Source organism: Lonchura striata, chromosome 11, assembly GCF_046129695.1.
Source record: "Lonchura striata isolate bLonStr1 chromosome 11, bLonStr1.mat, whole genome shotgun sequence".
NCBI classification, from domain to species: Eukaryota; Metazoa; Chordata; class Aves; order Passeriformes; family Estrildidae; genus Lonchura; species Lonchura striata.
Genome location: NC_134613.1, coordinates 5,092,588 through 5,350,624, shown reverse-complemented (window position 1 = coordinate 5,350,624; position 258,037 = coordinate 5,092,588). Strand labels below are relative to the sequence as shown.

The following is a 258,037-nucleotide window of genomic DNA, read 5'->3' as shown; positions in this document are numbered from 1 at the left end:
AACATTGCCCCACACCCAGCACAAATCCCTCATTTGTTCCCAACTGACTTTTATTTCAAGCCCTAGACAGTGACAAAGAAAAGAAGACTATAAAGCCTATCCAAGAGAGTGAGCACAGAAATTCACCAACAGCAGGGCAAGTCATAAAATGGCAGCAGCAGGTCCTGAAAGCAGGCAGAGCCAGCTCCTGCCTCGTGCTGCAGCACAGCTGGCTCAGCCCCAGCCCAGGAGGGAACAAGAAATCAGGGACATTAATTTCTGCTCTGTGATGGGCAAAAAGACAAGCCCACAGGCTCTAATCAAACCTGAGTCTTTCTGGAACTTGGTCATTCATCTTTAGAAAGAAGAATAACTCTCTCCAAATACCCACATTTTCCTCTTGCAGGTTTACAAGGAGATACAAGACAGATGCCACCCCTCTTTGCTGGGTGACCAGATCGTGCAGAGCCCACAGCTCTAGGGAGTCTCATACCTGATCTCCAGGCCCACTTTCAGTCCTCACAGCCTCACCTCCTCCCATGGGAGCTCCTGGGAAGCCTCCAGGCTTTGAAGCACAGATCCAAATATCAGCAGCCTCCATCCAGGCTCCCTGGTGTGCCTGCGTCACAGCCAAGGGCAGCCAGCAGCTCCCAGGCCACTGTCTTGGCTCGTGTCTTGTCCCTAAATCACAGGTGCAGATGGGTTTAAACACATCAATTGGTTTCCTAACCTCACATCTCCCTGGGAGCAGGGCCTGGAGTTGCCACAGCCATGTCACGCAGGGTGAACAGGAGAGGCATGAATTTGGGAACTGCTCCCAGACCAGTGAGGAGGGACAGGTCAACATCAGTTCCCACCAACCCCGGCTGTTAGAAAACATCTTTTTTATGGGCAGGGATTTGGCAGCCAGTGTGCAAAAGGAGCCTGTAGCCCACACCATAAAACACCATCACCACAAGTAGCATCTCTTGGCCTCTCCCAAAGCAGATGTGCATTAACTTGGTCCCTCAGCACACACGGGAGGCTTGTGCTGCTGCTGCTTCACCTTGGATAATGAGGGCTTTCATCTCCAGGTTTCTCAACTTAGCACCTTGCCAGAAGTAGGGCTCATTTTTAATATTAAAAAATAATGCATATTTATCAAACCTAGTCAGGCAGAAGGAGGGGGAAACAGCTGGCAGCAGCCTCCCTCTCCCCATCTGACATGTGCTTGCCATTTTTTGCATTTTCAACAGCTCTCCATCTCTAGTCCTTATAATTACTATGAAAAAACCCTCACACTCGACCATAGTGCCTCACAGCCAAGATGCCAATGTGTTTCCACATAAAAGCCTCATTGCAAAAAATCTGAAATTTCTCAGTGTCTCTGCTTTATTCCCATCCTCCCCTACATCATTGTATTCACATGGCGTTCAATTATTTACAAGCATACAAAACACTCCAGCCTGGATTCTCAACTGGTATTAATCAGTGAAATGCCAACTAAATCAACAGAGCTACAAAGAATTGCTCCAGAGAAGGATCTGTCCTGCTGTCCCTGAAGATCCCTTCTTCCCTTCACAGCACACATTAGGAAGCAAAGGACAAAACACAGTTTTGGTAGGGTTTTTTTTTTTTCATTCCCTGAGTCACACAAACATATTAATGCCCACACAAAGAGCTGCTCCCCAGTGCTGACCTACTTCCATTTATGTGCATGTGACATGCTCACCTCCCATGGCAGTCCCAGGTATTCCTGGAAGCAGCCATCCACCCCTTACCCAGAACCCTGGGGCAACACCTGGAGCTCTGTGCACGGGCCAGGGCCCTGGGTGTCAGGATATTCCAAAGAGGACCAAAGGGAGGGACAACTTCCTGAGCTGGTGAGCACAGAGGGCTCACAGACAGGACGAGCTCCTTCAGTGATGGTTTCATTTCCAGCATTACAGCCTCCATCACATTAATTCAATGAGACCAACAGAGCCACAGGACACAGAGCACAAATCAGAGGGCAGTACATGGAACAGGCATAGGATATTGCTTCTAAAGCTATGGAATAATCTTCAGTCAAATTATGGTTTTTAGGATCCCCTAGAAAACTAAGCCTTCCATAAGAGCAGGCCCAGCACAAGCAATCCTTTGGTAAGTCTCTTTTGTGATAACACAGGAATCAGAAACTGACTTCTGAAAGACATTTTGTTATTTGAACCTTCACTTTGAATCAGAAAGTGAAGAGTCCATGAAAACATAATATAAGTGTAAAGAACAGGTCTGGTCTCAAGAGCATTTTCACAGACAGCCTGGAGAACAACGTGTGAAACCCTCAGGCGCTGGGCACCTCATTAGAAGACAGCAGATAAATGTACTCCTATTTCCAACACAGGTTCATGATCTAGGGCTTCTCCATTCAAAACCAGAAAGCCAAGGAAATGCAGGAGATGCACACCAGGATGGGTCTCACTGCACTGAGCACAGCTTACTCATCCCTTGTGTACCACCACCACAACAGAGAGATGTCACAAGGCCTTCATCATGACTGGAATCATAATATCCATGATTCACATGGAATACTTTTTATACAAAGCACCAAGATAAAAATAAAATGAAGAGGGAAAAACTCAACAAGAAACTTGTTTCATCCCCTACAAGATGGATAAACCAAGATGAATGTAAACAGCTCAACTTGACCCAAATATTTCTTCGTTGCTGAGTAACCCTGCAAAAAATGTTGTTATCTCACCAGCATCTGGGGAGATTAGATGGTGGGGAATTTTAAACAAACTTTCACTGTTGTGCCTTGTTTGAGGAATTTCAGACTGGACATGAACCCTCAGGACTTGAAGCACCCCAATCCCTTCCAGGAGGGAGCACAGAGCTGAGGAGGGCAGGAAGCATCTGTTACATCTCCAGCACATGGATATGTGGACATGCTGTTGACATGAAGGTTTACATGAAATATCTGGACATCCAGCTTTCCAAACCCTTCCAAAGGAAGGATGCAGCTGCTCTGTGAAGGCTCCAAGCAGGAAACACAGGCTCAGGCCATGCCTCCAGTAGGAGGTGGGAGCAGTCCCAGCAGATGGCTGTGAGGCATTTTGGGTGGCAGCAGGCACCCACTGAGGGGCTCAGACTTTACAGCCCACACGGGCTGCCATATGTTGTGACAGTGGCTCGTTATCACACAGGACCCAATTTATAGCATCCTTTGTGGCTGCAAGCACCACACTACCTCACACTGTTCCCCATTAGCACAATCACCTTTCCACCAAGCATCTTTTAGCAGCTGGCTATCATACTTACTGATTTTTTTAATGTTTCTGTAGGTGGAAGGAAATCTGAGATATCATCTGAGAGATTTGGGTATGAGGTTTTAGTCTCATTTGTGCTCTGGAGGTCAGGCCTGCTCACTCCTTCACTCTCTCAACAGATAAGTGCTATCTCAACAACACACAGATGCTTTTAGAGATCACCTTGGCCATTGCTAAGCTGTGCAGCATTCCTGCCAAGTGCATCCCAGCAAGCCAGGCTATGCCTGTGATGCTGGGAGCTCAGAAGAGGGCAGGTGGGAGATTACACATCTGAAAATGGCAGTCCTTCCAGCAATAGCAGGCTTCCTTGGTGAATTTCTCCTGGAGAGACTCAGGGAAATGAGAGCAGCAAGGCAAGAAAGGCCTGGAGGTGGCAGGATGGAAATCAGGCTTCCATCATCCAGGGCTCAGAGGGAAGGAATGCCAGTGGCACTGGCAACAGGCTGCAATGGCACCACATAAATGAGGGGCAGAGCTAAGGCAGAGCATCACTGTGCTCCTGTCATACAGCAGCAACATAAACCCCAGGGCTGTGGCACGACAACACCGCAGCCCCGTGAGCCCCAGAGATGGGCAAAGTGGGATGGGCAACCTGAGAGCTGGGCCTGCCACCCTGGCATGGCAAAGCTCTCACAGGTCTGTGGGATTCTTTGGGAAACATGGCAGTGTGCCCAAAACATGTGGCACATGCAAGTTCATGGAGTGGACCTTCTGCCCTGTGAGAGCAATGAATGAGGTCAGCTCACCCTGTCACCAGCAGGAGCACAGCACTCTGCACCAGTGCCCTGCATCTCACCTGGGTCAGCCCAGCTGCCCAACTAAAGATTCAGGCAATTTACTCTGTAAGGGTCCTTAAAGTATCAACTCAGCACAAGTCTTGCAGCTCCCACCAGGGCTCTGAGGGAAGACAGTCAGCCACACTTGTGCTAGGCAACGGTGGTTGCATCCCTTGGATTTATGAGAAATCTGGGATATTTTTAATATTTTGAAAAAAGACAGCCACTCAGTGTTGGTTATTTTAACTCAGTACAATCCATGAATTCAGACCAGCCCTAAAAGTCCATTTCCTGGTGTCCAAGCCATCTCTCTCCATGGATGGCTCTGGCCCATTCTGGCCCTCCCAGATCATGGCAGTTACATTTTGTGCCTCAGGTGATGCCTCATCTTCTCACAGACACAGCCAGGGAGCAATTACAGAAATTGAACTCACCTAAACAAAAAACATAAAGCTGAGCTATATGTCAAAGCCTCAGTTTTTCTCTCTACTACACCTAGACCTGCATCAGACCAAAATGCATCAGTGGGAGCAGTCTCTGCTCTTCTCCAGGTGCTGCCTGAGCCTCCACCAGCGCTGGCAGCTCTCTGGGCTAGCCCAGAGGCTCCAGCTCCCCAAGGAGGTCAGCACAGACCAGCTGTCCTATTTAGACTGAATCAACCAGTTCCATAAAGGAAGTAGTACTGGTTTCACCAGTGCAGACTGGAGCCAGGGAGCACCACTTTCAGCCCTGGAAAGCAGAGGCCTCTGTCTGCTCAGAGCCTGCTGAAAAGCTTTGTTTTTCCTGCCCTACCTGGCAGCAACACACAGCAAGCTCCATAATCCCCAGCAAAGCACATCTCAGCTGCAACTTAATCTGAACTTCAGCTCTCACTGACAGCTCAAGTGAAAATGAAAAGCAACTGATAAAAGAAAACCCACAAAATGCAGCAGGTGGTGAGGGGGGCAGAGGCAAGGAATACAATTGGAAAGAGCAATGCACTGCTAGATCTGTGGTGGCAAACATTAATTGCCTTTTAAGCATTCCAGTGTTTTCCTTCCCTGGTGGCTGGTAGCTGCAGAATTTCTGCTTGTTCTCCAGTGCATAGGGAGGAGAGGGAAGCCAAGAGTGTGTCAGCCAAGCAAGCCCAGGGACCAAGCCCACAAACTGACCCCACAGGACACAGCAGGAAGCTCCCGTGACCCTGAGGCTGCTGACATTTCTTTTGAGCACCATTGCAGGGCAAGTCTGCCAGGTCACCTCAGCCATCTCTGGGGGAGTCTGAACCACTGGTGATACTTGTACGAAGACATATCTTGAGCTTCTAGTCAAGTGCATAATTTGCTTCTGATCAGAGATATGGGTAGGAAAAAGCATAAACAAAGTAAGCACAGCCCAGATGTTTTGCCCCAGATTCAGCTACATTTCTGAGACTCCAAAAAGCAGAGGAATTACTTTATCCTCCACCCTGCTGCCCACATGCCCCTGGATCTAGTCACTCAGAGATGGGCCCCACTGCCTGCCAGCAGTGCTATCAACACCCACATAACAAAGCTAGCTTTGTGCATCCCTCTGCTGCTTTGTGACCTGGAGAGGCCAGGATGGGTAAAGCACAGAGACCACCAGGTCCCACCCATCAGCTGGTTCTGTCCAAGTGCCCCCATCCCCTCCCTACAACAGTCCTGGGCCAGCAATGAGCTTTAGGTTCAGCCCCTCAAGCCTTCAGCAGATCCCCTCCATAGGAATCTCACCCAGCACCATGCATAAGATCCCACAGCAGCCACAGAAGAGTAAATAAATAACCTGTCTTAGCTAGACTTTCCTCCAAATAGACAGGAATTGGTGCTGCCATTTTTGCTGGCATTGTCAGGAGTCACTTTCTGGCAACAATGGCTTTGATGGGAACTCAGACAAAAGGGATGAAGGAAATCATGCTCATCCTGCCATTCCATAACCAAGCCTCTTCATGAGGGAGAGGGAAAAGCAGCATCTTTAACACAGGAGAAAGGGAACTGCTGCTACAAACAAGCTCACCTTCCACTTGGCACAGCTGGTCAGCACCCCAAGGGATGTTGTAGGTGGGATAATCTGGGGGTTGAACACTGTTAGTGCTCCCAAGCAGACAACCAAGCACGTTGTGAGCAAGAGGGGACTCAATCCCAGACCACTCTTCCAAAGGAAGGAAGAAAAGCAAGTCCCCTTGAAGCCTGTGGCAGGGCCACATCCATGGCCACTGTGCCATCAAGCCACTAGGGTGTGACAAAACACCACTGGGGGAGACACAGACAACCACTCACCCCATCACCACGGGGGTGCTGAGGAGCAAAAAGCCATTTGGGGTACAGGAGAAACACTTCAAAGAGCAGTGGCCAACAATGCAACACAGTACTGCAGAGAGGAAGCTCTTGTACCTTTACACACACTGCCCTGCTTCCTCAAAGACCCAATTCCAAGCCCTCCAAAAATCAATGAGATAACAAGGAGATGAGTTGCAGCCAATATGGATTTGTCAAGAGCAAATCACATCACTCCCATCTATCTCCCTCTCCAAGAGCCTAACAGGCTTTGGGCACAGCACTCCCTGTCAGACACCTCCACTCCAGTAAGGCTTCTGACAGCACCCAGGCTGCCACTCCCAACAGCCAGGGGAATGCAGTCTTAAGAGAAACAGTGACAGGGCAGGCACAAAACTGCTCCGAGAGCCATGTGTGAAGAGCAGATATCAGCACTCTCCTCTGCTACAAAGGCAGAGCTATCGACAAACAGGATTTTGGAGGAACCCTGTCACACACCTGCCTTCTTCAGAGCTGGAGGAAGGAGCAAAAAGGAAACTCATTAAATTCACAGGAAGCATGGAGGTGGGGAGAACTGGCAGGTTCTTTTAGAGGACAGGATTAGAAAATGTTGGTATCTTAAGAAATCATCTTTTTTCCAGGGCAGATACAAGGGCCAGGTTTTTCTCTCCAGCAGGAATAATCAGCTGTCCAAGAACAAATGTCCAAATAGAAAGAACAAGTTTTCAGGGTCTTGCTTTACCACTCTTGCATATCAAGAGTTACTGATGCTGTAAGCAACTGAGACCTCCTGCTCTTAACCCCGTGACAGTACCATGTAGGGTTCAAGGCATGTTGCATTAGGCAGGCATCAGGGATCTCTTCCCTAGCAGTATGCAAACTGAATCAGTATCAAGCTCAAAGGCCCAGAACAGGATCAGAAAACAAGAATTCCCACTCCCAGGCTGCTCTTTATCTCCTGCATCACTGTCACCTCATTGCAACTGGCACACTGAGTGCCTCTGCTTCAGCAGGGAAGGTGTTGCTGTGCCAGCAGCACATCATGCTAATCATGACAGCCAAGCACAGGCTGCACCCAACCGCTGTGCATGCCGTACATGTTTCATAAAGTTGTCCCAACTGCCTGCCCAAGCCCTCCCCATAACCAGCTGCACCCGACTCTGCTGTCAAGTGTCCTTCCTCTTTCCCTGTGACAATTCACACCATTTTAACCCACAGATTCTGCAAGACAAGGACTTGCCATCTCCAGCTGCCACTGGACACAAGCAAAGCACAACTGCCCCACAAGAACAGTGAGCCAGCATTTCCAGATGTGGTCTTTTTATGGAAAACCATGGCCAAGCCCCTGCAATGAGCTACATTTTTAGACTGAAGGGAAGATACACTTGCGGCCATTCTTCACATGATCCTTGGGCTTTCACTTTGGCTGCACATTTGGTTTCTCTCAGTGTGAGCTGGTGGGGAAGTGGACCTAGCAGCCCTGGGAACTCTGATGTTCCAGGAAAGTTCATCCACTGCCAGAACAAGAAAGCAGAGTTCCCAAATAAGTGACATTTCTTTTCCTTTGGCAGCAATTACAGGGAAGACTGCAAAGTAGCAGGGGATTGATCTGGCTCCTGTGGAGGTGACTAATGGGAACACGATCCCACAGCTACAGCAGAAGACTCGATGGCATTGCCCCCACAGCTGCCTTGGTACAGAGACACTTCCCTCACATGTAATGGAGGGAATCCTTGTACATGTTCCCCATATGTACATCTCCCAGGGACACATTTTGCCAAGCCCTCCAAGAACCCAGAATGGGAAGCAAACACTTGAAATGAAGGCAGCAGAATCCTGCAGGGAAGGCACTCCAGGTTCAGAAGTACCCAGTCAGCTGGCAAAACCCTCTCCACTGGAGCATCACCCAGACCACAGGCTTTTAGCACCCTGTGAAGCATGACTGAATGCAGTCTTATCCCTCCAAATTGAAGACTGAAATAAAGCATTGCAGCAGAAATTATAGTGAGACTCGGGGTAATCCCAGGGCAGGTCTTTTCATGGTGAGGTCAAGACAATCCATGCACCAGGAACTTGGCCAAATTTAAAGAAAGGTCCAAAGAAGAGACAAAGCGGATGAAGTGACTTGTATTTATTACCCACCACAAAAGACATCAACAAGATCAAGGTGTAAAAGCAAGGCATTAGCACCTCTATAGTCAGCATCAATCTGTGAGGATCTGCCATCTCTCCCACCAGTACTTATTGTGTTTTGTCTCCTGAAGGATGGGCTATACATGTACACATCTGTACACTCTCCTTCAGACTGAAGGCTCACAGCACTGACAACCTCAGCACAGGCTTGTGAGGCTCCACAGCCTGCCATTGCATTTTCTCCTTCAGAAGAGACTGGGCATCATTACCATTGCCAAAAAGCCTGTGAAGTTTAAAGCAGGATTGTAATCACTTCTGTCATTCTCCCAGATGCTAACACCACAAGGGTGCCCTAGAATTTACACAAGATCAGCTGGGACCTGAAGGGAAGGTACAGGCTATGTAAATTCACCTCAAAAACGGCCCTGAGCACTGGAAGGCAGGGTTAGCATGCCACTGGCACAGTCAGTTCAGCTCTTGGCTTCCTCACATCCCTTGCTGTCATTAAGCTCCATCAGAGTACCTGTGATCCACACTATTAACACCAGCATGTCAGCTCATTCCCGCCTGAGACCAGCAGCACAGCCACAGCTATTCGTGCCTTTTGCCACCTCTCAGCAAGACCACAGCAATCTGACAGCTCTACAGTGTGTAAAGAGCTCGATCCAAAATATGCTCTGCACCCCGAGTGCTATTGTAATCCCATTTCCACACTGTGCTGGTCAGCTGCCTTGCAGGTCCTGATCCAGAGATCCAGGAGAAATCTGATCCAAGGCCTTGGCCCTCATGTCCCTGTGGCCTCAGCAGCAGTGGCAAGGCTGCTTCCCAGGATGGAGACAGCATGGAACACCAGAGTGTTCCACAGGATCCCAAGGGCTGATCCCATCCACATGCAGCAGAACCTCCTTGGTCCCTGCTGAGCTGCTGCTGCCTGGGGAGCACAGGTTATCAGACATCTCCTGCTGCAAACACACTGGGTTCCTTTGTGCTACCTGGTGTGACAGAAATGCACCATGACATGCATTTACAAGAAATATCCTAGAACATGACTTTCCACTGCAGGCACTTAACTCCTGGGATGACACTGAAATATCCAGACACGTTCACTGTCATGCACAACTCAAATATCTAAGATAGACATCCTTAGAGCACAGAAAGCTCTGTCTGCAGCCCACGCTATTAGTGAAGAGCTTCTCAGTCAGCCTGTTCAGCCATATCAAATTAGCATGGGAGTTTTTGAGTTTCTTTGGAACAGGACTGGGACAGGTTATTTGGAACAGGACAGGTATTACAGACATGGAAGGGAGAGGTGGGCTCTCCAGTGCAAGCAATGACTATCATGGCATGAAGTGACAGAAAGATATAGTGTCTGTGCCTCTTCTGAACTCAAACAATTCCCCTTTGGCTTTGCTTCCTCATCTGTAAAGACAAGGAAAACTTGGCTCACCTATCAAATTCCTATTTGCATCAGCTAAAAAGAATAAAGGTCTGGTCCCATGAGGTTCTGATTCACTCTGCTGAAGGTGCCTTATCCTTTTACGACAAGTTAATGGGAGCTGTGGTACAAAGCAATCCACCTTGTTTGGATGTGTTGGGACAGATGACTTATGAAGAAAGGCAGCCTCAACACCTCACCCTGCAGACTCCCAAACATTGCTATAGACCTTTTCTTTACCTGCCTCTACCAATTTTCACCATGAGCTATATTGCTTTATTATCACCTCTCTAAGGCTCCTCCACATGCTCCAAGCTCATCCCAGATTACCTAAACACCAGCCAGGGCAGGCAGAGAGCCATTAGCACTGCGGTGCTGTTATTGCTGCTGCTTGGGCTGGAATTAATGCTGCTCAGACACAGCACAGTGAAAATATTGACTTTCCAGCTAATCAAACCAAATTCCATGAAAGCTACAACTTCAAACTTCAAAAAAATCCATCAATGATTCATAAATATTTGAAAGTGCCAGATTGATTGCATCTGGATTACTGCAGCAGAGGGAGCTGAGGTCTGGCTGAGGAGAAGATGGACAAGGCAGCTGCACAGAGCTTGATGTCATGGCTTCCAGGACTGCATGGACCTCCCAAACCTTCCCCAGGAAGAGCACTACACCCCAGTGCTGTGTTATCTGTGCTGCTGCAGCCCACTTGATCCGGAGTGCCCAGCCTGCAGGTAAGGATGTACCAATCCAGCTGTTGGCACCACCAAAATTAGAAGCCTAATAACTTGGTTGTTTAACAAAAAGATATAAAATACTTTATAAAAAACCTAAAATATATATAGATATTCCAACCTCCTCCACCCATTGAGGCTCACTAACGAGGCTGTTGGTATTCCCAGAATATGCCAACCTTCAGCTGGTCTTCAGGAGAACAAGGGGATTTGTTAGTCTGGCCTTCTCTCCACCCAGCCCAGCCCTTCCATCTTCATGCCTTTCAGCCAGCCAAGGAGGGGTGTTTTATTTTACCAACAACCTTTCCAAGGGGAACAAATTCCAGGAAATTATGTAAGATGCAACAAGTCAAAATAATCTATTTTTACTTCACCCCACAGAGAAGCTCCAACTTTTCCCACATAAAAGAAAATTAATCTAATTCAAACTTGGATGGGGGAAACATTTTGGAAAGAAACACAATAAATAGCTTTGGTTCACTGCAGACAGTCTTTGCAGCACAGAAGTTGGTTTGCAAAGCCACTGCAGGCTGCCTTTGTCCTCCAAGTCTCTGGAGCTACATTTGTACACAAAAGAAGCCATCACAAAGTCCTTGTCTGTGAAACCATATATCCAGCTCTTGAAATCAAGAGGGTAAACAGAGGCCTACAAATCTTACTCTGAAACACAAATCTCTCCTTCATTAGCAACTGATGTGAGAGAGAGTCCTTCAGGGTAGGGCAGACAGGTAAGAGAAGAGGACCAAGGCAGGTTTGGGGCGCAGTGCTCAGCCCCATCTCCTGAGACAGCCTCATTCCTCAGTGAGTGCCCTGGCAGGAAGCACAAATGCTGACTGAAGTGCTCCTGTGATTTCAGCATTCAGAGTGTCCCCTCCATAATCCTCTCTGTAATCCTGTAAGCTAACACAGCACAGCTTCCCACTGCAGCCTCTCCCTTGGCGGGAGCACTCCCAGCTCCAAGGCTCTGCTGAGAGCGCCGGGCGAGCGTGGCCTCTGCACCTGCACAAGCCTGGTCTCTGTATCAGACAAGCAGTAATCCCCAGGCTGGCAGCACTGGCTGACACTCCAAGAGACCCAGGAGCACTGTGTCTACCCCCACGTGGAAAGGCATGGGCACAAAAACCTCATCTCACCAAGTCAGGTGCCTCCTGTCCATGGTGTGGACAGAGTGCAGTGCAGGCATGCACTGGGGCTGCCCCCACCATAAGGGAGAAATCTGCTCCTGATCCTTTATGAAGATCAAGCTCCCACAGTCTGCCAGCTGCTTGACCACAGACCCTGGCAAGTAGGAAAACATTTAGCTGCCAGCCTTCTCCAATTTCCAATCCCCACCAAGCTCAAGATTTGGGGAACGCGCCTCTCCCTCCCTGGCATTAAACCATTGGCCAGGGCATCTTGGTACTCAAAACACTGCTTGCACTGGTTGCTTGCTGGCTGGGGTTAAACCACAACACACTGAAATAAGGCAATTAAACCACTCATTTCTTTCTCATCACCAAAAATAAATAGAGGATCTAAGATAGTGGTTCTAAACACAAGATTAGAAAACATTCCTTGCCCATAAGCTTCCTGGAGCAAGGCTTCCTGTCGTCATTCCAGTTAAAGATACCTTTAACACAACTCACTCTACAGCACTCTTGGTTCCTCCCCAAACATCTAAGAATAGTCTCATGCATTTAAAGATTTTTTCCCTAATCAGGAAAGAAACAGAATAATCACTTGAGGTAGTTTAGTGAACTAGTTAAGAGTCACAAAAACCTCAACTTTATTTGGCAGCCATGGTCTGACGGTCAGTGCTCATGTAGGGAGTTTGAAGCAGGGCTGAACCTCAGTTTTGTGCCACTGCAGTGCTGAAGATTGGGCTTCCCACACCACAAATGAGCATCACAACTACCACAACAGCCAGCAAGGCAGCCAACACACCCATACTGCTCTGTCTGGGTTATCTGCCACCGCTGCCTCGGCCTGTGACACTGCCTTGTAAGAGACTGCATGAGGAGGAAGAGGAGAAGAGGTCCCTGATAGTGCCCCACAACCAGCAGGTCCAGCTGCTTCTCCAGCCCTGCTGCTGCACACACACGTCATTTGTTGCCACCCTCCACATCCTCACTCGCCAGAGTGAAATTGTTTCTTATGAAAATCAGAGGATCTCCTGTTTAAGAACTGGACTCCAGTTTAAGTAAAAGCTGTTTAAAAATAAAACTGTCCTCATGAGTTTGCTCATGGAAATCAATAGCATGCTAGCAGATGTACCAAATATCCCCCAAAGTGTCAGTGCATTTCTTCCTTCAGAGATCATTAATGGCTCATGACCAAGGTCAGGAGTCAAGTCTAAGACTTTGCTGCTGATATAGAGGAAAGCATCTTTGCAGTGACACAGGGCACAACCTGACCAGCTAATAGACTCACAGGAACTCGACTCCCAGACCTCATCCATCCCCTAATTTATAAATAATAAATTGCCATTTCAAAGCTGCTGTCTAGGAAGAGTATCCTGAGCCTTTGCAACCCCTTGGAGAGTACAAACAGTGACAAGACACGAAACACACAGCAGATTAAAACAGCTGTAAGTAAAATCAGCTTCAAAGCCAGAATAAAAGCACGCCACCAAAATCTTGTGGACAAGAAAGGTTTTCAGCAGATAAGGCCTAAAATGGGCAGGCCTGGGACCAGCCTCCCCCAGCCTCCACAAGGGAGAGCACTCAGTCACCATAGAGACAAAGCACAAGCACGACTGCTCTTGTCCCCACTCTGCAACCTCTGTCTCCTCCGAGGCTCCGGAGCAGATGGCAAGCTTCGAGCAAGGGAAGGAGGGACTGGTGAAATGCTGCATGTAAATAAGACAGCCCAACACTTTTGCCGTGCCTCGGCAGCAGCCGAGCAGGGCTGTTAAGGGGCTGCTGCAGGCGGGCGGCTCGGCAGCAGTAATGAGCTGGCCACGAGTGACCGATTCCGTGTCAAGGCTGGGCGGTATCGATCCGATGCGCGGCCGCTCCGGCTGATCGCCCGCACGGCCAGGGCAGCGCGGAGGGCAGGGGAGCGCCGGACTCCGCGCTGCAGCTATCCCAAGCACGGCGCTTCTGCCTGCTTTCAGAGGCAAATGAAGATGTTCCTTTTGCTGCTGTCCCGATACCCTCACGAGTATTTTTTCAGCACAACTTCCTATCTGGGTCTAGAAGAAGGAACAGGGATAGCTTTGCTTCCTTGGAGAAATGTAAGATTTGCAGCACAACAGCCACAGTCCCGCTAGAGACTCCTCCCCATGGGAAGGGAAGGCGAAAAGGCAAAAGAATGCTGTCACGCTTTGACACAGGACGCACGGAGTCCCTGCAGCTTTGACTGTCCATCACTGCCCCAGCCAGAAAACAGGTGTTTTTTCAGGAGCCTCACCTTGTTTCCCAGGCATTCAGAGTATCTGGTACTTTAATTTTTCCAGCTTAAAATTATCTCAGGCAAGCAATCTGTGTATCTCTTGGGCTTAGCCCTCTGTTCCAAGAGAAGGAAACAGCTCTGCACCTCTCAGATGGATTGATGCAGCTTCTCAGTGCATGTTTGGTACTCAAAGCAGTATCAGTGGGTCCCTCCACCATACATGCTACATCAAGCACACCCCTGTCCAGGGTGAGAAAAGCAGGAACAACATCCGCTTGGATTGCATTATCACTGCAAGGCTTTGATGGATCTGAGCTGCAAAGGGCAGATTTACAGCATGTGGGGATCTCTCTTGGAAGAGAGAAGTATTCCCATCCCTGGTGCTAACTAGTGCACCACATCTCAGCTCAGCTTGCCGGGCCCGAGGGTTTAAGATGAAGGGTCTGCCCACGATCAGTCATTAGACCACCAGTCACCAGCAGTTATGGATTTCTCTGGGTTTACACTCTTCCACTCTCCCTTACACAGCCTAAAAAGACTAGCAATAGTCACAGCTCAAATACTCTATTTAAAGGCTGCCTTGAGGACTAGAAGTTAATTTTAAAACTAACTGACCTAAGCTCTTTGCCATAGTACCTCAGGAGGAGTCTGGAAGGGTGGGGTTACTGCTAATGCCTGTCTAGAGAGTGCGTTTTACCTCCCAGCTCTTATTTCGCATTATTAATGTCAAGGTTTCTTAACAAAATTTGTCTTGGTCAATTAACTCAGACGGGGATGCTTGTAACATTCCAAATAAAGCCAACCACATCCTGTGCTCAGAAAGATGAGCGAGCATGGCTCAGGAAACAAGGGAATGACAAGGGCAAGGCATGACTCACACCTACCCCACTCCCACATCCCGGAAAACAACCCACCCCATCAGCCTGGCAAGGACACAGACACCAACAGCCTCCTGCTCTCCCCACAAGAGCTTTCTCTGCTGTCCTGCACACCCAGGCTGCCTGTAGCACAGAAGATAAAAGTCTGTTTTGAAGTATATTTGCCCAGTGGATCTGTCACAACAAAAGCATCACAAAGACACTTGCAATGACACTGTTGCACGCTAAAATAGAAAAAGGGACTCCTTTTCACAGAAAGGTGTTACTTGTGCATCAAAATAGCTCTTGGTTTGACTTGTATCACATTCAATTACAGTGCATTGAAACTTAAGGTACAGTTCTTACATGACCAGGGCCATGAGGGGCCACCCAGCATCTCTGCAGCCAGGTAAGAATCACACTGGGGAAGTTGAGGCAAATTCCCTTGGATTTCAGTAGTTGCACTCTGCAGTGGAGACAAAAAAGCTTCACTTTTCTTTTGCCTTGCCTGGATGACCACTGCTGTGGAACTGGAAGGCAGTGACTGATTGGCACAGAAGTGGGATGCAGGCAGAGCTATAAAAATCCTTGACTGCTGAATGAGTATGCTTCCCTTCCCAAAAACACCTCGGGCTGTTCCCAACCAAAAAATGTTTGTGTATCAAAACATCCAAGTATTTCCCCAAACTATGCCATATCCAAGAGAAAGGAGTAGTTCCAGGGAAACCTGGACAAAAAAGGTAATTTAGAACTTCTTCATAGATATGAAACAAAGTGTTTTGACTATCAGAAATTAATCTCTTGACTGAAAAAACCTTTTACCAAACCCTCTCGAATTTAAGGTCCTCACAGAAGCGTACTTTCACAGAAGTAAATAGAAGTCATTGTACAAATAGGGAGGAAGAATTTTTGAAAGCCATCGTCATCTGAACTTGCCACTTTTTCTGAGGAACACATTCACAAGTATATTTTTTGCTACGGGAATTATAGCACATGTAATTTCCAACCAGAATATGCACTACCCATCTCAAATCTGATATGGTCAGAGCAGGCATAAAACCATGGGTGCCTGGGGTGAGAATTGCCTCTGGCTCCCCCCAGGCCTTCTAATCAAGTCAACTGCTAATGAAGGGCTTGTAAGCACCCATCTTAGGGGAGCAGCCCCCACAGCTGTGTGGGCAGGGCAGACCTTGCCTCAGACTGGTACCTGGTGTGACAGGCACAGTAGGACAGGAGAGCAAAGACTCCAGCAAGCACCGAGATCTGCGAGGGATGAGGTTCACGTGGAGAAAAGCAATCTGCTGGTGACAACAACAAGAGCACAGGTAAATGGCTGGTTCAGGTGAGTATTTATTCACACTGCCCCTACAATTTCATATTCTAATCAACAGAAATAAGAACTGCTCTACACATTTGGTTTTTAGGCCAGATTATCACCTAAAAGGTCTCAGCAGATGTCAGCTCTTGCCAGCCACAGGGTGCAGGTGCAGACCATACCACTTTTGTCCATGCCAGGCCCACTGAAATTCCCCCCACAACCTCCTGTTCAATCACAGCCCCTCCAGAAGCTCGTTCCTGCCTCATGTGCAGCTGTCTGTGCTGGTGCAGCTACCAGCTTTCAGTGGAACCAAGGCAAGCACGCAGGACCTTCTCGAGCTGCCCTCACAACAAACCACACCAGGCACATATCCCCGCTCAAACACTTCCTTGTGTGCTCCCTGGTTCAGGATTACCAATCCCAGCAGTATTCCAGCTTTGCACTGCTCACTCCTGCACAAACCTGTGCTGACTGCCGGGGTGTCTCTCTTCTACAACACACCTCAGCCAGTCCCTTGCAGGGCCACCTCTGTGACATCCCATCCCAAGAAACAGCCTGCTCACAACTGAACTGCAAACCACATCATTCCATTATCTGCACCAGAACCCATGAAGAACTGTAGCTAACAAAATAAATAAATGCCAGTCCCCAGTTCAGGAGTGCAGAAAGGTAATTGTTTTGATTTGCAGTACAAACTAGAACTTGAGGGGAAGCAAGACCAATTTCTACTAATTAGAATCACAGTAACCCAGACTGGTTTGGGTTGGAAGAGACCTTCCAGATCTTATGTCCTACTACAGGCAGGGACACCTTCCTCAGGTTGCTCCAAGTCCCCTTTAACCTGGCCTTAAACACTTCCAGGGATGGGGCAACCACATCTTCCCTGGGCAACCCGTGCCATGGCCTCACCAAAATTCTCACCCTTTTAGTTCATTCAGCATGGATGTGGAAGTGACACAGAACAGAAGAGAAGCTGTAGCTGCACAGCTGTGACAGGTAAGTCAAGAAGCAGCTGAAGCAGGTTACTGTGCTCATCTAGCAGCCCAAGAAAAGAGTTTTCAGGATAACCTTTAATGAGTGAATCCTGCTTTGGGCTGCACAGCCACCTATGCTGGATGGCAGCAACCAGCTCCCCAAATCCTTCCTTGTGTAACTGAGGGCACAGCATCGCATCCTGCAGATCCCCAGAGCACTTCCAAGGGAGAGCACAGCCCACCTGACCCAGCACACACAGGCACTGCCTCTCCTTCTGGCTGCTGATGCCAATGCTGCAGATCAGAGGTGGGATCAATATCACACTCCTGCTAAAACCAGTGTTGAGGGCAACCATTTGACACTGACTAGAAACAGAAGTAAAACTGACCTCATCGACTATCACTTTCCAAGCAAAGGCAGTGAGTAAGGAGCAGACTAGCAGTGCCAAGAGCAAAAGACTAATTTGGTGGGGGCTTTCTATTTAATATCCATGTTCCTGATCCTACAGAGATTTAAGATTTCTTTGGGCCTACCCACTTGCATAAGGTTGTGTGTGCATTTAAGAGACTGTAGGATCTAAGCCAAACTTTTTACTAAGTACCAGATAAGCAAATTTGCCTTACAGGAATTTTAATTTGCCATTACTCCTTTAAAAATGTATTTGTTCTCTGCTAAATAGTAATAAATTAGCCTAACAGCAATCATTTATGTTTCTTTAGCATCTTGGAATAATCTCAATACATTTTTACCAACCACAGCAGCCCAATGAAGCTAAATCAACTGCCACATGTACATCTCACAGGGCCTGGTTTGAAGATGGGGTCTTTACAGTAGAAAGCTTGAGTTTTTCACTAACTCACAGAAAAAAACATATTTATAAATTCAAGTAGGAGGGAAGACGCACAGGAGCTCTGCAAGAAGAGTTTAATCTGGTGAAAGGAAGAATTTTTTTCAGCAGATTTTGCACCCTGCCCACCTACCCACCCTCCCTGCCACCACACATCAGGAGATTCACACACAGCAAGCCCAGCCCTTCCAAGGAGGCTGACACAGCCTCCTGCACACCTGGGCTTTGCACACAGGTACCAGTGCCTGCCCCTGCACCACACAGACCATCCCAGCTCCACAGGAGGGCAGAGATGAGAGCAGACCCAGCCCAGGCACAAGAGCCCAGGCCTGCCTGTAGCCCTTGGTGCTGGTTTCAACAGACAAGGACCAATCCTGGAGAAATCTGATTTACAAGCACTACAAAGCTTTTTTTTAGGGGGGGCTTGCCCACTTCCCGAGCTCCCTCCCCAAATGCAGAAGGGTATTATCCCCTGAGAAGAGACTGGAGAGGTGACAGACACTAACCAGGCAGACATCTCCAAACTGGAGCCCTTAAATGTCTGTATTTTGGCATTCTTTCTCTCCACCATAACCTGTAGCACATATCACAACCCGTTTCGCTCCCAACACCATCCCTGAAGCAGCACCACTGCAAAGGCAGGGAGGGGAAAGAACAGCAATGCCTAAAGAGGAGTTGAGGCTGACCCAGGGTAGCACAGGAAAAATCAGGCTACCTCTCCTGAAACAGCCATGCTGTTATCTCCTCTCCCCACCAAACGAGCTGTTCACTTGAGTGCAGCTGGATAGTAGTGAAGGACTGGGTGGAAAGAGATTTTTTTGTTCTGCCAGGCCGTGGACTACTGGAGCCAGGGTCATTAGCTATGCACTGCAAGCAGGCAGCACTCCCTCATTAGCAGGCCACTCGTCAGCTCCAGCCACCTTCATTATTGGTTCAAAGGAGTGTGCCCAGCCATTATTGCCCTCTCCAGAAACTCAGCCTAATTGGCTTAGGGAACATACAGGTTAAGAGCATGAACAGCTCTGCAGCTAGCACAGTTTTGCCAAGTTGTGATTTTGTAAGTTCAGGGAATTGCATATCCTCAGGTCCTGGAGTCTTCGGCAGTGCACTTAACCTCACTTTCTGCATCAACTGAAGGGGACAGGACACTTCATAGCTACAGGGGGAAAGAGGCCCTTAAAGGACTGCAAGACAGACGGAACAACTTTACAAGTTTTTTTCTCTCTATTCTTTGAATTTGCAGGCCATTTCCCAGGGAAAAGCTGGTAAGGTAACTTACACACACATGGGAAAATAGGCATGTTTGCTCTGAGGCAAGGAAGCAGCCAGCCCCAGAGCCCACTGCCCTGGGCAGTGAAGCTCTCCTTGTCCTCTGAAGACACAGCACAGGCAGAGCCTCTGTTTCCCTGTTTCCCAAAGCCAGGGAACCTCTGTCCCCAGGCACCAGCCAGCACTTGCAGCCCCCAGCCCACACCCAGCCCTACCTATAGGGCTGGTGTCACTCCATCCATCATCACAATCCAACACAAGAGAGAGGGGAGGAACTAGGGCTAGGAGAGCCTCTTTTCCAGCCACAACCACCACCAAGCAAAGTGTACCTTCAGTTCCTGAGCCATTCCTCTTCAAACGACCAAACATCCATACTTGTCCTAAGGCTTTTACAGAGGTTTCTCTCCTCCAAAGCTGAAGCAACACATCAGAACCATTCCCCAAATTCCTCCTTGCCTGCACACCTCCCCCCAGGTGTCCTTCAGACTCGAAGGACTTCTATCTTCTTCTGAAGATAGTCCTTCAGACTACCTCAGCTCCTCTGCTCAGCATGGTCTATCACCTTGTTACAAGTTCCAGGTGCTGCTGAGCCTCCCTGTTGCTGCCACCTGTTTGCAATTACCAGGGATGAGCCAGGGACATCACTTGTGGGCTACCCCCACCCTGGCCTTGCTACCACCTGAAACTTGGGCTCTAACACATCTCAGCTGCTTGCTCCGTTCCAAACCTCTTGAAGTCCTGACTGGATTTCAACCTTGCAGCCCAGTTTCCTGGGGCCTGTACTCTAGGCAGACATTTGCCTTGGTGTTTGTTAGGGGTTAGGATTTTTCCTTTTGTTTCTTTCTCTCATGGAATTTTGTCCCATTTGTTGCTAAGAAACAATAACAAGCAGTAGGTGACCTATCAAGGAGGAAAGGAGTGCACCCGGCTGGCTACTCTCTTATTGAGGGGTTTCTCTCGGGGGGCAGAGAAGTGCGGGATGTGTCTGGGGAGGTGGATCTGGTGCAGCTCTCTCCTCTCCCCTCCCCGTCCAAGCCGCTGTGTCACTGTGGGGCAGCTCGGCAGCGCTGCGAGGCTCCGGCTCTGCTGCCTTCTCCCGCTGGAGCGGAGCTGTGCCTGTGGGAGCGGCTGTGCCACTGGGGTCTCCCCGAGGCCCACCTCGGTGGAAAAGGCCCCTCACCATCTGCTGGGTGCCTCAGGGGAGCCCCGGAGCCCCGGGCCCTTTCCCCTCCGGGGGAGCTCTCCCGGCGTGTTCGGGAGCCGTGCCCGCCGTGCCCGCGGTGCCGCCGTGCCCGCGGTGCCCGCGGTGCTGCCGTGCCCGCGGTGCCGCCGTGCCCGCAGTGCCCACTGTGCCCACCGCCCGTCCCGGCCGCGGTGCCGCCATCGGCACCTGCGGGAGCCGCGGTGCGCCCGCGGCACAGCGCCCCCTGCCGGCGCGGGGAGCACGGTGCGCCCTGCCCGGCCGGGAGCCCGCAGCGCCCCCCGTGGCCGTGCCGGGAACTGCACGGGGCCGCGGCACGGACACGCCGGGCCGGGGCTGGCGCGGCCGCTGCGGAGCGCCGGGGCGCCCGTCCCTTCCCAGAGCCAGCTCTGCCCGCAGCCCCTCATTCCAGAGCCACGGCAATGCAGAGGGGCGCCCGTCCCTTCCCAGAGCCAGCTCTGCCCGCAGCCCCTCATTCCAGAGCCACGGCAATGCAGAGGGACGGGGGTCACACTCTCACTCCAAGGGAGGTTCCTGCTCCCTGGGCAGACAGCTGTCTTTCAAACCAAGACAGAGTTAGGGGCCTGTTTGAACCTTCACAAGTCCAGGGTGAGCTGATCTGCTGAGAACTCGAGCAGACTGAAATGGATGGGAGACCTAGTACTGTTAAGCTAATCTTGCAGACTATTTCTTTCTTGCATCATTCTGAAAAAATTTCCTGTAAACTGCTAGAAGAAATTTAATATTTTACATTGACATACAATGCAGAGGAGTGTGTTTAGGGATTTTTTGATAGTAATGGTCACAAAAGCTTCCCTTTGCTTCTTGCAATAGCTAGTGTCTCATTCTGTAGAGACCAATATATAATACAGGCCTTGTCCATCTTTCTAGAGCAGATCAGAAATTTTTCATCAAAAATTGCTTATCACCAAAATAAAATAATCAATTGTATTCATTTAAATCAACACATCTCAGAAAACACTAATATCGCACAGTCTGTTCAATAGCTTTTCCATTTAAAAAAATTAAACAAAGAATTTTGAGACATTTAAAATGCCTTGTTCAAAATGATTTTTCCAAACAAAATAATTTAGTTTGTATTTTAAAAATAGTGGCAAGCTGCAAAGGCTGAAATAGAAATGAAGTGTTTAATTTCGGAAGAACATATGCTTCATCAGAATTTTTTAACATTCATTTCAGAGTCAAGAGAAAAACTGATGCCCACAGATTTTCCTGTCAAAAGGAGAACTCACTTCTTTGCTTGTCCTAATATTTACGACTTCTGCTCAGTGTTAACAAAATGCAGAAATACTTTTCACCTGCCACGTGAATGAGGGGAGCTCTCTTACAGAGCTGCCACACTGCAGCCCAGAGCGGCTGCACTTCAGCCCTCTGCGAATGGCTCATTGCACGGCAAAGCCGCGGCTCTGGAGGTGACAGCAGCTCCCTGTCACGACTGGCCAGAGCAGCAGCAATGGATCAGCATTGCTGTCACACTGCTGTCAGCGCCCGGCCCTTGGCAGGCAAAGCGATGGATCCGCTGGGGCTGAATTAATTGAATCCCAATCCTACAGGCATCCTCCAGAGACAGGAGTTGGACACAGCTACCCACGCCTAGGGCACAGGAGTGCTGCTTTTGTTTGAAAGCACCTACTTCCCAGAATATGTTTAAAAGTGATTAGCAATTGGCAGGTAGACAGGTGACTGAGAGCTCTAGGCATTGTAATTCAAATCTGGGGTTAGCGCATCTCTGCTCTCCCTTCACACAGACCAGGGAAAGGGGACAGGAATGCCGGATGGGTGTGAAGCTGTTCTGGGGTGACAGGGCAAGAGCAAACAGGAGTACACGTTTTTCCCATCTCCCCTCCAAATTACAGTCCCTGGAATGAGCTGGCAAAACCAGCTCTGGCTGCTGTGCACCACAAGGTCCTTCAGCCTGCAGAGGCACTGATGGGTGGTTAGTGCCTGCCTACAGGAGCAGGAGGCACCCAGCAGCCTCCCACGGCCGGGGCATGGAGAAGGGGATGCCTCTGCCAGAGGAGACAACAAAATCTGTGCCTCATGCTGGACAAGCAGCTCCAGCTGTCTCACCAGAGAAGAGGTAATGAGTTGGTTGTTCATGTCCCAGAGTTAAAGGGCTTTTTGGGAAAGGCATGTAGAAAGGGGAATGCTTAAAATGAAGCATGGATAAGAAATGCATCCCCATCCCTATCATGATCTTATTGATGATGAAAAATCTAAATTAATAGAATCATGGAATGGTTTGTGTTGGAAGGGACCTTAAAGATCATCCAGTTCCACCACCCTGCCATGGACAAGGACATCTTCCATTAGACCAGGTTGCTCCAAGCCTACTCCAACTTGACCTTGAAGTTGTTCCAGGATAGAGGGGTGGGTTAGTGTGCAGTCCCCAACCCCTCTTTCACAGGTTTCTGTCTCAAAGAAGTGTGTTTGAGGTATGAGCCCTGCAGAAAGGGGCAGCTCCTTCCAGAAAAAGAGGAGTGTACAATCACCTAATAGTCTAACTAGTTGCATCATAGTCTAATTAGTCACCTCATAGTCTAATCACAGTCTAATTATTCACCTAATATAGACACCTAATAGTCAGATGTAGAGTTGACACAACCAGAGTGGACTCACAAGAGCTTGGTATGTACACCACTTTTCTCACCCCAAGAGGCTGCAGGGCAGAAAAGGACTGATAATGTTTGTCTCCTGTGATATTTGCAATTTTCCCTTTTCCTACCATTTCAGAGAAGAGTCACGTTCCAGTCCTTATACAACCATCCCCAAGCAGTGCCCACTGAGACCTGAGCGTTTCCATCTCCTTTGATAGTGCCTGTATCCCTCAGCAAGACAAAATGCCCCCAGCACAAAGCAGGCTCTGCAGCAGAGGCAGGAGCTTTGCTCCCAGCAGCTGGTAGCAGACACCAGCCCCTGAAATTCCAAGCCTGTCTGCAGGCACAAGCACTCACATGCCTTGGAGCAGTGGGGGTCCCCCAGACACCCATGCATTAGCCTGCTCTCAGGGGACAAACAGCTCCTGAGTCACTGCACAGCCTTCAAACACGGGCTTTGTGCACTGGGTTATAAAAAGATGGGGAAAGAAGTCTTGAAAACATTGTTTTTTTCATCTTTTAGTGAGGTGGCATGGGAAGGGGTGGGGATCATGTGTCTCAGTAGTGGAGCAATTCATGAGGCCCACAAGCTTCCCTGAAAGGAGGCAAGGCAGCCCTAGAGAGATCAATTGCAATTTTATCTACCCTTTTCAAGTTCTCATTTCTTTTTATCCTGTACTGCCAGATAAAAATCTCTGCCTCAAACATGGGTAAGGAGATAGAGCTTTATTATACCATTCCAAAAACATTAGATGCTGTAGGCTTTGCCCTTTTATGAGTTCACTTTGCTGGCACTTTCCTCTCTGCCCCCCCAAATCTCTTCCCTTTAATATTTTTTTCTCTCCAAATCAGAACAACAGGCACAAAACTAATTATGTGATATTTCAGATCCATGTTGTGTTAATGGCACCCGATCGTGTGTGACATTTCCGACTTGTTAGACTATTATTCTCGCTTATTGTTATCTCTGCTGCTCTGAATACTGGCTCAGGGCTTTATATCCCCCCCATGCACCAGGCTCTCATCCCCTCCTTCCCTCTCTTGTTCTCATTTATCAGTGTGTGAGGATCTGTGGAATATTAAACTGGGCCATGCTGGATTGCTCACGCTGCTCTTTGTGGGCAATGATGGAAGGCAAGGTAGAGATGGCAGAGCAGAGAAGGTCAGGAATAGCAAATGCCAGAGGGGATTTGTGGGCAGAAGCCACCATAGCAAGAGTCAGCCCAGGGGAGTCACTGACTTTAGGCAGAGCTGTGTCAGGCTGTGAGATGTCCATTCCTCAGGTGACCTTCCAGTGATGGCTGCCCATCTCTCCTGCCTTGTATTCTCCAAGGGTGGACCAGAAGCCATGGAGACCCTTCTGATGTGGCTTCATCTCTCACAGGCCTCGTTTGAAGAGACAAAATTGTTTCTTCTGCTTAGACCTGTGGGTGGAGCCTTAGGCAGCAGAGGCATCAGTCTGACCCTGGCCTTGAGCCCCTGGGCTGCCTCTCAGAGTGACAGCTGGTGGGGCCTGTCCCACCTACAGCCTCTGCTGTGACCACAAACCCAGAGAGGGCCTTCAACTCTGGGCATAGAGATGGAGGCCGAGGTCCAGAAGCACCAAGAGCCCAGTGAACATCAGCTGCTTTGCAGCTGCAGCACGAGGCAGAACAAATGGCAAGAGCTAATCAAGGGCTGCTGCTGCCACCACATGCCTGCCAGGCAAATATCCGTGATGCCACCTCAGGGATGGGACTTCTTAAGGGAATGTCGTGGTGCAGCCGTTGCCCCTTTAGGGCCAGTTCACGATCCCAGGGGTTCAGGGAAGCATGCAATCATTACACACAGTTCTAGCTGCTGCTTCACCTGCCTCCAGAGCTCCCATATCCCGAGGACTCCTTAAGGTATTGGCCTGAATGCTGCCAGCCTTTTGTTTCACTTCCTGACTGATTGTGCTCCTGGGTCTCTTTAGTCACACAAACACAGCAGCTGATTTGTCTCCACGCAGCACTCAGTGAGATGGCGGCTGCCAAGTTCTTCCTGCTGGTACAGGCAGTGTGATCATGCCAGCACTGAGACTGCAGGGAAACACTGAGAGGTTCCTCTTGCCTCCACTCCTGCTCGCTGAGGCTTCCCAGCGTGCCACAAATGGCTTTTCCCTCCCCTTGCAAACTCCCGTGCTCCCTTCCAACCCCACCCTTGCTCCTGCTCCATATGTGGTAACCCTGTGCTGCCAGTGAGCAGCACTCCAGACAGCCCACACACCTGGCTCCAGCCAGCAGGGCCTTCTACCCTGGGAAACTGTGTCGGGAGAGATCTATGTTGGCAACCAAGCCAGGGCCCGAGCCCAGGCTCCAGACACTGTCATGGCTATCCAAGCCAGGACATGCTTCCCTGGACTGCTCCAACCAACACTGTCCCAGAGCATCCTGGACACAGTTCAGGGGATGGCATGAGCCAGGGACTGTCACCAATGAAGTGCATGGGAGAGGCCAGAGTTTAGTTGTATCAGCACGAATCACACTGCATCACACCCCCGCAGGACCAGACTGGATCCTGGCTTGTTACATTTACTAGAATAGATACAGCCTTGGTACAAATGAGTTTTAGAGAGGACTCTTTGCCAGGAATATAATCTCCAGCTTCATTCCTTAGGGCTCAATCCTAGGAGAGTTTGCAATCATCTACTGCTCCCTCTGTGCCAAGGAGCTGGGAGGGGGTGCAATACCAAACCCTGAACATTTGAGCTAAATTGTTTTATATAACTCTGAGCCTCTGTCTTGGTTTAAGCCCCATCCAACTCTAATGCCATCAGCACGGCTGGAAGTCACCTGGGCTTCTGACCATGGGAACCCTTGTAAGGGCCATCAGTGAGGCCACAGACACAGGCAGGGCTCTGCGAGTTGCCAGACAGGACTGGCTTGTCCCTATGACTCTGTAGGCTGCAGCTATTTAGCAGACACACATGGAGACCTGAAATAAACTTCAGCTGGGAATAGGCTGCTTCCAGTAGCATCTGCAGGGATCTGCTGCAGGAACAGCTTGGCAGGCACTGCTCATGGGAACGGTGCTGTGCCACTGTGTTGTGCACTCAGGGGCCCCAGGCAAGCAGCAATTTGTGGGATTTCTGTGCAATAATTCCTGTCCAGAGACACTCTGTCAGCCCTCCTGGTTCATAACTCACTGAAACTCTCACTCTGAGCAGCTCCAGGTCCAGCTCCATGACCGCATTCTCATGGGCTCTTTACCCCTGTCCTGAAAAGAAGGACTAGGAGACAAAAAAGTGGACAAGCTGCCTCACTGCATCCCCAGCCCCTTCACAGTGGGGTCTGTTGCCCTCCTGCTGCAGCCCCTGGCACTCCCTGCCCAAACACCCATCTGTGCTCCCTGACTGCTCCCAGACCCCTCTGCACCCTGCCCTGGTCTCCATGTCACTGCTTGTCCCTGGAACAGCTGCAGCACAATATGCTCCACAGCTTGTCAGGGGGGATGCGAGGAGGAGCAGCAAGATATAAATAAATAAGTAAATTACATCTCACTTAATCCTTTTATCACTCTACTTCTTTCAGTCATTTACAGAGATAATAATCACCCAGACTCTGCAGGAAGCACTGATGGAAGCAAGCACAGGAATCTCGTGGCAGCACCCTACTTTCTCATCTGCTGTCACTTGGGTGTGAGGCAAGAAAACAAATCTTTACAGAGGGCAGCCCAAGAATTAGTCCCAATGGGCTGGCTGGCAGGTGAGCAGAGTCAGGGTTAGCAGGACAGGGACAAGGGAAAAAAATGGGAAGCAGAAGAGAATTAGAAACAAAGCTATAGAAGGAAAAGAAATGCAGAGAGAGGGAGCAAGCTCAAACAACACCCTGGCATCAAGGAACTGAGAGAGAGAGGTAAGAGGTGATAGAGCACATGCCACTCTAAAGCCTGTCAGTAAAATGCTGCTTTCCTTGGAGATGGACCAAAGGTCAAACCACTGCTCCATGCCAGGGTCTGGGAGCCCTGCCCAGGGCTCCTGCCTGCTCTGCCCAGGGTATAGGAATGGATGCCCTGCTGTGCCTCCAGCAGGGCCAATACTGCCCACGGATGGACCAGGCATCCTGATGGCCACCAGGGTCTGCTGCATTCAGCAAGGAAGTGGGAGAGAAGAATGTCCCTCTGGGCAAGGGCAAGAGAATCACAGCAGGTTCCCCCTGGGGAAAGTGGGCTTTGAGCTGGCCTAAAGCCACCCCATCATGGCAGCAGGAAGAGCTCAGAATGTCACCTCTTAGCATGTGGCGACTCAATGCTCCCACATAAAATGGCAGCTGTCTCTTCCAGTAAACAGATGCCTTTGTGGCTTGAAAGGGCACTGGATCAAGGTCATCTTTTCCCGAGGTTTAGCCATCTCTTTCCTTTCCCTTCACATTTGCTAATACGGTACATCAGTCAGCTGGCTCTTCAACACATCTCCTCCAGTCACATCGATTCACACATTGATTTGTTTAAGTGCAGCACCAAATGCAATCCCATTCTTCATGTGTTCTTCCCACCTTGGGGAGTCCCCAGCAGACCCCAAAGGTGCCTGTCCTCATGAAGAGCCCCCATCCTCTGGGTGCCAGCCAGGCCTGCAGCACCCAGGGAAAGGGGCCTCTATGCAGGAAACAGCAGGTACCTCTGGGTGCGTTTTTTAATTTCCTGCAGTACTAAGATCTACAGTGCAATACCAGGAAAAACAAGTTATTTTATCTACCTTGGCTTTATCCTGCCATAAACTGTCACCATGGGAAGGCTTAGGGAGCTGTGTGTACAAGGACTGCTTGTGCTTTGAAGGAAGATCCCTGCATGCAGATCACTGGCTCCTGCCCAGCTTCCCAAGCAATCAGCTGGGCCATGGGGAAGCTGCCTCTGGCTTCTCTCCAAGGGGAAAACCTTCCCAGGAGGGCCAGGCTGAGGTTTCCCAGGCAGTCCTTGCTGAACACGTGGGTTTCAGCCTCTCCACTTCCTTCAGGGCCCTTCCATAAGCCCAGTCAACTGCAAGCCTCCAGTGGCCCTCCACATATCCTGAACAGATCTTTGTGTTTTCTAAACAAAAAAAGGCAATGGTTCCTTCTGCCTATCCCCATAGAGAAAGGCAGTGCCCCAGGGGAGTGACAGGAGAAAACTGAGCTGATTATTCCAACGTGCTCCTGCATGAGAGTATTGTCAGTGCTGAGAACATTCCATGGAACCAAAGAACAGCTGAAAACAAAGCAAAAAACAAATCCCCAGAGAAAAGCTTTCCTTCTCCTGACAAGGCCATTCAGTTCATCTCCAAATGTCACCTCTGCATCAGCCCTCAGGTCCCTTGGGCTCCTGATCTTATTCCCTAGCTTGGTGAGGAGGCTGTGCAGATGAGTTTGGGGGGGAAGAGACAGGGGAAGGCTGCCCTGGCTGCCTCAGCACACTGCCTGCCCTGGCTTTAGGTCCCTTGCCAGGGGAGAGACACACAGCCATGCTGTGCTTCCCCCATGCATTTCCAGGGGATCCTCATAAAAGCTGACCTTCATGCTGTAAACCTGTGACTGATTGCTGAGTAAGTAATTCCTCCTGGGTGATTTAGCATGGACTGTCCACAGAGCTGCAGTTTGTATGGATTAGAAGAAGAATTCATCAGGCAGCAGCATGGCCCACCTGCCTGTCTGCTCTCGTTCCCATCTCCAGAGCCATCTCCTGCTCTCTGCCCTCAGCAGTCCCACCCTCCTTCTCCTCAAACAGCCCTGAGCTGTGAGGAGGGGAGAAATCAGGCAGGGAAAGAGGTGCTGGGGCTGCCTCTGCTCTTTCCCTGTCATAAAGCTCTCAGGGCCAGCTCTGCAGTCAGGGGAATATTATCTCTCCATGCTGCTGTTAATCTCTTTATGGCATCATTTGACCCTTTCTAACATCCATTGATTTTTGAACTACCCTTTATGGCAACGCTTTAGATCCCTTTGGTCTAAATTACTAAACATCAGTGCCCAGGGCAAAACATGGGAACAAATAAAGCACTAGGGAAGAGTCCATTCAGTAACTGTGACTTCCTCGGTGCTTTTGGGGCCCCTTCTCCCTCCTTCGCTGCCCCTCAGCCTCCTGTCTGTGGGCACCCTGGGGATTCTCCTTCCCTGGCAGCACCCAGGGGCACCTAGAGGCACCTCACCCTGCCCAGCTGTGCTCTGGGAGCAGGCAGGGTGGTGCCTTCTGGGGCACACCTGGCAGCAGGTGCTGAGCCCACCCGGCTCCATCTCAGATCCTCCAGCTCTGCGCTTCCCCAGGCACTGTCACTCTCGGGTTCTGCCTTTTGCCACCTGGCTCCAAACTCACACTGCCTGAAGTCACACAGAGGAAGCTCCAGGCCAAGCCTTGCTAAGGCAGCCTAATAGGGCAACTCAACAAGAGGTGAAGGCTTCTGCTTTTAATTTTCTGGATAAATGACTTTTTATTCCAGATTAATATGTTTTAATTTATTTCTGTTTTCCTGCGCTCAGCCCTGGTCCAGCACTGATTGTCTCCTTTCCTCATACTTGCTACTTGTCCACATGAAATACTGAGGTATATTGTCTACTATTATGGTAAAATACATAATATATCACACTGATGCATTCTGTGAGTATGACATAAAAATGACAAATGTGCTCTGGTCAAACACTAAAATGTATTCATCCTGCATTAGTGCAAAATTAATATTAATACGCTAGAAAATGGCTTGGATGATGAGGGTTTTGTGTCATATTAGAGAGGACACTTCATTCCTTCCTCATTTTTTAGACAGCATCAGCCCTTAGTGCTGACAGGAGCCCCAGGATATCTACCACAGGCATATTTTCACAGAACTCCAGCCAGGACCACAGAGGATGAAATGCTTGGACATGACACAGACCTGAGTCCACAGAACAGGTTTAGAAGGCCAAAGTGGTACCAAAATTAAAACTGTCCTCACCTTCTCTCTGCTGTAGATGCTTCATGATTGTATATTATCATCCCCTCCCTCAATGTCTTAGGTCACTGCCCATGTCTAAAACCACCATGAGGGAGGAGTGGGATCCATCCCCACAGGTGGTGGGATCAGTTCATCAAATTTGGATGTGGCTGGATTCACTTGCTGAGTGCAAGTCTGTGTCAGATTTTCATAATTACTGCCCTCCTCTATGAGGTGTGGTGAATGCAATGCTGAAGATAATATTCTTTACAATTAGGCCATTTAATTATTCCATTGTGTGATTTCCATAACCACAGGCATACCTCTGCAAATTTATTGACCATGTACAACAAAATATACCAAGTGAAGTGGAAAAGCACAGTTTTAATGTATCAAGCATAAATATTCTTTCTTCAACTCTCATCTGAAAGTCTCAAGCCCTGAAGTGGCTCCAACTCCAGTCTGCACACTGTGATTAATTGCCCTGCTAGTACCATATACATACATACTATATATGTATTATGTAAGCAAGACAAAGTGGGGAGAGGTGAGGGATGTTTTCACCTTATCTAACCATATCTTAGGTAATGTTTTCTTACACAATAGCTTAGTTGGTGCATCTTTGGCAGATTTCCTGGAGTCAACGCCCCCCCAGGCCAGGCTTCCCCAGCACAGCACAGTTCACCATGGCTTCATTTGCTGCCAGAGGATGAGCAATCCCAGGCCAGGTCTACCACATCCATTTCTCTCCCTCTGGTCAGGGCTTCAAGGGAAGATGAAACACGTAAGTGCTTTATCATTATGGGTACAAAACTGCAAAACCAGGACGGCTCCAGAAACAGAGATTTTCAACGGCACGGGCCCCCAGTGCAGTCCCCTGTGCCCCCTGCCCACAAAGCCCCCCTCACAGCCACGAGTCCCTGAGCAAAAAAGCCTCCAGAGCAGCCCCAGAGGAACAGTCTGTACCCTGCCTTTCATCTGCAGAGCACAGGCCTTTCTACAGCACCATCAATACAGGATGGAGGAGGAATCGTTAGATGAGGCGCTTCCATCAATATCTCTGAGAGGAACAGGTGACATGAAAAAAGGTGAACCTGAGACCTCTTCAGACTGGAGACAAAGAAATTACAAGGTTCTTTTCTTTTCCATGGGTTAGCATTTCAGTTTATATCTATATCTATACCTAATTTATACACCTAGAAATGGAGCATCCATTTTTTCTTTGTAAATGGGAAGTGGAGGCTGAAAGCTACAACCTTTGCCTAGAAGACTAAATGGCCTTTTGAACAGGCTGATAAGTGATAAAAACAACCTGCAAAAGCATGTATCCTTGCATCATTTAAGATGACCTTTTAGAAGGGAGATACAGGAAAAGGGGAAGAAAATGAACAGAGAAAAGGAAAAAATGCTGGAGGAAACAAAATTTTAAAACCAAACATCCGCTGTTGGCATTTGAAGCAGCTGCTACTAGAACAAGAAAATAAAAATAAAAATAAAATGAGATTCGACATTTTATTTCCCCCATCAAACAATATATCCCAGCTAATGGCAGCAGAATAAAAATTTACCCAATGCAGCCTGGGAGAGAGGCAAGAGAGGAAGAGGAGAGAACAAGGAAGAGGGAGGGGAGAAAGGTTATTATAAATGTGTCAAGCTTGTTTATGGCCCTTTATCAGCAAGTGCAGTGGAAAGAGAGAGGCACCGTTAGCACATTTTAAAAGTGTTTGGCAGCTTTGGTTGGCAATGTAAATAATCTTTATAGTCAGGAGCATTTATGTTTCAAGGAACAGGCAGGCACGTGCACCTGTGCTGACAGATTTTTGAAGGACCTTCTGACAGCCCTGCTGGGCTCTGCCTCCTGGCTCTGCGACAGGGGTGCTTCATCTGCAGGTCTAAAACCACATATGAAGGAAAAGGCTGCACTGGCAATATCAAGGGATTGAGGAGAGGACTTGAAAATCACAGAAAACACATCCATCAGGGTCAGATGCTGGGCTGCTTCACCTCGTCCCTGAGCCAGGGCAGTTAGATTCCACTGCTAGTGATGTTGCTACAAATCTGCAGGACAGCAGCTCTGATGCTCCATGCAGAAGACCACAGCTCTGCCCAAGCTGCAGCCCCCTGTGAGTCAGCCCAGCAGAGGATCTGATCACCCCTTCTCCTGCTTCTCCCAGTTTCTACTACAATTAATGTAAGCGATAGACAAATTGCTGCCATTTATTTACATGGAAAATATACTATGAGGAATATCCATGCCCTGAAGGGAGCTGACATCTCATTTTTCACTGGACGGGGAGGGAGAGTCCCAAAGAGCAGCAGTGGCAGAGAAAAACCAGGAGACTGCCATGAGCACGGAGACAAAGGAGGACACCGTGGTGCCTCTCCCTGCTGCTGCACGGGAGACTCACGCTCCACAGATTAATTCTGAAGCAGTGTTTAACACATCTCCCTTTGGGGATGAAGGATTTGCCCTGCGTTTCAATGAGACATTCAAAATCACACTCATCACTCTTGGAAATGGCTCTTAGTTAAATTGTCACCTCTCAAGCAGGAAGGCACAGCCCGGAGCTGTTCAGCCTGGGAGGAGAATGGGGCTGCGGGGCCATGGCAGGGCTGGGCTGGGCTGGGCTGGGCTGGGCTGGGCTGGGCCGGGCTGGGCTGGGCTGGGCAGGGCTGGGCTGGGCCGGGCTGGGCTGGGCTGGGCAGGGCTGGGCTGGGCTGGGCTGGGCTGGGCTGGGCAGGGCAGGGCTGGGCTGGGCTGGGCTGGGCTGGGCTGGGCTGGCAGCAGCTGGGAGCAGCAGCACAGGGCCTTGAATCACAAAGTTGAGCAGTTTGAGTCAAGGACTTGAAGTACAGGCAGCTCCTGGGAAGGCTGACAGGGAGCTGGGGGATGAAGTGGCTGCCAGCATATGCAGCAGAGGAAATGAGAAACATCTGGAAAGGGGTAATGGCCAGAGGGCAAGCTTTTCCTTCTTGTGTGGGAAATAGAGAGTGGTCAAGCTAAGCCTTCTCTTTCTATGATCTTATCTTGTACTCTTTCACCTTTCCTGTTTCTTTCCTGTCCTTCCTGATAGACAAAAAGAAGACAAAATTCAGAGGGAGCATGCAGCTTTGCTGCTTTTGTGCATCCTGGACTCCCAGAGCCAGCAGAGGAAAAGTGGAACAGAGCAGAGGGGTCAGCAGATGAGTGACACCCAAAGACCCAAACCTAGCACCTACCTTAGGACACGCTGCAGTGTCCAGCACACATCCAAAGGTGTGATGGACAGCCTCAGGAGTGCCTCCATCAGCACTGAAGGGCAGAGCAGATGCACTGACAGCACTGGCTGTGCTGTAAATTCACGTTGAGCAGCAGGGCTGGATCCAAGTCCAAGGCTGGGGGTCTCCATTCCAGTACCTGGTTGTGGGAAAGTAATCAGAGCAATTCCTCTCCCATGGGTCTCCAGAACTGCCAACTGATGAGTGACAATTTCAATTGCTACTGACCTGAGGACATCTGAACAGAAGTCCAAAAGGCCTCTTTTACCCTGTTATTGATCTTGAGAGTATTCACATCTGCTTTATGGAAAGGTGTAAATGCATTACATCTAAGGTATAAGAGAAAAAGGTGGATTTTAATGAACTCAGCACAGCAGCACGTTGCAGGAGGCCCTGGAATACTGTGAAACCTGTGTTCCCCTCTTGATAAGGAGCCAGCAAATTCACTTTCCCATGTGCAGCCAGGTACCTGGGAATCATCATATAAAGGAATTTAAATGTAGATGTGTGATATTTACTGCAAAGCATGGCCTGTATGCAGACAGGGGAAGGAATGCTTGAGCAGGAGGAGTAAATGACTATTGCAGGTAGAAAACCCACTGCAATTCATGCATCACACAAATGGTTGTGTATATTAAAGCAATGAGGACAAAGAGTATTGATTTAGCACAAGTATCAAGAGTCCCAGGTGCTAAAACCTGAAGAAATACAAACTGTGCTGGGCAGAATAACAACAAAACGAAATGATAAAAGGATATGAGTGTTTGAAAAGACGCTTTGGACGGGCTATAAATTCTAATAATCCATATTTCTCGAAAGCAGCAGCTATTGACTCAAAAACAAAAGAGCAGGCATTGTAATGTAACAAATGTCAGACGGGATAGCAGCAGGAATTCAATTTGCTCTGGCCATAGATCAACTTGAAACTTAATGTAATGGCACATAGTTAAAGCTGCACCCTCACTTAATGGCTATTACCAGTCCTGGGTGGGTTTTCCAGCAAGCATAAAGCAGTGAGTAATTGGCCCCGCTCTGCCTGCTCACTGCTAATGAAAAAAACCATGCTCAAGCCTGGCAGCAGCTGGATAAGGGGAAAGCAGGGAACCCTGGCAGAAGCAGGCAGCACGAGAGCTGCCAAGAGCCTGTCCTGCCAGGATCCCTTGAAAGAGTTTCAGGAGAGACCTCCCGGACTTCAGCTGACCAGCATCTCTTTGGGAGAAGGGTCAGATCCTGGAGGCAGCAGCCTGACACCCTCGTTAGCTTCCTAAATGAGCAGCATTCGGCCTGCTGGAAGAAGAGCAGGAGACCCTGGCAGTGATCCCTCCCCTGCCCTAAGCGTGGAGTGTTGAGGTCTGCTCGGGCAGGGCTCTGCAGTCGGCCAATTAGAGCCACTGTAATTACTCCTCTTCCGTGACTGACTGCAAACGGTGGAGTTAAACACAGATTTCCCATCCCACAGCTCCTGTGGCTGCTGGAGTGAAGAAGCAGAAGTGTCAGCATTGATGAGAATATGCTCTGGCCATATGTTAGAGGCAAGAGACACCAAATGGAGGGGGAGGCAGTGGGGAAGAGGGAGGCGGGATGAATGTGGGACACAAAGCTTTGTAGCAAGAAACTGCAGAATTGCAGAATGGTTTGGGTTGAAAGGGGCCTTAACGATCATCCAATTCCAACCCCCTGCCATGGTCAGGGATATTTTTCACTAGATCAGGTTGCTCAGAGCTCCATCCAGCCTACCTTGAATGCTTCAAGGGATGGGACAGCCACAACTTCTCTGGGGAGCCTGTTCCAGTGCCTCACCACCTCCACAGGGAAGAATTTTTTCCTAATATCTAATCTGAACCTACTCTCTTTTAGTTTCAATCCATTCCCCCTTGTCCTGTCATTCCAGGCTCTTGTAACAAAATTCCTTTCTGAGTTTCTTGGAGCTCCTTCAGGTAATGGAAGGCCGCAGTTAGGTCACTCCTGAGCCTTTTCTTCAGGCTGAACAATCCCAGTTCTCTCAGCTTTTTCACATGGAGGGTGCTCCATCCCTCTGATCATGTGGAGGCCTCCTCTGGAGACACTCCAACAAGTTCATGCCCTTCCTGTGCAGGCAACCTCAATGTGAAGCATCCAAAGCAATTTGGGAGGGCAAAGATGTAAAATTGTCCTGAGCACGCCACTGCAGATAGGCAGGGCTGCTCCCAATAGGCACATTAGACTTCTAACCAAGAGTAAAGCTTGCAAAATGTTAACTTTCCAGGGATATGCCACTCCAAATTTCAGGATGCAGTTTTGGAACAATCAAAAATAAATCAGCCCCTGGGAGAAACCCTCAGGTTTGTCATTGAGCCTCGCACATGGCAGAACGGAGCTCTGGAAGGTCAGGGCTGTGTGAACCTCCCTGCAGCACAAACACAACCAATTTTATTCCGTATCATTAAATATGGAATTGCGGCCTTTGACTTAGCTCTTTGAATGCTCCTCAGGAGGCTATTTAAATACCTTCCACAGGCTTTTATTAAAGCAGTAAAGATACTCAGGGCTTGTGACTCAGCTCTGCCTCCTCACTTACCACGAACCATGCCTAGAACTTGCCGAGATGCCCAAGGGTGGACGGATTGCCCCGAGTAAAGCTTGGCAAGCAGTGCTTTGGGTGGCACGACCCGTGTTCCTTGTGCTGCAGGACCACGAGCTGTTGGTGAGGTTTCAGCACAGAAGAGCTGCTGAGCTGTGGGAAGCCTGGCACAGGCTCCCTGGGAGCCCAGCTGCTCTCCCCAGGAACAAGAGGTGCCTGTTTTGCTGAGACGTTCCCAGCTTCTATCCCTAGGTGAGGACACAGCCCAAATGGCACACCCCAACAAAGAACAAGGTCAAGCAGGAGCCCAGCTCTCAGTTTACCCCTGCCCTTGGTGTTCAGTGCACACAGCAGGTCAGGAGCAGATTTGGTATTGACCAGACAGCTGATGAGTGCAAATGGAGCACTGGAAGCTGAGCTTGCTCATGGAAACACAGCTTCTGAGTGAGAAACTGGAAGGGGGAAGGGATGTTGTACAAATCCACAGTCCAGATTAAATCTCATCTTTACGCCCTGAGTTCCAGTAACAGTATCTGCTTTAATGCCCACAGGCCTTGCTTTCCTCAGTAATCTCAGCTATCAGTCCCGTGACTGACAACAGCAGGAATGAATCTCTTTTGAAGCTGAAGAACTCACTCTGAACTGTTTTCTCTTGAGCTCTGTTTATCTGAGACTCTGAAGCAATCACAGCCTATATTCATCCCCCAGATCTGCATTGATGCAACAGCCACCAAGTGTGGCCAAGGCCAGTCTTGGCAAGTGCAACACCCGCCAGAAGCAATCCTGTTCATTTTCTGTCCCCCAGGCCCCTTCCCCTCTGCAAGCCAAGGCTGTGTTGACACATCTTGGCTGATTCCCAAGGGACCTGGGGCAGGCTGCCTGGCAGAGAGGGAACCCCAGCCTGACTCACAACAAAACAGTTGAAAATATTCTGGGTGTCTGTTTACAGCCCCATAAAGATTTTATGCAGTGCATTTAGCCTCGTATCTCTGCATTCATCGTGTTAAATGCTGAACATTTTACTTTAATACCACACTGGCTACAAGCAGGAATACTTAATGTCAGTAAATAAGAAGTAATCAGATTTTCCCACTGAATGGATCAAAAATGGCCACTGGGAGAGTTAACCTTCTGAAGTCAAAAGCCAGGAGCTCTTGATGGAGTTTCAGCAAACTGTAGACCCCGTGGGGCATCTCTAGGAAAACAAAACAATTAGAAAAATAATGGCATAAATAATAAAGCTTATGCATCTTTTAATTGAGGTACTGGTCTGTAAATTGGGCACAGCACACTCATGCCCAGAAGCCAATATTATACATTCAAATGCAGGCAATGGAGGGAAGAGGGACAGAAGCAGACAGACTAAGACTCTGCATTTGTGAATAAAATCTACCGGAAAAGCACATTAGAGCTCCTTGGAAACTGGAGCATTTCATAGAGAAACACACACATGCAGAAGAGGGGCTTCTCAAGTGAGCCCAGATTATCACAACAGACTCTCAGGCACGGTTCCTGCAGACCTCTAACCAGCCCTGTCTGGGCTTTGGGCACACTTCTATCTACCTGGAAACTCCAGGCTCCAGCAGCAGCTAAATTCCCCTGGATGCAATCACTCCTTCCTTCAGGTGGGCACGTGGCCAGCTCACAGCACCACGCTGCAGCCTTTGGCCACGTGTCCACTGTGAGGAGGGGCTCAATGTCTCACGAGATAACAGCTTCAGTGTGGCAGTAGATTAGCAATATATTAATTATGTTTGAGCTATCTCAACTGAAATGATGCTTAACAAGTCATCCCAATGAAGAAGGTCAAAATCTAACTGAATTTCTCATGGCTTTACTTTAATTCACTTTGCCATGTTGACAGGCTGCCCAGAGAGCTGTGGCTGCCCCATTCCTGGAAGTGTCCAAGGCCAAGATGGACAGGGCTGGGAGCAACCTGGGCTAGAGGAAGAGGGGTTGGACTGGATGATCTTTAAAGTCCCTCCCAACCAAACCATTCTATGATAGGTTCACTTTAGGTATCTATATTATGTGATTTTCTAAACACACCTCTCCTCCACTCCCTGCCTCTAAGTTTCTCTCTAGTTCAACCTTCTCATGTAAAATTGCCCCTCCCTTGTTTCTCTCCAACATTTTGCCATTATTCTACCAACCAGAAGACCAGTTTAACTCATTTGTATCTCAATTTAACTACACTCAATCTGTCACTCAGCTGTCACCAGTAATGTTAGGAAACGACACCAACACCTTTCACACATCACCCCTAAATAAGCTCTCCTAAGTCTGAACTGTTGGCTCTTTTGGTACCTGGGTGCATCACTCTGCTCTAAATCTAGTCCTTGGCTATAGTAGAGACCCCCATAAAGGGGTCTGAGCTCCAGGTTACTCTTTCAAGGGCACAGTGGTGCTGACACCAGCAAGCTTGATGCACATTACAACAGAACTTCTTGTGCAGCAGATGAGAAGGGTGGGGTGGGCAGAGATGATGCCTAGTAGAGGATAACGCATGTCCCTATCCAAAACATCCTTCCCAGCTTGTTGGATCCTAAAAACACAAAGATGCTTACACAGAGCTTCTTCAAGGCTCAAACTACAAGCTCCACTGAATTGTTCACTTCAGTGTGCAGCTCTGGAAGTACAGTCTGACACAGTTGATTCACAGCTGTGTTCTACAGCTTTCCCAGTCACAGAGGGGCTGGGAATTTGGTAGTGGAGATAGAAGTTGGGAAGCTCATTTGCTTTCTCCACCTCAGTCTTTTCTTCTCTCCTGATAAGGTGTCTACAGGAAAACAGCAACTTTGAAGTTGACAGCCAGACACCAGCGCTGTCCCACATCTGGTGGGCCACCACAGAGCATGACAAGATGTTCAATTTCCTTCAGCAAGCGCAGAACTTCCAGAAGACCCTTGATGAGAACACCTTAAGTCTACAGGATGATTCGGATGATCCAGGAGGTTTCTAACTGCTGCTTGCACAACATCCCCCAGAATACCTTGTGCGTCTCCCTTTGAAGTTGTGACCTGATTACCAAAAGCAACGTGCTGCAGATGTACCTCTGCAAGCCCAGAAGCACCAGGGGAAATGCATATATTAGTATTTATCATATTAATGCAGATCAAGCTGGGTATTTGTTCTGACATTTCAATAATAGCTTTTTCTACTTTTTTTTTAAGCAGCAGCTTGCATTTTCTTCTCCTTTAAATAATTCATTGTTACATTAAACTTATTTTAAATTGGGGTTCTTTTTTGATCAAACTTAAACCTTATTAGGATAGCCAAAGGGGAAAAAAGGTATAAATGAAAACTCTGTCTTTTCTCTCCTCCATTCTTTCACTCCTTCTTTTTTGTCTCTTGTTAAAATCTCTTAATCAAAGTGACAATCTGTCTTTCCCGGGAAGGAAGCTGGTGCCTTTGAACAGTGCTGCTCCCAGAGCTCTGTGCTTTGATGTGGGATTTAACTTCTGCCTTTAGCAATCTCCAGAGTCTGCCATCATGCACTGTGCCAGCGTGTGCCCATGGTGTGTTCTCGTGTGTCCTTGTGCCCAGACACAGCCTGACCACCCATGTGGGCAACAAAAATAAATCAAATGGCAAGGGGAAACATAGCAAACGCCAGCACCACGCAGAAGAGTGACGTGACCCACGTGGAGTTACTGCTGAGCACAGCTCAGAGGGGACCTTGTTCTTTGCCTTCCCCCACAGCGACATCGTCAAGCACTTCATCTGTGAACGTCAGTGCACACAGAGCAGCCTGTGACAGGGCTGACACCCTGCACAAGCTCAGCTGTGTTCTGGGAGCACTGTTCCTGCAGGTCATAGTCCCTGGGGCCTGGCTGCACCCTTCTGGGTGATGGGACACAGTCTGGGGCTGTCAGGCTACTTGCTGTCCTTTCCCTTCCCTCCCTTGGCTGTGCTCCAGGCTGCCCCTGTTCTCAGCACTGTCTCTCTTCTGCTCTGGAAATTGTTTCCCTCATCCTTTCTCCAGGCCCAGCTGACCTCAGTAGTGGCTCTGGGGGACAGTGAGGTCCTCACCTTGTGCATTCTTTGAGGACACAGCGCCATAAGCAGATTTGACCTCAGGAAACATAAACCCAGGCTTGGGCAAATGGGCCACCTCAAGAGCCTGAGCCCACCTTGCCTCCATGGGTCATGACTGTCCTGTGCCCTGGTCACACATTCTGTTGTGGGATGAATATCACAGAAAGCAACACCAGAGCAGAACTGCTGACATCTTCCTATTCCATAGGAGAAAAGCTCCCTCTCTATCACATAAGGAAGAACCATCACTTGCTGCTATGATTTTACAGCACCTACTCATCACGTAATTCCCGAAGATCTCCACTCTACTCCTAGCAAGTGCCTCTGGGATGTCACCCAATCCTTCAGGGATCACCTTTCCCATCAGTGTTGGCTCCTTCGTCATCTGTAAGAGAAGTTCTTTGTCTGAGCCAGCAGAACTCTTGGTTTTGTGTACATTGAAGATTTTACAGGTGCTTCTACCTGTCATCCCCAGTGGTTTTCTGTAGCAGCAGGCCGAGTGCACAGATGCTTTACAAAATATTGAACAAGACAAACCTCAGAACTACAAATCTCCAAAGTAGTTTCAAGTCAGACAAAACAAAACCTTGACAACAACAGAATCCAGCACCACCTCAAGTTTCTTGTACCAAAAGACAATCTTTGGAGCAAAACTGGTATTAGTTCATAATGCCATCTGTCAAGAGTCTGAGGGATTTTTGGAAGTGTAATAGTTCAAGTTTTTCCCACTTTTCTCCTTCTTTAAAAGCTTATACATAAACACACAGAGAACTTTCTTCTGCTTTAAGAACAAACACACATAAAAACACATACACAGGAACACTAATTTTTTCAGGATCCTTTTTTTTCTGTGTGTCCCATTGCTCACCTCTTCTAAATAATACTAGAGTTCTTGTTGGAATTCTGTCTCACATCTCTATAAGCTGTGGGGACAGCATGGCAGGAGATAAAACTGATCTTCTCCCTATTTGCCTGCTCTGGGAACCTTTGCTGAGATACTGCAAATTCCTGCACTGCTGGGAAGAGCTCACACCTTGCCCATGGTGACCCAAGAGAGAGATGCCAGAAGAGATCTATCCAATTTCCAGTGTCTGCATTGCAAACAATAAAGTATAATCAGGACAGAAAATAATGATAGTTACAGAGTAGGAGGACACAATTCCCCAGACTCCATCTAAGCAATTGCTGCCCCTTTTTGGTTTTTGACAGAGACTCTCTGGTCAATCTGATCTCTGCTGCAGGCCTGCTTTTCTTATCTCCTTGGTACTCTTAGGTTCATCTCCCTCTGCTTTGAGGATCTGTGTTCTCCTTGGCTTGGATACTTTCAATGCCCTCCCAAGGGCAGTATATCCCAAGAGCATATATTGCTTCCAGAATTTTTTGCTCCCTGCCTCCAGATCCCCTTCACTGAATATCTATTTCTGTACATCTTTGATCAGGCAAAACCAAGGGTTATATCCTTTCCATGGCAGAGTGAGGGAACACAGCAGCTGACACTTAAAAACCAAGGGAGTCTGGAGAGGCCAGTGATGAGCTGCCTACATCCAGGGATTGTGGTAAAGGACACAAGATAGGCTTGAGCTGGAGACCAAGGTCAGGCTGCCCGGGGAAGGAAACACAGAAGAGGAACAGAAGAAACAAAAAGTGAAGAGACAGAGAATGGGAAGATGTTTTACAGTGGACAGGAAGCATTTGTTTTATGAGGACCAGGAAGCAGGGAGATCTCCAGGGAGGTTCCCCAGGCATTTGTTGTAACTAGAACACACAGAGGAAATTTCCACCCCAACTTTTGCAATGTTTGACGTGGGAGGTAAAGTCTGACAGAGGTACAGCTCTGAGCTAGAGATTAGCACTTCCCTGTCTGTCCTGACCGCTGTTGCATGGACAGCTCAGTCCATCCCCACACACTTCCCCTCTCAGCCCCTGCCTTCCAGAAGCCCCGAGCATCCCCAACCCCCAGAGAACCAGCACGCCTGCTCAGAGCCTCAGACCCAGATGTCTGTGCCCAGCTTCGGGGATGGGGCACAAGATGGGGCAGTGCCTCTTGCCAAGCCCATTCCCCCGGCGCTTCTCGGGTACCGATGATGCAGCTCGGCTGTACTCGGTGCCCGTGTGCTGCCCAAGAAAAGAGGCAGGAACAGCACCTCTGCAGAATCCCTGGGCCATTTCTAGCAGGCAAGCAAAGCAAAAGGGCAGGAGGAGCAGAGAGCCCTGCCAGTCCAAGGGCACCTCTGCTCCTGCTGGTGCTGCTCCCTAAAGCCGAGCCTAAAGCCGAGCCTAAAGCCGAGCCTAAAGCCGAGCCTGCTGGCTGCAGTCACTGCGCTGCACTCGCCCGCGCTCCACACGCCGCGTGTCCCTCCTGAGATTTGCCACCAGCTAAAATGAGTGCACGATGGAGAAGGTCCCCCCGCCCCTACCCTCATGCATACCCAATCAGACCGCCTGATTATGCAAATTAAATACAGCAACATCATCACCACCAATACACACACCACCACCACCTTCCCTCCCCCCCGCGCTCCTACCCCGCCCCATTCCAGCACAAAAAGGGAGGGGGGGTGAAGAAGAGTAACAAACCCTTCATTCATAACCAGAAACATTAATTATATGTAATGATGGGCAGTCAACTCCCTGAAGTATTTGCATAATTACTAATGCTAATGGATTCAGAGAGCCTCTCTCCTTCTCGTGGAAGAAATTTAATTGGAAAATGCATAAAAGCATGAGGAGGGAGGAGGGTGCTCTGAGCGGTCTGAAGTGGCACAGCACAGCACAGGAGCTCTCTGGAAATGGAGGAGGAAACCTGGTCGCACCCTCCCGGCTCCTGTGGCCATCCTGCCTTTTCCTCCCTTCCCTGCTCCAGCATCAGCCCCATTTCTGGGGAGCAGGCACAGGGGAGATCGAGGGGTAGGATTAGAGAGCATCCAGGTCAGTCACCTTGATCCCAAGGGGAATATAAAAATAAGATTTAATGAAATTAGGGAATTCTCACCTAGGTGCCCCAAAGAGAGCGAGTAACAATGCATGCCACTTGCCTGGCAGGAGGATTCCTTGGAGATCTCCAGTAGCTGTGTCCTTCTCTATTTCCCTACACCTGCTGGTGGCTGAGGTTTCCTGAAGAAGAACTTGCTGCTTTCTTGCTTTCTCCCCACTGCCTCCAGTTATGCTGCCACAGGCCTTGGCTCCTTTCCCAAGCAAAAGCAACATCACAGCAACTGCAGCACAACAGCCAGAGCCAGAACCTCTCCATGCCCTCAGGGAATGTCTTTTCCTCCTTCCTGGCTACCTAATAATGCCTAAAGGGGTGTCAAATCTGGGACTGGACCACCTCCTGTGGTCTTCTCACTGCCCAGACTCACTCCCACAGTGAGGCCAGTTTATGTCTACGGCCAGGATTTGGGAAGGGGTGAACAAGAGTTCATGCAGCCATATGTTTGTTCTTCCATCTTTGCCTTACATTTATTCCCCATCTCTCTGGAGTTTTGCACTGGGTTTGGGTCTGTCCTGCAGACAGTGCACAGGAGATCAGCTGTGCACCCACTGTCCTTGCCCTCCTCAAGGGGCTGAGCTCCTGAATGGAGATAAGTTTTGCATTGCACTGTGAGCAGCTGGTGAGGCAGCAGATGGCCGGGAATCTGTAAAAGTTTTTAAAAAATTTTAAAGTGCCGCTGTCACAGCCCCAGGTATTGTTCACTCATTCCCAGTGCCACCAGACTCCGAGTGCATATCAAACAGGGTACGTGCCCTTGGAGTCGTCATCAGAGCACCTGTGCAAAGCAGTGACAGAGCCACTGGAATGTCCCCAGCCAGGCAGCTGAGGAGGACACTCGGTGACAGTGACAAAGCTCTGCCTCATCACAGAGGGACAATCAACCCTTCATCCTGCCCCTCTGCCATCCTTCAGCAGTGGCGCAGCGCCCCGGGGGACCGGACACCAGTCATTGCTTTATTGCACTATAAAGCACTGTGCACACCTTTGGCAGTGCATAAATAACAGCAATAATGTGGTCCCTTGAGCAAAGCAGCATTTCATCAGCAAGAAAATTGTCCTCTCTCTCCCTCTTAACGTTCCACTGGGTACCACTGGCAGTCCTGGCCCTGGGAGGGGTTTGCACATCTGCTTCCCATTGCAACCCCCTGTAATTCAGGGGAGGGCTTGGCTGGCTTTCATCTTTCTCTTGTCAAAAAATTTTGGTTAACTTTTAATACTTGTGAGGATGTGAGGACCAGAGCTAGGCAAAAGGCAGCTTTGGCAATGAATCTCTCTCCTTCCAACTACTGACTTGCCTCAGCAGCTACTCCAAGCCTGGGTCCCCATTTTAACACCAGCAGTAAGACAGAAATCCCAACTAGCACCTCCACACTCCAGAACCATTGCCTTAGGCAGGCCTGAGATGGAAAAATGTTTCAACTATGCTTGTCTTCTTTTGTCAGCTCACCAGGGACCCCACTGGAGACCTGCTGAATTCGGTAGGAGCTGCAGGTTTCCAGCACCTCCCCAAACAAATGAACAAAAGCCCTCAAGGAGTCCAGCTCATGACATGGACAGCTGAAGGGTTGGTGCACACACGGACAATATTTCCTACTCAGGCATGTTTGAGTGATTCTTTCTCAGAATATTGTCTTAGCTTTAAGTGATTCAATGATAACAAAGTCTGAATTTTACTGGTAGACTTTGTTCACTCTAGACCCCCCCCAAACCTGGGGGAGGGTTAAACTACTTTCCTTAGTCTAAATCCAAAGTCTAAGCTCTCAGCCTACATTTCCCTTCACTTTGTGTGGTTTTTTTTGGGGTGGTTTTTTTTGTTGTTGTTGTTTTTTGGGGTTTTTTTGCTTGGGGGTTCTGGTTTTTTTTTTTGGTTTTTTTTTTTTAATAATGGCACATTTGGATATATAGATATTTTGCCTGAATTACAGAACACTTTGAAATCTAGTGTACATTTGATCCATTTTCCCAATACAGCAGAAATGGACAGAAACCACAGGGTACATTTTCACTCCCTCCAGCTAATCTCAATGCAAAGAGTAGCCCAGCATCACTTCTTTTAGAAAATATCCCCTTTATATTCATTTATCAGTAGAGAAAGGAGAAGATTGAAACAAAGGAAAACACTGCAAAAAACCCCACAAAGCAGTGTAACTGCTGATTAAACCTTGTCTCAGTTGAGAGTTCAACCTGAACATATCTAAAATTTTAGCAAAGTTAATCTACACATTTCCATGGAGAGAAAAACAAAGCTTTTCAGTCGTTGTGTGAAGCCTGCACCAGAGCAGAAATGAGAACCATGAGGTGGTTTTGCTCGATGCTCCCCGGGAGCTCTGCTCCAGGCTCTGTCACCCCGCCAAAGGCGAGGAAGAACAATTCTGCAGGAGCTCACTGAGAAAATAAGAAAAGCAAACAACTGCCACAGCAAGTATTATTCCATTTTCTTGCACGGATATAACACTGTCGTGTGCAAAATGGCTTTAAGGGCCCTCAAACTTTTTGAATGGAGGCTGCCCCAGAGTCCCGTGACAATATTTATACCCAGTCTCAGCTGAGTGTGTGTGGAGGGAAGCTCCATCCCTGTGCTGGGAATTCCTGCCTGTTCCCAGAACTCCTGCCTGCCCCTGCTGCAGCGCAGCAGAAATAATGAGCTCTCTTACAGCTCAGGATGAGAAACAGGCAGGAGTTTTGGGGACAAAAGGGAGGAAGATTTCCTCAAAAGCCAGCACCGGCCCTCCCTCCAATCCAGCAGCGAGGTTAGAGTTTGGGAATGGAGGAAATCAATGAGTACAAGTTGAAGGACTGGAACTGACTGAGAAAGGTACTTCAAATGCTCACTCCCCCAGAGACTGTGAGCAGTGACTCAGGCTGTCTTGCAAAGTCTGCTTCATTTCCCCAGACTTCCTTGTTGTTTGAGATCAAGGATTGGGTAACTGATCTCAAACAGCAGTAGTTCATATTTGTACAATATCCTCGAGACTAATGGACCCTAAAAGTCTTCACAGACTTCATACAGAAATCCCCTCAACTATCACAGCATGATTTTTAAAAGGTAAATTCACCCGGATGATCGCATTTTCTGAGCCTGTTGATCTCTAAATATCATTTACCATGGCCTGAATCCAAAGTCTCACTATCTGGAGGGCTGCTGGCCCATGAACCAGAATGACTTGGAACAAAATAATAGAGATCTATAATAAAAAATTAATCTGAGAATTATTTACTTCCCTTTATCTTGCTCAGGTAACAACCTCATGGCACTGCCAGCAGCACTACAGCAATAACTCAAGACAGATCTGAAGATTTGGTGTTTTCTAACCTGAGTAGAGAAATCGTTTTGCATGAATCATCGAAGGCACCTATAATTGTCACAAGACTCATGATAGGTTTTGCAGAAGTTTCTTTGTTGCTTGTGGTAGACTCAGATGAGAGACAGTCCACGAACAAAACCTTGTAAAGGTTAGTACAGAACATTTCTGAAATGGATTATTGCCTGCAAATATGGAGTAACAAAGTGGCTTCTGTGAAAGCACAAAGGCACACAACACCACTATTTAGTTATTTGCAGAGATCTCTTGAATCAGTAGCAAATTAAATAATGTTGTTTCTACAAGATTAACTTGTAGCTAAAATGCTGCATCTTCATAAGGCAAAATCTTTGTTTATTGACAAAAATATATTAACTTCTTTTTCAGTACAGGAAATAAAGACATCCTAGAAAAGGACAATTTCATTTGCTCTCTTTATGCTACAGCCTTTGGAAATATAAAAATATTTTCAATAATCATTATAACTCCAAAGCTGAATAGGAAGCAACCCATTGTCTTCATGATGACTTTGAAAGCAGCGCTGAAACTCCATTTGGAATATTTTTAAAAGTTAAAGATTTACTGTAATTCAATTTATTTCAATATTGGCAAAGTGTCTCCACTTGTAACTGGTAATGTTCATTTGTGCACAGAGTTGTAATTCCCGAGGCCAATGGAATACAGGAATATATCATACAGCAAGTTTCCCATGGATATATCATTCTTTGATCAAGGAGGCTGCATTGCAAAGTTTTAAATCTTTTTAAACATCTCCCAAAGTGATTCAGCTTTCCCACAGGGCCCTTGCATATACTACATTTAAAAAGGTTTCTTTTTTTAAATGTTCTTAAGCTGCTGGAAGTGACTTTGGTGCAGGGGAAGAGGATCAGATTGTTCAGCAGCAATTTTTCAGCTCTTTCAGGCTGTCCAACGCAGGATGGGCCTTCCAGTACTCCACACTAAGGGGCCTTTCACAGCATGCTAAAAGCTTTTTAATGGAAGAGTTTTTAAAATTAAAACAATGGCAAAACACATTACAGCTAAGTTACAAAAGGGAGTTGAAGAGAAATTATTTGACCATAACGGCAACTTTAATCCCAGAACACATTGTGTCCAAAAGAAAGGAAAGGAATTACATTCAGCATTATGCATTAGCTCTCAAATATCTGCCTTCACATTTCAATTAATTCTAGTGCCTCATTCCAATTTGGCCACTGATAAAACTGTTTACTTTTCAGGAAACCATGAGCATTACTACTCCAAGGCCAAAATGGCACAAAAAGCTCTGTGGAGGTGTACCTTGACCACAGCACATGCTGAGAGCAAGCTGAAAACACGAGCACAGGCTTCAGAAATCCTACACTCACAGCTGCCCAAAGCCCCTGAAACTCTGAGTCTCCAGCTGTAACAGTGTACCTCATGTCCTTCCCTTTGCAGCAAGAGTAATAACATTTTCCTTGGGAAACAAGCTAGGGAAGATTGCAGAAATAGTGACTCTGTTAAAGCAGAGTTTCAAATTAAAGTCAATTTCAATTATACATGTAAAGGGTTTTGTGAAATCATTTCAAAAAAACAAAGTTACATTGAAATGCATTGGTATTGCTAATAAGTATTTTATTTTAGATAAAAATTGACACTTAAGAAAATTGAATTTTGTACTTGCAGACAATAGAAAAGCAAACTAGAAATGTTAGGGAAAATAGTTATTTAAAATCTCACTTAAAACAATTATCTAAGCAAGGTAGTTGTGCTAATTCTGTAATATTAGGGCCCCAACTGTGTCTAGTTTCCAATCAATGATGGACAAAACTGTTGTACAGCCAAACAAAACAGAGGAGCTCGACACTGCCCAGGCTTTCAGCTCCAGAGAAGCCATTTCCACACCTCAGATACAGCAGAGACACAGCCCAGGGAGCCTTCCTGACCTGGCCAAGGGAATTAGTGGGAAGGTCACCTTTCCTCCAGACCATTCTGGCAGCAGACAGCTCTGCAGGACAGATGTGTTCTAGGTGGCCTCTCCTTCCAGCTCTCACCATGGCTGGCTCCCATCACACATGAACCTGTGCATCTCAGAGTGCTTTTAAAAGATGTGTTTTGTCATAACATTTCAACATGCTGCAAAAGCACTTTAAACACTTGCTGCGATGCAAAATGTGAGGTTCTTAGCTGCTTCTGAACATCAAGGCCCACACAACATAGCACAGCAGGCACAGGACTGTGCTCTTCATCAGCCTGGAACCAGAGCAATCCCCACCCTTGTGCTTTGCTGCTCAGGTTTGTGTAACGCTCACACCCACTGAGAGCCCAAGTACGAGCACCAACCTCTGCCCCTTGTTGAAGGCTCTGTCCTTGAGCTGCTCAGAGCTCTGCAATCCAGGGCAGCTGCACCTTGGAGCTGCTGTTTGCTCGCTGTGCCTTTATTCCAGCACCCAGAGCTCCTCGCTCAGACCAGGAGGTCCCCTGCAAACCCAGCCCACAGCCCAGAACTGCAGCAGGCTCACACACACGGGCAGCATTCCCACACTGCCTTCCTGAACGAAGAGCCTGGGTTAGATGTGTAAATAAACCCTGGGAAATCTGTATGCCAGGTGTGAGTCCACCACAGGCTCCCTGTGTGACCTTTGGCACGTCATTTAAGCTCTCAGGAAAAGCAAGAGTGATAACACTTCTATCTGCCCTGCCTTAAGCTTCCCAGACAGAGACTCTCTCTTACTGCACGGAGCCTGGAACAGTTGGGACCTCTCAGGATAATTATCTGCCTTACAGCAGTTAACAGCAGCAATGCACACAGCAGTGCCTTGCACAGGGATGCACCACCCCAGAAACACTGCAAAGGGAAATAGGTGCAAAGCAGGAAGTTGTGGATGAGCACAACAGGAATATTATTGAATGCAAACTTCTTTTTGAGCTCTGTGATCGAACTGGAAGGCAGGTTTTGGGCTGCAACTAAAGAAATCATGTTATTACCCACTTGCACAGCCTGACAGCACAGCCCCATGCAGAATGCATGAAAGCTTTCCCTTTCTATTATGCTTAGGGGCTGTGATGGAAACTCATTTTTTCTTCTTTTCATAAATAAAACCATAAATGACTAGCAGTCTGGAAAGGCAAAATCTTACAAGGGGGGAGCCGCTCTCATGTTTTATCAATGAGGAAGCAGAGTTCTGGGCACCATGATTTGTCTGTTTGCCTGTTTTCATTATCTTTTTAATGTTAACATTAAAGCCTTCTGGAGGCTGTATTTAAAAATCTGGTGTCAAATGACTATTTGAGTAGAGATGAAATGCACCTTTGAGAATAGCAGGTAACAGCAAGGCTTTGCTTCTGCCTGTGAGCTGAGAAATGTGCTGTAATCAATGCTGGGTGTTGCTGAAAAACTCTTTCCTTTTCCAGGTTCTCTGGGTTGTCTTGTCTCCTTTGGCCTTTGCTCAGCAGCAGCCAAAGGAGAGGTGGGGGCCACAGGACCCCAAAGTGCAGCACCTCCTGGGAAGAGTGGCCCAAGATGCAGCTGCTCTGACTCACCTGGGCTCTGAGTGCTGCCCTGAGCACTCACAGCCTGCTTCCAGCTCTCAATCCCAGCCTGCTTCCAGCTCTCAATCCCAGCCTGCTTCCAGCTCACAATCCCAGCCTGTCCACTGGGAGCTCGAGTGCTCAGGGATGCTCTAAATAAAAGGGAGGTGCAGAGGTAAAAACAGCTCGACTTTTATAGCCCCTTCTCGTGCCATGCACAGTAGAGCCTGAAACCCTTAAGCCAGCTTTTGTTTTGTTGATTTTTTTACTTTAGTTGGTTGTTTTCATTCCTGCTCAGGGTTTTTTTATTAGACATTCAGGTCTTGTCAATTCTGTTTCTCTGGAAGATTTTGCGGATGGATATAGAACTAATATCAGAGGAAGCAATAAATTGCAAGAGCCCTAAAAAATCATAAACAGATTTTTATCTAAAATGGGGCAGTTGCTTAAAGAGTACCACAAAGATGCATGTTACTAACATAACAAATGTTCAGGCCAGCTTTTGCTTAGCAGGAGGTGCAGACTGCTTAGGAAATTTGCTTCGTAGTCCACCCAAGAATGCTGAGGCAAGTGCAAAACCCATACACACGTGCTTATGTGCACATACATATAGAGATTTTCACAAGGAGTAAGCAACTTCCCTGTGAATTCCTCTGCTCCTCTTACTGGTTTCTGACAGATTTCCCCTGATTTCACCGGTGCATTCTGTGCAAGAGCAGCTGATAATTATCCTCTATTGGGCATCAAAGCCAGAAATGATGGGTGAGATAATTTATGTCACATTCCCATATTTCATACACACATATATGTTGCTTATGGCACAATTCAGTCCTTCTGTCACTGCTCTGCTACAGAAATACTGGCAGTGGGGAACAATCATCTGCTTGTGCCCTTCTGTCCCTCCTGATGGAGATGGAAAAAAACATGGAGAAGAGTGAAAAAGATGTACCAAATTCTCTGAAGCAAACCTGCCACCTCTGAGCCTCCTGGGGCAGTTATTCCCACATGTGCAGTGTACAGATGAAGTGGACTATTTGATTCCAAAGTCAAAAACCTGATCAACTCTAAGGAAAAGTGAAAGCACAAGAACCCAGGAAGTGGATCATTAGGATTTGAGTGACAAGATGACTCCATTCCTGTGTTTCCTCTTTGCCTTCTTTACCAAGGCCCATCTACAGACCCAGTTCCTATCCAGGAGCAAGGGTGCAGGCTGAACTCCCCCCTGACCCCACAGAGGAGCCAGCTGGTAATGGGGGAGCAGATTCCTTATGGAATCAGTGATTAAAGATGCTGTACCCCAACTGCACTCAGGCAGGTGCTTATCTGCCCAGAGAACTCATTAAGTTGATAGTAAAACTGAAAAGGAAATCATTTGGATCTAAAGTGCAGGCCTAAAGATGAGCACAGTCCCTAGTGTGCTCCTGAATCAGGGCCAGGGTAAGCAAAGAGCAGAGAAAAGGGAATTATTTCAGCTTTTTTTCCCTTCTGGATGCTCCATATGCTCCAGCCAGCTGTTCTGGGTTTGTTCATACTCATTACAGTGGGTATGTGTGACAGACTCTACCTCCCTTCAGAGTGACTCAATCAAACAGAGTTTCAGCTGGTTTGCTCAAGACTTTAAGGCAGGTTGTGTCCCCCCAGAGCTGCACACCCCACCTCTCCTCCTGTCTAAACACAATGGCTCTAAGGAGTCCCACCTTGGCAGGTGTGGTTAGAGGAAGGTTTGGTGACTATTCTGTCTGTCCAGCCAGCCTTTCCTGCTTCACCCACTGCACACCTGCCATCTTACACACATTTTGGCTACCAGAGGGAACGTCCTTCGCTAAAACAACAAGCAAACTTGTTTTGGTCAAGTCACATTTCTAGCTGAGAAGCTATTTCAAAGAACAAATTCACATGGCCCCAGAGCCTGACATGCTCACCAATGTCAGAGAAGCATCCCTGGGTAGCTCTGCCTCCACCACTGCAGCCATGTCACTGTCCCCTGGGTGTCCCCAGGTCTCCAGAGGAAGCAGAGGCTTCACCAATAGCCCAGCACAAGCTTTGCACAGCACAGGGCCAAACCCCGGACATCCAACAGTGGCTGGCACATCCCAGGATCAGAGCCCTCCTTTACTCCCCATGTCTCCCCAGGGAGAGAGGCCCTCTGCTAGGAAGAGTCTTTGGGGTTTAGTATTTTGTCATTTCTTCCAAAAACAGCCATGCCACTCGCCACAGTGGGTCTGAAACATGATGACAGGAGAATTTGGCTGTTTTCCTGCTACTGTCCCAAACAATCATATCTCCAAAACATTTGTAGCCTCCTCTGAGCCTTTCTTTTCTTATTATTTCATCCATTCAAACCTCAGAAATCCTTCCCCAGCATTTTTTTCCAGTACATTTCCCTTCCAGTGGCTCAGAGTGGGTCCTCCCACTGTTCCCCCACATGTTGTCTCTCAGCTTTAATCAAAGTCACTTCCTTATTTCCCATCTGATTACCCAAGTGCTGCCTGGCCCTCAGCCACCCTCAGAGCTGGCATAAGCAGGTGCAGCTCTGACAAAGTGACATCAGTCTATGTGCACCCTGAATCGGAGTTGTCTTCCTGATGGAGACCTCTGGATCCCGAGCGTTTCTGAAAGCACGGTCGCATGGTCTGCACGTGTGACTGAAGCACAGGGGAGGAGGCAGTTCTTGCCTCTTTAACCTACCCGAGGATCACCAAATGAAGAATCCGCCTCATTGTGCACACCTTCTCGTCTCTTTGAAATGTAAATGCACTCTTTTCAGCTTGGCTGTTGGGTCAGAGGGATTGATGAGCCTGCTGAGAGCTCCTGTGGAATCAGCAGAGCCTTCATTTACATTTCTCACAACCAAATCAGTCTCTGTGCTCTCCCTCGTTGTTCCCCGAGTCCCTCCCCAGCCAAAAGGCTGCGGTGCTCCCTTCGGCTTCCTGCAAAGGTGCCAGGCACAGCGTGAGTCCCGACTTGCCTGCCCCAGCACTGCTACAGCACGGCGGGCGCTGGAGAGGGCAGCCCCAGCCTGTCCCTCGCAGCCCCGGCTCCTGCCTGCACCTGTGCCCGCACTGCTGCAGCAGCCGCGACCCGACAGGAGAGGGAATGCCTGCCTCTCCTTCCTAGCCTGGCTCCAGATTTCTCCTCCGGGAACTCCCAGCGTCCTGGAGCCCACGCTGACACCAACCAGAGCCTGGTTTTCAGAAGACATATTTGTGCCAGAAGCCTTGAAAGTATTTCTAAGCTACAAGCAACACTCTGCTGACTCACACTTCCACAGAAAGCCATTCAGGTTTAAGAAGCATCAAAGATATCTGCCCAGAGACCTTCATCTCTTTGACTTATTAGGTTTGCTTTACTAGAGAAGCCAACACAAAATCCTGTGTTTTGGGCACCAACAGGATTTGAGCAGTGGAACTCCTTGTTTCAGGGGGCTGGATGCTATAAATTCTTGTAAGCTGAAAGAGTGACTGAACAAATTCAAGGGAGAAAACTCCATCTAGAGCTACTGATTGTAGGAAATGACATTTGGCTAAGAATGTCAAATCTCTGGAGATGGAGAGAATATATTAAGAGGTGTCACTACATGCTTATCCTGTTCCTACATTCATCCTCTACTATTTACCACTGCAGGAGAAGGAACATTTGGCTGGCCGGCTGGATGCTTTTATTTAGGCTAAGGCAAGCAAAGCACCCTTGAGTACACCTGTACACCTAAACCACCTGAACAAACCTTCACAAGGCTGCCCACCACCACCACATTGCATCAGGAGCTTCAGAAGAGAGCCACAGTGTCATGATGAATGGTTTGCCTCTGGACACACTTCAGAGAGAGCTCCTGTCTAGGGTCAGAGACCTGCATTTACCTCTGTTGCCTTTAACACCCAAGGGAGGAGTGGAGAATAGTCATCCCAAGCTCATTTTACAACCTGCAAGTTGGAGAGCATGGCCAGAAGGCAGGTGGCCTCAGATAAGCTGATTTCCCTCTCTCTCTGAGAGCAGTGACTGTGATCCCAACAGACAGAGCTGCACTCACAGTTTATCTGCATTCCTCAGCTTGGATGAGATGAATCCCAACTTCAACAATATACACAGAGAACAGAATCTGCACCTGTGTGATGAAGTAATGCACTGCTGGAGGCTCAGTCGTCCATCAAAACTGTTTTTGAGGAATGACAGGACAGCATCTCTGTGAATACCCTGAGAAGGGCTGTTCTCAAAGATTCCTGTGTCTTGGGCCATTGCAGGCAAGTTCCTTGTCAAAACAACCCCTGCATTTGGCAAAAGGAAAAGCAAAAAGATCAGAGTCCCACTGCGTGATTCTAGGGAGAAGGGTGTGCAAAGAAAGCCTCCCAAGGTCACGGCTGAGAAACCACATCCACAGCTGCACCAGCAGCTGCCAGGCTCTGCTGAGATGCCTTTGCTGAGGAGGGCTCTGGGACAGAAAGGACATCACTGAGCACAGGGACTAGGTATGGACAGCAGGTTTCAGGCTCCTGTGACCTGGGCACAGAGAATAAAGCCCACCTGCTCATTCTCTAAAGGCAGAGGTCAGCACCAGCCCTTCAGATACAATTCAGGCTCATTCTGGAAAAACTAAGGGAGGTGCTAAAGGCCAGGGCTTCTCCTTTTTTCCTTGACAGCTCTGAAACACCAAATATACCACAGCATCTGGCCAAGCAGCCTGGCGCATGCTGTCGCTCCCTTGCCAGGGAGACTGACTGACAGATTGGATCAGACACACAGATAATGGGCTGGGACATCTTGAAGCCCCATCTCAAGCTGATTCCTGTGTGCAGCATTAATCTCCAGTGACAGAGAGCCCCCCAACATGCAGCTGTGCAGCACTGTAAGTAGGACATCATATCATACATGCTAAGGGGAGCATGAGGGACTTCTGAGGTGCCTTGGTGCATGCTAGGGCAGAACATCCCAATAAGAAACTCTGCCACTGATATGAGGAAAGGCTGAAATGGCTGTTGTGAACAGTGAAGTAGAAGAGAGAAGTCCCAGCATACAGATGGGAGTGTTGAAGTCTCCCTAAAGACAGACTGTATGTAACTCATCGCTAAACTTCCAACCATGTACAAAGCACTTTCCTGTCACTGGGAGATCTCAGATATCTTTAAATGAATGCTAAAGCAGCCACAAATTAAACCTGATCAGGGAGGGTCATTTCCCACTGCCTGCATTGGATACATGATGATCCACCAGCCCTGATCCACCAGCCCTGATCCCCCAAACCTGATCCACCAGCCCTGATCCCCCAGCCCTGATCCACCAGCCCTGATCCACCAGCCCTGATCCCCCAGCCCTGATCCCCCAGCCCTGATCCACCAGCCCTGATCCCCCAGCCCTGTTGCTCACTGCTGGCTGCAGCCACAGCCATTCTCCCTCTCCCTGCGTTCCAGGTGACCTCTGCCTGATCTCCACTTCCAATCCTCCATCTCCAGCCCCTGTGTCTTTCCTGGTGGCACGTCCAGCCTCTGCCTCTGCCACAGAGCTATGAATCATGATAGAATAATAAGCTCGTTTATGAGCTGCACACAAGCCCAAAGGACCAAAGAGCGGAATAAATCGCTACAAAGCCCTCTAAGCCGATTTATTCATTCAACAGTTTCTTGCTTTGACTCCAGCCTCCTCTAACCAGTGTCCAAACATTGTGACAGTACAACGGGAAAAACAGCAATCTTCTTTCAAGAGGTTCATTACTTTTGTCTTTTTGAGATCGAGAGATGAACTGCCTTGTAGAGGATTTGAAGCCCGGCCTGCCAGCTGAATGCATCGCTGCCCTGGCTGACTCCCAGGCTTGCAGCAAGGTCTGCAGCCCTGGCTAACATGGAAATGAACTGCTAACACAGGCTTGCAGCACACAGCCTGGCCAGGGAAAGGAACTGCCTCAACTCCAGGGCCCTCCTGTTCTCAGGGTAGTGGGTGAGGATTTAATTGTGAGCCTCTCTTGGGGCAGAAAGATTTCCAAAGTTGAACACAGCTGTTTGCTGACTGGTGGTGCAATGGAGTGTCAATAAAGAGACTTGGCCCTTCCTTCACACCAAGCATCACAGCACTCAGCAGATACCAGTCCCCCCAGGCAGAGCTGCATCCATATGATAGCTGAGACTCACCATGTATCAAAACAGGAATCAGAGGCAAGGCAGGTACAGAGGTGGGACAGAAATCTTCAGATTCCTCCTTCCTGTCCCTCACCATCTTAGCTCCCCTCTCACCTTTCATCCAAATCTTCATGCCAATAGCTCAGGTCAGCTTGTATTTTTTTTGCCAGGCCTGTCTGTCCTTCAGGCTTACCCATTCCTAGGCTTTCTCACCCCAGCCTCCCAAGGTTGCTGGTAAGAAAGTTGTACTTCTGTAGCTTTTTCAACTTCATCACAGCTCAGGTGCAGAGAATAAACAGAACATGAGGTCACACTGGATATTCCCTTTGAGCAGCCACTCACAGAAATCCAGGTAAGTATCCAAGCCTAGAGCTGCTCCTTCTCAACCTCACCGCAGGGAGTGTGATCTACTACAACACACATGACACAGCAACTGGAGATCCCTGACCTGTTTCTCTATCTGCCCTTGAATTACCTGAATGGCTCAGGTAAAAAGGTGTTCTCTTTTTTTTTTTTTTTTTCTTTTTTGGAGGTGAGAAAAACTGTGCAATGACTCAATAATTCAGCCCAGTGATAATTCATCTGGGATACAGAAAAGGGTCAGGGTCTCATGGGAGACTCCACTGCTGCTCCCTAAGTCTGCCTGTGACTGCCAGGTGCTACATGAATGCAGAATATTGCTCTCTTATAGATTATTTGGATGGGAACTATGAAGGCAGAAGCAGCAGGGCACAGCTATAAGAGAAGTAAGCACAAGATTAGCAAGCATCCAATTTAGTGACTACCCATAAACCAGGAAGTGTGAATAAGAGACATTAATGGAGCTCTCACAGGCCTTTGCTATTACTTTTTCACATGAGCATCACAGCAAAAAGGAAGTCTTGTAAGTTGAGTCCCTCGATTCATTACTCCCTCCAAAGTCCTAAAAGCCCCATAGTGAGACAGAAAGCACCAAAACAAACTGCAAGCAGCTTTTCCCTGATCCAGAGGAGTTTTACCCTTTGGGAGGTAGTTGGCCATTTGTATTGATGTCATCCCTGCCAAATCCACAAGATTTTCTGAAATCCCTCTGCAGAACAGTTGGCTTTCCAATTGTGTTGCCTTCATGCTGAGAGTATCCCTAATTTATCTCCGTGGGGATGAGAGGAGCCAAGAGAAAGGAATCCAGTTCTTGTTCAAATGAATCCCCCTTTGCTTTCACAAAAAGCCCAGGAATCTCTCAGCTGGCATTGGAAGGTGGAATGTGTAATGTGGAAGGTGTAATGTGTGTCTTAAAGGAACAGCTCACTATCAATACAAAAAACTGCCAGATTCACATTGCCTCTGCTTTGCAGGAGGATTCTAGGCTTTGAAAGGCTTTTCCAACTCCCTCTCCTCTACATAATTAAAAGGTGATTAGTTTTGCAACACAGGATGGAATAACATTCAACATCCTGTGGGCAGCAAGAAGCTAAAGCAGGGGAGAGAGAGGCACATTCTGCAACTAGAGGATGAATGGCCTTCAAAAAATTGTGGAGGAGGAACAGAAATTGCAAGGAAAGGAGAGGATGGAAGTGAGAGGAGGAGCTATTCAAGTCCTGTAGGGGTGCAAATTTTGGCAAAGTACTTGCCTCAAGACAAGGGTTGAGGTCCATTTAGCAGAGCAGCGAGGGAGAATGAAAACCAAATTAGTAAAGACAATGAATTCTGCCCTGTGTGCTCAGTGCAGGCTCAGCTCAGCACCCACTGCAGCCATTGGAAATCTTCCAAAGGACTGCACTGGCCCTCAGTGCCTGCCAGCGAGGCCTGGGCTGGGAATCAGGAGCAGGAGCTGTCCAGGGCTTGACCAAACCTGGAGTGTCTGCAGGTATCCCACACACACAGGAATCTCCCCAGCTCTGTGGGAACAGGCCAAAGCCTCCCGCAGTGCAGGAGAAGCTGCTGATGAGAGGAAACTGAGAGAAGTGGCTGAGCCCTGTGACTGCATGGCTGGTCACTGTCCTTCGGAAGGACAGTGCCACATCTGTCCTGCACAGAGGGAGAGCAGCGTGCCTGGCAGTTCAGGGAGCAGCAGTGCAGGCTGTCAGAGCACAGCACAAGGCACAGCTCACGTCTGTCCCGTGCTGCCACCCAGCCAGGCTCAGCTGATCCCAGCACGGTGCTGATGGAGGCTCAGCAATGCCTGAGCTGCCCACAGAACAGGTAGAGCCCACTTGTGCTGCCTGGGAGAGCTCCTGCAGCAGTGCCACTACTTGCATGTGAAACAGCCAATTTAAATTGGGCCCTTGCCTGTTTGCAAGAACAGCAACCTCAGAGCAATCACACTGTACATACAAAAAGTTTTCCTTCTTTTGTTTTAATCTTTAAAGTAGCTCTGACACTGATTGCAAAGGCATGCAGGCAGCGTGATGCTTTCAAGAATCCCTTGGATTCAAGAATCAAGAAACTGACTGTTCTGGGACACTTAATAAGAGCCCACAAAGTGCTTTTGAACAAGAGACTTGGCCCCTTGAAGGCATTTTGTTACTGTGGATCCTACAGCTGGATGGCTTCAAACTGGTTCCATAACAGAGATTGATCCAACACCTCATGGTATTCAGTTCAGACATTTTTTCCTCATTTTCACAGGCAAAATAACCACTTAAATTTGACTTTGCATCAATAAATTGCCTGAGATAATAGGATAGATGAAAAGAAGAGCTGACTAGCAGGAAAACATAATAAAAAGGTGCTTGACTGCGTGAGTTGGTTCTGGCCTATGTGTCAGTGGCACAATTAGTCCTCCCCTTGCAGGCCACATGGTTTTGTGTTGTATTTGACAGACAAATCAATCCTCCCCTTCTTCTAAGCACTGTCTAATGAATAAATCAACAAGGTCACTGGTGCCGCTGCTTTGCCCTTTCCCTGCCAGGCGGCTGGAGCTGGACCTGCTGCCTTGCTCCATCTGCTGTGCTTCCAACAGGATCCAAGTGTCCTCCAGGGGAGCAAGAGGAGCAATTAAAACACACAACTGGGCAGCAAAAGTCCCTGGGTTTACTCCTGACTACTGTGTTATCTTGGACAAGTCACACCAACTCTTAGACCAAACAAAGCATTCACTCACAGACCTTGTCAGGTGAGCCAGTGGGGGGAAGAGGGGGAAATCAAGGAACAAGTACCAAAAGACTTGATGCCACTGGTTGGCATGGGAGTTGGGAGGGCAGGAGGACACACTGCAACCCAGCCCACCTCAGCCCAGACCCCTCCTGCCTGGCACAGCAGGCCCAAGGCTTTGCTGGAGAGCCCTTGATGTGCCACACACTATAAACCCATTGCTGAGACAATCTGGCCTTGTGTGTGCTCAGGGGCCCTGAGCTATTGATGCAATAACAACAGTGGCAGTAATTTACTCAGCACCAAGTATGCATCAAGTGCTTGCAAAACACACTGGCAGATCAGGCTGCTGTCCCACAGCACTCCCTGTGAATGGAGAAGAGGGAAAGATTGGAAAACACACTCAAGGGGATGGGTGAGAACGGCAGCACATCTGAGACCAGCAAGTGAAGCTTCTGGCAGACCTGTTACAAACCCAGCTGTGCTTGCTTTTTTTGTTTTACCTAAGGCTGTTCCCATGACAAATTTACCTCAGAACTCCATACAAGACCAGCATCCCCTCCACTGCTCCCCCAAGTAAAGTATTTCCCACATCTCCTCTAGTTCCTTCACTCATACATCTCACCATTTAGCACCCCTGAAATTCCAGCAGAACAACATCCAGGACCAAAATGTTTTTGGGGGTCCACAGAAGGTGCTTCCCTCAGCCTGAGCCAAAGCCTGGGACAGGAGGTGAACATGAGTTCTGTGGCAGACACAGGAGTGGCTGGGAAAGAAGAGCCAGCTGAGAAGGCAGACGAGTGCTGGAGGGGGAAGGGGTGGCCCAAAGCTCAGCAGGCCTGAAGTCAAGCGAGGAGAGCGTCACACTTCTGACCTTGTGGAGAGGATTCCTTGAGAGAAGAGCACATATCCCCTGCCAGGAGTGGGCAGCAGTGTCATACAGAGGAGAAGCATGTCTGAGCTGGCAAATGGCCAAGGGCTCCATGTGACAAGACCCCCACCCCCAATGGGAGACATTTTCTCATTCATACCCTCTCCCTCATTGCCCCTGACACTGCCAGTCTGTTCCTCAGCCCACCCTGCCCAACACTGGCTGTCCTCCTTCCCAACTGCTTCTACCCTCCCTCCCTTTTCTCTACCAAGCTGACAGGCTGCTTCCAGCACCCAGGGAGCTTTTCCCCTTTCCTAGGCAGTGAAGTCCCTGGAGAAAGGCCCTTCCCCTCCCTCTGCCAGCTCTGAGAGCCTGTGATGCCATGGGAGCTAGTGGCTGCTCCATCCCTAGTTCTCACCCACACATCCATATGATTTGTGGATGTGCTGGCACACAAACATTTAGGAGAGCTGTAGGAAACTCATGCAGGGATAACCCAGCAGCCTGGCACAGCAGGAGTGCCCTGAATACAAACAGCTGTGAGGAAAAAAAATCAAAAAGCAGAACAGAAGGGAGAGCAGAGGCAGGAGGAAGAGACAACATGGACTTGCAGGAGGAACAGAAGAGTCAAGCAGTGCACTTCTGTTCAGGGCAAAGGATCCAGCAGGGGAAAAGCAAGAGACTGATGAAGTCCTCGGGGAAATGATCTGTAAATCAGTCCCTTTTCCTTGGTATTAAATGAGAATGAGTTACCCACCACTAACTTTGCCTCCTGGAATGGGCCAGGAAACCCTGGTCTTGAGAGAACATCGTGGCCTGGAGAAGTGTTTGTGTCTTCTCCATACCAACTGCCCACCAAAGGGATAGGAGGTATTCCCAGGAACAGCAGCAGAACAAACCCTCTGCCTGAGATGGGCCAGCCAGAACAGATCTCTAATGTTCTCCCTGAGGCATTCATTCAAAGTTCCATTTAAATACAAAGCAAGAAGAGGAATGCTGCAATGCCTTCTGTGTCATGCAGCACACTGAAACCACTTCTGCTTGAGCCCAAGAGCTCTCTGGACAGCTGGCTGCCCTCACTGGCTGTTAGCCACAACATCAAAGAAAGGCCCTGCCAGCTGCTGAAGAGAGAATGCCCATACAGTAATGAAAGATGACTAACTGTTAGGCCATTGGTACAGATATTAATTACAAATACAGCTTTCTGCCATGCAGGCATTCTAGTAATCATGTAAACAACAAGTTCAACTGCCTCTTTCCATCAAATTGATGGAATAAGAAGGCAGTCCTCTGGGCTAGCATGAATCACCAAAATGCAGCCAGCCCCAGGGTGGGATGCAACTGTGTGCAGTGACAGCATCTAATCTATAAAGGCAGAAACAAGCATGACTGTACCAGCCACAACAGGAGACAGAAGTGAAACAAGGCAGAGAGCACCAAAATTCCTCCCTGTCACAACTTTCCTAAAATTAGAGGAGAGAAACCAAAAGCAGGGCTCTTGTTATTAACCCTGCCTCTGGCCTTGACGCACAGCGACCCTCATTAGTGACTCTATGGGCTAAGGCACCTCAGAGGCTCACACTCCATCTTGAAGACATCCCGTTACCAACCCTTTGCACCTTCCTTACAGGTGTAAGTGTGGCAGGGGTTGACGATGTTGTAAGGACAGAGCAAAGCACCAGGAAGACAAAGAGCCTGTCGGGCTCCACACCCTGCAACTTGTACCATCCCTCCCCACTCGGAAGCCTCCCACACTGCAGGAAACAAGAGCACGGTGGGAGGAGAGATGTCTGCCTGCTACTGCCTTGGCTTGGGCTCCCTTCACTGCCTCCCTGCTCACCCCAGCATGGAGGAGTCACCTGTGTGGCAGCTTCAGCAGACCAAGGTGCACAAAAGCTGCTGCCTTCTCTCCTGGGTCTGCTTGAGCACTCAACACCTCCCCCTCCTGCCTCCCCTTCAGTGTCTTTTATAGTCTGGGTGTACAGGTACTCAGCAGATGCTGAGCTGTAAATCCAATTCCAAGACAATAAATTCAGCTTGCTGAAAACACACATTCATTACCAGTGAGCACAGGAAGCCAGGGTTTTGCAGACAGCATGGCTATTAAATGCTGCTGTCAGAACACGTTTATTTGACTGCATCAGCTTTTGTAGATATAAGCAAAATGGAATTTAGTCCTGCTTGGGATCACCCCCAGCACTGCAGCCTGGGAGTACAGGCAGCAGCCACTGCCTGCAAGTTCACAGTGGCCTGCTCCAGGGCAGAACACACAGCAGTCATCAAACCATCAACAGAAGAGTAAAACCAGGCCCCAGGTCCATGAGCAAGACTAAGCTTTACAGCTTTTCTTTTTTTTTTTTTTGTCCATATCTAACTTGAGAGACAGAACTACTCCAAGCTGAAGCTCTCAAAGGAGTGCCAGGAAATAGCAAGGTCCTGCTCTTCCATAAATGCAGACAAGCCTGCAAGCAGAGGTGTGGACAACAACCTCCCCAGCAGGATATGGTCCCACAGCACTTGAGTCAGGCAGTTAAAAACAGGTCTATTAATAAATCATCAGGCAAGAGTAAGATAACAAATCAGGGCTGAGGTCAGTCCAGGAAATCCAAACAACCCTCAGATCAGGAAAGGGCTGGAAGCAGATACAGTGAATCAGGATAGGGCTGAGGCCCAGGTCTTAAATGGTGCTCCAGGGCTGATGGGTAGAGGTGGCTGGAGGGACCAGGTGAGGATGATCTGGGCAATTAAAGCCTGTTGGAGCACACTGCCCTGACAGGGAAACACTGTGTTCTAGGGCACAGCTCTGCTGCCCTGCTCCTCAGAAAGAGTTTTCGGAAGGGAGCAGGGCTGCTCGAACTTGTTCCTTCCTTCCAGAGCTGCTGTCAAAGAATATTGAGCTGAACATGATGAGGAAGCTGCAAGAGATGGCAGACTCTGAAGGAGGAAGGGAAGAAATGGGAAATTAAGAGCCAGAGAAGGCAGAGGACAAATTATAATCACTGGACAGAAGCAGGAAATCCTTGCTGCTCACACAGATGCAGTCACTCGCACATGTCCCTTCCTCCAGGCCCCACTGAGCCCCCAGCCAGCCCTGCCATGCCACAAAAGCAGCTTTTCTCTCCAGTGCAGACAGGACAGGCAGCTGAGACACACAGCACCTCTGTGACCCACTGATCCCATTTCCCACTTCACCACTGGGATTAAGTTTCTCTTTCAGCAGGCAGCATAGTGGGAGCATCTATCTTGGGACCACAGAGGTGACAGATCTGCTGAGAATCCCAGGAAGAAATTTTGCTGCAGGACATTTAGAGAGGTGATCCAGATCCCACAAGGATGCTGAGCAGATGCTCTGTTACAGTGACCAGCTCTTGCTGCAGATAGCTGAAGTTTATTCGTAGCCACTTCCAGAGGAATTTGAAGAATATTTTCTTGTTTCACACAGCTTACTTCACTAAACTAGAAATAAATTGGCCCTTGTTTTCCTGGAGCATTCAAAACAAAGTCAAATTTCCCATGTGCCCAATGACCATTGCGTCACCTGCTGATCCCCATGCTTAGAGTGAAATTTGGGCTTTCTCTGGAAAAAGGATTGACTTTGCAGAAGCAGCCCAGATCAGTTTCAGTGCCAGTGGAAGTCCTACAAAGCCAATTCACTGCTTAGTTACACAGTTATGCAGCCCCATGAGACTCACTGCCAGGTCCTCCCAAGCTATAAAAGCCAAGAAGTTATATCAGATCTGGGTGTCAGAGGACAATGAGAGCAGCATGAACCACTGGGCTGAAACGAGTGACAGGTGAATCAGGTCTTGCATATGGAGGTATCACAATTTTCAGAGTCTCTACAGAGCTACAGGCAATAGAGCTGGCCCCACAGGTGGGAGGCACAAAGAAGAAAACAGGGTCAGAGCAAACACTAAGCAAAATGGACAACCCTTTTTACTTCAGCCAGGTGCCCACTAGATAGCTACATGGCTAAACAGGGAACAACCAGCAAAATTCCTCATTTCTGCTTTTATGAGATTTCAAAGTTGCTGGGGGGGAGGATTTCTAAATTCCACTTTAAATTAATGGGAATCAAGTATTGAAACCCCTATGGTAACTTGGCAAATCTCTGCTTTAATATAGAATCTGACTGTAATTAATATCTGATTGTGGAGCTCTGGGACGTACTGCAAGGAGGTCACTGGAGCGTCTCTGGCATTTTCCTGAAGGCCTCAATTCAGGCTGAACAATAAGGAAATCACATGGGGCAAGCACAGCAGTTTTGTGGTTTCAAAAGAACACAGCCCCCCTCCATACCAGCTTACACAAGGAGGGTTCAGCCAATGCTCCTCGTGCCCCTGGGAGCCCAGGAATTACTTTTGAATCGTATTAGCAGGCCCACTGTCAGAGTCCAGAACTCATTTTGCAGCATTCAACACCTCACTTAGGAAACCTCACAAGGTGTACCAATCAAAACTGTGCAGGAAGACAGCCTCAGTGCATGCTCTGCTGCTGCAGCTCTGTTATTAGCCAGGCCAAGAGCCCAGCCACTGCTGTCCAGCAGAACTGGCTTCATGTCAGTGTCTCCACGCAGAGCTGTCACAGGACTGAAGTGCCCCATTGACCTGCCAAGCAGAACTGCCAGGGCACAGTGACCTGCAGCCAGAGCTTCTCCCCACAGCACAGCAGCACTCTGAGCTGACCTCCCCAGCCAGCAGCACTGCCAGCCCAGGGCTCCTGCAGAGAGCAAGGTCCCCCCAGATCTGCACTTGGGCCACAACACAAGTAGCCTGGCCCAGGGAGGCAGATCTGGGATATTCCCAGGGGAAATGGTGGGAGCAAGACATGGTCAGGTGTGTTGTGTAACTGCAGGTTGCGCTTACCCTAAACAATGGCTGCCTTAAATCAACAGAAAATAAGATGCTGAGAAGCAGACAACAAAACAATGAGAAGTGGATGAGGAGAGACCAGGCAGGAGTACTTGGAGCTTCTAAATAAATCTGACAGGGAATATTCATCTTAAATCACAAGCTAGCTGGAAATCTGCCTGGCCAATTTTCCTGTCAGCTTGCCAGTTGCTGGGGAGACAGATGAATTTGCCAAGAGTGGGGTTTTATTTAATATCCAAGACCAGGATTTGCTGCACAAGCCCAGACACACTGTACATGCCCAACTGCACTGACAACCTTGGTTCTGCTCATCTTAAACTGCTCTCCCAACAGAGCCACGCAGGTATTACATCAATTCCCAAGACAGGCCCAAACTTATTTGAGTGGAGTCAGGAGAGCTGTGCAACTAAAGCATGGACACAGTGCCTGCTGCACTTCCTCTAACCCAGGATTTAACATAAAGTCACCCGCTGTCACCACAGACAGCTCTCAGCCCCAGTCTGGACACATTTTTGTTGTGGGTGTGAGCAGAGTTGAGTTGTCATCTACTGCTTCCTCTCCACAGTCCAAATCACTCCCATCTTGGTAGCCTTCCAAAGCCTTTTCATAGTTTCAAGAGCCACAACTGGCCACAAAGCATCTCCCACAGCATCTCAGCACAGAGAGCCATGTAAAAACCCTGAATACACAATACAGCAAGGGAGAGCATACAGGAAACACTCAGGATTGCAAGTGGAATTTCCAGGATGGACACTTTTAGCACAGATAGTTTGACCCAGCCTAGGTACCAAGCAGGCTGTGTCTCCCCTCAGAGAATTTTTAACACATGTCAATTAAATTTTGGCCATTGTGCATAACCCTGTGAAGCTAAGGAAGCAGGTGCTTTAAGCCAAGAGGATGGGGCTACCAGCACTTACAACTGACCTCAGACAGCTTATCTGGGAAGAAAAGGATTTTAACTGATCAGAAACAGATCTTTTCCAGGGAGGAATGAGATTGTTCCAAGGCATTCTGCTCCAGCTTTATTTAGCCACTGGGAAACCAAGATTACAAACCAGCTTCAGTAGGAACAAATCCAGATAACTTTAACTCATCCAGAAATCCAAGTCCTCCCCAAAAAGATGCATAGCTCATGGAAAACAAGGGTTAACAAGAAAACAGCAATTTTGTGCCTGGCATTTGCATAGTTGGATTCTAGCCTGGAAATAAAGAAATATAGAAAAACACTTGTAAAAATACAAACATGATGTGTTCAAATCATGCTTCCATTGACTTTGAACAGTGTTATGCCTGGAGTGAAATGGCTCTGTTGAGCTTAAGCTTGTCCTCAGAAATGCATTCTGAGTCCTCAGCAATGCCATGGGAACCACACGGGCATCTCCAAGGGAAGAATTTGGCCAACTCTATTTAACTATTTAAAATTCCAGGGTTATTTGCAGAATACAGGCCAGAGTCCCATAAAAACAAAACAATTTGAAGAGAAAGATATTCCAGAATGACTGTGAAATGGCAAACGGCACCCTCTTCTCTCATCAAAACACATCCGTTTACAAAGTGATCAGCACGGGTATTGATTCAGGCAAGGAAGAGGCAATATTTACCTAAGCACCTGCACTTATGATGTGTCAACCCACCAAACAGCCTGCAAGCCCAGCAATCATTTACCATGGGAGAGGAGTCTCTATCATTTCAGCCTTAAAAGAGTCATGAAGCAGCAGACAGTGTACTCCAAAGTGTGCATTTTGGCAACGTGGGAATAAGTCATTCTGTGCTAGAGCCAGAGCCTTCTGTTCTGGGTCACGTGGACTCAAATGAGCTGCTAAAATCCATTCTCATGTGCTCTTCTCCCTCTTGTCACTATAGTCATCTCTTAAAAAATCCCTGTGACTGGGACTTGAGCAGGAATTTCTCTCCCAACTTTCCCACAAGCAATAAAAAGTAAGCACAGAGCTCAGCAGAGAAAGCACAAGAACCATATATGCCTCTTCCCACACTTTTGTCATGTTTCTCCCACAGCCCCCACCTGCTGAAGCCAGCCTGGGTGTTGTGAACAGCAGAAGAGGATGAGCAGGGGTTTAAGCTCATCCTGGAAAGTCCCCAGCCCTCCACTCATGTGCTACTCAGTTCAATCCACCCCTGCTAACTGAATCCCCCTATTCCCACATGCCAACCTTACAACCAGTTGTTTTACAGCTAACTCCAGGCCTAAAAGGATTGGAGATGCAAGGAATGAGACTGGGGCTCTCAGCAGAGAAATCTGCAATATCAGGGATCAGTTTAAAGGGCCTGAACCACCTCCCACAGCAGATATTGATGCTTCCAGAACATGGTTTCTTGGGCTGTCTTTAATAGCATTTTCCAGAATCACATCACTGCTCTCACGTGTGTTCATCAGCCCCAGCATCCTGCACTCCCTACAAATGTAAGGAGGGGTGCTGGACTTCAAACACCATTAACCCAGAACAGGGCTCACTTTGGAAATAGGGACCTATTTTTTTGGAAATGCTTTTGTGGTGAATGGCATCTTCTCACCACTGAGAAAGCCAATCTAAACCCCAAAGAGCTCTCAGCGCAAGGCAAGCAAGTTCCAAAAACCACACACTGCCCAGGGGTGATTATTAGGATCATTAGGATTATCATTATTTTACGTATCACTAGGTAATGTTTGGAGGTTGATACCAGAAAATGCACACAGGCAGTCCACTACCAGCACTTCCAGCCTCTGTGCTGGCAGCAGAGGAAACTCAGAAAAGAAGATAGCAAATGCAGATTTAAAATGTTCTCCTGTTAGTTCCTTCTTGTGAGTGACTGGAGCATAAAGGACCTCATCCTGAGAGACAAGCAGAATCTTTTCCTGCTCTGCTTACACAGAACCTTTTGGATTCAGTCCCACCATATCAGGACTGACACAGACACATTGCAGGACATCCCAAATTTACCACTCTCCTATGACAGGGCTGGCTCCATGACACAAGCCCAGCAGAACAGGACAGAATCAGGCCACAGCTTGCACTCCTTGACAGGCAGAGAGAGCATTTCAAGGCCCCCCAGGAGAGTCTTAGTCTTCATCCCCCTCTCCCAGCACTAGCACCAGCCCTTTGCAGGGAAAAGACCGGGTGTTTCTGTCCTGCCAGCCCCCAGCTGGAATGAGCAGGCTCCACCAGCCAGTGGGACAGCTGGGTCACACACAGTGGCACAGAAGTGGCACCATAACAATAAAGACAGAGTCACCTCCGTGCCATTTGGTAGCAGGGGGGTCTGGGATGCCAGCACAGCTGTGGCTCCCAGCACAGTTTGCAGCAGAGTGCAATGCCCAGTGTGACAGGCTGGAGCTGGCAGCACCCACAGCAGGTACCACCACCAGACACTTCTCACTCCCAGACCAGCACTCTTCAACAGCTCTTTCACAATTTCATGCGTTCCCAGAGCTGCAGAGTTTTGAATCATCTCTGAAAAACCTCTTCAGCTGCTTGTGAGTTACAGAATGATGAAAAGCACACTTTGTGGTGGGGAAAAAACCCCAACAAATCTCAAAGCCTTGCAGCCAGAAAGTGTGGCTGGTGCTTTAGACCTGACACGTGGCACCTCAATGAGGAGCCTCTGCTTCCCTAAATTGGAAAAAGTTGGGCTTTGATTTAACCAAGTTATGAGTGTATGAAAATTGCATATTTAGCATGCAATGTAGTAGAAGCCTTTGTGCAGTCTTAATTCTGCATTAGCATATTCTAAGTCATTTAATTAAGTGTTGCAAATTGTTTTTCTGTTAATTATTTCAGTATTGGACATTATTATTTTCCCTTTTGGAAGACAGAATTTATTTCATGAGGGTTAATAATCCTGCTAAGTCTCTTTCCCTTAACTGTTCATTGCTGCTGATAAGGTTCCATGTGCTTTTGTCAGACTGTAGGCTTCTAGCTCATTTATAATTGGATACATCCTGTACCGAGTATCTCTAGAAGTGCTGATATGATATCCCAGATGGCAATATTCCCTCTTTTCTCTGCGTGTAATTTCACAAAAAGGCCCACTGACAGCTAGTGTTTAAAGGAAATTCGTGTAAGCAGACATGGTAGGTGATCTGATCTGCTTTATATTAGGGATGGGTAAATCCATTCTGATGAGGAAGAAGCAAAGAAGAGTGAATCAGAGCCAGGGAGAGGCATCTGGGAGTCCTGGGCTTTATTCCCAGCACTGCCACTGATCTGTTACAGAACCATTAAACTGCTCCACCTCAGACTTCCTCATCTAAAATGGGCTTATTATTGACTGTACCTACCTGGTAGGTGCCTAGTGGGGATTAACTAATATTTGGAAACACTTTGAGAACCTCTGAGGGAAGGTACAATATAAATGCAAAGCAGTTGCACGGCTGCTCTATTAACTGTTGACAGCCTGCTCTGCTCCTTTTTAACTGCCTGCCCACAGACCTGAATCAACAATGAATGCCAAGAATTAAGATGAGGAACAGCTCCAATCAAAAAGTCATCCAGGGGGGAGTCCCCACAACTTTTCCAAGGAGTGTGTCTCTCATCTGCCTTGCTATAAGTACAAAAAAGCAAGCTCTTCATGCAATAATGGGCTGCTCAGCAAACCATAAAGAGCTGAAGGCATTATCAGGACTAAATACATATTAAATTCTTCTCCCATAACTTATTCAAACATTTCACATCTGCAAGCTGAGCTGGGAATCTCAGAAGAAAGATCTCACTCTGTCCCATGGTACTCTCATCTACATCTTCTCACAAAAATTTATTTGTGACCTTTTACCTGGTCTCATTCCTGCAACCTGAGACCAATGTAAACCTCTGCAGGAAAAAAAAAAAAAAAAAAACAAAACCAAAAACCCAGTGAGGAGAATAGTTCTCAACCTTCAGACAGCAATTGTCCTTTCCTTCTGCAGAATCATCCATATACCACATACAAGAGCAACAAAGCATAGGACAGTAAGGCAATAATTTTTCCAAAGGCCTATATACTGGCCCTGCCCTGAGAAAGAATAACAGACATTGGACTAGAAAAACTAATGTATTTTAACCTCAAAGCATCACATAAACATTAACCTCATCAGCCTGATCTCTAGGATGTGATATTTTTCTTTCCATTCTGTAGAACAGTGTAAAAGATTGAGGAGTACCTTGCTCTGAAATCCACTCCAAGCAGCCTGAAACGGCAGTGCCCCTCTCCAGCTCCTTTCCTCTCTCTTCACCCAAAGGTGTTTGTCTTTCTCTTAAACTCACACACTTCCCAAAATAAATTAGAAGGCCAGGGCACCAGGCAGGGCCAAAGGCTAGCACATGAATTTACCATTCTGTCTTCAGTCTCCCAGCAGCCTTTCCTGACTCCTAATAAAGATATCTGAAACAAGATGCTAATGCTGGATTATCCAGGTAATCTCCCAGAGTTACTTCCCTGGTTTGCCTGGTTATAAATAATGAATTAGGCCTTTACTTATTATTTCTCCTGCCCTTTGGGGTCACTGTGAGGCTAGGGAAGGAATACAAATTTAAGAATATTAGATCCATTTATTAATATCAATTTCTGCCAATCCTGCATGGGAGATGTCCCTCGCCCTGTGTGTGCTACTGATACTCTGAAGGGGCTGGGATGTTAATGGCATGGATCTAATAGCTATGAACTGGCCCAGCCTTACTCACCATTCCCAGAAATTGAATTTTAAAAAGGCAGATGGGTCCTTCATAAGTGGAAACAGAATCATGTGCCAGTTTTCATTTCTTTTCCGTTCCTGAGCACTGGTGAAATGAAGTCTCCCCACTAGCTTTGTCCACGTAAGCCTGTCATAACAATTTAGTCCCCATCTTAAGAGCCCCTGTTATTCCCACATTAAATTTCTAAAGCACCACCTTAACCCTTTCTCTGCTGTCTACCTCTGCAGCACCCATGCACACAGCCACAGCAACCACACAGGCTTCCAGGGATCCTCAGCCCCTTCACTTTCTCCCTCTTGATATAAATGTAATTAATTCCAGTCATAACTATGAGTATGCCTGCAGCACTCACTGTGCTGGAAGTCCCAAGCTGAGCCTTACTCAAGGGACTGGGATTGATTTCAGCTACAGCCTGAATGCTGGTAGACTCCTTAGTGCACACAGCTTTTACCACCAGGCTCCTCAGCCTGCCCATGGCTCTTTTGCAGCACCAGCAATCACCAAGAGCTACAACAGTGTGCTCACAGGTGTTGGTGCTCCCCACAAACCCAGGCAAAATGCTGCTTCTTGCCTTCTATGCACCAATGGGAACATAGGTGGTAGGTGGCCACATGAGCACTCCTGGTAGGCTTCAACCATTTAATTACCTTAAATGAGTCTCATAATAACTACAAAGGCCCCTCACTAAAGGGATCAGTCACCAGCCATCAGCTGAAGGGAGTAGAAGCCATGGAAGCAAGAGTGTTAAGTTTCTATAACTTGAATATAGAGATGTTTTTGAGAGCCCAGAACTGCTCAGAGCTGGGCTGGGCAGGACACGGTGGGATCACTGCTGAGCAGTCTCCATGAGCTCTCGTGCCAGGCAGTAACTGAGACTTCAGCAAGGTCCTCATCAGTCTGCACCTCTTTAGCAACAGGCCCAAAGAGCAGGCCAGGAGCCATCCCACCTGTGCTTCAGGCACAGAGATCACTTCTGTGCTGAGGATCTGGGGACAGAATTCGAGTCTTCATTCCAGTCTTCAAGGTTTGTTTCAGCCAACTCTTGAACTCCAGGCACACCCTCAATAGAGCCAGGCCAGGTCCAGTCACTGTCCCTAGCTGTACAGGGAGGGCATCTTGTGAATACAATTTCCTCTGGAAGCCTCACCTGCAACACCCGAGGCTTGCCCAGCAAATGCAGCAACACACTCCACCACATTCTCTCTTCAGACTTCAGATTGTGCTCATGTTGCAAAAATAATTGGAAATCCCAACCAAAATACACAGGGAAAACAGATTTTGCAGTGCAGAGTTTCTCTATGTTTCAAAATACTTCTGAAATCTTTGTAGAGTCAAGAAATGCGCTCTTTTCTTCCTTTCCCACTTTGATGTTGTTTCATCTACACCTTTGAAACATGGATCTCCTTTCTTAGGTATAAACACAGCTCCTTAAAGCCCTCTTATGCTTAAAATGCACCTTTTCAATATCAGCCACATATTTGAAACCAAATAGAGAGTGTATGAATCGCTGCGCTGAAGGTTGCTAGCACAGCTAAAGGGAACAGGCCTGAGTGATAATGCCCAATTGTTATTGGAGATGTTTCCCTGGAGCACATTTCATGGTCCTCAGCATTTGCAAGTATTTCCCATTTGTTCATGGACCTTCTGGAAGTCAAGGACAGGTATTGGTGATTCCCTCTCCTACAGAGTGCAAGTGCTAGCTCATGAGGAAAAACCAGGCTGCCACAGCCCTTGGATTAGGACTTGACATTCCCTTTTCTCCCTCGAAGCACAGACCATTTGCTCCCCTTCTCTCTTAGGTGAGTCCTTTGGGGAGTGTTGCTAATGGGAAGTGAGGCAGTGAGCCAGCAGAAAAGGCAGATGGCTACAACTGAGGGCCAAGTCAGATGCAGTTCTGAATTCTGCTGCCAACTGAAAGCCCATCCCTTGGACACTGGAGGATTTCAGCTATGGCCTCAGTGTGAAGGTCATAACAGTGGATATCCTCTTTTTTCCAGGCCTAGGTGATGACCACAGAAGAGCTGTCTGATCACCACACCTGAGGCATAACCCCTTGGACTGTCTGGAGACATGTTCACCATGCAAACTGAAGGGTTCCTTGTAATGTTGATGCATATGGGATTTCATCCCCTTGAATTTGCTGTGAAATGTTATCTTGCAGCCTTCAGAATCCCACAGGAAGCTTGGGAAGGATCAGAGAGAAGTGTGGGAGACATGGAGGGCAGAACAATGTGCTGTTCATATCATGTAGCCCCGAAGAAAGTCTTGAGACCAGTTCTGTATTTCACTGACAGCCAATAGGAACATTTTAAACCTGGTGTTCATCAGCCAGAGCTAGAAAACAGTGACAACACACACAAATTGCTGCTGCTTCTGGTGAATTTTGTATGAAATGGGGTGATCTCAAGGCCTATGAACGATGTACTCAAAGGGCCAGTCCCAGACCCCAGAATTGCAGGAGCAAGCAGTTAGATGCCCATCTACTTGGGAAAACAGGAGCAGGCTGAGCCTTGCCATGTTTCTGAGACAACTAAAATCAAAACAGGCAAAGGGAGAGAGATACTGAGAGAGAGGGGGAAGGAATTTCCTTATTGCACATTAGAAATACTACAGAAAGGTTCAATTTAAAACCCACACACCAGAGTGTTTGCCATCATTCTTTGTGGATCACTTGATACCATCCCACCAGCCATAGCACCTGACAGCAGCCTCTGCAGAGCAGCCTGCAGCAACACCAGGCTTCCACCTGTTCACAGCCTCAGAGGTAAGTATGTGCAAGATCCCTGTCCAATCCTGGTGGGATGAGCAAGGTGGCAGCTGATTATGCCCCTAATATCACTCATCTGGAGACAGCTCTCATGCAGAGGAAAACCCAAAATACATTTAACTGCATCTTGTCTGCTCAAACGCCTCCTGGAGCAGCTACACTCAGCTCACAGCCATCTTTGTCACCTCAAACTGGCTGCAACAGCTGTTGGCATGATCTGAGAGCAAGGCAGGCCCACAGCAGTGCCAGTTCCCCCTCCCCATGCCAGCTGAAGCTAGTGGGATGAGGAGGAGGATTTTCTCCCTTCTGTGCCCTTCAGCCACATCATTCATCTCCTGCCCAAAAGTGGCAATAGTGCAGATTTTCAGGCATAGCTAGAGTTTATCAGTGGTTGCATATGGCTGATGGAGTGATCCTTGCAGTGTAAGGTCTCTGTTCACTTCTGTAGTACTGTGTCACACACTCCTCTCCTGAGCAGAGGTCAGGTTTTAAACAAGGACAGAGGAAAAGCAAGTTTAGATGCAGAGGATAAGACTGAGGCAGTAAAGATTAGAGCAGCCAGAGGAAAGCTGAAAGTCATACTGTGGCATCCCATTGCCTTCTATCTGACAGACCTGGCTTTTAAACACCACTCCCATGTGTCACTTTGTGCAGTCACTGCTCCATGAATTTATTTACCAAGGCAATCCAAGAAGAAAACAAAGGAAAAAAAAAAAACAACAGGAAGTTACTCAGATTACAAGTCTGCACAATTAGAACCTTGATATTTCTGGCACTGTAAGACAGAGGCACATTAATAAATAATACTTTGCTCTTTTACAGCACTTTTCCTCTAATGATCTCCAAGCAATTTACAAGTTTTTGCTAGCTGAGCTTCACCAAACCCCTGCAAGGCAAGGCATAGATAAATTGACTCCCTTTGCTCCCAGCCAAAGTTAAGATCTCTGGGAGGGAACCAATATGATACACCAAAGCAGCTCTGCCAAATGCATACAAGTACAAAAATAAGCCAAGTGCAGCATTTTTAACTGCTCGGCAATATCTAAAATACCAGCTCAAGCTGAGGCTTCACCATGCTGGGCACTACCTGACACATAGTGATGATATTCCTTGGGCCAAGGACACAAGACGTGCAAAGCACAAAGGAATGTGGGGTCAGGACAGACAGGAAACCACCCAAGAAATGTCTTGTATGCATTGCAGTGCTCTAATCAACACACAGCATGCCCTGGCTGCTTGGGGCTGGCACTCTATGCAGGAAGAATATTTTCGGAACACCTGAGCTATCAGGGCCTGGGCTTCCCTCAGGAAGGAGCTATGGCAGCATCTTTGGCACCCATGGCCCAGAGACCACAGAGGCCCAGGGCAGCAGATGGCAGCAGGGCTGGGTGGCAGCCAGCTGGCTGGGTTACACAGAGCTCTTTGGGCAGCTGACCAAGGCCTCCAGATGACAGGAATGTCACCAGGTGAGAACTGCAGAGCTGAGCAGATTCACAACTGACCAGAGGAGCTGAAGTGGATGTAGGCTTCAGTCCCTTTATCACTCTGGAGTCCTCCTTCCACTCTTTTATCCTTGGAAAGTGTGGGATTGTCTCATGCACTCTGAAAAAGAAAAGTCCTTCCTCCTGGGAGCAGAAAAAGCTGCTGGGTGAGGACAGGGGGACCCCAAAGGCTGGAGTGCCTTCAGGCCACAACCCCTGACTGATCCCTGTGGGCCTCACACTAACACCATTATCTCCCTGAGCTCCTGGGAGCTGAAGAAACCTTTTCTGCCTGTTTTGCTCTTAAAGCTCAAGAGACTGACCTTTGCTTATTCTTTCCTAAGCTTGTTAGAGCCAGGTCCTAAGTGTGCTGACTACTGATGGCTGGGTTTAGGGCAGACCAGGCTGTGCTGCAGTCAGAACAAAGCCTGATGCTTGTCCCACGTGAGGAGGTGTGCAAAAGCAGAGAGATCCTTGTGATTTTTTGCACAGGTTGGCTTCTCCAAGCCCAAAACTGCAGGGCAAGCACAGCAGAGGGGCACTGAACGATTGCTGGGTGGGCTTGCTGCTCACTCTCTGGCCTACTGCCAAAGCCAGCTGATTTACCACCCTGTCAAAAAGAGAAATTAGATGCCCTGCTTAGAGGTTTGTATTCTATTTTGGAATAGAAAAAAACTCAACAAAGAACCTACTTGGTGACTGCTAGAAATATGTGTAAGCCAGTTAAACACACTTTATAAAACCTTACAACAATAATACACTTTTACTGAAACAATCACAGGAGCAATTTCACCTGTACTTACTGTCCAGTCATCTGAGCACAAACAGCCTTGAGATTTATGTGCAACTGGAAACATAATTTCTATTATCTCCCACATTAAACTTGGCAATGGAAAATCCCATGCCTGGAGTGCAAAATCAATTTCAATAACCAGAATAGCAAGAAGTCAAAGGCAGGACTTGGAAAGGACACGAGTTTTTCAAATAGCCAGCCAGCTTTCTTTATAATGGGAATGCCACTGGGATAGGATGGGATGGGCAATTGGACATTCTGGCTAGATTTTCTCTCTCAGCATGAAATATTGCTGTAGTTACATGAAGTGGGTTCTGGACCACAGTAGTGGCTCTCAAACTTTGTTTTTCCTGTCAAACCCCACACTTGGGGCATACAAGACAGGAGAGCAAAGACTGAACTGCAGGATTTAAGGCTGCTTTTCTCTGTACCCTGGCCTGAAATGCAGCTAGTCCACAATGCTGGCTCTGAGGCAGGACAGGTGTGCCAGAACAGGATGTGCTAATTCCTGCAGGAGGTGACCTGCCCCCAGCCCAGTCCCCAGTGCAGCAAAGGCTGGTGTGAGAGCTTTCCTGGCTAACAGCTTAGGGACACGGCTGGGCTGATCCTGCCTTGGAGAGGGCAGATGAGTTAGGGAACCTGCCGAGATCCAGGCCACGCTGATTTGCTGCAGTTACAAGACACTGCCTTAACCCTGACACACCAACTTTATATCAACTTTATTATTCCACCAACTTTATATCTCTTCCCACCTCAAACCTCTTCTTGGGGTTTGAGAGTGACAGAGGGAGTTGCTGTAAGTGTAACAACTTTGCACTCCCTTGTGCCAGTGAAGTACCAGCCCTCCCTGCAAGCTCACCCCAAATTGCCATATACTGCTTTGGGGGCAAAATTCTGACAGCTTGCCAAGTCCTGAAGCTATAGACCCCTGAATGCAGGGTTTGCACCAGCTCAGAAGTGATGGTAGGAGCTCCAGAGGTTTCTGAAGTCATCATGCCATTCCTAGAAGTACCAGCTGCAGATGGGGAAAGCTGCAAGTATGGGCTTAGAAGTGATGCCTTCACACACATATTTATGCATTCTCTTTTAGGATCTCTTCACTGGGGACTGAAGTTGGAGTGACAATGCTGCTGAACCAAGTACTCAGATCCTCAATGCAGCCTTGTGCAGACAGAACTTCAGCTGCCCTTTCCCTCACTGCCTGTGCTTTCCAGGGAGTCATGGCAGATTTTAATCCATTGCTCCACCCTCTGGGAACCAGGACAGGCTTGTACTAGGACACCTTTGCCCTGAAAAGGCAAATCTTTTGACCTCACATTGCGAACAATGTAGGTTCCCCTCTTCAGTAAATTCAAGATTCAAGCACAGAACCAGCATTTCAAGTTTATCAGAAGACAGCACATACAGACATAAAAGCCTTCTAAAAGAGGCAGTAAAAAATTAAATGCCATCTTCTGTACAAGAATATTCACAAGTCACAAAGAGCTGAGCCTCTGCTATGAACTACAATCCAGAAATGAGCCCAAGGCATGAACCTCCCTCCCAGCTCCCCTCACTCATGTCTGTATGATAACCAACAGCCAGCGCTGCAGAAAAGGAGAGAGACTCCTGAATGATCCTCCCTAATAGATTCGTCTTTTATCATGTTTTCATGACCTTTGTAAAAGGCAATTTAAATTCTAATTGTCCTGTGAGCACCACAGGAATCAATTAGTGACAAGAGATGTTAATTGTGCAGACTGGAAGGAGGCATTGCTGGGCTGCTCAGCTCCAACACGGGGTTAAGAGCCCAGGGGGATGCTGGGATGGTTGGGGCTTTAATCAGTCCTCCCTTTCTAATAGTTTCCATGTTGTGCTGCAGTTGTCAAGGTCCATTAGTCTTCTGGAGCACTGAACGAAGCAGTGGCATCCCCTCCACTCCTGCACTCCCCAAGCACATGCACAAAGGATCAGAAGGAGCTGCCACTGAGAAAGCAAATCCTAAAACCTCAATCTCCTTTTGTTCTTGCTTCCTCTCTCTACAGACCTGCACAGAATTCATTGAGTGTGCCTTAGGGGTTTGGGCACTGGCAATTACAAAGCAAATGCTTAATGTTGGTGGGTTGTAAGGGAGTGAGCCTGATCCTGTCACCTCAAAATCCAGCTTGAGGTGTGTGAGAAAAGGAAACCCTCCTGGTTTTGTACTAGGGCACAGGGCTTCTCCATGAAGAGCCTGGCACTGGTCACACTGACACTTGAAATGCCAGACAAAGGGCAGGCTGGATGCCCAGTATTTACACTACACAAGCGTGGATGGGGAACATTTGTCTGGGCCAGAATGAGAACATGCAGCTCAACAGACTGCCCAGGCCATCCTGGCACAGGTACCTCTCAGAAAAGAGGACTTGGCACAAGTAATCAGGTGCACCCTGAGATACAGCATTTGTTATCTACTTCTCCTCAGGGGAGAGCAGCACCAGCCTCACCTGCACCCCCTGGCTGGCACAGTTACCCAGTGGCTCAGGAGTCCTCAGCATCTCCAAGACACGGAGCATGACTTCATGCCAGGAAAGCTTGTGCTGTGCCAAGTCATTGAATCTGGGATGGTTACATCCCTCAGAAATAATAACCCAACCACTATTTTCCACCTAAATCCCTCTACATTACCCACTTGGCCAGCCAGCAACCTTGGGAACTGCCTTGGGTAGGTGCTGTGCCTTAATTACTTCTGTTCTGCCTGAAACACAGTAAATGCTCTTTCTTTCTCAGCAAATGTTGTTCTTGGGAATGTTCTCCTCATGGACACATATTGATTTGGTTTTTTATTCTATTTTATTTTTTAAATGTATCGCATTCTCTAACCTCTAGAATAGGTGTTGGGAACCATTTTCTGAGGAGCACTAACACAATGGGAATGTCCCATATGACATTCCATCCCATATACTAGTGACATTATTGTCCTTTTTCAAACTGAGCTTTAGGCACCCCACCTAGAAGAAAGAAGAAGAGAAAAGACCTCAGAGTCTGTGAAAGTCTAGGTTCTGCTCCTTGGTGGTGGCACCAGAACCTTCCCTTAATTTATGAGCATGAAGCTAAGCATAGCTTTAGCTACCTGTAATTTGGAAGAAATAGTTAACCTGCTTACCAGGGATCTTGCATTTTTACTGCAAATCCCACATGCAGGAAATCTTCCGAGGGCAGCAAAGCCCGAGCACACTGGGAGGATATTGGTTGGAGGATGGCCTAGGTCAGAAAGATTGCTTAGGGACTAAGTAAGGCAGAGGGAGCATGTGGTGTGGCCTGGTTTGATGTGCAAGCCAGAGGGGCAGGAAGGAGCCTGGAATTAGTCACACTAAAATTTCTGAGACATATCCTCTGCAGGGAACCCAGAGCTTCACATCAGCACAATGAACTCCTGTGGCACAAACAGGAAGAAAACCTGGCAGGTGTGAAGGGCGATCCCCACATGAGGTTCCTCCCATCTCTTGCCAGAAAGTCCTTTCCAGCTGCCACATCCATTTGCCTGAGCAGTGGAACAAAGCTGGTTTCACTTCCAACAGTACAGAATTAGCAATTTCTCTACTTACCCTCTGCCCAGCGCATCTACAGAGCCTTTTCTGAATTTCCATTAAAAATAATAATGCATTTCGTTCTGCTTCACCAGGCCCATTGGTCACCTGCCTGTATCTCTTTCAGACTCCACTAGTTCCTCCTTTCTTTCACCAGCATAATCATTCTATGCTCTCACCTTTTCCTCCCATTATTTGGGTGATTGTGGATACGTTTTTATTGCTGAGATCTACAAAACAATTCAGTCAACCCTTGCACAGCAGAGCTGTCCCTGCCCTGGAAGAGGGAAGCAGTGATTGTGTGAGCTGATCCCCACAGCACACACAAGGCTCCTGAGGTGCAGCTGATCAGTCTCACCCCTGGCCTTACCTGAGCCCCCCATGGCAGAGCCCAGGGCTGGCAGGCACAGTGCTGCACAGATGGGAGGGGGTTTGTCCTGGTGCACTGCTTCCTCTGCAAGATTTGATGCCCTCACACCAAATTAGCAAACAGTGAACCCAATACTTTAAAACCAAACAGGAAAAAAGTGCCTTCTGAAGGGCCATGACAGAACTAAGTAAAACAGGCTCATCCATCACAAGATTCCCTGAGGCTCCACTTGCCTGCGCCTAGGGACCAGCTGAGCAGTGAAACTCCCTCTGGAGGCTGCTAATGTCTTCCTCTGCTCTCTGAAAAGGATGACAGAGGCAGGCTCACTCCTTCCTTTCCCACTTTACTCATTCCCCGGCATCTGCATTGCGTGCTAACACAGCCTGCATTATCCCTGAGCATTCAGAGCTCCAGCCAAACCCATGCCCTCAGCAAGGGCTGCATTCACAGCCAGGCATTCAGCACGACAGGGAAGCCTCGTGTGTAAGCTGCTCCTGGACAGGAGCTGATGTAAAGAGCTGCCAGAGGAAACCTTTTTCTTGGCACAGCAACTTCTAACACTTCCATAAATCCAAGGAATTAGTCCGCATAACATCTAATCTGCTAATAACATGGATATTGTATATATTACATGCACATGCCATAGATATTAAATACAGAGGTGTTAATACAAAAAATGATGAAGTGTATCATACACACCTAATTACCAGTCGTTACTCCAGACAGAGCCAGTTTTGCCTCTGCCTTTATCTTCAGCATTCATTGAGTGTGCCTTAGGGGTCCAAATTTTCCTAATCCTAATCCTAAATGTAATCTTTAACCTTCCTTTTAACCCTCCAAAATTGCTGCCCTGAATACATCCTGTGATGCTGTTACTTATTCACAGTTAAAGGCAGCATTATTTCAGCAGCCCATCTACCTCTTGCTCTCCTGATTCTCTCTATTCACAGGCAGCTTTGCTTCTTTCCTTTTTCTGTTCACCTGGAATAGTTTATAATGGCTCCCCCATGGATCCTCACTACCCACCTGTCTCAGCCCAGGCAGGACAGCTGGAATCAGGTGCCTTGCTGAGAGCAGGCACTGGTGGTTTTCATAGCTGAACTGTGCCCAAGGCAGGTGTTAAAGCTTCACCAACTTTTGCTTTTTTTTTCTCCCCTCTACTCCTGCAAGACTGGTCCTATACAAAAGGAGAGAGGCCCAAGCACAGGTACCTTCAAAACCACACCAGATCCTACACCTCAGCAACCAAACAATTCTTCAACCAGACAATAAAAGAAAAGAAAGGGAGTAAAAAACAAGTAGCATGAGAACTATGCTAAAGTAGCTGGGCTACTATGAGAACTGGGCTACAGAGAGTGGCCATCAAGACAGGAATTTCATTTGCCAAATAGGAATTTAAACTGATTGGCTTCTAGTACCATGGAGTGAATGTTGACACTAATTTGACTTAAAAGCCACTATTATTTTTCAAAGCTGTTTTCCCCAGCTGCCAGAAAATACAGCCACATCCAAAAGCTACAAGAAAACATATCAAGTTTCACCAACTGAATTGCAGCCAAGTTCTCATGATGGCACCTGGCATTAAAGTCAAGCCACTGAGTCCAGCAGCAAAAATGCTTCTTGTTTATTTTACTTATCTTTGTAGCACCAGCCATGCCTGTACCAAGTCCATATAGCCCTGAGGCTACATATATAACTCAGCCTCCTGCTGCCAAAAAAAAGAAAAAAAAAAAAAATGTGGGTGTCTCAGCACCAACTCAAACCATTTGTGTCTGGGCAGGGACTGCCGATGGACCCTGGCACAAAGTCTTTGTCTGGCTCTAATACACTCATTCCTGTGTCTGGCCATCAGGATGCTTTGGTGGAGCTGTGTCTGCCTTGCTGGGAAACATTAACATCTCTTCCAGAGCTCTGCTAGAAACTCCTGCCCTTTTGTGTTCACTACAGTCTGATGCAGAAGAGAAAGGCATTGTGTTCCCTCTATGCTGGGGTGTCTTATTTTTTCCCAGTCCTAGAATTGTATAGGTTGGAAAAGACCCCTCCAATCATCAAGTCCATCCATTTGCCCAGCACAGCCAAGGCCACCACTAACCCATGTCCCCAGGTGCCACATGCACACAGCTTTTAAATCCTTCCAGGGATGCTGACTCCACCAATACCCAGGGCAGCCTGTGCTGGGGCTTGACAACCTTTTGATGAAAAAAATTCCCTAATATCCCATCTAAACCTCCCTTAGTGCATTCTGAAGCTGTTTCCTCTTGTTTTGTTGCTCATCACCTGGGAAAACAGACCGACCCCCACCTGGCTACAGCCTCCTCTCAGGTTCTGATGCAGGGATACTGTAGTAATTGTTCACTTGCTTTTCCCTGTTTCCTGAAATGAAGTTTTCCCAAGGAAAACATTACATTGTGACCAGCAAACAGTACCTGTACATCATGGGACTTGTCCCAGCTCTGTGTTACACAAGCTGATGGTCTCTGGACAGTGTCTAAAACAGCTTTTCCAAAGTTGTAACACCCAAGCTTTTTCTGGAATCCAAACTGCAAGGAAATGAAAGCACAGGGAGTTGACATGATCACAAACAGCAGCTGGCTTTAAAGGTTCCTTTACTTACATTTGCACAAATGTAAGAGCAGAGGAGCTTTCTGTGTTGCTGCTGGTGGTACATTCCTGCTAATATTCCTAAAACTGGCATTCTTTTGTCAGTTTGAGAGTCCCACATTTTGCCAGGCACTGCTGAGCTGAGGAAGAGTGCTGGGGCACAGGGGTGTCTGTCCCATGGCAGGGAACAGAGCAGGCACCTCTGTGAGCCAGCCTGCACTGCACTGCCAGGGGCAGAAATCTGTCATTGCAGCCCTGGCTGCTCTCAAAGTGTCCTTTGTCCGTGGTGAGGGGGGGACAATGAGCTGGCAGACCGGGAACATGGGAAAACTGGATGCGAGCTGAAGCTAATGGGAGGGAACAAGATTGTTTTAACAGCAGCAGCCACTGGGTGGTAGAGTCTGCCACCGAGAGAGGTGGCCAAGGAGGTGCTGCTGCCCAGGACCACAGTGGCCCATGGAGAGTAGGAACTACTAACTCAGGGGTGCCCGAAAAATCTTGGGGTCAGCTGTACCCCAATGGTCCTGCCAGCCCTACTCTCACAGGTCACACCAAATCAAAACAGAAGGAGTGTGTCCTTGTCTAAAGGAGGGCACAGGGTTACACTGAACCCCCCAATTAAACTGAGGCAAGATAGATAACACAAGAGTCAGCTCCAAGATCAATATTTCTATTCATTTACAAGCATAACAAGGTTGGAGAGGTGAGCAGAGTAAATAATTAACTCATTTACAGGATTTTGATTTTTTTTTCAAAGAGAGTCACTTTATTCTCCTGGGAGATTAGCTATGCAGTTGACATTAATCACAACTTCAGCAATTATTTGAAGTATTTGATTAATCAATCCAGGGGAAAAAGAGAGCTAGGCCAAACTACCCTTGCTGCACAGCCCTGCTGGTCAATCAGTCAATACACAGGTGCTGGCTTTCAGGAAGGTGCCATGTTTCCTGCAGGCTGTAAGGAGTCCTCTGGCTGGCTGGATACAGCAGGAAGATAGATAGCACACTTCAGATGGGGAAGATGCAGACCATGATGCTTTCCAGCTGAATTAAAGAGTATTTATTAATGCTAGACTTGCTGAATTGGGAATCTCAACTTGGGGCCCTCCAGCTACTCAAACAGAAATACAATCAAATGCTTGCCCAGACCTGATGATACATGTGAAAAACACCATTACAGAGCAGTTTGTGTCAGCCAAGACTGGCAAGGGACTGAAACTCCTAATTCTTTCCTTCTCACCTATAATCTGAGAAGTGGTTTCAATTAAGGAATAACATGCATAGAAGGTAGTCTGAACATTATTGTTATTAAAAGATCAGGTGTATACTTTATTTTTCTTGCTATTTTTCCTTCTAATAATCATACCTGGAATTTCTGTTTACAACTCCTACTCCTGGTAGAAGTGATCTTCAAACTGAATTGGAAGAAACTGTAGACTTGGAAAACCACTGAAATCAAGTTTCAGCACCTTTTTGATGATTCTCACACCTACCGAAAGACAGCTGGTAATGTGCTATATTATAATATATTCTCATCTGGTTTTGCTCTGGATTAGGCTGCTGCTTTCAAAAATGCAAATGTTAACTCCCAGAACAAACTTTGCTTGATGGTGTTAAGCTTATGTGTAAACTGAAATGCAGCAGACTTTCATTACAAGAGCTCAACCATTTAAAAAGATGAAAATTACAAGATGGGGCACATTTTTAAAACAAATATTAGAACATTCAACCTGTGTTTTATTGATTATTTCCCCATCTAACACTTCTACTGCTGCATATAAATGCAACTAATGTTTCTTTAACACAGAAACTGTAAAGGATCAAGAATCTTTTGGACTGCAGGGAATTTGCCTCATGATCGTGGCAATGCGAAGCTCTGCTGCATGCCTGCTGATTGCACTCTCTTCTGGACACAAATCAGGTGGAAAAGAAGCTCTCCTGTGTGCAAACAAGACACCAGACTGCCACACTGCCAAAGCTTTTGCACACAGATCCTTCGTGCACAAAGCCAGGAGCTTCCCACTCCAGGAGAGGAGACGCTGCAGGAAGAGAGGCAGGGTCTAGAACAAGGCACTACATACATGCTTTTGGTAGGATCAACCACTCCAAGTTTTTTGTCAGCTCCTCAAGCAGCATATTTCTTACATCTGGCATGCAAAATACTGTAATAGTGAAGAACATCCCATTTTGATTTAAATGAATGCATTTATTTCCAAAAGAGAGACCATAAGTTAAACAAACACATTTCTCTCTTTGCACATGAAAGCATTGTTTTGTCACAGATGTACAGTATAATACATTTATTTTCTCAATTGTTTTGTATTTGTAAGGCGCTCCCAGTTATTTGGATGGGTTTGTAAGGATGAAGCAAATTGCTCTGTGGGGCTCTATTCAGGGAACATAATATTCCCACAAAAGCACCATAATTCTGCATGCAGCAACACAAACTGCCACGACACTGCAGCAGCTGGCAGGGTGGATAGAGTTAGCATTATCAAAACCAGCATGACAACTCCACTCCAAAAGCCCCTTATATGCATAAATTAATGATGAATGTACATTGATTAGCCCCCACCCAGACTCCAAGAAACCCTGCCTTCCTGCAATATCATTTGGAACCTCACCACAGTTGCTTTGTCCACTCATGAGGCCCGGGGAGCACTTCAGCTCGTCCTTGGACAGCACTGGCCTTGTCCAAAGCTCTGGAGCCCTGTTCACAGGTGAGCACTGGGCACATCAGGGACTGTGCTGCAGCCCTGAGCCACAGGGAACAGCCAACAACACTGAACAGCGTCAGCAACATGCCAGGAGGGGCATTTTGGGAGCTCTGCCACACAGAATGCTGAGAGCAAGAACATCCTGCCACGGATCACATCTGTGTTCCAGCAGCTGGATATAAATTCCGCTGCACCTGTCCTTCTGACCAAGTGCCTCCCTTCTCCAGACATGCAGGAAGACAAACAAGCTGTCAAACACTTTTTGAGCTTCTATTTTTCATCACAACTACAACAAACTGGAAGTGTTGTAGTTGTGATGAAAAACAACCCACAGGTCCAGTGGACATTGCTGCCCCCAAACTCTCAGGCTTCTCCAGCTGTTTGCCAGCTTCCTCCTCAGCTCTAACCAGTTCCCACTTGGCATACTCTGGCTTCCTGAAATTTGACCACAGAGGCCTTCCTATCCATTTCTAAGTCCTTCTGGTTACACAAAAATGGCTTTTAAAAACCAAGAAAATAGATGTTCTGGATACAGACTGACTAACCCACATTACTTAACTCAGGTTAAAGCAGGACTAAGACAAGGCAGGTTGACCTGGAGGCTGAAGTAAAACAATGTGGGAATTGACATTTCAAGTCAATTTGTCCTGTTTGATATTGAATCTGGGTGAAAAGCTTTTAGCATGCACAGGTAAATAGGTCTATACTGAGCATATAAGACAATAATAATGATATATAGTCACAGTGAATACCTAGATCCAATAGGGAAGCCTCCTGTTCTGCTGCTACCTCTCTAAAATATCCCTGCATTTTCCTATGTCAGGTGACTTGACCTTTAACTAAAGGCACTTCCTCCACTTCCTGACTAGTTTCTGTGGGGCTGCTGAAGCCAGGCTTCTCCTTGCACCCTAATGACCCCTCTCAGCCTAGGAATGTGCTTTTGGGTGCTGCTTCTGCTACCATACACAAGCTCAGCTTGATAGAACCCAGCACAGACTAGTTTAATTGAGCAGGTGCACTGAAACTGAGCAAGCAAGGAAAATCTGTGTCAGCAGGAAAACTGAGAGAGGAGCAGTGCAGGGGGGCCCTAAAGAAACCACCACCCCTTGCCTCATTGTCTCCTACAAACATGAGAGCTGGAAGTTTCATTAAGAGGTCCAACAGTGATTGAGACACTAACTTCAAGGTCCAGTCTCTACGGAAATCCTTTATCCAGAAGTTGTCTGGGATCCCATGGTTCTTCTAAGCCAATCTTTCCATCAGATCTTTGTACACAGCATCATTAGCAGCTTGTAACAGCTCAGGACCTCAGAAAATTTACTATTTACAGCACTGACAGATAATAATAACCATGCAGAACTGAATTTGGACAGAAAAGAAATCTCAGTTTTCTAGGTTTTTTTTGCAGGTTAGTGTTAGTTTTGATCAGTCAGCTCTAATGTGGAAGCCAGGAAAGAGCTGACTCAGTGAACACACTAAGTGGTGATTTCACACAGCATCCTAATGATGACAATGATGATGTTGTGGTAACTTGTGCACAGCTACTGTGCATCACTGGGAGAGAAAGAAGAGCTCTGCAATATATTGCTGTGCTTGCTATATTCCTAATAGATCAGTAGAATTCCTGCTGTCAGAGTCCTAAGGGAGGTCTTGAACCATTGCTGGAGCTGGGAGGTGGCAGAAAAAAACAGTGTCAGCAAAAAACAGTGTCATCTGAGTTCTCTAAGCTCTCTGCAAAGGTGAGTCAGACCATTATCCCTGTTGTGCACATCTCTGTGACTTAACCCAAATGAGCACCCCTTGAGATGTCCAGCCCATCTTTTCCAATTCCCAGCCCATCACTCATCAAGATACAACAGATCCTGGAAGACTACAGTCCCTGACTTCTGAAGTGGCAGTGACTAAATCCCATAAAGAGCATGAGAGCTGAGATGATTTTCCTGCTGCTGGTTCTTACCTAGGAACATTCTAGAGAACATTGTTCTCACAACAGGACAGGAAGGTAGTGCTGTTGCAGAGCCAGGACATATCCACTGCATGAGTGGGTCCCTCTGCCAGCCACAGCAAAGAGAATAATTGCACAGAAATAACTCTGATAGGAGGAAGCAGATTATCTGTGCACTTGCTAGCAAGTTTGATAAGGGTGTTGCAGAATCATAGAAGGATTTGTGTTGGAAGGAACCTCAAACACCAACTCATTCCAAACCCCTGCCATGGGTAAGGACACCTTCCACTAGAGCAGGATAGTCCATGGCCTCGAACACTGCCAGGGGTGGGGCATCCATAACTTCACAGAGTCTGTAAGATCCCAGTGCCAGAGCCTCACCACCCCCACAGGGAAGAGCCAGATCAATTAATGGCACTCAGCGAGTTCAACTACATTGGGCTGGTGGGGAGCAAGGGAGAAGAGGCAGCCACTGTGGCTGGGTGGAAGCACAAGGACAGGTCAAACAGATTTACAAGGAGTTTGAAGTAGGAACTTCTCAGCATAAGGCAGCAGTTGCAACAAAATACACTAATATCACACAGCAATTCAATACAGCAATCGAAAATTGTGTCAACTTTACAAAGCACCTCCCTATTTCCAGGAGGATCATTAAGAAACAAAAAAAAAAAAAAAAAAAAAAAAAAAAAGTGCAACTATTCAATGCATTTAACACAGCTGAAACTGTGTTTTATGTCTAGAGCTGAAGTCACGGCATGACTTCATGTCTGAACTGAGCTAATGGGAAGGAGCAGATGGAGGAGGCTCGGCTCGGGGCGCTGCCTGCCCGCTGCCCGCCAGGGGTCCCCCGCGCTCGGGAAGTCTCTCCCGGCAGGGTCTTTGTCCTCCCAGCCCATCCATCCCTTCCCTGCCCGCGCTGCCCAACCTTCCCACCGCACCAGGCCACCGACACCTCCCGGCTCCTCGCCAGGCTGAAGCCCGGCGGGAATGAATGACACACCTCCGCGGTTTTGTGCACGTAATCCCACACCAACCATTGCCGGGCAGGCAGCATAGAATCCATGATCTGTCTGCATGGTTACAACACCTGCACATGCCTGAGATGTGCTCACATGAGCCAAACACTCCTCACGCTAGAGGCAAACACATCCTTGCTTCTCAGAAGCTGCAAGCACTGCTGTGATACCAGATTTCCCGGGATGGATTTGAGCCTTACAAATCCACACACAAGAATGCCAGTGGTTACAAAGCATGGACTGTAAGAAACTGGTGGGTAATTATGAAGGGATGTGTCTGTGTGGCTCAGCTCCAACATCAACAGAGGGAAGAGCTCTGCCTATTGAGTCACCAACAGCACTTCCTTCCAGCCCCTGGGTTTTCCGACAGGTCCCCTCTGAGTTACTGCCCAGCCCCACAGTGGCTAAGCTCATAAAAGCTGCTGAGCTCACAGCCCCAGGGAACAGGGCTCCAGGCCCCCACAGCCAGGAGAGCTTTCCTGGACACCACCTTCTTCAAGGACATGGTGCCTCACCAGCCTCTTTATTACAGCAGCTCAGCTGAATACCAACAACATCTCAGTCCCAGCCACCACAGAAGCTTCTGAGATGCCCTGCCATCACCAAACAAGGGCTGCAGGAACCACACGAGAGTTTTAGTGTCCCATCCCTTCAGCTATCCATGAGCCCCAAACTGTCCACAGCCCAAGGGCCCCTATGCTGGAATGAAGTCAGCATTTCATCTGCAGGAAAATAATTTGGCTAATGAGAGGTTGTTAAATGAGAGGAAGATGGTTCTTAATTAGAGACCAGATCCCATCAAAGTCAGCAGAAGTGTGCCAGACCTTCACATGATCAAAAGGGCAATGAATACACAGGTATTTTTATTTTACCTTTGAGGTGCGCAAGGTTACCTGAATTCTTCTACACTTAGTTATTTTCTGCTATTTGGTATAGACTATTCATTCACTTTCTAGTTTGTCCTACTGCTTCCTTCTGGTTTTCCTTTTTTCTATTCCTTTCTCAGTTCCACATTTTAGGTTCTGTTTCTTCTATTGTCCCCATCCCTTCCAACAGAGCTGAACAGTGAACATGTGCTGATCTGTCTGCTCCATGTCATTCCCCACTATAACTTTCACTCAACAGATTTGTTAGCCCCATAAAATAGTCACTGAAAAGTTTCCAACAATAAGAATGACTTAGGACTCTAAAAACCTCATCTTGCTGGATCTGGTGCCAGACTACATGAACAAGCTAAAGCAACTGGTTTGATGGAGACCAGAGGGTATCTGCCAGGCTTCTGCAGTAAAGCATCTGCTCCGCTGCCTGTGGGCTTTCCTGTGCTACTGCAGCAGCACCTTCACATCTCTACCAGAGCACAGTAATTCCCCAGGTCTACACGACATCTGAAGACGTTTCTGAAGACCAGATAAGACAAAGCTGAAAAATTCAGCTTCACAACTGCATGTATCTCTGAAACAGTAAATGTTTTGAGTGATCAGCATTTCTAGGCAGTGAAACAAATGAGCGTTTCCATTCCCGGGGGAAGTGGGAAGCAAGCAAACTCCATTCCTCTGTTCCGTAGCGTACAGGAAATCTGAGTGATTGATGGCAGCAGTAGGGAAATGCACATTCAGCTCATATTTCCAATGTAAATGACTCGCCACCTCACCCCTCTGCTTCCTGTTCCTTCACATAGCCCCCACACTCCGGCTGGTAGTTGAAGTATGTGTGAATCAGAGAGGAAAAAGGAAAAGGAAACAAGACTTGTTAGACTGCTTCCCCCCACCCCAATTTAAATGAGAAAGAGAACATGCTAAATCAAAGGGCAAACAGCTGTTCAAGCCTGAGCTCTTCTTGTACACAGACCCAGGGTGGTGACATAGGGATGGACTAAGGAATCCTGCAGCATTGTTGCCAGACCCATCTGTGTCAGGTACAGAAGGCGCCTGTTTACAGAACATCTCCTTGCATTACAAAGGTGAAGGCAGGAGGCAAAAGGCTTTTTAGGATGCTGCACAGCATGTGTGGGATCTGCCCGGGTCGCAGGGATGCTGAGACACAGCGAAGGGCAGGGCAAGAGAAGGACCGCGGGAACATCGCTGCGGGAGGCGTGGCCCCGCTCTTCCCAGGCAGCTCACTGCGAGGTGCTTATTTGTACAAAGCAGCCTCTGAGACCCCAAAGAACCAATGCTGTTGTGGTGCCCTAAACCAATGAGTATGTGACCTACTCGTTCCCATTCTGTCCCTTGACCTTTTCCCATAGCATTCTCCAAAAGCATCACAAGAAAAATAGCCCTTCTCAGCTCTCCAGAGGCTTTGGAGACAGCATCAAAGCTCTGTGCTTATAAACAATTCCAGCTAGGCCAAAATGCCACTCCAGCATCAGGGGTCCCAGGATTTTTAAGCCTGTCACAAGGAACTGGAGGCAGAGGGGGCGGGGGAGAGGCAGCATGTGTTGCCAAGGGAAGGGAGAGGTGAGGACCAAGCAGCTGGAGCATGAGCTGAGCTCCAGGAAAGCCCTGTGGGCTGAGACAGCATCTGCACACACACCTGAGGCTACACAGGATCCTCTTGCTTCCTTGCTCATTACAAACAGCTATCTTAGCATAGGCTGAAGAATCCTTTACCTCATTGATCCTTCAACCTAACCTTCTTTTCCCTCTTCTCTCACCTTGCTCATCCATGAACACTTCAGCATCCATTCTGGAGAGGAATTTACAGCCCAGGTGAAGACAGAGAACTCAACAGACTGCAGAGGGGCAGTCCTTGAGCATCAAGACTCGTAATTTGTTAACTCTTCAGGCTTTGAATAGCAGCTCTCCAACAAATACAGGAATCCCTGTCAGCTCCCTCTGCTGTCTCACACCATCCTTGGCACACTCCTACTTTTTGATGAGGAAACTTCAACTGTTCCCAGTTTTTGTGTTTCCTGATAGCTCCAGATCTAACTTTCCCTGGCAAGAGCTGCACACACTCCTTGAACACCCTCTAAAAAGCAAATGTCACAGAAGATGCTCCATAATTGAGTAAGACGCTTTCTCAACCATCATCCTATTCCTGTAACTTCTCCACAGATTATTAAGAGCTGCAAGGGGCCCACAAGGATCCTCAAATCAAACACTTCACTGAATAGCTCATACAAGGTTGTTGTGGGTGCAAACCCACAACCTTGTGTTACTAGCACCATGCTCTAACCAACTGAACTGATGATCTCAGGGGTTTTGTCCTCCTGTTCCTGCCACTGACTACAGGCAAGGTTTTCAGCTGGGCAATTCACAGCTGTTTGAGGACTAATTACAGCTCACTGTCCTTGTTTCAGTGCACTGCTTTTTGCTACGAAAAGGGAAACAAAAAAGGGGTAAGTTTTTGTAACCATCTACCAGCACATCACCACCTCAGCCAACTGGAGCTTCACCAGCCAAGCAGGTTTGTGTTTGGGTAGCTCTTACGTGGCAACAGGGACACTGCCCTCTTGCAGGCCAATAATTTCAGTCCCAACAAGGAAACTGGATAATTACAGAGAAAAGCAGCAGGCACTTCAATCATTCCTACTGTGCCAGGTCTTTTAAAATGTCATTGAAGAGAAATGGTGGGATAATGAATGCCTTGACTCACTTTCAAAGCACCTGGCAGGACAGACAGGAGGAAGCAACAAGGTTAGGAGGGCTCCATCATCCTTCCTGGTTCCTGGGGACTGACCCTAGAGGGTGGGAAATCTGGGACAGGATAGTGTGATCATAGGATGGCATAAAAATAGAAATGCAGTCGTGTGAGTTCTATTGCTGTAGAAGTCTCCAGTTTAAGAGCAAACCACCTGACTTTATTCTCGTTGATCTTGTTCATTCTGTATTTTAGTTGTGGCCCTTCTTCACCATTTTCCCTTTTATATAGCATCAGAAAAGCATTAACTCATGACTTAGTTTCATTCCACTGACATAACTGCTTAAATATCCTTCCTGATGTTTTGACATATATCACTTGGACAGACATTCAGAAATTTAAACCATGGAAGCTGCAGGACATTTTTTAAAGATTAGAAAATATGTGGACAATTCTTATGTTATTTTAACAATATGAAGACTCAACACATGTGTAAGTCTGCCAGGAAATGCAGGGAAATATGTGCTTACCTGGCACAAATATTAAACTGAGCACATAGATTTTTAGAGCCACGCATTTACTACACACCTTGCCCACATACTCTAACCCCCACATTCACAAAAACACATTTAGAGCACATAAGGCAGGCACAGATTATTTTCAGTGCAAAGCACCTTTTCCCATAGGCAACAGGAGCATGTGTACCAAGGGAGCACACATACACTGAGCATGCAGACAAAACATCCATTCATTCCACATAACCAAGATTTATGTCTACCAAATGAAGAATTGCACCTGAATATCCATTTAGAATAAATTTGACATTAGCAAATGCACAATTGCCGTGAAAGAAAATATATATGACGCACTCAAAAAACTACCCTTAATTGTTCAGCCCAGAAACCAGCAAAACAGAACAATCAAATGAAATGCCACACACACAGGCACTGTATGTGCACAGAATGTACACTGGAGAAAGCACACCCCACCACAAACAAACACAGTATTCCCAGAAGACTTCTCCATACACTTATGTTGTGCTCAAATGCACACAGGCAGATCCTTAACCATACACTCACCTGCACAAATACATATCAGAAGAACAAAAGCCCGTTACACATAATAAGGAGTCAAAAATGCACAGTTTAGAAATGAGGAACACACTACACAAATACCTGACTCATGCATATAAGTGTTGTATATGTGCTCCATGGAAAATAATTCCTAAGTCTCAAATGCAGGCTGCAGTTAATAATCCTCACTCACTGGGGGCTGCATTTCACCCTGCAGCTCAGAGCAGTGGGGCTGAGGTCACAACTGACCCCACATAGGTTCAGTGCCTACAGTTCATGTGTAGAATTTAATCTTCTCCCAGAGTAAGCACCTGTACTGCTGCTGTAATTCCCCAGAGCCATCTTAGAACTATATAAGCTACTGTGTCTGGACTGCCAAAATCCATTTGGAGATTCACTGGCAATTCTCCCAGTTTTCCCCCCCCTGTCTAGGGGGGCCCAAGAATTCGATTTTATGGAGGGTAAACTAATGCAGCCCTCACATGGGCATCTCAATTAGCCCTGTACCCTCTTGCCTTACTACCTCTACAGCTGCAGTGGAGGGCAGCCTCTGGTTCCATTACAGCACCAGCCACAACCTGAGCAACAAAGCAACTGCTGGAGGTGGTGGATAAAGGCATTTTACTCCCTTTGATTGCCCAGATAAGACCTCTGATAATTTTACAGTCAGACTATCGAGTACCCAAACGGAAACAAATGCACCTAATCAAACGCACCAGTGGGCACTGCCAGAGCAGGCAGCCAGGCGTGACTGGGCAGAAATCAAAAGCAGGAAGCAGAGCAGTGCTGCCTGCGAGGCCTACAGCCAGCCCTCCCCTCCAGGGAGGTTTCCACACAGACAAAACACTCCTGTTCCCCAGCTTCTGTCCGCTACAGGTGAATGGGAAATCCCAGTAACCCACTGGGAGGCAGATCCTGCCTTGCAGCTTGAACACCAGACTCAGCTTCAGCTGCTCCACATTCTAAACCTACTCCAGCTAGGACAGACAAAGATTCACATACAAAGAAATCCTGTGGCACGTGAATCATTTGATCTATTGCACATCATTTAAAAGTACTTGACCTAACCCCAACATAAAGGCTTAGAAACAGCAAGGCACATCCACAGCATGTTTGCTTCTGCTCCCAGAAATGTACATTTCTCTCTGCTGTGATAAAATCTAGACTTAGATACAGCTGTCTATATTAAGTGAAACAAAATGCCTTCCACACCTCTCCTTTGGTCCCTTGTCAGGGAAATGGGAATCAGCACTGCTCCTTTAGCTCTGCTGAAAGTTGCAGTCTCTCTAAATGCTATAAACTTGCACAGTACCCCACATGGAGAAGGATATTATCCTGCTATCACAGCCTGATGGCACAGCCACAGAGACACAGGCACAACTTGGGGTCAGCCTTGTCTCTCCCAAACAACTCTGACCAAGCAAAGGCTGTGGAAACCCAGAAAAATGGGGAGTACCTTTTCCTCCAGGTGCTGCATGCAGTAAGCAGAACGAAACAAAAGAAAAACAAAACAAATCAGGAGAGACTAATGAATAAAAATAACAGACTCCCTGCTTTTCTCCTTGTAATTTCCCCACCCCAGACAGCTGTAATGTGGAAAGTATTGAAATTTAAATCACACCTCAGCCTAACCTCAGCTGACAGGCTGCCAATGCAATAAGCTCAACCTGGCTATCTTCTCTCAGGGAGAACGACAAACCAACTACAGCAAAGTGATAAATTTTCAATTTTATTTTAAAATATACCAGATGGGAGATTTTATTGGAGTCATAAATATGTCAAAAGCAATGTTGGCATATGATTGGAGATTGCCCCCTCCAAGGGAGCAGCTCTCCTTGTTTAGAAGTGCCATCAGATTCTTAATAAGAGGCTCCAGTTACACTGCAGCAAAACAGTCCCTATATTAAGCCAATTGAATGTCTATTTGCCAGACGTCTTTTTTCTCTTCTCTGCCAGCTCCAGCTTCTTAAACAGAAGAAATGAGGGTGCTGAGGTCAGACCAAGCACCACCAGTTTGAGTTCTCATTTTGTTGTTGGAAAATGGCTGAAAAGTATTTGATTTCTCACCAGTATTTGAAAGCAGAATTTCATGTCAGTCAATGAAGCTTCCTTTGATTTCCTAGAATCCCAATCAGCAGGTGTCAACCAAGTTCAGCCTCAGATTTAAAGTAAATCGAATTCAAGCCCTTAATCCTAGCCATGGGTCAACCTCAAATTACGGAAATAGCACTTGGCCTTAGTCCCAAAATTTCATGTGAGCTAAAACCAGTTCTAAATCCCACCAGCACTTCCAGAAATATGAGCTGCCTTTTGTAGCTTCTGCACCTCTCCTCCTTCTACCACTGCTGCTGTGACAGATCACAGTAGTCTAACAGGAAGAAGTCTGATATTTATGCCATTTCATCATTTCAAAGGTTTTACAGACTGGCTCTACCAGCTATGTCTCTGAGCATGATTCCCACCTTCCAGCTTACTCAGGAAATCCTCATATTCTTATACCAATAAATTCAAATCAATCAACTCTACCACCAACTGATTCCCATCACCACAGAATCTGCCTCACTGAAACTTTGACACTGAAAACTTAATGCAAAGCAAGGGAAAAATAGCAATAATCTGCTATTTTATGTTTTTTTCATAGAAATGCTTTGCATATTTAATCTTTTAGCCACAAAGCTGTAAAAAGGGGATAGAGAATTACTAAGAGAGCCAATACATAAAATATTACAAAATAATATCCTGCAGTTATAGCCAATCTAACTGTAACAGCACCACAGAGGGCAAGGCAAGAAGGAAACAAGCAAAAAGTGACATAACTTTGCATAGGTTAGAGGTCTGTGGTCTTTTTAGACATTACTTATTCCTCCCAGTCAAAGGAGTGCTAGATGCTCTTTCAGTATTCTCTCTAACAGATTGATCATTTGCTGTAAAAGGCTTTTAAAAAACTTTGTGAACATAAAACACCATCAGGTACATTTATCACAAAATATCATCCTCCTACCCACAGCCTCCAGTCCTGGACATGCCATTCATTGGTCTTGAAACAGCAGATGCAGCAAGACAAGCTGAAGCTTTTAGCAGCTTTTTAATCTGAAGGAGCAGATTGAAATAGAAGAATCATACCCATCAGTCTTAGGCTTAAAATATTTTGACTTAATGTACTACACAGTGAGGCTGGCATTCCTCTGGCTTCTGCAGTGTTTCTGATGGGGACTTGTACAATTCATCATTGATTGGCACAAGGTCAGGGAAATCTGGTGAAGTACAAACCAGCCAGGAAAGAATTCAGCTCACATTGTAATGCTTTTGACAAAACAGAAACCCATGCTGGGGACATGAAAGAGAGTGGCCTGGCTCTATCTTCCACCCTCAGGAGGACTCACTGAGAAATCAGAATTGGCCAGTTCCAACCACATTTGAAACTATCTTTTCCCAAAATTCTGTCTAACAAGCAGTGATAATGATGGAAGAACACAGACAAAGCTGATTTCAGGAACACTGCTGCCTTCACAGGTTAAAAGGTCTGCGAGGCTGTTTCCATTACGGAACCTGTGGAACTATTTGGGGCACTAATGCTTCTCAGGGTGCTCTAATGGGCTCATGCACAATGGTACAGGCAAGCTGTGAGTCCTCCAGGACAGAGACTGCAGCTGACTGCACGTCTGTGCAATGTTTAGCACAACTGAGCTTCAGCTCTAATAGCAGCCTCTAAGTGTAACCATGCTACAACAATGGGCAGTGTTAACTTAGATAATAAAAATAACATAATGCATCAGGAGTATCTATGGCATAATTACAAGGTTTATTCAGAGCACCTAATCAAATTGTTCAGCAACTTAGCATAAACACGGACATAGAGGCAGATACTCCTAGATTAAGGAGCAAATTGTGATTAGTGCAGGTATAATTGCTTTGGAACTCCCCACACTTTCAGTCAGACCAAGGACTAACAGCATGCTCAGGCAAGCACATATTTCTCCTTGGGGAAAATAAACCCTGAATACCTGTTTAAGAGCAGTCTGAAAATGCAGGGATCCTTGAGTTCTGCACCTCTGAGCCCAGGGGAGCTGACCTCAGGCAGCTTGGTTAGCTTCAGACTTACTTAAGATGTCTTTAGGGCATTCTCTAGCTAAGATGGTGCACTAGTAAAATCTATTTAATTATTTGAATAAACTTTACTATTTAATAAATCACTTAACAAAGGAGTGAACTCATTTAGATATTGACTGGTTAACCTACCTGGCAAACAAGTAATATCCAGGCAAGTAGGAATGCTACTTCACCAGGTTCCTCAGTTTCCAGTCCTTCCAGTAATGGGCAAACCTGCTGTCTCATTAGAAAGCTGTCCCATTAAATCACTGCAGCACACAGTAACTACAAAGGTCTCAGAAGATTTTACTGTGCTCTCGCATTTGGCAGCCACATGACACCAGTTCATAGAGAAGGCCCTACTATGATCTCAAGAATATAAAAAGCTGACATCCAGCATCACAGGATCCCATATAGCACAGGACACCCTCCTTTCCAACACACCAGTGAACATCCCTCCAGTGCTGTCAGATGTCACACAAATTCACTTGTGTTCCTGTATCTGTCCACCTTCAGGAAAAGTCCAAGTACCAATTCACATGTAGAGCTTCAGGCCTGAAAACACACAGCCACCTTTAAATGAAACAGCAGCACCAGGAACAACCCACAGGGGTGGGAAATCAGCAAAAAACCACATCTTGCAACCAGGTCAGCTCCCATACTCCTGCCAGGACCCTTCCTTTTTGTTTCCCTGATCCTCTTCCCATCCTAGCTTCACACCAGGACCTGGACACATGAGCAGATACAGGCTTTCCTCTGATGCAGCAGTTACCTTATAAATTATATAACAACTTGAAATTACTTCACGACAGTGATAACATCATCCTCTGTAGTGCTCACAGGTTAATAAACTGTGCCCATGAATGAATATGTGCTGACTCACTAACGAAGCTGCAAACAAGAGCTCTTCATCTCCTCTGCAGTACCCTGAAATCCAGCATCCCTCCTCTGCCAGGGAATTCATTTTCCTTGCTTTGGAGAGGGGAGAAGGAGGGAATTACTTCCTCTTGCTGGCTTCCTGCATTAGGAAAGCCCTGGAGGTTATTTAAATGGGAACTTCAAAGGAAGTGTATGATCGGCTGCTTACTGCTGGAGGAGGCTCATTTTACACTCAGATTTAAAAGCCTCTCTGACTCAGAGGCAAACAGCATCACTTACAGGCTCCAAGTCTCTCAGACACAGCCAGCTTAGGTGCAGGGGGCCAGAAGGAACAGGACAGAGAGAAAGGATTTTTTTTTTTTTTTTTTAATGTTGGACAGGTAGGATTTTCAGGCTCAGTAGGGAGTGATAGGGAATGGTTCTCCATTAATAGAGAGCCTAAATGCTCCAAATGGGGAGTAAGAGGCTGTTTGGTCTTTAGGATAGTAAGGGAAGGAAATTATGAAAAGTGGTTCTGAAGCACACAGACAGTGATAGAGGGAAGACAATCAGAGATTCTCATGTACTGAGCCTCCTGCACACGTACCCACCATGTCTTTTCATCAGGTCTTGAGGCTACTGTGTATGAGCAGCAATTCATTCCTTCCATCACTCTTTCCTCCTGGGGGTGGCTGGGGGTCAGGCAGTGACTTGCCTTGGGAAGCCTTATTAAGCAGATTCACTAATACAGACGGAAGATTAAATAAAAAATTCCTGCTCCTGGCACTTGGAGTGGAAAAGAATTTGTGTCTTTGTTCTCCTGAGCACTGATTTCTCAGTCTGACGTTAGGGTGGATTTGGAAGGGAGATGAGGTTTGGAGATAAGGTAATTCCCCCTCCACCAGATTAGATCCAGCCAGTACAGTGAGCAGTCCATGTCATATCAAGGCAGCTTAACTACACCCTTTCACAGTTCCACTGAGCTTTGGCCACTGAGAACCTACCACACACGTGAAATTTAACTGGTTAATTTTAATCATGTTTGCAAGTATGGAGTTTGAGGTTTTATTCCTGGAAGCAGAGAAAATCTCCTCACCTCCATCTGTTTAAGCAACCAAGTACATGGAAGAAGCAGGCAAGAACAAAGAAACCATCTCCCTACAGAACCTGTAAGTAGAATTTGTAAATACAGGAGATTCTGCAGCTGGGCATATAGACTTGCCCCTGAAACTTATGCTGGCCAAACCACAGAACTATGAATTTTCAACTAAACCTATAGTTCCCTACCCCCCCTCCCCACCCCCGTGGGGATAACTAATATGGAATCTTCTGAGAAAAAGCCATTTTGACAAATTTTCTGACACATTCTCCCTAATACTGCCTACAGCAGGAAACAGCAAGATTACCATGGTAGAAATATCACCTTGTGGGAGAAACAAGCTCCAGGTAATGCCAGCACTTACATATGGTTGGCTATAACTGCTCCAAGCATATTTCAGCTTCTGTCTCCATCAGGCTGGGAAATTGTTGCATATATATTCATCTGATACAAAGACAGTGAGCCCTTGGAAGGATTTTTTTCCTCCTCTGAAAAATAAAAAAGGGTTGCTTTAATTAGAATCTACTAGCTAAAAGCCTGTTTTTGGAGCAATTGCATCAATTTTGTTCCATTAGCCACCATATGAAGTCAGATCAGGAAATAACTTGATATGTAGTTGAAAAAAAAAGTAAATGAGAACAGAACAACAAAACCTAGAAGCAATCAAGCACCCAAGAGTATTGGAAGGGTTGAGGAATGCATCCCCTTATTGATGTATTTAATGCCTTTTCCCGTGAGTGCAGTGCACAGGAAAGCAGAGGAGGCCAGCCAGAGACAATGGGCTCAGAGGAGCCACAGGTGCATCTCTGCAAGCACTGGTGAAAGCCCTCCATCCCAGCTGATCCCTGCAGCTCCCAGGCAGCCCCTCCAGATGCCCCAGAGGTATGTGACAGATGTGTTTGCTCTGTCCCAGCTTCACCAAGAACTTTCTGTACTGAGAGCACTGCCTGGACTGCCTCGGTCTCTTGAGGCAAAACTGTATTACGGTTCCACCTGCACCTCCACCAAATACAGTCAATGTATTCACGGGTGCACAGATCAAACTTTTGTTCAAGTTTTAGATTAATCAGGCTTGCATGTGACAATGGCAGTGTCTTCAAAGTGTTCTGAAAGAAACTAGCTGGAGGGTATGGACATGTTAAACAAGGGACTGTTTTTGCAAAAACTTTCTGTCAGTTTATTCAGACAGATGGGAAGGCTGTCCTCTGTGAAAGGCCCTGTTCTAGGAGCTCAGAGATGAAAAACAAAATGTAAATTCAACAAGTGAATATGCATAAGATGAAAACTTCACAAGACTATTTTATATTTAGAAGCCTTTGCTTGAGAACATACCTCCCAACACCAGACATTTAAACTAATGAACCATCCAGACTGACACTACCTCTGAACCTTCTCATCACACCAGCTCAGCAAATTATGTCTCTTGGGAGATTTGGAGTTGACAGGAACCTTTCCCTCTAGGGCAGCAACCTAGCCAGCTCTAGATCTACCAGTGAAGTCCAAATCTGATATGTTCTCTTCTTCAAACATCAGACTGGACTAATAAAACAAGATTTCTTCTGCTGAAGCGGCACTCGGTGTTCTTCCCTCTCCAGTCAAACCCCTTGGGTCAGCCTGTCATTTCTTCTAAATCTTAAAAAAACCCAGTAGGAATACATTGCACACTGACTCAAGTGAGGAACAAGACTAAAATTCAGGAGAAATTAAGTAGCACATAGATTGTAGAGACTGGTGCATTTAGGACCCTGAGAAACACTTTTTTTTTGGCAATGATTATTATTTACTATGCACAGTCTTGTCTGTAGACATCAAACCCAGACAGTCCTCATTAGTATACTAAATAAACAGCTTTTAAACATATATGGTTAAATTATATAAGACTATATGGCCACTGATTTTTATATTGGATCATTTTATTAATGTATCCACAGCAAAATTAAGAATTTTGACATAAATGTATGTCTACACAGACTACACCCTTATGGTTAAAGATGCTGTAAAATCACACTTCCATTATACTGATAATTTCTGGTGAGGTGAACAAGCCCAGGCAGGAGGTTATTTCTGGCCACTGCACTCAATCATGTCATTCATTTTCTTTTATCCACTATTCTTTCCTGATACATTTTCTGACTACTCTGTGATGCAAACAAAACACGACTGTTTTCAGAAGGCTACACAAGACCTTTGCCACCTCCTTGTATAGATACCAGTTCCACTTGTGTTCTTAAAGGTCAGAGCTTGAGAAAGAATAATGAAAATAGGATTCAACTGCAAGAGTTGCACTATTTCAGGCAGTACAGCTCAAGAAGAAAAAAGACATCACAAGTCTAGTTTAAATAGTAATTTAAAAGCCAACAACAAATTACTATTTCCAAGTCCAAATCCTCTTAATCATATCCAAAACTACCAGTGGAGGTAGATGAATTAACAGGACAAAGCCTATAGACTCCTATTCAGGTCACAGTGGTAGTTCCTGGACACATAGGCTAAGACACAGCCCCCTTTTCAGGCAGCTCTGTCTAAAAGGATGATGTTTACTCTTTTCATTTGCACAATGAAAAACTGAAGCAGACCAAAAACAGCCCACTGCCCAAAAATTCTGTCTCCATCAGTTCTTTTAACATCATCATCACTGAACTGAGTACCTTTCACGAATTAGTTGACTGGACCATGAAGCAGAAATAGAATCTGTCACACATAGAGGGCCTGGAAACCAAACCCACATCCTCTGGATCCAGGCTGTCCTCCCACCCCACCCTGAGAACACCTTCATTGTGTTTGCCCATGGTAGTGAAATACTGGATTCAGTGAAATTGCTAGTGGAGAACTTGGGAATCCAACTGAAATTTCCTATCATAAAAGAAAAAGTAGCAGCAGTGACAGAAAGTAACAGAAGTGTTTCTTTAAGTGACAGGACTGACATTTTGGTGATGTGAAACCTTCCCACTGCTAGGATTTTGAAGTGCTGATATTTTATCATCAAATTGGAACCCAGCTAGTAAGTATCAATAACATGAGAAACTCAGCAGAGAAACAGTGACCCCATTATATGTGAAAGAGCAGTGCTATTTTAGCTGAAGAAACATATGCTTTGTCAGCCTGCTAATACATTGCAGGAGCTCCTCTTGGATTCTCCTTAGGAAGAACCCCCACGCAGACTCCTCTGTGAAGCTGCAGCATTACAGACACTGGATGAGTCTAGGAAAAGCTGGAGACACAGTTCCAGCTTCCATATGGACTGATAATCCTTAACCACATATATAACTGCTGAAGACTGCAGATGAAATCCTGGCTCCAGCAATGTCAATAACTAAATTTTCATTAATTTCAGGGGGCCAAAAACTTTCCGCTGAAGCTTTGGCTTTAGAAAACAGTTGATGTAATTGTGAAATGTTTCCTACAACATAAGTATGTCAAAACCACATGACAACAAACTTAACTGAGACAAACCAACTTGATATTTCATATTAGTTCAGGCCAAAGTTGTGCTTCAGAAGAGTCTGATGAAGTTACTCCAGTCTGTTCTCCAAAACACCAGGCACAAGTGACATCGTGGCTCTCATTCACACTAAACACATACTGGCCAGTAATTTAACATCCAAATGCTTTTTAATGTTCTTGAAACTGTTGTCTGTGCTTTTATCACATAAGAGTTGTAAGACCACCTGTGTAAGAGGACTGAACAATTGAGCTTTTTGTCCTAAGGCATCAGTGCTGATCTACACCATCCTCCCTCACCAAACAGCTGCATCTGACAGAAGTCTTTATAAAAGTCTGTCATCCTGCACAGTTTGTCCACTTGAAGATGATTTTTTATCCTTTGTCTTTGATTTTTCCTCTTTGTTCTGTTAGTGCTTCAGCATTAGAGGAACCCACTTCTTTAACATTATAAATGTCTTAGACTGTAATTCACTTTATGTTCTGCTGCAGTATCACTGAACTCAACTACCAAACAGCCTCATTTGTAAAATCTGACTTCAGAATCCATTACTCTTATGCTTGCCTGTACTGCCAAGAACATTTGACAGACTTGGGAACAGACCAGATGCAGTGCCTATGGATCTATTTTCTCTAAGAAGGGCGATAACCCTCGAACTCAAAGCAGTACTACCAGGAAAATACATGCAAGAGATGTGATGAAGAAAAGAGAAACCCCAGAATAAGGTAAATGTGTCCAGGCATCATTGCCAAACTCAGCAGGTATGGTACAGAGCATACCTTCACTTCATCTGGCTTCAGATTGCTCCTTTTGCAGGCAATAAAATTACTGCAGAAATCCCAGGGAATAAACTGAGTTAACACCCCATTAAATACAACAGACTTCCAATCCAAGGTAAGGACGTGCTCAGATTAAGCTAGCCCTGTGCAAACTGCCCCATGGGTAACATACATCACTTCTACTGACTTATGGTCTGAAAGAATGAAAGAAAAGAAAAAGCTGAGATGAATTTCTACAAGGTAAGAAAAGATTTGTTCTTTGAAGCATGCTTAAACAACACAATGTATTATTCCGTAAACATTCTTTCTACAGCTGAATGCACACCCCAAGGGAGAAAGCCTGGAATTTGTTATTTTACATATTTTCTTTTATCAGTAACGTGATCTTGCTCTTCATTCCCCTCCCCCAGATTAAGCAGCCTTGATTTTAACCCTTCAGTTTGTTTTGTCAGTATCTGGCTTGGAAACCAGAGAGAAGAGCATTGTTGCTGGGTTGATTTGTTGCCCCCATTTCTCAAAAGACAAGATAATTTAAATTACTTATTTCCATAATTTTACCTTTTCTAAATACTTCAACTGCAGTACTTGTGAGCCCCTTCTAAGTCCACTGGATAGAGACATTCCAGTGGCACTCATAAAAAAGACTTTATAAGAAAAGTCTGTCTTGGTGGAGCCACCTAAGTCAATTTTAGCTGGTTTTAAACTGAAACAGCTCAGTACAAAGAGGGGAAGAGAGAAAGAAAGGCAGGGCATTCAGAGAAACATACAGATAAGGGCAACAGCATAAGCCAGGAGTTATATTTTGATTGTCATGTATTTACTGACAGCCCTAGGTGCTGAAAAGGAGATAATTCTCTACAGTCGGTATTCCCACATCAATTCAGTGTGCAGTCTCATGAAACTGGGAGCCAAAATGCAAGCAGGATGCCTCCAGAAAGGAGCTCCTGCTTCCCTTCTTCTCCTCTCTGATCCTCTTGCTCACTTCACAAAAACCCTAGTGCTTGGCAGACTTCAACAGGAGCTCAGCCAGTTCACAAAATACAGAAAACGTTCTACAACAACCAGAAGCTGTGTAGTTTTTTAGTATTTTGATGCATTAGTGAAGCTCAGGGATGGACAGGGCTGCTCCTGGCTGGAGTAAGACCATAGAGAAGCAGCTCCCACCTTGCTATACACCTGAGAGCTGGTGGGGTTGATGAAGTGTGAAGCTGCTGCAGGCTTCCAGAACAAAAACCAGCTCTGCAAAGACACAGTACTGTGTAAATACCAACAGCTGCAAAGCTTCCATTCCATGGATTTATGTATTCATAGCTCCTGCTAGCTCCAAGTCAGCCAGGCTGATTTTGCCAACACACAGAGATAGCTTTAACCAACCAGAATTCTTTATCACAGCCATCCTTGCTGTCAGAATGATGACCTCAAAGACAAGCTAACTCAGGTCATGTTTTCTATGTTGCTCTCCTTGTAACACAGGAATACTTGCTGAACCACTTTCACCCTGAACAGCTCTCAAAGAGTGGTAGGAAAAGAATAATGCATCTGCATGAAACAAAGATATGAATCTATAAATTAAAAAAAAAAAAAAAAAAAAAACCAGATACCAAAACCCTGAGAAACTGTGATATGCCTAGAACAAAACCAGGGAATTGACTTAAATTTTCACATGCAGAAGTTCTGGACTTCACTGCCAGGACTTCTCACTCTCATTCTAAGATACCAAGATGGATCATCAGAGGGCACTGGTCCCCCCAAGAGGAAATTGGTTAAGTGGACAGAGATTTCAGATACCTGGAAATCCACATTTACCACCTAACTGTTAAGTCCTGAAACTAGGGTGCAGCTAGAATTGCATTTTCACATTTGCTACTTTTCCTCCTCAAAAGCACTTCAAGAATATATGGAATTTGCAGGTCTGAATTCAAACTTACTGAAGCTGAAAACTCAAGCATTTCTGTACTGGCAGTACATGAACATTAACCTCAAGAATAAAGACAAATTCTATTCTTGTATCCTCTTCTTCTGTCCTTATCCTACCAGGTCCCTTCACAGATTTTTAATAGGGTGAAGATAGAAGGCAGTTCTTGCCATCTTCACCACAAAAAAAAAAAAAAAAAAAAAAAACCAAAAAAAACAACAAAAAAAAAAACACCAGAATTTGTCTCTGTGCATCTACATGTGCATCTACATATGCCTGAGCCACTCATCATTAATGCCAGTAAGCAAAAGGAAATTTAACCCCTTCCTCCTGCACATCAAGTTCCTACATGTACCTAAAAGTCACATACCACTGTACAGCAATTACTCCTTCAGGAGCAGATGCTTTGCTTGGGTCAAAGTGATTTAAGAGAATGGAAATCTTTGGATGACCATGTCAACACTCTCCATAACCAGGTGTTAAACACAAGGAATGCAGCCTGTGTTTTATGCACGTACAATATTCATCCTAAAAGCACCTCAGTCCTTTCTGGGAAAGGTGTTAGATTAATTTTCCAGAGCTTTTCACTCTCCTGGAGTCAGCCATCCTACTGGCCTGCACTTTTGATAAATTCCCTGCTAATCTGCCCCCAGTCCAAACAGTTTACTTCTCTTCCTTCAATATTCAAGACACAAAACCAACACAGGCAGGAATTTAAAGTGATATTGAGAAAAAGGAACTTCCTCTGAGAAGAATCCTAATACTGATACAGTTGTTAACACTCATTTTGAAGGTGGAGGGGTTGAAACAGTGTTTGTAGGCCTTGAATTTCAGCTGGGGATTTCTTTGCAAGTGTCTTGGGTTTAAGCAGTATTTCAAATAAATTAGATGAGGGAATTCTCTCTTGATTAACACTAGAACAGATTTAATAAGACTAGAACTGCTGATATTAGATAGAAAGAGAAATCCCACAGGGCTATTGCTTCAAAACAAAAACTAGAACTCTCACTCTGATTTCCAGCAAGTCAGGTATTCAGTGGGTGTAACATTGTTCCACTCAATTTAAGGAAACCAGATGGTATCTAGCAGCCCAGGATTTGGACAGGTAGAACTCTTTTTCACTAAGGTTTTAGAATCCAAATTCATTAAAAAAAAAAAAAAAAAGATCACATGGACTTCTGTGATCAGAAGTGCACAGACATATTTCTAGGAAAAAGTGAAAATGCCTTTTGCCTTCCAGAGCAAGCATGACCATTCAGTAAACAGAATATTTAACAACTTAGGAGAAGAGCCATTTCATCAACAGGAAGAGACAGCAGAGACCCTTTACCTTACATCTTAGAATAACTTACCAATTATCTTACATCATAGAATAACTTGCATTTTTACATCTTCAGACACACAAACCATTCACGACTGCACAGTAAACAGCAAAAACACCCAAACCTCCACAGCAGAAGAATTATAGGTTAGTTAATAAAACCCATAAATCAGTTAGTATAAATGCTATGCCTTATATTACATAATGGATGTGGATACTTCACCACACACTGAAATGGTAGTTCATACAAAATCCAGACATTTTGCGATTAAAATAGCAAGTCATGAATATCTTAAAAAAAAGTTAACATTTTAAAAATCTCAATAGTATCAGCAATGAAGGAGAAAGAAGCAGCAAAACTCTCGATGGTTCCCAAGCAGAAAGTTTCTATAGTAAAAGTAAAGGAGAGGCACCAATGTATTTCTGACTCTGAAGGATTCAACTGAAATGAAGCAGAAGGTTAAAAAGACCAAATTTCAGATTCCAAATGAATCCATATTCCATATTATCAACAGGAACCTGCCTGAGCAAAGAGGAAGTGATCTCTTCCTCTTAAGAGCCCGAAGGCCTCAGGTTCCCCCCAACTTCCCTTAGATGACAATTAATCATCATCCAATTGCCCAGCTGCAGAGTAAACAGGGGGAACAAACAGGAACAAACAGCGGAAGTATTACACCACATTGTCTCAAATTGAGCATGATTTACCACCATCTGCTCCTGGTGCCACAAACAGGAGCACAGGTTACAAAGGAATTAGGTTTTTCTCTTATGAACTCACTGCTGTTTTGCTCTTACTCTTTCCTCTGGGTGTGCACCTGTCTTGCTGTTCCTGTCTCCAGCTCCAAACCAGCCAGTGTCACATGGCAGATAATTCTCTGCACGTTTTCCCTACATTCCTTCTACTTTTAGTATCTTTACCATTACACAGTTTGTGGTTTAAAAAATCTCCAAAACATTCTAAATCTCAATATAGTCTGTCCCAGGAAGAAGACAGTATCAAGCCTGTTGGTACAGACAGACCAGGCATTAATCTGTCAACCAAAATAATGAGATGTGACCACAAATGTAGCATAAAGACATGGCTGCTTACAGCACTGTGAACTCAGAAAGAGCATCAGCAGAGGCAGAAGTCATCCAAACTCCTCCACAGAGCACCTACACCAAGTACAAATGTCATGAAGCTACAGCTTGCTCCATTCTCAGCCAGCAGGTGGGTAAAGAGAGGATAAAAATCTAATAGGGGAAAAGAAAATCAAGTAAGGGAGAAATAGTTATGATACAGAAGGTTCTTAAAGAAAATCACTCTGATGGTGGGAAATTAGGGAGACTAAAAGAAGACAAGGATGTAAAAAAAGGGCTGAGTGAGAGATATGACATTTTTAAAGTTAGTCAAGTTGGGGAAAGGCCCTGATAACCATTAGCTATAACCAAAAACTCTGACACTTTCACCACTGTAAGTAATTACCTAAATTCCTTCAGCTTTTCCAGAGGAAGACACTTAGGGTGGAGAGGTGGAAGAGGCACATTTCCTTTCAAAAGTTAACGTGGAATTGCCAAACTCTCTGACAAGAGATCAATGTAGTAATAGTTCTTTCATAAAAATGCAGTTAAAATGGAATCAGAATGGATTCAGCGTTGAACAATTTTAATGAAGCAGTGTCAAACAAGCACATCAACTTCTTAGAAACCAAGGAACTCCAAAGTTTAATTACAAAAACACTGTACAGAAAACTTGGCATTTAAACAATTCCAAACATGTTAATCCAGCAAATGAATTCTGCTTTCAGATATTTCTCTTAACATTTCTGCAAGTGACAGAAGCATTTTATTCCACTTGACACCCACTTCATTTTTTTTTTTATCAGTCAACACTGAAAACTGTAAACTGAAGTGACACTCTGGAAACACTGGAAAGACAAAATCCATTTTTATAGGGTTAATAAACATAAATAAGAAGCTTCTTAATGAGACAAAATATCATCTGTCACATCATCAGTGAGCAAGAGCTCAGTCTTCCCCCAGATGCTTCAAGATGGATAATCTACCCCACCTCCTTCCTTGTGGGAAAAGGCAAGAGATTTGTCAGCCCCCAGCTAATAATATCACCTTAAATTTCCTATCCCACAACATTTGCATTCTTCTCAGCAGAGATGGATGAGCAGTATCCATAAGCAGATTTCTGTAAGCAGGCAGCCTGAAGCCATCTGACCCTGCTGATGGATTGGATATGCTACAGCATCCTACATGGATGGAACTACATCCTACATTAGATGGAATTTTTGGAGTCTTTATGGGATACAACTCCAGGTATTAGGTAGGATGCCACAGACAGAACTTCAGGATTTTGTAAATCAGTTTTGGCTGGGCAGCACATTTTGGCCACTTCAACAGAGAGTCAAACATCACCAGTTCTAAAAAAACTACATAGATACATACATGAGATGAAGGTGTAGGTGCTTCTAGTGGAGGCATTAACAACCTCTAGGATTTACAACATTCATTACAGAACCCACTAAAATAGTTCATGGCAGCATCAGCTGGTCTCATCCATGCTAAGGAGAGTGGAAGTCAATGCAGATAACTGAGGTTCCTTTTTGTGAAATCTTGAAAGCAAAACAGATAACAAGAGAAAGGAGTTTCCTCCCTGAAGGAAGACTTGATTTACATGGAAATCCTTGCTTCTTGGCTACAGCAATAACCCCAGGAGTAAGCTGAGACCTTGCATACAAGGTGCTGACCTGAAGATGGCTCCAGGTCAGCATGCTGTCCATGTGTACAGCACAGGAAAAGAAGAAACTGGTTTTCAATCTTCAAAATATTTGTGTCACAAGTACATTAAAGTGATGCTGAAAGCAACCTCCACATCATAATGGGGAATCTTAACAGATGTCTTGAGCAAGAGCAAAGAGATTGTCATGTGGGAGCAAGAGTATTTCAACCACCCCCATAAAGCCCAGAGATGTCCAACAAGTGCTGAGCCAAAGTCAGAATCAGCAATTTGACAGGAACCAAAGAGCAGGCAAAGTTTTGCATAAGCCAGTGCAGACAGTGGGTGCCTCAGCTCTGCCAGGTGTGGTGTAGCTCAGCAAGATCAGACTCAAACATGCAGAGCTCTATTAAAGCAAGTGAAAGGCCATTTAGGTCAGCTGGAACACAAAATGCTGAATGCTATGGGGTCCATGGGCAGTCCTTGACTGTACAAAAGGCGAAAGCAGAAGCAAGCTGTGATGCTGAGTTCTGTGGGCTATGTGGACCTAGTTGGTAATAACCTTCTCTGCTCTAATAATATATGCAAAAATATATGTGCTGCTTCCAGACACATTGATTCCCAGCACAGCCATTTCAGGAGGGCAGGGAGGGAAAAAAATGCAATCCCCATGCCCATTTCACTTTTTATAGAAAACTGCTTTCCCCGTGAGATCATTCTCTCAAAAACAAGGCAATAACATTAAATTAGACTGAACAATGTATCAGAGGAAGGGCAAGCTTTGTGGGTTTAGTCTAAACTGAAGAATCCCATTTTCCCTGCTGAGAAGAACTAATGTTTCACTTTCTATCTTGATTTCCACTGATCTTTATGATAGTAAAATGCTCCAGCAAACGTTTTCAAAAGGTAACAGGAGACCTTCACAGAAGAGCAGGATACAATGTGCAAGAGAGGTGCTTGAAGAGAGGGGAGAGAAGAAGTCTGTCTCACAGTAAAATCAAGTCACAAAGCATCAACCTCAGCCACTCTCTAGCAGGGGCAAAGTCACATTGTAGGAATTGCAGGATAATACAAAAAAAAAAAAAAAAAAAAAAAAAAAAAAAAAAAAAGCATTCTGCTTAAGAAAAGCTCCTATAAACATAGCAGGAGACATAGGACAAGACAGTGCACCAAGGAAAACTCCCTGTTAGAGCAGAGAACACAACTACTGCTATCCAGTACTGCAATAATCAGGGAGCAAGATCAAAAGAAGAGAACTGAAGTGAAGGAGGGTAACCCCACAGGATAAACATGAAAACAAAATAAAAGACACTAGGAGACATTAGGCAATATAACACATCAAAGTTATTACTACAACATATACGCTGACTCCATTTCACAAGCCGAGATTTCATCTCCACAGCCAGCCAGTCCACAGAACGCAGGCACCCTCACACCCAGCAAAACCCATAAAAAATGTAGATTGCACAAAAGTTGCATGCTCTTAAATGTTCACACAGAGGACAGTTCCAAAGGTTGAGTGGGCGGTGTCCGTGGCTTCTTAAGATCTCTTAATGCATTGATCTGTTTGTCTCCCTGACAAAACACACAGGCAGGGCCCAGGACAAACCTGCCATCCTGCCTCCCACCCTAGGCTTTCCCCCATGGCTTCTTATTCCACACTGGCCAAAAAAATTTTGTAAAGCTTCCCCGGGTCACGAGACCTGCAGACAAAACAGAAAAATAAAGGTTAGAAGGCTACAATCTGCCAGGACTAAACAGGCACCGTGATATGGGTTTCTGGGGTGTTTGATCTGAAAACACAACATTCAGGATAGTAAAGCAGCCTCTACAGACACAACCAAACTGAGTTGCTGTTTTCATCCAGTGCTAAATAACAAAACCTTTCCTCTTCTTCCCATATGCTGTTTGCACAAAGAAGTTTTTACCATGCAGTACAGAAAAAACAAAATATTCGCCAGTATAATCAAATAGTCCCTAAACACAATGTACTAAGCCACCAAAACCCACCTCAGACCTGTGAAAGAGTTGTTTTCAGGAGCATTATGGCACAGTTTTCTGTGGTATTGATTTGTGATGTGTCCCAACCTCAAACAGACCACTTGGTTGACAGATTACATTTCTCATGCATATGCACATTAATAAGGGGACACTGATGATGACAGTTTGTTGATACAGTTTATAACGTGCCAGATGAACCTTTTATCCAAAGCTTCCTTGTTTTCCAGGAATCTCTACCATTTTCTAGCTTTGCAGGCAACAAAACCCAACCTTCCTCCTTCCAAAATTTTGTCTCAAAATATAATCATTGCCAAGTGAAAGTCAGTGTAATTAATAGTCCCATTAATTACTTGATCATTATCTTCAGTTACATGCATGTCATTATCCAGTAAACCTATGTGATTATTAATCACATTTTTAATCGCCTCACACTGTTTCGCTGCTGAAAATAAGGAAAGCATTGGTAGGAAAAGAAAAGAAAGAAGTACTATTTTTCAAACAGAGGTTGGAAGGAAGAATTTAAAGCAAGAATTACCTTTTCTAAATCAATTACAGCCAAATCTAGCCTATCCAAGAAAATTGTATTCATATGTTTAGGAACAAGGGAACTGTCTATCCTTTAGGAAAGATGAAGCCACCTGGCAAGAGAATGAAAGTCTAGATTTTAGTAGCTTTGTGACAGGATTTTTCTAGCAAGGTGCTTAAGGGACAAATATCCATTTCTGGGCCTGGCATATCCTTCTAATAACTGATGGATGAGAAACTGCTTTCCTTTTTAGCCATTCTGTAAAACCTCCCCTCTCAATTCTCTTTCTGAGCCTGAGAACTAGTTGAAAACAATATACAAAAAGGAGGAGGTTGATGAGCTGCTGAAAAATCCCAGACCTGGATCGACAAGCTGTTCCCTTCACAAATAGCAGCAGTAAAGGCACTTCTTTATTCTGCTGGGAGCTCAGTCATCTCTTAGAACTACAGTCCGTTCCATCTGGCTACCCTCCTGAAGGACAATGATCTCCCAGCTAAAGCCACACTATAATGGGAAATGTGTAATTAACTGTTCTACACAGCACCACAAAAGGTCAGAACCAGAAAGGATGAAAAGCCCTGTCTTCATATTTGCAGATGGCACAAGGCAGCTTTATTTGCATTTCTAAACACTATTCAAGACATGTACAGTAGATCTCTACATAATAAATGCCTGAAGAATGAAGGTATGTACTTTGTTAAAATAGAAACAGACAAACCCCTCATGGCTGCCTAGTGCTGTGCATCATGGGGAAGTGGGGGAGTGAGAGGTGTGGGAAATGCAAAACAGCACAGTAATGCAGAAAGACTGGTATTTACTTCTTTGTTAATTTGTTTTTCTACTCTGTTCTCTATTACAGTTTTCTAAGCTGTTAAACAGCAGCAAAAATACAGAACCATGAGCTCAATAATAATCTATGCATAAGACACAAACATTAGTGTCAGTAAATGCTATGTACAGCTTAAACCATACCTCAGTGTTCCATTTATATCTAAGCCTTCCTAATTACAACAGCCTAACTACTGAGGTGCCACTGAACTGAGGCAGGGTATTTTCAGTTTATAACAGAATTGAGTTCACCTGTAACCTCTTGAGACAAATAGAATCTCCCTGTGGCCATCAGTTTCTACAATTACTGCTAAAATCTTCAGATTTACTTCACTCAAGAAAGGAACTTTCTTCTAAATTAGTCACCCTGTTACCATTCTGTCAGAACTCTTACTCACCTTATACAAATATATAAAGATCTTGGAGCTAAATGCATTTGTTTTGAATTTCAGAACCCTTTAAAGCCATGGAATCCTTTCAACCCAATTTGACTTTCATTAAGACAACCTGCTCCTGCAGCTTTGAGGAAGAAACCTTTTAGATTGTACAATATGGTGATCAGCACAGGCATCAGCAGCAGAACAGGTGCCAAAAGCAGGGAGCAGACACCACAAGCAGCCTGGGAGGGAACACCTACCCCGTCACTAACGCTCCAGCCTGTTCACCACGTCCCGCACCGTGGCAATGAGGTTCTCGTTCTCCTGTGGGTTGGCCAGGATAATGCTGTGCAGTCTGTTCATGTAGGAATCAATCGTTTCCATTGTGGGGGTTTCCCCGCTGCCTACAGTGAACACAGTGAAATTATCCACAAGGTATTTTGATGACCACAGCAATTCAAAAAAGTTATCATTATGCTAAGGGTAATTTGTGCCAACACAGAAACTGCTATAGGAGGTGATTTTGCTATGCACCACCTCTTGTGACAGATTCTGCTAAACAATGTGCTCCTAACTCCACAAAGTGAGTAGCTCTAAGGATATCAGGACTAATGAAGCACGGATCTAATTTGATTTGGGTCTCGTAGTTGATTATAAAAAACTCTTTCAGCTGGGCATCCATAGACTCTAAGTGGGCTCCCTGACAGCTGACAATACAGACACAGCCTTTATTTTAATCAAGGAACTTGCAAGTCCTGTCTATTCTATTCAGTAACATTTTCATAAAACAAGTGAAGGAGAGCCAGGACTGAATACGTGTCTCACTTTATTAGGAAGAGTAAGAGTAATAAGAAAATAACTGTCATGTTGAAATAAAGCACTGGCTATACACTTCTCCCTGCGTGCATTTTAGTATTTCATTATCCCTTGCAACAAAAGCTCAGAAACAGCCAAGAGCACAGAAGTGCGACAGCAGGCCGCGTGTTCTCAGCCCCGAGGACGACACGAACACGAGCAGCTCCATTTCTCAGGCTCACCCGGCAGCGGGACCCCAGCGAAGCTGCTGGTGAGCGCCTGCCGCAGGGTCTCCAGGTGCTGCTGCAGCACGGTGTTGCGGCTCCGCTCCTGGATCACGTCCACCTCCAGCTTCTCCACGGCCGTGCGCATGCTCTCCACGTGCTTCTGCAGGGCCGCGTTCCTCTCCTCAAACTCCATGTTGGATTTGCGCAGCTGCCGCAGCTCCGCCTCACGGGCTGCGAACATCAACCCATTCCCAGGGAGTCAAAAGCTGCTACAAACATCTCTAGGACCGGCAGGCAACGAGACAGAAAGTTCTGGAGTGCTCAGCTGATAGTTACAAATGGTGCCATTGTGGTTTATAGATAAAGAGCATCACATCACGGGGTGACAACAGCACCTACAGCGGCACTTTACAGAGATCATTCCTAGAGAGAAAGACAACTAGGAAAACATTCAAAGCATCAGAATTGAAGTGAATGGGGGAATTGATCAGGGAAGAAGACTAAAAATCTGATTTCAAATGCAATCAGAATGACAAAGTTTAGCAGCAGTGCTAAGAATTCTACAAACATGATGCCAGTTACAAAAATAATCTTCTATTGACCATGGAAAGTATCTGAATCTAAATTCTGTTCAGTCAAGAAAGTCTTCAAGAAATCTGGCAAAAATACTCAACTCTTGAGACACACAGAAATGAAAACCAGAGTAACAGAAAATCAGTGTAGCCTTCCACATATGGGGGGAAATAAAATACTGCTAACCAGCCTGGAATCCCCATCAGGATACATCTCGGATATTTCTTAATTCTATAGAACAGTAGACACAGCTTGAACTGGCTGGAATAAACATCAGAAACATTCTAAAAAAAGTCTAATTTGGGAAGACAATGCCAGGAAAAACTGCTTTTCAGCCATTCTGTATATACAGAGGTAAATAGCAGAAACTATACCCAAGTCTTTACATGTGCTGGGATAGAAGAGTGCAAGGACTCTTCAGCAGGCCAGCATTTGCCAAGAATTTTGGAAAAGCAAGGAGGAAAGTGTCCTGGAAAAGTTAAAATTACCTTTACTATGATTCAGGAACTCTTCTGTGAAGATTGGGATATCAAAGACAGACCTCTCCTTTGTGTCTGCTTCTTTCTACAACAGAAAAGAGTAATAATGTAGCTAAACAGTTTGTTTTCAGGAATTCATTTAACTGTTTTGATCATTTTGAGAATAAAAGGCCAAGGAAACCAAAACCTGAGGCAGCTAAAAGCTGAATGGATTAAAGACACTTCCAGCTCCTACCAAGAAAGGCCAAAGGATATGTCTTAGATTTTCAAGATATAGGTTTAATCAAACATCATCATTAAGAAATAACACACAACATACTAAAATACACTCTTTCATCCTAATGCCATTATATATGAGAATAATTCAGTTTTAAAAACTATCAGAAAGCATTTATATTTTCCACCATCAACCAACTGACATATTCTGCAATAGTCTTTACAGGAATATCAACAAACAGGAGACAGGGTGAGCAAAATGCACAATAAGTAATTACAATAAGTAATTACAATAAGTAATGGCTCTTGGCCTCCAACACCAAAGCGATAAAACAAAAAACACATTTAAATCAGGAAATGTTCTACAATTTAGTCAAAAAACTGTACAAAATGTGATTTGACTCAAGGCAAAACCCCCATACTATAACATACATCAGTCATCATTTCTAAATCAAGAGGAATTAATGCTTGTTTTAGCATCTGAATCATTATGGACAAAGCCAACACAAATTTGATTTGATAAACTGCAGCAACTATGATCAACCTGTAACTTAGCACAGAAATAAAGTTAAGCAGGAAAGTGCCCGTGGAGAACAAAAGCCTTTCAGAACTCTCAAACACCATGGCTGATAATGTGCCACAAACTCATCATCCAGAATTGCAGTGTTACACATGACTGGTGTCCTCCAGCAGACAACCTCAGTGTCTGACAGCTGGTAAGGGAATTCTGGCCCCTGAATTCAGAGTGCCACAGTGGTGTCTGCCACACGAGGGGTACATGGGCTTCCCTGAATGCCATCTGACAGCCAACCAAGACAGACAAGACTAGATTGAACTACTCTGTTTTTCCCTCAGGAGACAGACTGTCCATTGATTGTTTTTAAAGATAAGCTAGCTTTTACTGTGTGGCACAATTACAGTTAAGGAGCTTTGCATTTACTGAGTGAGAATTCAAACTTTGCTTGGCCTGAATCAGCTGGAGACACATGAGAAACAGGGAAGACTGGAGGGAAAGGGCAACTCTGTGAGGCACAGTAGGGTTTATTTGGGGTTCATGATCACAAGTGCTTTTCACTGAAGATTTTGTAAGTGCTGCTACAGGGCAAATGTCTCAAGAGTATACTTAGAAAGAGAAGTCACACACAGAAGTGTGAATAATGCATTTGTTTTGTCTGAACACTAGACAAAATGGCTAGATGGCTAAGAAGTAATTTCACCCCAAAATCTAAGATCTCAACATTAATGTGCACTAAGAAATGTTGGCAGTTATGAAGCTTGGTTAGAACACTTAGAAAAAACATCCATCTTAAACATTCTAATTCATGCTCACAGTTATTATCTGTGTGCAAAGAGCCACTGGCTTGGATCATCACAGGCTCCTACAGAATAGATGGTGGAGGTGACAGTACTGCCAATAGAAGAAGATATTCTCTTTGCAGCCCTAGGATACAGGTTCTTCAGGTAAAAACTAAAAATGTAACTGTCCAGCTTCCAAAAGGCAAGAAATTCTACTAAGCAGATGAGTGATCATTAAAACCATCAGTACTCTCCCATTACAAAATACATTACCCAGCACATAAAAAATCCTCTTGAGAACCCTGAAGTACTTAAGCCACACTGAGGTTCACTGAAGATTAAAATCCTAAGGCTTTGATTCCCTCCTATTGGAAAGGACCCAGTCTGTTGAGTTCACATATCATTTAGGCATCTCTCAAACCAAACGAGAATCAAAATTCTTTCTATCATTTACCTTAAATAAGACTGAGATGCTTCAAGAGTCAACAGTCTCATCTGGTTATTAAAACTGAGGTTGAACTTTGAAGATTCTGCAATGAATCAGGCTTGAGGTTCTTAGTGATGCAGTGAAGTATGGTAATGAGACAGCTGAGATTTTGGGGGGGTTTAAGCTCACCTTTGCTGCCATGGTCAGGCTGCAAACAGTGGAAGGAACAGATATAATAAATGTACTACTCCATTAAATGTTCTCAGAGTAGGTACCACGAGGTAGGTACCACCCTGCTCTCCTCAACCTGTGTGCACAAACCTTTGAAAGCTTTCCAGTAACAAATGAAACTGAGTTCATGATGCCAGATCCACTTTGAATCAAGCAGCTTGAGCAAATAAACAATAACAGAACAATGGAGAACAATTATCCAAGAGTTTAGTCACTGCTGATGACAATAGTTCCAGTGTATATTGCTGTATGTGATATTTATGAAATTAGAATTTGAAGGAAGAAAAATGTTCTATTTCATGCCCATAGATGAGCTCCGGGGACAGTGTGTGCATGTTTTTCAAGGCAGTATCTATTATAAGTTCTCTCTCATCCTTCAGTTATATTTTATTATAATCAGTATTTGAATTGCCCGTCATGAAACTCTTTAGAGGTCAACTCTATGTACAATGTTGAAAATATCTTCAACATCAACTTACAGAAACTACATCATAAACACTAAAGTGGCAGAAGGGAAAGAAAAAAGCTTTCTTTGACCTTATTTTCTTATATTCTCAAGAAATAATTTCATCAGCTTGTACCTGCTAATCACAAACACAGCAACAAAAGTCAGTGTGGACAGGAGAAAGCAGCAAGATAACAAAGAGCTTTAGCTTCACTTCCAGTAACAACTTGAGCAGACACTTCTAAAAGCCATCTAATTTTTTTCTGCTTATTCCTTAGCTATACAGGATTATAATACTTCACTTCCCTGCACAAAAGATGCAAAAACACATCAGGTGATAAGCATGTGGGATTTTATAAATATAAAGGTGAAAACCACCAAGTAGTCAAAGGCACAGTTCAGAGTGGAATGTCTGACTGACACATTGATGTTCAGCTGTATCTGATGAAGCTTAAACATCCTACAGGGTGAGGGGAACTTGTTTTTTAACTGCATTTATAACGTAAAAGATCAGCAATGATAGCTTGAATTAGAAGTGTAAAAGGGAAGACTCCAAATCTGTAGTTTGTCACATGTATAATGTAAATGTCAACCTAGAACTTGAAGCCTTTAGTTTTTGTACAATTAAAGACAAACTTGGATTCAGTGACTGTAGAATCAGAAAACTTGGGGACCACGTACTTCCAAATAATAGATAATCTCACTGCAAGCACTTCCTTTAGGAGTTAATAAAAGGCACATTAAAAACATGCTACCAAATCATTTTCCTGAAAGTGAAACGTACTTTCCTTCAAGACCAGTAGCTGCCTCTCAGCAGCGCTGAGCCTTGTCACTATTGTAATGAACACATTAGAAGCAAACTGGATTGCTTTCCCAAGGCAAAAAGCCTCACAAAGTAAAACAGATCTTTCAGAAAGCCCTACTGCTTACAAGTGAAGAGGCTGTGTATAATCAAGATTTTTTTCATTGCTCTTTGTTTGCAATTTATTGATAACCATTTCAGAAGCACTGTGGCCCTAGGTAATACAACTGGAGAAAGCTGCAGTGTTTCAAGGAGAGAGAAACCACAGACAGCCAGGACACACAAGATTTGTGGTAAGATGCCTGTGCTGTAGTTGATGAGCTCTACCTCCAGACATTATCACTCTTTTCCAATATTTACATATGCAGAGGGCAAGGGAGGTTAGGAGGAGGTTTAAGCCAGAGTTTTTCCAATTTGGTTGCTTTACCCATTTCTTCTCAAGGAAGCCACAAGCATTTGTGTTACTGCAAGAAAATAGTACTTGAAAACAGCCACTCAAAGGTGCTAATTTGGCAGGTTTATTGAGGTCTCACATTATTTTTTAATTCTTAACATTGCATTACAAAACAGACCTATGTATTGTGTATCCTATGCTCCATTCCACCTATCATTTGTACCTACCCCAGACTTATCCAATTTAGTCTTGTCATACCAATGAATGTAAGAATACTCAGTCGTTTCTAACTTTTCAAACCCTGCATTAGGAAGAATTCACACTCAAGTTCTGATAAACTTGGTTTTGACTCCACTACAAGTTTTTTTCACTTGAAAGTCTCCCCACTGATGTAAATGTAGAATTACGAGGTTTACCTCATGATCATGAGCTGGCTGTCTTGCTCCATCTGAAAAAAAAAAACAAACAAGGAAGAAGTCTCTCAAAATAAACAAAATTTAAGAAAATAAGAAGCAAAGAATTAAGGCAGTTACACAACCCTAATTACACAACAATTCTAGACAGACTTGTGCAGCTCTCCTACAAAGTCAAAGAGAAGCTGTGTCTAACTTTGATGCTCTTAAAGCATATCCTCCAACACAATCTAGACACAGTTAAATTCACCTAAGTCTAATTCCCTTTACACACAGCTGAGGTAAATACTTCTTTCTGTGGTACACATTTTTAACCAGCCTTTAAATCCAAGGCTTTAAAAGAGTGTCAGGCTACATGACTGACTGGGAATCTTCTATTGTTCTAGCTAGGCACACACTTTTGTCCCGTTCAATACCTTGTCTGTGTGATTTGCCTTTTTGTCTGTCCTGTGCTTTCCTGCTAAAGACTTTGTAGGCTTCAGTCTTCTGATACTGCTCCAGCTCCCGCATGTAACGCTCCTTATCTCTGTCTGCTTCATCAAGGTATCGCTGAAACAAAAAAGTCCAAGGGGGTTTCAGGGAGTTTCCTCCTCTTCAGGAGGAAGGGAAGAAAAACAACTTGTCAAATAAAGTGCTGAAGTATTTCACCTATGAAAACAGGAGAGGAGTGAAGAAACAATGAGGTGCAAAGACATCAGATCTCTGGATAAAATTACTGTATTCTCTTATAATAACTATTCTCTTAATTTTTTTTGGTAAGCCTAGGAGTAACTTGCTACTAAGCTACTCTACCCAGCTGAGCATTACTGACATGTTACACACCAGACACTTCAGAATTCCTGTTCTGTGGCCCGGAGGAAGTGCTGCCAAACAATAACATCTTATCAGATGATAGATCAGATGATGCTTTATGGTTCAGACCCATAACAGTGGAGTTCCAAATACACACTTGTTTTCATGCCCCACAGACAAAAATCACCACCACACACTTGGCACATCTGAGAAGTGAACAAAACATCATGGCTATTGCAAAGAGCAGTGTAAAGATAAAAGAACCTGGTTTTAATTTATGTAATCTATCTGCATTTTGGCTATTAGAAAACTTTTTTAAATTTATATAATCCATCTGCATTTTGGTTAACAGAAACATTTTTTTATTAACCTGAAGGTATTTCACACATCTGCATGACAGAATGAGCTTAGGTGGAAAATTCTCTAAGGGAATTGATGAACTGAAAAACATTTAATGAATGGTCACAATGCTTACTAATGGGATCCTTTCAAGAAAAAAAGTTGCCTTCCCAATTTTTTCTCCAAATGAGTTTGAAATTCAATGAATGTAAGAATTAAATCAGTGAACCTTAGTCACCTGGTATTCTCTTTTAAGTCATCATGACAATACATATAAATTATGATTTCCATACATTTGCAACACAATTTTGACCCTGCTGATGACAGTGGTAACATTCTGGATTGAGGTGCAAATTTGGTGATGCTTTTGGGTTGGCATTGCTTTTGGACATGCTATTTGTCTGTAAGATATTAATTCTTTTTTTCCACCTCCAGCTATGTGTTGCTGAAAGGGCTCAGCAGTCTTCTCTTGAGCTGCTCTGAGCTAGAAACTTACAGCTTTACTCAGGGACAGATTCCCATGGAATTTAAAAAGCAGCATACAGAATAGAGATTTGAACTCAATTTCCTTTTTCAGGTTAAAAATCTGCCTGAGACATGATAAGAATATGTTAAAGTGCAGGGGACAGAGGGACAGATGTCTTTTTCCCCTTCTCTTCCAGCAGATATTTTCATCACTGCAAGACATCCTCTCCATGGATGTAAGTTTCTAATGTTACATAGGAGCAATCCTGACTTTTCTCTAAGCAACATCATTCTCACTATCCCTTCTATCAAACCAACTGCTTTGCCTTGCCATGTATTTTCTATTATGGTTCAATCCCAGTGTTTAGGCACCATTTCATATCATTTCTGTAAGTGGTATTCTACAAGCTTAGCAAAAAACAACAGAAGGAAATCTTGGTGTTTTTGTGTCATCTCAATTTTCATTACACCCTTAAAGTATATTTCAAAGTTCAAATATGAAGATTAAATTCATATGAGACCATTCATTAGCATTGTGATTTAAAAACTGCTTTGCAGTAATCTCCAACTGGCAACCAGGTGTGGACAGTAAGACATCCATTAGCAATTAACCAGTTAACAAGGTCCACTCCAGAAAGCCCTAAGAAACAGCCCAAACATGGCCTTTAGCTTCATTCACTTGTCAGTGCAGAAGGCTACAAGGACTCCCAATTAGGAAACATTACATCCCAAGACTTTGGCCTTACAAGTTTCAGATGTATCTGAACTGGTAGAGCAGAGTTACATCCAGATGGATCCCACGAACTGTGGGATGCGTCATTAGAGCAATACCCCCATTCTGGATGTATTCTTGCATTACCTAGAGGATACAGTTCTCCTCAAGTCACCCCAGAGGAGATGTCATGGCCCAGCCAGGGCTCATCATGTGAACCTGTGGCCTCATTTTGAAATATCCTCCTAAACACAATTTCAACCAACAGCCTGTGTCACCTTCCTCACGAAACAACATTCCCAGGTAGCAGCAAAGCCATGCAGCAAGGACAAGGAAGTGCAGTGGTACCCGTTTCTCCTCAGGGGGCAGCTTGCTCCACTCATTGCCCAGCATCCTGGTGATCTCTGGGAAAGGCACCTCCGGCCGCTTCGCCCGCAGCTGCTCCCTGCGCTCGTTCATGAACCGCACGTAGCCGGTGAGGGGGGATTTGGGGGCATTGCTGTCCCGGAGGGGTTTCTTCCTTTTTCTCCCTTTGGCCCAGCCTCCTCGTTTGGTTCTTTGCTGCTGCAAGATGAAAACGGAAGATAATTCAGGCTGAGTGAAAATAACCACCTCTGGGAGGAATAAACTACCTCATCAGGAGTACATGGCTGCAACCTCTCCATGGATGCAGGTTTCAAACCCTACTTTAGAGCTATCCTGACTTTTGTCTAAACAAAGCCAAACAAGTCTCATTGTGAAAAGCAGCTTACAGTTTCTCCTAGTCCACAGGGACAACAAAATAACATTGGCATCAACTTCTGACTGTAAAATCACAGGGACTGATAATCCACAACATGATCAACTCAACCAATGCAACTGCAAATATTTTTTATTACTTGTTTGCTTGGTTTTAGTTATTCTCACCCTCACACAGCCTCCCCTGCAAGTCATTTACTTCAATAGGTTTTTTGGAGAGATTTTCTGTACTAGTTAATAATTGATAACTAGTTATTTTGCACCTTCCAGATCTTTGTCCTTCATGCAAAATGTGCCCAAAATGTGGGTGTAAAGACAACATACAGGCTTTTCTACTCTCATCTATTCAGTAGATTGTCTTTCCCAGTAACCACCTCCAATGGAGCAACAAACAAACTCCAAAGAAGGGAATACTGTAAGATGTGTCTGGGGCACACTGTGAGTTCACAGGAATAACATCATTATCACTCATTCTCTTGGCTTCAGACTACTTCTTCAGCAAGCTCTGGACAACACTATTTTCTAATGCTACGTACATAAAACTATTTGTAGTACTTCTAATCTTTCCCCAGATCAACATGTTCCTGCCATAATGTTACTTTTTGCTTCCCTCCTGGGATTTTATTACTTAATTAAAAAAGGACCTCACAGCTGAAAACAAACTACAAGGAAGAATGTCAAATACATCTATTAAAAAAAACCAAAAAAAACCAAAAAACCAAACAAACCAGAAAACCCCAAAACTACTTCCTAGTTCTACTTCAGATCCTTCATGATTTAGTCACCAAAAATCAGTGTTGGACGGTACACAAGGTATAGCCTAAAGCAATAAGAACATAATGGTTTTAGCACCAGAACATTACAAAGGCCTCACTTTGCTGGCTCACAAGACAGAAGATAAGTTGTGGCAGTTGAACATTCAGTCCTAAATGCAGCACTGGTTTGTGGGCCCCTCTGGCTAAGCTGAGACCCATGTGCTGCTCTCTGCACATCTCAACTGCCAGTTATCTGTGTGCAGCTGTGCAACGCAGGAGAAAATTAGGGAATCAGAAGATGAACATGGCAAACAGATAAAAATTTGTGATCCTATTAAAAATAAAATCTGAGCTGGTAAGACAATATAATGACAAAATTCCATGCCTTTGCTTCATTGAAAAGTTACTATTATTTCATCTCACCTCCTCCTCAGGCTTCTGCTCAGTGGTTTCAGCAGCATTAGAAGTCTCATTTTGCTGCTGCTGAGCCTGTGACAAGTCTTCCACCAAATCTGGGTTATTCACAGGCTGTGAAGTTCCACCACTGAATGAACTCTCCGAATTAGCTAATCTGAAAAAGCACAGAAGTGAAGAAAAAAAATTTAATCATCATTCCTAAATCACTTCCTCCCTAATCTTCTAAAACATGCAAAAATGTTGCAAATATATTCATTCTCACACTAGCAAGAAAAAATTGGATTTAGAAGCAATTTTTGAAGAACTGGCTGTTCCATCCAAGCAACCACTGTAACTACCACAGTTCCTATGGAGTTTCAGAACCAGTTTGATTTTTTAAAGTGATATTTTGTTTCATTTTTAGTGAAGCATTTGATCACACAAACAACTTGCAGGCAAGTGTACTTTTGCCATCAGAAACCAGACAGTGTGAACCTATCCTTCTTCAAAAGTACCACAAGGAATTCGAAATTAAAAGTTTCCTCATCAACCAAGATACACCTTTCTGGATGTGTTTAATCTATTTCTCCACAAATACATGTAGAGATCTGTGACTGGGTATGATCTTGGATTGAACTTCATTCCACACACTCTCCTGTTCATACACATGGGTATTTAAACACAAACATGACTAGGTCCCAGAATGGCCATAATTTAATTTTGCTGCAAGAGCTGTATCAATCTACCTTACTCCAAAAAAGGGCAAGATGTCTGCAGGCAAAAAAAAAGAAGAGCAAACTTGCAGAAATACTTCTGAAGGTAGACTGACAGCGATGAACACACATTCTGGGGCAACAACTCCCTGGACACTCTCAGCACTGTGCTCAGTAGGCAAATAAATATAAGATTTTTGGACCCAGTCTCAGATTCTAAACTCTTCTTGAGACTAAAGAATACTTGGCCTTACCCAGTTACATTCATGAAAATTCCTTTAACAGCAGGGTATGTTTCAAGTCTCCTTTGCTCATTTATTCCAGTCTAAAGCTACTCATGTCTATGGCAAATTTTAAATATTCAAAATAACTGTTCCTATTAATGTAGAATACAGCTATAAAATTTTATATGTATTAACAGAATTGTTACTTGAATGCCCATGGGAATATCTGTCTTCAGAGAGCAGCATATTTTCACTGCTCACTACAATCAGCAATTGTGACATAATTACTGGTAAAGACAAAAGGGCTGCAGAGATCCATCGCTGACTTTGAGACACCAGATTGAGCTCACATTACTGACAATTAGAGAGGGACCAAGGGAACAGAGCAGACACCCTCCCTTAGCTTAATTATATTTGGTATGTGTCAAAAAGAATAGGAATAACACAGCTCAGGATTCACTGTTAGGGTTTGAAGAGTATTTCAGTTTTCCTCGCCATTCCCCTTTAGCAGAGAAGCTCTTTAAACTATAACCACAGGAAAAAATTCATGTGATGCAGCCATTTACAGCAAACACTGATGGATGCTCAGCCAAAACATTAATACCTCTTAAACACAAGCCTAATTTGAACATGGACCTAATTTGGCACCAACAAGTTTGAAGTCCCAGATAAGTAAATCAAAATTCAGATCCATTTAGAGTGAAAAAGTTCACATTCATTTCTACAGGGCTTTACCTGACTGCAAAGTCTGAATTTTACTGTTTGGCGCTTTGCAAAATGGAAAAGAAGTTTCAATTATCAAAACACAGCAAAAATTCCATGCATTCTTAAAAGAAAACTTCTCTTGGCAATGTGATTTTAAGAGGCCATTGTTGCAGTTTGTAAAAGCAGAGTCGAACTAACAAAAATGAGATATCAGCCTCAGTGATCAGTTTCAGAGATCACTGATGAACAGTGTAACTTTAATTGAAATCATTTACCTAGCAGAGACCACTATGGCCAACAGATACTTCCTCCCTCTCTGTCCCCATAATGTCACTTGTCTTAAGGCTGAAATCCTAAGGGATTTACCTTTTAAAGCTAAGAGATATTAAAGAACAGTTTGTGAAAACTTCCATCAGTTCACAAGAGTTCTGGTTTCTCCTAAACAGAGTCCTGTGATCTTCTATCAAGGCCAAGGGAACATTGCAGAATTGAATTGTCGGGTTTATTTCTCTTTTTAAAAATTACTTAGAATGCCCTCCTCCCACTGAAACTTCCCTGACAAGTACAGAGGTAGTATCTACCAGCTGAAGGTGAAAAAGGAGTTACTTACCCAGTTACATTAATTTCAGTACCTTCCTTAGATCCATCCTCATCTGTAAAAAGTGGAGGAAGATTGGAGCCAGCTACCAAGTTCTCCATACCTCTGGGGAAAAAAAACATAAGTAAAAAATGTTAACTACGTCATTGTTTCCCTTCAGCAGTCCTTCAATTCAAACATCCTAACACACCAGGAATTTTTTATCTCATGAACCAATTGGTCAGTCCTGCTGATTGGCTTCAGGACAGATCCTGTGGGCAGATGTGCTTGAGGACAGAGAACAAAGGCCATAAATGACACTTCAATCCTGAGTCTCCATTTTAACTGAGCCCTGTGCCACTGCCACAGTGTTGCTGGAAATCCCTGCAGTTCTATTTTATCCCTCAAGACAAACCCTCATTTACTCAGCACACAGGTAGGTAGATCCTGCTCTTCCAGTGTACCTGCCTGATTATTCCTCATGGTGCACCCTTCACCAGAGGTTTGTGTTGACTCCAGAAGAAAACTGAAACCAAGTCCCCCCAGAAGTTCCAAATTAAGATTGTACGAATAATTTCTTGTCCAGATTTTCACAATTAATCTGTATGTGCAGTTGAGAACACAGCTATTTAGAGTATTTTATCTTCAATCCCATAGAACAGTTGCTGAAACAAATGGTTTAAGGACTGCATATTTCTCATTGAATACAAACTACCCCCAGATTAGAAGTACTTCCATTTGTAACCTTGTGGCCTGTCATGGGAATTTAATGTGAGAGATGAAATCCAAAGCTTAATTAATTTATCCCCTTCTTTACTAAAATACAAAACTGTTGTATGTTAGTGAAAAAAAACCAAACAAAATCAAAAAGCCTTAATAAACTCACTCTACAATTATATGTTGCCAGTTCAGGCCACTTTGAAGGGCCATACTACTTAAATTCCTGTTCCTTCAATTCCAGAGTCCCCTTTGATGAGCAGCAGATACTCCACTCAATTACTGCTGTCCCTTTCATCCAGAACATTTGGGCTCTGGGAGTGAGGGACTGAGGAGCTATCACCTCGTACTGCTTTCTCCTGGGCTGGTGTGCCTTCTACCCAGCACTGAAATCCAAGTGATCTGAGAATAAAATCCTGCTCCATGCTTTGAATATTAGATGTGTTTTCCTGTATCCCTCCCCAGTTTCAAAGGTAAATATTTTCTACAAACAGAGGTCACTGTTTCTTGCATCTTATGGATTTTGCAGATCTCTATCACAAGTACAACATGGATGACATTCATCCTTTTCTCTTCTGCTTTTGCAACTCTTGAGATCCTTAAGCATCCCATCATCCTGACTCTCTGGAAAATAATTAAAGCTAAGCAGAGTACTCCTAGGTGGTTCAGACATGGGTCTCTAGCAGAGGAACACCTTTTCTTGTTTACAGAAAAGGTTCATCCGGGAGTGAAGAAACTGAATTCCTCTGCCTCTACAAACCAAGGATTGAGAACAGTTTTGGGGGCTCTGCCTTAGAGCTGTGGCACAGCTGAAGACTGACCAGCAAAGGGCTCTCAGGATGCTCAGGGATCTAAAGCAGCTGGTCTGTAAGGGATGGTGAGGGAAAGGGGCTTGCTCAGTCTGGCAGAGGGCCAGTTTAACAGAGCCTAAAGGTACTGGGTGGAAGTGGCAGAGATAACAGAACCAAATTCTCCCCAGCTATATTGGCTTTGCAGGTTCACGTTGGACACCAGGAAGTGTTCCCAGAGAGGTGGAGTCCATCCTGGCAGACTTTAAATGCTAGAAGCTGTAACTGACCTCAACTAATGATGGCAACAGTCTTGCTCTGAGTGGGAGGCTGGACTAAGATGACCTCCCTCCAGATGTCCCTTCCAAGCAACATCTGCAGTTCTATGAGTCACAACTCCATATTATGGGTTTTTTTCAAATACCAGCATCTCTGACAGGAAAAGAAAGACAAATAATATAATGCCAGGAGGAGATGAAGGTGCAAACAATACCTCCTCACACATGAATAAGAATCTACACACATAGAAAAGAAACTACATAAGAGCTGGAACTTTATGTATATGTATCACAAGAAACCTGAAAATTCAACTGATTTGAAAATTATGCTCTTCACTGCCCAGGAAGCTGTTTAAGCACAGCTTCTAAACATACAACATAAATTGCTTCATGTAGCTATCATCTAAGAGGGAAATTAAGTTCTGCTTCATGTTGCACAATATTAATCGGTCAAAAATCCTAAATTATGGTTTTCAAAAAACAAAGCCTAAGCAATTATGCCCATTGTGACCTTCTCACCAGGTCCTGATCTGTCTGCTCACATCTGGCCCAAGCTCACTTTCAAACTGCAGAGAGGCAGCTGGACACCAACCTTAACAACATATAAACAGAACTCAAACACAGGAAGCCAGGAGAACATACACTTTTTTAATTTAACCCATATGCTTTAGACAGTAACTCTTTCTGATGATGCTGACCCACATCCTAAAGAAAAAGTAACATCAGTGAATTTACAATGGCTTTTAATCAGCTCCAGCAAGCAAGAAAACAAAACAGCTCCCCTAAAACTCACTGAGAGCAGATGGGAACCTACACAAGTCTTTCAGTCCCATTTCTCAGGGGCAACCCTCCCATACCCCTGTTCCAAAATCACAATCCCCTTAGTTTCAGCCCCACTGCAGAGCTCCATGTTTATTGAGACACATTTAACTATATTCAAGGCAACAGAAACAATGTAATTTTGTTTTCAAGTGGCTGGAACATATACCCTATTTTCATTTTTTAATTGTGTCTACCCAAATGCAAAAACGAAACTGCTGTTAAACCCTAAACCCTACCAGCCCTACAGTTCAATGCAGGGAAGCATCTCCTCCAAATAAAACTAATTTAAACTGGAGCAGCTCTGAGCTGACTGTACTGCTACACTACTGGCTGTGTTGGCTCAAGAAAGCAACCAGCTACACATGAATAGAGAGACTGATTTATTAATTAACAGCAGTATTTGACAGGATTCCAAAGGTTCAACCAACACATACACTAGCCTTAGATAAACCTCTATATGAGCCTAGAAAAAAATCCTACATTATCAAAAATGTAGCCTAATTTATCTTTTCCTTTCCCTCTCTTTCCTTATCAATTATGACTTCATGACACAGAAACTGGACAACAGTATTTTGTAACTTTCAGTTTAAACTTTTCAGCTGGACGCTTTGGGTGCATGCCACAGAGATCATATTTATATGAAATTGTACAGTGTACCAATATGGTCTGAGAAAATTAATCAGGAAATGACAGCAAAACTTTTACAGCATAAAGATCTGAGTGCTACTACACACGTCAAGGATCAAACAGTGGGCAATTAAATCAACCATTCAAAACCAGAATATGGTTTAAATAACCTTTCTTAATTTCTTCTCACATTACCTTTCGTAGGCCATGATATGTAATTATTATTCTAGTAGTAAAGATAAAAAGAGGAGTTACATTTTGCATAGATTGAAAGCTACCATATGATCAAATTTCTAATCATATCTGTACAGCAGAGAGGAAAATTCAGAAGCAGGTAGCTTTAAAATGAGGGTGAGAACAAATCCATGGCTGGAGCTAGACAGAATTATTCACTTTCCCACAATATTACTGTGGCTGTACTGTTCACAGCACATGCAAGGACATGACAAAATTCAAGGGCCTTTTACACACGCTATAAATGAAGGGTAAAATTTGCCACAGTCAACCTTTTCGTCGAAGCCATCAGGAACAGCAAAAATGCCATTTAAAATGTGCAACAATTTTATGCAGCAGACCACCTCAGCCCAGCCCAGGCGCGTTGTCCTGTGTCAGGGCAGCTGCCACGCTGTCCCCTCCTCGCCGGCACTGGGGCTCACCCCGCCGAGTCTCCTCGGAGCCGGGCACAGCAATGCCCGCAGGATGTTCCTGCCCCGCAAAGCGCCCCCGGCCGCTGTGCTCGGGCAGTCACACCGCGAGCGGCGGGGCCTGCACCTGTGAGAACCCCAGCCTTGCTTTGGGGCCTCATGTGGTGGTGAAATTCCTCCTCCAACCCGTGCTTCCAAAGAAAAACTCCGCAGGCTTAGCTCTTCGGTCTCAAGGCAGTTTATTGCTAGTTATCTAACAGATTATGTTCTTGGACTGCGGCTATTTGATCAGCGGCCTGGGTAGAGGCACACACACACACTGACATCCTCTCTATCTGCTGTCTTCTTCGTCTCTCTCTCCGCCCAGGGCTGCTGCTATCTTATATGATATATTACGTATAACATGTTTACAATTATTCCCCAATACCTACTACCTACGTTGCCAAGTGTTTTTCTACTCTAAACCAATCTGTGAGTGCCAACATCACCAAGAACATGGAGGTAAGGAAGAAGAAGGAAGAAGGATGGGTTCAGCCCACTTTCCTCCATCTTAGAACTTCTGACCCCCATGTACAAAGTGAAAACCCCCCTGTACATGTGTTAAAACCCCCCTGTACAGTACTAAAAAAATTTCCCCTCTACTTTGTAACTACTTATACTATACTATCTAACCTTTTGTGACTGCTAGTTCCACCTCCAAAGTTGGTAATTCATTCCATGGCTCAAACTCAAAATCACAGCTGTTTTTCAGTTGTCTGCCAGGGTCTAGAATGCTTCTGACCAAGGCCTGGAACCTCTAAAAATGTCTGAGAGACATTTTGAGTTCCCACATGCACCGACCTGCTCACCGACCTGCTCAGCCCAAGGCCAGGCAGCCTGAGATGCCCCTGAACACTGGCAAAAGGGGCAACAGCCCTTAACAATGTTGCCTTTTCAATGGCTACATTACAACAGGTAATCTTATGAACAATAAAAAAAAAAAAATTACTAAACTCTTTAGCCATCCAATTACAACGTAAAGTTATTTATTATGGTTAAGCATATTTAAATATGAAGTCAGCATCAGAAATCCAACTTACAGGCTGATTATAAAACACTGCAGGAGTTCCAATTACCTCATCACCAGCTCTAGTTTTAGAAACATTACTGCTGAGTGGAGAATTTTTCTCCTCAAGTCTCTCATCCCCCTTTGCCAGAATAAGTATGTCCAAATTTTACCATTCAGAGGCTAACAGATTACAAAAAAAATAATCAGCTGCTACATGACAGAAGGGTCACAGTAATCCTTATCTCAGCATCAGAATCCAAGCACTTCAGAATACAAACAATAATCTAAATTCAGATGATTCACTGAGAGAAAAAACCCACAGGACCATCACTTCCTCTGCCTTTACACAAGTAACCAGAACATCAGAAACAAACCTGAACTAAGTCCATCTCCTTTTAAAACCACAATGCTTTTGGAGCTGTCAGAGAAAGTTCTGATTCCTCTGGCAGAACCTTTTCTTTCATCAAGCTGTAGCAGAAGCACGTTATCCAAAATACTTCACTGCAAAAAAATCAGATTTTACTTTTTCCCTACAGGCAACTCATTGGACAAAGGTTTTTGTGACTAGGAAAACTGCAAGTTCAATCTAATGGGATGAAGGTTTTTCTGTCAAAAAAAAATTTTTGTCAGAAAATATGTACCAGAGAATAGCCAATTGCTTTTATTTTTACTTCTTGCCAGTAAAAACAAAGAAACACTATAGATCAAAATAGAGACTTGTAGGAAAAAATTCCAGAGTTCCACTGCATTTCCAAGCAGCTTAAGGAAAGAAGGGAAAGATGTAAAGCTTAGGTTTATGTTTAGTTTAATTGGGTCTTTGCAGCAAACACTAACAAAGCTATTCATACTCTGACCTTAGAAACAGCTGTCAAACATGTATTTTAAAAACACAAGTGTTCCATTTTGCAACCTACTCTTATTTATATAAAAGGCTTAGGGTGAGGCACATACAAGATATCTCTCATATATATATATATATATATACACGTGTGTGTGTGTGTGTGTAAAACCTTGCTGTTCTCTGGAACAAAAGCCACAAGAAGGGTATATACTCAATTCTCCAGACAAAGACAAGAACAGCCCCACATTGATTCTCTTCCTTCAAATACATGAGTGGAATTTTGCATTACCAATAAACCAGCTTTTAAATCACTTCAAGGAAAACAAAAGGCCATAATGAGAAAAATAATTGTGCTATAGATCCCTGGATAGCTAAAACCAGTAACTGTGGTTACCTCTGGTATCCACAGGGAAGGCTTTGCTATCTAGCCCTTCACTGGAGTATTACACACCTATGGATTAGGATAGTTCCTTTTATTCTGAATTAACTTTGTTCACAATAGCATCAATTGCCATTTAATCTAATACCATTAACAGATACAATTCTGCAAAATTAATTTAATTCTCACGTTACAGATCTCACATGAGAAAACAGAAACCGTTCAGATCACAAGAAATAAGTCCCAGAATAAATCTTGAGAATTTGTTATTTTTCATTAATCACTCTACCTAAAGTAAGCCCAACAGATGACTACCAGGGATGGGAGTGGGTTTTGTAAGCTGCCCATAAAAATGTCTTCTGAATTTCCAGAAGAAATACAAGCAATTTAGTCTACTTCTTTACCTGCTCTGCCACTTGAAAATTCCTCTGGGAGCTGAGGACCTCGTATTTCACAGGACAAAGTTTTCCAACAGCTCCTTTCCCACTAAGGAGGCACAGAGGCACCCCATAACACCCCACAGGCAGCAGCTCCAGGGCATCACAAAGGGCACCCGGAGCACAGACACCTCCTGAAGGGCAGCAGCCATAAATCAGCCAGCCCTCCCCAGGGCCTCACCTTCCCAGCAGGGAGCAGAGGCTACTGCCCTTCACAACTGCAGCTCCCCTCCTCTGATCATTTATGTCTGTACCACTCAATCACTCACTGCTCGTGCAATGCAAACATAAAAGTGCCATAAGCCAAGCAGTTTATTAAAAAATGTAAATTAACAGACTGAAATTTTACGTGATGTTTACTCAGTTCAAACATTTACAAGCATCACACCAGTGAAACAAAAAACAGTATTAATTAATGCTTGAGGAATACTTTGCTTTAAAATGCCAAACAAGTATTCTGAACTAGAGATAACTGAATGTCAAGGAATCCTAATTGGGACTGGCTGGTGGAATGCAAAGTCACATATTTGAAAATAAAATCATTGAAGACTGCATATACCTGATGAGATTGGAAAATCATTTTAAAGCTATTTAGCACCTCTGCTCTTCCTCAAAGCTTTATTCATCACAGAAGTTGTAGAGGAGTAGAGCATATACTCCAAGCTCACTTATATTCTGCAAGAGGAAGCTCTGGCTGCTGCCACAGAGGAATACAGATGGGAATTTTTCATGCACATACCCACCAAAACAAGTCATTACGGCCACTTTACAGAATATGGGGTCGAATACTTTGGATGTGAGAATATACTGAGAAAGGGATTGAGTATATACTTAAAAGAATTACTCACCACAGGCATCATGACCCAACACAAAAGCATCTACTCTGACCTCAAAAGCCACAAAGACAGCATGGAACTGGATATTTTAAATGCACTGATATGGGTACAGGGACAAAGGTTAGAGGAAATGAAGTGTGGGAAGAGTCAGTGATTCTCACACAAAACAAGCAACTCATTCTGCCTGTTTTCAGAGAAGATTCATCTTTAGAAAAAAATATGACATGTCAGCTTCCATACATTTTTGTTCTTACTTTCTTGCTGTTGCCATACAACAAAACAAGCATTTCATTCCAACATAAAACAAGCAAGTTTGAACCCTCAAGCCCATCATGTAGAAGAAATTACAATTTTCTATAGCCTTAGTCGTGCAAAATAACAGGCATATAAATCTGAACAACAGAACTGCTATTAGCAAATACTTTCAACTAGCAAAAATAGTGAAGAACTGGGTTGGGCCATTTATTTCTAATCTGGCCTTAAAACTCTCTGGGACTAGTTAAATATGTATCAGGAATTAAAGTTTGGAGAGACATTGCATGAAGTGAACCAAAATCTCTTTTCAGCCATCTTGCAGTCCCACATGATACCATTGGTATCACAGGATAAAAATTGTAAAGGCCTTGGAAACACACTGAGGGAAAAACTAATAAGGAAAGTGAGCACACAGGAACAGACAAGAGGTTCGTGTAAGCATCAATACACCTGTGGACACTGCTTACAAAACTTTGTCCGGATTCCTGAAAAGAAAAGGAACAGAAAAGACAGCCCAATCCTGCCAAAGCATCCTCTCTAGGAACAGCAATCAGCTTCTTTGACCACTGTTAACAAGATATAAAAGCTGTCTATGTTCACAGACAAAATGTGTTAAAATGGATACGAGAGGAAAAGACTACATCAATAACAAAAATTCAGGAAAATTTAGAAAGACAAACCTTATGCTCTAAACTAGGCACAAACCAGGATCCCCTCTCAGTACCAAAGGGAGAGCTTGCAGAAATTTTAAAATCATACAAAATCCATGTACTTCCATGGCTCCATAAAATAATTAATTTAAATCAACAGCAGAATACAGATAAGTTGGACTAAAGCTTTCCCTATACTCATCTTCATCCAAAAGCAAGAGGAAAAGACAATATTTAGCATCATGAATGGAAAACAAGGGAAAAAACAACAAAAGCATAAAGCTGCTGGAGTGGTCTGACTGTTCTCCAGTGTAAAGCAATAAATAAGAGACCCAGAGATGCATGGGAGGGATAGGAATATACAGGCAGGCAGAAGGCATGTTTTTGGAACACCTGCACCATACATAATGAAAAAAAGTTCATTTTGGAGCTGAAGTAGGATTGAGAAAAAAGCATCCATGCCAGCAGTGTGCCTAACTATCATAGGCTGAGTGCTTGGAACAGCAGCTAAACATTTGCAGTATTGCACCTGATCCTCAGACTGTCTCCAGTAGCCCAAAGAAACTGCTCTGAGGGCAGTGGTGAACTTCCTCCTGCAGCCTCTTCTTTGTGCCTCTCCTGTCATATCACAGGCAAAAAGGCAAACAAGGTGAGAGAAAAACGGTAAGAGCAGAGTATCACTGTCTAGAGCTTGGAGCCAAAGAGCAAAGAACCACCTGGGAAAAGCACATCCAAGACTTAATCTGCTCTTCCAACTTCCCTTTTCCACAGCTGCTCCTCATATGCTGGAAACAAGAAACTGCAGGTGGGAAACATGCACAAGCTTTGAAAAATAGAGCTGATCAAAGTCCTCAATAAATTTAGCTCTAAAAGAGAATGTAAATCTTTGCAAACAGGTTGATGATTGAACAGACCTGAGGATGGAGGTCTCACACAACACAATGTCTTCAAGCACTTGCACTTGGAAGGATTCCTAATTTATGTTTAGTTACAAGTGTTCTGAAAGATATTTGGCATTCAGGTTTGAGTATTTACCATATTTAGCAAACAGCAGATTTATACTGCTTTTACATTTCTTCTGCATGATTTCATTTCTATATATATTTGTTAAGTAAATATGGTTCCTCTGAGCTAAAGCAGAAATATTATCCCAATACCCTTATATATCAGTAGAGATGCACAGCTGGCTTAAAGGTCATAAAGGAAACCTCCCAAAGCTAAGAATACAACCAAACTTCAGAAACGAACTCTACTCTGAAGCACTACCAATCTTAACCTTTATTTTGGACATCTCAACTAATTGTTAGTCTTTGCTTGGTTTCTGAGATCTCAAGTCACGCTGAGACTCTGACCTGAATACACATCATGCAATTCTTACTGCAAAGAGAAGTAAGAACTAAAGTCTTTGTGATCCTTGCAAAAGGTCAGCAACACTCTGGTTAACACAGCATTAAACAGTGGGAAAGTGGAAAAACATTTCTATTTTCAAAAGGGCTACAACATGGATTTCACCTCAGTATAATATCCTAACCTGAAGTTCATTGCCTTGAGCAGAAACAGACAAAGCCAAGTGGTGGAAAACAAGAGTTCAGGCACTACTGTCTTTTTGGATTTGTGGAGCCTAAACATTTTACAACAGAAGTGCAAGTACAGAAAAGTTACATTCTTTGATTACCTTTTGCACTCTGTTAGAAGTAAGCACACAGATTAGCTGAGGATCAAATACCACATTTAATCCCCACAGTTAGCTCAAGAGCTTTCTGAGTTAGACAACTGCCTTCTCAGTCACCAGCACTCCCTTTTCCTTTAAAAAGACTCCTCTGAAAAAGCACTCATTTATGTTCTGCTCCTCCCTACATCTCCTAAAACAAAGGCAAAAAAGCATGATACTGCTTTTTAGACATTATCTTTTTAAAAGTAAAAGGTCTTCAGATTTTACAAAAACTTCAATTATATTTGAGCTTATAGATGTCCTGAGATAAAACATTTATTACAATAAAGGAAGCTTATTTTTCCTGGTCTTTAACAGTCTCCCAAAACAGCTAATTCCCACCCTGGAACTGTTTCCTGACCTCTAGAAAGGGTCATCTATGTATAATACCAGACAAAATATGGCCACAGCATTCCAAAGCTCCGTGGTAAGATCACTAAAAAGAATTCAGCAGGTTTAGTTCACATCTCAACTGAGCTTTGTTTTTCATGACAGAACAGACACTCAGAAGGAAGCGTTAGGTCTGAGTGAAGCCTCACCTGGCTGCTGTAAGCAGCACACACTGATCCTTCAGCAGTGAGGACATCCCCAAAACACAGGTCACCAGTCCCATTGCTGCCTGATCAGCAACAGCAATAAGGAAATCTCAGAGCAGGTTGCATTGTGTAAATAAAGAATCCTGGCAGAAGATACTGCACCAGTCTCTACTTAACACCTCCCATCCACAGCACAGCAAACCCAGGTCTTAGAGTTTAGCATATAGGAAACAAGCAGTTTATTATTTGAAACTGTGCCAAGTAACCAAGCTGAATAGGAAATCCTGTTTGAAATTTCAGTTTGTAAAAATTGTGGGTTTTGACAATTGAAGTGTATTTCATTTACAGCTAACAGTTCAATTAAAAAGAAGCAAAAACATTAATTCACTTCACAATGACATTTTCTTCTACTCAAGTATCCATGTCTTAATCTGCATGAACTAATTTGTATTCCTATTTAAAATGCCTTTCTCAATAACACTTGATGACATCACCTAATAGTTACACATTTTATACACAAATATCTCCTAAGTATACAAAAAAATTCTGAAGATTCCAACTAGTTTTTTGATTAAGATCCACCCAGCCAAGCACACGCGACAGTTTCTTTGTTGGCTGCCCCTGCCCAGCTGAAGGGAAAAAAAAAAAAAAATGTGAGAAAGATACTAATTTTCTGTTACACTGAATTAAACCTACTCCCAGAAATAGACACATCTCTTGCAATATTCACATTTAATGATTCCAAGTTTAGACTAGAAGTGGCTTCTAGAGGCTGTTTGGTCCCAACACCTACTCAAAACCAAGGTGAAGGTCATCTTTATGCCAGAGACCATATTACACTGCCTGGCTCAAATCCTGAACACCAATTTCAATCATCAAATGCCCTCAGCTGCTTTGGTATTTTGCTAGGAAGGTTACTAAGAGCTGAAGAAATAAGCACTGCTTATTCTCAGGACACAGAGAGTGATGGATGGAAGACAGGACAAAAGCAGCTGAAAAAGCCCTTACAGTGGCCATAGGAGAAGAGGTGTATCAGACAACACCTTCTCCAGTCCTGACGAAACTGGAGGGACAGGAGAATAAAAGAACACCAGAACAGAGAGAAAGTTTTCATTTTATTCATCTATTAACCAGAAAAACCATCAAGAACAACCTTAGCAAGGAATCCAGGCTCTTCTCTCCTATTAGTGAAGCTAGAGCTGGACTTCCAATACTGACCCTAATCAAAGACCTCCTCAGCCTTTGAATTAAGCTCAAGTTTACTCTCAACTCTGAGTACAATAAGCAGTATTTACCCCTCAGACCATTTCAACAAACTGTAAAAAACAATGACGAGCTGCCATTTCCAAGAGAAGTCCCATGTTAGGCTCACTTCACAGAACCAACTTCCAGAGAGTTCAATAAGGTTTAATTCAGTAGAAGCTTTAAGCAGGTTCTTTTTATTTTCTTCAAATGGAAAGCTTAGCTCAGGGCCGCTGTGTTTTTCACTCCACTAACTAGTCCACTTGTTCAATCTGTCCTTCAAGTGGAAGGCCAGCAAAATGAGCTGCACACACTTTCACAAGATTATAGGGACAGATGACTGAGGGACCAAGAAGATATTGTAACATCAAGCCCTTCATCACCTATGAGCAAAGGAAGTTCTCATTTCTAGCCTGACAGAGGATATATTGTTATCTGCATGACAAAAGGGCTTTTAATCTTAAAAGAAATAGCCAGCACTATATGAAAAATTGAAGAGACATTCTATGCCAAAGCTGGATTATGAATCACCAACTAACACTCCTGCCACCAGCAGCATGAAACCATCTCTGCAGTGATACTCAAGCCCTACCTGAATAACTGCTGCAGTAGTTAACACACTTGCAAGCCCCCTCTACATTCAACACCCAAAAAGCAACTGATTTGTCAACCATTTCACTGATTTGACACTTCTCTATTCTTTCAATAAATTGCTATTCTATTTCTTGTCTGGTTTTGTCAATGCTGTCATGTTTCTTTGCATTTCATTTACCTTTTAAATGCTAAATTATTTAGCAGTCTCAAGTCACAGTAAATTCCAGGAAACTCCTTCATCTGATGTGAAAAACCTCCAATTGCTCAAATTTCTGTATTTTTAATTACAATAGTATAGAAATAGATCCAAAAACTGAGATGCTACAAAGCAGTATAGAAGCAGACACTCAAGTCTCAAAACTACGACTATGACAGACACATTTCCTATTACAGGCAGACAACAGATTTGAGTAAAATTTATCTACAGGACAGACCTTTTCTAGGTTAACTTCCAGGGAATGTATTGCTGCACTACCACAATCCTGACTCATCACTTGCCCTGTCTTCTACTGATCAGTCTACATTCGCACAAGCTGGAAGGAAAACACCCAGCCATGCACCAGAGTTAGAGACCAGCAGGTCCCTGCATTAATCGCTCAAATGTCTCCATAAAAAGTCAATTACAGACACTGAGCTGACAAACATTACTGATGTCAGACTTGTGAATAAGGAATTGCCTCAATAAAGAAATTGTATCAATAAGGAAGATTAACTTTTCTAATGTGATTCCCAGAAGTCTATAATATAAAGACACTAAGATAAAAGCTGAAGTCTATCTTTTTAAAAAAAGTATCCAGCCTTTAGTATGCATTTGAAATCTGTCTTCCCACTCTTCCTCACTATAAAAATGTAAACCCTTTGTATGTGGTTATTTGAATATTGTACTTTTCCATGTAACAGCAATGTGAGAACATAAATTTGAAGAATGTGCTGAAAAGTTCCTTGTGATCAGTTACTTTCTGCATGCCTTGCAAACCCTTCCTGATAAATGTCTGTTCTGTAATTCCCTTGAGAACTACTCTGTTGAAATTACTTTGGGACAGAATGCATGTTTTTACAAGTGGCAATAAAATTATATAAATAACTTACCTAAAAAAATCCAAACATGTAAAGTGTATTTCTATAGAGAAAATTGAAGTAAGCCATCTGTAACAGAGTTCACAGTTTTTCATACTTGCAATGAACTTTACATTTTTTAAGGTTAAAATAATATTAACAGAAAAGATTTCTCAAGTAAGAAAAGTATCTTTGATATTTGGAAAATTTTCACATCACTACATATTCAAAACAATCCACATAAAGTCTCACAGTCTAAATTTAATTTGCAGTTATGCTATAGGCTTTTATATCCTAATGTAAACAGAAGAGCAATCAAATCTTATGTCAAGACAAAGACCACTTAGGTAGTTTAATACAAATACCTGCAAAGTTTTTATACTTTCCAAAAATTTCCTGGGCCAGAATTAAAAAAGTTTCTTTCCTTATTAACAAAGCTGCAGTACAGCCACAGGAACAGGCCAGAGGGAATGACTGTGATCACTGTGACCCATTTAATACCAGGCACTACCCTCTGCTAAAAAACAAAAATACAGAGAAATTCAAACCTTCATCATGGCTACCCAGTCTTGTTTTAAAGTAAAAAGCATCACTACAGCAGCTGTCCCATGTGGCACTTATGCACATAGTAAATTTGTACAACTTCTTACTGCAGCTGTCATGTAGATTTTGTTATGATTTCACAGGTTAGACCCTATAAGCTAAGAGCCTGCATCAATAAACTCTGATTAAGTTATCTGATAAATGCATCATTTCAAGAAGTTAAACAAAGCTGCACCTGCCTGTATTTTTAGGAGTTAAAATATGCCTTAAACTCATGTTCAAACTGATCTTCCAGTGTGCTAGCAACCCTTTCTAAATCCCAAGTGCCAGTGCCAGCAGGAGACACATATTATACCTTGCCTGTTAAGATTCTTCTGTACTCTTATTTATACCTAAGGCTTAGCTGCTCAAGCTTCACTAAATGCTAATGCTCCCAAGCTGGATTATCCCGTCACCTCCAATACCTCTTCATGTCAATGCTTCCAAGGAGGCTTTCCCAGCCCACACCCGTCCAGAACTATGCTTGCTTTAATGGGACCAAATATCAAGTCTGGTTTGCTTGAGTACATTCTTTAAAAACAGAAAGCTGAGCCAGGTTAGTCAACCACAACTACTGAAAAAGCACTTGTCACATTACCTCTCCACAAATAACCCAGAAGTTTTAAATTGATGGCATTTTGCTCAAAACATCGAATTTCAGCAAGCAGTATGAATCATGCACTATCTGTTACTTGAAATTGACATTTAAAAAGCAGGGATCAAACTAATATGATTCAGAAGCTTTTCTCTCACTTTCTTTTTCCTATATTTGGAGCTTTAAGAAAAAGATATTTGTGCTTCTAACATGTTTGGTGTTAGTGAACAATTTACAGAATCCTGATGATGCCACACGATTTATACACTGCTATCAACTGACACAGAATGGGAAACTGGCAACATACTGGTGGCCCGAGTTGGAAAAGGCCTGAAAATTGTATTTCTCTAATGCTCAAGCTTTGTGTATTTTGATACAACCTAGATTTTGATAGCTTACAAAGTAGTAACTCGCTGCTGCAAAGAGGAAGGTCTTGCCCTCTCCCGCTTTCTCAGCTGGTTACAGCTTACTGGACATTTTACAGAGGTACTTAACTCCCTAACTCTTCCTTTTGGGAGAATCCCAGGAAAGTGAGGAGGCTCAGGATCTTTAACTAGACAGAGTTGAAAGGAAGGGCTCAAAGAAATACCAGGGCTAATTAAAAAAGTATGTGTATGGGAACTCCCACTGCCATGCGTGGTAAAGTCATATTAAGCTTTAAGAGCCACCTCCAATCACCCAAGAAAACTTTTTGGATTCATTCTGCCAGCAGTGGGCTGTAGTTTTCACAAGATACCAAGAGAAGCATCCAGAAAGGTCCTCTGCCTGCATGAAGACAAGCCAGGTGCTGGAAGGTGCAGACACCAGCTGTCCACTGCCTAAGGCTACAGTTTCACTGCAGCCTAAGCCTGTTGAGCTACCAACTACTCCTAGAGCATCATCTTTCAGCCTGGCACCTGTTCCCTGGACAAATCACATGGTGGTTCAACATGCTGAAGAAACAGAAGAGCATTTAGTTCATTTACCATATTAGTTTATGCCAAATGAAAGGGTGAAATGGCTCAGCAAAGGATCCAACAAGCAGCTGGCAGAGGAAAAAAGGATGTGAGTAACACAGCCAGGAGTTAGTGATGTACATTGCTATAACTCCACAGGCTGCGATTCAACTCTCCCTAAAATTCTACTGCTGCCAGAAACGAAGAACATTTGAAGCTATTCCAGTAACAGAGGGCCCCAAAATAGTCTTAAGTGGGGCAAAACATGATTACCAGAAAAATATTAGGATTATATCATAAACTGACATGACTTTTTTCTCCCCTTTCCAATTAAAAGCAAAACATTTATTCTCCTGATGAAAGATGAGATTCTTCCCCATAAGTCTGGAAAAAGAACTTCAATTATACAATTCAGATTAATTTCTTCCTATTATTTATTATACTGGCTTGCCATATTTTACATGAATTGCAGCAATTTCTTATCTTAAGCTCAACAAAGAGTAGTTGGAGTCTATTCTGCCTTCTGCCATGTTTCTCACATATTGAAACAGTGAGGAGTTAGTCAAATATTGGTTCTCTCAATCTCATTTCAGCAGCAGCAAGAGTCATGTGCAAGAGCAGCTACAACATAATGCAGCAAATGCACCCGGAGCCAGCACTCTGCTCCAAAAGATTTTAGTAGGTTTCCTATGATAGTTACTGACTAGATGTCAGAGCTGGAAAAAAAATGCATTCCAATATGTCTATATTTCAGGACTTTTGGAGATGCTGAAGATTTGCTCCTCTGCTCTAGAAATCCCACAGAATTTGTGATTATTGAGATATTCCAACATGATGCTTGTATATTTGAAGAGATGGTAGCTTTAAATTAAATATCCTACTTCAGTAAGTCTTGCTGTTTTATCTTTTAGGTATCAGAAGGTGTCTTTGTCAATGTCCTGGATAAGTGAAAATTCAAACAAGGCACATTATTTTTACACTAAGATGGGGAAAACTAGGGCATAAGAGCAGCACTGTACCCAGGGTAAAATAAAAGTAAGGAAACAACACCCCTAAAACTACAAACTACAAAGCTTGTACTCCAAGATTTCTTCTCTTACCACCCTGTGCCACTATCCTGCACTGGGTAGTGCTCCTCACTCCCCAGTTTTCCTGGCAGAAATGCAATGTTAGCACACTCCAGATCTGAAAGTGTGAGAGAAGATTCACAGTTTACTGTTTCCAGTGCACGGCTCCGTGTTGATCTGTTTTCTCTCCTGCATAGCCTCATACCATTACCAGAACTTGTCTTGCCACAGCTCTCTCCCCACTGCTTTCCCAACTATGGAGACTGACACTTTCCATATATTGTAAGGCACAGCATATCCTCAATACTGATATGGGACACTAATTCTGTTACATCAGCGATTCAGCCTTTGATGAACATAGAATTATGGCCCAGACATCAGTCTGAAATTACCTAGCCTATTCTTACACAAAGTCCATTCTCTCAAAATCTCTTCCATTTCCATTACTAAATATTTTGTCAATTACTAGATTTCAGCAAACAATACTCCAAAGTTAAGAAGAAACACACCACCTTATATCCAAGGCTTCAAAACAGCAGCCAAGGGAATTTCAAGAGGAACAAATCATTTATTTCTTAAGTAACAAACACAAAAATTCACAAAAAACTCACTAATTCATGCCATACTACTTACATGAAATAAAAGGAACTATAGACCAGAGACAGCCAAATCAGACCTGCCTTAATCACTATTTGGTTAAGACTGAGAGCCCCTCCAAACAAAGCCTGGCAAGTTCTACAGATGACATTTTGAAGGGCAGTTAAAAACTGTTCCCTTTCTTTTGGCTGCAGACAATCCCTCAGACACCACCGTATAATTAAAGCTATGAATTTATCATCTTTTCGTATTTGAACACAATAATAAAACAAAAGTAGTCTTTTCCCCTGTTAATTCACTAAATTGTTGAGAAATCCTCTGTGTTTTGCACTTGTTAGGGGAAGAAAAAAAAATGTAAAAAAAATCCAGAAATAAATCCTGTCAGTCTTAAGCCTCTTGAAGTCAACTAATAACCAACACTTTGACTACCCTCATTCTCTTATGCACGTCACACATTTTTATTGACAGCAAGAAAGCTTTCTACTACTCAGTCTTGTGACTAAACCATCTTTTGTCATTTTCATGCTATCCCAGTATCCTGAACTGCAGGCTAAGGATGCCCATTGCTCATCTCATTAATTATCCCAGTCATGATGCATAAAAGGCACATTGCAGTGTCTTAGATTTACACTCCCTTTTACATGAAGAGACAGTATAGACAATGCAAGACATAAGAATTTCAAAAACAGTGAAATATAAGGTTTATTTTGCAATTCACTGTATGCCAGGAAAGATATATTGTCTAAAAAGACTGAAATCAGTCAGCCAAAGTCAGCTCTTGCCACAGTCTCCTGCAAAACAGTGCAAGATTTCTTGTTTCTAGGATTAAAATCATTAATGAAGGCAACACAGCACAGGCTCCTTTTAACATATTTACTATTAAAACACTCTTGCGAATAATGTTCCTAATGTTTCTGAAAGACAGGTTTCTTTCCAAATACATCAAAATTTGCAAAAGTAAGGTCAAGGAACAAGGAAGATTTCCTAATAAATTCAGAACTTGGAAGAAATTCAGGTATTCCACAGTTAAGTAGTTTTGTTTCCCTGTAACACAGAATGAAGATTTCTCACAAATAAACACATTCATAAGTAGGGGTAGCTGCAATTCATCAAAAGCTGTCCTTGTCAAACTGGTACCAAGTAGACCTTCGGAAATCAAATGTCAGTCTCAGCTTTGCCCCTAACAGCTATGAACAGTGCAAGTTATTCCTTTAACAAGAATTAGTCATCTGTGGGATTAATGTGCATACAAATAGCTTTACCATATACATCCCAGCAATCCCATTATGCAAGAGATTAAAACAGACTGGTCTGGAAATGAAATGCTTGCCACCAGCCCCTGGCAGGAACACTGTCATTGCAGGCACAAACCCAGATCTGGCTGGTTTGCCCTCTCAGAATTCAAGGTCCAGTATCAGACTACAAGTTTGCACCACAGAATACAGAATTCGGAATACAGAAGGGACCCACAAGGACCATCGAGGCCAGCTCCCAGTAAAAACTAACAGCTACCATCAGAGCCAACAGCTGTGCTGCTGATGCCACTGGACATGAAGGAGCCACTCCTGGAGTCAGACAACACAATATGGCCAACACTGCTCACCTTGCCACGGAGCCTGACCTACATCAATAAAGCTTTAGCTACCAGTTGACTGTGTATTTCAAATAGCCATCAACTAGCCTTACCTGCTTTCATAAACCAATCCTCTCAAAAAAACAGTGGCTTCTGAAAACAAACTACACTTAGTAATTCATACCTCATGTTGAATTGTGTTTATTGATCACTCTTCTTGTCTTAAAAATAGCAGAAGTTTAACAGCTCCCAAGAACATAAGAAACATTTCCCCTCTCTTTCTAAGGGAAATCATGGAAGTAAAAAAATTTAAAAAGCTAGAAAGAATTCAGAGAGCAACTTCATTTTGGGACTCCCAAGCCACTCGCATTTCAGATTGAAACAGCATTTTATTAAAGGTACATGAACAACTGGGGAAAAAAAAAAAAAAAGACAACCTTTCTGTATTCACCTACTGCACTCAAAATTGTACAGGCCTGTTTCTTTGAGTCACCCATCCCTCCCACAGATCATTATCAAGAGGGTCTCTATTACTTTATTCTCTAACAATTCCTCAAAGCACATGCCACAACACTCAAAAACACCAAGCACAGCTCTGTGTGCATGGCAGCAATACTTAAATTTTTCACCCACAGCCTGGAGAGGGCAGGAGGGTGAAACAGCAAGAATTCAGAAACTTGTATGAGCCTGTAAACTTGAGAAAAATCCCATTGAATAACTGGTCCTAAAACAGTTTATTTATTCCTATTTAGTCAAGAAGAAGCAATTAGCATGGAAAGGCTGAGCCGGTGTGGCAGGTGAGGAGACACACCCTGCTAATGGGCACTGGATACTGAGTGACCCTTTATTTAACTTCACTGGGAACAGACACTAACAAAGGTTACAAAGTCAAGCCCAGCACATCAGTGCACAATGTTCTCCATTCCTGTGCTCTGATACTTAAAGTAACATCGTGATGCTGTACAAGCAAAAGCACAGCTCACAGTCAGTGCTGGCATCCAGCAATCCAGAAGCACGAGGCGATCAGCTCCTCTCCTCAGTTCTGGGGGCAGTCCTGGCCAGCCATACACAGCAAGCCTGAGCTGGGCCAGGGAAGATCCCCTGCAAGAGCAGAAGGTGGAAAACAGTGAGAATCTCTCTCCTTGTGGTTGCTTTACTGCAGAGCACCAGAAATTGTTATAGTCACCTTCTAACAGTTAGGTACACCCAGGAGCTGGACCCAAGCATCAGGTACCTAAAAGAACACAATTCTCTGCTCTCTTTTTTGAGCCACAAATGTTATCACCACATACCCTCTGTGTGCCCCGCCACGGGCAACCAAAGGAACAAAAAATCCACTTATAACCAAGACAGTGTGGTCAGATCACACAACCTCTCATTTTTCTGTTTTGAAAACTACTGGGATCCTAAATAAAAGTTAACTTAGGATTTTAAAGACTAATCAAAATACTCTGTTTTGCACACCATTTCTAAGCCAAACTTCTCAAGTTCTATTTCAAGGCATGCCGGATTTCTAAGGACAGGGGGGAAAAAAATTATCAGATTACCCCAATTTCCTGAACTCGGAATTATATTCCACCAAGTGATATAGTTCTGTAAATACAAAATATCTCATCCCTTCTAACAGACATATGATACAGGTGTGAAAAAAGCCAAGAGAAGGTAAAAAAGCATTTCACTATCATTTTACCATCTTCAAATAGGTTGTACCCCTGCACACGTGGCCAGGATTAAAAAAGAAAACATATTTCTTTTCATCGGCAGTTTATGTTTACATTCTTTAGAATGATGACTTCAGAAGAATTTGCACAGTGGTCAAGGGGGTCATATGCAAAGCAAACCAAAAATCTGCATTTTCTGCAGCTTTATGAAATAATGTCTTAAAATACCATCTCTGTTTCACTTTTGTCTTATCCTTTCTCAATTTCTATGTCTGAGTACGTTTTATAATCTATCAGAAGAGCACTACGTGTAGATAACTGACGAACCAATAAATTTACATATTTGAGAGAGGCATGATAAAAAGCATTCTTTATTGACAGGAATGGGCAGCCAAAAACGCTGAAGGACGCTACTCTAGAGAGCAGGAGCTCTTTTATTTATATTCGCCCTGCCCTTCCTCCTTTCCACTCTCGCGCTGGTTTTCCAGAGGACGGGAATGAATGGCGCCTCGCAAGGCACGTGGCCCCGGTGTCTTCAGCCCCAGGGCCGGGGCTTCTTTTTACCACCTCGACACAAGAGACTCACTCCCCCAGGGACGGGGAACTGAATGTGGAAACCTGGACAGAAGTATAAGAAAACCACGCTATAACAAATCACCTGCTTGACAAGGGAACGTTAAGTGGACCTACAGAAAGGACAAATAAATAGAACCAAGGGAGCCATGAAATATCGCTTTGGGGGAACCGTGGAAAGATATATAATGGAGAATACGGAAAGCCAAGCACTTAGACCCTCATCCGGTTCTTCCCCCTCACCCCCCGTGAGCTCCGGCGGCTCCCCCAGCCCCCCTCACGGCGGGCCACAGCACCCGCAGCCGCCCGCCGACTCCTTGCCGGCCGAGGAGGGGCGGCGGGCCCGCGGCCGTCCCCACTGACCTGCCGGCGGCGGCTCTGGCGCAGGGCCGGGGTCCCGGGGGCGGCCGCGTCCCCTCAGCCGGGTCCCCTCAGCCCGCGCAGCCGCCGCGCGTCCTGCACGCGCCCGCCGCCTAACAACTCCGCCTGCTCGGATCCCTCCGCTCCCGCCTCAGAGCGGCCCTCTCGCCTCCCCCAGAGGAGCCCCTCGGGAGAAGGCCCGCAAAGCCGAGAGGGCTCCCGGCTCAGCGCCCGCCGCTCCGCTCCCTCAGCGGCCCAGCGCGGGGCTGGAGCTCAAACCACGCAGCGGGACTACTTCACCACCGCAGGCGGAAGCACACACTTTCTGCACACGCACGCGCGAGATGACGGTACGTATTTAAAGGCCCGCGCGCGGTGCGCATCGGGAATTGTAGTCTTATCACGGCGGTTCCCCTGGCCGCCCGAGGGCCTCGCGCCGCCCCGCGATGGCGCCACGCCCTCTCGCTGCCGGCGGCCAATGAGCGATCGGGGGGCGGGGCTCCCCGCCGCGGTGCGCGCGCGGGGGGCGGCACCCGGAGTTGGTTGTTGCGCGCGGGCGCGGCGGTCGCAGCCCCGTCCCGGGAGCCGCGTCCTCGGCGGGCCCGGCGGGAACGGCACCGAGCCCGCACGGAGCCGCCTGGGCGCAGCCGCCGCCTCCTCGCGGGAGGCGCCGCGGGGCCGGCGAGCCCCTGCCAGGTGAGGGGCGGGAGGGGGTGACGACCCCTCGCGCCGTGAGGGGAGGCCGGGGGGCGGCGGCGGTCCGCTTTCCTCCGCGGGGCCGCGGGCGGGGGCACCGAGCGGGGCTCCGGCGAGGCGCGGCCGCCGCCTGCCCGTCACTCCCTCCCCTCGGGTCCCCCGGCGCCCCTCGCCCCGCCGCGGTCCCGGTCGCGGCGGCGCCCGCAGAGCCCGTCTGGCGCCGGCAGCCGCGCCGGGGCCCCGCGGGGCCGCGCCGCCCTCGCCCCCGCTGGCGGCGCGGGGCCCCGGTGCTCGCCGGCAGCCCCGGCGCTGCCCGAGCCCGCAGCGCGGCCGGGAGCGTGCGGCGCGGGCCCGCGCCCTGCCGGGGAGCGCCTGCCCCGCGCTGACACCTTCGAGGAATTTCCCGGGATAAAGCTGCTGTGGGTGCCGGGTGGATGCTGTTCCTGCCGGGGCTCTGTCCGTGCTCTGTTATTATTACGAATTACTGACTTGAAAGGCTTTACGTGTTAGCGTGTACGTGTGTAGCTGCATTCCATCCTCTCGGTCCTTTCTCTCGAAGGTTATTTTGGATTTGTATGTGGGTCGGTCTGTTTGCCAGTTTTTACTGAGGGTGAAGTTGAGGCTGGGCTGGGAAAGCTGGGATTTGCGCTGGGACAGCAAATGAAACGATGTGAATACTTTGCAGTTCTGTTAGTTGTGGAGCAGCTGATATTTGATGCAGAATGGCCAGGCTGCTCCAAGGTGAGCACAGGGGCAAGGGGGAATATCGTCTGGTGGATCTCTGACTTCGAATTTAATAGGGGGATCCTTCTCAGAGATCATAGTTTGTGTTTGCTTTAGGTCTTTGCCATTTACTTTTATAGAGCTCATTCTTCTTTAATTGCTTTCTAAGTGCCTCCAAAGTTTTTCCCCTTCCTCACTGAGGCATAAAGGCTGTCTAATGTCTGCTAAAACACTTCATTCCCAGATATTTACAGAAAAAATAACATACAGAGATATATGGGCATGAAGGAAAGAACACACAGATGTTTTAGGAAACAAGACTTTATGGAATTCCAATAATTAGTTTCTATAGTTAGAAAGTTTAACTTGCTTAAAATTGCCAGCTGAACAGCTACCTTTGTGACAAACTGGATGTACTTCCTTCTGTGTGACTTATGACTTAAAACCTCCTCTAGACAGACTGAATCAAGAGGTGTAGCAAGAGCAGCAAATACTTGTGGAGATTGTACATGATTGTATGGAATTGTTAGAGCTCTTAATCTAGTTTCATACTGGCTTAAAAGCTTGTGTCTGTAAAGTAGGTGAGTTGTTTTATCCAGATGAAGCATCTTCCTGGCAGAGTTACTGCTCAGTGTGTTTTCAGGAAAACTTTGTTTTATTCTCTAAAATACAGAACTATGCAAGAAGGAATTACCAGTTTTCCATGAGTAACTTTCCATGATTAATCTTATGTATTCATTTCCTGATGGCTTTACCTTATTGCTAGATTATCCCATGTAGATGACTTCATTCACAGACTTCCTAAAATACCTTTTTAAACAGATCTCTTTGGCCTAACTACACCTTCCTCACCTGAACAGCAGTGGCAGGTGGGGTGTGATTCCTGAGCCTGGGCAGGAGCTGCCAGCTGCAGAACAAAGAGCCAGCAGACTTTGCTGCCTGGCCTGGCTGCAGGTAGGCACTTTAACTCAGCTGCAATTCATAATGGATGCAAGGTTTGATTTAGAGCATACAGTTAGTTTGAAGGAGCAGCATTTCCTACATATCTGCCAGTTTAATGGTTCTTTCAGTGAAAGAGAGCAAAGGGACAAAATATCATTTCAACTTCTTGAGTAATTTGTGTTTCTTTTCAGCTCTTTAGAAAATCCATTTCCAGGCATGTTTACTAATATATGTATTATTTCCTGTTTACTTTCCAAGTAAGGGAATTGGTTGGAATCAGCAACTTAAAGAAAAATAAAGGGGGGGGGGGGTGTTTCTATTTGTCTAAATGACTCCTAAATGTTGACTAATTTTTTTTCCTCTAAACAAGATAGTAAAATATTATGATAGCTATTATAATCTATTGATAAGGGTCATAGACATCGACAGTTACTGTTAACCTTCTGTATCATGCTAGGAAAAATATGTATGTGGAAAGCTTAGTCTAAGTTAACAACTTGTAACATGTTTTCTCTACCTTGTTTCTGAACGTAACCGCCTGTGTGTCTCCTTTCCTTTTCCCTTTTCCTGTTTAGTCTTTGCTCTTAGGCTCCCTTTTCCCTCCAGCTGCCCCTCATCCCGGTTTAGGATCACACTATCCCATCTCTGCTAATGGCCCATGTCGTCTTTGCCCTTTTTTCTGAAGAGATAAGGATCTGCAGCTTTCCTCCGTGTCACTGCTTCTCTTGTTCTGATTGCTCTCTGATGAGGTTGGCTTGGTTTCAGGCGGTGTTAATAGTTTTTTTTTTAAGTGAGGCTGTTGGAGCCTCTCTTGCCCAGCCCCGGAGCAGGGAGCCCAGAGGATTGCCAGGCAGGGCTCCGAGGTGAGGGCTGTCTCCTGCCACCCCGCTGCCCCCACTTGCTGTGCTGCTGCAGGAATCCTGCCCAGCTGCTCCCTCCCGTGCAGTCGGTGTGTCAGAGCTGACATTCGGGTACGGGCAGGGCATTGAAATGCAAATGCCTCGGCTCTGACGGGGACGTGGTGCTGCGCTGCTGGAAAGCACTGGGAAGGTTGTGGAGTACCTGTGGTGTGAAAGGAGATGGTAAACAAAACAATTGACAGGGAAACTAAAAATTTAACTTTCTTATATCTCTGCTATTAACATTTCCAGATGTTTTTAACCTACTTTGAGGACAAAAGTAATAATCTGTAGAACATGTTTTGGTTTAATAGTTGAAGCAAAGTTGAGAGAGAGAATGTCAAGTTATTCGTAGCCATATGTCAAATTTACTGGCTGTTAGTGGCAGCCAAAAATCACCAGTGAGGGAAATTCTACTCTCTATGTATGTAAAGTACCATGGATTTTGGAGAAGGAGATGTGTAGCCCCAGACCCATGGGAAAAGGCTTTGGGTTCTCTATGCTGATACCTGGAGGGATGGCTGGAGCCCGTTCTGTGAGTGCATTACTTGTGACAGGCTGGTGCAGAGACCTTGTCTGCAGAGCCTTGCTTGGCATTACCAGTCTTCCCACCTTCCTGTGCTCCCACACAGCCGCTGTGTGAGGACCAGAGTTGCACTGGGATTTACATTGGCCTAAGGCTGAAATAATTCCATTGTTTCATATGGATCAGCACAATAATGCAGAATTTCCATTACCATACAGTTTTAACTCTAGAGTGGAAAAATACAGGCTGCAAACTGGAGTAAGAGTTGCTAGTTGACTTTTACTGTTTTAAAGCAGGTTAAAGTGGAGCAAGTCAACAGTGTACACTGAGGAGAACATGACTGCTTTAGAATTTCTACAACATCAGCGACAAAGATAAATTACTTGTTTTTACTTGGTAACAATTCTAACTAGTTGTCTAATATTTGAGCTGAAATTTCCATAAATTGTGGTCTAGTGCTGTGGGTTCTGTGTTATCCAAATAAAAAGCAGAAATTATCAACTGTGTAAGAAATTTTCAGTTTTCCTTTTGCCCGAGATAGAAAAGTAGCTGAGTGACTCAAGCAATTTCTTTTCCCATATCTCTTTAAGTGGACTGAGTTGATTTGAGATTGCCTGATAGTGCAAAATGTGGATAGAGGAAAACTACACAGTGGGTGTAACTCTGAGGTCACCTTCTTTGAATTGAATTTCTTTTGGGATGCATTCAGCTATTATAAAAGTTACCATGTTAACTCACCAAGTTACAAAATGGTTTTTACCACAAATGTTTTTAAGTTTGTCTATTCAGATGACAACAAGAACAACAGGATTTCAGAACCCCTGGGATCCTCAGTCATCATTTATTTCCTCCTAGTAATCACATATTGCTGTGCAGGATGAGGACAAACTCAGTTTTGAGCCATACCACTTAGAGAAGTGTTTTGTAATCAATCTGTAATGGATTTCCTTTTATAAGTCTTTGATTGTGGGAAAATCGGAGGGGGGGAAGTATTTTATCTACATAAAGTGTAAAAAAATATAAATATTATCTGGGAAAGACATTTTAAAATCTTTCCATTTTTGGACTTTATCTCGTATTTTCCTTAGGAGTAATATTTTACTTAAGAACCTTATATGTGCTTAAATATAAATGCTGGGAAATGCTCAACTGTCTTAATGCAGTCACTGTTGACTGCAGGAGACATTTTTAGCAAAGTTTTTAAAATCACAGTAAACAAATGGATAAAAATCATGCCAGGCTAAACATTGTCGGCTTCTAGCAATACTTGTTTTAGTAACATCTTGTCTGAGATGCCAGTTCAGTGTGGTGCTAAAAAGTAAGATCACTGACTTGATAAAGTTAGTGCTATTTCAGAAAATACTGCTACTAGCACAGAAGTTGCCAAAGCAACATTATTGGTGTTCAGGCAGATTTAGGTTATTGTATTGTTGGCTACAGGTTTTGTAGGAAGCTGTTTAGTGTTCACAGTTTGACCTTCCATGTTTTTGTAAAACTGATCTCAATCCTAAAATGTTCCCTCTTGGATGCATGCCTGTATTTACACAGGCCTCTCTACAAAGCTCCCCAGAGGAGGAAGACAGTCTGTAATGCAGGAGATGTAAGTTCTGCATGTATATATTTATATCCAGTCTTCCAGCTCCGAGGGTCTTGCTGTCAGAAAAACCTTCAAACACGTTTAAAAGACATTTAAATCTTACAGTATAAACATGAACAAATATAGACATCCTTCCACACTGACTTCATGTATATTGCCTCTTAGCATAAGTCTCTGTACATATCACAGATGCTCTTATTGTTGTCTCAGCTGCCAAATTTCCTCTTTGTGGGTATCATTGTTCTGCTTTTATACTTGTTGGTGTCCTTTTTGGGGGGTTTTGTGGTGCAGCAAGAAGAAGAAGAGTGTTAAAAATAGATAATCTTCCCCCCAGATTGGCCAGGAAATTCAGAAGCATGTGTGTGAAGGTAATAGAGACACTTCAAATTTCAGTGCCTCTGGAGCTGAGGTTGTCCTTGGATAACTGTTAAGGTTTTTGCACCTTTTTCTTCCCCTCAGTTCTGCCTTTCTCTCTACCTTGTTTTACCAAATAGCCTTCTGCAGAGTGCCCTCTGAGCCTGTTTGGCATCCTGTTAAAAATCACTGATTCTCTCTGTAAAGGCTCAGAATTACATCAGTATTGCTTTAATAAAGTTTGAAGTTTAATGCAAATATATACAAGCTCAGAGAGAATCAATATTAGTCCAGGAGTTTTCCACAGGGGAGTAAGTCATGTTGTGTAATTGTTTTTCCATTTGCTTTAAACCTTGCTAATTGTCCTTCTGGGCCTTCCCCATCTAGATTGGGTAGTTTTCCTTAAAAACAGGTTGCACAATATTCCCCAGTCTGAGACTTCTAAGGCTGTAACTATATAGTTAAGGACTGTGACTCCTGCCATTTGGAATGATCTTTGGAGGAGATAGTTTATTTAATTACTTTTGTTCCATAAACTGTAGACATTCTCAGTTTTTGGAAGCAGGGAAGACAGCTCCTAGTAAAGATGTAGAGAGTGGGGGGCACATGAGAGAGCTGCCAGTGTGATCATTTGCACATGTTGTGATTGTGCAACAGCTTGTGGTATGTTGTAGTCAGTGGAAGAATTCACTGAACTTGGTGTTAAACACACATCCAACGCAAAAATGCTGACTATTTTAGAGCTTTGTATATGTAAAATTGTATTTTCATACTTTTTAGTGGTGATTTTTAATTTGTTTTTAATGTGGAATATCAAATTGTTAGCAATAAGTCTCAAACCTGCTATGCTGCTATGAAGTTGTCATAACATACCTTTCAATTGTAACAATGAAAATTTGAAAGTTATTGCAGACCTTGAAGTGAGACAGATTCAGATTTAAAAAACAATATTTTTGGCTAGAGAAGATTGCTTGGGAAGCACAGAAAACGAAGGCGTGTTAGGGCAAATCTCGCTGAGGCTCCTGTTCCTCTGAATTTTGCCTGGTAAGTATTTCATGTGCAGCAAAAGCAGCATCCCTGTGAGAAAAAATGTCAGCAGAAGCAGAGCTCAGAGCTTCCCCTGTATGTCATTTACCCCATGATTCTGGCACTTCCATGCCATATCCTAATTGGCATCTCGCTTCATGAACCTGTGGCAGGCAGGGTCATGGTTCCTTACAAGTTAACCCACTTATCTTCTCAGAGCAGCAGCAGATCTCTTCCAAGGGTGGTTGTTTTAGTGGAGTTGTTCAGTAACTGGTGCATCAGGAGGAGTGTTGCACTCTGGTACATAAAGTACCTGTTTTTAGCAGCTGGTAGAGAGACACTGTTAGTAACAGTTGCCATGAAAAACCTCCTGCAACAGCATTAAGGAGAGATTGCAGAGTGGTTTAGATGGAGATTCCTCAGCCTCACTGGAGCTTTAGTCGTGGTGAGTTCTCCTGTGTTCTGCATAATTCTCTCTTGTTCTGCTTGTTGGAGTGTGGGAAGTGTTTGATTGTTGCTTTTAAAGAGAGAAGCTGAATCAGGTTCCCTTCTGATGGGTATTGCCATCAGCATCACAAGGGAATTCAGTAAATGCATTCTTTACATACACAACTGCAAATCATACTGGATTGCATAATGTTGTAAATAGCAAGAAGCGGTGCATAAAAAAAAAGGTGCCCAGTTATCACTCCTCTTTTTTTTTTTTCTTCAAGGCTGTAATTTTTCTCTGTAGTATTTGATAGTGATAACATTGGTGGCGTTTTCCCTACTGTGTCCTTTGCAAATTGACTTCATTGCTTATGGTTGTACATTATCTTTGTTTATCAGTGTAAATCAACAGTGCTATTCCTGAACGATGGAGATAACAACAGACCTTTTGAAGCCAAATTTGCAGAGTGAGAAACAGTGTTGTACAGAAACATGGTGGAAAAGATAAACCAGCACAGGTTATCAGGGAGTTCTGCTCAGACCCCCCAGAGGGGATGATGGAAATACTGTGGAATAATGGTATTTTCTAAAGTGCTTCTGCACAACTGCTGGGGCAGCTGGAATATTCATGCATACACTAATAATTCTTAGGAGAAATGAAAGCAAACAGGTGATATACCAGAGCAACAGCAATTAAATAAGTGGGAATTAGATTTAATAGATCAAATGTTACATAATTGGGTTTTTCCCCTGGAGTTCAGTTTCTGCTGTTCAATATTGGTCTGTCTACATAGAGAGCTAACTTGGCGTGCTTTTATTGAAAAGTATTTAAACACCCAAACAGAATGAGATCACAGGAGGAAATATGAATCCATATAATGAATATTGTTGTTTCCAGCAGCAAGCACAGCTCACTGAGGGGGTTACAAGTTCAGTCAATAGTCACTAAATTGTATTGCATGGATAACACATTGAATTTTTTTTTGTGTTCTGCTGACTAAAAGAGTTGGTGTACATTTTCAATCAAGTAATCACAATAGAAGTTTAAAAATATATTGGAAAAATAAGCAGCCAGTACTCAGTTCATAGCTGCAGTGATTGTGCTGGATGCAAATACCTGAACTGTGGATAAAAAAAATACTGAACAAGTGAAATAATTGAAAATCAGTGTCAGTTTCTAAACCAAGGTAAGCTCTGCTTTTCCAAAAACCAAAGCTTGTTATGAGTGTAGCCACTGTAGAAGAGCACAGTCCCATCCTCCATCTCTACAGCAGATGGATGTGGCCTCTTGTGTTTCTCTTGCTGATAGTGAGATGATTGTCCATTCAAGCTGGTGTTTCAAGTGAAATGGGAACAGTTATAATTTTAAAACTTTGTTTCTTTCCTATTGTGAATGTGAGGCAAGAGCTGGGGTTTTTTTGCAATTTTTCTTTTTTGTTTTCACCTGCCAGTTTAAAAATGTCTGTAACTCAAGGTATTTTAAAATATAGATTTCAGCTCCTTATATTAGGTTGACTTTGCCACATGGGTCAAGATTTTTTTTTTCCATCACTATTTTTTCATTACTTCTTGGAGTAATTGTTCAGCAAGCATGGTAAATGTGTATCATACATAGAAATGTTCATTGCATGATGCATGGTAAAATACCTGTCCTAGCTGCAAAATCTGCTACGAAATTCTGAAAAATGACAGCCAGAGGATAGCTCAAAGTCTGGGCAGCTCCTGGATCCTTCCTGGGACCAGTGGGAGGAGATTTGCAGTCTCAGCGGTGCACTTGCAGTCATCAGCCTTCACCTGTAACTTTTTCTTGAACATTCTTGTTGTTTTCTTGGCAGTGTGTTTGAGATAGAGCTCTAGAAAGGAGAGATGTCACACCACACAAAAGACACTCATTAATTTGAGATGTGAACTAGAGTCATGTTGTATTCTAAGAGCTTAAAAAATAGAATAGACAATCATATCTTCCTGAGGTACTTTCCTCAGGCTGATAAGGAGCCCTGTAAACCACGTGAACTCCTCACTGCCATGGTCTTTGGGTGCACATGACAGCAGCGTTTAGGAACAGAATATACAGAGAACAAAAGGGGTGTCAGTCTTGAAGTTAATTGAGCTACACCTAAAAAATCAGCAGTTTGGCCTTTAGATAGCGAAAAAATATTGAAATATAAGTCTGTCTTCTTAATTTTTACTGTGAGAGAGGAAAGTGAAGGCATCACATGATGAAGACAACTCTCTGGATGCTGCTTTGCTAATTGGTGTGACCCTACTGTGTCTGCACTGCTTCACAGCGTGTGCTGGGACCTGGGATAAACATTTCCCTTTGGAAGAGCTGTACACAATGTGCAGATAGAGGGAACATAGTCTCTTCTGCTTCTCTTAAGATGTGTTGGAATAAATATGTTGTTTTGAAAGGGGTTTTTTCATATTTTTCAGATGAGCAACTCTCTTGAGCTTTGTGCTTTTTATTACATAACATTTAAGTTTTTTAAGTTCTGAGCATGACCACAAGTTTTTATTTTGCGTTCATAAAGTATTTGCTGCTTGTAGCCATGTAAAAATGGATACATTTCCCTTTATTCTAGCTCTAACACCTCTAATCACCCACAGTTTGTTTGGGACCTTTAACTCTGCAGTGTTTTGAGTGGAAAATATTTTATTTAATACTTACAGAATTCAAAATCATTAGAATTTGCTCTGTATAAAATTGACTTTATGTAGAAATATTGGCACAAACTGTAGATGATGTTATGTTTTGGAATTTGTATTCAAATTATTCATTTTCTCTGCTTTATTTCTTTTTTCACTTCATAATTAAGTCTGGTGGACAAAGCAAACTCAGGGCTGAAAGGCCTGCTTTGGAATCTGACAAAAAGGCAGTCACTTAGAAAAGAGATTATGTCTTTTGGGTGGAGAAAAAAGAAGTGCCTGAATTGCAGAAACAATTTTAGGTGCTTTAGGTGTGGTTTATTGTTTGCCTCAGCAGACCAATCAGTTCTGGCATTTCCATGCAGCACCTTATGTGATTTCATGTCTTATGTGTCTAAATGAGTTTATAGTTTCATAGGAAAGTGACTGATCCATTTCAGAATTTGTGGAACTTAAGCTATAAAATTTCTGTCAATAGTTCAAGAGGGTTCTGTAAATATCTTTGGCCATGAAGATTTGGACAAATGTCATCATTCTACACTATGTTACTCTGAAATGTACAGCTTAAAAATATTTTTATCTCAAAATCAACTTCTTAGTGTTACTGGGGGAAAAAAAATTGTATACACTTTCATTCAAAGAGAAGACATTTTTTGTTTTCATCCTGAGAATGGTGTGTCATTGCTCAGATTTATCCGGATGTGGGTATGTATAGCTTAATATATATTTGTTTGAAGTGACTATTAATGCTGGCTTAGGAAGTAGAATTGAATCTTCTGCTATATTCATGTTTTGGGGAAAGTCCATTTTTATCTTCAGAGTAGTACAGTAGAAGGTAGAGGTGATTTAAAAACATTTCACGATCTGGAGAGTGTGACTGAAGTATTCATCTTTCCAAAATTTGCTGGGACTTTGATTTGCTAAAGTATTTTTTTCCTTTAAAGTGCTGTTGAGGAGACTTCTAATGCGCATCCTAGCAGCATGTGTGTTGGAAGCAGAGAGGCAGCAGAGTGAAATGGCTTTTTAAGTCAACTCCTGTCAAAAGCCAGAACTCCATAATTTACTGATTTTACAACTAAGAGAACTAAAAGCTTGGCTTGCCTGAAGTCAATTATTCTGGTGTTTAAAAGAGGACTCGGAACACTCTCATGGTCTCACTTTGCTAACCCAGCCTTTTCAAAAGAGCCATGGTAAATATTTATTTAGTTGCCATAATAGAGTATGGGAATGTCTTCTAACCTTAGCAGTGAGGCTGGTGCTTCTAAAAGCTTCAAGTCTTTAGTTCAAATATTAAAGATTTGTGACTTTACATCACGGATTGTGTTTCCAAAGGCTTCTCCTGGCACTGCTGTATTTTGTTTTTGTAACTCTGTTGTATTGTCATCTTTCTTGAATAACTTGCTGTCAAAGCACATGCCAGGTCATGTGTTACAGTCAGTTCAGAGCAAGCACACATTTTGCCAGTTAAATATTTTTGTCTGGGAGCTGCAAGAGCTGCCTTGCATATCAGAAGCTTGCAGTCCAACCTGCTGATGAGTATTTGCTTTGTTTGTGGCTGAATACTCGATATGTGATTTGGGAGTCATCTTGGGAATTAATTTCTGTATTGTTCAGCAATGGAAAAAACTTGGAAACTGGATGACACTTAGCTTGTTGCTTGGTTTTCAGATTATTTAGTCTAGGTGCTCTTCTCCCATCTAAAAATTGAAATTTTGGATTAAAACAGGTTTTTGCTATTTTTAGAGCATGGAAGATCCTGCATTTAAACTCCAAGTCAGAGGCCAAATAAATATTTTTAAGTAAGGAAGCCTCATTTTTTGCAATTTTCCTCATTGACCTCAGGATCACATTTTCCATCATTTATGACAAGAGAGAAAGCAGTCTGCTTGCAAAACAGTAAAATGCATTCAAGTCTTTTTGTATTGTCAAGCCATGACAAAAGCTTAATAAGAAGAGAATGACTGGCAGAATAACATGCACCCTCTATTTTTTTAACTCTTCTGTAAAATATACTGAAATCTGAAATGGGGCATAACGTTCTCAAAATGCTGACAGTGACAAAAACTTTGACAATGCAAACATTCTCACTTGTGGAGCTAAATCAATTGGAAAGAGCAGCCAAAAAGGCGAAGTGGAAATGCTGTTAAGTTGTCCGAAACATTTAGTAGCAATGATCTGCACTAAAATAATTTGTTGCAATTAATTGGTGCTTCCTGCCATTTCTTTTGCACAGCAGTTTTCATGTGTGTGCCACAGTCTTATCTTGAAGCAAGAAAATAAGGCTTTTTCTGGGCTGGCTAATGCTTTATTGCAGAGATTTACTTCTTAATCGTCACTGGAGATTTTGAAGTACTGGCTGGTTTTTAGCAGGCTGATTTAGTTCTTGTTTGATATATAATATACAAAATAGGACTGCTGTAATTAAAGCTTGGTGGTAGCTTTTGGCAAGTCCTGAGTTATTTGTGCAGTAGCATTGTACTGAGGACACGATACATTTTAGGGAGGGGAAATCAGAACAATGTGCTGATTTACTTGTGTGGGCTAATATGACTCATTTCAAATGAACTCCTTTGAAAGGTTTTGGGTTTTTTTTTTAGGGAAAACTGACAGGCTAACCTCAGGTTTCAAATCAGTTTTAAACTGGAAGTCTCCCATCAATCCACAAGGCCCTAGCAATTCTCCATGGTTGGGGTCAGCAGTTTACAAACATTGCCTGGACCAATGATCTGTGAAATCAATCTTTGAGTCTTCCTGCTGCTGCCTTTGAACAGTTTCATTGATGGCAAAGTAGAAATTACTCAGGCTTTGGGATGTGATTATGAAAATTCTAAAGCTTAAAACATACAGAAGACAAAATGTTGATGCTTGGAAAGTTTCTTTATCCTTGAAATGAGAGAGTTTTGGTCTTGACATTTTCTGGAGGTATGTCACAAGATCCTGAACAGAATTACTTTGGTAATGTGTTGCTATTGCATAAATATATTGGAGACATTTTGCCCACCTTTCAAATTGAGACTATGGTATGAATGAGTCAGCTGGCTGGCTGCTTGCATGTTAAAGCTAACATTTTGTGGGTTCAGATACTTAATAGCTTTTATTCTGTGAATGAATAAGATGGATTAATTCATATAAAACACATCCTAGTCAGAGAAAAGTCAGTAGTTTTAAAGTCCAGTGAAGCAGTGGTTATAGTACCACACAATCTGCTCCTCTTGTTGAAGACAGTTCTTTAAAGCTGAGCTGTCATGGTTCCTTCACCTTGAGCTCAGTGCCTCTGTTAATCAAACATGTTTTCTGTTGTTGCTTCAAGCATCTGTGACAACTGGCTTACTGTCCCACCAGTGCCAAGCGGTGTCTCGTATTAAGTCATTTTTTTCCAAAGCAATTGTTTTGAGTGAAGGTCCTTGCATACTGATTCCAGCTAGCATTCTTCACTCTGGCAGTGGATTTGGATATCCCTCTGAAGGGTTCACATCTTTGATTCATCTCTCTTCTTTTGCATTTGTATTTTCTTTATTCTTTTTTTCAACACAACATATCTATAAAATACTGTTTGTTCTGGCTTGTAGGATTCACCTCAGTGTAGGTAAAAACAAAAGTGTTACAAAAATCATGGTCCTGTCTGTGTGTGCTGAAAGATTGCTGGAACCTGTTGCAAAATTTGGTGTAGGTGGCTTTTTCCAGTGCCAGAGGAAGTGATGCTCTCAGGTCTGGGGAGGCACAGGGCTGCCTCCCGTGGAGCTGAAGCTGTGTAAGAACAAGAGCAGCTGTTGGACGTGTCCCAGGCGCGGGGCCGTGGCCATACAAGGAGCTGGTCTGTCTGATCCCTGTGTTCCATGTGTGCTAAAGTTCATGGGGCTCTTCTCTGGGTGGCAGCCACTGGTGCCTTTCATCCCTGAGGTGCCTGCAAGCATCTCTCCATATTATTAGAGTGGGAGAAAGGAAGTGGAAAAGAGGGAAAACAGACTTAGTGAATATTGCAGTGGGTCTTTGCCAAATCACATTTTGGGATTCATTTCTATTTTAAATACTACAGTGCCTGCCAAAGCTGGCAAACTGTGATCCCCCTTTAGAAGGGGGAGGAGACTTCATTACTTCTCTGCCAGAGGAGGAACATCATTTCCCTGTTGCTTTGTTTTTCCTTTTGTAAGGAACAAAAAATTCTGCGAGAGAAAACTAGAAAAAGCCATTTTTCAAAGCTTTTCCAGAAATTTTACAAAAGAATGGATTTGATCTACACTTTAAATGTGGTTTCCTGTCTCCTCTTGCGTCATTTGCATACCTTTAAAAAATAGCTTGGTTTAACTTTATTTTGTAGAAATGTGTCTTTTCCTGTGCTAGTGCTGGTCGAGGTATTGTTTCCTTGATTATTTCTATGTGCATGAAACAAGAAGTGATCAAATTTAGTCACCAAACAATTGGCCAAATTTGCATAGAGAAAAACTGGTTAGAATCACAAGAACACAGGCTGAACATAGAATAATATCTTTGCTAAAGTAACTAAATCCCAGAGTTAAGGAAGAGAAGATGACTGAGCAACAATAAAAAAAAGAAAAAGCTGAGAGCCAAAAAATGTCTGGGTTTTCTTCCTGCCTTTGTCATGCCTCACTTGTAGCCTTGGAAACTGAGACAAAGAGGTTAAGAAACTTGCTCATTCTTAAAATGGAGATAAGATACAGTGCACAACTTATTTTAGTCTCCCTTATTGCTCTGCAAAGTATTGTAACTGAGCAGTGCTGGATTTATAACAGTATATATCTATACCATGAGTGTGTTTATTTAGGACCTGAGCCCGTGAAGCCAGGTTTGGTGGTGTTTCCTGTGCATACCTGTTAGTCACCCCTTGTCTGAATCTGTCAGTCTCCGCAGGTTATTTCATCCTCTCTGTCTGGAGGGTGCTGGATTTTGGTGGAGCCAGGCAGTTTCTGGAGGGTGCTGGATTTTGGTGGAGCCAGGCAGTTCTGGGACTGTGAGCAGGATGCCTGGTACCCCAGCACTTGGGTGCAGTGCAGGTTGGCTCCAGGCTTCTCAAACAAGCTCTTGTTTTCTCTCCAGGTATCTAAACCAGGGATTCAAGATTGTGGGATCAAAATATTGGAAAGGGTTCTTGGCAAATTGATCAGCTGTGAAATAGTTACAAGCTCTTATTTTTTAAATCTGAGTGGCACTTTTTAGTTAAGGTCTGTTCCTAGGGCTTTTGTTTTATAGGCTTTCTGGACATTCACATGCTGTTTATATTAATGCAGCTCATTTGTAGGCAGTGCAGACACTTTTAGGAATTGTAAGACTGTGGAGACATTTAATGGCTGAGGATAAATTGCACAGCTGTGGACACTATTTATACTTTCCTGTATAGAAAAGAGTCTGTGTCATGAAATAAGCATAGCTCAATGTTGTGAGTTATTTTTCATGATTTTTTTTAATCTGGGAGAGGGCTTGCCAGCTCTTGGGTTTGCATGTTTAAAAGTGTTAGCATGTCCATATCCTAAGAAGATAAAGTTCAGGATTTACCCATTAAGAAAATAGATATTGAAGAAAAGAGAGAGAAGGTAAAATGTTTAATAATCTTAGTAAGGAATTCTAGAAACACTGCATAAAATTTCTGGGCTGAGTAGTTCCTAAATATGCAAAGGGAAACTAAATATGATTGAAAATAGCCAGGCCCTGATAGAAGGCAAAGTGAACAGTAAGTCATCAACGAGTTAGTTTACAGGTTAAAGATCTGAAACCTCTGCAAAGCACGCATCCCTTCCTAAAGAAAGAAATGTCCAAGCCCACAGCTTTCAGTAAAAGAACAATTTAAAGCAAGTTCCAACTTATTAAAATCTGTAAGGAGAAATAATTATAACTTTAATAATTAGATTTCAACCAAAGAACACAGAGAGCAAGTTGTTTGTTCCTGGTAGATGTGTTAATGATGAGAATCTTTAGAAGTCAACTTTAAAGGACAAAAGGACAAACACAATTATAGTATGTGTAAAATGGAAATTAGGCACTGAGACAGAAATTGAATTGCTTCAAAGATAAGAGGCTAGGATAAATTAAGAACTAGTAGATACCATCTTCAAAATACTGGAATCTAATATCTTTGACAGTTACTTTGAAAAAAGTTTGCTGAAAGAAACCATAGGAAACTGCAGACACTGTATAGTTCTGGGCTCCTAGTTTTTATATCATGCACATGGACTGTGGCTGATTTCAAGTTGTCCCCATATTTTATATCTGCAAGGTTCTGTAACATTATTCTGCCATGTAAAATACCTCTGAGTGCTTCTACATCCTCAAGAGATTTAGTTGCAGCATTGTAGTTTGTTCCCTTTTCTCCCTTAATGCTCTAAAATCCACAGGCTTGTTCTGTCTCAGATTGTTGTCTGTTATGGGAACCAGGGGATAGGGTTAGTGGGTGAATTATGAAGTAATTTGATCAAGGGCTCAGGAGATAGGATCTTTCCTCTCTTTTCTTCCCCTGTAATGTCAACACTGTGGTTTTTAGAAAATAACTTGCACGTATGCTCCGAAATTCCAGCTTTGGCTCTGACTTGTCCTAAGCTGTTACTGCTTTGTTGGGGTCAATCTGATTTGAGAGCTCTTGTCCCTCTAAGAAACTGATTTTCAAATTATGTATGACAAAAGTTTGATCAAAAGATAGCTTGAACTAATAAGATTAATAATTTACTGACATCAAGAAGAAAATGGAATGGGGCAGAGCTGAGTGCCTGGAACACTGATGTGTTCCCAAAATATTTCTTGTGGAGGAGTTCTGCTGACCACTGTGTGTGTCTCATTGCCACTACTCTTTCTGAAGATGAGGCTATGTACTTACCAAAAAAAAAAAAAAAAAATTGGTTAACAAAGATTTTTTCAGAGTATTCTCTATATTGATAATTTTATTTTTGATTCAGAAACTTATTAAGTCCTTAGACCTGCCAGCCATGTTCCTTAAGTTCTGTTCAGCACTGTTGATGCAGACTGATAAATTCTCTCTAGGTCAAGTGGGAATCCATGCAGGGGACATTGTCCCTCACCTGTCAGTCATCCCTTAGCTACAGGTCACTGCCCCTGCTCCATGGAGCAGGACAGAGCTGCAACACCTCTTACTTGATTTCAGTGCAGAGTGAGGCAGATTTTTTTTACTTAGGGATTTAAACATCTTAAATCTGAATTGTTTTCCTTTGCACTACAGTGAGCTTGGCATTCTCCATATCCAGCAGCTTGATAAATCATTCCATCTGACAAGAACAAGTTTTTACTTCTTGACTGGTACCTTCAGCCCAGTCACAAATGAGGTGGATTTTTTTCCATTCTTCAGATGTCTGGTTATGTGAGAAAAGAATATGTGTATGCAGTGGTAAAATCTGTCAACCCTCTTCCTCAAGGCAGAAGTTGCTAGGCTGAGGGAGCAGCAGCTGGCTGTGCCCCCCTGAGGGACAGAAGATCTGCTGAGGGACCCCGGAAGGGACCTCTGGGCTATGATCCTGTAGTCCCTTGGGAAGAATCACTTCAGTGTGATACCTTCATTTGAATGAGACTTTCAGGAGAGATCTCTCTGAAAAACATAGATGTGTTTATACATGTGTGTCTCTTCCTTTGGGTATTTAGCTTTTTCCATTCTGTGCATTTTAGTCCAAGGATGTGTGTCCAGGGAGATCAGGGTGGATTGCTGGCAGGCTCCGCAGCCCGACGGGGCCCTGCTGTGGAAAACCTGCATCCCCTAGATCCTTCTTAAATTGCACAGTGCTAAGTGATTTGTGATTCCAGGCTGGAAAGCCTTACTGCTACTTTAGGCTTCTTGAAAATGAGACAAACGAATGTTTTTCTTATTGCTGCCACGTTGGAGAGCCGGTGTATGAACTGTGCTGCAAATGTAGCTCGTGAGTTCAGAGCAGCAGCTCTTTAAGCCTCTGTCCTTCAGACATAGGCAGCTGTGGCAGGTCTCAGTGCAGGAGCAGTGTTTCTGCTTCCTGGGATGACAGAGAAGATGCACCAGTGCCACAGTAAAAGGTAATTAATTTTTCTTTAGATGTCTTTTATTATATAAATTGTCAGCATTACCCTGGTGACTGCACAAATACATCAACAGAATAATGCAGCTGTACTTGTGAGGGTCTGTGTTATCACGTTGCAGTCTAGTCTGAGCAGCTCTGGCATGCAGAACCTTTCATGGTGAGCTCCTGTTTCTTGATTTACTTGCTTTGGAGCAGCAAGTGGCAATATTTGTTTCAGACTTGGAGGGTTCTAAAACATGGGAAGTTTTTATTGAATATATAAAAGGTTGCTCACCTTGTGAAAAGACTGTAATACCAAGTGTTCAAGAACTGAAAACCTTCACTGAGTGAGAGAATTTAATAAAACTTGGAACTTGCTAGCAAAGGAAGGGATGTCACCTCATACTAGACTGGTTTCCCAATCTTAAGGAAGTTGGGTGTGATGTAGCACCAGTTAAATGCAGACTGCAGCACTTCAAATGCAGCCATAGGCTGGGCAGTCAGACTTCTACATTCCAAAAGCTCTTCATCAAAGGTTTGACAAATTATTTGGCTTGTAAGAATACCTGATCAATCTCTCTTGAGGACAAAATAACTTAGATATCTTTGGAAGAAAATAAGTTCTTCATAAAAATATTTTTCATAACCTTTTATGAAATTATGAAAAATAGAAGTATTGTTCTAAAGAGGTTTTTTTAAATGGAATTTTTAAAGGAATTTAAATTAAGAAAGGATATTACTAGTTGCATAAGAGTGTAATTAAACATTTATGATACTGCAAAGTCATACTTTCCATGTGCCTACATAAAGCCAAGCATTCTTTTTGTGTTCCTCTTTTTTCTGTTCTGAGATTTGGGGCCGGGGTAATGAATGACTCTCATGTGTGTCCAAGCTCTTAAGCTCTGCTTTACCCTCTTCCTGTTGTGCAATCTGTTTTCCCAGGAGTCTGTCAGTCACAGTGGAGTAATGCATTTGTTCCCTGAACCTGGATTCGCCAGGACTTGTGGGGTATTTCATTACTCCCTTCTGGAAGGTGCTGTAACGTGATCATGTACAGCTCATCAGTATTCCTTGGAATCTCTGATATCCAAGGTAAAAGGCAGTGCAAGAATCATTCTGAAGAACACATCATGGGGGAAAAAAAATATTTTCTCTAGAAGGGTTGTGTAGGTGTTTAATACCATCTCAACTTGATGTTCATAGGGAAAAATATTAAAGCTGCATATCTGAAGGGGAATGGGATCTATACTTGGATTATTACACTAATATTTGCCATTAGGCTGCCAGACTGGCTAAATCTAGCTCAGGAGCCAAGCCCTTCACCACAACTTAATAATCCCTCTGTGGTGGGTTTCACCTGGGAATGAAAACCCTGCTGAAGTCCAACCAGGCTTTTACCTGTGTCTAGAAGTAATAAATAATGTTAGGAGCTAGATTAAGAAGAGCTTCAGTACGTTACAGTCTGAAGAATCCATAAAAGTCAATTTGCAAGATGGCAGTAAAACTTCCTCACTGCCTTCATACTGAGCTCCTGTAAGCAGATGCGAAATCAAAGAGGGGAAGGATTGTTTTTTATGGCATGTGACTGTTGCCATGAGATTCTTGGTTGCCATCAGAAAGGTAATTTTGCTAAATGGCTGTGATCAGCAACCAATTGAGACATAGAAAAGTGCTGCATTAAAATAGCATTCCATCAGTTTCTGTGCACTTCGTTCAGCTACCCAGAGCTCAGAAGCAAGAAAGCAGGGCCTTTCAAGGTTAGAGCTTGTCATGCTTGGGTAATGCAATTCAGGAGAGACTAAACACAACAAATCAAAATCTGTGAAATGATGCATGGCTTCACACTGCTGTAATTTTGAAAAAGTATGTATAGATTTCCATTCTTCCATTCCAAAGAGCCCTTGAAGTATGTCAAGTATTTATAGCTGTGGATGTCTCACTTGTACATGTGAGAGTTAATGACTCACTCCTTTCCCAAACAATTGAAGTGCTTCCTGAGTAGCAGAGAAAACATTCACTCCTCTGCTCCAGTACTGATTCACATTCTGATTCACATTTGTTTGTTGTATGGCAAACACCATTTGGCATGTTTACTCCTAGGTCTTAATTACCCTGAAGCAGTACTTTGCTCTTTATAGGTCTTATTTCCTTTCCCTCGCTCAACTGTAGCATGAAACAGCACCTAAATTAATCCAAAAATAATGGCCTAGTTCTTCCTCCTAGCTTTCTTCCTCTCCCCAGCTGCCTCTGCTTCTTCCCCTGCCACCAGCACCTGTGGGCCCTTCACTGAACTTGAGTCAACTGGTTAAAGCAACAGCGAGTTACTCCAGTGGAGAAAAGAGAGTTTTAGCAGTAGGCTTGCAATTCAAATTGGCTTGGTGATGAGGCTGGTAAGTATCAGGAGCAGCACACAGGAAGGAGCCACACTGGCACCAGGAACATGGTAAGGGAGAGGGACCTGTGCAATCCCTGTATTTAACACAATGAAATTAGTGAAATTCTTCATTCTGCTTAACCATAACTTTTGTTAAAGATGTATGTTGCTTTTTGTCCCTGAAAGAGCTTCTCCTGAGGCATATGAGAAGGAAACAGAGCATGCTCTCGGGCTGGAAGAGAAGGGAATGGCTCTGGGATCCCCTATGTAATCCTTAATGGTTACCCAAGCCCTCAGATCACAGTAGTGTTTTGGCAGATGTCTTGAACAGGCCATTTTAAAGAGCTGCTTGTCTCTTGGTTAGCACTTATGTCACTTGGTTAGGTACTCATGTACCTGTGTCCAGAAATTCATCCCAGAAAAAATGGGCATGAGTCAAGTGCTTGTTTAGCTGAGTTGCTGTTTACCCAGATGAGTTCAACCTGTGGCCATGCAGAAGGATGTCAGCATCACCAGGAATGAGTTATGTCAAATTTTTTTTTTTTACAGCCCCTTGGCCATATTACATTCCATCTGCTTATCACAGATCTGTTGCTCTCTCATTTGTGCAGAAAATGGGCTCATAGGGCTGTGCTGGAAAGCAGGCCATGGGAGCCTTGTGGGCTTAGCACCTGGAGTGGAGAGGTGCCTCTGGAGCAACAGATCTGCAGAACAGCAGCAGCATGATTTTAAGAGAGCTGGGTGGGGAGGTGACAATTTTCAGAGTTGAGTTTGTCACAAGAAAATAAATATTCATTACCCATACTCTCACATTGTGTACATTTCTGATGGTTTAATTCAAAAAAGTCTTATGTATAGCCAGTAACTGGTTGTTGAAAAATGCAATGAAACATTTGTGAGGTAAACATAGCCTATAGGATGTGGTTAAAATAAAGTTCTTTGTAGGATTTGGGCTTTGTGACTGCAGCATGCTTTGAATTTTAGGTCCTGTGGACTGTTGTAAAGGCTGTCTGTGCTCTGCAGAAGAATCTGTAGCAGCTAGATCAGATCTCTCCAAGATGGTCCTCTTTGCTTGGGTTGTTACTCAATCACTCTTCATTCTCTTCATTCCTCTGCCCTTTATGCTTCTGCCTGGTTTTCTTCCTCCCTCTTACATGCTTGATGGCATTTATATTTCCCTCAAGGTATCTCTGCTATTTAAATGTACCAGTGGTACTTCTTGTTCTCCCACTCCTAAACAACACAGATTTTCTTTCCCTTTTGATAATTTTTGCTGTTGACTGATTACCTGGCTGTGTTATTTCTGCTTCATTAATGGCACAAGTTAAATATTTTAACAGGTAATCAATACTACAGAGAGTTTAGCAAAGCAGTTTAGCAAAAACACTGGTAGGAAACCAGCAATCGTCCTCTGCCCAAATAAACTAATATATAAACCCAAAGTTTCCCTTCCGCATCCCACACAAATGTCTATCTTCACACACAAATAAAAATATTTGGAATGTTACAAGATTCCTGTGGGTTCTTTAAATGAAATGACCTTCTCTTGCTATTCCAGGTTTTAAAAAAATAATCATTGGAGACCCAAAATGCTTTCCCTGAGCTATCCTCTAACTAGACCACACAGATTGCAGCTTGTGTGTTGTGAGGACAGGGCAGGGTTGTGCTGTAATGGAGTTTATTAGGGAAACCTGGAGTCAGGTCATCCATGGACCAAGACAGATTAGAGAATCACAACTGGAAGCTGGCTTTTTGTCATCCTTCTCTGCAGCATTGGAAAAAGAAATTGAACTAATAGCCCTCACACCTCGAAGCTGTGCCTTCAGGGAGCCATTATGTTCACTCCTCTTTGCACAGAGGATACATTTATTTTATAATCAAGTGTTGTTAATGCACAGAAGAACATCTGCTTTTTAATGCTGAGAAATGAGCAGAATTTGTCTTCTGAGTATATCGCAAATGGTGCTGCAGTTCTGGAGAAATCATTTTTGTTCAGGTTACAGGAGTTTAAAGTAATTCAAAATTTTAGGAGTTTGGTCTTCATGGAATTAGGAGTAGAACAGAAAAGATTTGTTTATTTTTAGAAACTTAGAAAGCTGCTTCTTGGGGTACTTTTGACTTGTTCCCCTCTGCTGTCTACAAAAAAAAAAGTGAAATGTGTCAAGCTGTGTTGAAAACCACTCTTTCTCCCAGGTTGCATTGTCCATCAGATGACTTTGATTATCTTTGTAGTCTTGGTAATGGTTGACTGTAATAAGTGAGGCTGTAACTTGTTGCAATATCTGGTTGGGCTTGAATATTAATGAAAAGCAGAACAAAAAGCCTGTCTGCTTTTTCACCAGGTTCTCGTAGGAGTTTTGTTTCCAGAACATTTTGGCAGGATTATTTAGTTATTTCATACTGATGTGTCAAATACATTCACATATTAACAAATAAATTTGGCTAGGATTGCAAATATTTGTTTATATAATGTATTGCAGCAGTTGGATTTTGGTAACTTGCTATTCTTTTTCTTCCCTTCCTTGGTTTTTAGACATAAATAGAAGCGGGTTGTCCTTTATCCATATATTGAGAAATTCAGTATGCACCTGCCTCCAGGTGCTAAATTGTCCTTTTCCAACAAGTTCATCTTAGCTAATCGGGAAGATGGATTTAGTGGGTTTCTTACTCTAATAACTCAGTCCAAACTCAGAGCTACATAAAAAATACCAGTCTGGAATCCTGTGTCTGGTAGTGACTACATCCTTTTTGTGAGAGACTCGGGAAGAAGGAGACAAGATCTCTCCCCAAAAGAAGAAAGTTTCTTTAGGGACCAGCTGCTGATTTTTGGATTTTCTTTAGAGAACTAATGAAATTGGATCTTCAAAACTGAAAGCAAACTATTAATGTGGATTCAAGAGACAAGCTGTTGCCAATCTAAGAGAATTACTTCAATTTTTCTCTTCAGGGTGAACAAAAACCAAAACAGAGCTGAAGTGATCAGTTTAAAACAGAGTGAGCATTTTTTTCCTGTGACTTTTACTCTGTGTGGGTATGAGGGAGGAATTAATGAGGTTATTGTCAGAATTTTTTGATTAGGTGATCTGTCAATTAACCAATTATTTTTCTACAGATTGATTATATTCTAAATAAGCTGTGGTGATTGAAAACATACCCCAACTCTTTGTGAAACCTTGGAATAATTCTTGCAAGAAATGTGTCCTCGGACCAAACTGCCTAATGAAGTTGATGGTGTTTGATAGCCACATGCCAAATGTAGATAAATATTTTATAGTTATGGATCAGTTATCCAATCCATTCTAGAGTAATGGATCTGGTATCTGCTCAGCTGGAGCTTTTGTGCTGCTGATTGTCCTTTTGGGACTTAGAAGAAAATGGAAGCACTTGAGGTCAGTGGAAAATTTTCAGTGTCAGGATGGATAGATTAGATTTATGGTGGAAATACAAGCCTGTTCATGTTTGGAAAAGGTGGAGGAACGTTTTTTAAGTGAGAAGTGTCATTTTTATGACCAAAACAATTCACAGAACCGCATTAATTGTCCTGAGCTACTTGACTGTTTTTCCCTTTTTTTTTCCAAAGGAGTCGAAATACGTTTTGTTGAACCTGTTAACTTTGGATTGTTTTGTGTGGTGGTATCACATTGTGTAAGCATAACACTGAAAAAAAAAAAAAAAAAAGCTGTGGAATATCTCGTTTCCTTGACAAAATGTTTTTACCCCTCTCAGTTTAGGGCAGAAAACAAATTCTTGGAACACTGGGGTTTATTGAGGTTTTTTAACTATCTCTAAGTAGAGGAGAGAGCTGAGGTTCCAATACACTTTCCCTGTGGTTCCTCATTTTCTTGTCGTAGTCTGTTCTATCATCACCATCCCCTTGTCACACCCAGTGAATCCCTCAGTGGCCTTTTTGTCTGCTCTGCCAAGGACAGAATTTGAACTGTCAAGCCTCCTCAGCAGTCTGTTTACTAGATGGTACTTTTCCCCCACAGAATTTGCAGATTTTAAGACAGTCGTTCTAATGCTCCTTTTAGTTGGCTGGCAGTTGTTAAGGGAGGGCATGTGACAATAAACTTCATTTTCTTAGAATACCAATATGGACATGCAATTTATAGAAAATTAGTCCGGTGGAATAGTTAGGGTTTATTGAGAATGTTATTATATCGTGTCCAACGTAAGAATTACCACAGTTCTAGAAGAGCATTTCTCTAAATGTGCTTCCATGATCAGTAATAACCTTCCAAAAAAAAAAAAATGCAATGACATGGTAGGAAATTAGAGTTGCTTCTTGTATATAATCTTGACCTGAAGTGATATGAAAAGCACAAAGCTGAAGTTTTCTTGTGTGTGGGATTAGTTTCCAGCCAGATTAGGGAGCACATCTATCAGGCTGATTACACAACCCACAAGCACTTTCATCTGCTCCAGCTGCCAGAGAAGTGCAGGGATAGTCCCTTCGACCAAAAGTGCAGATTTTTATCTTTTACACACACTGTAAATCCCTACCTTAAGAAATGTTTTGTTAACATGCAGATGGGCTCAGGATGGCTCAGCTGCTTCCTTACACTTTAAAGAGAAAAACAAAGCTCCAGAAGCTTTGCTTTAAATGGAGTTGTGTAGGGAGTAATCGATCATTTTGTGAGTAAACTTACTACTGAATAAATCTGGATGTTTTGGAGCAGAATGCCCTGTAAACACATCTTATACTTTACCAAAGTAAGAGGGTGATTCTTCATAAATTCTGGTACACTGCTGTATTCCTACTGCATCAGTTTTGCCCAGTTTTTAGCTTCAGATTAAAAGTCCCAGACCGATGTCTAGACTTGTAAAATACTGGAATTAGAGGTGTCAGTGTCACACAGTGAGCTGAAATGTGGTGGATTCAATTGTGATTTGTTTTCAAGCTTCTTCTTATTTTTTTCTTTAAACCTAAAATAATTGTACCTTAAGATCTAGTCTGCCATTCCAGATTCTTCTCTTCCATTTCAGTTGATTTTTCAGGTTCATTTTGGAGGATGTATCTTCCAGGGTATGGGGATAGATGTGACAAGATGCTGGTGATAGTGGCACCACTCCAAGAGCTGTGAGTCTCTTTCCTGATTTGTAAATGTTCAGGATCAGGTTTTAAAAAGTGCATTGGTTTCTGTTCCTCCTTCCGTAGGAGAGCACTGCTTAGGCTGGACTGGCACAGAGTGCTTTTGGCTCAGCTCTTTTCACTGCTTGGCATTTCATCGTGCCAAGGCATGCTCCAGGCTCAGCATTCATCTGCTGCACTGAATAACTGAGCTGATAAAGGTACTGAGCATTTGCTCCGTCAGGCAGGGGCAAGACTGTGTGCTGATTGCTGAGTGGCTGATAAAAAAATGTTTGAGAGATAATGTCCTTTTGTTTCTCAGTGCCTTGCTTCTTTTCCCTGTGTAATGAACTTGTCTCAGTTCCACGTGTGAAACACTGTCTTGAATGTCAGTCTTTTTTCACTCGTGATTACTGCAAAGACATTTTTTAAATGTTTAGCTTACAACAGGTAATTGATGGTTCCTTAGTAATACTGTTTGTGTTCTCCAAGCCCTTTGAGAAAAGGTATCTCACGGGTCTTGAGTAGATGATAAAGCAGTGATAATGAATAGTGTGCTTTTATGGAACTAATTGAGAAATAAATTTTGCCCTTTGACATCCAGTACATTTTACCCTGTAGTTGATCTTCAAGATGATTTATTTTTGCCTTGCTTGAGATAGGCATCAGTTGCCATCCTCCTCATCCAGCAAGTCACACTTGAGGGAGCTCATTTGAGATAATAACTAATGCAGAGAATCTCCAGCCTGTGCTCAGCTTGGAGCCTGAACACAGTAATTATACCCGTTTTGAGCCTCTAGCGAGCATTTGCACTAGGAAAGGAACAGATGAAAACTGAGAGAGGAGGCAAATCGAAACTGAGCATCCTTCTTAGGTAAAATACTTTTAAATTTCCATGCTGCAGGAATGATCATTTAGGTGAATGTTTGAGCATTGATAGTTTGAACACTTGGGAGAGGTGTGTGGCTCAGGGCTGTGCAGGAAGGTGGGGATGCAGTGTGCTTTTCCTTCCCCCAAAAATACCAGTTCAGAATTTCCCTGGGAGCCTGTGCAAATTACATATCCACAGAGAAATAAGTGACTGCTGTATGGAGGGATGGGAATTGCAACAAAGCATTAGTAGTTTATTAAAAATCTGCTCTGCAGAGGGTAGAAATTTTATGATTCAGTAAGGTTTTTAGGTTGTTGGCTGCTGCAGTGCTGCTTCTTACCCTGAAAGTCCAAAGAAAATGATGCTGGGTTGTGACAGAGTAGCTCAGTTTTTTAAGGATGCCCTGCTTAAAGGAATATTCATAGGTCTTAATAATGTATTATTCAGCTTTAAGGTTTATTTGTGGAGATTTGAATTCAGGAAATGGCATTGTTATGCAAGAACTGGAGCAGCTAAAAGGAAAGGAGATTAATATGCTCAGATGTGGAAGGGGAAGCTGGGGTTGGAGGATTATGTTAGCTCAGGCACTGATTTTCATATTTATATAAAACTTTCTCCTAAACTTACTTTTCTTCAGAGCTGAATTGGGATTCAGGATCCAAAGTATGTTACTGATGCATAGAAACTGAAGATATTTCTACTCTTTGTGCAGAACTTTTTCCACTGATTCAGGAGATCTGGGCATGCTTCACTGTAGGCATTTCTTTCCAGGGACTCATTAAAATGAATGCACAAGTAGCATCAGATCATTTTTATTCAACTATGTTATTAACAAAATGGAAAGTTGAAGTGATTAAGCTATGAAACTGTAACTATCCCTTGGGAACAGCTCAACAATTGTGCTTCAGAATGTTTCCTATTTTAATTCAGTGCTTACTTCAACAGAGGAGAGAGGCAGCAGTACAGAGATGAGCTTGTGTGTCTACAGATCGACAGACTGGCATTTGCAGATTTTACATGGTGTTGTGTTTAAAATGGAGAACTTAATGCAGATTTTTCATCAAGTTGGTGTATGTTTTATATGTTTCATTTTGGTGCTGTGTACATTACCTGCAAGTCATAAAAAATAGAAAATTTCAAAGTTCTGTAAGGTTTCATGCCATAAATTCTGTCTCAAGATACCGCTTGAAATTCCAGTATAAAAAATTTGGTATCTCACATATTGCTTTCTCTTATTACTGAGAAAAGCACAGCATTGCATCTTTGATGTTATATTACTTTTTCATGGGGAGAGGAAATCTCTTTGAACAGAGGAATGAGTTATAAAGGAGTAAGATTAGGGAAAATTAATCTATAGCAATGGAGTAACTTAAGATCCTCCGGGAATGCATACCTTATCCTGTTAAAAAAAAAATTAAATCTCTGCAGTTTCAGAAAGGAAAATAAAGATTGTCAATAGCTTAATGAAGTATCTAATAAAAAGTTAGTATTGAAAGCTACTGACCTGAAGGCCAGTTTAAAGAGTCATTTGTCCATGTAATCTTTCTCTCCTGTCTATAGGAAAACCTGGGGCTCTTCAGGCATAACTTATGTCCTGTATTCTGTGTGCACCTGTAAGGTAATGTGTCCATGCTGTAACTTTCAGGACAATAGATGTATATTTGGAACCTTATTTCCCACTGCAGCTGGACTGAGAGGGGATTCTGGCATCCTCAGCTGGGCAGGTCCTGGAGGAGGGCTGGAAGTGCCATGGCCTTTGTGATTTATCCAGCAGCATCTCAGCAGCCTCCAAAACACCCGAGCTGTCAAGCTGAGCATTTGTGTGTGGTCTGTAGCCAAATGTTCTGACCTGTTATGAGTGAGAAAATTGTTCTAAAACTTTTAGTGCCTTTTAGAGGAGAGGAGTGTGTGTGAAAAATAAGGTTCCCAACTGCAGAAGTCCCTGCTGAGCAGTGGACAGGCTGGGAAGAGGCAAGTTGAGATACTCTGGTGCATAATTACACCCATTCTCAATAAGTGTACATGGTATGTGCATTTCTTCACTGCATATATCACAAAATACCTGGTTTTATGGCCCACCACTGTGCTAGGAAATGCCTCACAGGACTGTGTTACCTTACAATTTTAAACTAAAAGCTTTATAACGGGATGTGCAAATAAAACTTTCTGAGGACTGAGACTTTGAGGTGGAAACCTCAAAACTTTGGGAGATACTGATTTAGAAAAGTCTACATAATATTTGCCTGTACAAATATGAATCTTTAAAATGTTAACATAGATAATCTCTCACTTGGAGGTAGCAGATCTTTAAAGACCTGTGACAAAAAACAAATGGAGAAAGGCAGCAAATCTTAGTAGCCTATTATTTTTTTTAAGGCATTTCTGGGCTAAACCTTTGGTAATTGTTATTCCAGGAAAAGCAACAATAATTTTCACTTGTTCAAACTTCACTGCCGTTAAAGAATAGTTCTTGGTTTTCTGCTTTTCCTCCTTTAGAAGTGTTTGTTGCTTTTGGCAGGTGAGGACATGAGAAAACTCAGGACCATTTGGTTTGGTTATTTTGGAGGAGCTGGAGCTGTTTGAGAAGATAGGAATTTCTGTTTAGAATGGAAAACTGATCCTAATGGTCTCTTTGGAGACAGAATGGTCTTTCAAAAATTATTTTACTTCTGGATATTAGAAAAGCACTTTTCTGTGGAAGAAAGGTATGTGGGGACTGAAATATATCACCACTGAACATGTGTCCAGATAAATTACACCAATTACTGGTTTTAATTTTGATTAAAAGTAACCTTTTCACAACAGCAGTGTTATTCTGGCAGTACTTGCTTTTCTTGCAGTATTCATACTTCATCCACTGCTCACCCTCACTCTGTGCTCATCTCATGGGGTGTGGCAGGGTGAGCACTGTCCCAGTGAGCAGTCAGGAATTCTGTCAGGAGGCTGGACCCAGTCACCCTGCAGATCATCCAGAGCTGGAGCTTTTCCTTTTAAAACAGGGATCATGTTTATTTAGCCACAACTTTGTGGATCAGGGAGTGCTATTTATAGGCTAAGACATTGTTGTGTTAGTCTGACAAGTTGACACATACAAAATTTTATTTTGAAGTATTTAAGTTTTTTTATGTAATGAACTTTATGTAACCTCATGAAAGCCAGAAGGAAAAACTGTATCTGTTAACATGTCATGTTTTTAATTTTCTTCCATGAATGTATGCTGCTAATATTTAATCTTCAGCATGTCCCAGATCATGCACTGAAATACTAGTTCTGTCCTATCATATCACCTTTCATCTAAGATGGGGATTTTTTAATAACCTTGATTTAGTTGTTCTTAGTTTAATTAGGTTTAAGCATTAAGGATATACTGTAATTGTGAAAGAAAGTTTGAAAAGATAGCACCTTTTTCTTCATCTTTGTGTCCTGTTTCAAAGGAATATGCAGTATGACACCTCAGTAAAAACTCTCTTTACAAGAAGATAACTATTATTCTTTTAATAATTTCTATCAGCACTATTTATGGAATATATAGTTACCCATTCTTTGTTTCTATTAATTCATGGTTCTTCTGTTCTATTTTAAGTGCTGTTTTTTCTTCTTTTAGTTCCAAAATGTCATCAAACAGTGGAACAGTCCCCATGCTATGGCCCACTGGAAAAGCCTTCAGGGGTGGGTGTTGGTGTGGAAAGGCAAAGCTTTAATCAGACACACTTGGCTTTGACAAGGCAGCACAGGGCTGTGCTTCACTGCTTGCAATAGAAGCTGCTGTGAGTAAAGGGGCATTTGCTAAAAAGGAAATTGTAATTAGGGAAATAGCGTGTTCCTTAATTGCTGCCATTTCAGAATGATCGACAGTAAAATGGGCGTTTGTGTCCTGTTTTTGAAGGAATGGGACAGGAGGGGCTGGAAGAAGCACATCTGGGTTTTAAGTGTTTTTAGTCTGTCTCATGTAGCAGTTCTGTGTGTTGGTTTTGTAGCTGGAAAGGATAGTTCACTGGGCATGTGGGGAGGGAAGGAAGGTACAGCAGCTCATATACAATGTCTGAAAAAAAATCTCTGGAAAAAACCCACAAGATCCGTGTAAATGGAGTGAGAAACAAGGTGGAGCACCTAAAGCTTCCCAGCTCCTCTTCCTACACCTGCTTAGCAAAGCCAGGGAAGAGCACAGACCTCCTCCTTTCCCACAGAGCACGACTGGGTGTTCCAGCCAGCTCCTCCAGCATTTAGATTATCTCCTTTAGGAAAACTTCAAAGTAGGCACAGGAATATGGTAACTGAGTGTGGGATCTGATACAGGAGGAGATGTAAGTGGTGAGCTTCCCTCTGGAGGCAAACCCTCATGGCTACTGGGTGTTTGTGCGGAGGGAAAAGCAGTTTTATAGCAGTAAGGTGTGTATTTGTAGCAGCAGACACCACAAAAACCAAGCAATTTGTGTTAGGGTTGGTTTTGGTGGTTTTCAGTCATAAACTGCAGATCCAAACTGTATCCCCAGATACTCGTCCCAGTCCCTGTGTAAGGAATGTCTGGTGGGAACAGGGATCCCCTGCTTGGCCAGGTGCACAACTAACTGAGTGTTTAGTCCCAGGACAAGAACCTGGGCTGTCGTTTCCCCCTGCTCCTGGTTCTGTGTTGTGCTGCCAAAGTGAGTATTTGATGTTGGATGTGAGTTCTGTCCCTGGGCACACCTGACATTTGTAGAGGGCTGGTATTTATTCTATGCAGAACCAGACTAGACCGGTTTTGTCCACTTAAAATAGCAAATTCAAAAGATTTTTTAGCATTTGCCATATTGAATAATTTTCAAACCTTTTCAATCTCATTTTCAGCAGTGCAAGTTTCTTAAGGTTCCTAATGTTGTGTCTCTAATAATACGGGTTTTTAGGGATGGATGGTTCTTTGGCTGCCAAGTTATTCCACAGCAAAACAATTGGAGAGTATTTATTGACTGATACATCCTAATGGCCTCTGAAACACTGTATCTTGGTTTTGGTCTGGAAATCTGAGTAGATATCACATTCTTTTTGTTTGTCTTTTGGGATAAGGTTAATGAGTCTTGTAAATTATTAAGGGCTATGCTCTCATCTTTCAGGCCTGATTTCTCTGGATAGGTGCTGTGTGCTAGAACTGCTCATTATCAGGTGGACTGATGGCTGCCTGGATGTATTATTGATGATTTAGTGGGAATTTCCCTGTCTGGAAAAGGGTGGTAGGCCAATAGAAATGCTTTGCATAGAAAGATGATGTTAAAATATTTGACATTTATTTCTGAAGGTGTATTTGGCCTTATACCATGGGTACCCAGCATGAAAAGTTGTCCTGGGAAGCAGATGGAATCCTGCTTTGCAGTTCTCTCACTGTTCTTACAGACGCATGGGATTTTTGTTGTCTTTGGTATAATCTGTTGCTTTTCCTTGTAAAAGCAATACAGTTTTATTTAGTGTGTCTTCATAAATATATTGCCATGTCTACTACTGTTTTACCACTCAAAAATGGGCTGTTCAACAAAGCTAAAGCAATGAAGCAGAAATTATTCCTAGAGTTGAGTGTGGCTACTGTAGTATCCTACCTATTATCAAAAGCAGCTTCAAAGTGTTACTGCCAGCCATCAGGCAGGGAAAAGGGCATTATCCTGCTTGAACTCATAATCCTTGAAGTTTGAATATGCTCTTAAAGATCTAGTGAGACAAAATTTCATTGCTATGTATCCCATTAAGAGACTATATTACCAATATATGTAGGATAACTTTTTTTGCTAATGTACAGGTTTAAAATGTTTTAGGGACATAAATCAATACCTTGAAATGAAACCCAAAGCTCAGGATGCCCATTTCCTTTAAGACATGGCTCATTCGGGATGATTAATAACTCTTAGTGGTAGACCTCCACTTAGGCTTGTCTAAATCTGGATTGCCACAACTTTATCTTGTGACATGTCCTCCATCACTCCCTCTGGCTTCTCGTGGTGGCACTGCCCTGGTTTCCAGCTGGGTCACATCTGGATCTGCTCTCTGTGGGATCATACAAGCACCCCACAGGAAGGGGCAGAGGCCAGTGACAAGGGCAGGGCAGTGCCAGCCCAGATTTAGATTGATTTCAAGGGTTGCAGATCCACACCCTTTTGAAGCATCACTTGTTTGGAATATATTATCTTCAAGTTCCCACTGAGCCTGGAAGTTTCTAGTCGAAATGGATTTTAGATTAAGCAGAGAATTTGCAAAACAATTGGAGGGAGCAAAATGGTGGCATGAGTCATAAGCATGGGACCTTCCCCCACTGCCTGCTTAGAACTGCTGAGATCCCGAGGATTAGCTCACAGAAGAGCTGTAGCTTCCAGCATCCAGTCAGCCACTATGTCCATTGTACTTTCAGTTTGCTGGACTAAAAGAACCAGATTAGTCATCAGAAGTTAGGGTTAGTAGTTTATGGCCACTTTTTTTGGACAACACAACTTAGATGGTATGCTAAATGCTTATATTTATTCAATGTTTATTGGTTTGATGTGTTGGCAAAGTGACTGTAAGTGCCTAATGGATGTGGGGCATTCGGGTTGGTCTGTCTCTGTATTTATCATTGCACAGCTCAGCAGTCAAATGTGTCCTGCAAAGCTGCCAGATTGCCATGATGTCCAAATGTCTCATTAGAGTCCCTTTAATGCTGAACTTTAGATGAGACCATGAAGGATTTCTGCCTAGATTTATTGCTAGATCATTTCCTAAGCCTAAGTAACTCGTACCTGTTGGCTGTGCGCCACAGCCTTTTTGAGAAACAGGGAATTATGGAAATGTTTGGCTGCTGAGCTAATGGGCATTTTAGGAATCAGAAGGGCTTCCTTACAGCCTGGCTTCCAGGCAGCTGGCTGTCCCCACCACCCTTCCTGGGGGACTGGAAATTGGGAAACCCTTCCCTTTGTGGGCTGCTGGTGTGTAATGGCCTTGATGGGCATTCCCTGCTCCTGGAGCAACTGCCAGGATGGTGCTCAGCTCTGCTGGAACTCAGCCAGCACTTTGACATCCCTCAGAACACCAAAGTGTATTGTGTCCAAAAATACAAAACACATAATTCCACACCCATCACCATCTTCTTCCAAAGCCACTTTTTATTGTAAATTAAGTCATTTTCTTGAACTCTGGTGTTTAACCAAGTTGATATTTCTTTGCGTGGATTTTTGGAATTATACCATTCAGTAATGGCATTATTGACAAAAGAGATACTTCTTTCTGTATATTTGGGAGGAGAATGTGTCCAAACTTGCAATTACAAATGGTCTTGGGCATTGAGTAGTAAATCATTAGTTTGGGCAACTTTGTATGGCCCTGTTCTGAAGACGGATATCAAATAGTATATTTGCATTGGCAAAGTAAATTGTGTTTAAATTTTCTATGGAACTTAGAATCTGTGTGACTTGTGAATGATTAAAAGATGTCATCTCAAGATTTAGCCATTTAAATGCTGCTACTCTGAATCTGCTCCCTACTGTCATTGCTGAATCCCTGCCTCATCTTTAGTTTAATGTCACTCTTCCCCATTTCTTAATGTTTCTGTAGCTCATCTCAGGTAGAACAGAAAGCTAATTAAAGCTGGGATTGCATCTGTGGTGGCACTGCAGCCCAGTAAAGCTTGACTTCCATTTTTTCCTGGTCATCCCTTTCCTCTCTGCACTGTCTCCTGTGCTGTGCCAACACATGTTGAACCCAGCCAGGGAAGTGATTCAGCTGGGGAAGGAAAATCCTGCCAAAAAGACCAACTGCCAGCATAAACCCATGTGGTCTTGGGTGGCTTGGCTGGCATGGGAACAAACAGCTGGGGGAGAAAAGGTAGGAGTTGTGAAAGTTTGTTCTCCTGCTGATAAAGTTATAATGAAACCACAGCCTAAAAATTAAGGTTTTGCCTAAAAATAAGTGATACGTAAATGGGATGCACACAACAAAAGAGCCAACAACCACCATCAGGTTCTCTTTTTTCAGATCTCTGTGTTGATTTAGCCCAGGTCAGGTCCTTACTAAGATAAATTAAATCAAAGCATACTCATACGAATGATGCTGATGAGGCTCAGGCAAACTACTTGATTGCTGAAGTTCCATGCAATGAGGTTTTTCTGATGCAGCTTTTGTGAGCCAGGTTTGCAGGTTGCAGCCTCTCTGTGGAGCATTAGAAGGTGGTACTTGAACTGCAGGTGTTGGTCACTGGTGCCCTTTGTGCAGCCCCTGCGGACCAGGACCAGCCCCTTGACCCACACCAGAAGTTTCTATGTGCATACTGCTCCACTGACTCACCTTTGGGTCTGTCAGGGCAAATGAGGAAGACAAGGATTCCTTGTGGATCAGGTATTCTACTTGGTTTTCCCTTTGTTTTTCTCTAGGCTAGAGCCAATCTTGCAGCTCTGCAGTTGTTGTGTGTGTACCATTGTGTGGCCTGTACAGTGGTCAATTAGAGCAGATCAGGGGAGAGCATCCTCAGAGTCTCTGTAAGGACAGAATGCAGTGCAGATCTTGCTGCTGCTGGGACAGTTCCTGAGCACTCTGCCCTTCCCCTTCCTCCCTCCTGCGCTGGTGCTGCCACCTCAGATCCCTGCAGCCAATTTCGTGCAGGAGCTCACGAGCAGAGCCTGGCAAGGGCACAGAGCTCCTGCTGTGTGAGGAGTGGGTGGGCGCGGTAGAGGAAGCAGGACAGCATGGCTGGCAGCAGAGGCAGGGAAAGGGCTGAATCCTGTCTTTCATCTGTCAGAACAGCCTGTGTGACTTCACTCAGTGCCACAGGTGGTGCAGATAAGGAGCGTTGCCTGTGGCACCAGCACTGTGCACGTCACACCTTCACTGCTCTGTGTGTGTCAGCTCGGGGCTCTCACCTCAGCGAAACCAAACCCAAGCCAAGCTGCAGCATAGCTCAGAGCTTGTGCATAGCTCAGAATTCAAAAAGGAAATATTACTTTCCCTTTAGCTTGCAGACCCACTGCTTAAGGGCATTTGCTAAAAGGAAGGAGGAGCCTGATGCTTGCACTGGGTGTTTTTGGTGATTGATTTTTATGGTGAATTGTGAACCTGTAGTTTAAGTGTAACTTATGAAACTCAGAAATAAGCATTTGCAATGAGCACTGAAGTACAGACATGTGATGCTTTGGTTAGGTGGCTTTGTCACAGTGCTCCAAAGGTGGCTTTTTAGGGAAGCATGTTGTGATTTGCCATCATGCTGCTCTCACCTGCCTCTCTTCCATCGCACATACAAGAAAAAATAAGCTATGTTAAACTTTATTATTTTCAAGCCCCATCACACCCAGCAGTTTTCCATTGTCTTATATTCTGTTGGCTTCCTACAAGAGGTTCTCAAGCTGCAGTCTGCAAAAATACATTTCTCTACAGCTTCTTACTGAACGACTTCTTTTTGGCTGAAGAGTTTGAGTGTGTGTGGCAGCCGGTGTGGAAGCAGCCAGTTTGCACGGGATCACTTTAAATACAGGCTTTAGGAAGCAATCCCATCCAGGTCATGCTCCCTCTCAGCCCTCTGGCATGGAGGTAAGTGCTGACAAGGGTGATACTTTCATTCACAGTGGTGTCTGGTAGAGGAAAAAGCTTTAGTTCAAAATGCATATGCAGAATTTTAACTCTTAAGAATCACCTTCCTCAAAGATCAGGAAATAATCAGTTTGCTTCCCTTATATAAGGAAAATCACCTCAAAATTTCTTAAATTATAAAGGGAAAGAGAATTGACCTTAGTGTACATTTCTAAATATTTTTCCTTGCTTTTATAGCTATTTCACACATGCTTTTCTGTCCATAGAAAGTTTGTGTAATGCTCCATATTCTGTGTGGAAAGAGGTCTGAGCCTAAAAGAGAATAAAGGCAATGGCAATGACTCTCTGAGCCGTACTTGGGCTCCCAGGATGCTCATGCCTGTGTCAGATGAGATAAAGTGAAGGGAGACTGCATGAAACCCATCAGAGCTGTTAAACTGTAACAGTGCAAAGCTGCTGGTATTTTAAATAATGGTTAAAATAAATTCCTGTCGGTTAGTGCTGGACTATTTGAAATTCCCCTAGGTTTAAATAAAAAGGAAGAAGGAATTTTAACCAACTCATTTGATAGAAAAATGACCTGCAGATGGGGTTTGAGAGAATAATAGGCAGCAGATTACAGTGGGGAAATCATGGCAGAGCATCAGACTTTGATGGGTTTATGCAGAGTGGGCAGAAGGGAGTTGGGAAGAATTCCCACTGCAAACCAGCACAGCACTCATTTTATTTCCACTGCCTGTAGCTCTTCATAGCAGCATCAAGTTTATGAAGTCATATATGCTGAAAAGTTTTAAAATATCAGAAGTGCTATGTGATATGCAAATATCAGTGGGTTTTCTCATGTTTATGTGCCTATTTTCAAGTCATATGTAGAAAACCTCATGTTTCTTCCAGTCTTGACCTGCTGTGATCAAGGGCAAATACCCCTTCCCTAGTTCCCAATGTCCTGAAATGTATTTAGTAAATATTAAATTTTATCAACACTTAATATGCTGAAGATATAAACATAGTTGTTTTTTTTTCCTTCAAACCATCTGTAAAATTAGAAGGATTTTACAAAGAAGGGAAACATTTTACCCCTGCCAAAATTCAGCTCTAAAGTGAATTTCTAAGTGGGAAAGTTCTTATTTATGTACACAGAGTAGTACTGGAATATTGTTCTTTCCTCTGCCTTACTCCTGGGACAACCTAAAATACACTTGGTGCAAGTTAACAACAAAAAAATTAAGATTGCTGTGGCAGACTACAAAAATTTAAATATTCTCATGAATGATGCCTGCTGGGATTTTTTTGTTAAATAATGGAAGCCAACATTTTTAAGACAATTCACAGCATTTATGAGCACGTTTGTGATCTGAAAATATATACTGTAGAATTCCTGTGTGGGATTCTGCTGTGCAGGGATGCAATAGCATGGAATGTTTCATGTGTGCCTCCTGTGGGATTTTTCCTTTTGCCTTTTTTTTTTTTTTATAATATAGTTTTGGGTATTTGAGATGCTTACCAGAGATTACAAGTGGGGTGTTCCTCAAAAATGTTAATAGAATGCTTTTTGTGGCAGCAGATAAGCAATGTCCATGGCTGGACTGACCAAACCTTCGGAGCAGATCCAGAGAGGAGCAGGGCCTGCCATGGGTGTGGTTTGCAGCAGTTTTTAATCCAATATTCTCCTCAAGGGGGACTGTGCTTTCAGTGACCTTACCTGACCTCAGCTGGGCTTCACTGAGTGCTCCTTTAGTAAAGAAATGGTGCCAGGAGCTGTTTCTTGCTGTGCCTCCTGTGTCCAGTGTCCACCTACAGCCTGGTGGTGGTGATAAGGTGAGAAAAGCAACTTTACCTGTAACAGCAGCTCCAAAGTGCTTCAGTGGACCCTGAGGGGAGCCTGACCTGGGTGCTAGATCACAGTGCTGCTCCAGTGTTTCAGGAATGTTTTGTACTTTTGGAAGTGAGTGATAAAGGTCCCAGTTGGCTTTTAATATTGGAAAAGTTCGGTTTCAGGTATTACTCCTACAACATTAAAAATGTTTGATGACCAGTAATTCTTTTTCAGCTTCCTTTACCAGTACCCACTGCCCAGTCCTTTGCAACCTGTTTCACTGCCTTTATTTCTATTCTTTCAGTATATTCATACAATTAGAATACAGGGGCTCATTAGTGTCTGCCTCTAGCACTGGTGCCCCTTTCTAGATGAGCTAGAATGTTACAAACTGTGATGAAATGCTCATTTGAAGGGGAAATAAAGCACACTGAAATTATTTCAGCTCTGTAAAGCATGAAGGCACAGAAAAATAAGCTGATTTCTACTACAAATCTTACAGTTTGTTCCCTATTTCATATCTTTTAATAATGCTTGAACGGTTCTGCTTGCAAACATGTAGAATCACAGTGAAATTTCTTTCATTTCCTATGTTCTTTTCCTAAATAAATTTTCTCTACCTTCAAACACGTCTCTTTGTTCTCACTGTTCTAGAATTCTTTCATCTTCTTTTCAAAAGCTTCTGAATATGACACACAGCCTCACTTGAAAAGAATGCAGAAGAGGAATGCAGGGTGGGGAGCTGGAGGTATGGAGCAGCATCCACTCAGCACGAATACACACAACAGGACACTTCCACTGCAAGGCAGGCTCAGGGGGCCTGTAAAAGAAATCACAAATCATTATGGCATAGGAAAAATAAGTAGAGGTGATAAAGGAACCAAGTTTCTTATCTGTTTTCTTTTTTGTTTTCTGACAAGAACCTGGCAGCTCAAAACAAACGCACAAAGCTGAGAAGCTGTGGAATGTCCTTCCACAGGATGTTGTGGATATGGGATTGTAAATGGGTTCAAAAGGTAATTGGATGAATTTATGAAGGAAAATTCCATGCAAGAATATCAAGTACAGAGACCCCAGTTCTTCCACAGAAGGCTCTAAGCTGCTGATGGAGGTGGGAGTGAGTTTGGGGAAGGTGGTGCTGTTGGTGCCATAGTGCTCTGGGCTGCTGCCAGGAGCAGCCTAATGGACACGCTGGATCTGGCATCCTGTAACCACTTTTGTCCTCTCTGGGGCTCTCCTTGGGGTATTTATGATCCTTCTGATCTTCTCAACATCTTCACTATTTGGCAGCTTTGCTAAATCTGCAGTTTGTTACCTTTGTTGTTTCAAATATCAGCAGCTGAATTTTATCTTCCCTTCTAGTCCATAATTTATCCTGCACAGATGGAGCACTCCTGCAGTCCATGGCAGTCGATTCCTCTGTCCTTAAATTCGTGTTTAGGATTAAAATGTTTGAAAAAGTAACTTGCTACTTCAGCCTTTCCAATTTGGAATTTTATTCTGGACTAACATATAAAATCATTTTCCAGAGGAGCATTTAAGAGATTCCTCTGTAGCTTTGGTAACTGTGTTGTTGAAGTATAACACTCTCTGAGGTCACTTCACCCTGGGCAGTTGCTTTAACACTGAACCGTGTTTCTTTGGCCCTGTGGTCTATACCAACCTGGAAAATGGTTCCTGTTCACCAGCAGTTCCTACTCGTGATCCAAGATTCACCCCTTACTGCTGATACCTGTTTTTTCTTTCTGTGTATTCCCAGTTAACCATTTGTCGGCTGTGAATGTTCTCCCGTGTCACCATTTGCTTTACTCTTCTGATAGTCCTTTACCCTCTTTTGATTTTGCCTCCTTTTTCTTTAACTTCAGGATTCAAACAACCACTTTTTTGTGGCAAGTGAATTTAGAATTAAAGCTTCTCAGGGTCTCCCTTTACATAACAACACTTGCCAATGCAAGTGCATAGCTCTTACATTGCTCTTGATACTAAATTTCAGTTTGGTTTTGTTTTTTTTTTTTTTAATTAAATGCTCTTGGAGAAGTGAGGCTGCAGCAAGCTCTATGTGTCTAATGACAAGCCAGAACGGGAGTAATACTTGCTGTGTATTGTCCTCTGTCCTTGCCTGTTTCCGATTGCTCAGCACCAATTGTTTCCAGCTGCAGCTGTTTTCCACAGCTGCAAAAACCACTAATGCCCAACCTGTCTCTAGCAAGAGAGAGTTTAAAGAAATAATCTTGCTTTTCTTCAGTGTTGGAAAGATGGCAGCGCTTTCAGTTGCGATGTGGTTTGCCTGGTGCATTCAATCTTACACCGTGGTGCAGTGGGTGAATGGCTGGTGGTGAGCAGTGCAGTATGTGTATGCAGCTCAGGCAAGAGAATTCCAGATAATGGGAAAAAATCTGGAGCACTTGCTGCATTTTGTGCTATTTAAATGCATACTCTGTATCTTAATACTTCAGAAATATTAAGTGCTACTTGAAGTTCCCTATTACAACTGTAGTTGTTTTCCATCAGTATTTTTAAACTGCAGTCAGAACACGGGAAAATGCCTTAAGTACTTGAGGGAGAGAAATAGCTCAGGAAAGAATCACAGAGCCTCTTTCCCATGCCCTCAGGCTTTGCAGGGAGCACTGCTGTCACCCCAGTGCTGCTAGCCTTAAGGAGGCTTTTCAGCAAATAGTCCTGGTCCTGTTAAATTTGTCAGTGTTCACTCAGGTGTTATATTCAGCACACTGTAGGTTCTGACCTGTCTTAACTCTGCTTATTCTGCTGACTGACCCTATGGCTCTGGCCCTTTCACTGAGCTGCTGTTCAATTTCTGACATTCTCCCTCACCTTCACCACTTGTTGCCTTTTTTTGCTTTCTGTCTCTGTCAACCAATTCAGTTCACTTTTTAATGTATTTTCTTCCTTTAGATTTACATAGTATACAAGTGCCTTTCTCATTGCAAGGTCAAATGGTACTTCACTGAGAAGTCAAAATGTGTGGATTGGCTCTTGTCACAACCTTAATTTAACCATCATTTATGTTCCTGGAAGTATTCCATTTTTTATTCATTTCATTTATCTTAATACCTGCATTTAAGCAAAACTTTGACAAATGATAGCAATGTGGGGAAGATATTTTAGCACAGTCTTTTGAAAATCATTTTCCTAATATTTGAATTCTAGTCCAGACCAGGCTTAAAATAATAGCATTACAAAATGTCAAACCTGGTAAAGCTATTAAAAAAGAACAGGAGCTTTGACTAATGGCCCATGTATATGGCTTAACATTTAAGTAAAGATTGCATTTCTGACTTGAGCGATGAGAAGACTTCAGCTAAAGCATTTCTCTCCAGCTTCCTGCTGAAGTGAGTGCTGTCTGGCTGCAGCTGTGGGAAGAGCTCGGTGCCACACACCTCTGGGCCCTTCCAGCTGTGTCTGAGATGCCACGAGCCCTCTCGGCCGGGCTTTGTGCTCAGGCTGAGCGAGGCTTTGTGCTCAGGCTGAGCTGGCTTCCCGGCCTGGGTACTGGTGGCTGCCAAGCCAGGGACACGAGGATCGTTCTGACAGGGCCGTGCTCCTAACTGAGAGCACTCAAAACTGAGGATCAAGGGATGCCTCCTCTGCCTTAGCCCAGGAGAGAAGGAGCTGTGGGTGCATTCCCAGACAGAGGTGCAGCTTCACAGCAGTGGGTCCCTCGAAGTCCCAGGGGCTGCAGAGGCTGCACTAACCAACCTTTGGCAGGTGCTGTGCCAGGAAGGGGGTGCCATTCGTGTTGAGTTGATCCTGGGGCTCCTGTGGCAGCTGTGCAGAGTTCTGCAGTCCCTCTGATGCTGGGGACTCTGGATTTGCCCTTCTCCATGGCATGAAGCTGTTCAGCAGGCTCACAGCAGCCTCTGCTCTCAGGAACTCCATTCTGTAGGAGCAGATTCCATGAGGAGAATGCCAGGCACATGTTCAATCTGCCACTTTCTCCTCTAACCCCAATTCAATAAGACATTCTGATGACCTCTGTGGTACATCTGGGAGTGCTCCTTCCTGTGGGAGGGAGTATTTGAGGCTGGCAGCCACAGTTTTAATGTTAAAAATGTTTGGATGTGGGCCTGGACCTGGAGCAGAAAATCCACTGCCATTTCACAGCTTTGTTTATTGAATGAAAACCAGGGAATTGACATCACGTATTCAAGAACAAGAAAAATGGGTTAAGAGCAGGGTGTAATTTTTTTTTTTTATAGTCCCAAGCCTTCCTTTGTTTGCAATTTTAGCTTAATATATTCATGATACCTTGAAACAGGGGTATGCATTGAGATGGGGGTTTGAAATTGCTTTTGTGGTTGTTTCTGGCTTATATAAATGTATATATTCTCTAAAGATCAAAAATGACTGGAAAAGAGGATTTGGAAGAGATTATTCATCAAAATGGTATTTTTTTGCAATACATTGGAGGGAGGGGGAAATAGAAATTTCAAGCTTGTTGTCTCAGACTTTGATTTTGTTCAGCTTTCTTGCTTTCACAAGATATCTATTTTTCACTACAATTTCCAATAAGCCACAGGAGTGAAGTATATGCTAACAAAAGTAATGTTAAGTGTTTCAATAAAAATCTCTCCTGCTAGCTGATCACAGAAGCACAAACTCTGTGGTTATTCCATTGATTCTCCTAAGAGATTCCAGGATACTTTTTCAAGAGCAGATCTACTTTTTTTTATACTAGTCATTGAAATATATGGATTTTGTTAAATATTTTCAGGTCTGCATTTTTAATTTTTTATTTGCGTATAAGATTTATAAAGTTAGATTATGATAATGCTGTTTCCAGTGTTTCTAAAAGTACTGTTGACGTCTGCCTTGCATGATCTGTCAACTCAAATTATCACATTTGCATCTTTTTTTCTAGAGCCTGTGCAGTTAAAAGCATTTAAATTGTTTGTGTTTTATGATAAAGTTCAAGGGAGAAGATAAGCCAATTTGTTCATGGCAATTTTGAAATCCTGCTTAATACTTTTATTTAAACCCAAAAATATTCTATTAGGATTAAAAGGAAAGTGTGGGAAGAAAATGGCAAATCCCAGTGTAGAAGCTGTAGAAGTCTTGTCAGAGTGCTTGAGAAACTTTCAATGGTCTTGTTTAGTTAAACAAGGAATTAGGAATTTGCTTAGGGAAGACGTGGGCTGGAGCTTGTGTAAAACAGAATCAGAAAGGTCATGGGAGATGACAGCAGGGTTTGGATGTGATTGAAAGTTAAAGGCAATGCAAATGTGGAGAAAGTTATTTCCAGCATTGCTGGGGCCCTGGGAAGGCTTGAAATGGTTCAGTTCATGTCACAGATTCCTCACATCTACACATGTACAAGCATTATTTTGTGGCAGGTGAATATTGTCTGTAGTGATTTGTTACCTTTTAAACAGTAGCAACATAGGAAAGAAAGAAAATATTCGTATTAATCTAAATGGGAAAGTAGAGGAGTGGTGTTCCTCGAGTATTTTGTGTTCATGCTTGAAGTGAATTTTCTTTATTAAAAATGTTTTGTGAGACCGTTTGGAGAAATCTGGAAGAGAATTCTCTGTTAATCCCCAAAAGTGAAGGTTGTGCCATTCTTCTGCAACAAGGTGAATGCTTCTGCAGAAATAACTTGGACAAGAAAAGGATCCAAACCAATGAAAGGCCCAGGATTTTGCCATTTCCCAGCAGTGCCCTGCCCTGTGCTGCAGCAAGAGCTGTCCCATCAGGATGGGCAGCTTGGTGACAGCAGGGATACCTGTCCACAGAAGGGAACAAGGATCTTTAGGAGGGTTACAGAGAAAGATGGGAACTCAAGCAGCACCATGCACCAGCTAATGAAGGGGATTGCAAAGCATGTTGTATTCAAAAACTTGTAATACTTGTATCACGCTTAAAGAAAATTATTCAAACCCTGTTACTTACTTCACCAACATTCCTCCTTCCCTTTGCACTCGCCTCACTTATCTTTTGCCAAGAGCTGCTGTAAGGAGATACTTCTCTGCATTTCTCTTGTTTCTGTCAATAATGGTGAACCTGAAACTCTTCTGCAGTGGCAACTTGCAGTACTTCAGTAAATTGTGGCTTTTGTCAGATAAATCAAGTTGGTAAAATTTTTCTTGATCCCAAAACCCTCATTTATCTTCCCATTAAAAAAAAATATATATATACTGCAGCTTCCATTCTTCCCCTTCAATCTGTAAAGAACAGCATCTGATGTGGTTTCTGTGTTGATTTTCAAGTTGATTTTTAGCCTGTCAAAGACCTTCTTTCTCAATAACTTTGAAACAAAGATTTTTTTTTTTTTAATAGATGAGAAAGTGCAGCTGCCAGATGAACCAACACAAGAAACTGGAAGGGGAGGATCTTGCAGATGGTTCTAATAAAACTGGGCAAACAGCAAATGGGGGCGGGGGGAGAGTGAGTTGAAATGCAAATTGCAATCCCAGTGGAAGTTTTGGGGTTAGTTTGTGAAAGAAAGTTGCATAAACAGTCATTTGAGGCTTTGGCATTGGGGGCAATTTATTGTTGCTCTCAGTTTTTCCTGTTGCCACGGTGCTGCCAGCTTTTCCTTCTGCCTGTGTCCATGCTGCTACCTGAGCTGGTGTGGCTGTGCCAAGAGCCCTCCTCTGGAAAGCCCCATTCAGCTATTCATAGGGCTTTTAGGAACATGAAATAGCAGTAAGAGTCTAGGTTTTCAGTAGCTATTGAGAGAAGAAATTGTGATTGTTGGAGCACAGAGCAGTAAAAATGGAGCAGAGGCTTCTGTTGCTTCATTGTTCCTGCCTCTGTCCCATAGCCAAAATTGCATTTTGGCCAAGCCTTGATAAACCCCATGTTTGAAGTTTGTACTACATGATTCATTCATAAGGATGGAGGGTGACTAGTTGTAATTTCTGTCTTTTCTGCTAATTTTCTTCTCTTATTAAATGGTTTGGGGTCTGTAATATTAGGTCTACAATTAATGAATAAAATTGCAGTAGGAGAGATGCAGGTGAGGGCCTGGATAACCTCTGATGATCTCAAATTCAATCACTACTTCTTGACATGATAATTTGGGGTTCTTTGGTGGTTCTTCAGGCATGAAAATCTTATTGACACAATTTCCAAAGCAAAAACAATTTTTTTTTTCTTCCTCTTGCTAATCTTTCCCTTCTTCAATGAAAGGAAGAGTGTTTGAGAGCACACAGGCTTTCACCTCACACAGGAGCCCGTGGGGATGTGTCTTCATCTTGCTGTGTCAAAAGTTTTTCAAATCAGTAGTTTGGGAGTAGCAAATCCTTCAAATGCATGAGTAACAGATCCTTGTTTTATTTAAGAGTCCTTAAGCATGAGCAAGTCATTAAGTACTTCCTTTCTCTCCATGAATCAGTTCTATTTTAAACAGTCATCACGTATTTAATATTTTTTAAAGTATCAGAAGTTCTGACTCTTAAACTTTTTTGGAGTCTCTTGTGTACCTCTATGAATTTGTATTAAAAACACATCTGTCAAGGGCTACACATTCCCTTTCCCTATCTCTTCCAAGAATGGATATATCCTGTGTGCAGCATTTCTGTGCCCAAGAGGTTATTGCTCTGGAAGCAGAGCACATCTCTCCTGGTCAATGGCTGTGTAATGCCACCTCAAAATGCCACCACCTGAGTGGCCTCAGGAGCTCAGCACCAGCCCCCAGCCATGTCCCCCACGCTGCCCAGGGCCTGGAGTTGCTGGGGCAGAGTTTGCTGTGCCAGGTGATCCCTGCAGCCTCCTGGGCAAAGCTGCCATGCTCACGGTGTGCAGAGGCTGTGGGATTCCACCAGAAGGGATCCTGGGGTTTAATGGAATGCTTTGCTCATGGATATTGACCCTGTGATGTTGTCATGCTTCTCTGATTCAGTCCAGTTGGAAAGAATCTGTTTCCCCTCTCTTTACTGTATCATGAAAAAAGGATAACAAACATAAATATTTGTAGTTAGGTATTTTTGCAGGGGTTTGTGTCCAAGATACAACATGCTGAGACATTAAACAGCACAAGTGTTGCCAGAATCCTACCAGCTTGGCAAATTGACAGCCAGCTGAAGGCCAGGATGAGTTTTTATGATAAAATCAGGCCATGTACTGAACACTAAAGCATCACCAGTTGTTCACAGCTGAGGAAAAATTCACTTGCAATCATCATGAATAGGAAAATCCTTTCCCAAATGAAGCTTTGTTTCACTGTGGGTTTGCTTCCATTTTTGCCTTCTTACACAGTCAGCAATCATAATTCAGATGGAGGGGCTTGAAACAGCCTTCCTGTTCCTGATCTTGTGAGGAGGAGCCCCTTTACCCCTGGCTGTCACTCAGCCTGGCAGCTGCTGAGAGCTGCTCCAGCCTGGCAGCTGCTGAGAGCCGGGATGTTTGCAGGAAAGGTTTGTGAGATGTCTGCAGGAAGGGTTTGTGAGAGGCTTGCAGAAAGGGTTTCTGAGATGTCTGCAGGAACAGTTTCTGAGATGCTTGCAGAAAGGGTTTCTGAGATGTCTGCAGGAATGGTTTCTGAGATGCTTGCAGGAACAGTTTCTGAGATGTCTGCAGGAAGGGTTTGTGAAATGCTTGCAGAAAGGGTTTCTGAGATGTCTGCAGGAAGGGTTTGTGAGATGCTTGCAGGAAGGGTTTGTGAGATGCTTGCAGGAAGGGTTTGTGAGATGCTTGCAGGAATGGTTTCTGAGATGCTTTCAGGAACCATTTGTGAGATGCTTGCAGGAATGGTTTCTGAGATGTCTGCAGGAAGGGTTTGTGATTCATTTCTTGAGCATTCCTGCCCTTTGTGCTGCAAGGACAGCGGAGAGGACCGAGTCACATGGCAGCTCTTCACACGGGGCCTCTCCTGCCCCAGCCTCCAGGGAAAGCCAAGGGAAATGGGGAGGGACTCATCTGCAGCAGCATTCACTCCATCCATGTGAATTGCCTCTTAGGAGCAGTGGCTTAAAAGGATTGCACATCATCTTCATTAATTAATTTGAATGTTTTGAATTAATCTGTAGTACCGGGCACTGGCGCAGAAGTGAATATGGAGTGGCTTCAGTAATTTCTTTTTGAGTGGTAGATTGTGTTTTTCAAGTCCCTGTGCTGTTTGTGAGTACAATGACAGCTGTATCTGTGAGCTCTGTGCCACCTGTTGCCTTAGCTACCATTTAATGTGCACTATGCTGATGTTGGAGATAAAATGTTTTCTGTGGCACCTATAAAACACCTCAGTGATCCTCACAAGCCACAGGAACACCAGATTTATATCCGGCTGTGGCAGTGAGTCTGCCATCTCCAGCTGTGCCAGAGCTGTTGGAGTGCAGCTCCACAAGTGAAGGCAAATGGCAAGGAGAGCCCTTTGTAGTGCTGGGCAAAGCCTGCAGAATTTTAGGGCAGAAGTACAAACACCTGCATGCAGCTAAAATTTCAAAATTAGTGCAACTGTTGATATTTTATTCTATAGCTACAGCTCTGGCAATGTTTCCTGGTTTGGTGTTCCCTATAGACATGCCCAAAGGTGCCCACAGTTTGGGAACAGGTTTTGGAGGCTGGTGGGCACTAAAGGAGGAAAAATCCATCCCCCCTCCCCTGGCCAGCTGCTTGAACTGCAGCATCCTGCCTGAATCCACAAAGTTCCCAGTCTCTTTTCTAGCCAGCAAAAAAGACATTTTGGAAGGGACTAAAATTTTACACAAACAACATCTCCTTATGCTGAGACTAAATAATCTTCCTATGCAGCTATTCCATGCCACGAAGTGTTGGCTGATTTCTCTTTTCTTCAGGGCTCTTTGGTCTATTTCAAAGAACTTGGTAATGTGCAAAGAAAAATTCTGCTGCTGCGTGAGGTTCTCAGAGCTATGAAGGATTGTGGTGTTCCCTTAACATTCCTCCTGGAGGCTTTGCAGGGCTCAGTTCTCATTCCTTTTCTTCTCCTGCATCCCATTTCTGGCTAATCCCATCTGCAAAAGCAAATTGGTTGGTAACACTCGGGTTAGGAGAAGATTCAATATTCTCCATCCAGAGTAAGTTTTTGACTCATCTCTAATATCTCTATTTAGACAAGTTGAAGTCTGATTTAGTGGCTATTCCCTTACCTGCCTTCAATGCGAGGATATTTCCCTTGTCATTAAGTCCATTTTCAAAAACATAATGTGTGTTTTCTCTTAGGATAATTCTTATTCATCTCACTTGTTGCTACTCATCTGCAGAGCTTTTCAGAATCTTACTTTCAAATGTCCTAAAAAGTCCTTTTGTGGTGATAATCGTTGTCAAGGCACTCTGGTTATGCTGCTCAGTCTGTGCCCTCACCAGGCTGTGTTTGCTTTGCACAGAAGTTGAAGTACTTTGCTCCTTGTTATTTGTGGCTTCTGTTACATAAATAATTTGTGTTTCTTTCTGCCAACTTTGTCACCCACAAATGTGTTCCCACTTGAAGTCACAAGAAGCAGAATACCAGAGGAGGAGAAAAAAAACCAACCCCACAAACAAAACCCCAGGAGAACTGGACAGAGCTGTCTCCTTGAATAACTCCAAAGAGTTCTGCTCCTTTTCCCAGGAAAAGTCCTTCATTCTTCCAATAGGTTCTACAGGCTGTTCCTCAGCCTGTGCCTCCAACCTATCTTCATTGCAGAGCTGCAACATGGCTCTTGGGCAGATAAAGTTAAAGGAAGTCTGCAGCAGTGTGCTCCTGGGGAATGGGAAAGAAATGGGAATGTTAAGGACAAAAGTCTGGAGTGCCAGCTATGCAGCCAGAATGCTGAAAAGAATTCAACTGGGTTTTTACTCAGCTTATGCAGCATTTAAGATATCAGGAGGTCACTCCTGAAGGAAAATTTAAAATAAATCAGATTTGAAATTTGTTTGAAATAATCTTCTTGTCTGTCTTTCACAGAAAATGTTCCTGTCCTGACCAGTAGTCATGAAGAGAAGGGGGTGAAGTAAATTTGTCTGGACAAGTCAGAAGTTTTGAAATTTTCAGCAGGATTTATTACCAGTGGCTGCAGGAGGTTTTGCCAAGCCAGCCATTGACATGAGAATGGATTCAGTGCCTCAGACTTAAGCGGTAACTTGTTTTCTGTTATCTGATTTCTAGTACAGTACTGTAGGATAATTTGGATTGTGGATGATCTTGTTTTACTACTACCAGATTTTAAATAGAGAAATCTTACAAGAGCCAAACATGTGATTTTGTGAGCTTCATTCATTAGCAAAAAGTTGGAATTTTAGTATCTGGTGTTTTATCTGTAGTTGAAATTTCTTCCTGTGGGTTCGTCCCATGTCTTCATCTTAGAAAAACAAAAATATTTTTATCCATTACTGACTGTCTTCCTACCCAATGCCCAGCACACTGCAGTTTGGAACAGGTTGTAGAAGTAGCTCTGTCCCTGTTTTTTTTGGTATATTTTAAGTACTTGGTGTGACTCCTGAAACCTGTGGAAAGACATGCTGATATGGCACACTAGGAAGTTCGCTTTTTTTCTGCTGACATTCAATTTTTCCTCAAAAATCTTTTTCTGTTTTCTTTTTTTCTTTACTCTTCTTTATTTTGCCTATCTTTTTCTCTGCCATTCATAGCTGGGTATTGAACATCTGAGTACTTCTATGCCTGTCTTCCTAAGGTCGGATTACTAGTCAGGAATGCAAAACTGTGCTACTTTTTCAAGTTAAATTGGGAGCAGAATGACCCCCCAGCTCTGTGTTGCTATCCCATTTTGGGCTCTGTGCCTTTGTAACAATGTAGAACTGGCCACTAAAAACAGAAGCTTTTAAAAGGGTAGAGAGGAATTACCACATCCTTAATACCACACCAAGATGATGTTTCCATGTCTTTTGAGGCAAGAGAGTGAAAGGAGGTGTTTGTACTCTCTTCAAAGCCTCGCTAAACCCCAGCTCGATAGAATCTGCCTTAGTTTGAAAACAGTGATGTAACTGCATATATCAAAATTGACATCTCACCACATTCCTTTCATTTGTCATGAATAAAACAAAGGAAATCTGTTGTGTGCTGTGGTTTTGTTTGAAATGCTTCTTTCTTATTCTACCCTCTTTTTTTTTTTAGGGAGAGTGAACAGATCTGACAGTATTTCTTTGTGACAGGTGGTAGAAAAATTAGACCTGCATTTCTGAGCCTCACAGATATACCTGTTCTTATTTACCAGTCCAGGTGAGGTATTCATTCCAGCCCTGCAGCATAGTCTGTGTTAGAACTTCAGTGAGAGAACAGTCAGTGCCCCAGAAGAATTCCGTCCTAATTTCTGTGAGGTTAAGGGTGAGATTTCAGAAAATGGTCAGCATTAATGTAGCAATTCTGTCTGAAATCCACACTGAGCTCCTGTGTCTCTTGTGAGAGCACAGACCAGCACTTAGGAGCCTCCCAACCAATAGCTTAGAGCTCAGCCAGTGCATCAGGTGCTCAGGAGGCTGCCAGGTTCCTCCCTCAGTGAGTTCCCCTCTTCAGGAATTGTCTGGTTTGTTGCCAGAGTTGTTTCTGTACTGTGTCAGTGTCTTCTGCTGCATTGGCAGGAAGGGAGGGCTTGCAGATTCCATCTGCAGTGGTGGCAAATGAAGCTCAGAAAGAACTTAAAAGAAAAATGTTTTTCTTCTTTCAAGTTTTCAGATTTACTGTGCTCTCATTAATGCCTTTTCTCTGTTGTTCCCTGTAGCCCTGCAGTCCTTTCTCTTTGAAGGTGTGCACAGATCCTTAGATCTGATTCACTCACATGTCTAATGAGAACAAGAAAAAGACAGTTCCAGCTCTCATGTCTATTTTGCAAAAGTTTTGGTGCTGGAGCACTTCAGTGGGATGTTTGGTTTCTGTAGGGCACTTTAGAGCCAGAAATATGAGCAGCACAAGTTACAAAGCAGTCCTAGTCACAAACTCTTGCCCATTTTTACTGAGGAAAATGCACCACCTTGGCTTGTCTGTATGTAGGTAGTCAGGAGAGGATACAAACAGGTTCCAACCACCATCATTAGAGGAAGCATTCCTAGAAAACTGGAAGGTGTTTTGTCTGTTCGCTTGTACATCCCTGCCTGGCAGAGCAACTTCTTCACGCATTCAGCCTTTGACAAAACAGCACTAACTCTAAATCTGCCAGGGACAAGGACTTCAGCTGAGCAAATAGGTTCCCATAATTGTTTCTGCATTCAAATTACTATTATTTAGCTGATAAAAGTGACAATCAGAGGCCCAGAAACAGGGAGAACAATGCTATGGGATAGATTCTTCTACTGGCACAGGAAGATGTTAATCAGCTGAACACAAAGAGGATTTTGTAGTTGAGGAAAGAACTGGGTGGGATGAGACCTGGGAAGAGCCAGGGATTGCTGCTGTGGGCAGACAGATCTCCTTCCTGCTGGAGATGCTCTGGAATGGCCTAGGTGGGAACTGTTGGAGTGCACATATTCTTTCTGTCTCTGAGAACAGCTGGAGGATGTTGCCTGGGAGGTGCTCTTGGCTCGGGGATTTTACATGGGAGGGTTTTCTCTCAGCTTGGGGAACACATTTTTTCCGCTTGACTCACTGACTGAAGTCTGAATGACTGATAAAATTTCTAAAAGTAATGTTGAATTGGTTGGAAAAATAAAAACTGCATTTATCATGAGGAAGGAAGAGCAAAGTAAGGGGAAAGATTCAATGAAGAGGAAGTCGCCACCTTCCCAGGAACAATAGGAGGCTGTGGGCAGCTCACACACCTCAGCCTGCCTGGCTCTGCTGCCACACAGAGGTGGTTCCTGAGGCCCCTGTCAGGCTCCTGTCCCTCACACAGCACCCACACACATTCTTTGGGATGCTTTCCATTGAAAAAACTGCACCAGGAACATGTTTGCAGAGGCTCCCTCACTACTGTACAGAGCACGAGCCTGTGTGCATGAAAGGAGACTGCCCACTGCCTCCTTCAGAAGCACCACCAGCCTTTGTTGCTTATCTTGGGCTTGGCACAAAGAACAAGGAAGGAGCAGAAAATGTTGGCACTGAAGAGGAGCCTGTTGTGATCCATGTGAGCTGCAGACAAAGCGAGGTACCTGCAGGGACAGGCAGGGGCTACTCACTTGGATGGATTTTTAGGATAATAATCATAATAACATTCTTTTAATGATCTTACATTTCTATAGTGCATTTCCTTTGTGCATTCCTGAACATTTTTCCAGATTCCAAGTGCTGTATCAGTTTCTGTGTGCTTGCAGTTTGGAGAAGCTCTGGGCACAGAGGACTGTGCTGGGTGTGCTCCCCTGCAGAAAGCTGCTTCCCTCTCAGGGCACAACAGGGAATAGATAAGGAAACATCTGAACTGCAATTACACATGTACAAAATAAAGATGCAAAATTGAGGATATTTATCTCAAAAGAAGCTGAAGACACAGAAGTCAGGATGTGTTTGAGGTTAAGGAAGAACAATTTTTTTTTCTTCCCGAGACCTGGCTTGTTCATTTGTCAGGTTCAACCGGACTTTTCCATCTGAGGTTTTAATGGCTGAAGGCTGATTCAAAATGGAAACATTGACAGACTAAGCAACAATAGCTTAATAATATTTATTCCATGTCCCTATATGCACTTCTTTCCAGAAGGCAGTTCAGATTTTTCATGCTTGCAGTAGTCTCTGTTTTCACTTAGATTTATCTTTGAAATGTGCCCATCACAAGTGTCTTAAAAATTCTGTCCTTGTCAGTTTAGCTGATAAAGGGCAGCTGATGCTGTGTTTGCATAAATTCATGCTGGTGTGATGGTTGGAAATTTCAAAGAAACAGGACAAAATGGTAAAATTATCTTGTAATTGTGAGGGGCTCCTGCTCTTCATTTTGGCCATGCCAAAGTTCCATCCAAGCAGCTCTGCTGCTGGGGGTCCTTCTGTGATGGGGTGGTAGATTGCTTATTGCAGGAGGAGGAAATTTTTAGTGGCTGGGAGGTGAGAGGCCTTGCTTATGGTGAGGTCTCCTCTTTTCATTTGCTCAATATTTATGACAAATTCACTTTCCCTGAATTTCCATCATGTGAAACTTGTGTATTTTACTCTGTCATTTCTTTTATCAGCTGCTCAGTTGGTGATAATTGCATTGTATTTTTCATACTGGGTCCTTTCATTTTTCTCTAGTCTGTTATTATGCGATGTGGCCTTGGCAAGAAACACATTCCCATTCTTCCAAACAAAAAAAAATTCCCAAACCAGAAAAAGAAACCTGCATGCAGTTCAGATCCTGCTAATTAAGAAAACTATGAACTTCTAGGTGAAAAAGATAATTAACACTTTTCAACCTGCTGCAAGCAATAATCATTTCCATGGAGTGCAGGTAGTGCCACTGTCCCAAGGTTCTGGGCAGTGTTGGATGCCCTTGGGTACTACAGCAACCACCTCATCCAGGGAGTTGCTGCAGCAGCACTTCTCGTGCCCCCTTTAACACAAAATAATTGGAGTTTTGGAGTCTTCTCAGATTCAAAGGTTTCTTCAATTTATCCAGAATGCAACTTTTCCTCTCAAACATCCATTTCCCTGGAGCTGGACTAGATGACCTCCAGACACCCCTTCACCCCCAGTGATTCTGTGATTCCTTAACTCTCCCCAGGATAAGTCTGAAAATGCTCAGAACCAGCTGCTGATGGTGCACAGTCTTTCTTTGCTCTTCCAAAGAGGAGTTCTTTCAGCCCAATCATTGCTATCTTCAATACGAACATTAGCATATCTATATTTTAAGCAGAAGTACTTCACAGGGAAATAGGCAGGGCTTTAAAGAGACTTCAAAATATTTCCAAAAATACCTGCCTTGCTTTCTTTTTCAGCCTTGTCTTATGTATCATTCTCTATATGAGTTAACCTACTTTTTTTGCTAAACTTTTATTTTTGTTCTGTTGCTTTCCATTTCTGGTGATATAAATTCTGTGTATTCTCTTCGGGAAAACTGCAGGTTACACTTTAACTTGCACTGTGGTGTCAGTGCTTTGTGATTTACATTACAGTGGCATTCCAGAGATATTTCACAAAATTCAGACTTTTCCTACTGAAGGAGTATGGTAGGCCATGTGCAAACATAACTGGGATTGTTTATTTTTCTATTGCTAGATAAGAAGGTGCGAGGACAAATAAAATACAAAATGAAAAGAATCCCTATTCTGGATTCTTTAGATTCCTGCCTCCCCACCCAGATGTCCAAACAGCACTGCAGGCTGCTGAGATGTGTGCTGGTTATCTGCTGCATAGCCCTGCCCAAGCTCTAACAATTACTGAATAGTTCTGTTCCTCTTCTACTGTGGCTTTGCTGTGCTGTATTGCTGTTCTTATTAACATCTTTACCAGGTTACAATACTTCCAATTTTTCACAGTGTTTTCTTGAATTAGTAACTAGGAATAAAAGTACCACTTGATAGCAAGTAGTGACACCTTGTTTTCTCCTATCAGTGCAGCTGCAAACCAGTCAGAGGGATTGAATCTGTCCCCAAATCCCTCTTTCCAGGAAAGCACTGCTGGAAATGGAACTAAGACAACTTTCTCTTGTTGGTACTGACTTCCTCTTTCATTTATTTTGCTGACAGCACAGTTCAGGTACCTCACAATCTAAACATGTCTTGTTCCATGCAGGAGCAGAAGTGATCAGTAGTTCTGACTTACAGACATTTCAGGTTTCTTGAGCACTATCTCTGCTGTCCCCTCCTGTAATAGTTTCAGATATATGCACTGGCATTCAGATCAGGATATTTAGTTTTCAGCATAAAACTGTTTGCTTTCAGCATCCATATAAAGCATATGGAGAGGATGCACACACCCACCAATTTAAAGATGCCATACTATGAGAAATAAACAGGTATTACTGCAGTCATGCCCACTGGAACAGTTTGGGGTGTATTTTATTACACCAGTGTTGTGGTTTCAGTGTATTTAAGGCTTTAAGTGAGTGAATTTACAAGTATTAAATGGATCAAAATTTATGATTTTGCCTTGTTAATGTAAAAGACATTTCTTCTGCAGCTAAGGAAAGATGACACCAAGCTCACTGAAGAAAAAATAGTCCTGACTATGAGTCTTTGTTACTGATTTTCAAGAGTTTAGCTGATAATACCCATTAAGCTTGATGTTGGTGATGGATACAAAAATTAACCTTGAATATCTGAGTGGTAGTGACATACTTGAGTCTTGCATCAGTCAGTATTCAGTTAATTATCTAAGTATCAGTGCAAAGAGAACAGGCTCCAGCTGGCTGTAATTAGGGCTGGATTGTTCCATGCCTTCAAGACAATTTTTACATTCATGGGATCTGCAGCTTTCTGTTGTCCTCATTTCCTGCAACATAAAAGCACTTGTATGTCAAAGAATGAAAGGGGGCAGAGAGTGAGAGAGGCTGTGCGGATAAATCTCATTAACATCCCTGACAGTCTGGCTGAGAAATAGGCATTGCAAGATCTAAATAATATTTTAAAAATAAAGAGGGAAAACAACCCCAGGAGCCATAGACAGAAAGTGTTATTTCACTTGCCTGGAAGACAAGGTGGATCTTTAGAAAGCACAGTGGGTTTTATAAAAGCTGAAATATGCTCTGTAAATTTTGGTCTTAATGAGAGACCACCAGGCTGTGCAGGAATAAAGTTGGATGGCAAATCAGGAGTGTGTGTGACAGTGGGGGAGGCCCTGGGAGCAGCACTGCCAGTGCCAGAGGTCCCAGCCCCTTGGTGCAAGCCAGCTCTGGGGTTTCCCTTGCTCTGCTGAGCTCCCAGCTCTGCTGTGCTGGCACTGGCTCCCAGGGATGTCCTGGCCTGGGGAGAGGCTCCTCAGCTCCTTTCAGCTCTCAGGTCATCATGACCTGTGCAGCTCATGAGCAACACTGGCAAGTTTTCAAATTATTCCTCTGTTTGGGGAAGAAACAGCCTTTTGCGTAGTTTGCATGTAAAATTGCATTTTGGTATTTCAGTGGGATCCAGGGGAGAAGGTTTGTGCCAGGAACTGGCAGGGGAAAAGGGCAGTCAGTGTGAGCCCAAGGACTTCAGGGCAGGATCTGTTCAAGCCATGAACCTGCTGCTCTTCACCTGCTGAAACCTCCCCTGGCACTTCTGGGGAGCAGAGGGAAGCAGAGGCCCAACAGCTCCTGTGTTGGTGCTCACTGCTGATGTCCTTTGCTCCCTGGCCTGACAGAAATCCACTCTTCCTGCCCACCCACGTGTGCAGCTGATGCAGTTTGAAAGCTGGGGCTGTTCAGAGCTGTCATGAAGGTGAGCTTGGCCATCTAATTCTGCTTCCTAATGTCTTATAAGGGCCTAAAGGAAGCTAACAAAACCAGTAATTGATAGGGAAAGGTGTACAAGTTAAATTCCTTCTTTATGCAATGTAAAATAAATATTGTCATAAGCAGTAATAGTTGCATGTGTGTTTCTGTTCAGGTTGGCTCTATTCAGACAGGCCTCCCCAGCAGTGGCTCTGCAGGTACCTGAGCTGCTTTAGCAAAGGCTTTTGCCACTTGCATAGGACTGCAAGTACTGAGCTGTGTCTGAGCCATCATCCTGCAGTGCCCTGGCACTGGGTGAGCACAGACAATCTGTGTGTCACAGCACTTCAGCAGGGCAAGGCTGAGGTGTGGAATATACACCCAAAAAAATTTTATTTTGTGTGCTGAAATAAACTGTGTAAATTTTCTTTTGTGCACTTGACTATTAACAGAGAATTAACGTTTTGCTACTTCAACAAGAATGCTTTACTTAATGACCTGCTTCTGTGAAAGTTTATATTCTCTGAGTATAGAATTTAGAATCGTAGATTCTGTTTATTGACTGAAACTAAATAACTAAGTCTCTCAATCCTCAGTATCTCACTGATCTCCTTGAAACATTCCTATGTCAGACATGCAAAACCAGGTGGATGGGTAAGAAACTGATACCCAGTGTGTAAGTACACACCTGCCTCAGCTCTGGCCATACAGCACAGAGCCACTTAGCCATGGTTTGATGTTAATTATTCACCACTAGTGATGAGCTGTGAGTAAGGGCAGTTGCTGAACTGTTCTCCCCCATTACTGTAGGAATATAAAAAGGTCAAAGACTCTAGAAAGTGTAAAAAGGTCTCAGAAAGTAGACATAAAGCTGAGAAAAGCTAGGAAATTTCAAAACTTTCTCTTGGGAAGCTAGAAAGTTAAGAACCAAATGAATACATTTATATTTATCATAGGGAACAAGAAAGAACAAGAACTTACTGATAGTTCAAGATGTGAAAAGTCCTAGATATATGCTTTGCAAAGATAGAAAAAGTTTCAATCTTAAATAATGAATTATTGTGTATTATTTGAAGTTCACAGAAGTCCTTTTGTTAATGTTAAACCCACATGGGTCCTTTTCTTATTGGTTAGAGTATAATGACTTTACACCTTTTCTTTTATGCTGTTGGTTCAAAGAATACGTAGAAAAAGGCTTTGCATAAGATGCCATCCTGTCTTTGATCTAGATTTGTGTGGATGTTGTCATTTCTCTGTGTCTCTTGCTTTTTGCTTGTGTGATGCAGACAGGTAATAAATCCTACCTCTGCAACCAGTCAGGGTCCATCCCACTTGTGAGACACAGACCAATCCAGCAGTTACAGTATCAGAGAATTGTTAAGGTTGAAAAAAACCCTTAAGATCATTGTGTCCAACCTCTGACACAGCATTGCCAGCTCCACCACTGACCTGTGTCCCCAAGTGCCACATCCACCCAGCTTTTTAATCCCCAGGCATGGTGACTCTACCACTGCACTGGGCAGCTTCTGCCAGGGCTGGACGACCCTTTCAGGGAAGACATTTTTCCCTAATTTCCAACCTAAACCTCCCTTGCACTCCATGTCTTCCTTGTGAGGAGCCCAGAACTGACCCCAGGGTTTGAGGTGTGGCCTCAGCAGTGCCCAGCACAGGGGGATGCTCACTGCCCTGCTCCTGCTGCCGCAGCATTGCTGCTACAGCCCAGGTGCCATCAGCCTTCTCCCGGGTTCGTGTTCAGCTGTGCCCATGTTCTTCCTGTGGGGAGCTTTCCAGTCCCTCTGCCCCAGCCTGTAGCACTGCAGGGAGTTGTGAGCCAAGGACAGAACCCAGCTCTTCACCCTGTAGAACCTCATACAATTGGCCTGGCACATGGATCTGGCCTGTCCTGGTCCCTCTGCAGAGCCCTCCTGCCCTCCAGCAGATGAACATTCCCACCCCACTCAGTGTTCTCTGCCACCTGGCTGAGGGTGCCCTCAGTCCCCTCAGGCCACCCCTTCTCCTTCCCTTTAGCCTGGGTTAGCACTTAGTAGCCAAAGGAAAGGGAGGCACAGGGGAAGTGCCTGAAGTCCTCTCCTCCCCACAGAAGCTCCCTTTCCTCAGTTTGATTTCCAGCAGGTACCTTGCTGCAGGGCCCATAGGCACCAGTGTTGGGCAGTGGCTCCAAGGTTAAGCAAACAAGCAGTGGGACTGTGACAGGTTGCACTGTGTTTCCAGGACACACAGCCACAGTCTCCATTTTGCATATCTGTATTTCAAGGGTTTCCAGAAAGTCTAAAGGTACATTTTCCAGGAAATTAAGATAATTCAGTTATGATGACAAAATGTTAAAGGTACAACTTGCAGTAAAATCCAGGAGCTCTTCAAAAGCTCCTCCACTCTGTTTTGTGGTTCATGAGGTGATTCATCCCAGAGACCCTGCCTTCCCAAGTGCCTCAGCTCATACAGAAGTTTAAGCCTGTGTCTATGTTGCAACTTCAGCATAAGGGATAATGGTTCCTAATTGTTGAGTAGCACATCAAGTGCAGTAAGTGCTGACCTCTTTCTGCAGCACTGTGCCACAGAAGGAATGGCTTTCGTGTTGAAACCCAATTGGAGTAGCTGTAATGCTTCATGCATCATTTTAATGGCACTCTCAAAAAGCCTGGTATCTTGGTATGTCATTATCTCAGACTCTGCAGTTGTTGTTTCTTATTTAAATGTCCTATCTCACTTGAGATTTAATGTAATTAGAACCAGCCTGTGGAAAAATCTTTTTCTATTATGTCTTAGCTATTGTTCCAGTCAAGATGGTAAAGCAAATCAAACAGGATATAATGAAAATGATAAAACCATTTGCAAGAGGCAGTTTTCCTGAGGGAAGCAAAAGGCAGCACCACTTTTCATTTTGCTTTGTAATTCTAAACATGGCATGGGCCTGGAGTGACTCCATGGAGACTTGTCCAATACACCTGAGAGCACAGACAGGTACAGCTGGCAGGAATCTGCCTCGGCTGATCCAACAGGGAACCAGAAGCAGCACAGCAATAAGCTTCTTCCACTGTTACTGCTGCTGTCCCAGCCTTTTCAGCCAGCACTGGCTCTGCCAGCCAAGGTGTGTGTGAAGGAGCTGGGCCTGCAGTAATGAATGTCTGAGATGGTTATTTGTAACTCAAGCTGCAGTATCCTGGCTGGGGAGGTGCACCCAGGGTGGTGTTTGCAAGGGCACTGGCACCCACAGCCTCAGTGTAATGTGTGTCTGCAGCAGAACTGCTGCTCCTGCTGTGGAAGGAGAGGGACAAGTGTCCAAGGCTTTTCTGGTCTGGCTTGGAGGCCACATCACAGCAAGGCAGGAGCCCTGACTGCTCTCTCTGCTGGGTGATTGCTGAGCAGTTCGGGTGTTACTGCTCCACATCTCTTGGCTTTTCTATTAGGTTTATAATTTGACATCAAAGCTGTTTTGCAATGTATTTTCCCTTTTGTGCACAAGCCACTTGTGAGCAGGCTTTTGTATTGTCAGCACGAGTTACAGAAATCTATATTAATTCTCAGCAGTATTGATAAACTTTAGCTGTGGGAGGCTTTGATCCAGGGCTGCGTGCCATGGACAGAGCTGGACAGGCATGGGATGCTGGCAGGGCTCTCAGTCCTGCTGTTCTGGAGGGGATGCATCAAGTGCCCAGGGGTACAAAGCCTGGCCAGCCAGGCACTGCTGCTGCTCTGCTGCTGGGTTTACCTGGGACTGTGGGCTTTGGAGTGCAGAGTGCAGCCAGCTGAATCTGTCTTCACACAAATGGCAGAAGCAACAGATCATGCTTATTTTTCAAAAGCCAATGATGTAAAAATTCAAAGGATCAAAATGCAAGTAATTCAAATGATTGAAGAAATCATTAGGTTAATACCTGCAAACAATTGTGTATCTTCAGATGTAATGAAAGAAGAAAATCCTGGAACTGGAAAAATTATCTTTTTTTGTAGGTTTCTGAGTTTGGTGCTGACTAATTTATAGATCACCTGTGCACAGGTTTGCCTCTTCTGTTACCTTGCTCTCTTTGGAATTGAAGAAACAGTAGTTTCTTCCTCTGCCTTTCTCCCTGTTCCTTTCTTGTAAAGAAATGATTAAATACTCAGAGTACAAATGCTGCACATGAATATTTATAAGAACTTTTATAACATTTAGCGAGGCAATGCTTCATGGCTGTCTCTTTCTGAATGCACATAAGAAAGTGCCATAATTTCTTCAAAGCCCTGAGTCCTTATTTGCTACTGGGTTGGCAGGAGCTGGAGGCTCCTTGGGGCTGCAGTCACTGATGATGACAAAAAACAGAGATCATTGGGGTGTTTCCTACTTTCCTGTTAAAGAACTTGGCTTGTGTTTAATATCTCATAAGAACACATTTTTCATGCATCATTTACATTTAAGTTGCAGAAAATTGCTAGGTAGGAATCTTGTTACTGGCATTGGATAAATACCTGATTCCTGTGTTGATACTTTGGTCTGGGAAGAAACAAAATTAAATGTCTTCTGCTTGGAATACTGACACTGTGGGACAATTGAGTGGCCCTGGAGCACACTGTGCAAAGCACTTGGAGGGTCCTCCTGTTAATGCAGAAGTGCTTTAGCCTCCACTTCTCTGCATATTGTCTCTCTGGAGTAGGGCATCCTGTGCATACCTAATTGCCTGTGTAATGCCTCAGAGTGTTGTCACACACCCACTTCTAAAAAGCAAATGGAAACTAGTAGCTCTTAATAGCAGATTTTTCCCCTTGACATCCTGAAAGAATTTAGATCAGATCAAGCACAGAGGAAAAAGAAGAAAAGCTTTAGGAATAAGCAAAAAGGAGAGGGGGTTAGAGTTGTGATTTGTTAAAGCTGAAGATAATTTTAGAACTGGGTTTGGAAGTCCTTGCTCATAATCCTGTTATAACCTCTCCCCTTCTCCCTTATAAAATAATTGCCATAAATTGCATGTTCTCATGTCCACAATGTTACTGCATGAATTGAAGACTTGCAGTGTTTTTTAAAAGCTGGAGTGCACGATGTGGCTGGGAAGTTATTCTGGAGCTTGGCACACCACGCGTGGGTCTGTGTGATGTGCTGGTGAAGTGCCCCCGTGCTGGACCCACTCGGGGCAGAGTGGGAACCACCCCAAGGCCAGGGCTGGTTCTGTGGGCAGAGCCTGTCACCTCCCGTGGATCTGCTCCAGCAGGGGCTGCCTGGCTGTCCCACACCTCCCCACTGGCTTCTGACAGGCTGCTTTCTGCGGGCTGGGCTTTAAACAATCCCCACTTTAACAGCTTTCACTGGGTCAGCTGGCTAAGTTAATTCTGCCTGGAATTCATTAATACTATCATATTTCTATTTTATAATCATATTTTCTCAGTTTTCAGTCCCCTTTTATCTGGTTTACTTCAGCTTTCTGCCTGGGATGTGTGCATCTTCTGTAGATCTCAGTTGGAAGATGTCAGAATATCCCAAGGATCTGATACTTGTGATTTCTTCCCTTTTGTGTCTTTATTTATAAATATGTCTAATTTATACTTCTCTGCTACAGCAGTATGCAAACTACAGAGGTGTATTTTGAAAGAAGGCGTCATTTATGTGACTTGAACCCCTGAACTACTACTGTACCTAATTTTCAGACAGTGATTTTGATCTCCTTCCCAGATGTTTTGGGCACAGTAATTATTAGAATTATTTTCATCATTGGCAAAGGACAATTGAAGGACACTATCAACAATCAATTTTGTTTGCATTTCAATTAAAGCTGTATACTTGTAGCATTACATTTATCACTAGATATTACAATAATAATATTGAAAGACAATAATGCTCTCAGTTGTGCTTTACTTGTGCAAAACTTTTGAACCTGCTGCATGACCTCTGAGCACGTCAGAGTCAGAACTTGGTTACCTCTGTAAGAAAAGTATGTACTCACCTGAGAACTCTTGGAGTGTGTTTAGCAGCAGGTATAATTCAGGATCTTGGGAAAATGCTCCCAAGTTTGCATCTACAAGGAAACAAAGGTATTGTCTACATTGGTGTGAAGCAGCTCGTCAAATCCACCTAAACAAATTAAAAAACCTGTAGTCCTTGGATAATAATATCTACAAGAGTTTTCATATCGTATTTTTCATAGGGAAGATTGAAATTAGACTTCCAAAAAAATTAGTATGACAGCTCTTCCTAATTTATTTATTTGCACTGAATTTTTAGTAAAAATGAAGTGTGCACCAGGGAATGTATAGGCATAGCAAGTGGTAAAATTCCAGGGACCTTTACTTTCATTTGTCTCTGATTCCTGGCATATTCAAGGTTTGTGGAGTTTTGAGGCAGAATTTATTTTATTACTACTACAGAGCCTCAGACTGAAATCTTCCATCACACCCTGTGAGACAAAGGCCTTGACTCAAGCAGAGAACTTGCTGCTGGAGCTTGGTGTGTGACTGCAGCCCAGTGCCTGCTGGAATTGCTGGAATTGCTGCCACGGAGGGGGATGAGGGATCTGCCTGCTCCTCCTTCAGCTCAGGCATTAATGATGCTGCTGCCTCACTTCAGCAGGCAGCCATCTCATTATCTCTGGGAAGTCTCCTCTGCCCTTTTCCTTTCCCGTTCTTCTTTCTCCAAGTTTAGCAAGTAATTAAAAGAGTACAGTGGCTGAGGAGTGAAAACGGAATTTTTCCAAATGCTGTTCCTTGTAAAATGTAATACATCACCCACACATCCCAGGGCAGTGATTGAAGATCTCCTCACATTTGTTTTACTTGAGATTTAAGCAAAATCATCTGCTGAGCATTTCGGTCTATCCATGTGCATTACAATCCATCCAGGCTCCCTGAAAAGAAAAATGGGAAAATAAGACATGGTTAATGTCCCGGGCTTTATGTGGAGAGAAGAGATTTAACTGGGGCATTAGAGACAGAGGCTCCAGTCTATCTCCTGACTGAGAGCTAATTAACATTGTGAGCCTGTCCTTTTGGTAAGTGTCTTGGATTATCTCAGCCTTGGAAGGGCTCTGGCTGGAGCAGCAGTGCAGGAGCTGGGGCTGCCTGGCTGTGGCACTGCCTGGGGCTGCAGTGTGTCCTGGCAGGGCAGGAGCTCCTCCTGGAACCCACCCAAAACCCAAGCCTTGCTTTGGCACAGCCACGGGTGAACAGAAGTTGTGCAGAGCTGCTCCTTACAACCACTGTCTCTCCACTTTACTCTTCCTTTTCCTGCAGTACCATATGGAAGTAAGGAAATTACTTTATTCTCTAAAGAAAGAAAGAAGAAACAAGTATTTTTATGTAGCAAAAATTTTTGTATTAATATGTATTTTGAAGACCTACACAGCACAGAGCAGATCTGCTTCAGTATCTCATCTCTGCTGTATGAAGCAATCAAGAAGCCAATCCTACACCTATATCCAGGCAGCTGATAAATCTCCTATTATTAACTTCACCTTTTTTGATTTTTTTTTTTTTTACATGCAGAATTCTGGCATCCAAACACGTCATCTGCCTTTATTGAGTTTGACATACTGCAATTTCTCTCAAAATTAAGGCTTTGGAATCCCTGTTCACATACCAGGTTTCAACAAAAGGCTTCATAAAACAGCTGGCTTTAAAAGCTGAATGATTGTCAGATGAGAAATGATTTGTACTTGAAACAGTCATAGAAGGTGAAGTTAGTAGTAACTAATTTTCTGGTTATGCCAAAAAATATTTCTGCAAATCACTGAAATCCAAAAAATCTAGCATTTAATCTTTATTCACATTACTGAGACTGGTTTTTCTGTCAAATAACTGCTGGATACTATTGCAAACAAAAGGCTTGCTTTTTAAAACAGCTTTAAAAAAAAGCACAAATTCCTTGTATTTGAAAAACCATGTTTCTTGTCTTTCTTGTGCCTCTGTATATCATCTTTGCAGATGCTGAATTTTAGTGAGGTATAAATAGATAACTTAGTTAACAAGTATACAAAGGGCTAAATTAACTTTTAAATCTAGTACATTTTAATTTCATTTTTCTATGTTGTTACTGAGAAACCAAAATGATGAAAATGCAGTGGATGTTCTGTGGGTTAGGCATGGCTATAGGTGACAGGTCTGAAATGGTTGTAGGTAGGAGGTGCTACTGAGCAGGATGCTAGTATTAATCTTGGTCCTAAAATAAGTCAGGGTTTTTTATGAGCAGTCTGAAAGAAAATGTAAATAGGGAGAGCAGGATATTTGAAAGCAGAGATATGCACTGGCTATACTGGAAAAAAAATATGAAGGAAATACATTTTATTTATACTGTACAGCTGTAAACTGGGAATAAAAGATTTTAGGCCAGGGTTGCCTGATTGCACTGAGAGACGTGAAGCTGCTGAAAAGCCTGTGGAAGGCATGAGCACATCATTATCGTGAGTTGTGGCTCATGACAGCAGAGGGCAGTGCCTGGCCTCCAGGTGTGCAGGATGTGCTGCAGCAGTGCAAGGGTTGTTCTGCTTTGTCCCAGTGTGGAACACTGCGCTGTCTTTGCAGAGCAGCCCAGGGCTGCTGCTGACAGGTCACAGGTGGCACTGGGGGTTACAGGTTTGGGCAGCTTCGTTTCCAGAGAAGGTCAGAGAGCTCCTTTTATTCATATTTGTATTTGAAAGTAGCAAAGTAGAAGCAGAAGTGCTGCTGAAGTATGGGGGAAAGCGATGAGTAAGGCAGCGTTGATGGCTGTCGTGGTTGCCATGGCAATCCCTTGGCCACCGGTTGGGATGCCATCCCTGTTTATGTAACCATCACAGAACATATGCCACCACCACTAATTAAGCCAAGGCTGAGCCCAGAACTTTGAAATCTGCCACACCTCTTTTTTCCGTGTGAATTGCCGGGTTAAGCACTACAGAGTGTGGAGCCTCCTGTGGGACCGTCCTGGGGAGCCCTGGCAGGGCCTTCCCTTCCCGGGCTGTGTCCTGAGCAGTTCCCCCCGCGGGGAACCCCCTGGTGTCCCCGGGCCGGTCTGACACCCCCCGGGAGCTGGGAGGCAGCAGGGCAGAGCTTCGCTGCTGCTGCGGCTGTTGGCTCACACTGGTTCCTGTTATAAACAATTTACTTCCAAATGCCACAATGGTGCACAGGGCAGGAATAAACCTCCCTCAAGACCCTCCAAGAGAGCTGGTAATAGCAGCCTGTCCCATTTCACTCGGAATGGCGGTGACAAAAGGTAATTGCCCTGGGCTTGGTGTGGTTTCTGGTGTGGGCTTGTAGCAGCCCAGTTTGCTAATAAAGTATTCTGTCATAAAAATCTCGTTTGAAAGGCAAGGAATTCAGATGAGTGTGGTTCTGCTTTTACCTTCAGACCCCTGTGGACTGGTATTGAGTCATCTCAGCAGTAGAAGAGTAGAAAATTTACATTGTGTTTTTTTCTGGCTACAAAAGGCTTCTCATTCTCAGGATTCTGTCAAGCACAAGTAGCAAAATTTGTGTCTGGCAATCAGTTCCTTTAAGAAAACATTTCTATCTGTAAAGAAGAAGCAAAGAAAGAGAATTGAATGTTGGCGGTGATTTTCTTTCTCTTTCCTTTGCTAGAGCTCGTTTGCCGTGATTCAGCTTTGTTTCCTGCTGTGTGGCACCCCAGGAGCGAGAGCTGGCCGGGCTGGAGCGTTCCCAGGTGGGATGGGAGCCCCTCGGTGAGCGCCGGGAGCAGCTCCCGGGAAGGCAGGCCGGGATCAGCCCCGGCCCAGCCCCGGCTCAGCCCCGGCTCAGCCCCGGCCCAGCCCCGGCCCCGGCTCGGCCCCGGCTCGGCCCCAGCCCCGGCTCGGCCCCAGCCCCGGCTCGGCCCCGGCTCAGCCCCGGCTCAGTCCCGGCTCAGCCCCGGCCCAGCCCCGGCTCAGCCCCGGCTCGGCCCCGGCCCCGGCTCAGCCCCGGCTCGGCCCCGGCTCGGCCCCGGCTCGGCCCCGGCTCTGCCCCGGCTCGGCCCCGGCCCCGGCTCAGCCCCTGCCCCGGCTCGGCCCCGGCCCCGGCCCGGCCCCGGCTCAGCCCCGGCCCCGGCCCCGGCTCAGTCCCGGCTCGGCCCCGGCTCGGCCCCGGCTCAGCCCCGGCCCCGGCTCAGCCCCAGCCCCGGCTCGGCCCCGGCCCCGGCTCGGCCCCGGCTCGGCCCCGGCCCCGGCTCGGCCCCGGCTCGGCCCCAGCCCCGGCTCGGCCCCGGCTCAGCCCCGGCTCAGTCCCGGCTCGGCCCCGGCTCAGTCCCGGCTCGGCCCCGGCTCGGCCCCGGCTCAGTCCCGGCTCGGCCCCGGCTCGGCCCCGGCTCAGCCCCGGCCCCGGCTCAGCCCCGGCCCCGGCTCGGCCCCGGCTCGTTCCCGGCTCAGCCCCAGCCCTGGCTCAGCCCCGGCTCAGCCCCAGCCCTGGCTCAGCCCCGGCTCAGCCCCGGCTCGGCCCCGGCCCCGGCTCGTTCCCGGCTCGGCCCCGGCTCGGCCCCGGCTCGGCCCCAGCCCCGGCTCGGCCCCGGCTCGGTCCCGGCTCGGTCCCGGCTCAGTCCCGGCTCGGCCCCGGCTCGGCCCCGGCTCGGTCCCGGCTCGGTCCCTGCTCAGCCCCGGCTCGGCCCCGGCTCGGCCCCGGCTCGGCCCCGGCTCGGCCCCGGCTCGGCCCCAGCCCCGGCTCGGCCCCGGCTCGGCCCCAGCCCCGGCTCGTTCCCGGCTCGGCCCCGGCCCCGGCTCGGCCCCGGCTCGGCCGCCTCTGCAGTTCAGTGCCGGATGCAGCTGCCTGCTCCTGCTGCCCCACAGCAGCTGGGCAGTGAGGGCAGGGATTTCCTGCCTGCAGCAGCCCGCTCCTGATTCCTGCTTCCCCTTGCTCCTCCTTCAGCACTGGCTAAAAATTATAGTGGTTTACACACTTGATAGCTATAAACATCTCTCTGTGAAAATGCAGGGTATTTCTTCTCTCATGGAGTAAATTGAGCAAATTCCCCAGCTGCAAAAATCAGTCATTGACTGTAAAGATAAAAAACTAACGCAGGATTTCTGTTGTATTTCCTTTCTGATTGTGTCCTTGATTATATTTAATGGTGCCTTCACTGCGTAGTTTTCCATATGTGGAGTATTTTAAAGTATGGAATCAAATTTTGGGAACTAAAATAAATTACTGGGGTTTTGTTGGGGCTTTTTCCTGCCCTACATCTTGTCTCTTTTGGTAGGCTAAAAAGCTGATGACTGTGAGATGCCCTGGGCTTGGCTGTTAGTCCTTTTCAGTCCCCATGGAGGGAAAGGGCTGCACACAGAGCCCCCACATGTGCCTGGAACACTGGGATGTTGTGGACTGGCAGACACAACACTTAATCATCAGAATAAGGAAAAAGTCAATTCTTATTATGTATGCTAAAAGCATCCAATGCCAGTACCTCCTAATTCCTTTTCTGAATTTCATCTATGCTGGTGCTTTTTATCCCTAATAACATTCTTATCAGTGGTGGCTTGCCATTTTATGGGGATGGATTTTAGGCAAAGCATAAGTAGAATAAGCAAAGAAATTATCTGTTGTAAACTTCAACACTAGTAAACATTAATATCTTTAACCTTTTGACTTGGAGCTCATCACTCATTTCATTGCTCTGGCTTACGACTGCACATTAAAATTTCTTGCATTCATCTTGCTTGCTGAAGTAGCTTATTGGGATGAATAAATGGCACCCTAATTAGAAGAGTAGCCTGATTGAGAACAAGCTGCTGGAACCAGCTTTGATGGTCAAAAAATTACCTGTAGCTAGTTTCTCAAGATTATCAAAGAGGCCCTCAAATTAGAATGTCTGTCTTTGATCATAGATGTGAGGAATGAGGCAAAATGAGTGCACCAAGCAGATGGCAGTGGGAGGAGATGGTTGCTGTGGATTGGGAAACTGGAGGAGTTTTTACAAAGATTCGGGCCCTTTCCAGGCATTGCTCTACCACATAGTGAATGAGATACCAGTATAGGGCTTATTTTTATTTCTGTTTTCCACCATAAAATAGCAATGTATGCGTCGTCAAAAGTTAAATTGATTAGGTTATTTTTAGAGAAAAATCCCTCTTCTATCATTCCTCTGTAACCTTACCCTGACTTTTCTAACCTGTAGTGTGACAAGCTTCAAACAGTACTAATCTTTAGTAATCTCTTTCCACCTGGCTTCCTTACCTGGCTGATTCCCACTGCCTGACCTGGCTGTGGCTGTGGGTTTGTCCAGATCCCTGCAGGACCTGTGGGTGTGACACAGTCCCACAGGCACCTGACAGCCTGAGGCCCCAGCTGCCCAGTGCAAACATGAAGTCACAAAAGGTAGAAATGGGATGGCCCAGGACTGAGTTACAAGTGTGGGACAGAATGACAAAGTGTGGGAGGAGGAGAGAAAGGCCTGACCTTCCCAGTGGGAGAGGATGGGATCTCCGTGTTCTTGCACCATGGGTTGCTTTGCTGGATCAAGCTAAAACCATGGAAAAAGCAGGATCTGGTAAGAGGAGGAGCAGTCAGGCACAGCCCCCAGCAGTGCCTGCCCTTCACCCTGCCCAGACTTCTCCAGGGGCCAGCACAGGAACAGTCTGGTAATGAGCAAATCCTCTGCTCCACTGAAATGGTTGATGCTGGTTTCAAGCTCTGAATCTGGGAGCTTTGGGTTCACCCCACCTCGTACAAGTGTCATGGCTCATCCCAGGTATAAATGTCGGGTTCTTCCTCTGAATCCATTGACCCCTTGATCTCAGTGCCAGCTTCTTTCAGGAAGTGTTTTGTGTGGAATAATTTTCTTTTTGGAGATGTAAATATGCTGCATTGGGTTTATTGCCTTTTTTTTCTGAGATAGACACTAAATGGGAACACCCAGTCTGTCTTCTTTATGTGACGGATCATTTAATATACTATTACATTATTTTATTTGTCTCAGTTCTGAACTAAACTATCCTAATCTTTTTGTTTCACTGAAGGGATGAAAAGCTTTCCATATTAAAATATTTTTGTGGCTGTTTTATGCAGCATTTCTTCCTGAGGTGTCATATGCATAGAACTGAGTGCAATACTCAGTAAATCATGTCATTGATTTTCTCACACAGAAAGCATGTAATCTGCTGGTTGCCTGCCTTTGCTGTGACACCATTTGCATGCCCTGCCATTAGGAATTGGAGAGAACTTCTTAAAAGCTTAAAATAAAATTGTGCCATTTCTTTTTTGCCCATTGGTTCATGGTTTGGTAGGAAGAGCAGGTTTCCTTCCCAGAAGTAATGATAAAGAGCAGGTCCCTTCACCATGTGCTGAACTGATGCCTGGTTCTGATAAGGGACTAATTTTGCATGGCTCAGCCACCTGGTTCCTGAATTTCTCCACAATTCTTGGCTCTGCACAGTCCAGACCTGCTGTGCTGTTGCCGTAATTTATCAGTTATTTTTAATACCTCATTTTTTTATTATGGCTCATAGTGGTTCGTTCTTAAACTTAATCCTGCCAAGTCTTTATTTAATGACTCCTGAGGTTCCCAGGGGGGACTGGGACCACTGGAGGGTGCCCACTGTGCTGCAGCCTCAGTGTTGTAGCTGTTCTTATCCTGGCTGTGAGCCAGCCCCTCCCTCCTGAGTTACCTGCCTTGACTCTTCAATGTGTCTTTGGTTCCTTTGGTTTAGTCAGTTCTCCCCCATCCTTTCCAATGCTGTTTTGTATTTTGATATCCACAAGTTATTTGCTAAACTGAAATGGGGGTTTTGGGGGGTCTTGGGGGTTGGCACTTGTGGGTTTTGCTGCCTCAGGTGTTCAACACTCAGATCCTTGGAGCCAGGGCCTGCAAGAGTGCAGGGGAAAGAGGTTGAAGCAAACAGAAGTTGCAGAATTGCTGGACTCCACAACCCAGGGATGATCCACCCTGTTTTCCTTCTCAAGCTGTGCTCAGCAGAAGGATAACCACAACTGTTCCCAGGTCTCTGACTATAAAAGCACTATAATGTTTCTCAGGTATTGCTTTTTTGTTTGTTGTGAGCAGACTCTGGAGAGGTTTGGTAAAGTTCATTCTCCTCTACAAGTATTTGCATGTGCTTAAACAAAAGGAAAAAAAGATCAAAGGGCAGAATTTCAAGTGAGCCAGGAAGGGTAAATCAAAGATAATTAGATTGGTCAAGATACAGTCATACTTTTAAAATGCTGTGAGGGACTTAATTCTGTTTCCTTTAAATAAAGTAGGGAGAAACTGAAATGCACTGGAATTGGGGATATTTTTTGAAATTGTAATTATTGTGACTTTTTTCCTGTCAGTTGATATGCTTACCTGTAATTTGCCGCTAAATCTTAGAATGTTGTACAGCCATTTTCCGAGAGCACACAATTTATAGTTTGGCTTCCTCACTTTTTTAAAAGTAGAAAATAAAATCAATTTTCCACGTAAATAAAAAAGTATTCCTAAAGAATATACTGTACTGCCATGTCTGAGCACTCATCATTATAAGAATTTATATATATCTAAATGGACCATATAAATTTAAATTTTATTAATACTAAATGATGCTTTTTTTCCCAAAAGGAAAAAATCTCCAGTTAAGAATGTCAAGAATTCTTATTATTGGGACTCGTAAGAGTCCCTATTCAAATGCCAGCCTTGGCTGGCCCCTCAGCACCAAAGGGCAGAGCTTGGCCTTGTTACAGCTCTGTGTGTTCCCATGTGGTGATGCAGAATCTATCCAGAGTACCTGGGCAGGTCCCGAGGATATTCCTTGCCTTTGCCTTGCTCTGTGGCATTACCTCTTTGGGTTGTGTCAATTGCAGAGAAATGTCCATTTTCTTCTTAAGCATCCCAGATTGTCTAGCCATGGGCAGGTTTTTTCTCCAGTTCCTTGGTTATTTCTATAATCTTTTATCCTTACAAGTTTTAGGGAGGAAAAAAAGCCCATATTTAAGGTTTTTCTCACTTAATTAGTATTATGAAAGATTTATGTAATTTGAGCTCTTTTTGAAGGAGAAAAAATACAATGTGAAACAGTCAAACAGGGAAAAAAAAACTGATCTGCAGCAAGATAAAACTTCTTTTTTAATAAAAGTGGTATTGCCCAGCATTTATGGAAATGTCCATCTGTGCTCTCTGCCAGGGTCAGAGCTCTGGCTTGGTACTGCAGTGAGCTGATATTTAGCAAATATCCTTCACTTTGGGAATAAAGTTGTGCCAGCCCAAAGTGCTTCTTGCATTCTTTAGTTCCTTGGGTTTTCCTGGCACACCCTGAGTGAAGGGAGTGCTGGACACTCTCTGGGAGCATTCCCACAGCCCACTGCTCCCCAGGCAGGACCTGCACCAGTGTTGGTTTTTAAAACAGTCTCTTGAAATGTTTATGATTACATTAAAATTTAAAAGAAACAGAAATCAAATCCTGGCAGAGAATAGCCATCCATTTTTCCCTGCTGTGTGAGACTTGCACTGCTGTTTATGATGATCAGTGACTGTCCACATGCCTCTAAGTGGTTCAGACAAACCACAAAGCCCTGGTGGTTTTGTGGCCTTTGGGCACTCCCATATAGGAAGCCCAGGTTGAATTCCCACTGCTGATTTTGTCAGTCTGAGGACAGGCCTGGCAGTGGGGAGAGGTTTGTGGTTGTGCAGCAGCCCTGACTGGGCTGGTGCCGGAGAAGGCTGATCAATGCAGTTTATTCTGCAGCATAAAAATTGCAGCCCCATTGTCAGGCCCAGCAGCACTAAAGGGAAATGGATTTTCCCTGGAGGAGGACAAACCAAAGGAAACCTGTGCCAGGATGTGGTGATCCCAGAGGAGACCAGAGGGTGCTGGTTGCAGCTCAGGAAAGTCCTGGCCTTTCAGTGGGGGGAGATTTTGCAGCACACAGCATTGCAAACACATGTCTAATAGGTACATTCATTTTCATATGCTCATTCATTGAGCAGGCATGATTAATTAGTGCGTGTCACCATCTGGTACTTACCGAGACTATTCATTTTTAAAATGTTGAAATTGTAGGGAATGTTGCACACCAATTAAGTTCTTTTTAATTGGATTATTTTAGTATAAAGTATTACTGGAGAAGGCCTTCATTGTGATTCAGCCAGCATGCATCCAAAGGAGACCTGCCAGCCTGAAATTACCTAGAACAAAGGCAAAATGCCTGAAATGCATGTTTATTACTATCTTCATGCACTCAGCAAAGATGATGTCAACAAATAAAAGCACCACAGAGACATTTCTGCATTGCTGTGCAAGCTTCCTGACACGAGGGTATCTCAGCTGATCCCTGCTTCATCTTTGTTCTGCAGCTCCAGATCTGTCATCTTCTCCCTCTGACCTGAGAACTGAAATATGCTTTTGCCTTCCTGACTGCTTGATGCCAGCTCAACAGGGCCAGGCTGAGCCTTCCTGTGCACAGCTCTACCTGCTGGAATGAGGAGCATTAATCTCATATACACAAGGAATTATTTGGCCTTTAAGACTGATAAATTATCTGTGCTGACTCAGCCATTTAGTGAATGAAGTGTCACGATCTTCTGTTGGGAGCAGAAGTTGTCTGTCTGTACTTGCTCCTGACACTGACTCACTGGTGAATTTTAGTTCCTTAACGTCACTGCACTGCAGTGGTTCCCTGTATAAATTGTGAATAGTTCTGTTTACCAACTTACATAAAAGGCTTCGAGACACAGGGATGAAATGCAGACTGTTGATGTCACGTATTTGCTATTAATACTTTCTTTACAAGTCTGATGCTGTTTTGTAAGTAACATCTTGTCATTGCCTTGATTTTGCGTAGATTGAGCATCTTCAAATAAGTTTTGTCATCTGAGCTACTCATTTGAGAAGAGCCAGGATCTCTGCAGGGTGCACATTCCTGTTCTTTAGCAGGTACATGGAGTGTCAGTGGAAGCAGGGAAGGTAGGGAAGAAAAGACACTCGCAGCAGGAGAGATCTGAGGTGTGACTACCTGGATCTCTCATTGTCCTGTTTTGTTTTGGAGACAGTGCAGGAATCCAGCAACGAACCGTGTCAGGATGATTTTTTTTCTTGTCCTTGTGTGTATTTTCAGTTCCTTCATTGGCCTCTGCTGCCCCCTGCCAAGCTGCAGCTGGAGACAGCCATGGAAGCTACAGCCTACTGAAAGATTTAATTTCTCTTATCACTCCTAATTACTCTCACCATAATTATCACACATAATAGAGAATCTGTAGTTTTAAAAGTCATTCTTTTTAAAGGAGAGGAAAGCAGCAGAAATATTGCTTTTAGTTGTTCACCAAGGAAGAAACTGACTTTTTTTTTTAAGAATGCAAATGCTTGCTCCAGCAAATAAAGGTCACTGTGGATTTAATTTGAAATAGCGTAGGAGTGTTTCTGATTTCGAAGTACAAAAGTAGCACAGTGTTGGAATTGTTTTGGTTGTTTTCTTAAGATCCATTTCCTCTAGTTGGAAGGTGGCTGTTTCCTCTGTGGTGCAGCTGCAGGCAGTGTCAGGGCCTGTGACAGGAACTGCTCGTCCTGCTGTGCCTGAGCCAGTTGCAAACCCAGCTGGGGTTCACAGAGCCAGGGAGTCAGTGGCTCTTCTGTTCCAGAGTGTCACAAATCATCCTGGGGGTCAGGGCTGTGTTCAAACCAGTTCTATTGGCTGTTGGAGACCAAAAATGCTGAAATAGCTACGCATGGCTTGTATATACTCCTGTCCAGGTTCCACATCTGCATTTCCACAATCACCAGGTGTGTGATTGCTGAGGTAAAGTGCTGCAGGCAGCACTGCTGGCACACAAGGGTGTTCTGGGATGAAGCACAGAGCTGTAGTTGTTACTCTCTGGAGAACTGTGGTTCTGCTGAGTTTCCTGTAATTCCCATTCTCAGGTTGAGTGTAACCCTTCTCTGGCTTAGAGGAAGTGCCAGCATCAGTGTCAGAGCAAAGGAGAATGACCAGTGTGTTGTGCCAGAGGCAGTGGTGCCATCACATCAGGATGTAGCCCTGGGCAGGTGGGCACTGCAGAGCTTCCTCAGTGTCCCCCCTGGTCCTGGCAGGAATTGTTTGGAACACCATAAAGCTGCCTGCCTTGTGATGGGATTCTAGAGCAAGTGCAGCTTATGCAATTTCAGAGAAATAAGATCACACAGGTAAATCTTAAAACCCACACACAAGCACTAACCCTTTTGTTTAAATCGGTTGTTCAAAGCTTTTATGTGATGGAGAAATATATTTTTCAAGAAACCATTTAGTTTAGATTCCCATTAGTGTAATTTTACTCCTTCTATTTTTTAAACACACGAAAAGAGGGAGCCAACCGGAGTATAAAATTCTTGTACATGCTCTCTCTCTGGTTTTAGGAAAACTGTTTCTTAATGTAGTTTTTCTGCTTACAATATATGGCCTTGCAAGGTGTTGAAGCAACAAAACTTGAGAGAGATCAAGAAACATACAAAAGCATTTTACTCTGTAAATGCAAGATAAAGCCTAAAAGTTTGGGCACATCTCAGTGTGGCAGAGTTTCTCTCTCTTAGGTCATACAGAGAAAGCTTTTGGCAGTGGCTTTTTGGCAAAAAGCTTTGTCTGGAAACATATTTAGTCAGCATATGAAATGTGATAGCCCTGGTAGCACGGCTGTGTCTGCAGGCACTAATAGAGTTAGGCTTCAGCCCCATCTGCTGTTGGATCGGGATCGCTCTGTTGGTTTGCCAGCACAGGACAGCCCTTGCCAAAACACAGAGCAGGACGTGAGGAGACTGACAAGCCCCTCCCGGTGTCAGCTCTCCTAATGATCCTGTTGTTTGCCATGCCATGAAAGCCAGTGGTGCCCTGAGAATTCCAGCACAGTCTCCCTGCTGCTGGGCTCTGCTGGGCTCTGTGGGAGCTGCAGCTGGACCTGCAGGGGGTCAGCACTGCCCTTCGGCGTACCTGGGTGAGCAGCAAGAATATTTGCACCCCAAGGCCTGTAAGAACAGAACAGGATTGATTTCCAGCACCTGTGCTTGCAGAAGAGCAGTGAACGTAGAGATCCTTTCACCTCAGTAAAATGTCTCCTATAATGTGAGTTATGCAACAGTGATGAAGAGAACAGACTTGCGGATTTGGCTCAGAAGGCTTAAAATCTTCAGGCATTAATTCATGAAACACTCAAATCCTGGATACTCTGGTGGCTATAAAGCACAGCAGATTCGTGTTTGATTTTTACTTAAGGCTGATTGTTTCTGGAAATAAAAAGATTCACTTTGAACAAGATTTTCAGTTCTTCAGTTGTTATTTCTGGAGGGGTTAGGTAGAAAAGCTACATATGAAACAAATCAGGGACTAAAAATCCTTAGCTTTGTTTTGAGGATATCAGAATGGTTTATTGACATTATGGTAAGCAAAAGGAGAAGGAACAGTAACTTTCTAGAAAGATTTCCACTGTATTATTATCTGACTTTTCCAGGACATCAGAACAGCCTATGTGTTCAGCCAAAATACCTCTTCAGTATTTTCATTTGACTCTGATGAAAAAAGTGCTAAAATGGCAGAGTTTGGGATTGCTTGAACACATTTTCTCACTTAAGCTGAGCTTGTTCACATTCAAAGCTAGAACAAATTATCTCAATTGCATTTAGGAGAGTAAACATACTTTTGCTTTTCTATCTCATGTTTGAGTAGTTATGGTGAAAGCATAATGTGTGGTAATCTTTGGGTTTATATCCTGTTCCTGCATTTGTTTTATTTGACAAAATTAAAGGCCAATGGCCCTGAACTAGTCAAGCAAATTACTCTAAATTCTCAGTCATTGCCATTTTTCCCTCCCTCTGCTTTAAGTAACATAGGACTTAGCTGCCAAAGTTTTAATTCTTTATGTATGAGAAGAATGATAGCTGGAATTTGGTTTTGCATTTCAGTTACATAGTTTTGTAAATGAAAACATCAGCAAAAGGCTACTTGCTCCTTCCACATTATCCCTAGTGTGAAAAACATAATGATCAAGCAGATTTTTCCCCATTCTCATCCTTTCTGTGTTTCATGTTCTTCCAGCATGATCACTGCTCAAGGAGGTGTCTGTGCCGGGTGAGCAGAGCAGAGCCATGGATGACACTCCTACCATGCACTGAGCGGCGGGCTGCAGGCGCAGAGCTCTGGGAAAATGTCTGCTTGCAACACTTTCACTGAGCACGTGTGGAAACCCGGTGAATGTAAGAACTGCTTCAAGCCCAAGAGCTTGCACCAGTTACCCCCAGTGTCAGAGAAGAAGCCCCTCTCACATGGAAACCTGAAACCCAATGCAAACCAGAGCAGCAGCCAGCGTGGCAGGGGCAGCGGCAGCTTCCGGCCGCCCGTGGCCAAGAAGCCGACGATAGCCGTGAAACCCACCATGATGGTGGCCGACGGGCTCTGCTGGGAGCTGACCACGCTGGAGCAGTGCGAGAACAAACCCCTGCCCGTGGGGTGGAACCGCAACAAGGCGGTGCTGAGCAAAAAACCACTGAACAATAACAATGAGGAGGAGATTGAGGGTTACAGCCATGTTCCTAGGCCTTACGGCAACAGCGAGGGCGTGGGTAAGATACCCAGTAACAATAATAATGGACTGACAGAAGTTCTGAAGGAGATTGCAGGTTTGGATACCACACCTCAGCTCACTGGAAATGAAACAAACTCCAGAGAAACCTTCTTGGGAAGGATAAATAATTGTTACAAAAGATCATTAGAAAGGAAGATCCCTCCGAGCTGCATGGTGGCTGGAATGAAGGATTCACAGAGTAAGCATGTTATTCTGAGTGGAAGCACTGAAGTCATAAGTAATGAAGGTGGACGTTTCTGTTATCCAGAGTTGTCTAGTGGAGATGAGAGTGAGGATGACACGTTTTTTGGCAGCATGCAGGAAGAGCACGAGAGCTGGGATGAAAGTGATGAAGAGCTGTTAGCAATGGAAATCCGGATGAGGGGCCAACCTCGCTTTGCTAATTTCAGAGCTAACACCCTGTCTCCTGTTCCGTTCTGTGTTGACAAGAAATGGAATACCGTGCCCCTTCGGAACAAGTCTCTCCAGCGGATCTGCGCCGTGGATTATGATGACAGTTATGATGAAATTTTAAATGGTTACGGGGAAGAGACGGTGATTCTTTACGGGCAAGAGAGCATGCAGAGCATGGTATCTTCTGATTCTACATCTCCTGATTCTTCTTTGACAGAAGAGTCTCGTTCTGGGACAACCAGCAGTTCTTCCCAGAAGCTCTGTAATGGAGGCTTATCTCCTAGCACTCCTCAGGATCTCAAAGTGATTGAACCAGAATATGAAAGTCTTTGTGACAATCAACAAGTGAAGGATGTGCCAAAAGCACCCAGAAATGCTCTGAAAAGTCAGGAAACTCACAAAGCTGTCCTTGCACTTCGCCTGGAGGAGAAGGATGGCAAAATTGCTGTGCAGACTGATACGCAGGAGAATAAAAGTTCTTCAGATGCTGCTGGTCAAGCCGTAACTATTAATTTGGTGCCTATGGAGGAGCAAGCTAAGCCTTACAGGGTGGTGAACATGGAACAACCAGTGTGCAAGCCATACACCGTAGTGGATGTATCAGCTGCCATGACCAGTGAATGTAAAGAGAATCAGACTGAAACCTCAGAAACCAAAAAGGCAGCATCTAACCCAAGCTCACCAGTAACCCCAGGCACACCTATTGCATCCTCTGCAGCATCACCTGTACATGTACACGCTAATCTGAAAAAATCCAGTGCAATCAGATACCAAGAAGTGTGGACTTCCAGCACTAGTCCAAGACAGAAGATACCTAAGGTGGAACTGATTGGAAACAGCTCAGGACCTTCCGTTCCTCCCAGGAAGACAAGCCACAAGTCAGCTCCTACTTCACCTACAGCTACAAACGTTTCTTCGAAAACTATCCCAGTTAAGTCTCCCAATTTGTCTGAGATAAAATTCAACAGTTACAACAATGCTGGCATGCCACCTTTCCCTATTATCATTCATGATGAGCCCACTTACGCTAGGAGTTCCAAAAATGCTGTTAAAGTTCCTATTGTAATCAATCCAAATGCATATGATAACTTGGCGATCTATAAAAGTTTTCTAGGGACCACTGGGGAGCTGTCTGTCAAAGATAAAACTACAAGTGTGATAAGCCATACCTATGAAGAAATAGAAACTGAAACTAAAGGCACCGAAGCCATAGGCAGCAAATCCACTGAGTTGCCCCAAGCAAGAGGGGTGGCCAGTAGCTCTGAGTGCAGGCTGGGCTCTGTGGCTCAAAAGGTCCAAGAGTTCAACAGCTGCCTCACTAAAAGCCAGATATCCCCACAGAGAAGTCACAGTGCTGACCACAGCTCCCCATCCAGAGTTCAAAAGGCAATGCAAGAGCCTACAGCAAAAGCAGACATAACCCCAGATGGTTCCATTGGCAGCAGTGGTGGCAGAGAGAATGCGAGCACGGTGCTCTCGCAGATTGTGGCTTCTATCCAGCCTCCACAGTCTCCTCCAGAAACACCTCAGTCTGCTCCCAAGTCCTGTAGTGTAGAAGAACTGTATTCCTTACCCCCTGAGGGAGATGCTACTAAAAACACCCTGGTACGACCCAAATCTCTGTTTACATCACAGCCTGAAGTGGAGTCCTCCAAGATGGAAAGCACTGCCATTAAAATGCAGAAAGATCCACTTTCACAGCCAGCTGCCACTCCCTCTCCAAAGCCAGCGCGAGCCACCCCGAGCGCCACGAGTCCCCAGGCAGAGCAGGCCCCGCCATTCCCCCCTCCACGCTCCACCTCCTCTCCCTACCATGCCAGTAACTTGCTGCAAAGGCATTTCAGCAATTGGGCCAAACCCAACAGCCCCACCAGGTCGACAGAAGCCGAGTCCATCCTGCACTCGGAGGGGCGGCGTCCCGACGCAAAACCCAAACGCTGGATATCGTTCAAGAGCTTCTTCCGCCGCAGGAAAGCTGACGATGAGGAGGAGAGAGAGAAGGAGAGGGAGAAAGGGAAGCTGGTGGGTCTGGATGGAACAGTTATACACATGCTCCCCCCGCCTCCAGTGCAGCGGCACCACTGGTTCAGCGAGGCCAAGTCCGACTCCAGCGAGAAGCCGTCGATCGTTTTCATGTACAGGTGTGACCCGGCACAGGCGGAGCCGAGGGCTGATCTCCCACACCAGGCTGGGCTGGACTCTGCTATCGCAGAGGCACTGGCAAAGGACAAGGGAGAAACGCAGGAAAAGCCTCCAGAGAGCTCGGAACAAAACATAGCCGGCCATTCCTCACCACCTCAGGCTCCCAAGAAAATCCCCAGGTACCACTCAGCTGTTTTAGTCACTTACTCTGTTGTGAACTGTCCTGTATATGCTGCTGAAAAGGGAGAGACTAAGGAGTTTTATTATATTAATGCAATTTTTTTCAAAGTATATTTATTTTAGGTAACTTAGAGTGTGTTTTAAAATCTTCCTTTTATGTTAGATACCAGAAAAGATGGAAAACATTTACTAGAAGCAGTACCTGATATGTAGAGTTTGTCTTGCAGGCTCACAAACATCTCACAATAGCCGTGTTCCACTGGATCACATCCGTTCTCTTGAATTTCTACTTTAAGAACGTTTTTCTAAATTTTCAGAATTTCTCAGCAGACATAGGAGGCAACTCTTGTGAAGTACAATAGAAATTAAAAGATCTGTGACTCACGGATGGTGTTGTGCTAACTTTACCTCACATGCCCGAGAATTCAACAGATGCTAATTAACCACACTGCAGCATCACTGCAGCACTCCCAAATTAAACCTTGTAAAAAAGTAGTAACAGAATTAGGGTACCTACAAAATAGAGTTATCTCTGTTTTGCAAGGCCTTTAGCAGTGACTGTGCTTTGTCCCCTGGCAGTATTAGATCCAGTAAGAGCTGGTCACATCAGTTGCAGTCAGTCATGCAGGCAGAACAGATACCCTGAGTGCTGGACTACAGCAGCACTGTATTCTAACACTGTGGATGTGTTAGAATTTATCTTCCAAAGTCATTGCACAAACCAATTCCAAAGTAGCCTCAATCTTGAATTATTTATTTCATTATAACAACACCATAATGGGGAGAAATCAAAAATTTTGTGAAGTGTGAGCCCCAGAAAATGTATAATGACAGTGTTTTTTTGGTTTTCTTTCTCCATATTATGTACAAGAAAACTGCAGTGTTTTTTAGCTAAAAACAGTTTTAACCTAATAGAAATCTCTGGTTGAGCATAGTTAGAGCTCACCATAAACTGATTGCCACTTGTCCTAAAGCAAAATAACTTGGTTTTCTTCCTCCATTCCAGAAAAGTGCTAGAATAACCCCCTTGACAGGAGTGCAGACTCTAGATTTGCCCTAAATGAATTGGTGAGAAATAGCTAGTACTACTACTCTGCTAGCAGTAGTAGAGAGGGCAGGTTAAAGGATTGCAGGAGTTTGTGCTCTCAATGCCCAAGAACCTGGTTTCTTTCTCCAGTCTCTGGGGCAAGTTAGGGAAAAGTGAGGTTGATTTTGGTTCCGGTGCCATCAGGAGATTGCCTTGCTCTCAGCTCTTGGTGCCCCACTCTAGTGCTGGCAGGGCAGGTCCTGTGCTCTGGTGAAGCAGGGCAGAGGTCCAGGTGAGCAGAACTTGGCAGTCACTCCACACCAGCTGGCTGATGTGCCAGGGGACTGGCAGGAGGGAGCAGCTGCCTCTGTGGGTGGTGGAGGGCAGGGGCAGCCTGTCAGGGATCCCTGCACTGCCCTGGAGATGGTGCTCTTGGAATGTGTCCTGTTCTCCTTCTGCCCTTCCTTTTGAAGGCACTGGCTCACTGATCTCTCATTCACTTATTCCCAAATGTATGTTTGCTCTTTAGTTTTCATCAAGTCACAAGGATGTTGGTTAAAAACATATCTCAGAATTTTCCCCGGTGAAAACTGGAATTTTCCACATGTTAGAATTGGAATTTCATCTTCTGACAATATTGTTCCCTGGTTTCTACAAATTTCAAAGAAAATACACTGAGGTGCTGAGTTGTGAGAGCTCTGGGCAGTGGGTGCTCCACTGATTTATGCTTCAGTTCTTATATTCTTGGTGCCTTGAGTTATTTAGGGTTTTTTAATACTTTTTAATGTTAATAATGAAACCAAGTGAAACCTTATAATGCCACATAATTGAAGGTTTTCATTGTTGTTAAGGGGTTTGGCTTTTGTTTTTAATATCCTGGTGGGTAAGAACCAGGATTTCTAAATGCCATTTTTTCACAAGCAGGAAGCATAACCCATGAGAAGCTTTGAATGTTTTGTGTTAACCCTCCAGGTATTAGTACAAGGTTAGCTGTAATTCAGGCTAAAATATGTGCATGAAAAAGATGTTTAGAATGTTCAGTTAAGCCTGCAGAGGCTTAGAGAGGAGAATGGATGACCTGAAGATGGCAATCAGTGAGCAGGACACTTCCCTAACTCAGAATGCCAAGAACAGCAAGCTCTCTGGAAAAACAAACTGATGACCTGGAAAATAAGATAAGCTTTAAAAATGTCAGATTACTAGGGAGGTCTCAAAAGCAAATTTAATGAAGATCCAGTATTTCCTTACTTTGCAATGGATTACAAAGCTGCTAAACATTGATAACACAACCACAAAACAGCTGAAGGTATTTCAAGTTATCACTAGAAAGGTCAGGTTTCCCTTTGAACAGCACTTGCAAAACGTCAGTTTTTCAGATAGCTGAAAATTATCTTTCTGTTACACAAAGGAACTTGGTTTTGGTTTGTCAGTGTGATTGTTTCTGTTTGATGGCAGGATGCAGATATGCTGGTTCAAAAGGAGCTAGCAAATAACGGTATATTAAATTTACTGAAAATTTGTAGATAGATTAATTTTTGCTAAAAATCAGCAGTCATGTCAGTTTTATCATTAATCAGAATGAGAACACCTTTAATTCATGAAGCAGCTGTTGTTCTCAGGGGCAAAACTTAAAATTGACCAAAGGATAACATGGTATTTCTGGCCTGAGTCACTGTAATTGATGAAGGTGGTACAGCACAGCGTGCAATCCACTCATCTCAAGTTGAATAAAAAGATCCTTCAAAGGCTTTGTTATCTTATGGATCAGAGTGTTCCTATTGGAGTTTCATAAGATAAAGGCTTCTCCTCTCCTTCATTGAGACATCACTGCTCATACCCAGCAGCAACTGGTTAGATTGAGACATTTCCTAAAAGCAAAGTGCAGCGCAGTCCTGCTGCTTCCTTGGCTGTCTTCATAAAGCACATCAGAGCTGAACTAATCTGATCTGGGCACAGCCATCTCCATTTCAGTTACATCTTACACTCAAGAGTTTCCTTTCACAGCTGCAAGTCAGCCATAACTTTCCTTTATGGGATCTTTGGGGCAGTCTTGGATGCAGTGAAGATAAAACTCTGCTTTCCTGAAATACTTCCTTCAGGTAGTGAGGTCTTTATGTTTATTTTGTTTCAGATAAGGAGGCATTTCTTCATAGATAAATTTGTGCTCACTAATCTAATTCCTAAGATTGTGTGAATTTTTGCAAAAGGATTTGAGCTCATGACTAATAGATCTGCGCTCTGTATAGAGGAATATGGATGTTGTGACAGATCACTCAGTGGAAACAATGGTAATCAGTGTTCTACAAAAATGTAGCCATACATTAAGATCAGGATTTCATCCAGAGACAGGCAGGAATAACCACTACTGCCACATTCCACTTTCACACTGTCACTGATCCAGTCCTGCAGATTCCACAGCTGCTTCAGAAACTGCTTGGGAAGATAAGAAAATCTGTGAAATCACAGTAGGGTTCTGTTTAAAACAAAGTCCTTCTTTCCTTGGAAAGCTTCTGGTATAACTCTGAGGGTGAAGTTCTCACACGAACCCAGAACCTTTTAGGTACAGCCCGAGTAAATTGATGAGAATTTTCAAGGATGTTATAGATGAAAAGAAATTCCTTGCTTGAGCAAGTCTACTGAAATGAGAGAAATTCTCCCTGAAAATTTAAGGTGGATCAGCTCTCCCTTCTTGTCAAATCCATTTAAGGGCTTTTCTTATCTAGGTGTCAGCAAGCTTTATCTACCTTACTCAGCAGTGCTTAGCAGTGCTTTTAAAAGTATTAACTAGCTATCTTCTACCATTTCATCAATTAAAAACATGTGAGATTTTTCTCTAGAACATTTTCCAATTCTAACAGAATTGGAAATTCTGCATGTGCATTAGGCAATAAGTTTGGTAACGTTTTATGTGAGAACTTGTAAACACTGAGAACTGTTAAAGATCCAAGTGGAAGGGACTTTACCATTTATTATTTCATAAATTTAGATTAGGCAACGGTAAATCATGTATTATTGTTCTTAACTCCTCTAATACAGTCTGTAAAATGGAAAGACTGAGAACCTAAAACAGATAAAGAAAAATATCTTCTTTATAATGCATAGTTAATCTGTGAAACTCATTACCATTAAGTTTCAGTGACACTAAAGAGCTTAGCAGGATGTCTTTACTGGATTATCAAGTGTACTCCCTTTATCCGTGCAAACATCGCATTATACAAGATCTGAAAAAAAACCTTCTCAAGCTTTAGGACTAAGCCAGCTTCTCAATAATCAGAATTAGGAATGAATTTCATGGCTTAGAAGTTTCAGGTTGTCATTTGAGAAGTTTGTTTCACTTTCCTCTTCAGTGACTATTTGTGTAGGGACTGAACTGCAGGAGCCACTGGAATATTTTCTGTATCCATAGTGCCCTGTGACTGAAACCTGGGCTTGTCTCTGCTCAGTGTTGTGCAGGAATAAAGTGGTCAGTGTTCTGAAGAGAAGTTCCTGGGTAAGGTGGCCTCTGACCTCCCTCCAGCCATTAACCTCTGCATTCTTCCTCAAGCTTATTCAGTCAGTTTAGGCTTTATATTTGCTTTATTAGCTTAAAAGTGCAGGGCCTGGGGGTATCTCAAAGCACTCTCTTTGAAACTAATATAGCTACAAATTACACAGTTGGTTTGTTGTGTGTGTAAAATGAAGTCCCCTTCCTTGTCATGTCCAGCTGCACAGCTGCCATTGATGGCTGCTGTGTTGATGTCCATTCGGGGAGGAGATCAGAGGCTGTGCTGGCCTCAAGGCCACATCAGCTTTTCTCTGTTTCTGTCACTAATTCCTGCCACTGGGATTTATGTGCTATCTTGTACAGAACTGTGTTCCCTCACCTTTACCTCTGGATCTGACCCTAATTCAGGAATATACTCTCACAATCACTTCTTATAAACGTTCCCCTTTATCTCCCTCTTATTTATTGCTGTTTATTAATCACGCTAATTGAGCAGGCGTGCTCTGCATAGAGGAGAGCACAGGTCACACAAGAGCTGTGATTCCAGTGTCCTCACCAGAATTAACACACTACACAGGCATCCTCCTGGATCCTGCTGTTCCCTAAAGACCAAGGCGAGTTAGGCCGCATCATCTTCTGGCTATCCTCCAAAAAACGTGGAGGAGGAGAGCCTGAAGGAAAGAGAGGCATTTGTCCCTGCAGAAAATAACACTTTTAAAACAGTTTTGAGTCTCTGCACACGTGAATGACAAGTATTTAAATTCAGGGGGGTGTTGTCTGAAGGACAGTCATTTTTATGGCAAGTTTTTTTGCTTAACATTACCTCAGCTTCTTAGGAAAACAGACACGTTGTCTGTATGCAGAGGGCTGTTTCCTCCACTAACGAAATAGTTGTTCAGCTTCAGCCATTTGTGCCTGAGGAGCAGAGTTCTCTAAGATAATTAATTTCTATGAAGTTTGTTTTTGAAATAAAAAAGGGGAGAAAAAAAACTTGGAGAGAGGAAGCTGCACACACTGTTGTAGATGCTAAATATGTACTCTTATACAAGGCATCAAAGAACCCATCCTGGCAAAATATCTATAAATATCCCAAATAAGGAGATAGCTTTAAGTATTACTTGTTACCAGTAAGCAGATAGAAAGTTACACAAAATCAGGTTTTAGTAGTTCTAATCTGAGAGAACTGCCTGTTTATCAGCTGCTCCTCTTTCCTTGAAAAACCAGTCATTTTAACTGTTTAGTTCATGGAGCAGCTGGGCATGTGGTTCTTGGAGTTCCCAAGTGAGGGTGGTTCCTCCTTTTACTCCTCCTGCATCCTGCCAGTGCCACTGGAGGGGTTGACATTCGCACCGTGTACATAAGCTTGATGTCTCTGTCCTCAGCGTTAAGATACTGGGAGGCATTTCCCCATGGATTTCATGACCTGACCTCTAATTGCTGTGGTTCAAACTGTATTCTTTTGAGGCTCTGAATACAGATTGGAGATACTCTCTTACTCCTAACAATAGGTTAGTGTTACTTCCTAAAGCTGCTCTGGAGAGCTGAGCGTGCTTTTCCGGGCGCAGTAGGCATGAGCAAGGCCATAGCGGCATTCCAGAGCAGTGATGCAGCGCTGCAGCCCTGCAGGGAGGCAGAGCAGGAGTTAAGAAGGCAGGGCTGGATGTGCCTGGCTGCCCGGGGCCTTGGCAGGACCCAGCCCCCCAAGGTAAACACTAAGGTGCAGTAGGTGTATCACTCTGTGCAGAGTTCAGCCCTCTTGCTCACAGCTTGCACAACTTGTAGCACACCAGAACACTGTGGAATCAATGGCTCGCCAGAGTTTCAAGACATGATTAAAAGACTCAAGAAGGCCCTGAAAGAATTTCCTTTAATGGGGAATTGTGTGAGTGAGTACAGTGGGTGAGTTGGTATTTTTTTTTTCTTTCTTCCTTTCTAGCTCTTGGTTTACTTTGGCAAAATGCTTCTGAGCTTAGGTTTAGTGTATGTGCATGCATGTGTCTGGTTTGGAGAATGAGTATGTTCTTAGCTCACCAATTGATACTAAAAAGTTACTTTGAGATGGGATAATTCCTGGTTTGTGGCAATGGCAGAACTGTGAAGCTATTAGAATCTATTTCTTCTTAAAGAAAACATTCCTGTAGAGGCATGCAGGTATGTATATTATTTACAGCAACTACAAGTCTTCAGTTAATTTATCCTGAGAGCCCTGTTACTGCTTTAATTTTATGTCTGCTTTACTCTGAAATTACTGAGGTTAACTCTTTAATGTGGATATATTTATGGCACATGGAACGTTCTTCACACCATTCCTATGCATGGTACTAAAATGGAACAAAAAACGGTACGCTGATTAAAGATTACATCTTTTTGAACTTATGCCATTTTTTCTCTTTTACTAACAAGTTCTAATGAGTTTGGTTTGTGTCAGCCTGCAGTTAAAATTCATGAGTCTGAGCAGAAACAGCATGTGCTCACTGCACTGTCCTGGGTTTTGTCATGCAGAGCATTGGCATGTTGGAATCTTTGTACTTGCTACAAGATTTGTGTCCCAGGATTTTCAGGGTTTTGGCTTTGCCATAGACATATGCCTATAATTTATGTTAACTCTTTGTGGAAGTTTGAAATCCTTATCGCAAAAGTTAAGTATCTCTACAGATACATGACATGCTGATTGTTTTTTAATGGAAGTCTGTCATTCCTATCCCTAATAGAAATCACAAGTAGTTCAAATTCTTCCTGGTATATTTAATCAGGCTGTAGTAATGAGAACTAGCAAACAGCACACATGCTCTTGAGATTTGGCCTGTAATGAGTATTTGTTACTGCAAGTGAGAGAACATAAAGGCATGGAAATATTTTTGCTCTGACATGTTTTTGTGGCATATTATTGATAATTGCTGTTATATTTTCAGTATGATTGTGGGGTTTTATTAAATCTCAACATTTTTTAATGCATATAATGCATAATTTTTAAATTACACTGCAATAAATATATCGATGGAAATGAAGTAAATGCACAATTTTCAGGGTTCTGTGCTATAAATCATCACAGTGTGATTAAAACTTCATAGCTAAGAGCAGGCACAGAGGAATGTCTTCAGTGCCTTTTGCAGTTGGCCCAATGTAGATGGATTTTAATGGTGGAGAATTTTATATGGGAAAGAGATTGTTGGCCTAAATGAGGTCTGTTTCCCAGAGTCAGTTCCCAAAATTCTACTAGGATATGAAAAAGTATCATTGAAGTTTTATGCATTTATTGGGACTTAATCCCCCTTGCTATACCTTGTTATATTTGTTTGAGGCACAATTGTTTGTGCTGGCAAAAAGCACCCTAAACTCTGCTGCTGTCATGAGTCCCACTCGCTTTACCCAGAATTCTGCCTGCATATTTATGAGTCAAGCTGTAAAACATTTTATTGTAGTTTTTATATAAAAGGCATGAACTCTTGTATTATATATGTTAAAATAATAATAATAATAGTAGTAACTAACATGTTACTATTTCAGTCACAAGTGATTTTTCCTCATTAAGGAAAATAAAAACTGTAGATAATTGTTCTTAGAAAAGGAGGGTGAAAGAACTTACATCTTTCCCAGCTCATTCCCCTTCCTGCAGATGCTCAGTGCCCAGCTGGTGTCTCCAGGTGACGTTGTTGTGTTTGTTTCAGTCAAGTGCCTGACGAGCCGGCCCTGGAGGAGCTGTCCCCTCGTGTCCCCAGAGCTGTGTTTGTCAAGCAGGACAATGGGGGCAGCGCCTCGGTCATCCCGGTCTCGTCCGCCCGCGCGCCGCCAGCCGAGGAGGAGAAAGAAGAAGCTCCACGTTCTCCTGATCTCAGTACCTGCAGTGCTACCTACAGCAATTTAGGTGAGTGGACTGGAACTGGATCAGATTTTGGATACCTTTCCAGGGTGTGAAGAGCCTTTTCTTCTGAACAGCTCGATACATCTTCATAAGGGTAGCTTTTAATGCCTGTTGAATATTGATTTAGAGAAAATAAAGATATATAGTCTCATTCAGAGATCATAACCAAGAAAGTGAAGATTCAACAAACTCAAAGATTTGTTTTCCTGAAATTTAAAACAGTCTTTTAATTGCTCTTAGTGATAAACATCTCAAATAATTTTTAAAATTAACATTGTTTTATCTCTTTGGAGGAATTTTTGTCAAAGGTTTCAAATACAGAGCAAGCTACCTAATTTCTTTAGAAGGTATAAGTGAAATTCAATATTTTTCTAAACTTCAACAAAAGATATGGCTTTTTATTTTAGAGCATCAATAACTGATAAATACTTGCACCTATCGTCTATTGGCTGAAACTGTTCTTATCCTAGTCAGAGAGTTTACTTTTGGTCCTTCCCAATGAGATATGAATGTCCTGAAGGTACTACTCAAAGATTACTGAATTTCTGACTCGTTAAAGAGATCCCTGGATGCAGGGCTTCTCTGGAAGATAATGGAGCAAGATAAAGCAGCATCTCCTGGTGCACAGTATCAATATTATCAGCCTAATTTTCTAAAGCGTTTTGATTTGCATTACTGCAAATTCAGGGATACCTCCAGCCAGGTTTTCTAGAACAACAAGATCTCTCATTTATTTACATTCCAGGATATCCCAATACATGTTTTTTGAACATCCCAATCCTGTAAACACAGCAACTTACTAAGCATTTGGCCAAGAGTAAAGTGATTGTGTTGAGACGGCTCAGGAGTACAGGGGGTCTGGCATGTCCACACAGGTTTCAGGGATCAAGGACTAAACTTTAAACCCTCAGGTGCATACATTCCTTAAACATTCAGTGAAAGTGTTGCATTTTTTTGCTTAAATGGGAATTAGTGGCTTATATAGCTTATATAGCATTCTGCTATTAAAACATTAATTAGATGTTGTTAATAAAGCATAAGGAGGAAAAATATCCTGTCCAAGTGTGATGCTAGCATCTACCAAGAAAATCTTCCTCTAAGGAGGAAAACTAAAATCTCTATCTTTATTGTGAATTACTCATAGATCTAATGAATTGTTTTCAATTTAGTGAGGTGTCTGTCTGTATCTACATTTGCTGTATTTAGAAGACAGGGACGTTGCAGACAGAATCCAGGCAGTTGAGTTCTAGCTGTGTCAGAACAACTTGCACCATGTTTGTCCCGTGCAGCAAAATACCATCAAACACTGGAACAGCTTGCTCAGAGAAGTTTTGGAATCTCCATCTGTGGAGATATTCACAGCCCAACTGGAGAGGATCTGGACAACCTGCTCCAGCTGACTCTGCCTGACTGTCTCAAGAGATCCCTTCCATCCATCCTGGCCTGTATTAGTGCTGTTCCTAAGTCTGAATGTTTCTTTTTAAAACCATAAAAATAGTCAACCCTTTAGCAATTTATTCAAAATCTTCTCCTCACCATTGGTTCACTTTGAGCTGTGCTGTCTCCAGAGTAGCCTTTTGGTGTGAAAGGGTTAAGTTAGCTCTGGGGCTTGCCTGGCTCTGGCTGGGAGAGCTGCCTGCTGGTAGGAGCAATGCTTCCCTAAATGGCACTGAGCTCCCTGGCTGCCCTTCAAAGGCTTTCTGCTTTATTCAAGCAACCTCACTTTCTAGTTCAGATGGCAACAGAGAGATTTCTAGGTAGGAACAGGGAATAATTCCTACTTGTTTTCATATCTTGCATCACCTAGGCAGCAAAATCTTATCTCTTATAGAATTAGAAGTATTGGTATGTGAAACTGGAAGAAAGGATAATATCAGAAGTTACATCACATTTGACTCTTGCCTCAGCTGCAATTAGAGCTGCATGCTACAGTTTGTAGTTTGTAAAATACATCACATGAACATCTCAATTTGCAGCATAATGCACAACGTTCACCTTTTAAATTCATCTGATACACAGTCTATGGTTTTTATTAAAAAGCAGATAATATGTCTCTACTTTGATAAATGGCTAATCTTAAGTTCTGACATGTCATGATGCCTTAGCCGTCATGAAGTGTCATGTACAGAAATAATTGCAAGCCTTGGTAAATTTTCAGCAGCAGCCAGGTTATAGTTTATATCAGGCACTGCCCTCAAATATATTTTGTTTGGCCTTCCAAGAGACAAACCTTACAAAACAGAAGATTCTCCTCCAGGAATTAAGGTACAACATAAAAGAGTTGAGGCTTTTATGAGATCCCACTGTGATGATAGGATAAGGTGTGTTCCTGGCTGTAGGAGGAAACTTGAGTAGGAGAAGAGAGGCTCTTGACTGCCATGGTCACAGTCAGGTTCTGGTGCCCACAGTTTAAGCAGAATGTTTTAAAAACTGCACAGGCTCTAAAGAAAAGCTTTGCAAATGCCTGGTATTGTGGCAAGCACTTCATAGGGACTAATTCAGAATCTGAATCCATTCAGCTTATCAAAGAAAACGTCTGGCTTGATCATGGTGTGGGTGCTCATGTGGTGAGCAGAACTGCAGAGAGGGAGACCTGTGGTATCAACTATTTAACAAAATCCAGAGGCTGCCACTTGAATTGAGATGAAGAAACAAATGTTCAAATGTGTAAGGGAGGGCCTGGTTGTTTCTTTTGTAAGTGGTTCTTTTATTGTTACAGAAGTTAATTCAGGTAAGCCCTGTAACTGATGATAAGGAAGACAAAGCCTTTCCTTTACAAATTTTTAAATTGTTCTGTCTTTGTCTGAATTTGTTGGGGAAATTGACTTGATTGAATTTGCATGGTTGTAAGTAGATTAAGGTATTCTCAGTGTACTCGGGATAGCATTTCTGCCATTGAAAAAAGAATAGGTTATTTCATTATCAGCTGTGTTTCTCTTTACACCTAAAGAAATGGAGAAAAAAGGAGGCTGAGTTTCTAGGCTTTGTGATTGCTGGCACTGGAAAAAAAATCCCAATCCAATCATAGTGTCTGCCATGAGGTATTGCCTCAGTCAGTCAGTTAGACCAGGGCAGAAAAGAGTGCTTTAGCCAGGCTGTAAATAAAGTAATGAGATCATTGTTGATGAAAACTGACAGTTCAGTGACAGACAGTGATTATAGCATCAGTCTGGTGCATTTGTACAGTACATAATTAGCACAGGTAATGTCTAACATGGTGCAATGGAGAGTGGGCAGCAAGACCTGACAAGTCACCAAGCAAACAAAGTGAGACTTCTCTTACCAAGAGACCTGTGCCCAGTCTCAAATTACTGCTGAGATGCTGGACGTGCATCACCAGTGATACTTAACAAATGGTAGCTTTCCTTTCTCCAGCATGTATAATCATTCTGGTGAGGTTTTAACTGTTCAATTAACACTACATGTGTAAACAATGGAGGATTTAATGCAAATCTGTGTACAGGACAGTTTTATAGAATAGTAGTATACATGGAGACCATTTATTGGAATTGGGGGCTGTGAAGCATGCTGGTAGCTTTTGCTGTGGTTGGAAGGTACTTGATGCATTTGTGGGTTCTTTTCATGGTTTGGTTATTTTTATCAGTCAGGATATGTGTTTATTAAGGAGTGATGTCAGATTTGATAGCAGCTAACATAAATAGGCTGCAATGCAAAGTCTGATGATAAATCAGTTACCCAGAAAAATTAAACTTAAATGCCTTTCTCAGATGTCTTTCAGAGTTTCAGAGCTCTGCATGGTGTCTGGAGACTTAAGCAATAATATTTAAATCGTGTAGTGAGATTCTATATTGGAAGATCTCATTGAACTGTAGAATTATTTAAAGCTCTCTAGAAATCAGCTGTCTGTAAAGAGTTAATTTTTTTTTTCTGTCATTGAGCAGTCTGGAATCCACTTCAAAGATCTTTCAAAGTGGTAGCCTAATATTGTCCCTGTTTTTCCTCTTCATTTTGCCTCCCAAGAGTGTGGCTGAGGCTGAACTTGCAATGTTGGATAGTCTGTGCAGTAGGTAAGGAAATTATGAGTTTAAGCATGCAAGGGGAGAAGGAAAGGATAGGCAAGAAAAAGAAATCAATGCTCTGCTAGCATTTCTATGCAAAAAGACATTCTTGTGCCTTTGACAAGGATGACATTTAAGACAATCTTTTTCTCGCTAGGCAATGATTTTATAAAAATTGGGCCATGCTTGGGGAAAGCTGAGCTGGAGACAGGCCCAATAGCTATGAAAGAAATGTACAGTGCTAGAACTCAGCATAGAAACAGTGCAGACATGAAACTTTTCAGCTGGATAATACAGATGGTTAGATTTCAATATGGAAAACTTGTTCTTGTGGGAAGAAACTACACTGTAACATAGCATGTTATACAAACTCATTTTTTCTCAGCTGAGAGTACTTGAAACAGTAACTACAGAATGACTTGTACATTCAGTTCTCTGGAACCTACCACCCCCTCCAGACATCTGAAAAAACAACTTCTGGTTATGAAAACCTTCTCCAATTCTGTTTGGATGTCACAGTGCCAGTAGCTGTGCAAAAACAACACTGCTTGCAGTCTCAACACTCTCCTCTGTGTGAGTGGCTTTTGGAGGATGGAGTCATTAAAGCAGACAGCAGAGAATCGAGCAGTAACACTGTTATAAATCTTACCTTTCCTGGAGAGGGCTGCTGCTGCTGCTGCTGCTCAGGATGTGCATCTTGCTCTAATTTGTTTCACTGTTTCCCTCTAGCACCTGTGCATGCTTGGGTTAGGAAGTCCCACAGGCAAGGCCTGTTAGCAGACTGCCTCCTGAACAGTGTCTCTGTAAAACCCAGCAGTCAGGCTGTCTCAGCAGAGCGGGGAGGAGGGTGAGGAGGAGAAAATAGGCAAGTGATCTTTAGCACAGTGTTGCTGGGGAGAAGTACATAGGTCACAGATTCTGTAAGAGTGAGCAGTTGTGGGAGAGGACACACATTTGCATGAGTAAGAGAATTGGATATCAAGTAGAAATGAACTTGTCCCAGGATTAAGCAAAAGGCATCTGGGTGTGTGTCTGACACACAGACATCAATTCTGCTTTTGACTTGGAATCATACCACACTTCACCTCTGCAAAAGGAGCTTCATGACAGAGTTCCTGTAGTGCCCAGCTGGCACCAGAATTGGAAGCTGCAGCACAGCAAACATTCGCTGCAATACAAAGAAGCAATAGGGTGCCCCAAGCCCTCCAAGAGTTACATTATTTTTGGCAACATTTACAATAATTTTCAGTCCTCCCTGAATATCAGGTATGTACAAAACTGATAGAATTTCCTGCTCAGAACTTGGTTTTTTAAACATTGGAATAGCCGGGCTTATCATTAAATCCATAAGGCTCTTCTGAGGGTTTCTGGAGCTTAAATAAAAGATAGGGATAGAACTTTCATTTCATGTTGTCTTCTTGGGATGATTGAAAAGAGAACAATTGTTTAAAAAGCAGAGTGTAAGGCTGTTTTGTTTGAGGATACATATAAAAATATGATCCTCTCTGATCTTCTGAAATTAGGAGGTGTATGTCAGCATTCTATCCCAGCATTGCAGGGTTTGGTACATCCTGGCCATGTGGATTTCACATTCTGTAGTGTTCATAAAAACTGTAACCACACACCTTAACAGGCAAAGGAAGCTAATATTTCTTTCTTTTTGAAAACTGCAAAGACATTAATTATGAATTATGGATTGAAGTGATGTAATTCAGATCTGAATCTTAGATCCCCCTAGTCTTCCAGTTTAGTCCTCTCTTTACAAGGATTTCATGGGCTTGGTAGTGTTAGGTTAACAGTTGGACTCTGATCTTAAAGATCTTTTCAGCCAAAATTATTTTATGATTCAGTACGTTATAAATAGTCAAATAGTTATAGTGTCTGTTCCCCTACTAGAAAAGATGCTCAGCTGCAATTCTTCAGAGCATCCATTTCAGGTCTGCTGTTTTCAACTGTCAGAGCTGGCTTCGTACCTTACCAGGACAAGTCAGTGAACCTCCCAGGAGAAGTAGAAAGATTATAAAATAATTTCTCTGAAAACAGCAGTTGATTGGAAGTATCTCATCTTGATATGAGTAACAGCAGTTTAATCATCCCAGAGCAGCAAGCTGGTCATTTTTATTGTGTTTATTAGTTTTTATTCTCTATTATATTATTGTAATTTATTTATTCTGAATTTCCAAGTACTCTGACACGAAACATAAGTGCCTTTGATAAAACTCATCCAAAATACATGACAGGAAGTTTATCTTCCCTGGATTCACACAAATGTCTGAAACTAGAAAATCCCAGCCTGTGTGTACATAAGTTGCCATTTGGAATCTCTTGAGTAAAGTGGGGTCTAGTCATCTCTGAATGTTACATTGCCAATAAAGGGACCTATGGCAAGGTAGGAAGGCAAATGCATTAGAGAAGTCACAGTCAGGAGGAGGGCACAGGAGTTTTAATTGCAGGGTAGAAACTATTTCTGTCAAAATATGATCCTGCTCTTGATGGCAACACACGTGTCAACTTGAGTGAAAGTTGGCTTAACTTCCTTGATTTCACTGTGTGAATCTGCTGGGGCAATCCTGACTGCCTTGCGTGACCACCAGAGTATCTAAATTGTGTTATTTGTGTCTGGCATTTCTGGGTTCTATTCTGAAATAGGATTTTCAGCCTGTCTAGTACATTTCCCAATTGTTTTATGGACTGTTATCCACCCTTAGTTTTAGCACATTTGAATAGAAAATAAGGAATAATATTACAGTCAGTTGACTGCAGAAGAAATTATAGGACACTGGGTGTAATTGCTAAAACTGGACTTGGCCAAAGTGTCAAATTGAGGTTTGGTTTTTGCTTGCAGTTCTTATCATTGGTCTGCTGGATGTAAAATGGCAGTGCTGATAGCATTGAAGCTGATTTCACTATATATGCCAAGGTCAAATCAAGACTGGCTGGATGTAATTAGATGTATATGATGCTGATTTGGTCGTTTACTTTCTAATTAGTTCATCTTTTCATATATGTATCGTGGGGTTTTTGAAATGTTGCAGGAGGGGGCAGGTCCTAGTCAGGGTTTGGGGGATTTTTTGCCTTAAACTTCTTTGCAGAGTGCACGCAGGAGCAGCACACATGAAGTACTTTAATCTTCTCTTACTATTGTCTTATTCCACAGGGCAGTCCAGAGCAGCCATGATCCCTCCAAAGCAGCCCAGGCAACCCAAGGGAGCTTTGGATGATGCCATTGCCTTTGGAGGGCTGACAGACCAGGAGACAGCGAACAACTTGCAGCCAACACCACCTCCACTGCCAAAGAAAACAATTTTGAGAGCTAACACAGAGCCAACTCCCCGAGATCTCCAGAAGCAGGCTCTGGAGAACAACCTGTGCATCATGGCCAACCCCACCTATGACATTGACACCAACTGGGAAGCAAGCAGCGCCTGCTCCTCAGTCAGCCTGGAGCTCAAGGTCCTGGACAACGAGTCGGGAGATTCCTTGGACAGGCCGACAGAGAAACTGAGGGCAGCCACCTCGGCGACGAACAGCGTCTCCAGCCTGACCACTCTCAGTGTTAAGGAGCGGTGCTCCAACAGCATGGAGTCCCTGACGGGGCGGCGCCTCTCGCAGGCCAAGCAGGGCCGAGGCGTGCAGAAGCCACAGAGACAAGCACTTTATCGAGGCATCGAGAACAGAGAGGAGGTGGTGGGCAAGATCCGGAGCCTGCACGCGGATTCGCTGAAGAAGCTGGCGCTGAGATGTGAGGACCTGTTCATGGCCGGGCAGAAGGACCAGCTGCGCTTCGGGGTGGACAGCTGGTCGGATTTCCGGCTCACCAGCGACAAGCCGTGCTGCGAGGCGGGCGACGCCGTTTACTACCCCGCCTCCTACGCCAAAGATCCCCTCAACAACTACGCGGTCAAGGTGAGAGGGGCTGCAGAAATGCTCAGCCAAGGGATCGGTGGCAGGATGGGGCAGCAGGCACGCTCTGCACCACATTCCATAGTGACAGGCCTACTGCTGGCACATGGGTGAGAAGTAAGGCTTCCAGGATACAGGCTCTTCCTTCTGTCCACACCCATCTGCGGCATTGGTACCTGCTGTTTAATTGCGTGTTTTTAGTGCAGCTCCAAAATGACCAAAAGAGGAATCAACACATCTTAGTCTTTGCTATGGTCACTGCCTAAGGACATTTTGAAGGAAAACCTGTATTCTTTTAACGTGTGTTGGCAGTTTTTTGGGAACTCGCAGTAACAAAATCCTTTGATTCACCTGCATGCAGAGGAAATTAAATCATCACTCCTAGTTAGGGAAGGTTTCTTAAGAAATTGAAAAGTTCTCTATTTTCAGAACCATGTCATTTTAAATGTAAATTCTAGGGTAATAGACCTTTCTGATCCCATACAAGGTCTTAGATTTTCACCAATGCTCATTACCAGCCTTTCAGAAGCTCTGCCTAGCCATCAGTGTTTGCCTTATAAATTCTTCAGCTATATTAAAGAAATAAGATTTACTAGATTTACTGCTAATGTATGAGTGCCTAGCTGGCAGCTATCTCACCAGATATTGTTATTTCATAGACTTTTATATGGGTTGCTCTTTCTGAGTGCTGTATCTCTGCATTTCTCAATGCTTATCTGGTAGGAAGATAATGAGAGGGACAGCTGAGACTCATAGCACTCTCAGGCTTCCTGTGTGACCTTGAGTAAATCACTGTACTTCTGACTCCTCCTTGTTGAAACTGAGATAAAACATTTATTACCTGACACAGATGTGTGAGGCCTGAGCTGTTATTCCTTATATTTCACATTCTCACAAGGAAGGTGCTTTACAGGAACAAAATGTTACCACTCCCACGTGACTGTTTACAAGTCAGATATAAAAAAACTGAAGGGTAAGATTGCTGCAGCTAATATGTTTTTCTGAGACCTGAAGAGGTATCTTTTTAATGCAGATATCTGGGTCTAACCATTTATATTGCGTTAATTATTAAGGACTTCTTATTGGAAAAGATGTGAAATGAAATATGGATGACTTGGAGCTGCCATGTCCAGTGGCACGGAGCAGCCAAGGAGCAGCAGTCAGCTGTGGTTCAGAATCAGTGTCTGGCATTGCTCATGGCTGGCTTGGAGGGTTTTGCTTTAATACAATGATGCAAAATGATTGCTTCTAGGGCCCAAAATGGTATTTTTCTATATGGGCACGTTTGAGTTATCACTAATGTAATATCTCTTTACACATCACAGATGTGCCTTTAAAATATTCCCTGACAGGCAAGACCTGTGTCATTGGTCTGTTATCTCGTGTCCTCTGAAATACATTTCTCTTGTAGAAAGCCAGAGATAAGAAAGAACAGCAGGGTAACATGTTCAAATAGGTGCTAAATTTTCTTTTTCATAATTCAGGTTTCTTAAAACTAGTTATCTGACTAGCAAGGTTTATTGCATTGTAATAGATGCGAGTGAAGTATCCACAAAATATCCTTGAGCTGGAGGTCACCAGGAGCTGTTGTGCTGTTAGGATGAGAGGAAAAGATCCTCTTGAAAATACCCCTTGGGCACTTAATGTGATAGAGGAAGGTGTTGGCCCCAAGTTGATCTTTGACTTATAAGCCATCAGCCCAGGATCAGATTTGTCCAAAAGCCCATAACCACAGATTGCTGTATCATTACACAGAGACTGGGGAATGTAGCTTTAACAAATATGCTAGTTTTTACTACCATGGGTGTATTTTGTGTGAGCCAAATTACATAGTAATCTACCTTCAACAAATAACCTATGTCTTCCTGCCACTTTAAATCCCTCATCCCCAGAACAGGGTGGAGAAAGCAATGAGATGAAAACTACTGGTGTGCCAGTTGAATCTAAAACAGTCTTCCTGTTATTTTGGATCAAGTCTTAGAAATACATTTTGAAAGTGTATATGGAGCCAGGTCTCTGGACAATGTAAATTAATGCAGCTCTTTTGAGTTTTGCAGAACTACCCGAGCAACACTGGCTAACAATTCAGACAGTTAAGAGTTTTATCTTTTTAAACTTAAAACATAAGAGTTTTATGTTTTTATTATTAGATCTGAGAAACAATGTCATAATGAGATTTTATAAATTATTATTCTCTTTGTAGAAAATCATAGCTTCACCCACAAACAGTGCTAATAGTCTTGATACATAAAATTGACATTTTCATATTCTATCTCCAAAAATATAATTACAAGAGCATTGTTAAAAATTCAGCTTTGACCATTTAACTACTGCTGAATTAAATTTAGAACAATGAATGATTTGCAGAGGTGAATGTACCAGTGCACTTTTCCATTCTGGTGGTTTCACCAGTAAAAGATGCTCTGATAAATTTGGTGGAGAACAAGCACAACTTGTTCTGTTGGGGTGAATATAAGAGGAAACATTCATAGGGGGGTGTGTTGTTTCACAGCATTTTACTGTGCTCTTTGCTTCAACTCTCACCTAATCTGCTAGTAAACACCCAGTGCAAAAATAGCTACAGGAAGCCATGTGGAAATTATTTTGACTGAAACATTAGAAATAAAACTAGTACATAAGTCATGATCAGAAAAGTACTTTTTCAAATGGAAAAATTAAGTTCCCTTTCAAGAAAGGTTTCCATAAAATTCCAAACCCTGCGGTGTTTTTCTTTCACCTAAGTGCAGTACCACCTTCTAAGTTGTTGGTAGATCTGGGGCAATATGAATAAACATTCCCCTGAAACCACAGTCTTATCAGTAATTCCAAATATATGGTGAAAAGGTTACACCAAAGTAAAAGCAGCACAGAGCACCAGCTCTTTGGACACAGCAGACTGGATGAGTTCCGTACTCAGTGTCCTGACACAAATTGAATAAGACACTGATGTGGTAGGGACGTCTTTTATTAAAAAATAAACACATAAATTAGATTACTCAGAAGGAATAACAGATAATATAACTGCTGTGGTCAGTGACATAAATGGTTCCACTTTCAGAATTAAAAACTCTCAAAGCAGACACTGTCCAGTATCACAGGCTGACTCACAGAAGCCATGATTCAGCGGCTGCACAGAACAACAGCCATAAAACCCAGCTGTCTCTGGCCACCAGCACGTGTGGCAGTGCTGGTCAGGTGAGGTAACAGGAATTGCAGAGATGCAACAGCTCAGAAGGAGCAGTTCAAATGTATTGCTTTGATTGCTGCAGGGCAGAAGTTCTCCTAGCAGTAAAACCTTAGGATTCATGGTAAGGTTTGTGTCCCAGCTATAAAACATAGGAATGCAGAGGTAAGCAGCTGGCAGTTTCGTATTGCAGCTGACAATTACTCCCTAGTCATGTTTAGTTTGTCACAGTGTGCTAAGGTTGTTTTATTTGGTACTTCAGCTTTCTAGTGGAGCTTCCTGTCAGAAGCATTGTTAAAGGCTGTCCCAGAACTTTGTGCTTCAGATCAAAACAAAGCAATGTACATTCAACTTCCAGCCCATTCACAGTTCAGTCACAGCAAAACAGAATTCTGTGTTTTGGCACATCATTAAAAAGTCAAAGCTCTATTCCAAGGCCAGATCAAGAAAATGAGGTCAATCAGAGATCAAACTGGCCTCCTTGGAAAACAAGTTTGTGCCAAGAACAAGCTATCAATTTGGGATTAGCAAGCTTTCATTCTACACAGAATTTCATTTGCAGTTGTCCCTCTGTGCAAAACAACAAAGTGGCACAGATGGTACAGTCTTTGTGATCTTCTGTGTTTCTCATTTTCAGCATTTGTAAATTCATTTCCCACAATACTCGTGGTGCTTTAAGTTCACTGACGCCGTGTGAAATGCATGGGACAGAGTGGAAATGAGATTCCCTGCTGGGAAAGTGAGAGTCAGCTGATGGCACTGGAGGCCGCAGGACTCATAAAGGAAGACAAAAAACTGAAGCAGAACATTTTGCAGAAGCTCTGAAATGTTCAAATCCTGCTTCTTGGGCTAGGAGCACTGAGGAAAATTGAAATGCCAGGGTATAAAGAAACCTGTCCTGTCCCTATAAACGTGACAGACATTCAGTTCATGTGGATGCATTAAATAAAATAACCATGATGACAGTGCATGGAAGAGGAACATGGATACTTTGCATTCATTCCTACTTATACTCTCCTTTTTTCTTGATGCTTTCTTGCATCATATGGAAGGGTTTTTCACCAACATTGCTTCATCTTTTGAACAACCAGCTCTTTATCAGCTCATGAAATAAGGCTGGCCAAGACCTTATCAGCACCCTCCTTTCAGTTGTTATCACATACCATATCTTCATAGCTCATCTGGATGTATTTCATTAAAGCAAATCGTAAATGAGTCATTGATCCTACTTTCTGTGTTAGTGTTTTAGTCAAAGTATTTTCACCTTTTCTTCCTGTGCCAAAAAACAGGTATTCAGGATACTCTATATGTAAAAGGCAACAGGATTTCCATCTTTTTGAGCAGATGACTGGAACAGACAAAAGTTTTAAAAATGCAAAGGAAACTAGGCTATATGTTTTTTCCCAGCTTTGACACATAATTAACCATCACAAGCAGAAAAGCAGCTCCGTGTGCACTTCATAGCAATTCATCACCAGCAGTTGAAAATACTTGCTAGAGAGGCCAATAAATTTCACAATATGTTCCCTAAATTTTTTCAAATTTAAATACTGACTTTAGTCACATAACTTAGACTCCAACTCCCAACAATTTGGAAGTTTTTAATCTTTGTCATTCAGATGGTAGTTTTAGGTGATAATGGAGTTATTCCAGTACAAAAGGCTTGGGTGAGAATAATTACCCATTGATGGTCTTAAATATCAGTATTTACTACTCTTCTGCAAAATGGTAATATAAAGTAGACTTCTGAGTAGAACCTGCAATGTAAAAGAATCTGAATAGTGCACTGTAAAACCCCAATACTTACCTGAAGAGAAGCCAGACACTGATAGGAACATCAGATCACTGCAAGTCTGTCTTCTAGAAAGCACTTTATGAACTCAGACAGGTGTCTAATTTGTTATCACACTCTGAGTTTGGGTGCTGCCTCCAGAAAGCCCAGCTTTCTCTTCCTCCTGGCAATTGCAGACTGCCCAGTGAACAAATTTTGGTGTTTGTGTAGTCAGCAATTTAATCAGCCTGAAATAACCCAGCTGCCTCTTCCCCTTCTCACTTCATGGTGTTTGGAAACAAAAAGCAAGAAGCAGAAAATACATCTCAAATCAGATCTCAGCTCTCTTGTCTTTGTAGCTATTGAATGCAGGTTCGTGTACCCATCTACTTCTCTGTATTAAACGAGAGAACTGGAAGTGTCCAAAAGCCATCACTACTGGCCATTTGTGGGTTCAGAGATTTTTTCCCTATATTGGTTAGATTCCTTAACAGTACAATAAGGAGGGAAAATCTCTTTCAATGAATGCTGTCATTCTAGTGCCGGTTTTAATTATGATACTATTTAGTATTTAATGGCTGGTTTGTTGATAACTTATATTCTGTTTTATTGATACAGAGAGGAGTCTGAAGCAAGACCTTATGAAGTTTAAGAACTGATTTTGGGGAAAGTTTGGCCCTTCAGTGGCTTCCTACTTTAGAGTGGACAGTGCTCTGAATGTTTTCAGGAACACATGGAGTTAGTAATGTAACTTATTCTTTCTGCAAAGTATTCCAAGGATCATTGGACACAAAGCTTTGTTCTGCTGAAAGCTGGAGAGGCCTCAGCTGCAATACTGAATTCATTATAGGTACCACTCTTCAGAAAGATGTAATACATGGGCAGGACCCAGAAAAAACCAACACAAATCAGATAATTAAGAGTAAATATAGGAGAAGTAAGGGCTGAGTATTTTCAAAAATAAACAAAGAAGATGGGAAAAGTTACATTTTCCCCAGTTGTATAGGTATCATATTCAAGGATGGGAATCAGGAATCAATTTTTAGCCAATCAGCTAGGAGAAGGGCTGTCACTTAAATTTGAAGTAAAGTTGACTTAGGATTGAATAGTGGAAAGAAAAATAAAGAAGATAAAGAAGCAGAACTGCTTTGGGGTGGGTTTAGTAGGCTAGAGAGGTGTTTCTTGGGGATGACTAAATAGATGAGACTGGCCTTGCAGGCCACTGGCTCAGGAAAAACATCCTCTGCACCAACAGCTGGATGCCTTTGGATGCAGATGTGCATGGCCAGCCATTGCTATGGAGAAGCATCACCACATCCATAAAGCATGGATGAAAGTGTCCTTCTGTACTCTCACAACTCTGGGATTGGCCATGCTTACTAAAATGAGGGAACCAAAGCTGATTTTGAGAGGTACAGATCCTATCTCAAACTTCAACTGAAATAGTAGTAAATTTGAGAACATTCTCTGAAGTAGGAAAATGAGGCTGCCTAGCACTAAAATTACAAACTAGGAAAAGGTCTTGATTCCTTTGCTTTTCTTTTCTTGTTGGCAAGGAGAAATCCTTTCCATCAACTTCTAAAAAAGCCTTAAATTTACCAAACTGAGATGTGTATATTGTTTTCCAAGCACATACTTTGTGGATTATATTTTCCTAGCAGAATATCAGTTTTAGCTGACTGGTAGCATTAGAAATCCTCTGTGGATTAAGAAATAGAGTCCAGTAGCTAAGGCCAAGTGTGGTTCTCAATATTTTTTACCAGCAAGTAAATTTGACTTTAAAAACTATTTCAGAATGAGGGTTTTTGTTGTTTTTTTAAATTAGGTCACTTAAGTATTTTTAAAAACTAAAGGCTGAATTACAATATGCTGAACCTTTTCTGCAGTTGGAATTGAATATTCCCATGGCCGGCTGTGCAAGAAAAAGGCCAAGGACTTGAAGGGCATAGAAGATGGAACAATTTTGTTTTCCTTAATAGCTCTTCTCCCAGTCGGATTTGATACACAGCATGTGTGTACATTCAACACATATATATGAGTCTGTCTATATAGCTTTTCTCGTTCTGTCTTCTGTGCAGTATTAACTATTTCATCAGTCTGGGGACTTCAGTCTCAAAGACAATCAGCTGGCATTTTCTTTTTCTATATAATTCAAAGGTTATTGCTATAGTTTTGCCTCTATAACCCTTGAGAGAAGGGACTGGGAACACACATGCCACTGAGAACTCACTTCACCTCTAACAGGGTAAAATACCTTTGAAAATTTAAATGAGGAAAAGCCGCTGTATAAACAGGGTAAAGATCAACATTTCCTCTCATAAATAAAGTTGACTAGAAAATGCATTTTTCAAATCAGTTTTGTGGGTTTGTGGCAGTTACAAACAGGCAGTTTTAGTGTACATAATGAGTAGAGAAATATATGTGCTTGTGAAGTATGGAAATATGCAAAGTCTCAAAGACAAGAGGACAATCAATGTTGGTACAAATTTTGTCTGAGTTTCTATGATTGTCTGACAATGCAGTTTTCTGATCAACTACCTTAAAAGATTAAATCTCACATTTCTATTTCTTAACCACATAGCATGTAAAATATGAAAAATTTATGTGTGTGTTACTGAAAGGTAAGTTTATAACTTCACTACAGAAGTTCTGAGAAGGGGAAAAACAAGAAACAGGAAGAAAAGTCACCTAATGCTTACATTTGAGGTTAGGATGAGATCTGGGTTTCTTGGTGGTGATGACATGTTGACCTTAGTTATCTGGCTTTCCTTGGTTTCAGAAATGAGCTAAGGGAAGCTCTAGTTTCGTCTGGAGAGAGATGACTTCCTCTTTTTTCTTCTCTGAGCTTTGCACTTAAAACCTGTTGGTGCATTACAGTAAATGAATATTTAGACTCTAACCATGTAAAAGATCAAAACATACACTTAACTTTACATGCTGTGAATGATCTCTCTGAATTTAGTAGAACTGAGGTTAATATGCAAAGGTCGAGACAGCTGAGTCTTTTTCATTTTAATCAGTTAATGCCTTAGAAACAGAGGCCCTTATAGGGCTTGTCCAGTGACTTTCATCAGGGGTTGGAGCTGCCAGTTGTTACAGGAGAACAAACAATTAATGAGGATAATTACTATGTTGATAATGTATATATCAATAAGATACTTCTGGACATAAACACAGTATATATGGCAAAAAACCAAACCATATTTTGGATCTTGATAATTGATGGCAAGCAATTAAGGTACCACATTCTACTGATTGTCCATTCATCACCTGAGCCAAACCTGCCTGAAAGCAGCCTGTGCCATGCACACGTACCCCCCTCACTGCAGACACACTGCTGCAGCTCATGGATTTCCGTTCCAGTTACAATGGGCAGGAAGCAAACATCAGTCACCCAGCTGACAGGGGTTGACTTGTTATGCCATGCTAACTCAGCCATGTGCAAGCATTTGGTCAAATACTTTATGCATATTTCTTTGTTTCCCCTGTTGTTATTATTTTTATCTTGTTCAAGCTTTACACAAAGCTGAGAGAACTTGCAATAAAATGATACAGGTAGACAAGCAACTGTAAAAAACTTTGCTGTGCATTTACCATATATCAGCTGCTGTTCTGATTAAAAACCAGAATTGGACTTTCCATTGGATCATCTATGCAGAGAGAGAGATGCCTGCATGTATTGCTCTGCAGTTGCTTACTAGCCAGTTAAAACTGAAAACTGCCTTAAGACAATCTGCCAAGGTCAGTTCATCAAAAAAAAAGTTCACTGCTCATGTTTAGGGCCTATACTGGAGATCGCATCAACAAAGTACATATTAAAAATATAGGATTTAGAAATTAAAGAATTATGTCTGTTCTGTTTATTCTTTCCCTCAGATTTGTAAGAGCAAGGCTAAGGAATCCCAGCAGTATTACCACAGCCTGTCTATCCGGCAGAGCCTGGCTATCAACTTCAACATCCAGCAGGACTGTGGCCATTTCCTTGCTGAAGTGCCAGTTCGCCTCCTTCCATGGGAGGATGACGACGCGCCGGATGTGGAAGAAGAGCGGGAAGAAGAGGAGAAAGAAGCTGAGCAGAAGAACAGAGACGCTGCTTCCAGCCCAGAGGCCTCCCGCAGGGACAGCCCCAGCAGGCAGGGCACCATCAGCAAGCCCCGCAGCCGCGTGGTGGTGATCACACGGGAGGTCCCGCAGCTGACGGTGGCCGACTTCGTGCGGGAGTCCGCGCCCCGCCACAGCAAGAGCCCCGACCTGTACGAGAGACAGGTCTGCCTGCTGCTCCTGCAGCTGTGCCTGGGCCTCGAGCACCTGAAGCCCTACCACATCACACACTGTGACCTGCGCTTGGAGAACCTGCTGTTGGTTCACTCCAGACCGGGAGGCAGCACCCTGGGCCCTGAGGCCACAGAACCCAATCCCAACACTGCCTGCCCGGCCAGATTAATTGTGAGCAACTTCTCCCAGGCCAAGCAGAAGAGTCATATGGTGGATCCTGAGGTCCTACGGGATCAGTCCCGCCTGGCTCCAGAAATCATCACTGCAACGCAGTACAAGAAGTGTGATGAGTTCCAGACTGGCATCCTCATCTATGAAATGCTGCACTTACCCAACCCCTTTGATGAGAATCCAGAGCTGAAAGAGAAAGAATACACTTGTGCTGATCTGCCCAAGATACCTTGCCGTTCCCTCTACTCTCAAGGGCTTCAACAACTTGCCAGCTGCCTGCTGAATCCCAACCCTTCAGAGAGGATCTTGATATCAGAAGCCAAAGGAATCCTTCAGTGTTTGCTTTGGGGTCCACGTGAGGACTTGTTCCTTGCTCTCAGTACATCTTCCAACCCCTCACGGAGAGATGCTATACTTCAGAACTGGCTCGATATAAAAAGGACGCTGCTGATGATCAAGTTTGCAGAGAAGTCCTTGGAGAGGGACTGTGGAATTATTCTGGAAGACTGGCTTTGTTGTCAGTATCTGGCTTTTGCCACTACAGACTCACTTCATCGCATTGTGATGAGACTCATGAAGCAGCACTAGTTGTAGAGCCTGTTGCTTTTCGTGAAGCATCCCCACCTCTGCCCCAGCCCTCACTCCAGCCTGCACTAGGGCTCACACTTTGTACAATTGTTACAAAACAGCCTAGACATTGAAGCCAGTGACTCTGAGCAAATAGGTTCTAACTGGAGAAATTGCATCCTGTACCAAGTATGACAGAAACTTTACTTATTTGCCAGGCCTGCTAGGGATTGATCACATACATGACTGCATTTGGATCAGTATGTAACTTGATTCATATCTGGCTGAAAAGGAGAGCAAGCTTTGATACCACTATTTCGACCACTGCAGTAAACAAATTGCCCTCCTCTTCTGGGTCATAATTTCCTACGTAGCATTGGTTAGTGAATAGCAGTGACCATAAGCAGAGATGGATTAGTGGTGAATGTGAGATTAATTATCCACCATGTCACAAAACAATCATTTGCTTTCACTCCACTTACCACACATTTCCTCTCAGCTTAGTCAGTCCCCCACAAGCAGGCTGTGCTCCTCTTTCCTTTGGTCTCAACCAAACAGCTTCTGGTCTTTCTCTTACACTTTACACCACCTGTACTTTCCCCCCCAGATGCGGTTTTCCCATTGACCATGGCAAGTGTCAGTGAGCAGTAAACACCTGTGTTTCAATCCTCTTCCCTCCTCCTCTGCCTCACTGCCTACCCATATCTTTTCTAACCATGGATCCACGATTTCGTCAATGCTGCCTTAATCACACCATTACCCTTAGCTTGAGACCTGTGCATTAAAAAGCAGAATATGCACATTTTATCTATCCTATTTCCTAGGCAACGTTCACCAGTCTGGACTGTTGATGTACTGTAGCCATAACTACATTTATACAAGAACAATACAACACATGGTGGACCATTGAAATTCCCCTTCCATTGCAAAAAGCGCTAAAGCTTGACTTGAAATGGATGGGACGTACATAACCTTCTCTGACAATCACTGCTATGAATCAGGGATGAAAATAAAAGCCACCTCTTCTGTTTTGTTTTGGTCTGCTCTTGTCACTTATGCCATACTGCAAAGTGAGACTGAAATTGGCTTTGCAGGTTTGTTGGCAAGCGATAGAAATGTTTAGAGCTTGTCTGTAGCTAACAGGCAACATGGAGATAGTTTTACTGTGGGCACAGTTCTCTGAAGGGGAAAAACAAGGGGGCAAAACCACTTGTTTCATTATTGAGGGAGCTGTTTAGTTTGGCAGCCACAATGAACAGCATCATGATCCACACTTCCTGCAGAAGTGCTTGGCTGCTGATCTCTTGCCTGTTGTAACCAGTGTTTTCTAATGTTGCTATAGACAACACCCTAAAAATGGAATGTTGTCAGAAGAGCTCAGAGAGCATCACAGACAGAACTTTGGACTAGAGCAGGAAACAGTGAGGATTGAACAGTCAAAATTTTTAAAACCTCAACTTGAAGGAGCTTTTTTACTTTTAGGGGCCACTGCTGACTTCCTTCTGTGCCCTAACAGCTGTTTCCCATGGAACCTCTGTACAGACAATGTCTTTGCTCATATTGGTAGGCTAGGAGTTGTTTCCCAAGTTACTCTGAAGAATGGATCTGGATGCAGAGGGAAAAGCGATCCTGAATACTCTGACCTGGGTGATGGAAAGCAGACAGCCATAGATATGAGCCTGTGCTTCTCTTCTATGGATCTATGTGCAATTCTTGTATTATTTTTTAAAGCTGTACATTACAGTGTTCACTTTACACACCAGCCTTTACCCAATGCTAGATCTGCAGCCCCTTCCTTTACTTTCCTGGCACATAAATGCACAGATATCCATGTGTTCTTTTTATGGATTGATGTTCCATTTTAATTGTTGAAACTGTGAGGAATCAATTCACTTCAGCCTTGAAACAAATAGCCACTTTATACAACATATGCATTCTTGGACCACATGCATGGAAACTGAACAGTCCTGCAGGCTTAAAGTCAGCAAGAGTAGCTCTGGATCCACGCCATACATCGAGGGGTTGATGTGTCTGTGTTGTTCCTCTGGCATCTCTCAGAGCTCAGCTGAATGGCGTGTGGAAGCCTACATTGATTGTGCTGTAGTATAGACTGTCTTCGTTACCTTTCTAAGGATTTTTTTGAAACTTCTGATTATTCTTTTGTTTGATTCACCTGTATCAGTGAAGGATCAGGCAAGGATAAGGGTAATATATTTTAATGTAATATGTATGTTTTTCTTTCTCTTTTTGGCAAGAAGGTTAGGATGGTGGCATTGATGCAGAAAAACAGGACAGTGCATTAAAAGCCCAAGTGCAATGTATGTAGTTGAAGTACTTCCTCTACATCAGGAAAGAAAGTTTCTGCACTACTGCTGAGCAGCTTGTAGAAGAACCTTTACAAAGAATCTCCTGTTCAGTGCAGCCCTGCTTTCTCTGGACACAGGAGGGCAATGCTCCCATAGTTCACATACACCAAGCATGGCAAGTCACTTGTGTACTACCTACTAGCTATTAGTGACAGTGTGCTGAGCTGCCAGTGGGGCTTCTCGTTCTCCGTGGTCTGGTTTTGTGTTTGTTCCGTGGTGTGTGTGTGCACCTGACTTTCCAGCTAGCTCACATAGGCATAGGAGTAACTCTTGGACCACTTGGCATTGCAGTGGGGCGATCCCTTGAAGCCTCTGGGTGTTCCCATGTTTAGGGACACGTGTTCCCACTGTCACTTTGATGTCAACACGCACATGCAAAGTTGGATTTTGAATGTTGTACAACTGTACTTACTAATGCAGCTGGTCCAACGCCTTTGTATCTCTAGCTATCTAACTTCACTTTGTATCTTTTGTGAGGAACCAGTACTCATTTTAGCTCTGCAGTATAATCAAGCATGGATAGATGTTCACTACCAACCTCTTTCTTGTGCAGCACTGGGTAAACTTTAGCAATTTGTAATGTTGTGTAATTTTTTCCTTTAAAAAGAAAGAATGGCCAAGGTAATTGAACCTGATCTGGCCTGAGTTCTTCCTTGAGGAGCTTGAGGCTGACTTTGCTGATCTGCCCATAACTGACGATTGCAACTGTGTTTGTGGAGGTTCTCCATCCTGGCACCAGATTGTGCCACGTAAATATACAAGAATGTATGCATTACACTGATTGTAAACAAATCCTAAGAATGCTACAGCATAATTGCTAAGCAAAAGGAAAAAAACCCGCTCTGTTTGTAACAGGATGCTATGTATGGCAGGAACAAAACCCCTGGCTGTGCATGTTAGAACATACTTGAATATGTGCACAGATCTTGAATTTTTTTTTTTTTTAAGCAATGTCGCACTTTCAGTTGAGCTCAAGAAATGGGAAGAGCTGCAAATCTAAGATAACAGTATTGACTGTAAATATATATTTTTCTATTAATAAAGGCTGTCATTCAAATATTTTTAACATAAACTCTAAAGATTTTTCCAGTGCAAACTAATTTCTGGAAAAATCAAATGCTTATTTGAAAAAATATGATGAATGGTTTCTGATCCTTTTAGAGCCATGCAAACCCTCTCTAATATTACAGAGAGAGCACAGTGATTGGATTTACAATGTTTAGTGCCTTTCAAAAACCTGAAATGTAGCTGGTCAGTTGGTGTAAATCTTATTATTTTCATAACAACCCTAGAAATAATACTGCCCATGTAAAGATGCAAAAGACTTTACAAAATTAAATGCTGTACTTTGTGTGATACTGGGTTGATCTATTCCATAAAGTTTGTGTGAACGGGTTCCTTTAAGTTGCTTGTAGTACAGCATAAACCTGAAGTAACAAAACTGGGCTTTCAAATTTGGGATCTGGAACAGGGAGCATAACAGTGGATACCAAGTCAGTTGTTCCAGCCTGACCAGGCATCGGGAGAAGCCTCTTGCTCCGACAATCTGCTGCAGACTCCGTGCTGCTCTGGGAGCAGCGGGAGGGGGAACGCGCTGCTCCTGCGGGAGGGGTGGAGGTGCTGCACAGCCAGCCCTGGGCCGGGCTGGGAAACGCGAGCCTCTGTTCAAACGGGAGTGCTACAAGAACTGCTCCTGAGATGATATGGAAAGTGGGTTAGTTTTGTATTTTTTAAATGGGAATTACTTATTACTAATTATCTGTCAAACCTCACATCTGATCCAGTCAATATGCAAAACCAGGTGAGTGTAAAGAGACTCTACTGGTAAAAGCTTGCCTACAAATTTTTAGGAATGAGGGAATCCAGAATTTTCTCCTGGAGCCCTTGAAATGTCCAAATACAGTATTCAGTATTCAGACTGATGAAATCAGTAACTCCAGACAGGATACCATGTTGCTGCCCCACAGAGAAGAGTGCAGGTAGCATTTACAAAAATATTCCACCTTATATCTTTTATGCTCCACACATCCTATACACAAAGTATGAATGGATCATCTTGACATGTTAATACAAGATAATTCCTATATATTGTAGAGAAAAAAATATTATTTAAATTAAATATGTGTGTTAGGGTTCAGCTACCTGCAGAATTTATTCAGCAGCTTCATACTGTAGGTCCTTAATTTTAACATGTATTTGCTGCTGAAATAAAATTTATCTGGTTCTGAATTCTTGTGCTGAGATTCCCATCTAAATTAATTTCTTTTGTTTGCAATAACAAATCCTTATGTAAATATAAAATAAATTATCCTGGTTTTATTTAAAGCAATTTTAAGTTTTCTGAGGGATACAATAGAAACTGAGTCAGACCTTTTAATGCACTTTCTTTTCCCCCTTTCTCTGAATTGACTGTTTCTCAATACAAACAGTACTTAACTGCATGACCAGACCATCAATTGTACTCTGATTTTGCAGAGGTGGTGTTGGTTCTGCTAAAACTCCTGTAAGACCTGGAGCACAATCAAAGCCCATCAGCCAGTACAGAGAAAGATGTGATTGTGATTTAGTTATGCAGTAAGATAACATCAAGGAAGTAAAGAACAGAATTTTAAATACCTCTATAAAAATACACCTGTGGAAATATTCTGTAAACAATCATGTGGATTTCAAAGACTTCAAGAGAAGAAAACACAAAAAATACTTTTCAGAACACTGGGGAGAAATTTCATAAGGACACCCTCAACTCCAAAAGGAGCAAGACTTTTTCCCTGCTGTGTTGCAGAGAATTTCTGGTAGACATTTGTCTGGATTTTCTTACTCACCTGGATGCAGTATTAGAAGGATGGTGATTTTGAGTAGGTGTAGAATGTAATTTAAATAACTTCCTGTAACTCTCCTTGCATTGGTGTTCCACTCAGCATTTACCTGGAAACCACAGAATGCTTTCAGATCAAGCAGAGTTGCCGGTGAGAAATGAAATACTCAACTTACCTGTACATAAGCATTTTACCACTCTGCAGAATTTGAGAATTTGGTTTTTACTTCAGACTATAAAGATTTTGTTTCCATAAATTTAAGGGGAAGATTTCAGGGATTTAAAAGAGGTTGGAGCTTTTTTTTAATATGGAAGAAATAGTTGTTCATAAATGCATATATACATACATATATATATATATATGAGTGCATGTGGGCATGTTTTAATATATATGTATGTATATGAATTTTTTATCCCAAAAGTATTCTTTGCCCCTTTTTGCTTGAAAATATATATATATTATATATTGTATATATAATATATATTTTAAGAGTGTGTAAATTTTAATATAGTAATTTCATAAATAACACCTCTTCAAAAATGACTCAAAACTCCTATTTCCTTGTCCTTTGGATTGTTGGTATTAGCAGGTTTTGCAGTTGAAATCCTTGGGTTTTTTCTTTTGAAATTTAATTATGCTGAGCATTTAAGCATATGTTCCTTTTTTTAATAAAAGGGGAAAATTTATTTTTAAATTGGGGATTCCAAAATCAGTGAACTTTTATAAATGGGATTTCTTTAAATGCCTTGAATAAGGGAATTTCTTTTAATTTTTTTTTCAGTTCCATTCTTGTGGGTAATTTGTATTTGGAATTTCTGGTTGCATTGCTTTATCTGGTGCTTCATATTGATATTTACACATTTTTATATAAGTAAGTATATAAACTTCAAGCCTTCCTTTGTGATCAGGGGCAGTTACACTCTGGTTTGCTGTGGTACTTTGCTGTGTACTCCGTGGCATTCATGTTACTGTGTAAATAAACTAGTTTTATTACACTCAAAATCAAATTTGTGGTTGCCTAATTTTTCTCCCTTCCTAGGTAATAGACAAAAACGTGTCTTTCTGAGGCAAATGCATGTGGCCAGTGCAGCAGAGGATTTTATTCCACAAGCAGCAGCATTGCAGGTGTGGCAGGTGCCCATTGGGCGAGGCCGGTGCTCTGGACACTGCCCCACCTCCCACCTCTGGCATTTGCCCCGGGAGCCTCACCATGGCTGGCACTATTTCAGCTCCATCTGGACAAGTGGCAGCAATAGCCCGAAAATAAACTGGCCACCAGTGGCTGCTGTTGATTGAACCAGTGTCTTGTAAGGCCTAGTTGGAGAGAAGTGACTTGGCACATTCATGACAACAGCCACACTGGGGACAACCCTTGGCAAGTAAGGAGCTGAGCCAAAGTTAGAAATTTCCCTAGAGTGGACAGGGTTTAAATGACCTGGTGTGAAGGAATAAAATTACTCTTAAGTCAAATTTTTACATGCAGGGACAAAGCAGGAGGATGCCTCCAAGCCAGTCGTGTGCAGTGGAATTCATTGTGTCTCATCTGTTACCTTGAAGCATCCGACCTGATGGAGGGTCTGTGGGAAACAGATGGGATAATGTGCATCTTCCACAGTCGTGCAGACACACTTGAGTGG

The 258,037-nt window shown here is 43.8% G+C and overlaps 2 protein-coding genes and 1 long non-coding RNA gene across 12 annotated transcripts; 1 reads left to right on the top strand and 2 right to left on the bottom strand.

The window, feature by feature from the left end:
* Positions 1 to 97,418: 97,418 nt before the first annotated feature.
* On the bottom strand, positions 97,419 to 146,417 carry HMG20A (high mobility group 20A). Of its 3 annotated transcripts, XR_004148732.2 has the most exons (12): positions 146,169 to 146,417; positions 144,555 to 144,672; positions 124,795 to 124,887; positions 122,570 to 122,717; positions 121,002 to 121,217; positions 118,762 to 118,894; positions 118,349 to 118,380; positions 114,131 to 114,206; positions 113,085 to 113,300; positions 112,308 to 112,451; positions 109,925 to 110,018; positions 97,419 to 98,639 (listed from the first exon to the last, which is right to left on the bottom strand). XR_004148732.2 is itself a non-coding variant. In XM_031505766.2 (11 exons), the coding sequence occupies exons 3-10, from the start codon at positions 124,881 to 124,883 to the stop codon at positions 112,315 to 112,317; spliced, it is 1,047 nt and encodes a 348-aa protein (XP_031361626.1). In that variant the 5' UTR covers positions 124,884 to 124,887; positions 144,555 to 144,672; positions 146,169 to 146,417; the 3' UTR covers positions 107,237 to 110,018; positions 112,308 to 112,314. The 3 variants fall into 3 exon arrangements, 2 of the variants coding, with proteins under 2 accessions (XP_031361626.1, XP_031361627.1); XM_031505766.2 differs by lacking the exon at positions 97,419 to 98,639 and having other exon boundaries at positions 107,237 to 110,018; XM_031505767.2 differs by lacking the exons at positions 97,419 to 98,639; positions 144,555 to 144,672 and having other exon boundaries at positions 107,237 to 110,018; positions 146,169 to 146,412.
* Positions 146,418 to 146,737: 320 nt separating this feature from the next.
* Positions 146,738 to 257,407, top strand: PEAK1 (pseudopodium enriched atypical kinase 1). 7 transcript variants are annotated; one of them, XM_021543413.3, is made up of 7 exons: positions 146,738 to 146,861; positions 194,492 to 194,662; positions 221,694 to 224,954; positions 231,249 to 231,365; positions 233,135 to 233,331; positions 240,505 to 241,253; positions 250,082 to 257,407. In XM_021543413.3, exons 3-7 carry the CDS (start codon positions 221,803 to 221,805, stop codon positions 251,237 to 251,239), a joined length of 5,373 nt encoding a protein of 1,790 aa, XP_021399088.2. In that variant the 5' UTR covers positions 146,738 to 146,861; positions 194,492 to 194,662; positions 221,694 to 221,802; the 3' UTR covers positions 251,240 to 257,407. The 7 variants fall into 7 exon arrangements, with proteins under 7 accessions (XP_021399088.2, XP_021399095.2, XP_021399094.2 ...); XM_021543416.3 differs by lacking the exon at positions 146,738 to 146,861 and adding an exon at positions 153,276 to 153,373; XM_021543415.3 differs by lacking the exon at positions 146,738 to 146,861 and adding an exon at positions 172,197 to 172,307.
* On the bottom strand, positions 184,353 to 211,480 carry LOC116184013 (uncharacterized). 2 transcript variants are annotated; one of them, XR_004148731.2, is made up of 4 exons: positions 211,090 to 211,480; positions 208,545 to 208,615; positions 207,719 to 207,790; positions 184,353 to 184,450 (listed from the first exon to the last, which is right to left on the bottom strand). It is a non-coding gene; the product is annotated as an uncharacterized LOC116184013 (long non-coding RNA). The 2 variants fall into 2 exon arrangements; XR_004148730.2 differs by lacking the exon at positions 184,353 to 184,450 and adding an exon at positions 200,828 to 200,869.
* Positions 257,408 to 258,037: the final 630 nt, after the last annotated feature.

Bases quoted from the DNA above. Each gene is read 5' to 3' on its own strand.
- HMG20A (XM_031505766.2), bottom strand. From the start codon at position 124,883: ATGGAGAACTTGGTAGCTGGCTCCAATCTTCCTCCACTTTTTACAGAT. The intron at 118,895-121,001 runs GTACCACTGCAC...TTTTTGTTTCAG, and splicing joins TGCCCCCTGAGGAGAAACGG to CGATACCTTGATGAAGCAGA. The intron at 118,381-118,761 runs GTATTGAACGGG...TTTTTTTTTCAG, and splicing joins AGGCAAATCACACAGACAAG to ATGGAGCAAGACAGCCAGCT.
- PEAK1 (XM_021543413.3), top strand. From the start codon at position 221,803: ATGTCTGCTTGCAACACTTTCACTGAGCACGTGTGGAAACCCGGTGAA. The intron at 224,955-231,248 runs GTACCACTCAGC...CACAACTTGTAG, and splicing joins GCTCCCAAGAAAATCCCCAG to CACACCAGAACACTGTGGAA. The intron at 241,254-250,081 runs GTGAGAGGGGCT...TCTTTCCCTCAG, and splicing joins TCAACAACTACGCGGTCAAG to ATTTGTAAGAGCAAGGCTAA.